The 249,985-nt window shown below is 41.1% G+C and overlaps 1 protein-coding gene and 1 pseudogene across 3 annotated transcripts; both read left to right on the forward strand.

Moving 5' to 3' along the window:
* Positions 1 to 49,360: 49,360 nt before the first annotated feature.
* MICAL2 (microtubule associated monooxygenase, calponin and LIM domain containing 2) lies at positions 49,361 to 233,605 on the forward strand. Of its 3 annotated transcripts, XM_074955066.1 has the most exons (36): positions 49,361 to 49,465; positions 79,956 to 80,316; positions 114,116 to 114,323; positions 116,948 to 117,064; positions 118,995 to 119,096; positions 121,215 to 121,370; positions 122,466 to 122,566; positions 125,895 to 126,152; positions 127,884 to 127,999; positions 129,207 to 129,333; positions 129,545 to 129,635; positions 129,729 to 129,876; positions 132,574 to 132,773; positions 133,335 to 133,447; positions 139,976 to 140,041; positions 140,722 to 140,868; positions 141,691 to 141,795; positions 143,561 to 143,770; positions 143,994 to 144,095; positions 146,009 to 146,140; positions 152,738 to 152,845; positions 153,289 to 153,372; positions 154,836 to 155,022; positions 156,762 to 156,850; positions 158,066 to 158,165; positions 182,465 to 182,657; positions 187,873 to 188,045; positions 192,592 to 192,666; positions 200,083 to 200,177; positions 202,032 to 203,400; positions 212,427 to 212,521; positions 218,416 to 218,508; positions 220,941 to 221,034; positions 229,320 to 229,419; positions 232,175 to 232,248; positions 232,343 to 233,605. In XM_074955066.1, exons 2-36 carry the CDS (start codon positions 80,053 to 80,055, stop codon positions 232,525 to 232,527), a joined length of 5,877 nt encoding a protein of 1,958 aa, XP_074811167.1. In that variant the 5' UTR covers positions 49,361 to 49,465; positions 79,956 to 80,052; the 3' UTR covers positions 232,528 to 233,605. The 3 variants fall into 3 exon arrangements, with proteins under 3 accessions (XP_074811167.1, XP_074811166.1, XP_074811165.1); XM_074955065.1 differs by lacking the exons at positions 153,289 to 153,372; positions 182,465 to 182,657; positions 187,873 to 188,045; ... (7 more) ...; positions 232,175 to 232,248; positions 232,343 to 233,605 and adding exons at positions 143,128 to 143,160; positions 160,957 to 161,014; positions 162,419 to 162,567 and having other exon boundaries at positions 154,833 to 155,022; XM_074955064.1 differs by lacking the exons at positions 153,289 to 153,372; positions 182,465 to 182,657; positions 187,873 to 188,045; ... (7 more) ...; positions 232,175 to 232,248; positions 232,343 to 233,605 and adding exons at positions 143,128 to 143,160; positions 160,957 to 162,567 and having other exon boundaries at positions 154,833 to 155,022.
* On the forward strand, positions 57,911 to 58,009 carry LOC141990279 (U6atac minor spliceosomal RNA; annotated as a pseudogene).
* Positions 233,606 to 249,985: the final 16,380 nt, after the last annotated feature.

Consider the following 249,985-nt stretch of genomic DNA (forward strand, 5'->3'; position numbering starts at 1 on the left):
TGAATGGCATTAAAACCAGACTCTGCTTGAGTGTGGCTAAAAACATGCCCAATCATGAATGATGCCGAGGCGCAAGTAAAGATGTATTGATGTGATAAGTTATAGTTGTTGTTGAACTAGATCTGTTAACAGTTTTAAACAGATACAAATAACCCATGTCTGCCAAATACAAACGCCAAAGTTGTTAGAGAAAAATACTTTCCATCAGTAATATTATATTGTAAATGTCAGGGCGAGTTTAAAGATTCAGTAAAGGTTTATTTTACTTGATATTGTTCTTTTACACTGTAGTAATGAAGTAGTTTTGTTTAGATCCTCAGTTGCAAGGAGCAGCTCTCACTCAATGCAGGTGTATAGGGAATGAGAGACACACCTGGGGATAGCTTTTGCACACCTGGGGATAGCTGGAGTTTGTAACTGTCTGGCCAGTATAATACATACCTTATTATGCCATGTCTGGGAGTTCTGCCAGCTCTATGCCCTTTGGGATTTATTGTATGACAGCGGTTCTCAATATAAGTGCTGTAAATAGGTGTCAGGGGATCCCAATCATCCTACTTTTCCTATATTGCTAAACAAGAGTCGGCTTCTGGCAGGATCCCAGCTAGATGGGACTTGCTTTTCATGTTAAGTTTGAAAGTATACAGTACACAGTGTAGTTTATATCTAATATTCTTTACTTTGCAGCTAGGAAAACATTTTCTACTGACTGTTCTTATTTTGGAGGGTTTTTTTTATCCTACACATTAAAAAAAAATTAAAATCTTGCAAAAGTCCCCACAATATGAAGTGCATCTACACATTCTTTAAAGGACATATATCACCATACAAATACCAAGGGCAACATTTAAACAAAAAAAAAAAAAGCCTCTAATTTTTGCTTTCCTCAAATTTTGGATGATCAACTTTGACACACAAGATGTTTCCCAAAATCAGAGCACACTTTTGAAAATATTAGCCATAGCGACCACTCATGCTCCTAGTGAAGTCAATGGAAGTGTTGTAATTGATTTATTGGATTAAATGGGAGCTAGATTGACACCGAAAGCATCCGTTTCTACTAAAGATCTACTAAAGAGCTGTACTGAAGTTTTATTTATAAATATGTTTTTATAAGAAACACCTTTCCTGTCTAGCAATTAAAATTTGCTGTATTTAGTAAAATGACTTAACCAGGATAACTTGTTTTTGGTAGTTCTGTTGGGCTGTGTTCCTGGCACCAGAATGTTGCCTAGGAATGAATTAAACATACTGCACTATTTAGGAATAGTTTGTTGAAGGAAAACTGCAAATCGGGAACAAATTGAAAATCCTCACTCAAGTAGTGCTTATTCATGTATAGGATAGGAATAAGGCCCTAAGTTTTTCTCTTCTGTACATTATATATTATACCCTAATACATAGTTTTGATTTGCCATTTTAAGTACTTCAGCATCAACAAATGCTGTTTTAGATAATTTAAAATATTAGCAATTAAAACTTAAAGAAAATCTACCTTCACTAACCATCAGATGGGTTGTTTCTCAAAAGCCAGCCAAGAATTACATGTAGCTGGCTAAAATCCACTCTGATCAGTGCAGTGGAAAATAGGTAAGACAAATGAAAGAACAGACTAGCAATATTGATGATAAAGTATGTTCTCCAGCTCATATGGATCTGGAATCTCAGGTGAAAGTAGAAATGGTTAGAAAGGATAACAGTTACATAGTGAATTAGTTCTTTGGTACATGTGATGACTTGATGGCTTGTTCATAAATCTGCTATGCACTATGTAGTTTCGGTGTGATCCAGGTTTCTACAGAACCCATGTTTTTTCTGTGGCTCACTGAAATGCCATTTCACTGCCATTTGCTCCACTAAACCCTGAACAACTTTCTCTCCAGCCATGTTGGATATGATATACAGGAGATACAGGGTGGCTGAGAGGTTGCAAGAAAGCTGAAAGGCTGAGAGAAGAACAAAGTGATCTTTCAAACCCATCTTATTTGCTCAGGCTTTACACGGGGTCATATGTGCTTAAAGTCTAACAAAGCCACAAGATTCTTATAACCTGTGCTACGCAGTATTTGGATGGAAATAAAAATCCATCTGTTTTGGAGTTAAAAGCCAAAGATAAAATAGAACCTCTTCAAGTATAATATTTCTATAAATCCCTTGCAGCTGTGGGCCTTGTTATATATTAGAAATAAACCAGGGTTTTAGAAGGAAAAAGCATCAGATTCCAGCAAAAGGTAGAAAAATTAGCCTGATGTACACATGTACCATTTGTGAGCATGGCGTGGGGAAACTTGGATGCAGAGCGTTTTGCTGAGAGGAGACTGTGTTTTTGAAAGAACCAAGAGTATTGAATATAAACAGCCTTCTTGAAGCTGTTTATGTCATTATAGTTAAGTATTGATTGTTTGTGTTGGCACCTACATTAGGGACTGCTTGGCTGGCTTATTTATTGGGCAAGGATGCTGTTGTGGTCGGTCAGGGCTGTCTTCATATTTTCTCTGAAGACACTCACAGTGAAATGGAGGCAAACAAGATTTGAAAAGTTGGACACCGTTTCTAGGAGCTAATCAAATGTGCATGATTGTGATGGGGTTCTTAAAAACTACTAAAATGTCAATAACAAGCACTTGCATGGCATCTTTCATGCACTGATTCTCTCACCACCTCTGTGAGGGAGATAAATATTATTCTCTCCATTTTACTAATGGTGAAACTGTGGCACAGAAAGGTGGAATGACTTGCCCAGGCTTACACAACAAATTAGGGGCAATGCCAGGAACAGAAATCTTGTCACTGAGTCGTTTGCCCTCCTTAAATGATGACTTTGCCTCTTGAGAAGCATCTAACAAGAGGGTGACAATAGAAATCTATGGGCTTGGCTACACTTGCGAGTTAGAGCACAGTAAAGCAGCCCTGGGCGCCCTAACTCACAACACGTCCACAGTGGCAAGGCACGTAGAGCACCTGGACTCTGCAACTGGTGCGCTCCTGGTAATCCACCTCCACGAGAAGCATAAAACTTGCTGCACCCCGGCTGGAGCGCTGCGGTGCCAGTGTGGACAACCTGGTCTGTTAATGTGCTCTGATCCACCTCCAGAAGTGTCCCACAATGCCTGTTCTAAGCACTGTGGTCATCACTTTGAACTCTACTGCCCTGCCCTCAGATGACCAACCGTCTGACCGGCCCTTTACATTCTCTGGGAATTTTGAAAATCCCCTTACTGTTTGCTCAGCCAGGCGTGGAGTGCTCTCAGTGCATCTTTCCAGGTGACCACGCCTCCACGCGCCAGGCGATCCCCAATATGGAGCAATGGTGGGGTGCTGGACCTCCTCAGTGTTTGGGGGGAGGAAGCTGTCCAGGCCCATCTGCACTCCAGCCGTAGGAATTACGATACCTTTGGGCAGATATCAAGGGACATGATGGAAAGGGGCCATGACTGGTATGCACTGCAGTGCAGGGTTAAAGTAAAGGAGCTGCGGAATGTGTACCGCAAAGCGCGGGAGGCAAACCGCTGCTCCGATGCTGCCCCTGTGACCTGCCGTTTCTACAAAGAGCTGGACGCGATACTTGGGGGCAACCCCACCTCCACTCCGAGGACCATCATGAACACCTCACAGGCCAGTTCAACAAGACAGGAGGAGGAGGAAAGCGGGAGCGAGGGTGCTGAGGAGGAGGGGGACAGTCCGGCATTCATAGATGCGTGCAGCCAGGAACAGTTTTCAAGCCAGGAGGAAGGTAGCCAGTCACAGCGGATGGTGCTTGGGGAAGAACAAACACCAGAGGAGGTGCCCGGTAAGTGGCTTTTATTTTGGGAAGGAAGTTGTTCGGTGCCGGCTCTTGGGGCAAGGAGGGTTAGGGCTGCATGCATGCCTACATGCGGAATAGGGCGTTGATGTGCTCTCTCACATCACGGTAATCGGCCTCTTCAAAGATCTCTTCAAAGGTCTCATGCAGAAGCTGGGCAATCTGCTTGTGCAGGTTCCTTGGCAGAGCTACTGTGCTCCTTGTCCCAGTCAGGCTAACATGTCTGCACCACTGTGCTGTGACGTGCGGGGGGACCACTGCTCCACACAGGCAAGCTGCATATGGGCCAGGGCGGAAGCTGCACTGTAGTAGAAGACCCTCCCTTACTTCCCAGGTCACCCTCAGCAGCGAGATATCTTCCAGGATGAACTCATCCTGTGGAAAATGTAAGGACAGTGTTCAGTATAGGGACCCCCTGCAGCTGTTGGCTCTTCCCAAGGCACAGAACCGCAGAGGACAATACAGCCATGAAACAATCAGTCCCGCTTGCCCCTGTGCTTACTCACCATTTTGGGGCTCCTGTGAGTTATGTGTGCTCGCTTTGGGACAGGCAATTTCTGCTATTGTGTACACTGTGCTTGTCTTTAAGCACGGCCGAATCATTGCTCTGTCTGGTTTGAACAATGCTGCCTCTCTTAAGTGTTGCATTTTGGCTTTACAGATGCAACCTTGAGATCCCAGCCATCCTTGTTATTAATGGCCGAAAGACTGCAAAGAATCAGGAAGCGTCCGCGAAGAACCAAAGAAGACATGCTGCATGAAGTCATAATGAGAATCTAAAAGTGCAGGAGTGGCGGGAAAGTGAAAGGAGGGTCCGCCAGCAGAATGCGGATCGCCGGCACCAAAGCATGGAGCGGCTGCTAAGCATCATGGAGCGCCAAGCGGACTCGATACAGGCTCTCATAGCAATGCAGGCGGAGCACTTCTGTGCCCGCACCCTCCCTGCAGCCCTTGTCCCAAAACTCTTTCCCATGTGCCTCCATGTCACCGCCAACCCACTTTCCCCAACATCCGGATTCTTACCGTCACCAGCTGCCTCCAACACCTGTAGCTTCACCACCCAGCCCTGCAAACTACGACCCTTACCCTGTGCACTCAACCTCCATCACCATGCATTTTAGCCAGCCTGAAATGCAGCACTCATTGCACGGCATTCCAGACAGGAAGGCTGAGTATGATAACAGGACATACACAAATCTGTGATTGACCCATTCCCCACCCCACCCCTTCCTTCATCCCACACAGCACAGATGTGTCATGCCCTTTCTGTTTCCCAAGCAGCTGTGTTTCTTTTTAATAAATGAATTTTTTGGCTTTGAAAACATTCTTTATTATTGCATTAAGTAAAAGATACCGTAGCCCAGGGGAGCAACAGGCACTGCAAGTCAGTGCATCATACGTAGCAAACACAGATTCCTCCTAGCATTGGAACCACTGCACTTCACTCTCATCATTACTGATGGCTTTCAGCCTCAAATTACTTCCTCAAGGCATCCCTAATCCTCACAGCCCCACGCTGGGCCCCCCAATAGCCCTGCTCTCTGGCTGTTCAAATTCAGCTTCTAGGTGTTGAACCTCCGAGGTCCATGCCTGTGTGAATCTTTTTCACCCTTCCCTTCACAGATGTCACAGCACGCGGATAACCGTGGGGATGTTGTCATCGGCCAGGTCCAGCTTCCCATACAGACAGCACCAGTGGCCCTTTAAACGGCCAAAAGCACACTCCACAGTCATTCTGCACCGACTCAGCCTGTTGTTGAACCGCTCCTTGCTGCTGTCAAGGCTCCCTGTGTAGGGTTTCATGAGCCACAGCATTAAAGGGTAAGTGGGGTCTCCAAGGATCACAGTGGGCATTTCAACTTCCCCTACGGTGATCTTCTGGTCTGGGAAGAAAGTCCCAGCTTGCAGCTTCCTGAACAGGCCTGTGTTCCAAAAAATGTGTGCATCGTGCACCTTTCCGGACCAGCCTGTGTTAATGTCTATGAAATGCCCATGGTGATCCACAAATGCCTGGAGAACCATTGAGAAATACCCCTTCCGATTTATGTACTCGGAGGCTAAGTGGTCTGGTGCCAGTATTGGAATATGCGTCCCATCTATCGCCCCTCCGCAGTTAGGGAAACCCATTTGTGCAAAGCCAGCCACAATGTCACGCACGTTGCCCAGAGTCATGATTCTTCTGAGCAGGATGCGATTCATGGCCCTGCAGAGTTGCATCAACACGATTCCAATGGTCGACTTTCCCACTCCAAACTGGTTAGCGACCGATCGGCAGCTGTGAGGAGTTGCCAGCTTCCAGATTGCAATAGCCACCCGCTTCTCCACTGTCAGGGCAGCTCTCAATCTCGTGTCCTTGCGCTGCAGGGTGCAGGCGAGCTCCTCACACAGTCCCATGAAAGTGGCTTTTCTCATCCGAAAGTTCTGCAGGCACTGCTCATCATCCCAGACTTGCATGACGATGAGATCCCACCACTCAGTGCTTGTTTCCTGAGCCCAAAAGCAGCGTTCCACTGTGGTGAGCATGTCCGTGAATGCCACAAGCCATCTCGTGTCGTAAGCATTATGCAAGTTGACATCCTCATCGGACTCCTCGCTGTCAGTATGTAGCTTAAGGAGTAACTCGACTGCCATTCGTGACGTGCTGGCGAGACCCATCAGCATATTTCTCAGCACTTCAGGATCCATTCCCGCAGACCAAAAGGGAAGACAGAGCGTGCAGTACAAAAAAAGTTGAAATATGGCGCCAAATGTGGACAGAAGCACAGGAATTGCTGGGATGCGAAGCGATGCATCACGGGGCATTGGGACAGGAACCAGAATGCCCCGCACGTCCCCGCCCCCTTCCCATAAGCCACAGTGCCAGAATGGGAAGAGGTGCTCTGTGGGATAGCTACCCATAATGCACTGCTCCCAATGCCACTGCAAGTGCCACAAATGTGGCCACGCCAGTGCGCTTGCAGCTGACTGTGAACACACGGCAGCGCTTTCCCTGCTGTGGTCTCCGAGGGCTGGTTTAACTCACAGTGCTCTACATCTGCAAGTGTAGCCATGCCCTATATGTTGCTCAGGCCTGATCCACTTTCTCCTTTATCAGTGTAATAGACTGAGTGAGTCTGTATCTATATATACTGTTGGTCCTTATGTATGAGCTCTGGGTCAGTGCACCCACACTTTCTGACACAAAGTTAAAATGTTGCATGAGTTTTTCAGCCACCAATAAAGATTTTCTTTTCCTGCTTTTGGAGGATATTTCAATATATTATTTTACTGGTGTCTATAAAAGTGTTCCTATTACAAGCTGGCAGATGTTTTGAGGAGCATTTACATGCTGTAAAATATGCACACTTATGTTATATAAATAACAACAACTGGATCTGGATAGAATCATTGGAGATGTGCTCACCCACTCAACAAACTGAAAGGAGAAAATGTGGCATATGGAACTGGCAGGAGGAATTACACAGTGTCATCTATTGCTGCAATACTCCTGAGAACTCATTTTGTGCTAAATTGCAGGAGGGAGATAGTAGGCCACTAGTAATGTATTCTGTTGTCTTCTCCACTATGGTTGACACCCTTTCATGCATCTCATCTTCCTGACTTGTCTTTATGCTCATACTTTTAGAGAGAGAGACTTGCAATAGCTGATTTTCAGACAAACTTGGCAGTTTTAAGTTTTCCTTTATAAATCCCAAATGAGCTTAATCGATATCAAAGACTATGCAACTTTAAACATTTCATTTTTAAATAAAGTCTTGTATTGCTAAGAATTCAAAATTGCCCAACTGTTGTATAGGATGGGATTTTCAGAAACTCCTAGGGGATTGAATAGCATAAGTCCCACTGAGAGTTAATGGCATTTATACACCACTTAGGCTCTTGAAAATCCCATTCCTGTGTGTATGCATTTACCTCCCCTGGCTCATATATTGATCAAATCAATTCAAATGTCAAAAAACAAAAATTTCTCTGGACTGAGACAAATACTGTGTCAATGCTCTGAATGAATGTTCATAACAAGCTAGCTCCCCAATCCTTTCTCAAAAACTGGGGTTTAAAATTGAAACACTAATAAGCCTTCCCCGTAGCAGCTGTGTTAGTCTGTATTCGCAAAAAGAAAAGGAGTACTTGTGGCACCTTAGAGACTAACCAATTTATTTGAGCATAAGCTTTCATAAGCTGTAGCTCACTTCAAAGCTTATGCTCAAATAAATTTGTTAGTGTCTAAGGTGCCACAAGTCCTCCTTTTCTTTTTAATAAGTCTTCAGTAGAGTTGTGCTCTCAGTCATTGCTATAATTGATAGAACAAAGCAGGCCATTCCCAGTTTAGGAATGTATAGTGATAATAGCACCATCTAGTGGGCACTGGGACCTACTGAATCTGATATCATTTGAACTTTATCACTCACTTCCTGTTTACCAGAGTACAACCTGATGTTCTTGTTTTCAGTTGAAGAGGTTGTATGCCTGAAAGTTTATCTGGAGGGAAATAATGTAAGTAGGAAGCTCCAGGCAGTTGTGGGATTAACTCAGATTCTACATTAATAGGCACTATAGAAATACCTAAAATAGATTTATTTAATATAGGGATTTCTCCTTCTAGTGTTGCACTGTGTTCCCTTCCAGACTTCAGAGCATTGTGGACACCATCACCCAACAGTAAGCTCCTTTGTTTTTGAGGCGAACCCTCTCTCGTGGCCTGGTCTTGGATTTACTGCACTAATCTTGAAAGTGAAATGAAAAGTACTGAAAAGGCTTCAGAGTTGACCTACCTTTCCAATTATCAGTATTCAAAGTTCTTCCTACTTATCCCATGTCTCTGCATTGAGTGAAAAGAGTAACTTTATTCAGGATGAGATTAAAATCTATGCATTTTATAAAATATTCATTTTCCTCTATTAGGCAGTAGATATAAAGCACAATGTGAAAACACAATAATAGCCTTGCTTGAGGCAAACACACATCACATATCCATCAGCTATCCTAACTTTTGGAAACAAATAGTCTAATTAGTTGACAGAGTTGGGGAATAAAATCCTGATTCCATTGAAGTCAATAGGAGTTTTGCCATTGACTTAAATGGAGCCGGCATTTCATCCAGGATATTTACAGAAGGAACACAGCATGACTAAATACCACAGTATTTCCAGCCATGGGAAAAGTCCAGTCATCTTGAAATATTCATCTAATTCAAGCCATTTTTATCACTCCTCTCTCTCAGAAAAGGCTTTGTGACTAAAATAGTTTACTGGTTATTTAAGGGTGGTAGAATAACATGATGACATCTATGATTTTCTCAGCTGCCTATAGCTGATATCTCAGTTTGACTTATTACACTAGTCTACAGATTCTTGTGCATTTCATCAAGTCAAAGATCTCTTTATTAAATATTTTTAGATTTAAATCATGTCGGGTGGTGAGTACTGCCCATGAGGTGCTAGACACCCCCAGCTCCCAATGAATGAAATGGGAATTGAACTCAGTGGGATTTGAAGATGTCCAGTACCTCACAGGAGCTGTTGGGTACCTCACAGATTCTTAAACTGTCCCTTTTTTATCATTTATAAAACAAGTGCTCATTGTTACTCAGATGACGGAATATATTGGGTGACTTGTTTTTTGTTTTGCTGTCTTCCTCTTCAGATGACCTAAATCTCTCGTATTATGGGTGTGTCTTTCTCACTGAAGCTTCCTTCAAAATATTTTGCAATGCATTTACAAGATGCTGTTTTCAAAATGTGTGTGAATGTCGTGGCTATGAAAGTGAGAGATTAATGTCACTAGCTAGAGACAGGCATAGCAGGGACAGGTGCTGTGCATATATATATACGTAGCGCTGCCAATACGTCTCAGTCTTGATCAGCAACATTCGTACTATTCTAATCCTTGTTCCCTCTTGTGCCAAATGTTGTGGTGCTTTTTTGATATGTATAAATGTTCCTATTTTAGCAGAAGTCACCGGGACTGCTTTTCGCTTACTTTTCAGCCTGTGCTTTTCTTGTGCTTGCCTGACCTGCGCCGTCGCTGCTGTAAAGTGCAGTGCCCAGCTTTGGGGACTGTTATTGTGCAGTGAAGTAATTCCGCTTGTCACGGGTTCTACATGATCTGAATTTCAAAAGCAAAGGAAATTGGAGTTAATAGTGCAGCCTCTTTCTAACTCTTTTCCCATCTTCAGTATTAATTACAGGCACTCTGTTCCATTTGACCTGCTTCATCATAGCTGAACTATACACTGTGCGTTATTCATTGTGTAGTAATCTTACTATGAGAAATTTGAATGGTCCTTTGTATTATAAATCTTTAGAGCCAGATCCTGCACCAAAACTTGGTGGGGGATGGAATTATGTCGTGACCTCAAGGGCAGAGAGCGTCTTACCCCAAACAATTTATGCACCTGTGCTTGCCGGAGAAATACTTCACTCTTTCAAGTATAGAAGAAAATCTAGTTTTAGGCAAAATGACTGCAAATGTTGCCTCCAGGATCAGGAGTAAACAGAACTACTCACAGCCACAATTACTCCTAGACTGTGCCAGGTCCTCTTTAATCTCCGATATGTCATGTATGAACCCTGGAAGAGAGGAAGAAAGATGGAAAGACTCTGTCAAGCACTGGATATACTGTTCCTATTCTGCCCCAATAAACAGTACTTCTGCGTCATTTCAGACACGTCATTCCAGTACACTCTCCGTTACACAGAACTTAATCCTTTGCAGGATTTGGCTGCTAGGACGTAAAATGTGATTTGGGGTTATATTCGTAGTACACATACTGTGCTATAAATAGTATGGAACATAGGCCAAATCTATATCCCATTGAACTATGTGCACCTTCTGCCCCTGACGTCAGCTGGACCAGACTGGCTAACTAAAAATCATTGTAAGTAACAGTTTGACACCTGAACTTTTTTCAGATAATTTCATTTAACATTCTGCACTCGCCCAGATGGCACCATCTTAGAAAACATCTGGTCCCATCACTTCACTGCGCTAGCAAACATAGTGTCTGTGTTTCAATGGTGAAAGTGCTAGTAGTGTAGATCATGCTCAGGACTTTCTGGCTCACCAGAGCAGAATTTCAGGACATGGCAGTGGAAAGGCCTGGGTTCTTTCTACACTAGGACTTGGAGCTTTGCTAGCCAAAAAAAAAAAAAAGGAGCGCTACATTTGCGAGTACAGACAAGGTTGTAGAGTCACATTCTGTACAGTCCTTAAGCTTTATGTGTCCCTTATTCTTTCAACTTGTGGTTGATAAATTGAGGAAACACTGTATCTATTGAAAAGGAGGACTTGTGGCACCTTAGAGCCTAACCAATTTATTTGAGCATAAGCTTTCGTGAGCTACAGCTCACTTCATCGGATGCATTCAGTGGAAAATACAGTGGGGAGATTTATATACATAGAGAACATGAAACAATGGGTGTTACCATACACACTGTAATGAGAGTGATTACTTAAGGTGAGCTATTACCAACAGGAGAGTGGGGGGGGGGAAACCTTTTGTAGTGATAACCAAGGTGGGCCATTTCCAGCAGTTGACAAGAACGTGTGAGGAACAGTAGGGGGGCGGGGGAGAGAGGGGGGAATAAACATGGGGAAATAGTTTTACTTCGAGTGTGCCCAACAGGATCTCAAGTTTCATTCTAACTCAGAGCCAGAAGAGTACCCAGAAGTCACCTACTACAGGACAGGCCCAACAAAATAAATAACAGAACACCACTAGTCATCACCTTCAGCCCCCAACTAAAACCTCTCCAACGCATCATCAAGGATCTACAACCTATTCTGAAGGACGACCCATCACTCTCACAGATTTTAGGAGACAGGCCAGTCCTTGCTTACAGACAGCCCCCAACCTGAAGCAAATACTCACCAGCAAACACACACCACACAACAGAACCACTAACCCAGGAACCTATCCTTGTAACAAATCCTGTTGCCAACTGTGTCCACATATCTATTCAGGGGACACCATCATAGGGCCTAATCACATCAGCCACACTATCAGAGGCTCATTCGCCTGCACATCTACCAATGTGATATATGCCATCATGTGCCAGCAATGCCCCTCTGCCATGTACATTGGTCAAACTGGACAGTCTCTCTGTAAAAGAATAAATGGACACAAATCAGACGTCAAGAATTATAACATTCAAAAACCAGTCGGAGAACACTTCAATCTCTTTGGTCACTCGATTACAGACCTAAAAGTTGCAATTCTTCAACAAAAAGCTTCAAAAACAGACTCCAACGAGAGACTGCTGAATTGGAATTAATTTGCAAACTGGATACAATTAAATTAGGCTTGAATAAAGACTGGGAGTGGATGGGTCATTACACAAAGTAAAACTATTTCCCCATGTTTATTCTCCCCTCAACCTCCCACTGTTCCTCAGACGTTCTTGTCAACTGCTGGAAATGGCCCACCTTGATTATCACTACAAAAGGTTCCCCCCCAGCCCCCTTCTGCTGGTAATAGCTCACCTTAAGTGATCACTCTCGTTACAGTGTGTCTGGTAACACCCATTGTTTCATGTTCTCTGTGTATATAAATCTCCCCACTGTATTTTCCACTGAATGCATCCAGTGAAGTGAGCTGTAGTTCACAAAAGCTTATGCTCAAATAAATTTGTTAGTCTCTAAGGTGCCACAAGTACCCCTTTTCTTTTTGTGGATACAGACTAACACGGCTGCTACTCTGAAACCTGTATCTATTGAGTTAGAATGAAACATGAGATCCTGTTGGGCACACACAAAGTAAAACTATTTCCCCATGTTTATTTCCCCCCCCCCCCCCCCCGTTCCTCACACATTCTTGTCAACTGCTGGAAATGGCCTACCTTGATTATCACTACAAAAGGTTTTTTTTCTCTCCTGTTGGTAATAGCTCACCTTACCTGATCATTCTCATTTCAGTAAAAAGAAAAGGAGTACTTGTGGCACCTTAGAGACTAACCAATTTATTTGAGCATGAGCTTTCGTGAGCTACAGCTCACTTCATCGGATGCATACTGTGGAAACTGCAGAAGACATTATATACACAGAGACCATGAAACAATACCTCCTCCCACCCCACTCTCCTGCTGGTAATAGCTTATCTAAAGTGATCATCAAGATCACTGTAGCTCACGAAAGCTTATGCTCAAATAAATTTGTTAGTCTCTAAGGTGCCACAAGTACCCCTTTTCTTTTTGCGGATACAGACTAACACGGCTGCTACTCTGAAACCTGTCAAGGTACAGATGTGGATTTCCAAGATTTCACTTGACTACAGTGTTCAGCACAATGAATGATATGTGGCAGTGTAATCTTACATTTTGCAGGGCTGCCTGGTGTTTACAGCTGACATGTCAATGCTACCACTGTAGGATACCAACAGACAGCACTGTAAAACATGAAAGGACAACTTTGCTCACATTTCCAGTTTTAAGTAGTTAAATTCTAGATATTTAATTCTTCAAAGTGTCCAGCTGGTGGTGCCAAATAGTAACTGTAAAGGTACATTTTTGTATCTTAAATCTTAACTACAAATATTGTAGGAACTGTTCTGTTTTGTGACACTTTTTCCTGTGATTTCTCAACCACACTTCTTCTAGCAATTATCCCAGTCATGCTTCAATTAACGCAATGGGCCTGATACTCCACTGTCTCACACCTTGTATAATTATGTACACCTTGTGGAAACAGTTGTAGACCACTATCATTCTGATTTGATATCATTTAACACCCATTTTGCACAAGGTGTAAATGGCTACACAAAGATCAAGCAGTGCAGCATCAAGCCCAATATATTTTCCATAAAATAAATGTTTGTTACTTCATAAATCATCAAGGAAATGTGAAAACACACTCACCTGCCCTTTTAGGTCATGGCTGTATCTGTACCTGGCATTCATGTCATTTATTTATCCCATCTGATGTGCTGCGTGGGGTCTTAAACACATTTATTATGGCTGCCAAGGTGTCAGCTTGTGACATTGGTTTCTGCAAAGTTCAGTTGTCAAAACTATTTACTTTGGGAAATATCTCTGTTTTAACATTTTTTTTTTTAAAAAAAAGAAGGGCAGGGATCCAGTGTTATGTTTTATTGGCTTAGCAGTGACCTAGAAAATGTGCTGGCGAGAACAGAAAATTTAATGCACCAGTGAGTGCTTACAGCCACAATTTATTTTAATTCTTTTTAATATTTGATTGTAAAGGTTAAAGCAGGAATGAGAATGCAAAATTAAAGTGCTTACTTTCCTATGGCTCTCTGCCAGTAAAGTCAGTGCTGACATAGAGGGGCTAAATTTTCTGCTGGTGACGGGGTCAGATCAGTCTGGCTGTTTACATGAATGCTGCCTCTTTGACTTTCACATTGCGCTGGGTCACAGGTATGGTCATTTTATAAAGATCCTTTGGTCCCTATCCTGGTGATTGCCCTTGGCTCCCACTGACTTCACATTTCCCACAATAAGATTACAACATAATGCATGTTACACAATACAGTGCTCCTGCTGTGACAATGCAGGTCAGATGGAATAGTGTGATTACCTGGGAATGGGAATGGGGAAAGTGTCAGACAGAAGGTAGAGCCAGGGGTGGGAGTGGCACTATTAACTCTGATTTCCATTGTTTTCTGGAATTCAGATCATGCGGAATGATGACCAATGGAGTCACTTCAATGCACAGTGACAGACATTTTCCAGAGCTGGACTCAGCACTTTGTAGGCAACAACACTGACCCTTCAGGTCAAACAAGTAAATATAAAGTATATCATGAACAGTAAACAGGAGCCAGTCACAGGGACGCCTGCTTCATCAGAAAAACATTTTGTGCTTACCAAAATAACACCTGACTTTGGTTTTGATGATGAGGGCACTCAACACCTTCTGGGATCAGACCCTTAATATGCACATTGATTTTTTATAATGCAGAGCATTGGCACTTGGTTGTTACAAGTAGTACTCCTTATTCAGCCCTGCAGGTAAAGAGATTACTAAAATACAGCCTTTACCAAGGCAAAATCATTACTGTAGGCGTGTGGCATTTTAAGAATGTGTATCATGCAGTGTCTTAACATGTTAGGAAGATATAGGCCACATCTGCTCAGACTTTGTGCACAGTAAATATGTTTTTGTTGATAAGAGTTTTACTCTGCTGAGATATGTATCATGATACAGCCTGAAGTTTCCTTTGAGGATGATGAAGACTAATGATTACCAGAAGCTCTTCAGGAAAATTAAATCCTTTACAAGGTATTAGGTCTAATCATTTTGTAAGCATTTAAAAACACAATGACCACATTTTTCCCTCAGTTACTCATGTGCAACTACAGTGCCATTAATGGAAGTTTTGCATATGCATGCAGAACTGACAGTACTCCAATTGCACTGTGTAACCAGTTACTGATCACTGTTGCATCATTTCTTGGGAGAAATGCATAGGCTATTTAAAATCTGCACTAAGGAATTTTAAGCATTGTAATTCTAGAAACAACATAGCAAGTCTTTCTTGCAGGAGTGGTATAGGCAGCAGTAGTGGAAGATATATGGGGCCAAATTCTGCTCTTATGTATATGCAATTCATTTTTTTGAACTTCAGGAAAATGTAAAGAATGCCTATGCTAGGCTCTAAGAGCAGAATTTGGCTAATGATCTTTACTTTCATGAACAATAGTTGACCATTGGTTAACTTGTAATCTTTGTATCTTAAATCTTAACTACAAATATTGTAGGAACTGCAGTGTATCAGCCACTCATCACAGGTGGAATGGGTTTTGACCTGCTGCCTCTGCCTACCCAGGGGCTGCCCCCTGCAACTCAGTACCTATTTAGCCTTACTCTAGGCCTGCAGGGTTTCCAGGCCAGAGCTCCCCAGGCCCTCTGGCCTTCCCCTAGCCCTGCTCCACCTCAGGTACTCTCAAGTTCCCCAGCAGCCAGGCCCTTCTTATTCTAAGGCAGAGAGAAAGTGTACACCTGGCTGCCTTGGCCTTCTTATACAGGCCAGCTGGGCCCTGATTGGGGTGTGGCTCAGCTGCGGCTACTTCCCCAATCAGCCCAGCTTCTGGTCCACAGCCCCAGCCCTCTCAGGGTCGGAGCGGGTGACCACCCCACTACAATATGTGTATGCCTAATTATTCACCCTATCTGCAGTTTAGCTGTTATTATTAAATGTATTTTTATGGACTGCCCTGACAATCTCCAGATTGCAAGTTTTTGTGTATTATGGGTGTATAATTATGGGTTCTGAGCTTTGATCTTTGGGAATGTGGTATGTTGAGTGGTATATTGTAAGGAATAATAAGGAAAAAACTAGTATATGTTGAAGATTTGTAAATTGGTTTTAATGTGAAATTGCATATTACTATTAAAATTTATATTCACTTTGCTTTGTTTTCCTTTAGCACAGACTATTGTATGCCTTGGAAGGAGGGCACTATCATGATACTATTTTGTCCTTATTTGAAGCTGGTAAATTACACTGGACACATATTTCATGTAATAAGCCAACTAATTCTGTATTTACAAAGCAAATTACCTTAGCATCTCCCTTTGGTTCCTCAATAGTGAAATGTGGAAGGACATTTGAAGTGTTGAAGCCTTGATTTTATGCTTCAATTAAGTTTTAGGGACTTACTTAAAATAGTTGGAAGGGAATATTTTAGGTCCTGATCCCACAAAGATGTAAGCACATGTGTAACTTTATGCATATGAGTAGCCACATGGAATTCATTAAAAGAAAAGGAATACTTGTGGCACCTTAGAGACTAACCAATGTATTTGAGCATAAGCTTTCGTGAGCTACAGCTCACTTCATCAGATGCATCCGATGAGCTGTAGCTCACGAAAGCTTATGCTCAAATACATTGGTTAGTCTCTAAGGTGCCACAAGTACTCCTTTTCTTTTTGCGAATACAGACTAACACGGCTGCTACTCTGAAACATGGAATTCATTGGGACTGCTCAGCTACTTTGTAGCCCATGAAAGTTTATGCTCAAATAAATTTGTTCGTCTCTAAGGTGCCACAAGTACTCCTGTTCTTTTTTACAAGTGCTTAAGGACTTTGCTGAATTGGGGCCAGAGTTCCTAAATGCACCCTGTAGAGAAGAATTTAGAAATGTGATGGGAATTATATTGTTTGTTACAGTTAACCACTTGTTCTGTATTTCTGAAGAATGCAGTTTCTCAAGCCTAGATTGTTAATAATATTAAGGTTGTATTTTCACAGAGCATGACTTAAGGTCAAATTTAGTTCAAAACCTAGCATTTAAAAACAGATACTTCCTAGTGATAGGGGAACTTTTGCTCTTTAGTAGCACTGAAATCAATATAAAAGTTCTGAAGACATTTTTAGATGTGAATTTGCTGCTGGAGCCACTTTCTAATAGCAGGCACATGCTGCTGTGAAATAGTTTGCATTTCATAACCCAAGATTTACGGGCTCCATGTCATTGCAGCCTATAAAAAGGGGTTGAGTTGTTATGCAATGGTTAAGAGCTGACTATGGAAGGTAATAGAATACGATGACTTTTTGGAATAAACTACAGAAACTATTGAAATAAACATCCCTGTACTTTCTATTGAATGTATTCATTGTGTATGACTTATAATATAAGTGAATGCTAGCATAATCTAGGGTGCTTATAATGTATTTCCAGGATTTTTGTTATATACTATAGTGTTTGTGCTGTTTGATATATGGATACTGGTTATCAATAACTCAAAGTTATGGGGTTTTAAAATATGTCATTCACACTTTGTGTTTTTATGGTACCTAGCACAATGGGGCCTTGCACTTGGTTAATCCCTAAACACTATCATAATTTGATTATTAATAATAATTATTCACAGCCATTTTCATTGTTCTTTTTCTAAGATACAACCACCTTCCCCACAATAAAAACATTAAAAATAAAAGTAATAATAATCATTCACTCAGCATACATAGACTTTGAAGGACAAATGAGTGACCCAGGTCCCAAGCAGTTATTCCCTTGCTGTTACTCCTTTAAAAATCAATTTCCACTTTACCTAAAGGAAAAATTGTAAAATATTAACTATTATCTCAGTAAAAGGAGCTAAGCTGCAATAAAGAAAGCAGAGGCTTTATAATTATGCAACCCTGACACAACACAGGGCTATAGCAGATCCAGAGTTGCAACATCCCAACTGCAAATTAGAACTTGGAATGTCAGTTTTTTAAATTTAAAATCCAACTTGGTAGTGGCCACAGAGTATTTATAACAAGCATGATATTTCTGTTTCATAATATATTTTGCTTGTCCATCTCTTTGTCCTTTTGTGTTAAAGAAATAGAACTTAATTTTTAACTGAGCTGAGCTGACTGCTGGCAGGCTGCAAAGGCCAAACCCATAGCCACATTTTATGACAAAATAACTCACCCGAGAGCTATAAACACTCACAATTTAACTTTTAGAATAAATGGTAGGTTTTAAGAAAAAAATTCCCAAAATTGCTATAATAGGTCAACGCCATAAAAATATGCAGCCAGGAGTAGCCAGTTTCGATTTGCAGAGCAAAAATGAGTAGTTCTGAGTGGGTAAGGGCCGGAAGAAAGGAGGCCTAGAAATAGGTGAGAAAAAGCAATGGGGCGCAACATTGGGCAAGAGATCAGAGGAGAACATTTGCCTCAGAAATAGGAAAACTCTGACCAATGCCATGAGCTTGCAAATACCCTGCATATGCTTAACATTACACACTGTGAAAAAGAACCCTTTGACGTCAGTGGGACAACATGCAGTGCGTAATGTTGAGCATGTGTGTAAGTCTTTGCAAATTCATGGAGGGAGCTTGGTGATATCACAATTCACATGAGCTCTGCTCTTGTTTATGGTACACCTTTGATAGATGTAATGGAAGTTGGAATCTTCTGACTGTGGCCCTGGTCCTGTGAAGACCCATTGAACTACTCACATGAATAAAGTGACTTACAAATGTAAATCTTTGCAGGATCAAAGTTTAAATGGTTATTAGGGTCTGATCCACCACCTGTTGAAATCGGTGGACAGTCTCCCATAGGCTTGAATGGCCCATTGTATCAAACCTCCCACTGCATAAACTGAGCTGCTGCCAGTACTTAGAAAAGATGTAAGAAAAATACTTCACAAAAGCATGATTCAATATTCCCAACACAACCAAAGCACAATAATTGTGCACCTTTTGTGTTATTACTCACTGTACTTACACTAGCCTAATAGTGTAGCTAATACACTAGCCTCTGATAGTTTACAATGGCTGCAGTAGCCTTCATTTTACATGTGTATTCACAATCCAGATGCCCAGCAATATAAATATTATATTATACATAGACACATATTTACTTACACAATGTGGGCTGGTAAGGTGTGGTGCATTGTAAAGTTTTTATTGGCATCTGTCTGAGATGACTGTATTACAAGAGGCAGAGGCACAAATGAGTCAGGCAGGTCATCACAAACAAGTGCCAGTAAAAACTTCAAGGCACACCACTGCATTCCATAACTGTACAGAGCTCACTGCAGCATCAGGCCCTTCATGACCAACCTGATTCTACAAATGGAGACACTGGAGAAGTAGGACTAATACAATTTAAAACTCTCTAGAAGTTTTTTATACATTAGGTTATATATTAAAAACAAGGGGAGACAAGTGCTGGGAAGTTCTTTTCCCAACCAACACTCTCTCTTGGTTGATGCCTTGCTCTTCATGTGCATCCTTTTGCTTTGCTTCTCTCTCTTCCCCCACCAAGAAATACTAACTCCACCCATGCCACAGGTGGCAAACAGGACTGGAGTGAGGAAGCAGGGAGTGACTTGGTGCTCATTCATTGGCTAGGTGGCAGGATTTAATGACCTGTGTGGGGCTTCTTTCCCAACTATGAAACACTCCTAAAGCTGTATCCATGTTATCTTAGACAAGGAAAATAATTTATTTTTGTGGTGGATCCCCTTGCCTTTTGCTGTGTGAAATGTGCTAACTGGACAGGAATATTAGAAGCAGGTCTGTTGGAGTTATAGTGGACAAGTGGAGGTTAGAAGCCCCCAAGTGCAGAATAAGCTGAATTTTTGTCTGTGATTTGCAGTTTTATTCCATGGGTGCAGAAATATACTGTTGCCTTTTATGTGATGGTAATCATGTGACATGCATTGTATAGCACCTTCCATCCAAGGATCTCAGCACACTTCACAAACTTTGATTAATTTTGCCTCACAATCCAGTGTCATAGAGGTAAGTATTATTATCCCCGTTTTACAAATGAAGTAACTGAGAGACAGTGATGTTGAGTGACTTGCCCATGTCACACAGCAAATCTGTTGCAGTCAGAATACAGCCTAGGTTTTCTTGATTTAGTCTTGTGCTTACCACAAGACTATCTTTCCTTCCGGGTTATGTGGTATAACCATGCTATTGAAATGTACAAACCAGTATTTACTTTTGTTGTTTATAATAATCACTGTTACATAGCGTCTTTCATCTGAGGATTTCAACATGCTTAACAAACATTAATTAAGCTTCCCAACCCAGTCTCACCCAGGTAAACCTCTCCCTATAAAGGTAAAATATTTCTAAACAGAATTGGTCAAAATGAGACCCAGAAGGGCGGGAAGCTGTTTGCCCAAATATACATAGTGAGTCAGTCAATGACAGAGCCCAGGCTAGAACCCAGGAATCCTGCTCTCGCCTAAGGCACCTTTCTGTCCTTCTAAAGGAAGCTGTAGCACATGTGGGGCAAAAAAATTTTTAAAAGTATAATAAAATATTGAGATATAGGCATTTTTAATGTATATGAAACCTAATGCCTCTTAGATTAAAGATTTGACCTCGGGTGGATCAGTTGGTTTGCGTCTTTGGGGTTTTTTTAATGAATGATTTCCATCAGACTAGAGGCCCAATTATAGTTGTGAAAACGCCTTGCTCAGAGTACCCAGTGCCATGTTGGAATCAGGTCTGGCAGACTGATACTGATGAATTTGTCTGCCGTGTTTGAGGCGGTCAATGAGAAAATTCTGCCATCTCTGCGTAAGTGCTCCCTAACTTGATCCTCTTAACCCTTACTTGAACGGGGTAGGCTTGTTTCATGTGAGTAGTTCTAATGACTTTTAATCCATCGAGGCAAATCTGTTTGCACAAGTAAAGGTTCAGAACCGGAATCCATCAAAGAGCACAAGGCCACTGCACACTCTGAAAGCTGATTGTCATAACTGGCACTGGGAGTGTAACTGAAATTATTCAGAAGGGTGCAGTCAGAGATTGTGTGCAGTCAGAGATTGGAGACCTGGGATTTGCCAACCCATGGCCACCTCCACCCAACAAGTGGCATCACAAACAAGATTTGGGGAGTTTCAGCAGGGACCTCTGAGACCAAGTCACTGAAGGAGCGGACAACCTCCCTTTCTCCTCAGGCACTTCCCCCCAAGACTATATCAGGGCAGAGGAAAGCAGCTATCCTTTCCCCATAGGCGGCTGCTCCCACTCCAATGAGTATGCCTTGTCACATGGGAGCTCTCTGGCCGCCTTAGGTCACTGGGAAGAAGCCCTTGCTCCAAGTGGAATTTTCAGCTGGAGAAGCAGGAGCAGCACCAGCACTAAGGCTGGAGATGGGGAGAGAGTCCAGCTGAGGATAGAGAGGATAGCCATGCAGGTGGGAAGTGGGAAGGTGGAAGCTGGACTGCTGGGAGTTGATTCAGACTAGAGAGCTTTGATTTGTCTAACTAGGCATGCAGTACTTGGTGCATCGGATTACTGGGGTCTGAGACTGAGTTGGGTTTGCTGTAACTCACATGAGGGTCTGCCCCTGGGATTTTACCTGGTAGTGACTGGGGCTTGCTCCCTTCAGATAAAAGTATTGTCCTATTGCTAAATGTGGTGTTTGTCCTGGGGGTTAACTCTGGCCTTCCCAAAAGGGGGGTTGTTGTGCAATCAGAGGTTTTGGGATACCCCTCACCATCCCCTGAAGGATGCCCTCCTGACAATTGCAATGACTTTCTCAGTGACAATAGGGTCTTCATGGCAGTTCATTTTCTGGTTGTAATTGTGTTATCTCCCGTTGGATCCATGGACTTGAATCACCTCTCACGTCACTGTAAATCAGGAGTAGCCATGCTGAAGTCAATGGAGTGATAACAGTGTAACTGAGAAGAGAATCTGTTCCATATGCGTGATTTACGTTTCTCTGCTGGTGTTCCACAAGACCAGTTTTGACTTCCCCCTTGCTGTCTGAGATATCATTCAAAATCATATGCAGCTTTTCATTTTCTACTGCAGATGGTACACAACTGTATTTGTGTTGGTTTCTCATGAGCTAGAAGCAGCCTGTTCAATCCTATTTGCCTGAAGGAGGCTTGGCTAGCATTCCTTATGGGGAAAAAAGAACCAGAAGTAAAGGTTTCTAAATATACCCTTGCTAAATGTACTGATTTTATTCTTTCTTTATGTGGAATTATTTACAGCTACTGTATCCTGTCTGGTTTAGAATGCTTCTTGTCATCTGTCATTTGAGAACCATATTTCAAATGTTTCAACATTTTCTTTTTACCATTTGTGGAATAGCATTGGACCTTGCCCCAGATCTTTTGACACTTGCCAACACTTATATTGACAGTAGGCTGGATTACTGCAATTCCTTCACAACTGGTCATCCAGACACATCTATTAAAAGATTTAATTAGATACAAAATACTACCCTAGAGCTTTATCACCTTTCTAAATATTCTAGTTGCATTACTCTATTATTGAAATATTTGTTATTGTCTGCTTGTTTATGCCCCTCTTGATTTTAAGTTATTTCTTTTTAGTTTGTTACAATATATATATCCTTGCTTGTTCCCTATCAGTGAAAAATATATGGCTAGTAGGGTTAAGGACAATAAGAGGAAATTCTTTAACAATATTGGGAATGAATGAAATCCTAGCAATGGTAGAGATCACTAGACAAGGATAGTAAAATTATCAATCACGGTGCAGGAAAGGCTGGAGTATTCAATGAAAATTTCTGTTCTGTTTTGGGGAAAGAAGCAGAATGATTTATTCCTATTTCATATTTCATAATGAAATACCTTCTATTTCATCCATATTCAGGAAGGACGTTAAAGAGCAAATAACTCTGAGGACAGCTTGCACTCAAGACTATTAAAAGAACTGGCTGAGGAGTTCTCTGAACTACTAATATTGATTTTTAACAAATCTTGGAACACTTGGGAAAAAGGCAAATGTGCCAATATTTAAAAAGGGTAAATGGGATGACCCAGGCAACTTTAGGTCAGTTAGCCTGACATTGATTCCAAATCATAGAAAGGCTGATATGGGATCCAGTCAATAAAGAATTAACAGATGGTTGCATAACTTATGGCAATCAACATGGTTTTATGGAAAATAGGTCTTGTCAAACAAAGTTTTGTTTTTCGATCATATCACAAATCTGGTTGATAAAGGTACTTGTGTTGACATAATATACAATTAGATTTCTGTAAGGCATTTGATTTAATCTCACATGACATTTTGATTAAAAAAAAAAACAACCCTAGCACTATAAAAAGTCAGTACAATCCACATTAAGTGAATTAAAAACTGGTTAAGTGATAGATAGCAGAAAGTAATTGTAAATGGGGGAATTGTCAGTGGAGATATTTTAATGGGGTACAGGTTGGGCCAATGCTATTCAATATCTTTATTAGTGATCTGAAAGAAAATATAAATCATTGCTGGTCAAATTTGCAGATGATGCAAAAATTGGTGTAGTGCTAAAACAGGTCAGTGATGCAGGCTGACCTGAATCACTTGGTAAGGTAGGCTCATTTGAACAATGTGCTTTTCAACATAGCCAAATGTAAGATCATATATATAGGAACAAAGTATATTGGTCATGCATAAAATGGGGCAATGTACTCTGGAAAGCAATGACTCTGAAAAGGATAAAGGCATCACGGTAGATAGCTACACCATAGCACTGGGAGTTCATTTTCAACTAGTTCAGAGGGTGAGTATGATCCCTGGATGCATAATCAAGTCGGGGTAAGAAAGTGTTATAACCTCTGTATATGGCATTAGTGAGATAATTACTGCAATATTGTGTCCAGTTCTGAGGGACACACATCTAAAAAGATGTTGAAAACTTGGAAGGGATTCAGAAAAGAGCTACAAGAATAACTCAAAGTTTGGAAAACCTGCCTTGCAGCCTTACAGTGAGAGACCAAAGAAGCTCAATCTATTTACTTTATCCAGTGGAAAGTTATGAGGTGACTTGATCATTGACTACAAGTACCTGCACGGGGAAGAGATTTCTGATAGCTGACGGCTCTTTAATCTAGCAGAAAAATGCAGAATGAGATCCAACGATTGGAAACCAAAGGAAGGCAAATTCAGTGGGAGTGAGGCACCTAAATACCTCTGAGGATCTGGGCGTAAGTTCATGTACATGAGCAAAGTAATTAAAGTGAAAAAATATAGAAAAATGTATTTTTTTCATTATTTTTTTTCCAGTTAGGTTTTTTTTGTAGCTACAGCAAGTAAAAACTGTTGATACTGAAGTGTGATGTTTAAACTGATGGTGTTCCTTTAAGTCTTTGGATTAAAACTGAAGACATCACCTTTCTTTTCTGGTTTGCTGGGAAGTCTATTATTATACACGGCAAAGTTAATTTCATACTGCTTCCAGTATTCAGTTGTCCCATTAAATGTATCATCCTGTAGCCATTTCCTTTTCTCTCTCACAAAGAAAACATCATGAATGGGCCTCAGGGAACTGGTCCCATATTTCTGGGCTCTCCCACAGTAGGTTTGCTTTCTTATAGGAATCACATCATGCCAGCATTCTGTTCTTTCAGCATTCTTTCCAGGCTTCTTCCTTATGCAGGTCTTTTTTTTTTATTTTAAACATGCTGGCTAGTAGTAACTTTAAGTGACATGGAATGGAAGCTTAAGCTAGTACATTTTTTAAATTACAGATAGTGAGCCAAATTCTGCTCCTGCTTGCAGAATGGGGCCCAGCCACTAGAGTTTTCTTACCTAGCAGTAATGCTCAATACCACAAATCCTTATGGTAGTTTTTCTCCCAGAAGGGCAAGAGTTTTCTATTGAAAGTATATTTTGAATAGAAATTCTCTATCATTTATATATCAGTGAATTGGCGCATATTCAAAACTGAGACATTATCATTCAAAAGGGAATTTAGTGAGCAAAGTCAGTACTTTGTATTAATTTCCTATTTCTTTATGCTCTGTATATTGTGACGGGACAAGGCCAGATGGCTATAGAAAAGTAGTGGGAGATCGATATATTCACTCCAGGCTAAACAAATCCCTGGTACCAGGATAAGTGAAATGGCAGCTGCTCCAGGTCAATTAAGACACCTGGGGCCAATTAAGAACTTTCCAGAAGGCAGGAAGAATGCTAGGTTGATTGGGACACCTGAAGCCAGTCAGGGGCTGGCTGAAACTAGTTAAAAGCCTCCCAGTCAGTCAGGTGGGTGTGCATGTCAGGAGCTGTGGGAGGAAGTTGTGCTGTTGGAGAGACTGAGTAGTACACACCATATCAGGCACAAGGAAGGAGGCCCTGAGGTAAGCGTGAAGTGGAGCTTGAGGAAGTGAGGGCTGCTGTGGGGGAAGTAGCCCAGGGAATTGTACATGTCATGTTTCTAAAAGATCAGCTACTATAGCTGATACTATTAGAGTCCCTGGGCTGGAGCCCGCAGTAGAGGGTGGGCCTGGGCTCCCGCCCTCCCTCCCCCTTTACCCCCGATTAATCACTGAGACTGGGAGACAACAGAAACTGTGCAAGGAAGGATAACTTCTCCTCACCTCCTTCGCTGGCTTATCATGAAAATGGCTCAGTAGACTGTGACCTCTAGAGAGAGAAGGGTTACGTGGAGGGTCACAGTGAGCCTCTGAGGCTAGCGAAATCCGCCAGGAAACATGGGACCCATGGAGGCAAGGACAGAGCTTAGTCACAATATGCCTGAATTCAGTCCATGCAATCTGAAAATGGTATTTGTCATCAGAAACATAATGCCTTTTATGTTGAATAAAAAGTTGTATAATTAAAGTGTTTAATTATAACCTGGTTGAATCGCTTACCTTTCGAAATCCTTATTTCCTAACAATTTTACAATAAGCTAATGATTGCCAATTTTTGTTTTAGTATTTCCCCTTGTGTTTATCATTCAGGTTTGCTTTTTAACCCTCTTTCTTTCTTTCTCTGTTGTTTTCTAGAGCAAAGCCCCAGGCATTCAAACTTGTCTATTTTAAAATAGCATTTTTAGGCATGTCCAAGTCTATTTTAAAATAGCATTTTTGATCAAAACTTCTTTCAACTGTTGGACTGTGGTCATAACTACTAACCCTGGGTCAGCAAGAGAACTTGTGTTGATAATGGAAACCCCATCTCATCCTTCCTCTCCCCCAGAACACAGACACAAACAGCCATAGAGATTCTGATTTTCCCAGAGAGATCTAGATTACAGTGTCACATATAAGCTCAAGTGGAAGAAATTTTTACCGGGTTTTTCAATAACAAGATAAAAAGGGGCCAATCCTCGGCTTTGGGTTTATGACAATACTAAGGATCTGCCCCAAAGTCTTTAGGGTTTCACCTCAGTTCATAGAAAAGACATAAACAGAAGCGCATCTACTCTTTGCTACACCAATAAGCAGATGCATTATTAACATGATGGAAGTACAAGCTGTTCAACACCAGAGGCAAAGAAATGCAGAAACTGAAGCAGCACAACAGACAGTTGCTGTTAAAAATTAAAAGGCCTGGAATCGATGATTATTGCCTTTCTGTACGAGACAAACAAGATGAGAAAAAGTAAATTTGTACCTAGCTCAGGCCTTCCACCTTTATTGCCTTATGAAACTGTTTATTTTCAGGAAATGCATGAATGCATCCGATGAAATGAGCTGTAGCTCACGAAAGCTTATGCTCAAATAAATTTGTTAGTCTCTAAGGTGCCACAAGTCCTCCTTTTCTTTTTGCGAATACAGACTAGCACGGCTGCTACTCTGAAACCTGTTTATTTTGAGTACACCTGAAGGAGGCTCTGAACTGATGACATATCTGTTCTCAAGCGAATTGGAGAGTAGAAGTCTCAGGGTTCGTATTGCTTCTAGACTCACTTAGGTTATGTGTTCCCTCTGGACCTCAGAGGGCTGTATTTTCTAGAGAGTCTCCATGTGACTGGATGGGCAACTGTGTGTGTGTGTCCTGGCCTGCCCCGTCTCCTCTCCTTCACACAAAGATCGGTCCCTAGGTGTGTGATATCAGTAGAGTGCTGCGCTGTCATCTTGAAGACTCTGCTTCAGAAATGGTTTGATCTCTTTTCTTGGTGGAGGTTAGTGTGCATTGTTGGGGGGACTGCAATGTTGGAAGGAAATATCCTGCTGGAAACAAAAATTGCTAAATAAAGCTCCTTCCCAGACAGAGAAGAAATTATGGCGTCATGTGGATATCCACATAAGGCTTTCACAACAGGTTGTGCAGCGTTCAGGTTCTAGTCAAGACTGGGAAAAATACTTCAGTGGTTATTTCATCTTCGTCCACTCTCCATATGGAACCCACAGCTGACAGACAGAAGGATAAATTACAAAACTGAATATAAGGAAATTGTAAAATGTGTATTTTACACATTTATGTCCAATAATATTTCATTGTTTTGTTTTTCCTAAAGGTTCTTTGCTGTTTTTCCTCCCCGTGTCTTTCAGCTGCTTTCAAGGCACTCTACAGTACTGCTGGCTGAGAAAGCAGGATAATAACTTCTCTCAGTGAAAGGCCAACAATGATTGTACTGGAATGTGACCACCAGGGTAGGCATTTATCTCTTTGATATTGTCTGTCAGACAATGAGGCATTCTTATTATTCCAACAACCTGTGGCATGGAATCAGGTCACTTCAGGAAAGTTAGGATCTGTTGCCTTACAGTGTATCTCTAAGATAGGATAGAAATATATCTTTCTTAAATATAATTTCACATAGTTTTCTTCATTCCATCATTTTTTTACCTGGAGTTTATGCAGATAAGTGGTTTGGTGGATAGAATAAAATGTTAAAATTGGAAATGGGTGTAAGAAAGCATGAGTCATACTCCTAGCTTGGCCACTGGCTCACTGTATGACCTTGGGCACGTTACTTAGCCTCTTTGTGCCTCAACTCCCCAGTCTGTAAAATAGGGATAATGTATTGGTAAAGCACTGAGAGACCTCACAATGAAAAATCACTATGTAAACTCTAACTATTATTATTTTTAGTTAAATATTGCTATAAAATTTGAGATTTTTTTTTTATTTAAGGTATCTCCCAAGTGGTCCCAATCTGACAGGAACATCTTTGCTATTGTAATGGTCTGCGCAGATAATGCAAGATAAATACAAGGCTAATTGCCATGAATACAGATAGGGCAGAGTCTTCATGCTGAACAGTCAGTCTGACAGCAGTGTGTTCCTTCTGCTGCTGGAGTGAAAGGAAATATTTCAGCTTCTCTTCTTTTACTGTGGGATGTAAGGAAATTCTGTGGTTATGTTTCTGTGATGAATCATGCAGATGGTAGCTAATACACAGAATTTTTAGACTATAGATCCATCCTTAACTATAGGTCTATGCTCCTGCTTTTTTCAGGGGAACGAGGTTTGCTGACATTCTGTATATCATTCCACTTTTAAATCCTCCTTGCCAAATAATATACTGGGTAACATCTGTGTATTTAAACAGCTTCTACTGAGTTCTATATGCACAGAAAACATACAGGAGATCTCTGAGATCTATATGAGAGATGACAGATTTGCAGGGGCTAAGTGTAAGTATTTGTTTGTGGTGAAATATAATATCCTTACATGGCGTTGAAATAAATGAAAAGCAATTAAATGACTGAGTGGGTAAAAATAATAGTACAACTACTTTAAATTGGTTTCCAGATTTCTAAAGTCAAACATGCTCTTCTTGTTGAACTAGTGCCCCAGTACATCTAATGACTAAATTGTCCAGCTTCTCATATATTTCTGGTGTGTAAAGAACCAATTTGTACATGCAAGCCTCAAGATCTTTGCAGTATGCTCATAATTTTTATATGAGTTTGGAATCCTTTGTGAAGAGTTCAGGAAGTGAATAAATTGCCTGAGATACTTTCTGGTGACTGAGTGGTGTGTCTGAACAGGAAACATATTGCAAAAAGTTTAAAGAGGGTTATAAATAGAACATGTTCTGAGAAAAAAAACAGTATCAAAAAAGCAAATTCTGTTGATCTTGTCAAGACCAACAGTGTACATGGACAGGATTTATTACATGAGGCCAGAATTTTCTGTGAAAAATTGGCTTTTGATTTTAAAAACGGAAAAATATATTAGTTTAAGAAATCTTAATAATGCTCATATTTTTGAGCTTTTAGCATATTAATCTAATGTCCAGGGACAGCATAATGATTGTTAAGCTTTAAAATAACCTGCCTTGGCAGCTAACCTTTTCAGGCTTACTTTAAGGAGTTCAGAAATATATTTTTGAAATATATCTGCTAAATTACAAAATATTAAAAGCCTGACTTACTGTGTATTCCACTGCAAACAAACTGGGTCATATGTGCTTTCTCATAGTATGTAGTACAGCATGGAAGATGGGAGTGGAAGCTAGGAAATCCTGAATTTTAATATAGGCTCTGTCATTAAACTGACAATTCATGTTACCTTGACCTCAGTTTCCCTAGTACAGTCATTTGTTTTTAGTTTGGCTCGTCAGCAAAGGTATTTTAACAAACTGAGGCCCAATTCAGCAAGGTACTTAAGCATGTTACTTGCCTGAAGTTCATGAGTAGTTCCTTGGCCCTGTCTACAGTCTGAATCCAATTGATTTTTTTAAAAATGGAGTTAGTTTAACCCAATTGAAAATCCTCCTTAGCACCCACATGGACCCTATTCAACAGTTTATCAATCATCTTATCTGGTTGTGTTGGAGCATAGGCTACTGCCACACTGGTGATTTGACTGAAAAGAATAAATGTATTGTTTTGGGGTGAAGTTATTTTGTTAACACAGAAAAAAGTGTGGTGGCCTAGTGGAAATATATTTTACTACAACATGAGTGATTAGTGTTTGAGATGAAGCTCAGAACTTTGTTGCTCTGGAGCTTGATCCAGAGCTCATCAATGTCAATGGAATCTTTCCATTGACTTCAGTGGGCTTTGGATCAGGCTCATGGTTACTAAGAGATAGGGGAGCTGCAGGTGTAACATATTCAGCCTCTGTAAGTCAATCTACTTGCTTTGTTCTCAACTGACCTCCCTCTGGCCATCACTTAGGCCTTGTCTGCACTACGAAATTAGGTCGATTTTATAGAAGTCGATTTTTAGAAACCGATTTTATACAGTTGATTGTGTATGTCCACACTAAGCGCATTAAGTCGGCGGAGTGCATCCTCACTACCATGGCTAGTATCGACTTACAGAAAGGTGCACTGTGGGTAGCTATCCCGCAGTCTCCGCTGCCCATTGGAATTCTGGGTTAAGCTCCCAATCCCTGATGGGGCAAAAACATTGTTGTGGGTGGTTTTGGGTACATGCCGTCAGGCCCCCCTCCCTCCATCCGTGAAAGCAACGGCAGACAATCATTTTGCGCCTTTTTTCCTGGGTTACCCATGCAGATGCCATACCATGTCAAGCATGGAGCCCGCTCAGCTCACCGTCACCGTACATCTCCTGGGTGCTGCTGGCAGATGCAGTACTGCATTGCTACACAGCAGCAGCTCCTTGCCTTCGCGGCAGACGGCAGTAGGACTGATAGCCGTTGTACATCTCCTGGGTGCTCCTGGAAGACCTCGGTGAGGTCGATCAGGGGCGCCTGGACAGACATGGCTATCCTCCTCTTACAGCACCGAATGGGAGCCAGAGACTCCAGGTCATTCTCTTCTTTAAGTTTCATCTCATGGAGATTCAGTCCTGCCTGGAATATCATGTGAGCTGGAGGCTTCTGCCTCAAGCTGCTCTCCCAGCTGGCAGCACCGCGCGGTTGCACCTACCCCAGCTTACCCCTTGCTCCCATGGCTCATGAAGCATGGACAGTAGTGAGGAGCAGTTCAACTATAGGCTGAACAAGTGCAGAATGGTGGTAGAATGTGTCTTTGGATATTTAAAAGCTCGCTGGTGCTGTTTGCTGACTAGGTCAGACCTCAGCACAACCAACATTCCCATTGTTATTGCTGCTTGATGTGTGCGCCATAATATCTGTGAGAGTAAGGGGGAGACATTTATAGTGGGGTGGGAGGTTGAGGCAAATCGCCTGGCATCCAATTTTGAGCAGCCAGACACCAGGGCGATTAGAAGAGCACAGCAAGGCGCACTGCACATCAGAGAGGCTTTGAAAACCAGTTTCATGACTGGCCAGGCTTTGGTGTGACAGTTGTGTGTGTTTCCTTGATGCAAACCTGCCCCCTTTGTTGATTTTAATTCCCTTTAAGCCAGCCACTCTCCCCCCTTCAAAATAAAGTAACTATTGTTTTGAAACCATACATTCTTTCTTTATTAATTTAAAAAAAAATGAGACAATGGACAAGGTAGCCCGGGTGCGGCTGGGGAGGAGGGAAGGACAAGACCACACTGCTTATTGTAGCCACACTAAAAATCAAACTGTTTGACAGCCTTCTGTGCTTGGGCCATCCTCTGGAGTGGAGTGGCTGTGTGCCCAGAGCCTCCCTCCCTGCATTCTTGGGCATCTGGGTTAGGAGGCTATGGAACATGGGGAGGAGGGTAGGCGGTTATACAGTGGATGCAGCAGGGGTCTGTGCCCTTGTTGGCTTTCCTGCAGCTCCAACAGATGCTTCATCATGGCCGTTTGCTCCCGCGTTAGCCTCAGCATTGCGTCCTGCTTCCACTCTTTGCGCTTACTTAATTCTTTCCCTGCCTCTGCCACTGAATGCCTCCATGCATTAAGCTGTGCCCTATCAGTGAGGGAGGACTGCATGAGCTCGGAAAACATGTCATCGCGAGTGCGTTTTTTTTTTTCGCCTTCTAATCTGCGATAATCTCAGGGACGGAGATAATAGGGGAAGCATAGAAACATTCTACGTGCTACGATTCTGGGGGGACTGCATGGTCACCTGTGCTGCTGAGTTCGCCACGCTGACCAAACAGGAAATGAAATTCAAAAGTTCCCGGGGCTTTTCCTGTGTACCTGGCTAGTGCATCGGAGTTCAAAGTGCTGTCCAGAGCGGTCACAATGGAGCACTCTGGGACAGCTCCTGGAGGCCAATACTATTGATTTGCATCCTCACTACCCCAAATTCAACCCAGCAAGGTCAATTTTAGTGCTACTCCGTCATTGGGGAGGAGTACAGAAGTCGATTTTAAGAGCCCTTTAGGTCGACGGAACGGGGTTGGTTGTGTGGATGCAGTCATTTTTAAATGGATCTAACGTGGCTAAATTCGACCTAACCCCATAGTGTAGACCACCTTAGAACACCTTGAGTAAGAGTTGTTATGCAGAATGCTCCAGGTGGTGGCAATCCTAGTGAAATAAAGTGTAAGGGAAAGAGAAGTGCTCTGGGAAAACTCCTCCGAAAAAAGAAACCCAGTAAAATCCCTGAATATTAAGTGTAAGCAGAGTCAGGATGAGCTCTACCCTGATATCTGGTGGCGAGTTGTGGTGGTTTGTGGAAAAGAACTTCAGGGGCTGATCTCATTTGCATAGGTACACCCACCCCGCCTAGATAGTCACTTTGGCTGCTGTAGGAGCCCGTTTCTCTGTTTTTGGGGCAGGAAGAATAAACTGTTATTATCCTGATTATGTGAATCAAGGATAGTGGAACTGTACTTGGCCTTTTGTTATGATGGAGGGACTCGCCATCAACTAAGCAGGACTCGCTAGGCAAGGGTCATGAGTTCCAAAACCCATTGAATTGTGTTGAGAGGTTGGGGGATAGGTTTAATATCTGGTGGTATGGGCCGCTGGTCAGGGCCCTAAATGGTAATTGCATCCTCTCCTCTCCCCACTGTAGAATATCAGAGCTAGTTTTGATTCCATTAGGAATCTAGTTACAGGCTGCTGAACTGAATTCATTTTGCGTCAATAGTGCACTAGCACTGAGGCTCCCCTACTAAAAGCTGAAATTACTGAGTGCTGTATTAAGTGGGGGGGCTGAAGATATATTGCAGAGCGGCTCACAGGACGGCTGGCGGAGCGGAGCAGTTTGCGGGACAGCTGGTGGAGCGGAGTGGTTTGCGGGACAGCTGGAGTGGCTCACGGGGCCGGCTGGTGGAGTGGAGCGGCTGGCAGAGCAGAGCGATTTGTGGGACGGCTGGTGGAGCAGAGCGAAGTGGAGCCCCACAGAGAGGCGCGGCAGTCAGCTTTGGACCATGTAAGGTGCCCCGTCAGTCCCCCCACCCCCATTTCCCCCCAGGCGGGGAGGTAAAACTCTGCAGATAAACTTTCAAAGTCTGGGGCTGCACTGGGACAGAGACTTTTGGGTTGTTGGACTTTGGGGACTTTGGGTGACTTTTGGGTTGCTGGACTCAAGAACCAAAGGGAAAGGACACGGCCCAATTTGCTTGGGGTGGGTTTTTGCTCATGGGTTGTGTTATGAATCCTGTTGGTGGTGTTTCACCAACATAATGCCACATTGTTTCTCTCTGTTATTAAAAGGCTTTTGCTACACTCAGCCTCTGTGCTTACGAGGGGGGAAGTATTGCCTCTTAGAGGCGCCTAGGGGTGGTGGTATATATTTGTCCCAGGTCACTGGGTGGGGGCTCGAGTCGGTTTTGCATTGTGTTATTGGAATGGAACCCCTAGATACTGAACCTGGCCCTTGTTGCTGGCAATTCTGATGGGCAGAAGGGTTACATAAGGATTCTGTTGGTTCTAGGCAAAATCTACATATTTAAAAGTAATGAACCATAAACATTTATTTGGTTTAAAGCTATTAACTGATGTTTCCTAGCATCAAGTTTAAGTAAAGCAGAAGGCAAGACTGGGCAGGTTTCCAAAAACTGGGCTTATTGTGCAAAAATAAAATAAAATAGAATACAGTCCACATAAACATTCTCTCCATGAGCGTAAAATGAAATGTACACATTGGCTTGAAGTACTTACTATTATACATTTAAGAAATTCCAACTCTATCAGTGTCCAGTGTAAATGATAAGAGTGGCAATAGGGATCATGAAGGAAAACACTTCCTTAATTCAATTAATTAAATGAGAAAGTTTATCTGAAATCTGATTTTTTTTAAAAATCCAGGAAGTTTTGTTTGAAAAGTTTCAGACAATAAATAGTTCTCCTACACACCTGACTGAGGGAGTAAGTGTGATTTGCAGTTTATCAGGATTTAATTTAAATTACCCATAATTAAAAAGTTATGTTAAGGGGCATGACAAATGTTTGGCTATCAATGGTGAAAGTAAAGGGCTTGATACTGCTCTCTGTAACACCACCAAAAATTCAGAGTATCTATTTGAAGCCAGTGAAGTTACTCCAAATTGACCCTCTTTTACAGAAAGCAGGATCTGGCTTACAGTCTTTGGCTTCTAGGATTTGTTAAACAGTGGTGCTCAATGGGCCATGGCCAAATGCAAACCCCAGTGAGCCGTATAGTTAATACAAATCAGAGCTACTGAATAGCTACAGGAAAATACCACACATGTAGAAAAAATATTTCATTTTAAAAAGGTTAAGCTCCAAATGAAGAGAAGAATAAGTTCAGGTCCTTAAATGTGTTAAGTTTTACAGTATTGTTGGTCCTAGGATATTAGAAAGGCAAAGTGGGTGAGGTAATATCTTTTATTGGGCCAACTTCTGTTGGTGAGAGAGACAAGCTCTGTGTAAGCTTGAAAGCCTGTCTCACTCTCACCAACAGAAGTTGGTCCAATAAAAGATACTATCCCACAAACCTTGTCTCTTCTTACATTTAACAGATCAGTCTTACAGCTGAATTTGAAATAACCCCAGAAGGGCATTTTAAACAAAGTAATATGGAGTGATAATGCAACAAGCTAATGTCCTAAGTTCTGGCTCAACAAGATTTCCTCTAGGAATGTAGCAATGTGGCAGTTGTTAGATGGCTTTATTTCAGCTGTTATGAAAATGAAGTTGTGCCCATTCTTTGTTTCTCCATAGATCACTGTTATTACCATCCCAGGGACTTCAAAGTGGTTTTGCCGCCCCTGTGCTGGGGACTATAGTTTGCAATAAAATTGTCCTTGTAGAAATCTGAGATTTCAGCTTCTGAGCATGAAAAGGCAAGAATGAAAGAGGAATGCCAACTACTCTGTTGACAAATTTACAGATGTAGGGTTCTTGTTTGTTTTTAATTAAGAGAGGCCACTTTTTTTAATGCTGGCACTGAGTCTGGAATACTCTCACAGACTGTGAGACTGACGAGCTCATTGTTGAGCTACATTCCTTTGCTTAAACTACTTAAATGACACGTTTAAATAATAAATTATAGAATCTATAGAAATATTCTACCAATATTCGGGAACCAAATTTCTTGTACTATGATCCTGTCAGCTCATATAAACTAAGAAGAGCCAAACTGTGAACTAAAGACCTCCTAAGAAACCTTGGCGTTGCAGTCAGAGGTGATGGTAATTCCGTCAAAGGTGCTAGTTCCTCTGAGTTCTAAATTAATGCCCCAGGACAGTTTTGTGGAGCCCTGTGCTGCTGGATGTGCCATCTTTAGACAGGTCCTGAACCACTTACAGTCTTTAAACTTACCAAAGTTGTCTTCATAAGAAGAGGAGTATCAACCTTGATGTGTTTTGCCCAAATTCCAAGTCTGGTCATCGCATTATGCCTACTTACTTGTATAACTTATCTTGATGTTTCAGGTGAATATAGCATTGTTCTTCACATTCGGTTCTAAATTATTGTGCGCGTCTGCTATGCAGTATTAAATCTTTGCTGTGTTTCAGTTTAGAAGTAGCTTCATTTTAGTGGTGGTGATCTCTGTGTATCGTTTATATATCAATTTAAGTTTGTAAAGCACTGTGATTTAGTCCATTTAGGAAATGAGGCATAATATAACTCAAGATCTCATTCATATGTTTATGGAAAACTGACCATCTTGGAATGGAGCCAGTTTTAATTGGGAAAAACTGAAGCTGACTAAGCTTGAACAACCTAATTATAGCCAGAGTAAATGCCTTAGGGCCCCATTTTAAGAAACTAGGGATGAAGTGGTGAAAATAAGAGTAAGCTACTTTGGTCTGTGATCAGATAGAAAAGCAGAATCTTTAAAGCTGTTGTGGCTGGATGCAGAATAGAAGAACTCAATTGCAATGAATGCTTTAAAGAAAACAATTATACTTTTTAAAAACTTTCAAGGTTATGTATTTTAGCCACAGTCAGAGTAAAAAACAGAACACTCCAATACATCATTACACTTGCTATCTACGAGCAGAAGAAGTCCAATTTTTCTTTAAAGGTAGATCTCCTAAGGTTCAGGCGGTCACTCACACACAGGTATAGTTAGGAACACTATAAATTTAGGACAAAATTCCTTTTTCATATATGTAGTGTGGCTGTCTTATCACACCATGAACATCTATTACAGGAGTCATTCTGCTATGCTGCCATTGGCCACCAGTGCAGTCTGCAGGATCCCTCCATATGAGAGAGGTCCTGATCAATCTTTTTTTCTTCCTTCCACCATACAATGCAGCACTCTTCACTGTCGCCCAGATCTTGCCCCATTAAAGTCAGTGGGAGCTTTGCCATTGACTTCAATGCCCTGTGGAGAAGGACAACTGATGTGGTTTATTGCAATGGAGAAATGTATATTTCATCGCAACATAGACTATTTAACTCTGCTTTCCCCTAAAATAGTGTTATTTATTAAAAATCTCAAATAATAATTTGATGTTTTCTACTTTTCAAATATATTTATTTCAATTTCAACACAGAACACAAAGTATACAGTGCTCACTTTATATTTATTTTTTATTACAAGTACTTGCACTGTAAAAAAACAAAAGAAATAGTATTTTTCAATTCATCTAATACAAGTACTATAGTGCAATCTCTTTATCATGGAAATGCAACTTACAAATGTAGAATCATGCACACAAAAAACCCCTGCGTTCAAATATAAAACAATGTAAAATTTTAGAGCCTGCAAGTCCACTCAGTCCTATTTCTTGTTCAGAGAATTGCTCAGACAAACAAGTTTATTTACATTTGCAGGAGATAATGCTGCCCGCTTCTTGTTTACAATGTCACCTGAAAGTGAGAACAGGCATTCTCATGGCGCTCTTGTAGCCATTGTCACAGTATATTTATTTGCCAGATGTGCTAAAATTCATATGTCCCTTCATGCTTCAACCACCATTCCAGTGGACGTGCATCCATGCTGATGACAGGTTCTGCTCGATAACCATCCAAAGCAGTGCGGACTGATGCATGTTCATTTTCATTATCTGAGATAGATGCCACCAGCAGAAGGTTGATTTTCTTTCTTGATGGTTCGGGTTCTGTAGTTTCCGCATTGGAGTGTTGCTCTTTTAAGACTTCTGAAAGCAGGCTCCACACCTCATGCCTCTCAGATTTTGGAAGGTACTTCAGATTCTTAAACCTTGGGTTGAGTGCGGTAGCTATCTCTAGAAATCTCACATTGGTACCTTCTTTGCGTTTTGTGAAATCTACAGTGAAAGTGTTCTTAAAAGGAACAACATGTGCTGGGTCATCATCTGAGACTGCTATAACATGAAATATATGGCAGAATGTGGATAAAACAGAGCAGAGGACATACAATTCTCCCCCAAGGAGTTCAGTCACAAATTTAATTAACACATTTTTTTTAACGAGCGTCATCAGCATGGAAGCATGTTTTCTGGAATGGTGTCCAAAGCATGGAAGGGGCATACAAATGTTTAGCATATATGGCACATAAATATCTTGCAATGCTGGCTACAAAAGTACCATGCAAATGCCTGTTCTCGCTTTCTGGTGACACTGTAAATAGGAAGAGGGCAGCATTAGCTCCTGTAAATGTGAACAAACTTGTTTGTCTTAGGCAGTGGTGGGCAACCTGCAGCCCGCATGCCACACATGGTCCATCAGGGTAATCCGCTGGTGGGCCACAAGACCATTTATTTATATTTGCATAGCTGCCCACAGTTCCCAGTGTCTGCGGTTCACCGTTCCCAGCCAATGGGAGCTGTGGGAAGCGAGGGCCAAGCCCGTGCCATGTCCCACGCTCCCATTGGCCAGGAAAGGCGAACCGCGGCCACTGGGAGCTGTGGAGGGCTGCGCACATGTAAATAAACGGTCTGGCAGCCCACGGGCTGCAGGTTGCCCACCACTGGTCTTAGGGATTGGCTGAACAAGTAGTAGGACTGAATGGCCATGTTTAAGAAGGATGAATTCAAACAGGAACAGGTACAGAGAAGGGCTACTAGGATGATCCAAGGAATGGAAAACTTGTCTTATGAAAGGAGACTCAAGGAGCTTGGCTTGTTCAGCCTAACTAAAAGAAGGTTGAGGGGAGATATGATTGCTCTCTATAAATATATCAGAGGGATAAATACCAGAGAGGGAGAGGACCAATGTGGACACAAGAACAAATGGTTATAAACTGGCCACCAGGAAATTTAGACTAGAAATTAGACGAAGGTTTCTAACCATCAGAGGAGTGAAGTTTTGGAATAGCCTTCCAAGGGAAGCAGTGGGGGCAAAAGACCTATCTTTAAGCTTTAAGCTTAGATTCGATAAGTTTATGGAGGAGATGGTATGATGGGATAACATGATTTTGGTAATTAAATATTCATGGTAAATAGGCCCAATGGCCTGTGATGGGATATTAGATAGGGTGGGAGCTCACGAAGCTTATGCTCAAATAAATTGGTTAGTCTCTAAGGTGCCACAAGTACGCCTGTTCTTTCTGTGAATACAGACTAACACGGCTGCTACTCTGAAACCAGTGGGATCTGAGTTACCCAGGAAAGAATTTTCCGTAGTATCTGGCTAATGAATCTTGCCCATATGCTCAGGGTTTAGCTGATCGCCATATTTGGGGTCAGGAAGGAATTTTCCTCCAGGGCAGATTGGAAGAGGCCCTGGAGGTTTTTCGCCTTCCTCTGTAGCATGGGGCACGGGTCACTTGCTGGAGGATTCTCTGCTCCTTGAAGTCTTTAAACCAATATTTGAGGGCTTCAATAGCACAGACATAGGTGAGAGGTTTTTTTGCAGGAGTGGTGGGTGAAATTCTGTGGCCTGCGCTGTGCAGGAGGTCAGACTAGATGATCATAATGGTCCCTTCTGACCTTAATATCTATGAATCTATGACTTGTAGGCTCTGAAGTTTTACATTGTTTTGTTTTTGAGTGCAGATACGTAACAAAAAAGAATCTACATCTGTAAATTGCATTTTTATGACAGAGATTGCACTACAGAACTTGTATGAAGTGAATTGAAAAATACTATATCTTTATCATTTTTACAGTGCAAATATTTGTAATAAAAATATACACCTTGATTTCAATTACAACACAGAAATATATATATGAAAATGTAGAAAAACATTAAAAATATTTAATAAATTTCAATTTTGTATTCTATTTAACAGTGCGGTTAAACCTGTGATTAATCGTGATTAATTTTTTTAATTGCAATTAATTTTTTTGAGTTAATCGCGTGGGTTAACTGATTAATTGACAGCCCTAAAAAAAATATTTAAAAAACTCACAACAATCCATTGGTCAGAATTAGAATTGTTGTGTTGCAATTACATATGCATGTTCTTTATACTTAATAAGAATAATTGTTTATTATGATTACAATGTAATATTTGTGAAGCACTTATGCATTTCCTTGTTTTCAAGTGCCTGGGTTTTGTAAATGATATGAAAGGTGAGTACATTGTTGTTGCTTGGCTACCTTAAATGATTTTTGAAACAACGTGTGTATTACTGAAAGTGTGTATTTATTTATTTAGTGTTGTCAAGGTAGACAGTGCTGTATAATAGGCGACATTATTACTAATACCCGAGTATTTTGCTGAATGTTTTTATATTATCTTCCTAGAGATAGATTAGCAACATTTGTGTTTAATGCAACTCTTAATAAATGGCCTGAAGATGCTTACTGGCCATTTCTGAGCATGAGAAGCAAGGCCATCCCTTCCCTTGTACAGTAAAGTTCAGTTTGTACAATACTTTCTATTATTCTTTCGTAACATTTAGAATTACTTATATGCAGACTGTGAACTAGAAAAAAGAGATTTACCATTAACTTGTAACATTGACATGTTTATACATTCAATCTCTCATTAACACAGAAATATATTACAAGGAACACAGGATATTTAAAAGTGTTTTAAATTTAAAGATTCAGCATAGGGCAGGAGGGAGGATAAAGAGAGAATTTGTGTATGAAGTTAGAACTACTGAAATAAGAATTTTTGAGGTTTCATCTTAGAACTAGGCAACCATGTCTGAGAACTGGAAACTCAGTTGTGTAGCGAGAAATAGATAGGAACTTTCCTAGAGTGTCACTGGAAATTCTCTCTAAACTCAGCAGACTTATCACAATATTCTCCAGCTATCTGGAATTGTGTTATCCTGTCTGGTAACACCAATAACTATAAAGAGACTCCACAGAGACGTTCTTCAACATAAGACATAAATAATTCATAGCTAAATAAAGGTTCAGCTCAGATTTGATACACTAACATCAAAGCTACTGTAAACTGATACTTGTCTTTGACAGCAGGTTTCAAACAAAGTTACGTTATCTAATAACAATACAAAGAGAATACTTAATGTAAATTAAATGAAGATTCCATATATTTACAGTTTACAATCATATTCTCGTAACTACATTCAAAAGTGTGTATATGCTGCATACATAAGATTTTTCATACTCAATTTTTATTTTTCTAAACACCTTTGAACTACTGTTTTATTTCTTGTGTTGACATAATGTGAAATGTGGTTGGTTATTTTATAATGCAATATAATTGAACTGGTTCATATTTACTGAGTTGTACAGTTGACTTTGTCTAGGATTACTGACTAAAGTGCAATCTGATTTACCAGCTGTACTGATTCTGGATTCCTCTGATTTGAAAAATTATGAGTGGAATTGGGCTTAAGTTTCTTTACCAGTTTATTTAACTGGAGTTTTCTTTTTGCCGTGCAAAGTCTTATTCTGAAGTTAACTAAGATTGTATTAACAGTTGTGGGAAACCCAGGACAAAAAAGGGGAGGGGGCTAGTAATCAGTCCCAGAAGGCTAAAAGGCCCCTCCCTATCCACTGAGGAGAGGTAACCACAGGTTAATAAGGTTCAGCTGAAAAGGGGGTTGCTAGAGAACCAATTAGGTTCAGCTGACTCCAACTGCTTGAGACCTTTTTAAACCCTCCCCTGTTGGGGGGTGAGAGAAGCAGGGAAACTGTCAGTAGGCTGGGTGCAGCAAGACACTGAACCTTTTAAGGAAGGAAGGCTGGCTGGCTGCATTCCCTCCCCAGAAGGGAAAGGAAAACAGGCACAAGGGACTGACTGAAGAAAGGTATATCCTGACTGTGTGCCACCTAGAAGGACTTTCTTGCCCAAACCTGTGTCTCCAAGGTTAAAAAGGACTGAGCCTGCTGAGGCAAACAAGGTACTTTGCCACACAGTATTCATTGTGACTAGTACAAACAGAACTTTTTTTTTCTCATTAACATCCAGGGTTTGACTATCAGTAGAAAGTAATATTGCTTTTGTTTCATATTTTTAAGACTGTAGTTTTTAGAGGAGTAAGAACATCAATACAGGAATTAAACCTACCAGCACAGCAGAGATTGTTTGTTTGGTTTACAGTAAGTCATTTGTTGGTGGATATTAATGTAACACTGCTGCAAGGAGTGGACCAAAAGCCCATTGAAGTAAATGCAAAGACACTAAGCAGTAAATTCAGAAGCCAGTGGGACTATACCACTTACTTAATAGGGACCTGGGCCTTGATATTATCCCTACGTATTTACTTCTTAATGTGGAGGTTGCTGCAAATTACAGCAGAACAAAAAGGTTCACAAATCTAAATGACAGAAATGGAAAATAAAATCTCAGTGGAAGAAAATCCCAAAGGCACTGATGCTTCATCGGTAATAAACAGTGGTAAACTAGAGGATCTTAATGTATTAATTACCATCTCGCTAAGGAAAACATGTAGCTACAAACAGTTGGAAGGCTAAAACTTTGAACAACAGCATGAAAAGATGTAAACTAAGAATAGTAGATTTAACGGAGGAAGAATTACAGCTGTTTACTTAAATTCTTTAATCTGAACGTATAGTAGCATCTCACTGACAAGATGTCAAATACCCTTTTATTTTCAAATGTTCAGAGGTCAGTACCTGTGAAATACACAGCAATTGTGACTCTCAAGGAAGAGGATCCTAGCTATTGCTTTCCAGAACCAAACACTTTTGCTTGACTAAAAACAAGAGAATTGCTCTTGTCCCAACTATTGCTGATGGTGCCTAGATGCAGGTGAAATATCACTCTAAAATCAAGTTTAAAAAAAATTTTTTTTTAGAATAAATGCAGACGTGATAAGTGTATACACTACTAAAATGAGAGTCCTCTCCAAGGCTGTTAAATATATTTCCCATGACTTTGAGAGAAATTTTTGGATTCACAAACTGCAGACTTTGAGGAGGCCATACTGGATGGATAGTCGCTAGATGACATTGAAAGGAACTCTAGTTTACAGAAATAGCATAGGGACTTAGGGAATTAGTCAGTTAAATCAATACTGAATGATATAACTAGGAATCGTTGTGGGCCCAAAATTGGCATATCTTTGTAACAGAAATATCATTATAATCCTTTCAAAACAAACAAACAAAAAACCACATATCAGGAAGTCTTAACCAACTAATGGATATGATCCAAATAGTAAAATGTCCTAGATTTTTATATGTGGCATCGCTTCTCCCAGTCAAACTCCCTGATACATTTTTCCAAATGTTGAAAAATATTAATATGCTTCAAGGAAAAAACAACTCTGGTTAGACTGGGATCCAGTGATTGGAACTGAAGAAAGTTGGAAACTGGCATTCCAGACCAGGAGATATGCCACTAGGCATGTGCACTGAACTATGTAGCATAGACTATTGGGATAGCTTAGCTGAGGGTGCCCTTTTGAAAAGGATGGAAGCAGCATTCTGGCAAATGGGACAACAGAGGATAGTGGCAAACACTAATCACTACTATTTGCAGCAGAAGCGATAAACATATGGGAAAAAGTGAAAGAAAGCCAGTATAGCAAAGGGCAAAAAACTTGACAATGGTTAGGTTGCTAATGTGCAGAGACCACTGCCAACCATGCTGACCAATATTGTTTCACTGTTTACTTGTGCTCCTCTGTCTGTGTATATGTGTCTGTTGTCTCTTGTTTTATACCAGGGGTAGACAACCTATGGCACGTGTGCCAAAGGCGGCACGTGATCTGATTTTCAGAGGCACTCACACTGCCCGGGTCCTGGCCACCAGTCCAGGGGGCTCTGCATTTTAATTTAATTTTTTAAATGAAGCTTCTCAAACCTTATTTACTTTACATACAACAATAGTTTAGTTATATATTATGGACTTATAGAAAGAGACCTTCTAAAAATGTTAAAATGTATTACTGGCAAGTGAAACCTTAAATTAGAGTGAATAAATGAAGACTCGGCACACCACTTCTGAAAGGTTGCCGACCCCTGTTTTATACTTAGATTGTAAGCTGCGTGAGGCAGGGACCTTCTTTTTGTTCTTTGTTTGTATAGTACCTAGCACAGTGGGATCCTGGCCTGTAACAAGTGTCCCTTGGCAGTGCAGTAATACACATTACTACTACTACTACTAATAAATAATAAAGGACATTTCCTCAAATTTCTGCAATGAATGAACAAGAAAACCTCTAGGGGCAAAGGTGTGCTAGAGAGTTAGTTTAAAAATAAAATAAAGGACGAGAATATTTGCTATTTACCAAGGACCCACAAGCGTACTATGCTCTTCTTTGACATACATGCACGAATGTGTCAGTGCATTTAGAGAGTCAAATAAAAATATTGCTTAGAATGTGTCTCACCAATATACTGAGTAGATTAGCTGACACATTCTGTGCAGTGTGTTTTGGGAAAGACTCCTTCCTGCATGTGTGATGGGAATATCCAGATATTCTAGGCTTCTGAAAATGGTATATTCCCACATCCAGAAATTAACTCCCTACCAGAGATATTTTTATTATACTGGATCTAAACTGCAAAATTCCTTTAGATAAACCACTCCAGTGATTTAAGAGTCTGTGTGATCTTAGCAAGTATAGCTATATGGCTGAAAAAGAAAACTGTCTTTTGGAGACAAAGTGGATAAAAAGGACATGGCAAATTATGCAATTGACAAATTATTTGTTTATACTGCAACATGGCAACCACACATTACTTCAGCAACAGACTAGAACCTAACATTGGGCAAATACCTATGGTACTTAATACATGGCCACCATTAGTATAATATAGAGCACCCCATAGTCTTGAATGTATTTAGCCTCACAACACCTCTGAGTAGAAAGTGCTACTATCCTCATTTTACTAATGAGGACACGGGGTAAGTGACTTACCCAAAGTGGTGAAGCAGGAAATTGAATGCTGTTTTCCAAGTCCCAGGCTCGTGCTCTTGCCACTGGACCATACTTCCTCTCTATATAAAAGTTTTGCTAACAAGAATACTAAGGCCAAGCATGGAGGTAATATTACATTTATATGAATTTTAAAGATCTGTTTACATAAGTTAGGAGAAGAAGGCACATATTGTATGATCCCATGAGAGGATGAGCATCCTGCAGCAATGAGTTAGTGTGTCTTTACTAGATGATGAGGCTGCAATATTTTTCATTCTGTAGTTCTATTCTTATGTTTTGTGGTGTGCCTCTTCTCCTTCAAGAGGAGAGAAACAGGGTGGGGTGGGATGAGAAGAATCTACAAAGCAGCTGCACTGTTGAAAATAATGGCAGAAATCCTGGTTCCTGTGCCAATCCCAGGTAGCATGTTCTTGGTGGAAGGGGGTTCCACCACAGTCAGGAGGAATAATCTTTGCCCTCTCTGGCTGCTGCATCTCCAACCCCTTACATAAGGACATGGTGGGGTGGCTAGTAGATCTGTATATAATGCTGAATTCTGCTTTAGTTTTTGTTCAGTCTTCATCAAGATGAATTCACCTTCTTGACCCATAGTAATTAGTATTACTGTATGTCTTTGGAGAGACATAGATTGGCCTTTGAACTGTGTGTCTCTTGATTCTGGCTAAAAAAGTGCATAATATACAAATTAAAAAACAGTTCAGGTTGCTAAGTGAGAATGGTGTAGTCACTTTTCAAGCTACTTACAAAACCCAAGTGTTTTAACCACAAGGAAACGAATAGTTAAGTGCATCACAAATATTACACTACAGTCATAATAAGCAATTATTCTTATCACACATAAAGTATATTTCTTTGCAACGCAAACCTAACTCTGACCAATCGATTTGTTGTGAGTTTGTTAAATATATATATTTTTATTACCTGGATTCTGTAAATAATGGTGTTTTAGGAGGAAGCAGAGTTAAAGTGGCTGTGTAGCACTGAAATATGCATTTCTCCAGAGTAGTATACCTCTCACAGGGCTTCAGCCTATGCTTATTGAGGTCAATGGCACTGACTTAAATGGTGCAGGGTAAAGGTGACCCTGATGAGTGCATAGTACAGTGAAAGAAAGAAAAAAGACTGTTTAGGATAACTGTCAAGTGGAAGGATTTTGCAGTCTGCATTGGAGCCCACTGGTAGCCTTCCCCACAATGCTGCTGAAGAAGGAAGATCCAGTCACTAGTGGTCTTCCCCAGTTAGGCATTTGTTTCAACACAGCCTTGTAGCACATACCAGTGCACAAATATCTTGTTTTCTATCTATCTTGAGGTTTTATATTGCCGCCCATCACCATGGTATTTGGCGCCTTCCATCTAAATTAAGTAGCAGTAGCAAAGTCCCCAGTGAATTTCACGGACTCTCTAGCACGTGTGCTTTTTCAGGGTCAACACTCTATTTTGGGTAGGATTTCTGAATTTTATTATTATTTTCAAAGATTTTTTTAAATTTCCTCTTAGTTTAGGGGGTTGGCAAGACTTTAGGGATAAAAGGGGGCATTAGTGTTGAGTGTCACTAGTGGAAAGCCTTTTTCAAAGAGGTAGGTTTTGTGTGTTTCCTGAATTGTCATACTCTTTCTAATTACTTTAATAACATTAAAGTTGTCTTTGAAGCAGCTTTGCTTTCATCTCTCTCTCAAACACTGGACTGGTCTGCCGTGCTAGGTAGACTATGCTCCAAATCATGCTGAGGCCAGCCCCTTTTCCTCCATTTACTGGTATTCCAGAAATGTTTTTCTTTTTGTTCTTCCTTCATGATAATATAAAAGCATCTTCTATTTCACTCCTTAAACCTGCTGATGCAGACACACTTTTCAGGTAAAAACAACATGCACTGTTACAGCTTTGTGTTATAGTATTTATAACTTTCAAAAGTAAGTAGGTTTCATCTTCAAAAGCTAAATACAGGAAAGCATCATAGCTCAAAAGTGTGAATAAATTGAACTGTCTTGTCAAGCTTGAACGAAATAAAAAAATTGCAAATGTTAGGCCTCAAACTTCCATATACTTCAAAATGTAAGCCTTGCAAAAATAAAGCTTAACCTTGTGGCTTGTGGTCAGGCCACGCTGATACCAGATAGCAATATCTGCTGACTCCTGTGTACTTATCAACCCCAAATTACCCACAATCAAGATCTAATTGGCTTCAGAAAATACATAGGCCTCAATTATACGAACAACTAACAATTGGACATAAAAATTAAATACGCATCGATTATACAATTAGGGTAACCACATAAACAATGTGGCCCACCCTGATTGGTTGGTCTGTTCTAAAACACGGCCGTCAGACCAGATAAAAAGGACGAAGGCACAGGACTGTGTGTGTGTGTGTTTTCGGTCATACCTGACCCACAACCCCTGAACCAAAGGGACGTGCACTTCTCGACTGTCTGTACCTGGCCAGTGCGGAAAGCGGCCAACTGAAGGGTAACGTATTTTTCGGACGAATGCAGGGTAAGTAAGTCTGGTCGCTCGAGCCGAATTGATCATAGTCGTATCAATACTGTAGTACAAAGTCGATAGTAGATAGCTGATGCATAATAGCTTTGCATGTATTTGTGCTTGTCTTTTAAGTAGTCCAAGCGGATGCATGTGGTGCTGTCGTTCATCAGCTTTATGTTGCGTTTGAAATAGTTTGTCACCAGGAATATAAAGCTGGTGAATAAGAGCCTTACTTATGCTGGTCCTGGCAAGTCATAATAAAAGCCCCAAAGACAAGCATATGTAGAGTAATTCTTATTCAGTGCTGGTCTTTGGTTTTCCTTTTTCTGTTTTGTTTATGCTGTTCAAAAATCATTAAAAGCCTTTCTTGAGGAATAATTAGTAGTTCTTACTTATCTTACACCACTTAACCTCTTTACATCTGTGTTGGGAAGTAGTGAACACCCCGGGGTGAATTAGGGCCCCGAGGTGTGCCTCCTTCTTCCTTCATCTCCGCAAAAAGTTAATAGAATGAAATGCTCAGATTCAGCAGATTGCTCTAGTAAAACAATGCAAGGAACAAGCAACAGTAAGATTTTGAAACCAAACAGGAGGTATACTCCATGAGGCACGTTCACCTTGAAGTTTACTTCTTGCCTCAGACAACTGTTTAAGCATTTAGCTCATTGTATATTATATTACTTAGCTGTGCACATTCATAGTCACAAATTAGGCCCCGTCTACATTAGTTAACTCATGTTATACAGACTGGTTTTAAATTTGGTTCAGAGTAGGCCAGTATGGGGTCAAATAACCTTGAACTTGAGAAACTGGAGTTCCATTCCTAACCTCTACCACAGATTTCTTGTGTGACTCTGGATAAGTCACTTAGGCACAGGTCCTCAAAATTACTTACTGATTACCTATTGACACCTATTGATTTCAATGCGAGTTAAGGGCCTAAATATCTTTAAGGACCTGGGCCTTAGTACTTCAGCTCCCTGTCTGTAAAATCAGAATAACAGTACTTTCCTACCCGAGAGGGGTGTTGTGAGGATAAAAAATTAAAGATTGTGAGGCACACAGATACTACAATCACAGGGGTCATACAGGCACTATAGGTAGATTAGAAAGCATCAGAGCATGCACGTGCTCCAATTCTGGCTTCCTATTCCAGGCCCTTCACACTGCTCTCCTTGCACAAAGGGGGTCAGAAACCAGCTGGATCTTGGTGTAAAGGTGACTCTTGGGGGCTGCAGTGCCATTTCTGTGTACAGATATGACACAGGATAGGCACATTCAAGGGACAAAATGCATCCTGTGTGAAGTATAAGTCTTAAGCCAGACCCCTTCCAATGCCCTTTCAGGCTTCACCAGCAGCAGTCTTTAGCAGGTGGGTAATGAACACCCAAAGCTCCCATTCACTTCAAATGAAGCTGCTTAGCACCTCTGAAAAGAACAAGGCCCAAGTCTCTTTCCTCCCTGTTTCTGTCTCCATTCTTTACCCTTTTTGCTGCCTAGGGCCAAAACCCTATTTATAATGCTGCCCTCCTTCCCCTCACAATCTCTTCACTTCCTGTCCTCCCTTTCCAAAGCCGCCGCCTCTTTCCCCCCACTCTCTCCTCATTCCTCACTCCTCCCTCCGCTCTCCAATCTGGCCAAACTTCCAAAGTCTCTCTTCTCTATCCCCAAATCCCCCACATCCTATTGACCTTCCTCCTCCTCTTGCACCCATTCCTCTCCCAAGTTTCCAGACTCTCTCCTCCTCAAGTAGCTCATTCCTCCCCAAGCCTCTTCTCCTCGCATTGCAAATGCCCACTTTCTCCTCTGTCTTCCCTAGTCTCTCTAGCTTCTTCCCACAACTCTCCTCATCCCGTCCTTCTCCCGAACATCCCTTCACCCCCTCTCCTCTCTATTCCCCCTGGCTGCCCTCCCTGAACACTCCTCTCCCAGACTCTTCTCCTCAAATGCCCGTTTTCCAAATCCCCCCTTTAAAATCCTTTCGACCTTGCATCTGCCCAAAGACTCTGCCCTCAGTGGCTGCATCCTCCCAACTCCGCCCTCGGCCTCTACGCCCCTCGTCATACTCCATCTACCCCCAACCACCTTCTCGCGTCCTTCCCTGAGTCTGATTCCTCTTCACCCCACGGCTCGGCCTCCCTCCAGCCCCAGCACCCCCCCCTCGTTCCCCGCCCTCAGCCTGCCCCACAACCCCAACCCCTCGGCCTAGCCCCTCCCAGGCCCCCTCAGCGCCGTGCCAGGGGGACCTGACCAGCCCTCGTCCCCCGAGGAGAGGCCGGCCCGCTCCGCACACCCTACCCTACGCTACCGCTACCCGCGCGTCCCCCTCCCCCCGGCGGCTTCCTGCCCCAGGGCTCCGGGGCAGACGCGCTGCCTAGGCCGGGCTTCCCACGTGCAAGGCGCGCTGACAGCGGGCCGGGCTGGGGCGGGAGCCTTCTGCCCCCTGCCGCCCGCTGATTGGCCCGGGGCTCGGCCGGGGCCACGCCCAGCTCTACTGCTCTCCGCCCGGGCCGGCGGCCGGGGCAGAGTCGCTGGGCTGCGCCCCAGCTGGTGCCCGCGTCCCACCTTCCTGCCCCGCGGTGAGCCCGGCTGGTCCCCCCCCCGCCCAACATGCTGAGCCGGGTGCCCGGTAAGTCGCGGCTGGGGCGGCCGCTGGCCCCCGCTCCCCGCCGGGCGAGCGGCTCCGGGGCGGGAGGACAGGGACGGTTTGGGGTTTGTGTAATAGGATTGTGTCCAACGTGCCTCCGTGCCTGTGTTGCGGCTTCCCGGACTCCTGGCTGCCCGGCTGGGGTTGCGCAGGTGCTGTCAGCTGAGAGGCGGGAGCGCTGGTGAATAATTCACCTGGCCGCGGCTGTCCCGCAGCCCGGGTCCTCCCCGACCCCTGTTCAGCTCGGCCTCCCTTACCCGCCCTTTGGGCCGTTTCCCCGCTCCTCGCCGGGGCTGTAGTGCTACCGCTTCATGGGCTGGGATGGCTTTGAAAAGAAACAGGACGTGATATAACCACAAGTGAGATGCCAGCGCGTGAAAAGAGACTGTGTGTGTGTGTGTGTGTCTGTGTCTGTGCGCGCGCGGGGTGCTCAGCTGCCCTGGGTCTAACTTAACTGTTGTACCAAACGGGCTCGCGTCAGGAATTCAGACGCTTTTGAAACTAGCGATTTCAGGTGTCTCTGGCACAGGTGGATTGATAGGGACTTTCACTGCCCACCCATGACTAGCAGCCGCTTCAAACCTGACGTTTTAAGTAGGAAGAGGAGTCTGACAGGTTGTGCCAGTTTTTCATTTGGCTCGGCTTGACATTGCACCAGCCTTTGATTTGGTCAATGGCAGCCGAGGAAACAGGCAAGCCAGCTGTTTTGGCTTTTTGAGGAGGTGGGACTTTTTTGTTTTGTTTTGGCGGTGGGGAGAGGGTCTAGTTCTCTTTTTATAAGTACCATCCCTGTTCCCTCTAACAGAAACCATTTCCTGAAGCTGAAAGTAGCACATGTTAACTCAGGGGTGGGCAAACTTTTTGTCCCGAGGGCCACATTGGGGTTGCAAAACGGTATGGAGGGCCGGGTAGGGAAGGCTGTGCCTCCCCAAACAGCCTGCCCCCCCCGACGGCCTCCCGCAGAACCCTTGACCTATCCAAACCCCCCCCCCCCCGCTCCTTGTCCCCTGACCACCCCCTTCCCCAAACCACCCCCCAGGACTCCCACACCTATCTAACCCTCCGGTCCCCTGACTGCCCCCAGGACCCCTGTCCCTGACTGCCCCCCAGGACCCCATCCTCTATCCAATCCCCCTGCTCCCTTACCCCCCATCCAACCCCCCACCCCGTGTCCTGACTGCCAGGACCTCCTGCCCCTTATCCAACTGCCCCCGCCCCCTTACCATGCTGCTCAGAGTGGCAGGACAGGCTTATTTGAAAGCCTGGGAGGTGAGTGGGCGCAAGCTGCGCTCCCTGTGCAGCGGCGTGGCTGTGGGGGGAACAGCCGGGGAGGGGCCGGGGGCGAGCCTCCCGGTCCGGAGCTCAGGGGCCGGGCAGGATGGTCCAATAGTTTGCCCACCCCTGTGTTAACTGCTCACACTTCCTCCCTGAAGTGAGACAGCTAATTGTAAAGAGAGATTACTAATAGAACCGGGGCAGAAGTGAGGTGCACCATATGTGCAATAGATAAGAGCTGGATGAGGTGGGAAGGGGAAGTCTGAGGTTGTTTACAGACAGACATGAACATGTTCTTCCTGGTAATGGGTGAAGGTGAACTGTCTGAATACTTTTTGGCTACAGAGATGAAAAAACTCTACTGAGGCCAGACTGGGGAAGACTGGGCGTAAGCCTTGCTATGGCCTTAGAATGATGATAGTGAGTGTGTGATATGAAGAAAAGGAGTACTTGTGGCACCTTAGAGACTAACCAATTTATTTGAGCATAAGCTTTTGTCTATACCATAATATGTAATTAGTGCTTAGCATTCACATAGCACTTGAGAAGTCCTCTACAAACATTAACTAATCGATCCTCACACTACCCCTGTGAACAGCATTTCTTATCATACTAACTGTTGTGATTTGCTCATCATAAAACTTTTTTAACAACACACACATCTCTCCAGTTTCATCTGCATTTGGATGTAATACTATATGGAATGGCATAGCTATTGAGAGAGATTATGGATATGCTGCAATGGTCAATAGATCAGCCAATAAGTGTGTATAGACTCAAAATTGCTAACTACTCACTGCCTGGGGTCTGACTTCATCCACACTGTCCATACAGGATTACAATTGTTACATCTGCTAAGAATGTAAGCCTCTCTTGGAGTAGGATGTGTATTGAATGGGTGAATGTTTTATCAACTTGTATTTTTTAATTATATTATCTCACTGAATGCTAATATTGCTTTCCTGTTTGAATTTTGCAGACTAAAGAGTGTATAATTATTGGAAAAGGTTTTAATGCACACAAACACATATGGTATGTGTTGTCCCCCTGATGTACATCTGTCACTTAAATAGGATCTGCTGACTGGCTTTTTGCTACTGAAGAAGGTTAACTGCAGTTGCTTGGCTAGATTATTTTTATAATCAAATCTGCCACCTTGATTGGTCTTGGATATAGTGACATTTAATCCTAGTCTGATCTAAAGATAGATCTTTTATTGACAAGCTTAGAGCTTTTGAGCCCTGAAATAACTTTTTTATTTATATTTCCTTTTGGACACTCTCTCTTCCTAACTAGTTTTTGGGTAGAAGAATGTATGGAAATAAGCACAAATATTTGACAGCATACTAACTTTCAGCTAGCATCTCTCTGTAAACTTCCTGAAATAATATGAGAAACGCTTTCTGTGTATTCTAGCTACAACACTCCTCTGTGGTGTTAAGTGACTGGCTCTCGGTGCGCATTAACCAGCACAACATCCTTTTCTGCTCACAGATTGGGCCTAATTGGATGTGACAACTATTTTTATTCAGGGCTTTGAAGTGTGGCTTAATCTACAGTAGTAATTGTTTTATTAAACCATTACACTTTAGGTATGGGTTGAAAATCTGAGTTTAAACAAAATGCTGGCAGCGTGAGCGACTGGAGGGGCTCAGAAGACTGATGATGAGATATAGATTCTCTTGCCTGAAAGTCTCTGGACTGAATCTGCCAATGGTTGATAAGTGAAAGCTAGTGACTTTCTGATATCTGTTCGGTGGCCAGTGCGAAAAGATCGGATGCCTCAGTCAATTTTAAAATTCCGTTCACAACTGGCATCCTTGCTGTAATCTCAGCCAAGAAGGAATTCGAGCAAAGAAATGGAATTACATTCTTGCATATAGAGATGGTCCCTGCAGGTCAGAGTTGAAATATGTTGGCAGGGCTAGGAAATTTTATATAAGAGCCTCTGTTTTGTTTCAAGTTGACTTTTTTGTTAGGCATGTATTGCAAACTTTTTTTCATCAGAGAAACAATATTGGCTAGAACATAGTGCAGAGGGATGGGTATTGGGACACCTGGGTTTTAATCCTACCACCTCCACAATCTTGCAATGGACCTTGGGCAAGATTCTTAACCTCACTGTGACTCCGTTTCCTCATCTGTAAAATGGGGGTAGTGAGACTTGCAACATTTATCTCCCAGGGATGTTAACAATTAATGTCTGTAAAATACCTTGATCTTGGATAAAAGAGGCTATATAAGTATATTTCAGCCTAAATAATTTTTAAAGGGATATCACTTTATATGCTAGATACACTTTCTTCTTCCTGCATGACAATTCACTGTATTCTAGAAATAAAGGGCATTGTAGAGTGGACACTTCAACTAGTTTTTGATGTTAACTTTAAAAATATTATAAGACTTCTCTCATGCAAAATGGAATTAGTGATCATGTTTATGAACTAAAACAAAGATGCCCAGAATTACTGACCACTTCACTCCTGGCCTAATCTTACTTGAGAAAATCCAGGCCAAATACTTATGTTTTCTCTGTACTGTACATATACTAATAATTTAAAAGCCTTTGCTTTGACATTTGGGGATTTCTTTTATAGAACAATTGCTTCCTTGATCCTGTAATTGTTTTTTCCATTGGAGTAAAGCCCCAAATCATATTTATGCTTTTGACCTTGATTCCACTCCCTATTTCCCCCAGTCCTCTTCTTTCATATCTCTTGATCCCCCTCTTTGGATAGCAGAGTGGTGGTGGTTTCAGGCAGGCATAATGGAGTGACAAACAGCTTCTTCCAAAAGTACACTGGCTGTCGTATGGAGTTATTGTTCACTATAAGTGGATACACTTTATTATAAAAAGAAAAGGAGGACTTGTGGCACCTTAGAGACTAACAAATTTATTTGAGCATAAGCTTTCGTGAGCATCCGATGAAGTGAGCTGTAGCTCACGAAAGCTTATGCTCAAATAAATTTGTTAGTCTCTAAGGTGCCACAAGTTCTCCTTTTCTTTTTGCAAATACAGACTAACACGGCTGCTACTCTGGAACACTTTATTATGACACATGCATGACACCTTTTTATTTTCATACTTGAGACTGAAAAGCCTCAATCCTTTTTCTTAGGCTTTATAATGTACACACAGCCTATGATGGCATAGCCCTATACGGTAGCCGCAGCCTAAGCCAACTGCGATCTTTGTCGGTATAGGAACACCATCTCTCTGAAGGATGTTAGCTACATTGACAGAAGCACTCTTCCATCATCAAAGCTGCGTCTACATTGTTTTTGGCATAGCTATGTTGGTCAGGGGTGTGGCTGTTTTCACACTTCTGACCAAGGTAGCTATGCCAATACAACTTTTAAGTGTAGATTAAGAGCTCGTCTACACTACAGAGTTAGGTCAGTTTAAATATGTCGCTCAGAGTTGTGAAAAATTTCATGCCCTGTGCAGTGGAATTAAGCCAGTCTAAGCCCTGGCGTAGATACTGCTAGGTTGATAGAAAATTTTTTCCATTGATCTAGCTACTGGCTCTTGAGAGGTGGATTTACTACAGCAATGGAAGAACCCATTCCATCACTGTAGTAACTGTTTACGCTACAGCAGCACAGCTGCAACTGTGCTGCCCTAGCGTTTCTAAGTCTGAGCCTTGGCTTTCTCTGTATTATGTGGTTATGTGTTGGCATATCAATCTTAAAACATTTTATGACTAACCTGATTAATTTAACTGTTACTACATCCCTTATATATGTTTCTGACACTTTATTCAGATGGACCTTCCAAGTTCATTGCTGCAAAACATATTTGCTATCCCTTCTGGCTCAGTAATCCACCTTTCCCCAGGTTAACTGACACCTCAAGTTTTGACACCTGAAGGACATGACGATGCCCTTCCTGCAAAGTTGAAAAAATTGTAAAGCAACAAAGTTTATGGCATGGGCTAGAGAAATGAGAACCAAATTGGAAAATCCTAAATTCTAATCTAATTTCTGCTAGAGTCTCGCTGTGTGACAAAGTAACTTCACCTTTGTCTCCCATCTATAAAATGGGGTAATACTTAACACTTACCTACTTACAGGTTTGTTGAGGGTTCATTAACATTTATATAGTGCTTTGAAAATGTAAAGCTCTGTATGTGCTAAGTATTCTAATTCTTACTGTGGCCCTAAGATGTGCAGCAATAGGACATGTTCTTGGGTACCTGACTGACTTTGCGTTAAAGTAATTAGAACTCCAGATTTGCAGGGGACTGTCCTAGAATCATGAACCATCTTGAGTAAAACATGCTGTACTGTCTTCTGTTGTTTTTGTTTGTTCTCTTAAAAAGTTCTGCTGCAGAATATTTCTTTTTTGTGCCTGGTCTCATGACCGGGGATGTGAGCAAGCTAATTGTTGGGTGGTGGTGGTCTGTGTATGCAGGACAACAGGGTCACTTCTGTGATTCTTTATGGTGAGTAAACTTGAAATATTTCAGACTTGTGGCATAAATCTTGGATCTACCCCACATGTATTACGGTGCTGTTACTTCAAAAAGAGTAACTTGAAACAAAATGTTAGGGGAAACTCTCAGATACTGTGAGTTTTCAATTGTAAATTATTGTGAAATACCACACAGCTTCAGAATTTTTTGTGAGCTGCTGGTAATCTATACACCTCACTTTTTGGCTTTTGTGCTCATATCTTGAACTGACTGAAGTCAGTGACAAAACTCTGGTTGATTTCAGTGGAAGCAGGACTTGGTCCTAAGAGGCACTGTATGGTGTGGCACCTTAGAAATTAACAAGTTGCAAAACAGATTGTCAGGTCACTTTAAATAGAAGCCTATGTTATTGGAAGACTTTTTTTTTTTAAGTTAGCAACATGTGTGCCTAATTTAAATTTAAGAAGTTGTAGAACGCAAAACCAACGAGTCACATTTTTAGAAGCAATGCAAAAAATAATACATATTTTGTTGTGTGTGGAACACAGTGTTTCTTCAGACCCAGTTATCCTTTCATCATCTGTTCTCTGTAGATCCCTGGTTTTCTTACTACTTAGTTTGAAAAATATTGTCACTGCTCCTGGTCCGAACATTTTGACTACAGTTGAGCTCCACCTTTAAATGTATGGTCTGCAGCTCTTTAAGACTGGCTATGGAGGTGTTTACACTAGACTGACTCTTTCACCAGCAGTGTTAGTAATTCTTAGTATTTTAGTGTATTACATTGCTTCCAGAGAACACATGTTCATTTCTAAACTAAGGATGCTAGCTGAGCTGTCAACTGATTCAAAGACTTGAGATAGGTCTATTACTTTTCAGATTAATTGTGCATTTGCACAGTTAATGCTGCATAGTGACAAATTCCAGAGTTGGAGTTTGCTCACTTTATTTTTGACATGGAGGAGCTGAGTAATACTATAACTCTTTTGTCTCCAGACCATTACATTTAGCCTTGCAAGTAAATAGAATTTTACTCTGCTTCCCTCAAAACTGGAGTTTAGTCACATTGGGGCCTGTCTTTTTCTTACTTCCATAAAAGGAAGGAGACTCTATTTAAGGCAACACATGGAGATTCTTACAGCATATTTATCTTTTTACCTAGTAGTACCTATGCTCTTTGAGGCTGGGCACCATTTTGTTTTGTGCTGTTATGTTGTGTACCATGCCTAACACAGGGGTGGGGGAGGGAACTAAATGAGAGAGCTATGTGCTAACACAATACAAATTACTAATAATCAGTAGTAGTAGTAGTAGTAGTAGTGGTCTCTGCTGTATACAAGTCCATTTCTTTGCTCTGTTACACTGATACAGAGAGTAGAATTTCCTTTTCTTGCCCCTCTGTAGCCAGTGCTCAAATTATGGGGAAAAAAGTATGGGAGTTGAGCATGTCAAGTGGCTTGCTTTAATTTAAACAGTAGTAAGAAGTCAGGGTTCCGTACGACAGGTAGACCCTAAAAGTAGTAAGGGGGCTTGGTCCTCCCCAGATCCCCCTGTAATTCGAGTGCTGTCTATGCCCCCTTTCCCTTTCCTCTTGTATGTTGCAAGATTGAGACTATGAAGGGGAAATAATCTTATTAAAATTGACATAGGCCAGCCAGCATCATTCAGTCACTGTACAGAATCTTTGAATTTTTGTGAATCTGACTCCAAATGCTCTATGTATACAGCAAAAGTCCCATGGGCTTTAGTGTCATGAATACAGGATCAGGCTCATGTTTTATCTTCTTTCTTTCCCCGCTGCCTCCCACATCCTATTTTCACCCACATATATTAGAAAATACACCAGTAATTTTCTTATTGGCTGCATGCTATCAAGTTAATATTAAACTGAAATTTTGAAATGACTGGTCTGGCATTGCAAATATGTGATTATGGAGTTTATTAGTGTTTTAAAAAGCAAGTTCTTTGGATCTTAGTCCGCGATAAACCCTTCTCAGACTTTTTAAGCTTGCAGATTATTGACTGGATGTGCTGTTGCAACACCCAAAGAGCTGTTCCAGTTTACTCCTTTGTGTACGAGTGCCATAAATGAGCAGTAAATTAGAATGTATAAAAATTATGTAAATTTTTCAGTGGGGTTTATGCAGTGGTGTTTTAGCTGTGTGGATTCCAGGATATTAGAGAGAGAAGGTGGGTGAGATAATCTTTTATTGGACTAGCTTCTGTTTTTGAGAGAAACAAGCTTTTGAGCTTGTGCAGAACTGTTCTTCATGTTTTCAGTAACCCATTTAAAAATGTTTTATTGTGGTTGTTCCAAACATTTCTTCTTAAAATATTAAGCCACATAATGTGCAATAATTGGTCCCCAAAGTGCTGTCTTTTAAAGGCTGAATGCACCTTCAATTACTCTACCGTACAGAATATATTGTATATATTTTGTAGTTTTCACACCCTGAGTGGTCACTTGAAACGTTTTTTAAACAAATCTCTGTGTAAAGATTCAGAGCATGGTTTCTAATATAAACCTTTGAAATAGGTGTTGGGATGTGGGGGGAAGAAGATTGTTAATGCAGAGACTGAGGAAGACTGTTTCTCTTTGGGGAGACCTGTGTTTGGCAGGTAATGGCATTTTCGTTTTTATACAATTGGCTGGGAACATATCACAATAACTATCGTGATTACTGGCTGAGGTGAGTCCATCTGTTAGTGTTGTTAGAGGTAATGTGCCTCCCTAACAAAGGTTAGCACTCCCCTTGATAAGGATGGAAGAGGTCCCAGTGGCCTTTACAACACGTAGATGGTTAAGGCATTGCCACTTACTTCGTGGCATCTAACCCCCCACACAAATGGAGCAGCACAGTAGACTAGGGAGGGGTAAATGGAAGACTGTGGAAGCACAGAGATATTAAAAAGCAGAGAAGAAACTGCAATATGCAAAACAATAATTCTTACGGACCACAGATAATCAAATTCTGGTACAGGGGATGCTGCTATATTATGTCCATGTGAAATGCAGCCTCAGCATTAAAAACGGGACATTTTGTCCCCATTTTACCAAGTCTAGCTTTCTAATTTTTGCATATTCCAATAACTTTGCTATATTTTTTCCAACTGAACAAATCTTTTCAGTTATTGTAGAATCAAACTCATTACGAGAGAGGCTCAAAGCCTGAGGAAGTTGCAAGGTTAGGACTATAACAGGGTTTAAAAGAGAACTGGATAAATTCATGGAGGTTAAGTCCATTGATGGCTATTAGCCAGGATGGGTAAGGAATGGTGTCCCTAGCCTCTGTTTGTCAGAGGGTGGAGATGGATGGCAGGAGAGAGATCACTTGATCATTACCTGTTAGGTTCACTCCCTCTGGGGCACTTGGCATTGGCCACTGTTGGCAGACAGGATACTGGGCTGGATGGACCTTTGGTGTGACCCAGTATGGTTCTTATGTTCTGAGTGTCCTTTGGCTTCACTGGGAGCTGAGGGTATCAGCCCCCTTGTGTGGACTTGTGTGTCCCATTTGGCTACTGTCCAGCTGTTTCTTGTGTATTTTCTGCATGTGGTGCCATTCTGAAGAGAACAGGGTAAGATTCAGGGTCTGGCAATGGGAAGTACAAAGATTTGGCCCAATGGCATGACAGAGCAGAGGTTCTCAAACTGTGGTCTGTGAGCTCCATTCAGGTGGTCCGCAGATAGTTCCCGCTAAGGTGCGCGCAGGCGTGGCTCCACTAATTAGGTGCCTGGACCCGGGAGAAGACGCACATGTAAGATGAAGTGGTGGCCTAGGGGGGTAGGTGGGAGGGGTCAGAAGGCGGGTGGGGGGAATTTGGGACATGGAGGCCTGCGGTGGCCAGAGAAAGAAGGCCCTCCTTCCCCAGCTCAAGGGCTGCGGCTGCCAGGGAGAGACGGCCCTCCTTCCCAGCCCCAGCTTGGGGGCTGCCGCAACAGGGGAGAGAGGGCACATTAGAAAGGTATTAAAATATTAGTTATTAAAATATGAGTTATGTGCTTTTATTTGTAGAACAAAAAAGTTAATTACTATTAAGTTTTTTTTTTTAACGTAGCGCTTTTATCCAAAGCATTTTACAATAGTTAACTAACGGTACAAACAACATTTGGAAAGATCATTAAATGGTCCACTGAGACTCTCAGCAATTTGGTTTGCGTTTCTATATACACAATTTTATAAATAACCAGCTGTCACTTCTACATACAGTATTTGTGTTTAGAACATTAGTGTGGTTGAATAGGTATCAGAAATGTACACATGTTTAAGGACTGGAAACAAGTTCCACAGATATGAACTATTGGTGCATGCATTCAAAATTTAGTGGAACTCACCTAGCTGAATACCTGTTGGTATAATTAGTCTTTGAGATATTGTCTTTGTGCCAGACCCAGTGAAGGAGTACAGTGGAGTCTTAAGTGATTGTTTTTCAGTTTAATTGCATTAATAAATAATGTCTCGAGGTGTACCAACTAAAACATTAGAAGAGCACAAGTTCTGTGTGCTGAACTAAAGCATGTTGTGTTTAATAGTAAACCTGCTGAAGTGAATACTTAAACATCCAGTGCATTGTTTCAACGGATTTTTCATATGGAAAATGACTACACACCGGGTTGGACAGTTTGTGACATACTTTCTATTAAAAGTGCTCTGAAAGTGGGGGTTGTTTTAAATTTCTTGTCAGCATTCTTGGCATGCTGTATTATGTGATGCTCCCTTGCCACATGGGCTCACGATGTGCTATGACATATAACCACATACCAATGGTAACTTGATGCAACATGCCAAATATTTAATAAGACACTGTGTTGTGGCTTTGGTACCTGGTATAAATTTGGGAGCAGGTATTTGAGCTGAAATTTTAAGCAGAGACATGTTATAATGGCTAGGTAACTTAATACTCTCTTTACTTAGTTGAACCGTGGGCTGCTGTGTGTGGTGTGAATGACAACCAAGGTTGCAGGTCAGGCCTATCTAGTTTTGTATTTTGAACCTTTGAGCCTTAGATATTTGGACAGGAAAATAGGTTAATGCGCAACAGGCTTACCCATGTTATGCATGTTAATAATATTGCCTTCATTATATGCTCTGTGCATTAATTTTAACTGTAAGTTAGTTAGATAAATATGAAATAGCTGTGATACAGAGGACCAGCTAGAACAAGTTAAGCAATTGGTGCTTTGGAAGCAGCTGACAATTCCTCTCCTGCCCCAAGAGATGGGCTAAGGGGATATAGACCTGGGGTGGGACAGTATACATAGCCTGGGCCACCCTTCAAAACTTGTGGAGGAGCTGGGGCTGTCATGACTATTCTGCAGCCCTTGCTGTATTGGGGAAAACCATTCCTTGTGTTGGGAACTGTCATGGGGATTGGGGAATATGCAGGATCGGGGCAAAACAAGTACTGGCTGTTCCCTGGGAGAGCAAACTTCCCTTTGTGGTCATCCCCATGTCCTGGTAGAATGATGGGGAGAGAAACACAAGAATGGGGATCCTGCATGTATTTCCATGGGAGGGGATGATCCCCAAAAAGCTTGATCTACACTTGCTCGGGCTAAAGTTGTACCACTAAGATCCGTGAGAGGAGTTTTTACTACTTTTGACTGAAAGAGGTACAAGTTTTGTAGGTGAAAAGATGTGTTTATATCTCAAATATATGAAATGCCTTTTTTCTAAAAATCCAGCAGTCAGTAATTTCTGAAGGCTTCCATTCACTTTGAATTTAAACACATGGCACTATGCATTCATGTAGCTAGCCCGTGTTTGATTTAATTAATGCATTGATTTCCACCACCACCCATCTTATTTGTTTTTAATTTGAGTAGCAAATGATTAATGTATATACTTAAAGGAACAACTTCAGATGGGGTAGTGGGAGAGAATTTACATCTCCCATTTAGAGAGCGCTCATCATGCATTAATACTGGACAAAAAGAACGACAGATCTGTTTTAGATAAGTGGAGACTCTCTTTTTGTGTGTGTTACAGCACACTTTCATAAAGCTGGGTTCAGGGTGCAACTTGATATTAACTAAAATATGTGACCAAAGCCATGTGTTTAACAGAATATTTCTTGAGTCAGCTTTTTCCAATGGAATATTGTTTTAATGTACAAATGGACGAAACAGGTAATTCCAGAATGCAATGTCAACATGAAACACATTTCCATTTTCAATTTTCTTTCATCCATTCAAGCACAGTTCTGTTTTGTGACATACTAGGTAAACTTCTCAAAGAAGCCTAACTCAAAGAGACTTCCAGTGGGATATAGGCTCCTAAATCACTTTGGAGCTTTTGACGTTTTTAATCTATATATGCCTGACTGTTACGCAACTATACAAGCATTTTTAAGAATCTTCTTGCTTAGTTCATGAAACACTATTGACTCCTAAGGTAAACAAAGGCACATAATAGCAGGCAGTGTATTTGAAGCTGGCATCTAAGATTTCATTCAGATGCACATACTAGTATAGTTACTAAAACTACTCTGATGAAGAGGCCACAAGCTTTTTTTGTTTTTGTTTTAGTGTAGTATACAAACAATGCTAAAACTTAAAGTCTGACTGATCAGCTGCACTGCATCCAGTGCATTAGCCTCCTACCCTTGAACTTTATTACGCACGTGTGTAAGAGAGAAAAATATTGCTGCTCTTGGAGAAAATAAAAACTTTCTGGATAAGTTTTTTTACCTTCACTGTTTCATTTATCTGGTCTGTCTACCAGCTGTCAACTGATGTGTCAGTTTTGACCAGTACTTTAGACTAGACCTGTGGCATACAATATGTAGCTGACCCTTTTTTCAAATTGTCTTTTTGAGATGACAACACAGGATAGTTCACGAAAGCCTTCATTACAATTTAGTTTTTAATTACACTGTTTCTGTAATGAGCAAATTATACCTCTTGTCACATGCTAAGACACATCCCATGCTTTGAATCCAACCTTCCTCCTTCCCACATGGGCTTGGCCTGTTGTCTGATATTTTGTTGTGAAACTGTCAGCTTAGGGCCTGCAATAATATAATCCATTCTGGATTTCAATGGAGGGGAAGGAAAGCTGTGTGTTTTTTCCTTCTGATGATTCCATCAGGATTCTAAGAAGGAGCATTTTTGAAACTCTCCATAAGGGGGAGCTTCCCTGTCTTCTACCTAATCCAAGGAGTTTACTGATGTTTTTAATGACTGGAGCTGAAACAATGAATTTTCAATAGAAACTAACATTGACAACGTAAACATATTTTTCTCTACTGGATTTGATTAAGCAAGTAAAGGCAAAGTTTTTAAAAAGTGACAGTCCCTTCACAGAACAGCATTCAGATAAAGACCAATTGACAAAGGAAGCGGAGCTACATTCACCTTTCCTTTTGGAGATCTAAATTTTTCATGAGAAATATCAGAAGCCAGGAATCTATATTGAATAAAATCTACACAAATCTTTTTTTTTTCTTGTGCAAACCGTTCATAGGCTATACGGCCAAAAGGGACCATTATGATGATCTAGTCTGACCTCTTCTATATCACAGTCCATAGAACTTTTCCAAAATAATTCCTAGTGCATACCTTTTAGGAAAATCATCCAATCTTGATTTTAAAAATTGTCAGTGATGGAGAATCCACCATAACCCTTGGTAAACCTTGTTCCAATGGTTAATTATGCTCACTGTTAAAAATTACACCTTATTTCCAATCTGAATTTGTCTAACTTCAACTTCCAGACATTGGATTGTATTCTACTTTTCTCTGCTAGATTGAAGAACCCATGTAGTACTTACAGACTAATCAAGTCACTCCTTAACTTTCTCTTTAAGTTAAATAGACTCAAAGAGATCAATCGTTTTAAGGCATGTTTTCTAATCTTTTAGTCATTTTTGTGGGTGGTTCTCTGAACCTCTACAATTTATCAATAATCTTCTTCAATTGTGGGCACCGGAACTGGACACAGTGTTCCAGGAGCGGTTGGACCAATGCCAATACAGAGGTAAAATAACCTCTTTACTCCTAGTTGAGATTCTCCTTTTGATGCATTCCAGGATCACATTAGCTCTTTTGGACACAGCGTTGCACTGGGAGCCCATCGTAGTCTGATTATCTACCATGACCCCCAAATCTTTTTCTGAATCACTGCTTCACAGGATAGAGTCCCCCATCCTGTAAGATTGGCCTACATTCTTTGTTCCAATACGTATGCATTTGCATTTAGCCATATTAAAATGCATATTGTTTGCTCACGCTCAGTTCACCAAGCAATTCAGACTTGTCCTTTTCATTATTTGCCACTCTCCCAATTTTTGTGTCCTCTGACCTGTTCAAAGTAGCACACTAATTCTACAGGGCAACACTAGAAGAGATTGTAGTGGCAACTTGTGACTAAAGCTTAGAATATGATTTCTTCCCCCACTCTCCCCACTTTTTTAGACTTGGCATCTTCCGTTTGTTACAAATTGAAAACAACAAACTCATTATCTGTATGTTATGCCATTATGTTAATCTTAGAAAAGTAGAAATAAATCCCTTTCCATGATGTGGTTATTAACTGCTACTGTGTCTAGTCGCCTTAATCCAATATAACACTTTCATTGTTGAACCAGTTTGTTTTTTCAGGTTTCAGAGTAGCAGCCATGTTCGTCTGTATTCGCAAAAAGAAAAGGAGTACTTGTGTCACCTTAGAGACTAACAAATTTATTTGAGCATAAGCTTTTTTTTTTTTTGTGAGCTACAGCTCACTTCATCAGATGCATTCAGTTTTTTCAGTGTACTTTAAAGGGCACTTATCACAAGGCATCTTACTACAAAATAAAAACTAGCAAATACTAAAGATATCAAATTATGATGTCCTAGTCTGATAATAAATTCTAGGTGCTGGGGAAGAGCCAAGATCTCTCTGACAAGCTACCTCATCTACAAAAGGGATCATATCCCAACTAATACATATGGTTGGAGAGGGGGAAATGGAAGATGTATAAGATGCAGAAATGAGTGGGGGAGCAAAATATGATTCCCAATTAGTTTAAAAGGAAAAAAATGGGACTTGTGGCATATCCTAAAGGCAGCCAGCAAGGGCTCTGATGAGCCTTCTTTAGAAGAGTTTTTTGTCATTGAATATCCTCAACTAAAATATATATATATATTCAGCTCAGTCCTGATCTGAACCTTGGGCCCAAAATCAAACCCACCCTGGTCAGCCATGACAATTAATCAGGATCATTGATAGAGAAACTGTTGCTCAAGTAATTGAGAAGCTATTTTATCAAGGGTTTGGTATACCAGTACAAAGGCCTGGAACTGTATCCTTTTTCATATCAGCTAGTGTAGGTCACTGAGGGCAGGTTTACATACTCCCTCTATTATACCCCCTGGAGCAAATAAACATCTGAATTCTGCAAGCATCAGAACTTCTGGCTCCATTTCCAGGGTACCCAATTGAGGAGTGCACTACAGAAATTTTGCCACTTACTCGCACTTTCTCTGTGTTAGTACACTATTTTATTTATTTATTCTTGCTTTGCTTATTGTCCTGAGCGCTCAGTAATACTACATAGAATTTTGATGCTCTAAGAATGGTTTGATCAGTAGTTTGATGCTACATGCAAAAGAGACAATTATTTTGAATGCTTTCAAAGCTTGTGAAGTTTCCCATTCAACTTGTTCTGTATTCCTTCTCAGATCATTATTACATTCACATGTTTGAATATTGACCGCTAGTGTTCAATTATCAGGCTGAGTAAACACTGAGGAAAAATATTTCTGGTTCCTTGAAGTTAGTTTGTCCACATGCAGGTGAACAGGCACTCGTGAGTGTGTGTGTGTGTGGGGGGGGGGGTGAAACAATGAGGTGAGCACTGAAACAAACAGCTTTTAACTGCAGTTAAAAAGTTGGAGACCAATCTTGTAATTTCATTCATCTCATGATGCAACTTCTGTGCTGGAAGGCAACACTGCTTTCCTATTGCACTGTGCTGCCCATCAATTGTGATTTCTCTTCAGTAAAGCTAGCAACAGTGCCGGTAGCAATGGCATTATACTGTTGGAATTGAAATATTTCACATATTTAAAACAAAAATCCCATTTGGAAAGATCAATTCAGTAATATCCTGTCATGTCTGAAGTCTGGCTTCCATAATATTGAAAAAGTGGAGAAATTAATAACCAGTCATCTTTAAACACTTCCAGGTAGTCTTATTGCCATTCTGGGTTGTTTTTGTGACAGAGTAATGCAAGCATCTTTAAGCAGTGTGTACTATTCTTCCCTGAGGATGTGATGAAGGAATCTGGGCTACTTTGAATGTGGCTTCTAATGTTTTCACAGGCTTATCCCAAGAGGCCTCTTTTTTTTTTTTTTTTTTTTTCCCCCCCTCCCCCTTCCCCTCTCAGCCCATCTCTGTTTTCCACCGCACCCCCACCTAGGTGAGGTGAAACTTGGGAGTACACAAGACAAATCAGACTTCTTAAAGGGTTACAGTAGTCTGGAAAGGTTGAGAATCATTGGGCTAGAGCCAGGTATGTGTGGCCTGTACAAGTCTGAGGCGCACTTTAAAATTGTGGGATGTGTATATGGAAGAAGTAGAGATCTACAATATAAAGTAGAGGCTTAGTGACAGTGTGGCTTTGGTGAGACAGTGAGGGCTTGTCTACATTACCCGCTGGATCAACGGGCAGCGATCGATCCAGCGGGGGTCGATTTATCGCGTCAGTTATTCACATAGCTGAAGTTGCGTAACTTAAAGCGATTTCCTGCCCCCTCCCCAGTGTAGGCCAGGCCTGAGAGAGAACGTCCCCTATTCAAGGATAAAGAAGGTATATTCTGCTGCAATGCATAATCGACAAATGTTTGCCAAACAGCAGAAGTGCAGATTGCCAAGACAATTGATTATTTGCTTATTTGTGCTGGCATGCCTTGGGGTCCTGGTCCATGACTGGGGCTCCTTTGTGCTAGGTGCTGTACAAACACTGAACAAAAGATGGTCCCTGCCCCAAAGAGCTTCATGTATTTTCAAAAGAAATTGAAACATGGTAAGGTATGGAAATCCAATTAAGGCATCCAAACAAGCTTAACTCTGCCCACAGTGACCCATGAGGGGAAAAAACAAGAACAAATTGTATGGATTTTAAAAATAAGCAAACACTATTGTGCAATAATTATAATTACATCATTATTGCATGGCATCACTAGTAGGCAGAGTTAAGGCCCCCAAACTACTTTAACTGAGTGTTTCTATACATTTCTTTTAAGTGGTATCCTTAGCTCCAAAATTCCTGGGTTTTTAATGCTTGTTTTGATTTTTTGCCCTGAATTACTGATATTTACTGAGCCTTAATGCTAGTTTAACGTAGGCTTTTCTGGGAATTTATGTATATTTTGACATTGGCAGCCTACAAATCAGGTTTTCTCAGCCAGATATTTCGTTTTAAATCAAATCTACTCTGCACTAAAGCGAATGTTATGTATAAAAGACAGTGGAAAAAGTAGCATCTCCTTTAAAAGTTGTTTACATACCACCTTGTTATATGTATACTTCAGGAATGCAGGCAGAGCTAGTGTGGGTGTACCTTCATAAATTCAGGGAAATAAAAGCTAAAGTTGTTCAGAAATCAGTGGAAAAAGAATTTGCTAACAAACAGACCCATGGTTTATTTTCTATTAAGATCTGAAGATAACATCTTGTGAGTTTCCTTCAGACATTTTGTTAGGTCTGTTGGATAATTGGAAACAAGTGCCTGTGATCTTTTGCAAAAGAGCACTTAAGACAGTTGTTGAAAAATCTTGAAAACTACTTTTCTTGTTGACTTTAATATTTTTAGCACAGCAAATTTAACCGATCTTAACAAACTCGTACAATCGGGGTTTAGAATGTGTGATGATAAACAGTTATGAGCAAGATTCAGTAATAGTTCTGTCTGCATTTTGGAATGTTTTTCTTATACGATCTTCCATGTTGTAGAAGATGCATGGGGACTTGATTAAATCTGACTGTCAACCTGCCCCATGAAAGCGATAATGTCAGTAGACTAGCATTTTGTTATAGTTTAGTTCTTTTACTTCCAGAGAAATGTTGTCATATTTCATCATAACTTTTTTTTTGGAGACTTTTTGTTTTGTGCCTCAGCTTCCCGTCGATTGGTGGGGAGGGGACATGGGCTCCATCAAGGTCACCCACCTGCATCAACCAGTGGGGGAAATTTCTCTCCTCCCAGCTTACAAAAGAGGCCCTCATCAAAAATTGTGGTGCAGTTCACCACCTGAAAACTCCCTAGCAGTCTTCTGACTGGCCCCGCTTCTGTGCCCCCCGTGGCATTTTCTGGCTAGGAGTCAGTGGTGGGTTGACATGAAATGGGACCTGGATGCAACTGAACCAAAGACACACTCCCTCCAAAAAAGAAGAAGAAGGAAAAAAAAAGAACAACAACTCAGAGCCTCCCCCTTTCCTGTATGCTTGAGACTCCCGTGCATTTCTCTGATTCAGATAAACTTTCAAGTCTGACTGACTGTAGGGAAATGAATTGATTAGTGAATATATAAACACTAAAACAATGTTCATTTTAAAGTTTTATTTTCAAAAATTCTGGACAAATTTCCCGGTATATTGCACACAGCCACCATGGGGCACAACATACAAAGTCTGAGAAGTGAAGTTCAGAGCCATGAAAGAGTTCTCTTCAGATTTATCCTATTCCAGTTTCCTTTCCCTGGAAAGGCCATTATAAACTCTGTTTCTGTTGGAGCATCTCCCTTTGGGGGAGGAGGGCTTAACAGTAATTGTCGTAACGTAAGATAGTAACCAAAAGTTCACATGTTAATTTAAATCTAAAAAGTTAATCAAAGGGGAAAATATATTTTAAGATACTGTGATACCAAAGTTATCAGTCGAATTATTGAAATCTGTCTAGTGAATTGGGACACTTGAATTAGATAATCCAGAAATGTTTTAAAAACCAAATACATGATCTGGTTATCTCTTAAATCTTCATTTAGGTACTCTGGACAGTTCAGTGAAAATCTTGGAAATTCAAGACCCCAGTTCTGTCCTCAGTAACTTCATTTTTGCATAGTTGAGAAAGAGGGTGGAATTTCAGTCCCAAGTGTCATGTTTGATTTTTCTTTCTCTCTGATGTAAGTTCTTTTTATACTGATAACTAACTTCTATAAAGTTTGAATAGGTTAAACCGAGGCCAAAGTTTTCAAACCTTGATGTTGAAATGTAAGCAATTAATCCATGTATGTGTGTCTAACTAAAAATGGTCTGACTTCCAGAGGTGCTGAGCAACCACTGCTCTTGTCATACATATGTTATGTGGGGAAAAGAATCGACCCCCGCCCCCCCCCCCCAAAAAAACCAAAAAACCAAAAAACACACCCATGTAGGGAGACGTTTCACAGACTTCAGTGGAGCCAGGATTTCACTCCATATGCTTTTTAAAAAATCCAGTAGTGACTTCTTCTTCAAACCCCCCACAGGAAACAAATGAGAAACTTGTCAATGTTTCGCTTCTTGTCCTGAACCTTACTCATTCAGGCACTGAAGGCTCTTCCTCATTTGGTCACCACAACCGACTCTTGGGTCGCTTACCTCTAACACTCACTGCCGCATTTTAGATCCTCTCTTTCCAGCTTATGGCTCCCCTTAGTCTACACTGGTGGTAGCCAGATGGCTGGCAGCTGCTCCTCCATGGCTGTAGGGAGCAACAGGCACAGAGAACAGCAGTGCTACTGGCCTAATCCTCCCCAATGCTCTTCTTTGCTCCCCAGTTGCCAAGGGTAACTTACTCTGGTCATGGGGGACCCTTGTTAGATCTTTGGATCGAATCTTCATGGGTTCATTGGATCCTAAATCTACCCCCGGGGTTGAAAGACCAGCATTTGCTGTATCTTATGTACCTTTGTTCCCCCAAATCCCCTGCTGCCCTGTCTCTTGATGCCAAAGTGAGAGTGGATATTAAGCTTCTGGTTTGGATGAGTCTTCTCTTCCCCAGCAGGTCAGATGTTCACTGTGCTCACAACTTATCTCCCTCCCCTCGGCCTTATTTTTATGCCCTTAGACCAGTGGTTCTCAAACTTTTGTACTGGTGACCCCTTTTACATAATAAGCCTCTGAGTGTGACCCCCCCACTTATAAATTAAAAACACTTTTTAATATATTTAACACAATTATAAATGCTGGAGGCAAAGCGGGGTTTGGGGTGGAGGCTGACAGTCTGTGACCCCCCCCCATATAATAACCTCGTGACCGAGTGGTCCTGACCCCCAGTTTGAGAACCTTAGACATAGAAAGGGAGTGGTAGAAGCATGGAATCCATTGAGCAGCTAGCTGCTTGTGGGTGGGGTCAGACTTGAGTGACAGCCACCTGGCAGTGCAAGCTACCTCCCACTTTCTGAACTCCAGCTCTCCCTTTGCTCCTCTGGGTGCACTCTAGTATGGTGTGAGATTGATAGTGTTAGGAGCTGGCAGCTGCTGTTTAATGATGGTAGGTGTCCAGTTGCTTTAGTGATGGGTGTGAGAAATTCTGAGTGATCTCTACAGTTGTCTGAATCCTTTCTGAGACACATCACCCCGCAACAGAGCAGCAAGGAAACTGCAAAAGCCATGTTCTGTAAAAACAGCCCATTCTGGTGGTTTGTACGTTTGAGTTTGAATCTTTAAAACCGATTACATACTTTATGGGGGGAAAACAAGCCAGGATTCTCACTAGATTTTAAGTTTGTCCCATTTAATTGTTTTCAGTGACAATATATTTATAATATAATGTACATTGAATAACAGGAATATTGTGCTAGAAGATGTATATTTGCTTGTTGGACACTTTTTTATTAAATTGCTTCCTGTGTCTTTAATATAGGTCCCTAATATATTTTTTGCAATTTCCCTCCTCCCATTTGTTTTTAACCTAGAAAAACAGCAACATAAACTTTAGTGTTTATATCTCATTTTTGTGCTACTACAGCAGAGCTAAAACATGTTAACTTTCATTCTTTTATAAGAAGTCTAAACAACATTCAAGTTTTATTGATTTTTAAAATGTATATACAAAAATATATTACTCTTGGAATTATCATGGTTTGATAATGCTTTTGTATTCAGGCTTTCAAAATTGTACAGATTCTTATTTCATTTACTGAATCTTTTTAATAAGACTTTTTTTTATTTATTTTATATATATATAAAAATCTTGGAAAATTAACTTTAAAATGTGTACACACATATTAGAAACATAAAGGGAATGTTTTTAATATTGTGAAGTTATTAATTGTGAAAACCAAATCTTAAGATTTTAATTGCATTTCACTGGGTTACCAGAAAACTTATATAGAGTAGGCCATGATATACATTAGTGTTATTACTCAATTACATTAGTAGTAGACAAAGTTAGTCTGGTATACATGGTTACACAGGCTTGTATGTGCTTGTGCTGTTTCTGGAGCTCCCTGGAGAGAAGCTGACATTTATATGTATATATTTTAATTGTTACTAATTGCTTCTAATCAAGGCTGCTTGATTGTACAAGTGTGTGTGTACTTTACATGTATGTGAGGTTTTTTGAATAGTGTTAGTTCTCTTCAGTTCAAGAGCTCTTTCACTGGTGAGTTCTTTGTGGTGCTTACATGAGAGAGATGCCTGAAAATCTCTAATATAGGATATCCACCTGTGCTAAGTTTCTCTTTTCTAGAAAATAGTTCCAGACTTCCCTGAATGTACCCAACTTGTTGTGCAGCTGACATATGGATTTCTCCATCGTAGCAACTCCTATAATCTATTTCTGCTATTCTGCCAAGTTGGGCCCAGTCCCCTCCTTCCCCTGGGTACCTGCCTTTAAAAAGGGGAAGAAAGAGGACGGAGGGAATTACAGGCCAGTCGGCCTAATTTCAAAACTTGAAAAGATACTGGAACAAATTATTAAGCAATCAAATTTTAAGCACCTGGAGGATAATAGGGTTATAAGGAATTGGTTCTGCATGATTTGTTCTTGACAAATCCATGCTGCCTATCTCATTTGCTTCTTTAGGGTTACTGGCCTAGTGGATGAGGGAGGGGAGAAGCAGTAGATGTAATATATCTTTATTTTAGTAAGGCATTTGATATAGTCCCACATGACATTCTCGTTAACGAACTAGAGAAATGTGATCTAGATGAAATTATTGTAAAGTGGGTGCACATCTGGTTGCAAGACCTTACTCATAGTGTAGTTATGGTTCACTGTCAGTGGGAGGGTGTATCTAATGGGGTTCCCCAGGGTCAGTCCTGGGTGTGATATTTGTTCAATAGTTTGTTTAATGACTTGGATAATGGAATGGAGAATTGTTTACAAAATGTCCAGATGACACGAAGCTGGGAAGGGGGTGCAAGCATTTTGGAGGACAGGATTAGAATTCAAAACAACCTTGACAAATTGGATAATTGGTCTAAATTCGACAAGATTAAATTCAATAAAGACAAATACTCCATGTAGAAAGGAAAAATCAAATGCATAACTACAAAAGGGGAATTAGTGGCTGGGTGATAGTACTGCTGAAAAGGATCTGGGGATTATAGTAGATCACAAATTTCACATGAATCAACAGTGTGAGGCAGTTGTGGAAAAAAGCAAATATTCTTCAGTGTATTAATAGGAGTGTTGTATGTAAGACACAGGAGGTAATTGTCCCACTCTACTCGTCACTGGGGAGGCCTCAGCAGGAGTAGTGTCCAATTCTGGGTGCCACGTTTTAGAAAAGATGTGGACAAATTGGAGAGTCCAGAGGAGAGCAACAGAAAATGATGAAAGGTTTAGAAAATCTGACCTATGAGGAAGGTGGTTTTTTTTTTGTTTTTTTTTAAACTGGGCATGTTTAATCTTAAGAAAAGACGTCTGAGGGGGAACCTGATAAGTCTTCAAATATGTTAACGGCTGCTATAAAGAGACTGGTGCTCATTTGTTCTGCATGTCCTCTCAAGGTAGGACAAGAAGTAATGGGCTTAATCTGCAGCAAGGGGGACTGAGGTTAGGTATTAGGATTAATTTTTAAACTATAAGCATAGTTTAAGATCTGGAATAGGCTTCCAAGGAGGTTGTGGAATCTCCAGTCATTGGAGGCTTTTAAAAAAAGGGTTGGACAGACACCTGCCAGGGATGGTCTAGTTTTACTGGGTCCTGCCAGAGAGCAGGGGCTAGGGCTTGATGACTTCTCCAGGTCCCTTCCAGCATTATGTTTCTATGACTCTGTCTGAGGATTACACTTGGGAACAATTTTAATTTAGGGCGAATTTGAAAGAATGACTATAGAGTGACTATTCATCTTGAAAGTGCTCACCATATGACTTCATAATACTAGACAAATAAAATTGGGCAAAATTTCACTAAGGGTGGTGGTTAGCTTTATTTTAACATGCAGGCTATTTTTAATCTTTTTTATTAGTTTTACTGCTACAGTAACCATTAACTTCAGTTGTCTTTGCTGAGTGTCTTGGATAAAGCATAAAACAAAGCTTGGCTTCCAACATAAAAAGGACTAGACCAGATCTGCATCAGAGGCAACTATTTCTGTAGTGCTGACATCACAAAACTGAAGAACTTAGTTGTACAAATGTTTGAACTTAAAGCTAACAGAGCTTAAACTTTCCAGAAATACAATAGGATCAATGAAGTGTCACATTCGCTTGCTCTGAAATATACAGCAACTTGAATACTTGTTAAGTTTTACTTTTGTGTAGGAGGTATGGGAAAATTGTACTTTGTCATTTGGATTCACTTGCAATATTTGGGTCTACATCTGCAAATCCTTATTCATGCAATATTTGGGCCTGCATCAGAGGATGATAGGATTTCTTGTGCAGATCAGCACTACTTGCATGAATGATGGTTTGCAAGTTCAGGTTCTTTTTGGTGGTTGTTCAGATTTCAAGAATGTATTCATGTATAATCATGCTAATGCTATGTGGCTTTGTCTCCCTCAGGTGGCTAAACCATGTATAGAGGTTTCTGAGTTCGCTTCTGCCTCTGAGCTTATAGCCCTAGTCCTTTTTATGCTCAAGCCATAAAGTACCTGGCTTTTACTGAGCTAAATGGGCAGGATCCAATATTTTGGATGCAACAGCAGACTTCAACATCCTTATGTGACCTAGCCACTAGAGGGGACAAAGAGCCACGTTGTGGTGGCATGGGTTACATGTATGGTTCCATATTTCCATAATAAAACTGGAAGCACTGGTTTGATAGTGTGAAGAAATAAATTGGTGTGCACTAAGTGTAAGCTGGATATCAAATATGTGAAATGTGCCTAGGTTTGTAGATAAAAATAAATGAAAATGCTACTTCTAATAAATCTGCAGAATTTTAGTAGACTGAAGAGGTCTTTCCCATGAAGGTATGCAAGTGTACACTGAAAAGCATTGATGGGTGCGTAGACACTCATGCACATGCTTCTAGCTATATTTTATTATTGTTGATTCCAGATGGAGCAGGTTAACTGGGCAGAGCAGCACTTGTTGGAAGGTCTGTGTTTAAAATTCTCACATAACTCCAACAAAGCAAGCTGATGGCATGTTCGGTAACCTTGTAAGTTCATAAGCACAGAGTGTCCTGGTAGGAATTGTTTTGAATTCCATACTCGACCACAAAAATTATTTTGCAGGAGTTTTGTGTAAGTCAGCTTTTTGTAAAAATGAAAAAACAAAACAAACAAAAATCCAAACCTAACCAACCAAAAAAAGAAATGAACCAACCGATTCAATTGTTAATAAAGGAAGAAAACTTTGAGGCTTTGTTCAGAAACTTCTTTAGTTATTGTTGAATTTTAGGCTTGTGCACAGATTCAGAGCCGTGAGTAAACAATATTTCAAGCAGTTTGGATTATGTATTTTAATTAGCTTTCTAAGTGAAGTGAAGAAAGATTTTGCTTTGTTATTGCCAGAATAACTCTTTTAAAAAAAACCACCTTTCTATTATGACAGTTCGTGGGCAGGGGGAGCCCCCCCGCGGTGGAATCATTGTTTTCCTCTAAATATAAATATTTCTATTTAAAACAGTGGCTATAAAAACAAAATGTCTCATAAGTAGAAACTAATGTGGAAAGCCTAGAAAGCCCTCTAGTGCTGCCAGTTTCACTTGCAAATCTAATTGTAATGGTTCTAAGCTTTCAGACTTTCATGAGCCAGGCAAGAGAAATTGCTTTTCAGAACAGTTGCTGATTGTCCCTGGTCCTGTGCTTATCACAGTATATAGGCCCAGTTAGAGCAGAAATGAAGTGGCTCGTCCTGTAAAAAAGTAGAAGTGGAGAAAGGCCAAAGTAAATGCTTACTACAAATGTTGCAGAATCTATTCCTTTGCTTCTGATAATGTTTGCTTAAGGTTAAAAACAATAAGTTCATTGTATTCTGTCTGCCTAACTAAAGTCTCAGTATAGAACTTTACTCTCAGTAAGCATGGAAGAATTAGGGCTTTATTGAAACTGGAATCAGGATTAATGGTATTGAAATACTTGGAATTTAATCTTTTTACAATCCACTCAAGAAGTATGTTCTCAAATATTAAAAAGAGAGCAACATAATGTGTCTGACTAAGAAATAATTTTTCATGTTAAACAGACAGCTTTTGAATTATTTTTATTCCCCCCCAATGAAAAATTAAGTAGCAAGATAAGTTTTAAACTCTGAACGCACTATCTTTATAAAACTAAAGTACTATTTAATTTTTACAGAGCAATATAAAAGTAGTTCTGGTGTGGATTTCTCCTATATTTTTATGCAGTTCAGTGGAGGTTCTGACCTTCAAACAGCAGACAAAACCCCAAACCTTCATTCCCAAATATTACCGTGCCCCCAAATTTATCTTTTGGGGGCATGATATTTAGGTAAGCCTTTAAATTCGCTTACATTATTCTAGGTAAAGACACAATTATCTGCTTTAATGTTTCCAGAATCACTTGGGTAATATAGTCTAAGATTTCAGCAACATGTGCCTTTGAGGCTTTCAACTCTGTTTCATCTCCAGAATGATTTGCATTTTAAAAACATAAATTTATAAGTGGTGATACATCCAAGCACAAGGAAAGTCTGAAATCAAATATTTCCCTATACGCTGGTGGAGTTTGTATTTATTTCCTCTTAAATCCATTAAAAGCATTTTAGATGGTACTGAATCAGATGCATTTATCTGTGGTTAGGAATTATTCCATTCAGCCCCAGTGGACAGACTTCATTGAAAGAAGAAAAGGAGTACTTGTGGCACCTTTGAGACTAACCAATTTATTTGAGCATAAGCTTTCATGAGCTACAGCACGAAAGCTTATGCTCAAATAAATTGGTTAGTCTCAAAGGTGCCACAAGTACTCCTTTTCTTTTTGCGAACACAGACTAACACTGCTGTTACTCTGAAGACTTCATTGAATCATTTCTGGTGAGCTCGACATTTGCAGTGTCCCAGTGAAATAGCAGTGAATGTTCAGAACAATCTGTCTGGAGAGCATCAGCATTTCCTCTTCTGTGTACTCTCCATCATTGTCATTGGTCAACATAATGCTCATGCCAAAAATAGAGCCATGGTGTTTTCAGTAGCAATCTGGAATTCACAGTAACCAGAGTCTCCTGCGCCTCATGTCTATCAAACCACAAATTGTGGCTTTTGTGAAGAACTTGACCTCTGACACAATTAAAAAAATTCAGCCAGTGAGCAAATGTCTCTGCTGAGATTTCACTTTGTCCATATTAAGTAGTTCTAGGATTATTTTGGGAACTGACTGACTGGCCTAAAGGCTCTCCTTCTGTGAAACCGCCCCACAGAAAGGGGGTGGAGGGAGTTAGTCGGGAAAATGGGCAAGCCTCACCTTACGGAGTTCCATATTTCCACTCAAGGCTATGTGAAGGAACAGGAGTCCTTCTGTCTGCATAAAGAGGCTGCCTATTTGTACTGCTTCTGATATCCTATCTCTCTCCTCAACAGCATGGTTTCTTTTTGAGTCACGTTGCCACTGGCTCCCACTACCCTGCCAATGCCTTACACTCCTCCTCTTCCCCTTTCCTTTGCAAAGTGAGGGTAGAAAGCACAGAGGGTACGTAAATGTTGTTAGCTTATCTGATGGCATTTTTAGAGGGGAGTTTTCCAAGTGGTTATGAAGAAGGAGGCATGCTGCATAGAATGACTAGTCCCATCTGCCAGAGTTCCTTCCCCTCTTTCTCCTCCTGAAGATCCCTAGCCATGCTGTAGTCACATGGTGTTTGGATGAAGGATGCTTAAATACCACTCAAGACTGGCAACAAACCTCCCCCCCCCCCCCACCGCTGCCACTGCTGCCTTCCCCTCCTCCACGTTAAAATCCTCTGACATTCCAACTCAGCCAGTGTGTGCAATACCATGGATTGGCGCTTGAAGACTAGACTAGAATCCTGCCCCTTTCAGCTGGAGTGAGTGTTACTGTGACACAGAGCCCATGAGTGCATAAAAGGTGGAGGAACTAGGAAGATCCTCCTCACCCCTAAAAAAGTCAGATGGAATCAAAACTTGGTTGGGACTCTCTTGGCTATAAGAGGCTCCCCCAATTCAAGGAAGCTCTCTAGATGGGCCTCGCACCAAACTTTTATTTTCTTTTATTGTATATCTCTTAGAGGCTGATGTCTTCTGCTTGCTAGGAGCCAAGAGTCAGTGGAAGGCAGGAAAGTGCCTCTTTCCTTTTGATTAATTGGAGCCCTCTAGAAAATCAAAAAGCACTAATGGCTTAGGTGCTCTGAAGTGCTGTATGAAAGTGTTGGTGGGTGGTGTGATATATTGACTTGTGGAAGGGCTTCTTCCAGATATCCTGGCTCGGACAAGGAGTTATTGGTGGTTATGCTGGCACATTGACCGTTCCCCAGTGACAGACTTTTTCCTGAACTTATCAAGTTTTTGCTGCAGGAAACTGTAACTCTGGCAGAGGCCAGCAAATTTAAAGTTGCCTTTGAATGAAACTAAGGCTATGTCTACACTTGCAGAATTTTTGCGCTGTCAACGGTGATAGTGAACTGGTGAAAGAAAAGCACTGGTTTGTGTACTCACTTACTTCCACAGGCGTCAGAGAGTGTTTACATTTGCAGCACGTCTAGCCTCGATGAGAGCAGTGCACTGAGGGCAGCTATCCCACAGTGCAGCTTTCTCCATTTTGATGATAGGCCTTGTGGGAAGGGAGGCCGGGGTGATCGCAGGGCATCCTAGGACCCTGCACAGCCGCCTTCTCCCCAAACATTGATCAGCTCCAAGCATTGCTCGAAGCAGGGGATCGTTTTCTCTATAGAGCAGTCATTGTCACCTTGCCAGATAAATGAGCACTTGCCAAGAAAACAGGAAGCGGAGTTTCAAAGTTTCCGGGGCCTTATGGGGGGTGGATGTCTGTTTACCTGATGTCAGAGCAGCAGAGCTACTGGCCAGAGTGGTCACCTAGGCACTGTGGGATATCCTGCAGAGACTAAAAGCTCTGTAAACAGGAAGAATGTGTCTTCACTTGCACGTCACTGCAAAAGCATCACCGGTAAGAGCTGTACGCCTCTCGTGGAGGTGACTTTCTTTTTTGCAGTGAAACTTCTGAGTTTCACCACAAAAAGTCATTGGCGAGTGTAGACGCTCCCATGGTTTTTGTGCAAAAAGGGGACTTTTTCCACTTTAAATGGCAAGTATAGACATGCCCTAAGTGGGTGGCTATAGCTATATCACTCCTCCTTTACTTTTCATTCATTTCCTTATGCTGACTTTCATATATCGAGAATGTATTTTGAGAAGTTAACAATTAATCACCCTGGGCTTGAACCTTCAAAGGTGCTGAATGGGAATGGAAGCACTCAATCCGGGCAAGATTAGAGCCTCTGAGAGATGGATCAAGGGAAAGGTTGTTTTTTTGCTTCATGAAGCCCTTCACAAACGAACAGGGAACATACCACAAATGAGGAACTCAGACTGGAAAACAAAATTGCCTAACGTATTCTTGGCAATAAGTATTTAATCATGGCACTAGGTCCAAGAAAAGGTACAAACTCTCAACACTGGAAATTTATTATACCCTAAAATGGCAACAGAATGATGTAAAAGTAAAGGTTATTTATTTTAAGCATGGCCACAAAATGTAAGCATTCCAAATGCTTCTCTGTTTCTTCCCACAGGAGGCTTTTATAGGTTGCCTATATTCATTCATGTTGAAAGAATGCAAGATTTATGTGATGGGTCTCCTCTTAATTTAAATACATTGATTATTTTGGCTTCCCTTTCCGTTTGAAGCAAACGTGGGTAGAGAATGAATGGTTTGTGAACAATGTTAAATTAAAAGTGTATCTGGAAAGGCCCTTCTAACAATTTATTTTAAAGCTAAAAGCCAACTGATGGGGGTCCAAGTAAAATAACTAATTATGTGGGAGATTAAACAAGCCTCAGTTTGGTATTGTGTTTGGAATGGTAGGTAATTCCTTAATAGCAGGAAAAACGGAATATGACTGGCCCCACTTAACTCTGGATTTGAGTCCAGGTAAGCTCTCGCCAATTGTAAGCAGCTAAATAATCCACTTTAATTCTCTTGGGGAAAAATAAGAACTTGGGAACCTAAATCTTTTGACCTGGGATGACTTTAGTGGGGAGTGTCTGAAATTCGGAATGAGGGGTTAAAGTAGGCTCTGGGAGTGGCCCTACAAAGTTATTTTAGTACTTTAAAATATACACTAATTAGAGTAGCTTTCTCTTCTCACAGCTCAATAGTAGTTGTCCTAAATACTGCATGTGGTTTGACCATGAGGAACACTAATTACTCATTACATGAATGTAATCATTTTAAATAACAATGTGCAAAGAATGCAGGATTACCTTCCCTTATACTGGAGAGTACTAGATTCTTTTTCATTTGGGCTTGGTTCATACGGGGGTTGGAAGAGTGGAGTAGGTCCCTTTTTCCTGGAATTTCAGTTTTGGAGTAACAAGACGTGATGCTCCAGTCATCCTAAATGTTTTCTGCATGCAACTGATGACAAGATGAACAGGCTCCTCATGCTGAATCTAGGTTGTTTTGGGTTAGTTGTATACTAATGCCCTAGCTGTAATTGGACATCTTTCTTTAAAATAATGTAGTGTTGACTTATGGCCAATTCCCAGAGATACAAGGCTCTGACTACAGTTATGGTTGAGGGATGCTTCTGAGGAATTACTGTGTGTGAAGCCTTCAGAAAGGTATCAATTGCTAGCTAGTAGAGTAAGGCCAAAAATGATTGTCATTAGACAAATGTGATAGCGTTTTAGGGAGAATGAGTTGTCCTTGAAACCAGTGCATTAGAGTGTTTAAGGATGTTTGTAAGGGTCATTATGAAATAAACTGATGCCTAGCATTAAGAACATAAGAATGGCCCTAATGGATCAGACCAATGGTCCTTCTCGCTCAGTATCCTGTCTTCTGACAGCGGCCAATGCCAGGTGTTTCAGAGGGAATGACAGAACAGGTAATAATCAAGTGATCCGTTCCCAGCTTCTGGCAAACGGAGGTTAGGGACACTTCAGAGCATGGTTTTGCATTCTTGCCTATCCTGGCAAGTAGCCATCGAAGGACCTCTCCTCCATGAATTTATCTAGTTCTTATTTTGAACCCTGTTGTAGTCTTGGCCTTCACAACATCCTCATTGCAGAGGTGGCATAATTTTATTTATAATTTCTGCAGTTGGTATATTTGATGCCATTACTAACTTTATCTTGCACTTTGGCTCATTTAGAGAGCCTTTCACTTCTGCATGCTTGTATCTAGCTGATTTTAAATATGATTTGTAGGTTTTTGATCTTCATTATGCTGAAAATATGTTAATTTTACTTTCTTTTCTAGGTATAATATTCTTGGAAGTACTTGATGATAATATCTGTCACCTGTATCAGAGCACCACAATTCAAGTTTAGTTCTTTCTACACACACTGCTCAGAACATGGGGGAAAACGATGATGAAAAGCACAGCCAAGGTGGCCAGATATTTGAAAATTTTGTACAAGCATCAACATGCAAAGGTACCATTCAGGCCTTTAATATCCTCACCCGTCAACTTGAACTAGATCCATTGGACTACAGAAATTTCTATACTAAATTGAAGTCAAAGGTAACCAGCTGGAAGGCCAAAGCTTTGTGGAACAAGCTTGATAAAAGAGTAAGTCATAAAGAATATAAGCGAGGAAGATCTTGTATGAACACTAAGGTAAGCTGAGAACTTCAATTTCTAATTTATAGTTTAGAACAATTTTTAGTTGCCAAATTTTGTCACTAAAGATAAACAGTTCTGCATAGTATAAACTATTTTCTTACATAGCAAAGGAGTGGTGGTTATCTGCAGAGCACTTACTGGAACCTGGAGATCTGGCTTGTCATGTGGCAGTGACTCTCCTTGTTTCTAGCTATTAAACGATAGTAAACATCAATATTTAAATACCTTCTTATTGTTGCTTTTGCATACAAACAATTCTTGTCGTTTTCCCACTGATGTTACGTGATTGCGAGTAGGGATGTAAATATCATTTTAAAAAGTACCCATTTAAACTATTAAAATGATATCGGTTAACCATTTTACATCCCTAGTTGGTACCCTGTCACCACCCCTTCCTGCGCACTGTCCTGGTGATGGAAGGTGGGGGTGGGAAAAGGGAGAGACCATTCCATGATCCAGGAGTGTTATGGTGGCAGGGAGAACCTGTCATGTGACCAGGAGGTGTCATGGTGACATCAGTCTCCACCGTCACATGACCCGGTCTCCCTCAGTGTGTCGTGGGACTTTGGATAGTTCTGGTCACGTGCCCCTTGCTGCCCCGCTCCCTGGCCGTACCATGGGCCAGGAGGTGGGGAGTGCCCAGCGCCGCCCACCCCCTCAGCCAGTCACATCCAGTGGAAGCAGCCAGCGGAGGCCTGGGTTCTGAGCGGCTGCCCACATGGCAGGAGTCTGGATGGTGTCCGGGGCTCAGCAGAGTCTCATGGGGGGGGGGGGGCCGGGGCAGCGGGGGGGGGCAGTGGCTGCTCCCCAGGCAGGGGGCCCATGCTTGTGGGGGAGGGTATGTGCCCGGCTGGGGTCCCTGTACTGGCTCCTGGTGGGGAGCAAGGCACCCAGCCCTGGTAGCCGGTATTGATGGCCTGAGAGCACAACGTGTTCTGATTGCCCCGGGCTCCCGAACCATCACCATGCAAGGGCAGTTTGGCTTGTTCTGCCCTGGGTGCTGCTGGGGAGTGGGATGCAGATAGGGAAGAGGCGGATTTGTTAATGCACACAGTGTGCTCAGACGTGGGGGCAGGGAGTGCAACCAACTTGAGGGAATGACAGCACAAGTAGGGATGTGAAATGTCATGAAATTATTTTACCCATCTGTTTTAAAGATTAACTGCAATATATTAACAGTAAGACTAATACTTATTGGTTAACGGTTGCATATTTTACATTCCTAATTGTGAGTAGAAGAGGAGGCAGTCTGTGTGATTGTGAACAGCATGTTGATGTTCTGTTTCTAGTAAGATATAGTGCAGACCTGATGGAAACCATTGGATTCCAGTGAGTATAAATGCTGGTATAAAAGTTTTTTATATTAAAGATTTATTTTTAACCAGTTTATGCCACTGGGTCTATCTGGCGATTATATTTCATTTTAGAGTAGCTCACTTGTGACTGTATAAATATGGCTCCCAGTTTTATTGCTGAGTTACAGCTATAAATTATACGAAATCCAGATTGGTCATCTATTGAGAATTCTCAGCCCTCAGATGGACAAATCTAGGGGTTATTGACACTTGTGTAAGTAGAATACAGGGGAGAAACAGGGTATAAAATATACACAGGACTCCAAACCATGAAGGGTTTCATAAATTGAAATCATCATGAATTTCATAGTTGTAATCTCTGCAAAGGGGCAGTGTGGCTTTTTTTTACCCACTTCACTCTCCTTAAAGAAGAGGGGCTTTTCAAAAGCATCTGGGAGAAAGGGCTCTGAAATCACTTGGAATGCATGTAAGGGCTCCTGTTTTTGTTTGTAAAACTTATCTTTTGGATAAGCTCTTTAAAAAAAAAAAAAAAAAAAGTTTTGAAATCTCTGCCGCAGGCCTCTCTGGGAAATGAAGAACCAAGAGATTTTGGACCACTAAAGCTTCCTCATCACTTTCCTATCTGCCTCCCACTTCTTCCTCTGTTTGCTTTTTTCCTTCCCTTCCTCCCCTGTCACTTCCATTTTCTCCTATCCTTCCTCTCTTTGTTCTTTTGAAAGAGTTCTTGAATATATGTCAGTGAGCAACTTCATGGTGAATGTATAGTCAGGAAAGGGAAGGAGTGGGGGGCGGGGGGCTGTGTGGGGGGAAAAGCATCTGGCAGTTAATAATTGTCCCGTACTATACTCTATTATTCTCCCTCCCTGCCCTTCCCCATTCCCTCACCCCCAGTTTCTGATGTCAGCCTGAGGAGATAATAGCAGCAGAAAATAGGTAGTGTTGACGGCATGTGTAAAGTGTAGGGAGAGCATGGCTCCGGTTTCTGAAGTGTGCCCATACATACAGTGCAAGGCCCTGGTCCTGCAAAGCCTTAAGCATTTGCTTAATGGCACACACTGTGTGAAGTCACACTGAAGTCAATGGCACTCTCAATTTGTAACAATTAAGCACCTGTGTAAAACTTTGCAGGATTGTGACTGAAGAGTCTAATCTGCCTCCTGTGGTATTAGTTCTGTGCTTTGGAATAAGGATTTATTTGTACTTATGGGGCATAAATATTTGTATAAACTAATGGACTTGTGTGTATTAATGTTATGGATAAATGTAGGATAACTCATCATAGACAAAAGGGTGCGTTTAGGAGGAAGATATATCTGCATTTGTTTTATATTATCTACCATAACAAGACCTATAATTCACTCTCATCAAAGTGAGCTGACTGCATGTGAGAAGAATGAATCTGGAGGTTGCAGCAAATGAAAATGTTAACTGTGGTCTTCAGGCTTAGTGTGGATATCTAGCAAACATTCCTTACATATGAATCATAGTCCCTTGTGAAAGCATATCTGTGCCACATGAATGGTAGGAAACACATTCAGACAAGAGGGCAGACTCTCTGATCATTTCCTTGATGCAATCTGACAGTCCTATTTACAGATCATGATAAAGTATAGATAAGTCATTTTCAGAAATACTAATATCCAATAAAAATACTATTGCACAATAGAGAAGGTTAATGGTTAAATATACCGACTCATTACTAGTATGTTTCAGAGTAACAGCCGTGTTAGTCTGTATTTGCAAAAAGAAAAGGAGTACTTGTGGCACCTTAGAGACTAACCAATTTATTTGAGCATAAGCTTTCGTGAGCTACAGCTCACTTCATCAGTTGCATCCGATGAAGTGAGCTGTAGCTCACGAAAGCTTATGCTCAAATAAATTGGTTAGTCTCTAAGGTGCCACAAGTACTCCTTTTCTTTTTACTGGTACGTTGTTAGCTTTGTTGATGCTACCAACAAATTGCCATCTTCAAACACCTGTGACTTTCACCTATGCTCTGAATTTGTAGTTGAATAATGGCTCTGGAGTTTTTTGTACATTTTAAGCTTGGTGGTCCAAATTCACCCTCCTCTTCTTGCATCTCATGCAACACTGTAAGCTTCTGTGTATTGCACAGCGTAGAATGTGGCCCAAACTTTCCACTTACAGTTATATATGGAAAAGTGTTGGTTGCAATGGATCAGTTGGAATGAAAATCTTAATGGTTTCATATTTCATTAGACCCCAAAAGTTAGACAAGTGGCTGTTTGCAAATACAATTTTGTTTGAGAGCTCAAGGTCTTTATGGCGAGGCTTGGGACATCCTGTTGTTCTTTTCCCTCTGATAGCTCCCCGTATAGCATATCCTTGGGTATGCGTCCGTCTTTTAACCTACTCAGATGGCCCAGCCAGTGCAGTCGTACGTGCTTGAGCAGGGCTGTCACACTTGGTAAATTTGCCCATTTGAAGAATGTAAAGAGCCTGCAGGAAGCAAGCAGTTCCCAACCGAGACACCTACGTTTGCAATAACTGCCAAAGATCATGCAAATCTTGGTCTGGACTATTCAGTCACATGGGACATTGCAAACCATCTACACCATAGGCTGCAATTCCCACCATCTCTTGCAGACAAAAGGATGCCAACATTAAGTTAGGTGTAAGAACTAATATTTGACTGAAAGGAAATTTAGAATTTAAGGAATGCTATTTAATTTGTAGTAGGTTTTTTAAAGATGGGGGGGGGGGGGAAGCTTCTACTTAAATTTACCTTAGAGGTTTTTTGTGTGGGTTTGGGAACATCCTTAAGGTATTTTTTTAAGTAGAGGCCCCGAGCAGCTTTGCTGGTTATGTTAACTGAACTTGTAACCTTGGTGAGCACAATGACCAATATCATAGTTTGAGATTCCTTTTACATTTTGCTTTATAACCTATCCAACTACCCAAAATCTTCTGCAGTCCTTGGTGGCTGAGATAAAACCAGGGTCTAAACTACCTTTGATCCTTGTTTTACAAAATCAAAATTGGCCACTTTACCTGATGTCTTGTCATCGCTTTCACAGTGCTTACAACGTCCATTTGCTGCACAAACCTTTTCGACACACTTAAGTGACTTGTAATTTCCTCTATATTGTGTAGTGTACTAATATACATGGAAACATATAAAAAATATGAGCTCTTATTTCCTAAAGAATGTTCCACTCCAATTAAGTAGTAATAATCCTGTGCATTAGTTGTCATTTAAGAATCATGTCAAATTCTATTTTGAAGTTTTTACAGTAAAAGGAAGGACTTCAAAAGTTGGGAGGACTTGAAAACTCTTCACACTTTAAAAACCACTTTTTCAGTCACCTATCTCAAAAACGACATAGTCATTTAACCTTAAACTTTGCAAAAGAAATCAAAATAAAAAAACTCTACTCTAAGGAAACACCACACACAACATTTCAGGCATAAAGGAACCTTTTTCAGATGCTAGAAATACTGTATGTTTATTTAATAAAATAAAAAACTGCTTCTCTCTCTCCTTCCCAGATGTGTAATGTTATAATGAGTGCATTAACTATGGAGTTACTACCCTGACTCTCCTGTCCTACATAATCCACCTGGATTACAAAAATACAAATTTGTTTTCAGCATCGAAAATATAGGACAATATAGGAAAGCATAGTCACACACACACACACACACACACTTTCTCCCCCCCCCCCCCCCCAACAAACTCACTCCTGATACCACGTCCTTTCAGGTTTCAGAGTGGTAGCCATGTTAGTCTGTATCAGCAAAAAAATCTAAGGAGTACTTGTGGCACCTTAGAGTCTAACAAATTTATTTGGGCATAAGCTTTTGTGGGCTAAAACCCACTTCTTATGCCCAAATAAATTTGTTAGCCTCTAAGGTGCTACAAGTACTCCTCCTTTTTTTATTTTTTCCCACTGCCTTTTAGTGTCTTCTCTCCCCCTAGTTTCAGAGTAGCAGCCATGTTAGTCTGTATCCACCAAAAGAAAAGGAGTACTTGTGGCACCTTAGAGACTAACATTTATTTGAGCATAAGCTTTCGTGAGCTACAGTTCACTTCATCGGAGTGAATCCATAGGCCAGGCAACACTTGCAGTGTTCTCTTGCTTAGAGCTTGTTCCTCTTTTTTTAAAATAGCCTCTGCTACCTTTTCTGTTCCCCCACCCCCACCCTCACCCCCCACCCACTCTTTCACTGGGAAATTTCCACACTCCAAAGTTAGCTCCCTCAGCTTCTGGGCAGAGAGTAGTTCAGTCAATGGCTCTGCTAATAGCAAGCCTATTGTTTCACTAGAGTGGAACTATTCAGTGATGAGGGCCCTTGATCCAGTCAGAGCTTCCCAGAATCCGGGTGTGTCTACGCTGTCCCACAGTTAGGACAATAGGGGTCTGAACAATTTTGAGCACCAAGGTGCTAATCTGTAACTCCCCTAGGTGGATACTGCAAGCATGAACTAAAAGGCTCCAAATTCCCATTAACATAGTCCTCCATATGAGGTAGGAACCTTTTAGTTTGCACACCCACATGGGAGAGTTCCAGCTCAGCACTCCATTCGCACTGATATTCACATCCCCGAACAGCAGTGTAGACATGCCCATAGTCTCTGTACTAGGTGCCAAGTTCCTGCTACCAAATAAATGCTCAAAGCCTCACTTAAGTGTTCATTAAAAATGAAGGTTGACATACAACATGGTGTTCAGAAAGCCAGAATGGAACTCATAAACTGACACAGACATATCCTCCCAGTCAGTCATATAAGCATGATCTGACTGCTTAAAAGATAAGGGATACTTAAAAAAACAAACTATTACTACTAAAAATTTCCTTCGAGAGAACAGTGCTGTCTACATATCAGTACTAGGTACTCGCCAGAGCTTATTTCACATCTTCTCATTAACTATTTACACTAGAAAATTAAACTGTTTTGAACCTTTTCCTTGTGTTAATGACTACTTTTTCCTAGGTTTGCATATTCTTTTTGTATAGAAACCGTGTAATTTAATATGCTATCACTATGTGGAAGTTGCTGCTGCTGGTGGTGTAAAAAATATAGAAACAAGTGAATTCTCACACTTGTCAGTTCTTTTGGTTAAGTAGGTACAGTAAACACTCAGCTTATTATTACAGTGCTTGACTTCAGATTTGATATATGCAGAACATTGTGCGTGTATGCAGGATTATTAATAGGACCAGGATATGAATAAGTTGAGAGGGTCTGATCTCAGAAATCGTAAGTAAAGTTGGAGTGGCTTGTGATTTAACCAGAATACCAACATCTAGCTGTGTCTTCATAATATAGCCACTTTCATTCATTAATTATAAAACAGGGCAATTTTATCTGCCAGGCCCTTGTTTCTTCCTTTCCACAGTGTATGCCATTGAATAACTCTTTTCCCTCATGTACATGAGTGGATTTTTTTCATCTCTAAAAAAATCTACTGAATGCACCGTAGATTAAGCAAATCTGTTTTTAACAAAGAGTTGAGGATGGCAGATTTATTGCCAACCCATGCTGTGTGCTACCATGTAGTATGGTCCAAAGACGCTAAACTGGGCAGATAACTCATATTGGCACTCTTGCATCTTAGCCATGTACAAAATATCTGCCATTCTCATTGGTCTTTAGTTTGGACAAAAACTTGTGACTTGCAAGCAGAAAGTTGGAGCATTGTAAGTACACAGTGGACAATATATTTGTTTTCTGGAGGTCCTGTTTTCTTGAAGGTGCTGAACAAAAGCTTCTCATAATTAAACTAATCCTCCAGTATGTTTTAACTGAAACACTGGCAGATTTATCTTCCCCCTGCCCCCTCCCGCCCTCAGTGCTGTCACTTGTGATCCACCTAATGCTTTTTCCAGAGACGCCTCACTCTGCATTCTATTTACTTTAAAATATTTCAGAATGTTCACTACAGATGGAAGATTTAAAATCTCCTAATTTTGCTCTTAATTAGAACCCAAGTGACTGAGTCACTTTAACCAAAATAGAGGTTAACCTCTTGAAAACCAGGTTTGAAATGGCTGAGATTTTAAAGTTTTTAATAATCGAGCTTTATAATGAAAACCCCATCTATTTTATCTAAAATAGCACTGATAACTCTACTTGGATAACAGAGCAAAATGACACAGCTGACCATTGTATTTTTTTTATATTTGATGACCAAAATGGCATTCATATGTTCAGTAACATTAAATTAATGGATCATTATCTAATCCATTGGGTATTTTTTTTTTTAATTTTTGTGATTTTTTTTTTTAAATCACCATTAATTCTTTTGGGTTTATTGTACAGCAGATGTAACATGGAATCACACAATCTGTCCATGATGATGTTGGATTAAACTCCATGTAATGTGAAGTGTTACCATAAGTTCTAAAACCTGTTTTGCAACACTGGAAGCCACAGTTAGGAAATTGCACTAATCATTGTCCTTTATGCCTCTGAAGATATAGATAATATAAAAGATGTGCAAAACTGCATCTAATTACTGTTTTACTAAAGACAATCTCTGTGGAATATTGTAGCAAGCAGGTTGGTCTCTGTATATTCATCAACAGGTCATTAAATATCATAATAGAAATTAAGTACCATAATTATAGTAAGTTCTGATGAGCAAACTGTGCACAAAAATACATTTTGATATCAACTTCTTTATTTAAACAAAAGCGGGCAAAAAACACTTCTCTTCAGCCCTTCAATTTAGGCTGAACTACTGGTCCTGAAGTTGTGAAGCTGCTGGTGGTACTGCCAACATATTCCACTGACTTAAATGGCAGCTGTGAGTGTTTAGCGCACTTAAAAATCACGTCACTTATTTAAGTGGCCAGGTTACTTTATTTTTGTAATTTATGGCTTGGGTGCCTAGAGCCTTGGAGAGGGTCCTCTTTTAATTCTTTTATAAATCTATATAAATAAAATGTATAGAGTGCTTTGAGTTCAGGGAAGGCTGTGGGATTATCTATGAAATTGTAGATTTCTACTGGGGGAAAGGAGAAAATGCGTGGATGGGGACAACATGTTACAGCAGATTCCTTTAATTGTTGATGATGGGTTCAGACTATTTTTACTGTTTCTTCAAGAAATATTTTTTTGTCTCTGAAAAGAGTCAGGGTGGTGAAAGGATGTGGTTTGTTTTTGAGAGAATATCTGCTAAGTATCTGACTCTCTGAATCACTCTGTTTTCAAAGCAGGCCAAATTACATCACCAAAGGCAAAGTTTCGGTATTTGATTCGATAATGAAATCACTTTATTTTTATTAGAACTTGTATACATTATACTACACATTGTTTTGTCAGGCACCAACTTTCCATTTTTTATCATTCATGAGAAACGGTAATCTACAGCGAGGAGAACCTAATCAGAATGCCTGACGAAAAGTTTACAAAAATGTTAAAGATGTTTGGAAGTCTTAAGGTATCTATGGAAAGGAACTTCTCCTATTTCGCAAAAAGAAAAGGAGGACTTGTGGCACCTTAGAGACTAACAAATTTATTTGAGCATAAGCTTTTGTGATCTACAGCTCGCTTCATCGGAATGCATCCGATGAAATGAGCTGTAGCTCACGAAAGCTTATGCTCAAATAAATTTGTTAGTCTCTAAGGTGCCACAAGTCCTCCTTTTCTTTTTGCGGATACAGACTAACACGGCTGCTACTCTGAAACCTCTCCTATTTCACTGATTTCCAAGATACTCCTTTTTTGTAGAGATTTCCACTAACCTAGATGTCTACACTCAAGCTTGCTTTTACACAAATCACTGATATTGTTGCTGTCACATGGTTTAATTAAATTTGACTCACTTGAGATTATCAAGAGATTACAGTGAGATACCTTACTTTATTATGACATTTTGGTGGATTGGATTTATGACTATGTGAAAACAGTAAGGACACATATCCATCCAAATTACAGGGTGGTGATCCTAATGTGTGCCAGACCAAAGGAAACACAGTTCTCCAATGCAGCCTCAGGAGTACAGGCCTGCCAGACAGTTGCTTTCTTTTGTTGATGGTTTGGGGTCAGATCTTTGTTTCTGTCTAGGGAACAGAGAGTCAAACTGAGCTCTGATACAGCTTTATTGTTAGTTACATTACAAGCTTCTATTTTTTTAATTTTTGTACAGATAAGTGAGGAAATACATAATTTTGGTACCAAGAAAGGATTATGCATTTGGCTGAGAACAGAATAGGTTCCAGATGTAAGGCTGTTTCTTGTAGAACAGGTGCCTCTCTTATTTAAGTTCCCATGCCTATTTTGAGAACCAGCTAGTTTTTTTCTGTTGACATAACATAAGGCATGTTACTTTGCTGTTTTGAGAAGCATGCATTTTATCAAGAAAAAGCATGATGTGTGTTTGTGTCAAAGTTTATTAAGACACACATTCTGTAGTTTTTCTGTATGTACAAGAGGCACTGTAGCACATAGATACATTTTGTCACCTTTTTTTGGAATACACAAAACTCTGATTTCTCTCCCCCCCACCCCCCAACAGTTTTAATAGCTGTAGATAGTTGTGGCATAGACAAAGATAACTCACTGGAGAGTGTGTGTGTGTTTAATATATATCAGTCTCCCACTCTAGAGCCAAGTCTTCTATTACTCTCTGCATCTGAAGTGTATAGAAGAAAGGCTTTAAAGTATTGTGGGAGAGGGAGACAAGTATCATTTCTCCCAACTTTCAGACTATTCACTACATTAATGTGTTTGCATATGCCCAAAACACCAAAATACATAGTGCACATAAGTATCCAGGTTCTTGGCCAAACTAGCAAATTAACCTGGTTTTGACATGTCCTTAGCTACTATATAAATCGAAAGGCTCACAAGATGGTGGGAATATATGAGAAGAGTTATAGTGGTTCAGGATTCCTTATGATAACCACATATTACTGTGCTTTCCCATTTCTGGGCTATTTAAAGTGTAATCTTAACTCCCTGGCATTCAGATGTGTTATGCAGGTTTTTATGTTCTTAATCTGTAGTGTAAAATGTTGTTGTTTTTTGTGGTAGAAGAAAAACCTTAACAGAGAAAATTAAACTGGATTATTATTCACTGTTTCTATTTAACTAAGTCTTTTGGTAACTTTCTCTCAATAAAATATTGATGAGGATGACATTTTAAACATATTTAGGTTTAACAGCTGTAAACAAATTGGATATGGGTTTGTATAACTGAGTCCATTTCAAAATGGAGAGACTGTTTAAAAGCAAACCATCAAAATCAACTGGCCAAACATCTTTTTTTGACACAAAAGTAAATAAGGAAGAATAATTATTAGAGCTGAGCTCCCCAGAAGGATTGACCCTTCCAGATGTTTTTGCAATGTCATTCTCCACGTGTGGGTTTATTTTGATTAAATGGCTTTCTGCTTTGTGGTTCCCCTTGGTCTGGCTGAACAAGCAGTAGGAGGATGCAGTCACCACACGGTGAAGCACTGGAATAAACAGCCTCAGGTCTCTTGTAATTAGCAGTGGGCTTTTAGTGTTAAAAAACCTAACAAACCCACAGTATGCACCCGATGAAGTGAGCTGTAGCTCACGAAAGCTTATGCTCAAATAAATTGGTTAGTCTCTAAGGTGCCACAAGTACTCCTTTTCTTTTTGCGAACACAGACTAACACAGCTGTTACTCTGGAACCTAACAAACCCTCTTCATCAGAGGTCAATACATTTGATGATTATTTTCTTTTGATTTTGTGACCAAAGTAACAGCTCCCATAGATAACTGTGTTCTAAACTATTTGTGTTAAAAGGTAAGACATTGTTTCCTTGGTGTTGCAGGAGGCTCGTGCACCTCCGCTTCTGACACATAATGGTCTACACGCCTGTGAACTCACAATACTTTGGTCTCATTTCAGTTTATTGGGTTTAGCGTGTGGGTGCTGATTGTATTTGTGGCCTGTGATATACAAGAGGTCAGACTAGACGATCTGGTGGTTCCTTCTGCCCTTGGAGAGACAGTTTATGTAAAAAGGTTTCCTGTCATTTTTTCCTGGACCTCCCTTTATTATCTCTGGGATGTTACAGTTGGTGCAAGCTGTATTTCTGAACAGATCTTCAAAACGAGAAGTGCTGTAGACAGGAAACCATAACCTAAGGCCTATGTTTCTGATGGCTCGCAACACTGCAGTTTCGGCTTGCAATGCTGCAGTTTCAGCTCTCTGTCTCTGAACTGGCAAGTAGTCTATTGGCACCAGAATATGTCTGTGCTGGCAGGACTTCTGATGAGGTTTTTTTTAATGTTCTGAGATATGGCAAATGGCAGGGCAAACTTTGCATCACCTTCTGCTATCTGAAGAGGAATGCCTTACTCTCCTTTTTCACAGATAGACTGTAAAATCACCTCAGTTAATGGCAATTACATCTGGAAATCAATAAGTGCTCTGGACCTCTAATTTTCACCACTGATGAACCAGTTAGGAGTCGGGGGCAGATGGGAGAGGAGGAGGATGCAGCCTTTTACTGAGTAAAAGATCTGTACTGTAGGAACTTACTGTCTCTTCTACTTACTGCTTATGAGTAATTAAGAATTGGGAAACATTTTGTTTGCAAAAAAAATCATTTGCAGTAGTAGGTTTTTTCTGCTTATAAGGGGGTGTGTGTGTGCGTGCGTGTGCGTAAAAGATATCATGAACACCAGCACTGCCACCTAAGAGTTTTCCTTATAAGCTAATTGTATCCAGAATTTGTAATTCTGCTTTGAAAATGGCTGATGATCCCCAGCTAGTTTTTAATCCAACTTTTAGATGTCTCCTTTCTACAGAAGAAAGTACTGCAGCAGTGCCACCTCCCCCAGCTACTCTACCAGTGTCCTTACATTGCAAGCTGGGGGGACACACTCTAGGAATGAAAGATTAATTCAGTCAATCTCCATTGTCTATTCTGTCCTTGAACACACTCTGAGACAGCCAACAAGGGTGCTCATTATTGTCAGTAGTAGTGATGATGATGGACACTTGAATAATGAAAGTTGAAACAAGGCTACCAAATGCCTTTCAGGTGATACGGACTTTCAATCTGGACTGTATTCACATGGCCCCTTAGGGTATGTCTACACTGCAATTAAACACTCACAGCTTGGGCTACAGGGCTGTAAGCCTGTTGTGTGGATGAGGGGTCGGTAACCTTTGGCACGTGGCCCGTCAGGTAATCCGAAGGCGGGCCACAAGACATTTTGTTTACATTGACCATTCGCAGGCACGGCCCCGCAGCTCCCAGTGGCCATGGTTCGCCACTCCTGGCCAATGGGAGCTGCGGGAAGTGGTGGGCCGCCGCAAACTGCAGCCACTGGGGGGTTGCGGGGGGGCCTTGCCTGCAGACGGTCAATGTAAACAAAATGTCTTGCGGTGCACCTTCAAATTTCCCTGATGGGCCTCGTGCCACAGTTTGCTGACCCCCTGGTGTAGATGCTTCTGCTGGAGCCTGAACTTTGGGACACTATGTGGTGGGGAGGATCCCAGAGCCTGGGCTCTGCCTGAGCCCAAATGTTTACACTGCAACTTTCCAGCCTCACAGCCTGAGCCCTGAGAGCCCGAGTCCTGGCTGACCTGTGTCAGATAAGTGTTTAACTGCAGTATAGACATACTGTTAGAGGTAAGAGCTTCTGACTCCATTCCATTGAGCTGTCATGTCCCTTATAACTATCTTCTCCTATCAGATGATGGACTTCTTTACATACAGGAAAATTTCTCTTTTAGTGGATATTGCTTGTAGTGATTGTTTAGGTGCATGAACCAAAGATGCTAATTATTGGATGGTGGCTTTGCCTACACTTCCATCACTAATTTGCACTACCACATTTAAATAAATAATAAGAGGGATTAAAAAGAGCTTGTTACAATAAATGCTTCTCTTAATCTTTCACTGGTGTAATCATTGGCTCTCTGTCGCTTGCTGCTTCCTCCCAACCTTTTACTCTTTGACATCCCTAACAAACTGTACAGTTTAGATGAGAGACAATCCCTGGGGCAATTTACAATCCAGATGAAAGAAATGTTGCAAGGGATGTCAGATCAATGTCCTGGAAAGCACTGTCTGCTTCCAAATAATTTAATAATAATTTATGCCCATCAATAAGTCTTCAGTTGTAAGAAGAAAACTAGAAGTAATTTCTGATTTAAGGTGTGGAATTTGCCTGCACGTAAAGAATGGCACAACTTGTAGGAGTGCCAGTCTTACCCAATTATAACCTGACTGACCTGCCTTGGCGCATGTCTCGTAGAACTTGCTCTGTCCTCACAACGCCCACAGTTTGCTTCTGTGAATTTATCTAGTTTAGGAAGTTACTTGTTTGTCAGTCTGGATCTAGAGTTCACGGTGACAGAACAGTCACAAGCATTGATCCTTGTATCAGAATTGCATGTATTTGGAATGTGAAAACAGTTGTAATTACAAAGCCACATACATATAAACTTATATATAGAAATGCCATGTTTCCTTTCTATTGTCTTGTACATTGACATAAATTGGCGCTTCATATAGCTTGTGTTCTTCTGTCCACTGCTGAATGCTACTTCCTCCGAATTCTCCCTGCCTTGTACATGCACACTTAATTTTTTCTTTCCTTTTCCAAAGGCCTTCCTTCTGGCAACAAAGGCTCTAGCTGCCTCTTGACCCCACAGCCTGTTAATATTTCTGCAACCCTTTTTTGTCCAGGACAACGGAGGTCCCTGAACTCAGATTCCCTACAGTGTCTTAGGCTATCACCAGACTAGTATGCTCGCTTTGTGAGGGAGTGTTATGTTAACACACTGTACTATTGGAAACATTCCCAATAATTGTTAGAGTAAAGGTACACGCTCTAATTCTGCTTAGAATTTATAACTGTTCTGGGTTTCTCTGCCTGTTGACACTAGAAAACGATGGCACGTACAATGCTGAATGGCCAGTCTGTACATTGTATCTAGAATCGCAAAATTCAGGAAATAAGTTTTTATTTAGAGATCGATGATGTTGAATGTACAAGTGTGATTGCCTTGGAGAACCTCAACTTCCCACTCTAGGGAGTGACCTTCAACATTGCTAGTTAAGATGGGAGTTGATGATGGTACTGAAGAGCAAAATGCATCCTTGATCAGAGGCAGGTTTTTTTTTTTCTTTTGAAATATGGGAGGGATGGACTGGAAGGGAAATGACCTCAGGAACCTAGAGTTATTACTTATGAAGTATTGCATCCCACACTTAACTAATAACTGCCACTTGTTATACAGTCACAATGCTTATGATGATTAGACTTGATGAGAGTAAATTGTCGGCTCCTTTACAAACCTGGATTCCACTTCAAATGTGATTGTTTGTTACTACGTAAGCTCAGTCGTCATAGGTTAGCTTCTAAAGAATCAAATCTCTTGGAATTTTGCTGCCATAGAATAACCAATATTTAATTAAAACTGCAAATTAAACTATTCTGTGAAATATCCTGAGACAGTAACTTGACTTAAAAACATACCATGTGATTTTTTTTAAAATCCTGTAAACTTCTTGTTCTAAACATATATTTTTACCTGCTAATACTGAGTGGATTTGCTGCATCTGCTGTGCTTTCTGTAAAGGGAAAAGGAGTACTTGTGGCACCGTAGACTAGCAAATTTATTTGAGCATAAGCTTTCGTGAGCTACAGCTCACTTCATCGGATGCATGCAGTGGATATTTTCCACTAAGGTGCCACAAGTACTCCTTTTCTTTTTTCTCTGTAAAGTGTTAGCCCAGGGAGCTTCATTTTAACCTTGTCTTCACATGCATGAGCAGTATATAGTTACTGGATTTATTTTAAATATCTAAAACAAGAATACTGTTTCTCTGCTTGGAAATGTTGATTGTACAGTATGTTCCTAGCTATACTGTGTGACAAAGTTCCTCCTCTACCTTGGTGGGTCTTGTGCTTATTGGCAGATTTGCTCGCCTCAGAGATTCACAGCAGCCCTCAGTTTGGCCGTTTTCGTGAACCTACAGTCCAAGTCAACTCCTCCTGTGTCTGACCAGGAGTTGGAAGGTTTGGGGGGAACCCGGGCCTGCCCTCTACTCCGGGTTCCAGCCCAGGGCCCTGTGGAATGCAGCTGTCTAGAGTGCCTCCTGGAACAGCTGTGTGACAGCTACAACTCTCTGGGCTACTTCCCCATTGCCTGCTCCCAACATCTTCTTTATCTTTATCATAGGATCTTCCTCCTGGTGTCTGATAATGCTTGTACTCCTCAGTTTTCCAGCAGGTACACGTTCTCACTCTCAGCTCCTAGTGCCTCTTGCTCCCAGCTCCTCACACACATGCCACAAACTGAATTGAGGTCCTTTTTAAACTCAGGTGCCCTGATTAGCCAGCCTTAATTGGCTGCAGGTGTTCTAATCAGCCCGTCTGTCTTAATTGTTTCCAGAAAGTTCCTGATTGTTCTGGAACCTTCCCTGTTGCCTTACCCAGGGAAAAGGGACCTGTTCAACCTGGGGCTAATATATCTGCAGTCTATCACTCTCCTGTAGCCATCTGGCCCGACCCTGTCACAACTGATACAATGAAAAGACCTATGGCATGATTTTTATTACAAGACTCTAAGGACACCTGGATAAGCAAGCATTGTTACAGTGTAATATGCTGTCTCTGCAAACAGATATGGCTGTGTACAATAGTAATATTCTTACTGTATATTACCAATTCCTCCTCCCCTCCTCGAAAAAGACTGTGGCTGTTGACCAGCTTGCCAGAGCTGCCCTGTAATCCCATATTTCCCACACACACACACACACACACTTTCATTTAAGGAGGCACATAGTGTGACTTCCATTCCTCAAGCCAGAACAGACTCCCTTCAGAATCTATTAGCCTTGCTTGTTACGGCCCTGATCCTGTAATCACACAGTAACCTTTCTCATGTAACTAGTCCCATTGACTTTAATGAGGTTACTTTTCCAAGAGTAAAGTTACTCACATAACCCACATTTGGGGCTTCAGTCTGGATCTGAAGTGTGGTTAGGGCACCAGCATTAGGACTTAGGAGACTTGGGTTCAAGTCCATACTCTGCCATGTAATTCCTCTGTGATCTTGGGTAAGTATTTTAGCTTCTCTGTGCTCAGTTCCGCATCTCTGTGCGTAGGTACTTGGGCAGGCTGGGGTCAGGGAGAGACTACAGCACTTGTATCTCCCAGGGATGTTGGGAGGATCAGTACTCAAAAATTGTGAGATGCTCTGTTACTATGCTGAGGGGGGCATATAAGTACCATAGATAAATACAGACAAGCAGGTAACACTTGAAATGGGTGAGGATCTCTCTCCTCCCTAGGGGTTTAGCTTTCTACCTTTTCAGCCATTTTTGGCTCACAAGTGTGACAATGAAGAATTCAAAGTTTCTAGAGACACTTGTGTAGATTCTGTGTGATGTCTACCAATTTACAATTATTTTTTTAAAAGCTATAAACTCTTAAAGCTCTTTGGAAGCTGAGAAACTTAAATATGACAAAAAGCTAATGAGAGAGCTGTATTGTACTAAAAGACGCTAAAATCCAAAGTAAATGATATAGCTTGGCATGGTTCAGTTCTCCAGTTTTAAAAATGAAGGTACCAGTGTATCTCAAAATCCCTATAAATTTACTGTTTCAATGTGTAAGTGGAAACACACGTTTGTTGGATAATGGAGCATAAATTCTGGATTTCTTGCATATGACATGTTCTTTTTTTAATTTTGAATTGTATGACAAACCGTTGTATGTGAACCTAATGCTAATATGTAAATCCGAGAGACCTAAATATATGGATATTTGGAATTCATATTTTTTTTAAATATGAAAAGTATCTGCATTTTTCCAACAAGAAGGGACAATGTCCTGATTTAGAATATCTGCCCACTCACTTAAAAAATCTTGATAAAGAAGGGCCAACTGATTCAATGCATTAATGCACATGTTTCACCTCTGACCATATGTGCCAAAAAAAAAAAAGAGACAATAAAGATAAGTACTCTTTGTTAAGAAATTATTTTCACATAAGCACTCTATAGATTCCTGGATGGATTCCACTGGCAAGTAGCTGGAGAGTTCAGCTGTGGATACAACAGCTGAAGGATTTGCAAATTTGTTGGAATACAACAGCTGAAGGAATGCCAAATTTGGAATTAGGCCAAATTTGTAAACTTTAAATCCTTGGTACATGCCTTTTTAAAAGCCAGTATGAGAGTTTCTGTGTCTTTGTCACCTATCTCCAGGAGCTTTGAAATCAGAAACTAGCAAAGTTGGCTGGTTCATTAGCCTTTTATCCTTGGAGACCTATAGTCAAATGATGCTCAGGTCGTAAGCAAAAGTCAGTTTTGGTGACAACACGCTACTCTCCTGTGGTCAGTTGCCCACGTGACAATACAGCACACAGCTTCACGTAATTGAAAGTCTGTGAAAAATTTATTCAAAGCTCAGTGTCTTTTGCCACATATAGTGATTAAAGATACATAAGCTTACATATTTACCTCTTCTGTTGTTTAAACTTCACCAACATCTTATTTCTGTACTCATTGATCTTAAAAATGCACATCCAACAAGCTGTAAGTAAGTTTACAAACATTTGAGACAATATGAAGTGGAGTAATGTATGGAATGACTTTCAATGTGTAAAGTTAAGCACACACAAGTCTTTGTAAGATTGGATCATGTCTCATTAAAGAGACACAGTTAACTGAAAATTCACATGGCATAGCTAGGGAAGAACGCTTTCTCGTGCAGACAGTTACTATCGGTCAGTGCCGGGCATGAGGAACCGGTCGAAACCGGTCCTCAACCGGCCTTGACTGCCTCATGTGGCCTCTTGCCAGTAAAGGAGCACAACCCCTTAGTAAATATACATGAGCTGTTACTGTGAAGTGTTTATTAATGCCTGCTATCCGCCCCTTTGTTGGACTCCATCCCAGGCATTGCTCCGGTGCGCTGGGCTCTGAGCCTCCATGACAGCAACGCTTGGAGTCCCCGTTGCGGGTGTGTCACTTACCTTCAATAAAGCCAATAATTCACCGCTTTGCCGCATTCGAGCCTCGCTTTTTCAGAGCATCCCTGCCAGGCCTCCCAGGCCTAGAACAGAACACCCACAAAAATTGTCAGGGGCATTTGCAGGCAGATCTAGTATCTGAAACATCTTTTTAACTTGGTTTCAGGTTGGCAGTGATTCTTTTTAATATTGACCTTCCACAATACCTCCCATCATACCCTTCCTAAACTTTCTGCCACCTCCATCAAGCAAAAGCCTAAAGGCTTGTCTACACTTGCAGCGCTGCAGCCACTGTAGTGCTTAGTGAAGACACTGCCTACTCCAACGGGAGAGCTTCTCCCATCGGTGTAGGTACTCTACCTCCCTGAGAGGCAGTAGCTATGTTGACGGGAGAAGACCTCCCATCGACATAGTGCTGTCTACACTGGGAGTTCAGTTGGTATAACTGCTTTGCTCAGATGTGTGGATTTTCCACACCTCTGAGTAACATAGTTATACTGACAAGTTTGTAGGTAGACTGGGGCTTGGTGTCTTATTTTGTCACCTTTTAATTGGGCTCCTTGTGTAGTAAGGTACTCTTTCACATAAGGGTGGGTGTAAGGCCATGCCTAGGGAGTACACCATGCTCCATGAGAGAGTGAATTACAGTGTCAAGGGCTGTCCCTAAGGATGCTCTGCCTTCCATTTCTCTGGTGTGTAGCCCTAGGGACTCGTGATGACATCTCCTCGACTGACATGGTGGTTCCCAGGGAGCCAAGTCTTTCTCATATGTAGGCCCTGATCTAGCAGAGCGCTTAAATCCAATGGGACTATGCATGTTAGACTGGGGCCATAGGCTAGCCAGGGCTTGAATCATAATATTATATATTTGCTAGTTTTTTGTCACACTTATTAGCTTGTTTTTTTAAAGGAAAGTTTTGAGTGTGCATATCTTATTTTGACAGAATCCTACATGCAGGATTCTGTCTTTTTAAAAATTGGATATTACCATTTTCTGTCACATTATACTATTTAATCTATATTGGTTATTCTGGTCTGTTGATTCAGGGACACATTTCTCATCTGACTGCACTTTTACATCCTATGACTGACAACGAGCTTATGTGCTAAAATTGAAACTGGCAAATAAAGCAGCCAGAAATTGTCATGAATCTCCTACAGAGCACCCATGCACCTGCCAGAAATGCTTCAATTTTTACTTTTAGAGATAAAATAAGGAGAACAGTGCCGGGGAGATCTTTCCATCGACGCTTCTGTTAGCTGTGTGCTTTAGATGCTCATGCAGCTGTTTTTCCTTGAAACTGTTCCAGGGAAATAGTCATTACTGATCCAGAAAATTTATTATATGTTATGGTTATTGTTCATGGCCTCGTGTTTAGTTATATTGCAAGTAAACATTGGCCCAGTTTCATGCCGGGTATGATTCTATTGCAGACAGTGGAGTTACACCAAGGATTAATCTGGCCCACTGTGTAGTCTTTAATAGTGTCCTTAACTTAAAGAAGAGAGTCAGCTGGGGGAGGAGAGGGGGGGAGTGGTGAAGGCAAAGCAGTAGGGACTCCGTTATTTCCTGCATGCCATGAAGGAATACACCAGGTATCCACTTCTCACCTTGGTGAAGTTGGAAGGGCATCATTATGGGCCAAGAGCAGTGCCAATGGATCCATCTGCTAAGATAAATGACCCTTGGGGAGAAGGGTGCAATGGCATGCATATGCGATAGTCCTCCTATGAGACAGACATGACTTTTAGCTGGCGTGGGGTGCATGAGGCTAATGTTCCACCTCCTTAATGCCACAGTCATTCCTGTAGGCAAAGCTTTGTTTTCAGAATCAGGGTTTGATGAAGAAGATTTATTTCATTTCTGAAGACCACCTTATCTGGAGTCCTTTTAAACACATATGTGTTTGGAAATATTGTTCTTTGTGGCTGGGTTTAGGGTTGTATCTTTCAGGCAGGAGTCCCTCCTCTGGGCTGAGTTCCTCTCATTTAACTGTCACAAATGGGTGATGCACTAATGTTCTCTCAGCTCTTACTCCTCTTCAAGTATAAATGGAAATGTCCTGACCCACATATTGGATCCATGGGTGGATTCTTGTTCCTGGGTGGAGCACCCCCACACAAGCCAGGCTTGGCCATGATTGGTCTGATTGCTGGATCAGTGCCTGAAACCTACCACTGCCAAAAAGTCTATGTATCTTTCATTTCCGTTGTTGTTTTTCTCAGTGTTGGAACCTTTTTAATTTTCAGTTTTAATGTTGCGGAACAGTATTTTTTGTTGTATTTTTAAAATATTTTTATATTTTCCAGTATTCTTTTGTATAATGCCTGGATCTCTTAGGTAAGAGAATGGCATTGCACTTAATAAGAAAATTATTATTATTATATTTTAACATGCTGAGTTGTAGGCTTTGTGTTTATTTTTAATTACAGAAAGAGAGTTTGTTTTGTTTTTTTACCCTATTTTCAAGGAGTAGATTTCTTGAGTTCCGGAGTGTAAAGGGTGGATGTTTTGTATTTGCAAGGTAAATGAGTAGATTGTTATTCCTGTAAGTAAAGTGAGCAAACAGGATTTTTGTCACCAGATCAGATAGTTTTCTCCTTTTAACTTGCTGATAATTATATAGTCCTCTTTGTGTTTGATCTCTCAAATACTTTAAACCCTAACTCCAGCACCCCCCAAACTGATGGAATTAGTCATCTGCAGATCTACAGCACATTAAGCCACATTAGGCTTTTCCAGGGTAGGGTACAAGTGTTGTGGGTTCCTGGTGTGCCTGCTCCACAGCAGTTACTTGAGCCCAGGCCTGTTGCCATCTGTCCTCTCCACAATTTCTGCCTCCCAGCAGGAGGAATCTGCTCAGGGACTGTTGAAAATCCATGTCCAGAAAGGAGAGGCACAAAATAATTCTGGCTTTGCAGAGTTAACTTGTGCTCTTATTTGGCTCAGTAAACTGATGCCAGTTATATCCTACCAATGATATAGAAACATGCAAAGGGGTTTATCTAGGTGCTACATTTCTCAAATGCATGGTTGGCGAGAATTCAGTAGTTTGACTATCTTTGAGTGGGGCCCATTTTGAAGGTAACAAATTTAATAATTTTATGAAGATGATGTTGAAGTAAAAAGAAAACGGTACAGAGTTTAAGCATAGAAGTTTCTGGTTATCAGGGAATAAGGTACAGATTATCAAGGGGTGTGAAATTCGGTTTGGGAGCAGGTGGCGTAAGGAATACATAATCTGCAATCTCCCCGATTGGGGGTAAAAGTTTAACCGGTCAAAGTACAGACATTAAGATATGGGGGTATGTTGTTCATATAATGGCTATGTTCAGGTGTGGAGTATGATGAGTGGATACGATGATGAGGATGGATTTACCCTCATTTGGTGGGATTTAATGTTCATTGAGTTTATGGTTCCAGTTCATATGGTCCAATGGAAAAAGTCTGTCAGTCCCTTTCCCATAGTTGATGCACGATGTCGTACCGGCTCACGCTTCCTGGTACTGTTGGTGGCCGGTGATGTGTTCGATGTAGATGTCCCTGGACCATCGGATGGTGTCTGAGACCATGAGGCGACTCATGAGCCGTGCGTAGCGTTGACCGATCCCACAGGTCCGCAGCACGCGCTTGTTGCAGGGGTCCCAAGTGCCCAGGGCTCCGACGATCAGGGCATCCATCTGCACCTCATAGCCCTTCACTCTCAGGGTGTCGGCCGGGGGGGTGTATTTTTCCAGCTTATGAGCTCGGGCTTCGCGGAAGGCTGGGGTCCTGTTCTCAAAGGAGACCGTGAGGTTGATGAGGATGATCTTTTTCTGGGCCTCGTTGGTGACAACCACGTCAGGTCGCAACTGGCTGTCAGTACCGGGGATGGTGCAGTTCACGGAGACCTCCCCCAGGCGCGGTGCGATGGCTTTCACCAGGCGGTTCTGGATGGCGTTGTGGCGCAGCTGCCAGGCTCTGGAGCGGGGCTTGCAGCTGCACAGGACATGGGGCAGGGTCTCGTTGGAGTAGCCGCTCTTCCTGCAACACTTGTCTCGGTTCCCGTGGCGGACGGCTCCGTTGAGCGGGACGCAGTTGAGCCGGGCACGGTGGATGAACCGCCAGTCGGCGAAACGGGTGAAGCCGCCCCCGGCGAGGAAGTGGTTGCTGGCGTTCCACTTGCTGGTCAGTTCGAAGGCTTTTCCCTGGTCCGGTTTACGCTTCAGGGTGTACTATATCTTCACTAAACTACAGAGACACAGAGTATTTTGGGGAAACAAAGCTTTCGTATATATATTAATTTTAGTTCAAAACCATTAAAGTGACGCCAGTGCCCACTGCTTTCTCCAACTTCAAACGGAAATGGAGCTTGGCATGTTACTGTCTGCGGTAAGGTTTTAATGGAAACAGATTTATACTTCAGAAACAATGTGGTACTCTCTACAGGTACCATAAAAACACCGTATTTGCTAAATTAATATCTGAAGTACCTAAGATTGATAAGATATGCATGATTTTATTAATATTGTTTAAAATGTAAAATAACTATTACATAGGATAGTTACATTTTATGAGAAGAAAAAAATGACCTGATGACAAATTTAAGACCATACTGCAGTTTAATGTGACCTGTATAGGAAAGAATGCTTCAGCAAGATGTATATAACTAGGAATGTTAAAATTACTTTAAAAAGTAAATCAATTGAGTAAATCCACTTCTTATTGATGATTTTGTGTCATGAGTATGAGATCTCACAATGAAAGGCCTGCTTTACTAATAACCAGAATGGTGTCATTCATGTTCAGGACAAGAATGGCAAGACAAGTAATTGAAAGTAATCTGAATTAAATTATTATGAAAAGTAATGGTACCTTGATGATTACTTTAGTAAATCTGGTTACAAATCTGTTTATGGTAAATCAATTACTTTAGCAACCCTGACTGTACAACTGGCAAACAAATATGTGATTTGATCCCTGTAATTCCCATTATAGACAAGGTGATCAATCCTCTTTGCATGAAGATGAATTCGCCTTTGGAATTTTAAAATTTGTGTGTGTTTAATCAGTATTTACAGTCTTCATGAGAATCTTGTAATTTCAACCTGTCACTTTTTTCCTATGGTGTGGTGTGGGGAGCAGTGTAACCTAATGGTTAAAGCTGACAAATGGGAATCAGGAGCTCAGAATTCTATTCATGGCAAGGCCACAGGCACTTTGGCTCTGATCAAGTCATTAAGCCTCACAGTACTTCAGTTTCTCCATCTGTACAATACTTATATAGTACTTAAAGTGCATTTAGATCTGTTGATGAAAGGTTCGTCATATAAAGTATTACTTATTTTAAGAAAGGACAAAGTCCTAATTGTAAGCAGGTCTTAATTAAAGCAGGTATTAATTATAGCTTCTTATACCTATAAAATACACTTTTAAAATAGTGTAATTGTAATAAATTAATCTTTTTTGTCATTTTCAAAACCTGTACATTGGCTTGCAAAGTGAGAGATAACCATATTATTCTCTTCCTTGTTCACTTTTCCTCCCTGTATTCTTGTCTTCTATTCTGTTCTCATTTTAGAGACTACTCACGTGTGTAAGTGTTTGCAGGATCAGACCTCTAGACTGTAAATTCCTTAGAGAAGATCTGTTTTTATCTGAGTTATGAAACACCATACACCATATAAGGCCCTATGTAAGTAGGGTAATAAAAAAGTGCATCACCTTAGCTAGAGGAGAATAAGGCTGCAGTGTTCATTCTTTATTGTGGACTTCACAGAAATGTAGCCATTATCTTACTGCTACTCTTTAGTCCTCTATGTAGCCCCTTGCTTTCCTAACCAAATACAGTCACTTCCTTCACTTGCAAGAGAAATATGGACAATATGGGGGTCATAGTAGATTACAAGCTAAATAGGAGTCCATAGTATAAGACTGTTGCAAAGAAAGCACACACCATTCTCGGATGTATTAGCAGGAATGTTGTAAGCAAGACACGAGAAATATTCTTTTGCTCTACTCCACACTGATTTAAGCCTCAACCTGAGTACTGTGTCCAGTTTCAGGTGCCACATTTCAGGGAGGATGTGGACAAATTGGAGAAAGTCCAGAGAAGAACAACAAAAATGATGAAAGGTCTAGACAACATGACCTATCAGGGAAGCTTGAAAAAATTGGGCTTGTTTAGTCTGGAGAAGAGAAGACTGAGAAGGGACATAGCAGTTTTCAAGTACATAAAAGCTTGTTACAAGGAGGAGGGAGAAAAATGATTGTTCTTAACCTCTGAGGATAGGACAAGAAGCGATGGGCTTAAATTGCAGCAAGGGCGGTTTTGGTTGGATATTAGGAAAAACTTTCTAACCGTCAGGGTTGTTAAGCACTAGAATAAATTGCCTTGGGAGGTTGTGGGATCTGCATCATTGGAGATTTTTAAGAGCAGGTTAGACAAACACCTGTCAGGTATGGTCTAGACCAGTGGTTCCCAAACTTGTTCCGTCGCTTGTGCAGGGAAAGCCCCTGGCGGGCTGGGCCGGTTTGTTTACCTGCCGCGTCCGCGGGGTTCGGCCGATCGCGGCTCCCAGTGGCCGCGGTTCGCTGCTCCAGGCCAATGGGAGCTGCTGGAAGCGGCAGCCAGTATGTCCCTCTGGGTATGTCTACACTACGGAATAAGGTCGAATTTATAGAAGTCGGTTTTTTAGAAATCGGTTTTATATATTCGAGTGTGTGTGTCCCCACAGAAGTGCATTAAGTGCATTAACTCGGCGGAGTGCTTCCACAGTACCGAGGCTAGAGTCGACTTCTGAAGCGTTGCACTGTGGGTAGCTATCCCACAGTTCCCGCAGTCTCCGCTGCCCATTGGAATTCTGGGTTGAGATCCCAATGCCTGATGGGGCTGAAACATTGTCGCGGGTGGTTCTGGGTACATATCGTCAGTCCCCCCCTTCCCTCCCTCCCTCCGTGAAAGCAAGGGCAGACAATTGTTTCGCGCCTTTTTTCCTGAGTTACCTGTGCGGACGCCATACCACCGCAAGCATGGAGCCCGCTCAGGTAACCGTCACCGTATGTCTCCTGGGTGCTGGCAGACGCGGCACGGCATTGCTACACAGTAGCAGCAACCCATTGCCTTGTGGCAGCAGACGGTACAATACGACTGGTAGCCGTCCTCGTCATGTCCGAGGTACTCCTGGTCGCCTGTGTGAGGTCGATCAGGAGCGCCTGGGCAGACATGGGCGCAGGGACTAAATTTTTAGTGACTTGACCAGGTCACTTTTTTTAGTCCGGCAGTCAGTCCTATTGAACTGTCTTATGGTGAGCAGGCAGGCAATATGTCTTTCTGCACCGTCTGCTGCCAGCCAAAGATGTAAAAGATAGATGGAGTGGATCAAAACAAGAAATAGACCAGATTTGTTTGTACTCATTTGCCTCCTCCCCTGTCTAGGGGAATCATTCCTCTAGGTCACACTGCAGTCACTCACAGAGAAGGTGCAGCGAGGTAGATCTAGCCATGTATCAATCAGAGGCCAGGCTAACCTCCTTGTTCCAATAAGAACAATAACTTAGGTGCACCATTTCTTATTGGAACCCTCCGTGAAGTCAACCCTGTAAGCCGTGTCCTCAGTCGCCCCTCCCTGCGTCAGAGCAACGGCAAACAATCATGCATCTGAGTTGAGAGTGCTGTCCAGAGCAGTCACAATGGAGCACTCTGATTGGGCTAAAACATTGTCGCGGGTGGTTCTGGGTACATATTGTCCGGCCCCCGTTCCCTCCCTCCCTCCGTGAAGGCAAGGGCAGACAATCGTTTCGCGCCTTTTTTCCTGAGTTACCTGTGCGGACGCCATACCACCGCAAGCATGGAGCCCGCTCAGGTAACCGTCACCGTATGTCTCCTGGGTGCTGGCAGACGCGGTACGGCATTGCTACACAGTAGCAGCAACCCATTGCCTTCTGGCAGCAGACGGTGCAGTATGACTGGTACCCGTCCTCGTCATGTCCGAGGTGCTCCTGGCCACGTCGGCTGGGAGCGCCTGGGCAGACATGGGCGCAGGGACTAAATTTTTGGTGACTTGACCAGGTCATTCTCTTTAGTCCTGCAGTCAGTCGTATTGAACCGTCTAATGGTGAGCAGGCAGGCAGTACGGATTGCTAGCAGTCGTATTGTACCATCTTCTGCCGGGCAGGCAAGAGATGACGATGGCTAGCAATCGTACTGTGCCATCTTCTGCCAGGCAGGCAAGAGATGAGGATGGCTAGCAGTCGTACTGTGCCATCTTCTGCCGAGCAGCCATGAGATGTGGATGGCTTGCAGTCCTTCTGCACCGTCTGCTGCCAGCCAAAGATGTAAAAGATAGATGGAGTGGATCAAAACAAGAAATAGACCAGATTTGTTTTGTACTCATTTGCCTCCTGCCCTGTCTAGCGGACTCATTCCTCTAGGTCACACTGCAGTCACTCACAGAGAAGGTGCAGCGAGGTAGATCTAGCCATGTATCAATCAGAGGCCAGGCTAACCTCCTTGTTCCAATAAGAACAATAACTTAGGTGCACCATTTCTTATTGGAACCCTCCGTGAAGTCCTGCCTGAACTACTCCTTGATGTAAAGCCACCCCCTTTGTGGATTTTAGCCTCCTGAAGCCAACCCTGTAAGCCGTGTTGTCAGTCGCCCCTCCCTCCGTCAGAGCAACGGCAGACAATCATTCCACGCCTTTTTTCTGTGCGGACGCCATACCAAGGCAAGCATGGAGTCCGCTCAGCTCACTTTGGCAATTAGGAGCACATTAAACACCACACGCATTATCCAGCAGTATATGCAGCACCAGAACCTGGCAAAGCGCTACCGGGCGAGGAGGCGACGTCAGCGCGGTCACGTGAGTGATCAGGATATGGACACAGATTTCTCTGAAAGCATGGGCCCTGCCAATGCATGCATAATGGTGCTAATGGGGCAGGTTCATGCTGTGGAACGCCGATTCTGGGCTCGGGAAACAAGCACAGACTGGTGGGACCGCAGAGTGTTGCAGGTCTGGGACGATTCCCAGTGGCTGCGAAACTTTCGCATGCGTAAGGGCACTTTCATGGAACTTTGTGACTTGCTTTCCCCTGCCCTGAAGCGCATGAATACCAAGATGAGAGCAGCCCTCACAGTTGAGAAACGAGTGGCGATAGCCCTGTGGAAGCTTGCAACGCCAGACAGCTACCGGTCAGTTGGGAATCAATTTGGAGTGGGCAAATCTACTGTGGGGGCTGCTGTGATGCAAGTAGCCCACGCAATCAAAGATCTGCTGATATCAAGGGTAGTGACCTTGGGAAATGTGCAGGTCATAGTGGATGGCTTTGCTGCAATGGGATTCCCTAACTGTGGTGGGGCCATAGACGGAACCCATATCCCTATCTTGGCACCGGAGCACCAAGCCGGTGAGTACATAAACCTCAAGGGGTACTTTTCAATAGTGCTGCAAGCTCTGGTGGATCACAAGGGACGTTTCACCAACATCAACGTGGGATGGCCGGGAAAGGTACATGACGCTCGCATCTTCAGGAACTCTGGTCTGTTTCAAAAGCTTCAAGAAGGGACTTTATTCCCAGACCAGAAAATAACTGTTGGTGATGTTGAAATGCCTATATGTATCCTTGGGGACCCAGCCTACCCCTTAATGCCATGGCTCATGAAGCCGTACACAGGCAGCCTGGACAGCAGTCAGGAGCTGTTCAACTACAGGCTGAGCAAGTGCAGAATGGTGGTAGAATGTGCATTTGGACGTTTAAAGGCGCGCTGGCGCAGTTTACTGACTCGGTTAGACCTCAGCGAAACCAATATTCCCACTGTTATTACTGCTTGCTGTATGCTCCACAATATCTGTGAGAGTAAGGGGGAGACGTTTATGGCGGGGTGGGAGGTTGAGGCAAATCGCCTGGCTGCTGGTTATGCGCAGCCAGACACCAGGGCGGTTAGAAGAGCACAGGAGGGTGCCGTACGCATCAGAGAGGCTTTGAAAACCAGTTTCATGACTGGCCAGGCTACGGTGTGAAAGTTCTGTTTGTTTCTCCTTGATGAAACCCCCCGCCCCTTGGTTCACTCTACTTCCCTGTAAGCTAACCACCCTCCCCTCCTCCCTTTGATCACCGCTTGCAGAGGCAATAAAGTCATTGTTGCTTCACATTCATGCATTCTTTATTCATTCATCACACAAATAGGGGGATGACTACCAAGGTAGCCCAGGAGGGGTGGTGGAGGAGGGAAGGAAAATGCCACACAGCACTTTAAAAGTTTACAACTTTAAAATTTATTGAATGACAGCCTTCTTTTTTTGGGGCAATCCTCTGTGGTGGAGTGGCTGGTTGGCCGGTGGCCACCCCACCGCGTTCTTGGGCGTCTGGGTGTGGAGGCTATGGAACTTGGGGAGGAGGGCGGTTGGTTACACAGGGGCTGTAGTGGCAGTCTGTGCTCCAGCTGCCTTTGCTGCAGCTCAACCATACACTGGAGCATACTGATTTGATCCTCCAGCAGCCTCAGCATTGAATCCTGCCTCCTCTCATCATGCTGTCGCCACATTCGAGCTTCAGCCCTCTCTTCAGCCCGCCACTTACTCTCTTCAGCCCGCCACCTCTCCTCCTGGTCATTTTGTGCTTTCCTGCAGTCTGACATTATTTGCCTCCACGCATTCGTCTGTGCTCTGTCAGTGTGGGAGGACAGCATGAGCTCGGAGAACATTTCATCTCGAGTGCGTTTTTTTTTTCTTTCTAATTTTCACTAGCCTCTGGGAAGGAGAAGATCCTGTGATCATTGAAACACATGCAGCTGGTGGAGAAAAGAAAAGGGACAGCGGTATTTAAAAAGACACATTTTATAAAACACTGGCTACACTCTTTCAGGGTAAACCTTGCTGTTAACATTACATACATAGCACATGTGCTTTCGTTACAAGGTCGCATTTTGCCTCCCCCCACCGTGTGGCTACCCCCTCAACCCTCCCCCCTCCCTGTGGCTAACAGCGGGGAACATTTCTGTTCAGCCGCAGGCAAACAGCCCAGCAGGAATGGGCTCCTCTGAGTGTCCCCTGAAGAAAAGCACCCTATTTCAACCAGGTGACCATGAATGATATCTCACTCTCCTGAGGATAACACATGAACGGATGTTGCTTGAACGCCAGCAAACATACACTGCAATGCTTTGTTGTACAATGATTCCCAAGTACGTGTTACTGGCCTGGAGTGGTATAGTGTCCTACCATGAAGGACGCAATAAGTCTGCCCTCCCCAGAAACCTTTTGCAAAGGCTTTGGGAGTATATCCAGGAGAGCCGCGAATGCCAGGGCAGAGTAATCCTTTCACATGCTTGCTTTTAAACCATGTATAGTATTTTAAAAGGTACACTCACTGGAGGTCCCTTCTCCGCCTGCTGGGTCCAGGAGGCAGCCTTGGGTGGGTTCAGGGGGTACTGGCTCCAGGTCCAGGGTGAGAAACAGTTCCTGGCTGTCGGGAAAACCGGTTTCTCCGCTTGCTTGCTGTGAGCTATCTACAACCTCCTCCTCATCATCTTCTTCTTCGTCCCCAAAACCTGCTTCCGTATTGCCTCCATCTCCATTGAAGGAGTCAAACAACACGGCTGGGGTAGTGGTGGCTGAACCCCCTAAAATGGCATGCAGCTCATCATAGAAGCGGCATGTTTGGGGCTCTGACCCGGAGCGGCCGTTCGCCTCTCTGGTTTTCTGGTAGGCTTGCCTCAGCTCCTTCAGTTTCACGCGGCACTGCTTCGGGTCCCTGTTATGGCCTCTGTCCTTCATGCCCTGGGAGATCTTGACAAAGGTTTTGGCATTTCGAAAACTGGAACGGAGTTCTGATAGCACGGATTCCTCTCCCCATACAGCGATCAGATCCCGTACCTCCCGTTCGGTCCATGCTGGAGCTCTTTTGCGATTCTGAGACTCCATCATGGTCACCTCTGCTGATGAGCTCTGCATGGTCACCTGCAGCTTGCCACGCTGGCCAAACAGGAAATGAGATTCAAAAGTTCGCGGTTCTTTTCCTGTCTACCTGGCCAGTGCATCTGAGTTGAGAGTGCTGTCCAGAGCAGTCAAAATGGAGCACTCTGGGATAGCTCCCGGAGGCCAATACCGTCAAATTGTGTCCACAGTACCCCAAATTCGACCCGGCAAGGCCGATTTAAGCGCTAATCCGCTTGTCAGGGGTGGAGTAAGGAAATCGATTTTAAGAGCCCTTTAAGTCGAAATAAAGGGCTTCATCGTGTGGACGGGTGCAGGTTTACATCGATTTAATGCTGCTAAATTCGACCTAAAGTCCTAGTGTAGACCAGGGCTTAGTCCGCACTGCTTCCAGCAGCTCCCATTGGCCTGGAGCAGCGAACCACGGCCACTGGGAGCCGCGATCGGCCGAACCCCGCGGACGCAGCAGGTAAACAAACCGGCCCGGCCCGCCAGGGGCTTTCCCTGCACAAGCGACGGAACAAGTTTGGGAACCACTGGTCTAGATAATACTATTGCTATGTCTACACTGGCAATTGAAAGATATAACTTTAGTCTTTTAGAAGAGTTAACCCCTCCACCCCTGAAAGACGCAAGCTTTGCTGTGACAAGTGCCAGTGTGAACAGCGTGTTGTCGGCAGGAGAATCGCTCATTGGGGGTGGAAGTTTTTTGTCGGCAGGAGATCTGAAAGACAGTGGCTACACTGCACGACTTTTAGTGGCACAGCTGTAGCCATACAGCCGTGTCGCTAAAAGCTGTGTAATGTAAACATAGCCTTAGTCCTGCCATGAGCACAGGTGACTGGACTAGATGCTTCTAGAGGTCCCTTCCAGTTCTACGATGCTATAATTCTTCTCCAAAGTTATCTTTAATTACTGTGGTTTCCCTCACCTGATAGAGGGCTTTTGAAGAGCAAAGTGATCCTGGATCATAAAAGTAAAGGGAGTTTTTTCCTTTGGCTTGAATGGGAGCAGAACAAAGGCTTTCAGCCATGAGTAGCTTTGTGCCAAGACTCCCCTGATTTCCACAATGCTAGTTGCTACAGCTCAAAGGTCAGTTTCACCAGACTTGTTTGTATGTCAGTAGTCACTCACCATGGACGAAATGGCTTCACCTAACTGTGTGAAAGCAGTGATAAGTTCATTACCTTCTCAATATGGCCAATAATGAGCCAAAAGACTGGTTTATTAGCAGAAAAAATATAGAGTGAAGGGTTTCATGGGTTTTGCTAGAATGTTTGCAGTACTGTTTCTGTTTTTGCATATAAACAGAGAGCTTGTTTTTTTCCATGTGTTGTTTCTTTCACTAGTTAATAAAGGTAGAAGCTTCAAAACTGCAAAAAATAATCTTTGCAATAGATTCTTGCTGTTCTTGGCTCCAAAAGTTTCCAAAATGGATGATAAAATGTCAGGAGGAGTGAGCTATAATCACTGGAAAAGCTCTCCTGATAAATCAAAGAACAAATGACTCTAAGACATGCAGACAAATATGTTTATAGATGATAACCATAGATGGTGGCAAAAATACAATTACTTTTCACAGTGCCCCCAAGCAAGTTGGAAGATACCTTGTTAATGGTGGGGGGTGGGGAAATTCTCATTCTCTCTCTCTCTCTCTCTCTCTCTCTCTCTCTCAAATTTGAATACATTCTATCCTACAGCATCATGAGGAAATGTCAGTGTGGGGGGTTTTATCAGTTGGCAAGAGCCACTATGAATAAATCTCAAAAGACTACTTTTAAAAAAAATTGCATGTATTTATATATAGTATTTCTTGTCCGCCAGAAAAATTCTGATCAATCCATGTATGGTCTGTATTTGCAAAGTGCTGCTAGCTGCTTGCTCAACTTTACTGGAAAACTGCGTAGCTGTAAATGCATTCACTTACTTGTCAGAACTCAGAGTTCCCATGTTAATCATAACAAGTTTGTGCAGAGAGGAACTGACCAAGCCTCTGCCAATAATCCCACTCTCTGATCCTGCCTGGTAACATCTGCGCTGGATTTTCTTCCTTTACATAATTAGATCCATTGATGTTTTCTTAGTGTTTAGCATACAGTGTGCTATGTTACTCTGAAAGTACATAAAGCTAAAAATGTATTTTAGGAGTAAGCAAGCCTGGGAAATGGCTGATGGAACTGATTAGCTTTAATTAATGATACTTTAATACCTGTAGCATTTTTTTTTTAAATCTACAGTACCTGTTCATTCTGTGAAAATTCCACTATTACTGAATTTTTAGAATATTTTACTTTAAAAAAAGATAATTATAGCTCTTCTCATCATTGGTTTCATTAAAGCCTGTGCCAAATAACTTTTATCTGAGATGTAATACTTTAAAACAAATGGACAGACCAAAATAAATAAATAAACCCTACTGTTATGAAAAAGAAATGTAATTAGAACCAGACTTACATTCAACTAGGCTTAGTTTACAGTAAGTTCTTGCTTTTGAAACTGTAATCACTGTCTGGCTATGTGTGAGAGAACCAAAGGAGCATGTTTTGATTGTGAGATAATGCACTTGTACTTATAGCATAGGACAATATCTACCTCATAGCCAGAACTTTCTGAATTAGGTCATGCACACCTCAGTGGTTAGCAGGCTTAATTTGTTACCTGAACTGATTTGCTTTAATAATTTGAGGTGATTTTTTTTTAATCAAGAGGTGCTGTTTCTAATCAAATAATTTCTGGTAACCAAGTCAGAAAATGTAAACATCTGATGCACATGCAATTTTCCAGAAATCACAGCTTTCTGGCTTGTAGAAACTTAAAGCTGCAGGCCAAAATTGAAATCCATATATAGGTGAGATTTGTGCTTAGGCACTTTGAAAATCCCACCCTAAGGTGCCTAAATGTGGACATAAGAGCCTAATTTTAAGATCCTATTTTGAATATGTTGGTCAGTGTTAAAACAAAGTAGAATAGGCCCAATTCACAAGTACTGTAAATCAGGGTAGGTCTAATGATTTCACTGGAGCTATGTTGATTTAGGCTAGCTGACGATCTCATCCATTGTATTCAGAATACTGGCTAGGCTACAGGAAAATATAACTAAGTAACATGCATTGTGGAGATAGTTTTATGCTAAACTAGTGTAGGAATATTTGGGGATTACTTTTAATCAATGGACTCTGGTCTAATCTGAAGATTGCAATAGCAATTGCCTCTGAACAAAACAAAACAAAATCTGCTTTGAGACCATTTATTCTTCATTTCCAAGTCTCTCCTGTTGTCTGTTGCAAGTAATTTTGAAATAACTGTTATATCCTTCAAATTTATTTGTCTACTTAGAGCTGGATGAAAGCATTATTTGAATAATTTTTACCATATTTTTCAATGGGTACTTACTTTGATGTCTGTGTATGAGAGACACTCCATAAAGTAAAATATTTGAGTATTTTACTGCTTCATTTTGTCAACAGTGTACTTGAATATTTCTGGAGTTATATGATCAGCTCTTGATACGGTAGCATTACTTCAGTTGACAGTTTACACCCTTGAGGTGACTTGGCAATTTTATATTGACTTCCATTTGCATTAACAAACTTCTTCTTTCCTCCCTCAGTGTTTGATTATTGGAGGTGGTCCATGTGGTTTGCGGACTGCCATAGAACTTGCCTTTCTGGGAGCCAAGGTTGTGGTTGTGGAGAAGCGGGACACTTTTTCAAGAAACAATGTGCTGCATCTCTGGCCTTTTACAATTCATGACCTCCGGGGTTTGGGAGCGAAAAAGTTTTATGGAAAATTCTGCGGAGGATCTATTGACCATATCAGTAAGTACCAGTGACTACATGGAAATGTACAGTTTTGTTGAATGCTTGTTATGCAGAAAACTTGCTTCAGAAATATTAATAGAGATCTTTTCTGGACTTGCTGGGTAGTGTTTCTTTACCAAGATAGTAATGACACGTTCTGAATACACACACAGAGAAAAATCCCCAAAGTCAAGCACTTCTGATTTGCCAAAATTGCATAATCTTATTTGAACAATAACCTATGCTCCTCATCAAAGCTTTAAGAGAAACCTTGTGTGGACGTTTTTTTAATTGCTGTCCACAATCAGTTTAACAGACTTCATTGTAGGGCGTCTTTAAAAGTGTACTCTAAAAATAAAAGGTTTTACAGTTGTATGAATGATACTGCTGCTTTATAGGTAGTGCCTTAATTGTACTACGTGCCTTACAAAATATCGAAAAAGGGATGGTGCCTACCCAACAGGGATTTTAACCGAACTTGGACGAAAACAAACCTCCTGGACAGCATCTTGAGTGTTGGATTGTTTGCAGATATTATTGAGGAGGAGAACTTCTAGAGAAAATGGTACCAAAAATAGTAAACCAAATGTCTTTTTAAAAAACATGGAAATGAGTTTTGATCACCTTAGGGGGGCTATCTGCTTTTTCTTATAAAGAAATTGGGATGGAGGAGAATGGCATCTGACTGTGTGGCTATCTGTTTTAATTTGAATGTGTATTCATCACGGTATGACTAGATGCAATTTAGATGTATGTTTGATGTCTGATCTGAGTTAGATAGTGGGTTGGTAAACAAGTGTCCTTGTATATGAAGGTTGAAAGCCTGGCCCCACAGAAGTCAATGGGAATTTTGTCACTTGACACGTCCCATTTTAAGGCCCTGTTTTCAGTTGCTTATAACTTTACGAAATTTTAGCTCTTTGGGCTGAAATTTTCCATGTCAAGTGTCTGTGTCCAGATGAATTTTATTTGGAAAATTTCAGACAAATGCTTCAGCTGTTTCCTAGAATGAGGCTAGGGATAAAGATTCTGGTGACGTTTTCTTTGAGAAGCTCTCTAGCATCTCCGTAGTTTAGAGCAGAGACTTGAAATTTTGGCAGGGGAGTGGCTATTGTGTCAGGGATGTTGGCTTTCCCCATGAAAATCTGCCCAAATTTGGCTAAAGTATAAGCCTTTTAAAAATTGCAGTAGGGCATCCTCTGTAGGTATTTACTAGATCTGAGAGAGTCTGTGCTCTCAGTGCTCCCCTTGCTGGCATTCAAGCAGTGTGGAGGAGAAAGCGGTCTGAATCAACTGCAGCGGGGACAAGAGCCAAACTTGGGGCAGCAGGGGGAGCAAAAAATGGGAAAAGGAGTCTTTGGTGTGTCGGAATGGCTGGACTAAGAGACTGGGATCAGAATCCTGAGGAATGGGGTCTGGGATTGGCTAGGTGAGAAGAATGGGACTGGTATGAGGAGCCAGAGGTTGGGAAGAGATGGGACTAGAGTCGGGCAAAGTTGGGGGAAGGGGCAAAAGGGTCGAACTTGGGGAGTGGGCAGAAAAATCTGTGCCCACTAGAGCTTGGAATAGAGCACTGTCCCCTCCAGAGCTTGAAGTGGAACTGAAAATTCCTCTGCTTTCCGCAAATACCTGTGAAATCCTGTGTCTGTGTCTCATCCCCTCTACTGCTAGTCCCCACAGAGGATAACAACTTACTACTGCTGTCATTTACTCCATTAGCTCACATGGCAGAGGACTGTGTGGTGGATCAAAACTGTGTTAAAAGAACATGATCAAGGTTGTAGAATCAAGGACTCAGTAAAGTTAGGAAATATTAAGGTATTAAGGTTGCCTATGCAATCTTAATTGAGCTGCCTTGGGCATATGCGTTATGGTACAGTCTTTAACTGCGTAACATTCTAGTTTTTCCACAGGACTCTTTCCTAGTTCAGTGTACAGGCTGGACCTGTTGTGTAGTAAAGGAGAGTAGAACTGCTACTTCAGTTGCACAAGTTGGAAGGCGTGTAGTGAATGAGGCAGGGGATTGCAGGAAGACAAAGGATTATCTTGTGGTTCAGACAGTGGAATGCTGCCCTGGGAAGTAAATTCTGTCCCTGCCCTGCCACAGAGTGATGCTTGGCAAGTCACTTAAACTAAACTTTTCACAGGGGGTCATAAATTGTGTATGTGCCTCATTTTCTGGGTGCCTGTCTTGAGACCCTGGGCCCCATTTTACAAATGGGGAACTGAGACAAAGAAAGACTAAGGTCAAAAGTATCCACTAATTTTGGATACCCAATTTGACATGCCAAGGACTTGATTTTTCAGAGTGCTTAACATTATTTTAATACTCGATAGCTTCAAAACACAGTTCCCACTGTCTTCAGTTGTGAGCACTCAACACTTCTGCAAATCAGGTCTCAGGGTCTCAAGTGAGGCACCCAGAAAATGAGGAACACACAGTTAATGATCACCTGTGAAAAGTTAGGCTCAAGTGACTTGCCTAATCTCTACGGACTCCGGCAGAGAAACTGAAAAGATGTTGTGCTAGGCACTGTACAGATACATAATATGAGGGCCCCAGGTGCTACCACAATATTAATTTAATAAAGGAAATGCTATTACATAGTTTAAAATGACAAATGTGTTATCACTGTTCATAGGTATTCGACAGCTTCAGCTTATCCTCTTCAAAGTTGCACTTATGCTGGGAATTGAAATCCACGTGAACGTAGAGTTTGTGAAAGTTCTGGAACCTCCTGAAGATCAGGAAAACCAAAGTATGACTGACTTGTGACTTCAAATAACAAAATTAAGAAGCCAGTAACTTTGTCCTATTGAATTACTCTCATTGTATGAAATAACTGTATTATCATTTGTGAATTAATTTCTAATCAAGCCAAGGTAGCACACTTCCTCTTAAAGAAACTTGTGTCTTTCTTACGAAATGGTGTATGGAATCGCAAGCATGATAACTGTCATGGTGTCAATACACTGATCCATTTAAAAATATGCCCTGGCCAGAGAAGTAGAGGTTTCTCACTATGCCTGCTGGCATGTGCTTGAGTTTTTGTAGGGAGGCTAGTATGGCCTTCTGCTGTCTTCTTGGCATGAGAATTTTAGATTGATAAATATGAATTCTGAGGATGTCTTTAAGCCCCATGAGCCAAATGTTGCTCTTTCTTCCATCCTGTGTGACTCCCATTGACAGTTAGTACCCTATCAGAAGTTAGCCATTCTCATTTAATGGTATTTATCAGTATATATAAATAAGGCTGCGAGTCTGTCACAGATGTCATGGATTCCATGACTTTCCGGGACTTCTGCAGCATTTGGTGTGAGTGGCCAGGGGCCACCTGACCAGTTCAGCCAGCCCCTGGGCCAGCCGCACTAGCCGCTGCTGGAGCAGTCTCAGGCCACCGTCTTCCCCACAGCAGCAGCAGGAGGAGTTTGGGTGTGGGAAGGGGCTCAGGACTGGGGGTTGGAGTGTGGGAGGGAGTGAGGGGGCTCTGGGCGACACTTTTCTTGGGGAGCTCCCTGGAAAAGGGGAGACATGACCCACCCTCCCTCAGCTCCTAGCTCTGTGCACTGCCTTGCCTGCAGACATCGCCTGCAGGCACTGCCTCCGCAGCTCCCCCCAAGCCAATGGGAGCTTCAGAGCCAGCTCTTGGGGTGGGGGGAGCGAGTAGTGCGTGGAGCTAGGAGCTGAGGGAGGGACATGTCCTCACTTCCAGAGAGCTGCAAGAAGCCAGGTAGGGAGCCTGCCAGCCCTGCCAACTCCTCCCCACTAGCACCAGCGGGGGTCCTGGCCCGTGCACTGCCACCCTCCTCACCCAGCACCAGCAGGGGTCCTGGGCTGCTACTCCCCCCCTCCCCAAGATTTAATCAGGGGTGTATATAGTACAAGTCATAGACAGGTCACGGGCCATGAATTTTTGTTTACTGCCCATGACCTGTCCATGACTTTTACTAAAAATACCTGTGACTAAAACATAGCCTTAGTTTATAAGATGTGGTGCAAAATTTAATATAGACTGAACAAGTTTTCCATTTTATATCTTGGTTGCTAGTACTACTTCTGTGCTGTTTTTAATTGACTGTGGGTAGATGAAATGAGATAAAGGGATACTAGTTATGATTGTGAGTATTTGTATTTAGAATATTTGTCATTAATATAAGTACAGGTAATTCAAACATTTTCAGATTCTGTTTTAGGTTAATGAAAGTGATGCATCTTTCTTTAAAAGGTTTAAAAGCATTTTGGCTAGATTTTATTTTTCCCCTCTCTTTGTGTTAGACTAATTGGAATCTGCTTAACAGTTTTTAAAATAAAACTATTAGGGTCTAATTCTGCAAACACTTTTGAGTGAGTTGTCGCATTGAGTTCAAGCTGGGACTACCCACGTGAGTAAAATCACTTGTGTATGTATTCACAAGATTGGGCCCATAGTCAACATAATGTTTTATATGATCCAAATGAAGGCGTTCCTTTCTGCCATCAGCTTGCCACTTAATCCTCATTATCGTTAGTGGGAGTTCCACTGACGTCAAAGCTGTGTGTAAGTTGTATGCAGATGTCTGAGAGCAGAATTTGGTTCAGTTTGATTGGAAAATAGATTCTTTTATCCTAATTGCTTTCCTTCACATTCTAACAATGGTTCTTCTGTAACAATGCAATATTTGAATAAGTTTTATTACTTGTTTCTTTAGAGATAGGTTGGCGGGCTGAATTTCTCCCAATGGATCACCCTCTGTCAGAGTTTGAATTTGATGTTGTTATTGGTGCAGATGGTCGCAGGAACACGTTAGAAGGTAGGTAAAAAGATATTCTTAAGATCAATAACGGTCTTAAAGTACAGTGGAAAGGCTAAAAAGAACAGAAGGGAATGGGTTATCTCTCCCTCCCTCCATAAGTGTTTGCGTATATGACAGTGGAAATTCCTTTATGGCGTGTCTCCTGCCTTTATTATAGTGTGTTCAGCTGTACCCCAACAAGTGAGACATTTACTTCATTACTGATTCTTAGGGCCATCTCTGCCAGTTTGTAGGGATCATATTGTGGTGGTTAGTACCATAAGTACCATAACCTACTGCAAGGTTAACAAATAACATGCTGGTTTAATTTTATGGTGATTTGACAAAAATGTGTTGAACTGCACATTCTTCATGTCATTGTGTCATAAGTCAGCTGAATATACTTGAAATAATGATCATATGGTGACTGCCAGGTATTTTAATGAACACATCAGAGGAGTTGTTCTTGGATGGTTGTGATTTATATCAGAAGCAGTCATTTCAGTAACACATGTAAGAGATAATAACTGGCAGGAAAGGAAGGTCCTGTTGTTACATCTCTTACAGTCATCAAACAGAATTCCAACCGCCTGAGTTACCTTTGTGAGTGAGACATTAGCTAAGCAGCTCTGGCATCACATGAACAAACCTGTTACTTAATTACATATTGTTCTGATAGCTTTAATTATACTCATATTAGTTTCAACTCATCAAGCTCCTGATTTCCCTTTTTATTTGTCTTAGTTTGCTCCAAATGTCAGCTTTTTCTCCCATCTGCCAAACACAATACAGTGCTTATAGATTTTTTTTTTTTTTTTTTTTTTCCCCTCTGTAACTTTTTAAAGTTGGAAAATTTCAGACATGCTTCCTTAGGTGTCTTTGCAGAAAGTCTGTTGCAGGATTCACACATCAGCAAAACAAAATTACCGCCAGTGTTATGTTTTGGGGGTTGCAGATACTAGCAAAAATCTTGGCGGCCCCTTTAAAGAAATCATTGGGCCAAGAGAGAGTATTTGATGCCCACTATAGTTTATCAGACTAAAGACATTCATAAAATAGTGATAATTTGCACATGATACCTATCCCAAGCAAAGGGTGAGGTCGAAACTAGAACAGAAACACACACCTACAGACAAATCACTATATACTGTGAATTTCTTTATTTTCCCTGATACTGACTATGAAATACACTAGCTGAAAGTCATAATTTTCACAGTTGGTTTAAACTACTCCATACGATCCTGATCCTGCAAATACGCGGCTGCTTAAGTTTACACATGCAAGGTATCAATGGACTGCTCAAATGCATAAACATAAGCAGATGCATATTTGCTAGATCATGACCTACTATCTCACTCTCACACACTTTTTCTATCTTTCTCATAGTTGTAGGAGCCAAATATTTTTCAGATTTTCTGTGTTCCTCCTCTTAATTGTTGACCCCCCAAAAAAATGCAAGTTAAGACTAACCATATAGTAAGTGCTACCAAAACTCTGGCTCTTTCCTAAGTAGCTTTTACAAATATTCTCCCTCATTATTTTGATTCACATTGTTTTAAAATTTTCAAGTAATGAATACATGGGTTTGTTTTTGCTGCATGCCTCCCGCTTCCTCCCTCCCACCCAGCCCAGAATAAAAAATAAACAACCAACAAAAATCCAACCTTCAACTTAATGTTGTATATCTTTATTACAGTACCACATGTGTATCTGCAGGTCTTTTGGGGATGGGGATATGCAGACACTTGAAATGAAATGTGTGGGATTTTGGAAAAAAGAAGGAATCCACTGGCCATAAGCTGGGGGCTGGATTGGTATTCGTTTGCGAAAGAGAGAGCTGCCTTGAAGGTTCCCCCATCCCAGAGTATGGTTGTAAAAACTTTGGCTGGTTTTACACACCACCCAGGGTTACAAGAACTTCTCTCTGGATTGCCTGTCTTAATTGTCACTGAAGGGCACTAAAATGTTGGAGGGATGTAACCCAACTTTGTTTAATAAGGCTGCAAAAGCTGATAAGTAATACAGTATTTCAGAGAGTTTGAAATTGGCAGCTTAAACTTTTCAAGATATGTGGGCCAGCCTCAACAAATGAACCTTAGTGTCGCTGTAGTGTTAATTCTTTTCCTTGTTCTCCAGGTTTTAGAAGGAAGGAATTTCGTGGAAAGCTGGCTATAGCTATCACAGCCAACTTTATCAACAGAAACACAACTGCAGAAGCCAAGGTGGAAGAAATTAGTGGTGTCGCTTTCATCTTCAATCAAAAATTCTTCCAGGACCTTAAAGAGGAAACGGGTAGGTCCTTATTCTCTTCTTCTTTTTTGGGAGGGGGGCCGGGGGGGGTGACCAAACAAAATATATGGTAGGGCAACTCGATATATTCAGGGCCACCCACCTACCACCGCTTCAAAAATAGTTTATAATGTATTAAATAACAAAGCAATAAAATTCTGCTGATTTTAAAGCCTTAGGGAAGGAGGTGTTCCTACAATGGAATTTTTTTTATCATGGGTGTTACCACAACCTGGATCATTTGGCATTTTCATTTTTCTCAACTTTAAAAAATATTTTTGATACAAACTATAACTTTTTGTGAGAGAACATTCTCAATACCTAGAGATTTCCCTTAAAGAGAGCATGCTTTGATTTCTTTGTATTAGTTCACATATTGTATGTTTTAAGCACCTCATAAAATAGGCTCGCTTGCTTTCTTGGAAGTGTCATTGTCTATTTGTTAAGAGAGTACTTTTTGAAGTACATGTTGGTTTGCTGTCAATAGGCTTTTATATCACTTTAAAATAAAATATAAATAGTTTGTATAACTTACAGTGAATGGCTTTAAATCAATTGTATCTTGGGTTAAACCTTCATCCTTGGGTGTGTGAAAAAGGAGCCCAGAATAGGGCAACATCCACTAGAAGTATAGTACGGGTATATACTTCCATTCCCTGGTTTCAGGGGGATTCCCACATTGCAGCCTGTATTTTAAATTAACATTTTGGGCACCATGCGCTTGATCCTACTCCAATTTAAATCAGTGAGCATTTTATTGGAGCCGTAGCTAGGCGTATGGCAACCTACATATTTTGTGTCAAATATGGATCACATTTTCCCTTTTTTAGAAGATTATTTAGAATGCTAGTAATAGCAAAAAATATTTTACAGCTGGTCAAGGACTTTCTTGTATTCTGTATTTGGGGCCCCTTTGTTCTATGCACTCTGCAATCTCAGTTGGGGACTCCAAGTATTTATATTCAGGAGGTGCCTGAATTAAACTTAAATGAAAGATTCTTGTGGGGACTATATCCATTATTGATGGCAAATGGCTAAACTAATGAAAAAATTCATTTAAGTTAGGTTTTCTTCACAAATGTCTTGTTGTCTTTTCAGGAATTGACCTGGAGAATATTGTTTACTACAAAGATAGCACTCACTATTTTGTAATGACAGCAAAAAAGCAGAGTCTTCTGGACAAAGGAGTGATTATCAATGTACGTATAGATGCAGGGCAAAGCCCTCTATTTTATTTGACTGAGACTACATGAGGGTGGCTGAACAGAAGGTTTTAACTGACTCATTTGATCATTTTATGATTAGAGTCTGAATTACTTAGATGGTGGTTTACCTGTGTTTGGTTAATTTTTACAGTGAGAACACAAAACTCAGAGAGAACTGAAAATGGTACGGCTTAAATGTGTCAGTTCAGAAACTGGTTGTAACATGATCTTGAGTCACCCTGGAAGAGTCATTGGCTACACAGGCATTGATATCACTGTAGACAATAAACCTCAGTGACTCAAAAATCAAATTAGGGGAAACTGTGTATGTTCAGGCAGCAAACTGAGAGAGCCTCGGATAGAGTCCAACACTGAAATGTTAAATTGTCCCAAATGGATGAAAGGCAACAGGAAGGTCACTTTTAAACAAGTTGGCCTTTATAAACAAGTTTCAAAGTACCTAGTAATTCTTGGGTGTCCAAACTGAGATGGTTAAAGGGCCTTAATTTTCAGAAACTGAGTGCTCAGCACTTTCGGAAAATCAGGCCCCTTCAAGATGTCTCCTGTTAGGCACCAAAAAATCACTTGTCATTTTGTAACCTTGCCAGAATAGTCATAACAGACTAGAATCTTCCTAGGAGGAAAGGAAGTACCTATATGTGGGCTATCAGAATCTTGTTTGGCTTGTGGGTACTATTGATGAGACAAAGTCGTCACCCTTTTTGGAAACTGCTTCTCTGATGAGTCCTTGGTAACTCTTTTCAGCTTAGAGTGTAGAATAGTGTTCAGCGAGGCAGGGAGATTGGAGTATTCTCACCGTTGTCACCACAGTCCCACTTTGAGTAGCCTCCCCTTCGTGACTTGCTACAGGTTGGGACTCTGGGACTTACCATCACACCAGTGGACCTCCCCATCCCCCCAATCCTGAAAGATGTTCAGAACGGACCAGTTGATGGAACAAAATGACATCGCTGTCTCCAGGATAGTGATCCAGATGACTCCTGTGTTGTGAATCTAAGACTCCTCTTTCCTGGTTTTCATTTTGTCTGAAAGAGTCCATCTTAGTCACCAGGACAAATCTAACTTTGCAATGCTTTGCCATGACCACTTTTGAACTAAAAAGCAATGTTGTGCAGCCTGACTTCAGGTTTGGGCTGGTTAGTTTTTGTTTAAATGCCTTTCATGGACTGGCTAGAGGACAACAGAGCAATCTAGCCAAACCCCTTTTCCCTACCTAGAAGGGTAAAGCTGTGATACTGGAATGGATAACTGGATTGTTTGTCATGTGCTGTGACTGTGGCTTTCCAGCAGTTATACTGCAACCAAGAGACAGAAGCTGCATTTCCCAAACTTTAGCTAATCTTTTTTCTATTCCCTATAGATGGGATCAGACTTCAACAATAAAACCTGATAGTTACTAATCTCCCCAACAAGAACATTTAGTGCTGTTTTAGAGACTGACAAGCAGATTGTTCTCCATTGGAAATAATGCCTGAAATTGTCTTGGATTTCAAGACACTTTTTTTTTTTTTAATTTTGTGGGTGATGGTTGATGTACAACAAGCAAAACCAAATTCCTGTCAACAGAGCCACAGATATAAGTTTCTGTTCCTTTTATATTGCCAAAAAACTAACACAGTATCTTTAAAGGAATTCTATTCTAAAAGCACTGTCCCATTGTCTGGCCCTGCAGGAAGGAAAACAGGAGGCAATGGATGTGGTTTGAGCAGGCTACAACTTGATTCACTTAAAATATCTGGGAGTACCTGGCAATAAATTGTGCAGTGCAGGATATCATTAAATTTCACCTCCGTGGGAGAGGTACTGTCAGCCCTCCCTCTTCCCATCCTGGTCCAAGCCAGCCCATTGCTGGGACCTTGCTTCCCTCCCATCATATAAGAGTTAAGGGGCCTGAAAAGGGAAGAGCCAGACACTACAAGCCCTGAACCCTCTACTTAGCTTTCTTAAGCGCGGCTTTCCTCTAAATCCCCTTCCAATCCATTTTATCCAATAACTGTATCCCTTCCATACCAAGTATCTGCACTGGACATCTGCCACAAAGAGACACTAGGTTGGCTGCCTCACTGCTTTCCTAGCTGGGTTCCCAGATATTTGCTGATACTTTTATCTAACATTAGGAAAACACTATTTGCTTCCCATTCAGATGGGTGTACCCCATTCTCCCTGAAGTTGGGCACCCAATAAAATATGTCCAGATGAAGCGTGTTTCTCTGGAACATCCCCTTCTCTGGTCACCTGGAAGGGCAATCGCCCTTACTCCCCACCTGATCCAGCCATTTCCTGTTAAAACTGCTCCATCCAGGTAAATTTTCCCCTTCCTCCCCCTCTGCCATCAGTTGCAGAGGGATCCCCTTACAGGGGCAACACTGCATGCAGCTGTGGTGAGGACATTTGCAGAGCATTCACAATTGCTTTTCTCAACTTAATCCTATTTTCAGGACTCTCTCACAATATGTACACATTCAAAAAAATCCTGTTGTGGAGCTGGAGCCACTTAACCAAGGTCACAGGCAATTGGCACATCCACACCATTTCTTTGATCCATTTGTGTCTCGTGCTAAACACAACCTGTCTAGAGATAACTGGGCTAATATCGGTTCTGCAGCATCATCCATCTAGGATGTGCCAGGTCAGGGGTCTCATTCATGATTAAGCTGGAAATAGAAATCGCCTTATCAGTCACTGATGGTAAGCAGCATGACCCATAAAGAAAGGGTCCCTGCGAAGTTGAGCAGTTTGCCTCTAACAAATTCTTTCCTTGCCCAATTTGTAGATAGTCTATTATGTCTTACCCAGTGTCCATGTATATACAGTTCTAAACCATAGGCTCATCAGTATCCGGTCATATATGCCAGATCACTTGTCACTCAATAAGGTGACCCTAAGTCCTAAAGTGCAATATTCTCAGTAGTGATGGGACATGAAAGACAGAATGCATTGCATATTGGTAAGTAGTGGTGATGATACCTTCTCAATAGGAGGGTAGTAAATTTACCAAAATAACGTGTAGCTAAAGGGAGGAGGGTGAGGAAAACACTATTTTCCATTGCAAGTAATAATGCTTATTTGGCTTGCTGCATAGAGTTACTATTTCTAGATTGGGCTCAGTATATAGTTTAAAATATTAAGCTGTGTGTTTACATATTAACAAGTTTTCTAAATATTTAAGTAGCAGTCAAATTTCTCTCAGTACTTTGCCACAAGATGCGATGTTGCCATCTGCTGTGTGCTATTCTATTTTCTGTCCCTGCATTAGAATATTTTAAAATCTCTCATACTGCATGTGTTTTTGTCTCTTCAGGACTATATTGATACCGAGATGCTTCTCTGTGGGGAAAATGTAAACCAGGACAATCTGCTGTCGTATGCAAGGGAAGCTGCAGACTTTGCAACCAATTACCAGCTGCCTTCCTTGGATTTTGCGATTAATCACTATGGGCAGCCAGACGTGGCTATGTTTGATTTTACTTCCATGTATGCCTCTGAAAATGCTGCACTAATAAGAGAAAGGAACAGACATCAGCTCTTAGTTGCCCTTGTTGGAGATAGTTTACTTGAGGTATACCTAGCAGCAACAACAAAAAGCATTTTTAATTCCTTAAAGTAAAAATATGTTTTTATGCTGTAAGAGGAGTTTGGTTTGGTTTTGTTAAACCGCAGGTTCAAGTACTTTGGTAAATGCATTCAGGTTGCTTATTTTGACAGTATAATAACCAGGAGGTGGCAATGTGAATTTTATCTGGTAGCTGGCATAAGCATAAATCTTTCCTGAAAAGAATAAAATTAAGAAGATTCAGAAACCAGCTGAGCTGGCCACATATTTAATAATATCTAGTAACAGACAGCTTTTTTACTTAATTTTTCAGCTTGTTCATAATTTCTATTTGTTTAAAGGGAAACTGACAAGTTTTGAACTTTTTAAATGACTCATTTTTTAAAAGCTGCAATTTCTCACAGAATACCATTAAATAGAATGGCTGGATTTAATTTTTTTTCTTCCATCCTTATAAGGTTCTTTAAGGAGAAACAGGAAATAAGGGGGAAACAGTGAGACTGCTTCTAAATAAAACACTGGCAAATGCATAAAGTATAAAGAAACAAAAAATCCACAGAAATATTTTGTTACATGCGGACTTCTTCAATTATAATAACCTTTAGGTGCCACTTTAAACTACAGTGTTATTAGGTCCAACACTTTGACAGACAACTTAGCTTTTAAAAAAAAAAAAAAACCCTCTAAAGTTGGAGGGGAAGTGACTCCTTATTGGTCATGTCAGCTGTACTAACTGTGGGCCCGATACTGCAGACACTTGCTCATATGTGTAAGTTTACCTACATGAGTAATTCCAGGGAAATCTTCAAAGGAGTTGCTTGTGTGTGTAAATGTTTAAGTTACTCATTATTATTCATGCTTGTACATGTCTGTATCAGAGTGGTGTGGCATTATGGGCTTTCTTCAGGATGTCTCGCACAAAATGGAGTACATGTTGATTACTTGGCTGACGTATACACTCGCATTGCCATTAGAGATGGTCTAAAAATATCCGTGGACTCTTTACTTTGTCTTACAATAAATGTTGTGAAACGTTGGTACTTTTTTTCTTTACACTGGAATTTTCTCTCATTTTCATACTATAACTTGTCAGTAACAAATGCCTGGCTAATGATCTCTGATGCGGATTCCACTTGTATGTAACACAAGTTGTGTTTCACAGCTGAAAACAGGGAGCCAGGTCCTCTGCTGGTGTAAATGGCATAGCTCCCTTGACTGCAGTCCCAGTCAGTCAGACTGTCCTGCTTTGTACTTTTGATGCTAGAAGTATACGTTAGAGTGAACAAGCAGTGTACTCAGTATCGCCAACCGCCGATGTTCAGAAATCATCTGTCAGATCCCCAAAACATCGTGAGATTGGCTTAAAAATCAGGAGTGTGTTTTTTTTTAAATAAGAAATGTTGGATCTTTCTACTTCCCTTCTGGTTTTTGAATGTTTTAGGGTTCACGTTTTCCAGCTGTTCTCTGCATAAGAGCTTGAAATTTTCTTTGAACAATGAATATACAAATAAAAAATGAAAGCTGAGATTCTCATGACTACAGGAGCTGAGGCTTTGAGAAAAAACACCAAATATCCTGAGAGCTGGCAATACTGTATACTAGAACTTTCTCTGGCCTAGTGTCTCAGAATGTGTGAAAACCTAGCCTGCAAGCCCACCTGGCAACTGCTTTAGTGATAAGTCATCTTTTAAGAAAGATGAGGGATTAATAGGGCTAAACTGTAAATACTCTTTACAGCCCTTCTGGCCGATGGGTACTGGCTGTGCAAGAGGCTTCCTAGCTGCTTTTGATACAGCATGGATGGTGAAGAGCTGGGATCAAGGAAAACCCCCACTAGAGATCCTTGCTGAACGGTAAACTCTTCCTTCCTTCCCCTCATTTAAGCAAATTTTAAGGGAATACGGTGGTGGCAGAAGATGTTCAAGGAACAGTGCAAGTAACATAAGTATTCTGCTTACTTGCAGTGGCAGTCAGTTCATTTAGGCTACTGAACAGTTTTTTCAGATGGCAGTGACTTCTAGGCCTCGTCCTGCAAGTTACGCTCTGCAGGTGCAAGGGTCCGCTGATATGGAGTAATCTGAATGATTAGGGCCTAAATGACTATTGACCTGAGCCAGGCTGAAACTTTGAGGAAGAGGTGTAAGGCTTGGTATCAAATGACCAGCCCCACAAATCTTCTGGTCCCCAAGCACTTGTTGTGAAATAATCTACTTTTAGTCAAAGAACACACAATGTTTTAACAGCAGTAGTTTTCAGAATTGCCACTTCCGTTTTTTTAGCTGAGCCTTTTAGTTCATGCTGGGACTGTGATGTGACTTCTATTGACTCTGCTAAATGTGCAGCAAGCAAGAATCTGCATAGGTTTTAATCATAAGTTCTTTTCTATAATCTATTATTCACTCTCTTAAAACCTGTTATTAAAGGCACCAACAAAAAGATTTTTGCATGATGATGGCCTGAATTTGCTGACCTTGTTTAGTGGTTCCATTGGCAAAGATTTGATACTGTTACAGCTCGTCAGGATGTTTTAGAAACTGATGCATGGTAGCTGTTTGGGAGCAGTATTGTTTGTGGTAATTATGGGATCAGGACTATAAGTGCAGTGCTGTCTGAGGAATGAGAAGTTTGTGGATGACTCAGAAACACAGAGCAATCCCAAATGGAAAATTGAATGGAGTAACAAAAGAAGGGCCTAGTGGTTGGGTGAATTGCAGGATGACTAGATCCAATGCTGTTTTGTGGTAAAAGGAGAAGTTACCCCTTGGGTGGAGATTAAAGCAAAACCAGATGGCTTTGCATGACACAATCTTACTACTTTCTTGCTCTCTTCCTGCCTCAGGAAGATACAAGCATCACGTAAGTGTCTGTCTGTCTCAGGTTTGAGATGGAAAATTTCTCATGCTGAGACATTACTGGCAGTTGGTGCAGATTCAGGTTTAGTGCAGGGTACTAATCATTGACAGATTCTAACTAAAGATGAGGGCAATTACAAAAGCAATGTAGAAAAAATGGTTGTACGCTGTCTTCAGCTGACACTTCTTTATTATTATTGTCTGTCAGAGAGAGCATTTATCGACTATTGCCCCAGACTACACCCGAAAATATCAACAAGAACTTTGACCAGTATACCATTGACCCAGGAACACGCTATCCAAACTTGAACTCCAGCTGTGTTCGACCTCATCAGGTCAGTTCTTTAAAGGCTCACTTTACAAGATCACAATTCATTTTTGTCCCAGGAGTCATATGGCTGCAGTGGAAATGCTGCATAAACAAAACTTTCATGAGATTCTCTGGATGAGGTCAAGTTACCTGATAAAGTTCACGTGAAAAGAAAATAGTATATTAAAATCATTTGCAGTGGTCATGTACTTACGTTCAAATTGTTTTTGCTTTAGGTTAGACATTTGTATGTTACAAATGAGCTACAACAATGCCCTCTTGAAAGGGTCAGCTCTATTAGAAGATCAGTGAATGTCTCAAGGCATGGTATGTGAAATTTTCTGCCTGGTATGATTCTTTTACATTTCATGTTCAGAGTATGTAAGTGACTGAAATGTTCTCCCTATATTACACCTGCAGAATCCGATATTCGACCTAATAAGCTTTTAACCTGGTGTCAGAAACAGACAGAAGGCTACAGGAACATTAATGTCACTGATCTCACTACTTCTTGGAGGAGTGGCCTTGCGCTGTGTGCAATTATGCACCGCTTCAGACCTGACCTCATGTAAGTTATGTGGGTAGAGTTTGCTAATTGTAGGATATGCTAAGTTGTTTATAAAAGTATAAACTAGTGTAAGGCCAACCAAAACAATGCTGGTGGTTTAGAGTCCCCTTTTAACATTTGTTTTTGCAACCGGGTGCATGCCATTGCTGAGTTTGTTTTTTTCGCAGATGTCCTTGGTCCAGCATTTAAAACTGAAGGTATACATTTTCAAAGAGCTGCGTGGCTTTTAGCTGTGTGATTCTTGTTGACTTTAGCGGAAATCACATGCCTTTTTTTAATGTGAGGGTTTATGGTCATGTGTTCCTGGGGGCACATTCTTAGAAAGGAGAGGCAAGTTCAAGGGAATTTTGTAGCTTTAGACTGTTTCTGTATGTGCTCTGTATTGTTCTGGACAACACCCTTTCATATTAGCTGCATCATGAACACCAAACATCGAGGAACAGATGCCCGAGGTAGTCCTTGCAAATTAACTCCCTCTTCTGCCATAACCCCTCTTTTTCTGACTGTAATACTGGGATCCCTTAACCACACCATATCCCACTGGACCTAATTAATTACACAGAAACTTCTAGGGTATGTCTACACTGCAACTAGACACCGGCGGGTGGCCCGTACCAGCTGACTCAGGTTTGCGGGGCTCAGGCTGCAGGGCTGTTCAATTGCAGCATAAACTTCCAGGCTCCAGGACTCTGCAAGGTGGCAGGGCCCCAGAGCTCAGGCTGCAACCCAAGTTTGGAAGTCTCCACTGCAGTTAAACAGCCCCTTAGTCCGAGTCCTGTGAGCCTGAGTCAGCTGGCATGAGCCAGCCGTGGGTGTCTAGTTGCAGTGTAGACATACCCTTAGTGTGTGTCCTCTGCCCCAGCTACTTATTGAGACCTGTGATCTTCCTACATCCAGAGAAGCTGTAATCAATCTTTAATGGTCATCTCTGATGAAATCTGTGGTAGGAATGAATCATGTATCCTCTCAGACTCTCTGGCACTGGAGAGTGCGCACAGGCATGCTGGGCTACCCAATCCCCACAGACTTGAAATCCACAATGATACTGTGTGAGAAATTTGAAAAGAAGACCTGACTGGAAACTCCAGAATGGGGGCGGGGAATGGCACGTGCACCAAAACAAGAACTCGTGTAAATGGAAGAGTGAATGGTTTCCGATATGGTAAAAGCTGATGGGTGTGCTAAATGCTAATTATTCAGCTAAATGGAAGGGGCAGTTGGGCCCCTTTTACCTTGTGAAACTGGAAACTGTAGAAGCCACCATGCAAGGTGCGCCACATGGCAAGGCGTAACTCGGGAGAATAAGAGGAGTTTCCCTGGGACTGACTGAAAACGCAGCAGCCAAGGGATGGTTTGACAAGTTGTGTGGACATGCCCTGCCACCAACACCAGCTGAGAGCTGCACCAGGGCTGAAGCAGAAAATGTCACAGAGGTCTCAGAAAGTCAAGGATTCCGTAACGTAATCTTAGCCTTAGGCATGAGACAGGCAGAACGCAAGAGAATCTGTCATGAATATAGAATGAAAAGGAGTATGGAGACCTTCTTTTGGGCACAGTACTTGCTGGAAAGGCAAATTCGAATTCCTGAGCAAGAAAACTCCCTGCTGTTTTGTTTCTACTATGTTTAGGGAAACAGGACTTTGCGTGCATTCTTTGGTGGAATCCTCTTTAGTTACAAAGAAATACCTGACTCCAGCATCAATTTCTCCTTCTAAAGGAAACAACCTGGCAAGGCCCCAAATACTGCCAGTCTTGTTGGCTGGAGGGCATGAAGCTGAAGCACTAAACACAGTAATGAGAACCAGAGCACTATACAGACTTCTACCATCAGATTTTAAAATTGATGCTTTTGGATCCATAAAAGCAGTGCTGGCCCATGACTGAATTTCAGCCATCCTGGACATCAGGAGGGGATCACTCTTTTGGGGCATAGATTTTCACATTTGCCGTGAGGTGGAGGAAACTTCTTTGCTAGCAGCTTTATTATTTTTTTTTAATGTCTGTTTGAAACTACTTGGGATTGCAATTTTAATGAGTCCCAGAGAAAATGGATTGGGGGTAGGTACTGCGGTCAAAAGTGTATGATACACTTATCACGACTGTCCAATTTATCACAATGACGACAATTGCAGTGTGTGTGTGAGAGAGAGACTGAGAGAGAGATTCTCTTTTTTTATAAGAGAATGTGGTGCTAGTCTGAGCTCACAATTCACTAGTCTGTGGTCATGAATTTGATGACTTTCATTCTCAATGAATTGGGATTATTCCAGTGTTTAAAGGCAAAGTGCATCACTTGCAGCAGTTGCAACATGTAGCACTGCATCTGTATTCTGGAAGGGTTTTTTGCACTGTTTGTGGTATGGTTACATTTTTCACATGGTAGATCAGGAAATTCTTTCTCTAAGACCAGCTCAAATAATAGTTTTGAAAAATTAAGTTCAGTGACATTTTTAAAATTTAATTTGAAAAGTGAACCTCAAATATTGTAGGGAAGTGCTTTTGGTCATAGTCCTTTTCTGTAAATTTGGATACAGTTCATAAAGGCAAGTCTGTGAAACATGCAGGCAGTCTTGAATCATGACTTCAGTCATGACATTCCCAAATGAGGCAAACGAGTGCTTTTATTGTTTTGTTTGTGAAAGTGGCAGAAGGCAGCTCTCCCCCAAACCCACCCGTTATTAATGCTTTGTTCCTCAGTGACTTTGACTCTTTGAATGAAGAAAATGTTGTTGAAAACAACCAGCTGGTGTTTGACATTGCTGAACGAGAGTTTGGAATTCCTCCAGTCACCACTGGGAAAGAGATGGCGTCTGCTGGAGAGCCTGATAAACTTAGCTTGGTCATGTACCTCTCAAAATTCTATGAGCTATTTAGAGGAACCCCTCTGAGAGCAGTTGGTAAGCAAACCATTGTTCTTCATTTTTACAGAAATTGGAACGATCATTTCACCCAAGCTGCCTAATTATCCCTGATGTTGGGCCAAAGTCCGTTTCTCACAGCTACAGTACAATCACTCTGGAATGTTTGACTCTTTTTGCTGTCTGCAGTAGTTATCTCATGCTTAAAACGGAAAGGGAAAAAATATTTGATTTGGATCAAGGCTTTCAATTCCTTAGTGGTTTCAGAAAGCAGGAGAGCGCTGAGTAACTGCCACTATCATTAAGATAATACTGTCAAACATTATAGTAACTTGCTAAGGATGTTGTCCTCACCATATTTCTTCATATGGGATTCTATTCCAATTTTTAAAAAACATATTTTTTATTTATTTCTTTTTTTAATTTATTTATTTTATTTATTTCTTCATTTGTTCTGCAGGGAGAGTGGGCTCCAACACACTCATGTAGAAATGCTACTACTAGTAGATTGCAAAAATATAGTTTCTACAGAGAAAATGCTTTGAAAAGTGACTTTTATGTGAATACAATATCTTGAGTACAATATCTTCATTTTAACAGATGCTGTGGATAAGCAAAATGGAGAAAATAATGACCTTTGCTCAGCAAAATCATCAAACTTCATCTTTAATAACTACATCAATTTAACGTTCCCAAGGAAGCGAGTACCAAAAGTAAGGTTCTTTGCCCTCTACTACTTCACCTGATATTAGCAGGCTAAAGATATACTATCAGGCCCAAATTTAGGTTTTGTAATATCATACTTCTACATAATGTAAACCAGTAGAATATATTCATGATTATATGAAAATAATTCCAATGCAGACAGGGATGTGTTGTCTTAAACAAAAATATTTGTTATGATGTTTGTAACTCTAACATTGCAGCATTATGCTAGTCATCAATGAAATTATCTAGAAACTAACTACTGTAGTTCTTATAATGCAGTCCTTGCAAATCCAAAACTCCTGTTAATGTTCAAAGGGAGTTTTGAATGTGCAAGCAATGAAAGAGTAGACAATCTAAGCAAAAAGTATCTAACTAGTTTATTTTAACTGTCCAGACTATTGTGGTTTTATTTGACATAGGTAAATAAATAAACTTTTTTTAAAAAAGATAAGATTTTTCAACTTGCCAGTGTCCTTTCTTAAAACATTTCCTACTTTAGATTTATTCAATTCCAGATTGTTCATTTGTGAGCAACATAAAAAGATAACCATTTGCAAATCATTTAAAAAACTTTTTGATTTTCTGGCCAGTTTTTCCACTGTTAACATATAATGAAAAATATTTTATAAAGTTTTATAGACTTGCAAAAAGACTGGAGAAAATCTTGTATTTTCCCCTGCATCTGTTAACCATGCCTCTTATCAAAGTTGTACTGAGGTCTTACAGTACTTCATATAAAAGAGTGAAATCTGTATTGCCCTACTCCATGTGCACTCAAATAATAGTTGTGATTCTGGGAGTATTTTTCATGTATTAAATATCTTTTATTTATAGCAATGAAATTAATGACCTGGAAAAGCCATAGTTGAGGATACTACTACTGATACCACATTTTCATGTTCCATTCTCCAAAACGTTTTTGAGGCCAATCCTCCAAACTTACAAAAGTATAATGCCTACGACCTTGAAATCAATGGGAAAGCTCACTACCAAGAGTAACGTTTACTGTTGTAAGTGTTTGGAGGATCTGGCCCCTAGGCAATAATCCATTCACGTGTCCCCTTATTTTTTCTCTCTCCTACTTTATCATAAATTCCGCTGAGTAATGGAGAATTGCTAGTAAGTACACAATTCCCTGTGCTTCATAAAGCACCCTGTGCCTGTCGAAGTCGTTGAAATCGTGCAGGGTACAGGGATCTGTGCAAGCAGAGCCTGATGCAGGATTGGGTTTGGTGAGAGTGTTTTTATTTTTCCTTAAGTGAATAGAAGCTCTTCCAAGACAATGACTTTGAAGATACATTCAGTTGCACATTTTCTTGTTAAATAACTTTGATATCCTACATGTTTATCCTTCTCCCCATCCCAGATGCAATCCTATCACTAAATGAAAAGTTGACAGGAACTTGGAGAGGGTGTTTGTCTTTCACCCCCAATCCCACCCCCATCTTCCCTTTTTAAAACTGAGCCTGCACAGTCTGGCTCAAAGTCAACAATGTCCCTCTATGATTGTTCAGATCTAATTGCTATAAAGTGCTAACTAACCCACACCAGAATGTGACTGCTGCTCTGTAAAGCTGTGATAACAGCATAGTTCGTTAACCTCCATGGGTGTTTCCTGAAAATACAATCCAATGCAAACTTGTGTGAGGTTTTGTTTCCTGCACCATTCTGTAACCTTTTTTTCTTCAATAATTCCAACTGTTGCAAAGAAGCCATGTTTGTAACAGACCTAATTTGCTATTCTATTGTAACTTTAATCTGTTGCATAGTAAAAGAAAAAGTATATGCCAATGCAAGCACTTCAGATTTTTTTTACTTTTTCATTGCCTCACATGTTAACTTGCAAACGTAACAGAAGGCAGCTCTCTCACTCCTTCCTTCCTAGTCCAAAGAGCTTAACAGGACTGCCACCCCCCCACCCCGTGTGTGTGTGTGTGTATAAAATGTTCATAGTTTTCCTTATTGGTTATAAATCTGCTTCCACCTTGTCTTTTCAATTCTGGTGTAAACCAGCTACCTAGAACAAGATTTTTTTTCTACCCCAGAAAGTGCTTCAGAGCCTACAGATATTTCCTAGGTTTACTTGTTTTACATGTTGCTAATTCCATAAACACATTTTTAAAGCATGTGACCAGTGAGCCACTTCACCAGTTATCTCATATATCCTTATTAGGTAACAATTTTTACCCACCAAACACCCACAAACAAAACCACAGTGACACAGTTACCAACCAGCCAAACTAGAGGCAAGCCAAATAGGCAAAAATAAACATTGTGCTCTCTTAAAACAGATGGTTTCCTTTGGAGAGGAGCTGCTCTTATTGCCATGTTGTTTTTCCTTAGTTACCCACAAAAGTAAACAGACTTTCAGTAGTGGAAATCTTTCCCCACTACTAAGGTGTTTAGTCCTTTCTAATTAGCTGGTAGACAAAAGGGATACTTCTTGACCTCTGCAAGCAGCAGAGGTAGGAATTAATTCCATAGTTCAGCTCTTTGCATTGTCCAGTGAGAGCAGCAGCTTTTGGGAGTTCTTTACATTAAATCTTGGAGTACAGCTGCACATGTACACAGCATTTGATAAAACAATAACTGTTTCCCTTCCCCCCACAAGTTTACAGATGAGATAAACAATGAGAGGGAATTTGCTTTGTGGCCTCCTGTTGGCACAATGCTCCGTGGAAAGGAGAAATAATGCTTTCCCTTCAGACACCTTTCATCTCCACCCCCAGATCCAATGTAGTCTGTTTGCAATGTTGTCCATCTAGAAATGACTCAGGATGCAAGAATGTTGAGGTCACTTCTTTTGCAGGAAGCTCCATAGACCTTCACAGCCTCCTCTGAGATGTGTAGCTTCCGTGTTCTAAAAATGTTACCTTGTAGTGTGCATTTACACAGCAGCTGGAAGGTGAATCTTCAGCTGGGGTAGACCTACATGTTGTCCTCAAGAGCACCTAAAAAGCAGCATCTTGGGCTAGCCACCTGAGTGTGTACCAGGGTAGCTGCAGCTATGCTGCTAATTTTAGCACACTAGCTCCAGGAGAGCTAGCATGTTTACATCTACCAGAGCTGGGAATTACACCTCCCAGCTGCTGCGTGGGCATATTCTCAGTTTGGGACAGGAAGTTACGCAAACTATAGCTATCTGAAGAGGCAGTGGAAATGTAGCAAGGCAGAAAGTAGCTTCCCAAGTTAGAATTTGGCCATAAACTTAGCTTTAAATCTGTTCTCCTGCAAAAATTGATATAGGGCCCATTAACAAGTACAAATAGTCAGGTGTTTAGTGTTGTCTTGTCAGAGAGATGACACTTCAGATATGATGGTGTGCCCTTACCATATTATTTGGCATTGATTCAGCACTGACCGCACGGGGAGAATGCCACCTACTGAATTGTCAGCACTGCTTCCTGCACTGTCTGGCTTTTGCTTAGAGCTGATCATTAGTTGGGTGAGAGACCTCTAACCCTGCCTAGTGTGAGAGAGATTAGGAAATTGCAGGCTGAGGTTAATGTGGCTGCAGTTTGTTTGCCAATATGTGCTGGGTTGGATAATGTTTTTCATTTTCCTATTAAAGTGTCTGCAGTGCTCCAGAGGAACTGAGGTTTCCTTCGCTTCTCCAGACTATAGAATGAGTTTTAGGTGTTTACATGATGATGAGCACAGTCTGCAGGCATGGAGTCGCTGCTCAATTAATTGCTTTGTAGTCTAAGTCTTTAAAAAATGTAATCGCACCCCATTGTATAAAATTTTGAAAGTTAATGTGATATTGTGCCCTTCATTGTCTTGTGTGATCTCTGCTTTTATGTACAAACTACTCTGCAGAACACATAGTGCGATTGCGCTGGGCAGACTGATGCTTACATAGGAAGGGAAACTAGATTACTGAGTTAATGTAGTTTTATGCTTGAAAGACACAGTATTCAAAATACCATCGTCTATTTCTTTTGGTATTTTCCCAGAAGTTAAGGTTGAGATAACTTCAATTCACTCTAAAATGATTTATGTTAAGCTGTGGAAAATATTAAAAGGAAGTTTGTATTCACTGATTTCCCCCCCCCCCCGTTCACCCTTTCTTTTTATTACAGATATGGAAGGTTATTCATTTGCATCTCATACAAATGACTGAACTGTGTTTTTTATTGACTGTTACACAGAAACAACATAGGCTGACATAACAAACAGGAGTACTTGTGGCACCTTAGAGACTAACAAATGTATTTGAGCATAAGCTTTCGTGGGCTAAAACCCACTTCATTGGATGCATGCAGTGGAAAATACAGTAGGAAGATAGATAGATACAAACACACACACACGAAACAATGGGTGTTATCATACACACTATAACAAGAGTGATCAGTTAAGGTGAGCTATTACCAGAAGGGGAGGAAAAAAAACAAAAACATTTTGTAGTGATGATTACGATGGGCCATTTCCAGCACTTGACAAGAACGTGTGAGGAACAATAGGGGGGAAAAATAAACATGGGGAAATAGTTTTACTTTGTGTAATGACACATCCACTCCCAGTCTTTATTCAAGCCTAATTTAATGGTGTCCAGTTTTGCAAATTAATTCCAATTCAGCATTCTCTTGCTGGAGTCTGTTTTTGAAGTTTCTTTGTTGTAATATTGCAACTTTTAGGTCTGTAATCGAGTGACCAAAGAGATTGAAGTGTTCTCTGACTGGTTTTTGAATGTTATAATTCTTGACGTCTGATTTGTGTCCATTTATTCTTTTATGTAGAAACTGTCTAGTTTGGTCAATGTACATGGCAGAGGGGCATTGCTGGCACATGATGGCATATATCACATTGGTAGATGTGCAGGTGAACGAGCCTCTGATAGTGTGGCTGATGTGATTAGTCCCTGTGATGGTGTCCCCTGAATAGATATGTGGGCACAGTTGGCAATCGGCTTTGTTGCAAGGATAGGTTCCTGGGTTAGTGGTTTTGTTGTGTGGCGTATGGTTGCTGGTGAGTATTTGCTTCAGGTTGGGGGGCTGACTGTAAGCAAGGACTGGCCTGTCTCCCAAGATCTGAGAGGGTGATGGGTCGTCCTTCAGGATAGGTTGTAGATCCTTGATGATGCTCTGGAGAGGTTTTAGTTGGGGGCTGAAGGTGACGGCACATGGCGTTCTGTTACTTTCTTTGTTGGAAATTTGCTGGAAATGGCCCATTGTGATTATCACTACAAAAGGTTATTTATTTATATTTATGTTTATATATATATATTTTCCCCCTCTCCTGCTGGTTATAGCTCACCTTAACTGATCACTCTTGTTCTAGTATGTATGATAACACCCATTGTTTCATGTTCTCTGTGTGTGTGTGTGTGTGTGTGTGTGTATGTATGTATGTATGTATGTATATATATAATATATATAATCTTCCTACTGTATTTTGCACTGCATGCATCCAATGAAGTGGGTTTTAGCCCATGAAAGTTTATGCTCAAATACATTTGTTAGTCTCTAAGGTGCCACAAGTACTCCTGTTCTTTTTGCAGATACAGACTAACACGGCTGCTACTCTGATAGGCTGGCATGTTTACCAGGCAGAAAGATTGTCGATGTTATAATTGCCTTTTCCTACAATTTACCTGTTTGTGTAAGTTGAACCAGAGTTCCAGGACTGAATTTTACTGAGAGCCGATGTTAATTTTAAATCACTAAGTCATTTGACAGGGTAATATCACTTGTCTGTCTATTCAAGTAGGCTCTGATTCAGTAAATTTCTTAAACACATGCATAACTTTAAGCATGAGAGTAGCCCAGTTTAAGAATGTGAGAAGTCCCAATTGATTTCAAGTTATGGATGTGCTTAAATACCTTACTGAATCAAGACCACAATTAGTTTGATAGAACTTGTGAATAAAGCAGACTGTTTCTCTGAGGGGGAGGAAAGCTGTTTGCTCTTGAGAATCTACCTGATAGGGTGGGTGGTCAGAGGGGGGAGGGGAGAGGAGGGGATGTGCGTGTGTGTATTTGTTTTTTAACTTTACCTGAAATCCATTACAGTTTAATTATAATATAATTTTGTATTTAATACCTTTCATCCAAGGATGTCAAAGTGCTTTATGAGCGCTAAATACCTTTAAAAATCATCCCCTAAATCCTTAATTCCTGAAGCACTTCTTTGAGATTTCATACAGGGAAACTGAGACCAGGAGGTTAAGGCCCCAAGAATTTAATCGTATCCATTAGTCCCACTGAAATCCAGTAATAAATCTCAGTTCAGCAAGGTACTTACGCACATACCTCGCTTTAAGCATGTCAGTATTCCCACTGAAGTCAATGAGACTATTTGTGTGCTTAGTTAGGCATGTGCTTAACTCCTTTGCTGAGTCAGGGCTGTAATCAGTGGTAGAGGTGGGATAAGTATCCAAAAGTCCTGAAACTCCTGAGCCCAGTCCCACTCTGCAAACTACCCCTGGGCCCCACTTCCCTGTTGCTAAGTTTAATATTTTTAACATACTGATTGATAAATTCTGCGTAAATATAGTTGTGGTCAACATACCTTGTTTGGCTTTATTGTTGCAGGTTGAAAGGAGAGAAGAAAATGATATGAACAAAAGGCGTCGAAAGGGCCTTGGTGGCTTTGAAGAGGTGGATGTTAAGTCTTGTTGCTATGTTAACCCCATCTTCTTCATGAAGAGAGTTAATGAAGTAGCAGGAAGCAGATTTAACAGGGGCCCAAAATCTGAACTTTCGTGCTCTGTGCTGGTTAAGACATACCCTCCTCTTCCCCCAGCCCCGAGGAGCTTACAGTCTTTTATCTTGTACACAGTAATGAAGCTAAATTATTTTTTTCAAGTTATTTATAAAGGAAAAGTGAGAGACCTTCATTTTTTAAATTCCTGTTCTGGTTTAGGAAATATAGCTACTTTTCTTGTCCTAGCTCAGTTATTTAACTTTCGTTTTATAACTTCCTAACAGCATTTCCTTCTGGCAAGATTCCCGTTCCCTTCCTGATTGTTTGTTTTTTTTATGGCTTTTTGCTCTATGATCAGCAGTGTCAGTTCAGTCTCTGTAAATCCTGTTCTCTTTTTCTCACTTGAGGGATGGGTCACCAAAGAGAACAATCTATTTGTTTATAGAAGTGATTGATTTTTTTTTTTTTTTTTACTGTCCTGTAAAACTGAGTTACTTTTTGAAATAAGCAGATGTATCACAAAATGACCTCATTCTTCTCAGGCTGAGTGTGTCTGGTGTAATATCACTGTGTAAGTCTCAATTTCAGACTTGAAGAAAAATTCTCCTTTTTTTTTTTTTTTTTTTTTTTCCAGGCTTCAAGTTTTTCTAGTCGGGCGACAATTTCTGGGAAAGATCAGGGCGACAGAGAAGGAATGAATCAAAATAAAGTCAAGTCAATGGCAACGCAGCTGTTGGCAAAGTTTGAAGAAAATGCCCCAAACACATCTCTCCGGAGACAGGTGAGTGACAAATGTAAAATTCACCTCTGAAATTCAAGTAATCTCTCCTCATGAACAAAACGGTAGTTCTCAGATAAAAATTGCATCTGTAGTGAGTTTGAAGAAGCTTTTTTTTTAGGGTTTGTCTTCTAAAATTTGTATAGAAAATATCTTTTTCATTGCATTTAGGGAGAAACTAATTGGCTATGTAGGTGTCCATTGCACAGTAATACATAGTGTAACTGTGTTGGTTTGAAAGATACTGTAAACGTGTCTCTGAAGTTACGGCTTTATAGTGGAGCTTTGTAACAATAAGTTGTCATAAGTCTGCTGGCTAAGGTTTTGTAAAAGCTCTTCAGTTTTCATGTTTTGTGGATATTAGTAAAGGATAGAGTACTTTGAAGACAAAAAGATCCAGTGGAATATTTTCTTTTTACTGTAATTCTTGTCTAGGAAAGAATACATAGAAAATACAAGACAGTGGGTCTAATCTTTTGATGCATGCATTGTCATTAAATGAACAGAATATACTGTGCATGTTTTGCAGTTTATCACGAGTGGCTTCAGCAGGACTGCTCATGTTTAAAGTTAACCATAGTCTCTGTTTAAAATATTTAGTATTCCACATGCGCACTTCCAAGTAAAGCTGTAGTGGGAGAGCAGACCATTAATTTGGGTAGACTCCAAAAGGGCTGTGTAGAACATCTGGATAAAGTCCTTTTAGGGATCCCTTTAAGCAGTTTTTTCTTCTTTTTCTGTCTGTCTCGAAATATCTTGTTCTATTTACCTTTTCCTAAGATTTTCCACTCTTATGTTTTGTTTTGACTCAAAATGTTATACAAGGAGCTAGTAGATAAACCAGCCCTGCTATCTTCCTCTGATCTTCCTGCTAATCCTCGCTTTACTAAGCCTAAGGAACCAAGTCCTTCACCTCCACCAAAGAGTCAGGTAGGAATTCATAAGGAGACAGTTCTATAAATAATTAACATACTGTTTTCACTTAGTGTTTCGCAGCATTCAATGTCTTCAAATGACTCCAGAACACTCAAAATTAATGTCTGAATTTGAGCACATAAGTGTCAGGTGTGTTTAGCTGTTGCATGCCAGGACATCTTAAAGCAGGGTTCTTGAATTTAGTGCGCAAATACCCAAAATAATACAGAAAAAATAGGTGACTGATAAGAGGCACCCCCATAATGTTAAAGTTACTTTACACTCTTCAGACAAGATCAGAAAGCTGATTGAAGAATGAGCGTTTGCATGCAAAGCACCGTAAATGTGTATGGGTCAAGTTCTGTGTGTTAAATCTAGCAAACTCCCATTGACATCAGTGGAGAAGTTGTGTATATCTGTTGTAGTATATATAAATTTTGTATGCTAGAAAAATACTGCAATATATTCAATGTGTTGATATATGCATGTACAATAATCTGTGTAGTTTGATAGAATGCTAAGGCAAAGGGAGTTTTGCTCCGTTTGACCCTATGAAACAAGTCCGTATGAGCCATGACTCGGTGCTCAACAAAGGGATGGGATTCAGTTTAGATAACTGTTTAGCTCTTGGATGCTTATCCAACTTTCCAATCCTTTTGGGTGGAGCCCCAGATATTTTGTGGTAAACATCTATGCTAGGAACCTCATTATAGCACAGAATGAAACACTGAATAAATTAGGCTTCTTTAAAAATAAATAAATAAATAAATAAAAATCTCATATCAAACTGTGCTGATACTTAATTTTCAAAAGCCTGAATATTTTCTTATGCAGTTCAGGTTGCTGCCTTGTTTCCATTTTGCAGAAGACCATTCTTGGCATGCCAGAAAAATCAGAGTGGCCTGCTGTAGAATGTGAGCTTCTTGTTCCATACTCCTTCCCTCTATAATGGGTGCAAGGGTAGATCAGCCAATAATTCAGACAATGAAAGTGAATTGGTTTGCATGAATGGGTTGAGAATCATTGTTTAAAGAAAGAGATCCTTGTATATAGTGTACCATTATTAACAATTTGCAGGCTGACAGGTGTTTGTGTTTTTGTGAAATATGGTTTTTTTTGTTTGTTTTTTTGGTTTGGTTTGGTTTTTTTGCTAATTTCGTGTAATTGGTCAACCATTATAAAATAGAAGGCCTGATTTCATGAAAATACCTATGGAAGGATCATTTTTAATTACAATATGAAACCATAGTTATGGTTCAAAGATCATTTCTATTTGTAGTCTGATTTTTGGAGCTACCTCTTCATCAAAACCCCCAAACCTTTGGACCTGAAATTTATTATTCTTAGGCTCAGAATAGAGTAGATCTCGAATTATGTGAAGTAAGTTGTATTCCTCAGAGATATTTTTACACTTCAGTAGTTCAGTTTCATGCATGTTTTCTGTGGTAATAATGCACAACACGGCAGGACATCACAGGAGAATGTGTTGAATTCCCCCTCTAGTCGCACTATTTAGAGTTACACATGGAGACTGAGTGATAGCCAGACTACAGGATGTGAAGACCTGCATGTGTTGTATGGTCCAAATATACTCCAGTGCATGGAAATATGCATGAGTTTTATAGTAGTGCAGTGTTTTAAAACATGGAAGAATACTGCATTATATGAAATGCTTACATACGAGCATGGCTATGATACACTGTTGTGTATGCTATCTTAGAACATGCGTGAGTTGCATGTTAGTCTGAGAACAACTTTTTTAATTTGAAGTGTTTCCCAGTTTCAGGCAGTAGCTAGAACTGAACATGTGGTCAGAGAGCCAAAGCAATCTTTGCATAGTTCTGATCGTGTGGCCAGGGGATCGAGAATTATAGAAAAAACAGACATGCAGTCCAGGCTTTCAGAAACTCTTGCATCTACCTGTCCTGCTGCATTTGTGATTTCTGGAGTGCTTAAACGCCTTCAGCATGTGGAGGAAAAAATTAATCAGGTGACAAGCTATTTCATTTTTAACTTCTGTCTCTCTTAACTGTATTTATTCTGGTTAATTCTTCTATGCACACTGTATATGCTCTACTTTACATACTTCTGTTACGTAGTTAAGACATAAATTGCCTTTTCCCTGTACATATTGAACTTCTGCCTTTTCTTGTATGACTGCTAACTAAAATCTGTCTCTCTGTTCTGTTTCCCTTCCTTGGCTTTTACTACAGAAGAAAGCTCAGTCCGTAGCCAATAGGGAATTTCATAAAAAGAACATTAAAGAGAAAGCAGCTCATCTTGCCTCAATGTTTGGATACATGGACTTACCAAAGGTGAATATTTTAGGTTTTGCAGATGCAAAAACAATAGTCTAGAAGAGACCAGATGTAAGTTAGACATTCGCAGCAACTTTGTATTTTCACTTCTTTTCATCTTGGGTGAAGCTAAAACAGTCAGGAGTTCAGATTCCAGTACATTATGCAGAATGTCTTGTGTTATTAATATACATAACATAATTACCTTCTTTTTAGTGAAAACATGGAATAACCAGATATTTAAAGTGTGAGAATATTTAAGCATGCCTGGAACGTACTAGAAAACAGCTCATTATAAAAGTGGCTTGAGAATTCAAATGCTGGTAGCTTTAGAAATACAAATGACTTGACAAGTTGAATATTGAATCAGCTGATCAGTGTGTTCACTGTATAGGTTTGTTTTATCTTAAAAACTATTCCACTTCTTCTGTTGCTACTCATGGGTATGGTTTCTGATTGAATGGCCAGGTGCAGTCAGGATATTGGTTGAAGTGGAGGTTTTGCAGTGACGATTTCTGTGACTCCTCACTGTCAGATGCACAGATAGGCCTGGGGTATATATCCTGTTGCAGACCAGTATCCCAGATTCTACTGAATCTCTCTTACCCTCTCTCTGAACCACTGCAGTGAATGAATTTTATTTGGAAACTACTAATGACCCTTCACTGCGCTGAACAGAAAAGGAGCTGACTTAGTGGCCTAATAGAGTACTAGGGAATTGGGAGAGGGAGAAATTCTTGTTAGGCTTTTGTTGACTGATATGAAACAGGCAATATTTTCTCTTGAGGAGCAATATAGATATTCTCCAAAATAAGAAGTCAGTATATGTGTAATTCCATAAATCTCTATCGGAAATATTGGAAACTTCCTCCAATATGTTCATGAATTTCAAAGGAAAAAGTGTTACATTGGAATTCATGAACATATTGGAGAAAGTTTCCAATATTTCTGATATAGATACATGGAATTAAGTGGTACAGAGGAGATGGAAGTTAGTGATTCAGAAAAAATTGACTGCACCTCTAATCCACCAAGAAGCAGAGAGATGCTATCTAATTGGCTCAGCAGATTTCACTTAACTGTAGCAAGTTGGAATACACTTATTTGAGGATATAGTCTGTTTGGCTAATGTTGTTCCAAACTTTTGCATTTACCTCTGAGGTCAAATTTACTACCTCCTCTTGTGACTTTTCAGCCAATTGTGACCCGATAGAAAAGTAATTTCTATTTATTCAATAGTTGTTGAATTACTTTCAAATTGTAACCAATCACTTGTACTCACTTCAATTGTTCAGCACTTATAGATGTTATTAAATGTTAAATTCATACGGTGAAAATTAATAATTATCTCGTTATCCCATCCATTCATATTGCCCACTTAAATGTATTTTCCATGTGGTACACACCAAATTATGAGTGCATATTCCATTAATCATAATAAGCCTTATTGCTTATGTGTTAAGTGAAAGTGTGCACTACAAAGTTTTGTACATGCATAAGATCATACATCTATTTTCTGAAATGACACTATTTCCTAATATATTAAAATAGTGGACTGAATTCTGTAAAACACTCCATAGTAATGAGAAACCTAAGTAATTGCAAAACACACCGTCTGAAGAGGTTAATCTACTAGACTGCTGCATTCCCTTGTAAGAGTTGCAGCAGATACTGTTCTCTGGAGGCTGCGTATTGTTGTGTTCTGTCACTCTTCACTGCACTCTTTTTTTTTTTTTTAATAATGTGTATCTTAACAAAGAGCCAAGTCATGTTTATTTGACCAGAGTAGCATAGTTTCAGTTTTGAAGTAACTGTACCCTTACTACCTTCCTAACCTTTTCTTGTGCATGGTTGTGCAATTCCATCATCTTAACATTTGTTAATGTGACTATCCTCTCTGATGATGTTTCCTCTATTTCTGCTCTATACAGAATAAACTACCTATTAAAGGCCTATCCTATTATCAGCCCCCAACTCCCTCTTGCCTTCCAGCTCATGATTCGGCTGCTACTTCATCTTCATCATCTATTCACTCAGCTTCCCCTGCTGTTCAGTCTAGCAAGGTATTCAATTAACAGATTTTCATGTAAAATCCATTCTTGCTCTAAAAACTGCAGAAGAATTGGCTCAGATTGAAGGTCTTGGCTTTGCATGGAGAATCTGTGCATACTATGTTTCACATTGGACTCAGAGGTTTAAACCGCTCACTTTTTTTTGTTTACTTCTGCATGTTTATAAAAGTAAAATATCATAACAAAAAGTAATTCAGATTAAAAGCTAAGAAGTAGACCATACATTTTTGAGAATTTTAAGCTTAGCAGTAGCTAATTTTAAATATTTTTTTTCCTTTTAATACCACAAACTCTCTTTTGAGAGTTAAGTGCTTGAGCACGCATTTCCTCCATAAAAGCAACAAATGTAGAGTTCCCATTAATGATGAAGCAACAAAAGCTTTGATTTGGATAAGCTTAAAAAGGTTCAGCTTCCTTCTCCCTACATGTAGAAATGATTTTAATTGGGGTATTTTCAGCCATCTCCTTTGTAGGCCAGATCTTTGGGAAGGACCGACGTGTCCTTTCTTTCCTCCAGTGGTTATGGCAACAGCAGCACAGGTTGTCTTTCAAGCCTTGGAACAAGTAAGCATATTGAACAGGTTTGGAGTAAGAATAAGTGGGGAAACCATAAAGTTAGAGCAGTTGTGGGAACAAACACTGAGGTGTCTGGAACCGGTAGGTTCTGCCACCACGTTTAAGAAGCGGGAGTTGGGGAAGGATTGTTTATCAAATCCTAAAATGGTTTGCCATGTGTTTTGGAGGATAAGAGATCGTCTGCTCAAACCTTTCAACCCATCCTTCCTCAACTTAAGTCTCTGCTCACTATGAAAACAATCATTCTTTTAAAAAAAAGCACCCATGTCATAAATTACACATAAGCATGGTCAAAATCCAGCCCAGATAATTAATAGCTGAATGTAAAGATATTCAGGAGTATAAATTAGTTGTTTCAGTCAAATTCCTGGTGGATTTGTACCCATCTTACAATGGACACTGGTTAGAACTTTGGCTTGCAGCCTCAGCAGAATGGGCAATGACTAAAAGGTCTGACCTGTGCTTGCAATCCTAGAAGGTGGTACTTCAGATCAGAGGCCAGGTGCTTAAACTTTCATGAGCAATAATTTTACTGGTTGGTTGGGTTTTTGGGTTTTGTTTTGTTTTTTTTTTGGTTCTCTATTAAACACCTCCCAATAAGCAGTTGTTTTAATTAAAGGTGCTGTAACTGCTATTTTAATGTTAAAATAAGTATTTTGGTGAATTTAGCATTGTATTGAAAGACAGGGGCTATAGCTTAAAGGAAAGGAGACAAAGGAACTCGAACAAAGAGGGATAAAGACTGTATGCTCTTTGGGGCAGTTTTCGTGTTTTCCTTTGTATTTTAAAACTACTAGCACATCTGATTTCTGATGACTGTGGCAATATAAATAATATTATTCAAAATTATGGAACCCAGGCTTCTCCCCAAAACTCCTTAGCTTATGAATTAATATTGAAGCAGTTAACCAATCAGATAAACCTGCTGTAGCGCTTTGGCAATGTACCATTAACAAGCACTTGTTTATTCTTTAAATTTTTTTTGACTGACTGCCCTGGCATAAACAATATCTAAGTAGTAAATTTATCTGAGTAGGAAACACCCAACCCTTATTTTCAGCTGGTAATTCCAATCATATGATTCAACATAATTGTTCTTCTGAATTTTTATTCGCTTTTTTAGATATTTGCTTAGTGCCACCTTGCATGTGCCCTGTGAACAACATAAGGGACCCTTTTTAGGAAGCCTAGGTACCCACCACCACTACTGTAGACGCAGGGCTGGATTTAGGGCAGGTGACCTGAGGTGCTGGGTTCAAGGTGCTGTTTTTGTTGTAAGCAACAAAAGGGAAAATAGAATGTTTGACAGGGATAAATCATGCATTCAAATTGTGAAGCAAAGTCATGAAATGGGCTATAAATGCAATACAAGATAAGGTATTCAAAAGTTTAACAAATGGATGGGGGGGCACCATTTGATGTAGGGCCAGCCCTGTGTAGACATATTTAAATCATGTGCAGCAGTATGTCATGTAGAGCAATAACTATGGCCAGGATTATTCAACGATTTAAGCATGTTTGGGACTTTATCAGTAGTCACAAGGGGATTACGTGCATGAGCCAAGTTATGCTTAAATGTTTGTAGGTTCAGAGTAAATGATCAGTAGCAGGCAAGCAAGGTGCAGCATAGCAGTGTAACTAATTTAAGCTGTGTGAAAGCTGGCAGATCATCTTTCTGGTATACAGATGTGGGGCCAGATTCGCTCCTGTAGCTGAGATCTGCTCAGCAAAGGAAAGTGGAGGGGGGACATTGTGGAACTGATTGCAGCTCCCTATTTCTGAGGGGCTGCCTGTGCTGACTTCAAACCCAATGAGGTTTAAAGCAGCAAAGGAGCTGCTCTAAGTTATGACACTGGCCTATAGCCCTAAATGAACACTACATCAGGGAAGATAGGTATAACGCAGCATAACTCTGCCCGGCAGCTCCTCTCTCCCCAAACACCTATGCTCCCTCAGTTGACACACACACTGTATTGGATGGGGAGGGGGACAGACAGCTGGCACAGTAGCTTGCTGTGGCATCTTTTTACACCAAGAGGGAGTTTTCCTACACCAGGGGAATTTACTGCTGACCAGTTGAAGCCAGAATCTGGCCCTTTTGTGTCACTTGAGGGGCCAGACTTTATTTGATAGTCTAAACTGTGCTGTTCAGCTAACCTACTTGGAGACTGAATCTGTTTGTGCTGCCTTGCTATCTGTACATAACCAATCCCATTTTGTATTGTATCATGACTACAAACTCAAAATACATTTAAACTTGATTACCATCATCACCGAATCTGCTCAGAGTTGGAAAATTGCTAAGAACTATTGATGTCAGATTTGGAAGAAAAAAGAGACAAAGGATGGGATGGCCTAATAACTGCTTTTTAAAAACCTGTTATCAATGCAGTAGCTCTGGAGGAAGAGTTCAGTTGGTTCCCCTTAAATGTAGTTACAAAACTGTTGGCTACATAATTTCTTCTGTATTCATTTAACTAGGTCTGCGATCAACAATTTGAGAGTAATGTTTTCTCCTATTTTGCTATTTTTAAAGAAAATTGTCTGAAGTCATTGTTTATGGAGGGTGCAATATTGAAGTATTTGCAGACTGACCTTTTTTTATTCATCTGCAGTAGATGTACAGCATGGATAGTACCAGTACACTGGAGGGACTATCTTTCTGGAATAAGATTTAGTTCAGTCTTCAAGCCCATTCAGTTCTTACCCTACCTGCTGAGTCTTCTGACAAGATTACTGTTTAGTGTCTTTTGTATTTGTGGTTTCTGTGTTGTGGGCATGTGTTCATGGGATATTAGACAATCAAGTTAATTTTATATAGACCCACTGAACAGCCATCAGATGGAAATGTTACCCTGTGATTTGAGGATGGGAATGCTTATGGAAAGGGTCATTTGGTCACTACCAACCTGGATTGAAGTCACTTTTTGTTTTACACTGAATTTGCATTTGTTTTCATAATGAATACATTTGCTTTTAAAAAAGGAGTACTTGTGGCACCTTAGAGACGAGCAAATTTATTTGAGCATAAAAAGCTTATGCTCAAATAAATTTGTTCGTCTCTAAGGTGCCACAAGTACTCCTTTTCTTTTTGTGGATACAGACTAAGACTGCTGCTACTCTGAAACCTGTCATTTGCTTTTAATATGCATTTAATAATAGGTGTAGGTATGCAATTTTGGTAGCTCTTGTTTTGGTTGTTTTAATATCAGCACTGATTGTTTTAATGGGTGGAGAAGAGAAACCAAACAAGGAATGTAGGTTAGCTTCAATAGTATTTTGCCCCTCCTTCAAATAGTCACCTAGTTATGTGTAGCTTTGTTGTTTGTTTAAATTATTACATGACTATTTAAAAAGATGAAGCTGAAACTTCCTGCTTCAGCTGATGTCTCAATGAGCTCTTTACCTCTTTATTCAGGAAGCCATAGTGCAATAAGTAAATTGCTGCTTAAAATTTGCACAAATGTAGAGTTTTGGGGGGAAAGTTGTGTTTGTAACAATTGTCATGGATTCCATGGATGATGATGATCACCTTTTTTGGTTTCTTTTAAATATCGTTTTGGGGCTTTCCCATTTGAGAGCGTGGATGTGATGGGAACAACTGATTACTTTTCACCAAGAACCTTGGGAGCTGTTTTGTTGAAACCTGAGCTGCATGGGGGATTAACAGGGAGCAGAAATGCTCGTTCCTGAGGCTAGTAGTTTTAGGTTGTGGAATGGATTCTATGCCTTCTCTAATTAGGGTGGAAAAAGTCCTAGCTTCAGTAGCAGGTTAAGAGACTCGCTGCTCCCATCCTGCTACTGCAGCCTTGTAGAAGCTTAGGTTATGTCTACACTACAGCTTATATCTGCATAACTTATGTCACTCAGGGGTGAATAAACCACCCCCTTGTGCAATATAATTTATGCTGACATAAGAAATCATGAGCTTCTGCCGCTGACGTGGCTTCTGCCGTTCACGGAGGTAATTTTATTATGCCCATGGGAGAGCTGACGTACTGTATGAGTAGACATGCCCTGAGACTAGAAAGCAGTAGTAATTCTCTTCCTCCCACCCTTCTATCTTACTGCTGCAGAGAGGCTGGACCATCAGTCAGTGGGATAAATGCTTATGGGTCGATATTTAAAAGCATTTGAGTATTTAAATAGCTTTCACTGCGAAATACTAGCTATTTCGGTTTAAGATAATGCAATACATGACTTTCAGTGTTTTAAATTATCAGTTTGTGACCACAGCCTTTTTTTCACAACCAGACTGATTTTACATACCCTTTATTGTGACGATTCATTAGCCCTAGTCACTAAGTTTAAACACGCGAGTAGTTGCATCAAAGTCAATGCTCACATGGTTTGAGTTAGCACATTTTATTGCTGTCTGGAACAGATCCAGAGTGCTCTGTACTTTGCAGGGTCAAGCACTTTCTGAATCAAATGTCATGCTCTTAGTTGTATGTCTTCCTCATGATATGTTTTCCTCATACTTAATTTCTTCAGTTCCTTTGTCCTCCTGTGAAGTACTGAATTTTTCCATAAGCGCTCCACTGTAAATTGTGCATTCATGGAGACTCAGTCTAAATTAAAAAATAAATAAATATGAGAGCACAGAAAAATACATATAGGCTGATCCCTGGGGAATTGTAATTCACTAGGCAAAAAGTTTTCAGGGTAAGGAACCAAGAGGAAATAAAGCTCAAGCAGCTGATACATTATTACCAGAACAGAGTAGCTTCTTCCTTAAGCCATAGCTGCTTCTGTGATTCTCTCTCAATATCTGCCCCAGCTCAGGCTGAAGTGAATGTTGTTGGTTTAAGCAGAGACTGGAAATTCTATAATAATAATGAGTTTAAGGCAGATGCTATGCATTTTTTTTTTTTGCCTTGAGAATATTGTTCTGAAGAACTACAGAGTGGCAAACAAAGGCTGTCTGATGTAAGCGTGGGACTGGATGATTCTTGCAGTCCTGCTCATTTTACAAATGTAATTAGGAATAACCTAACCACCATGGTGCAAATGGTAGAATTAAGCAGATTGATGCCAGCCTGTTTCCTTTCTAATCATTATTTAATGTATCCTCATAAAATACCAATAGATGCAAGTTCTTTGCGATGTTGTTGTAGCCATGTGGGTCCCAGGATATATGAGAGAGAAGGTAGGTGAGGTAATATCTTTTATTGGACCAACTTCTGTAGCTGGTCCAACAAGAGATGTTACCTGACCTGCCTTTGTCTCTAATATATGGGAGTGTTAGTTCTGTGCATTTTATTTTAATTAAATAGGCCATTCATAACTGATGCAATATGCTTAGAAATATTTTGTCATAACTAAAAACTGTTAGGAGCAGACGAAGGTATAATCTGCCATTACTAGTTTTTCTAACCTACATTTCCTCACTTAGTTTTTGTTATCTCATGTTAATCCATAAATTCATATTGTTCATATGATTTTATGCTTTTACTGCAGTGGTCTGTTTTGGTATCACCTTCAGGGTGGTGGGTTTTTTTTGGGGGGGGGGGGGCTGTTAAATTTATATTAAGCAGTTGGTTCCAAGCCTCTCAAATTGTTTCTAATATCAAAATCATAAGATAAGAGTGGTTAGGTAGGAAAATAATGAATAGTTTGTCAATTTTAACTGAACGTTTTCTTTCAAAGCTTCCTTTGAACTTTTGTGGAATGTTTTATGAGGCTCTGAGATTGGTGAATCTTCACTGTGAAATTGTAGTTTCCATTCCTCTCATCCTCTTTGGAATATTTAAATTTTAGAAAATGAGCATCATATTAAGGAGAAAAATATTTTACTTAAAATATAGCACATTCCTTTTGTTTGTAGATAATGCATGGCAATACCCACACTGTGCTAGACTTTCTTCTTTCTCATTTCTAGCCTGTTTTTATCACTGCTTGCATTTGTGTGTGTGTTTTCAAATAAGTTGTGTCCTTTTCTCATACAATCCTTTTCTCAGAAATAATGAAAGTTCTTTCTTCTGTTCTTCATCTTCTCCCTTTGCTGGTTAGACGACTGTAGGGAAGGTGTCGCGTGGAATAGGTGTTGTGGCTGAAGTCCTTGTCAATCTCTATGTGAATGATCACAGGCCCAAGCCACAGTTTTCCTCCCCAGAACTGGTAAGGCTAAACCCACAAAGAATCAAATAACTTCATTTTAAGAGTAAAATTTCCAGGATTATTGTCCCAATTTAAGATTCTAGAATTGGGACAATTCTGGTCCTTAAGCATTCTGGAATTTCTTTTCTGTCTTTTGTCTTTTAACTCTTCTCCAAGAACTAGGTGCTTATTAGCAAAAGATATGCATGCATGGGTATATTCTGTAAATGTCAGAAACCAGGGCTTCGATTATGTTTTATTACTTGCCTCTGTATCTTAAAATCTTGGGAGCTTCTACTAAATATAACTGCTAGTGCAACCAGTAAGTAAAGACACTTGTTAATCAGAGGTGGTTTCTGAAGAAAGTTTATTAAAGTGCATGTTTGTACAGTTACACTCCACATATGTATGTTTCCTTTTGAAGAAAGCAGTTCTAAACTATGATAATATTGTGTTGAATTCAGAACCAGTCATTGGACACAGCTACATCTTTCCCCACTTCCTATTCTACATCTCCAGCTTGCGCTTCTACTGTTCAGAGTTGTCAGGTATTGAAAGGCAAAGTGAGGTGGTAGTGTGGTGGTGCTCAGTTATTAGCAAGCACTAATATGCAGTTGTTTCAGCTTAGCGATAGTTCATCACTGTCAATACTCCATTAACATAGTATTTGCGACTTGCTTTTTCACTTATATACTTGTATATTTTGGAAATGTTGTGTTAAGAAATCTATTTTGGCAAGTGGGATGGAGGGAGCAAATGTTGACTGGCACTTCCACTTATTAGCACACACACAATGCACAGCTGGAGGGGAAGCATAAGATAGAAGTGTATTGTGCCCTGATTGTGGCTAACACCAAAAAGTGGGGTACCACAAAACAATGGTCTCTATGGGGATCTGGAGGTTAGGTGGTATAGTCTGCATGTTGCCCATATGTATCTTGTCAAAGCCCCAACTACCTCCTCTCCATGCAGATTATTACTTCTCGTGTAATACATTGGGGACAGTTCTGCATGGGCCCATAGCTAGGTAGAATAAAGGTACACAATAGAGGTTGGTTTTGCAGCCTTGTCATATGTGGGAAAACTGAAGCATAACCAAATTTGGTCTGTTTGGTTCCTGATGAGCCTTGCAGATACCAGGATCCATCAGTAATAAACCTTGTGGAAATAAAGAATGTCATTGAAATATTTTTTTTAAATGTTAGTAGTTAATACCATATTTTAAAACCACAATTAACATATTCTAAATATACCTTGAGAAGAAGCAATGTAAAAACCTGTACAGGCAATCTAAGGACAAAAAAAACCAACCTCAAAACAATTAGGTATAAATAAATATATTTTCAAATACTAGCAGAGCATTTCATACTCTGGCATTTATAACCGTGGCAGTTTTCTTCAGTGAGACTTACAGCATGAGGCTAGATCTGCCTCAGAAGAGTGTCTCTTGGGTTGAGTTGATTTTTACTTTTAGCATGTACACTTTCAGCATCTAAGCCCCCAGTACATATGTCTGTGCTTTGCAGGTGCAAACATCTGCCTAATTTCTAATGCTTATTTGCTCATGCAAATGTTAGCATTTGAACCAGCAAGCTGTAGTTTAACAAATGGGTGTCGGGGGGTGAATATTACCTTGTACCTGTGCAAGTACAAAAGTGTGTGTGTGTGTGTGTGTGTGTGTGCGCGCGCGCGCACATGCGAATGTGCACATACAATCTTGTGTGAAGGCTGGGTGCAGGGCCAGCTGAAACTTTGTCCCTTAAAAGTCTTAGTAAAGTGAGAATTTTTGAGTGTTGTATAAACATAAAGTATCCTATTAAATGAGTACAAAGAAGGAAACCGCAGAAAAGTTGACAGCAGCTGCTCATCTTAAGTACGTGTGTAAAAACTGCAAATGTGATGGGATATTTAATAAAGCATCAATGTACTAGATGAAGTATATGCATGTACTGTAGTTGATTGGCAACACAATACTTTACCTGTGTTTTAATCTTTTACTTATCTTTAGCAGGGATCTCTGCGAAAAGAATTTCCTCAGACTATAGGTGGCAGTGACATCTGTTACTTCTGCAAGAAACGGGTATATGTCATGGAGCGGCTGAGTGCAGAGGGCCACTTCTTTCATAGGGAATGCTTTAAGTGTGATGTATGTTCTACAACGCTCCGCCTAGCAATCTACACTTTTGATGTAGAACAAGGTAATATAGTAACTACTTATTTAAGAATTTCTAAAAAATATATGCATATTTAAGCTTGTACAGAGCAGAAAAATGTAGAGGCCAGGTAGTTCAGTTAGAAGATGTGCATCATCCATTGACGAGTTCTGCCTGTGCTGATCTTTCACAATCTGCAGTCCCACTGCAATTGCAGTCCCAGCCCTTTCAGTGAAGCCTAATTATGACTGACCTCATAGTAGTTCTGTTTAAATGAAGAAAAGTTTGCTGGAAACTTGGTTGAGAGATCAAACACATGTCACTTCTCTCATTGTGGGTTGAAGTAAAGACAAAAAGTGGTGGTTTCTTGCATTGACCTTCACTTGCCAAAGTAACACTCCAGCCTCCTGATCATCCCAGTTTATAAAAACGTTTCTCTTATTCAACATACACTGTGAGAATGAGGTCGAATTAATGGCAGACTTGAAACAGATAGAAAAAGTCTGGACCCCCCCCACCCCAAAAAAAAAAAAAAAAAGGCTGGAGGTCGGAAGTTGGAAGCAGCGACTTTAGCAAACTGCTGGTACAATGTATTCTAGTACTCTCCAAACTTTAAGGATGTTGGGATCCCCTGTGGCTGACCCCTGTTTCTAGAAGGGATATGTTAAAGTACGAGACTGTCCCCTTTTCTTCCCAAAATGCACACAATAGGGTCTGATCTTTGGTGGCTGTACCAGTGCATCACAGTATACAAAGAGACTTAGACTAGAGCCACAAAAGGACTTAGGCACCTGAAGTGGCAGTTAGGCACCTAAGTCCAACAATAATGCACCACTGAGCCTCAAAACCCCTACTCAGCTGCTGCCTTAACGCTGTAGGCACCTAAAGTTCCTGAGCACCTAAATTTCTATCGTTAAAGTCCCCATGGTATCTGAGTTCCTGCTGCTTTGGTGTGTGGACTCAGCCAACTCAGTCTATGTGCCTATCTCACACCTAAACCCCAAGGGGATACTGACATTAGGCATTACCCTGCCTATCTCACTTGCAGGGCCTGATCCAGTGGGCATTCTCAGAAGCTGCTTACTGGATTGAGCCCCACACAAGCCAACACCTGAAGGGCAGATAGTAATGTCCCACTTTCAAGTCTGCTGTAGGGAACTCACCCAGGATGTGAGAGACCCAGGTTCGATACCTCTCTGCCTGATATGGAGAAGGGATTTGAACTTGGGTCTCTCATCTCTCAGGAAAGTGAGAGTAACTACCGGCCTTTGAAAGAGCCAGGCCCCAAAATACCCCAATCTCTCCTGTTAAAGCTGCTCCACTCTAAATATTCACCGGGCCAGAGTCAGAGTGAGATGACTCTATAGCCCAGGGGCTAGGGCACTCAGTAGGGAAGAGGGTAGACCTAGGTTCCAGTTCTCTGTTCAATGACTGTTTCTTTATACACAGTGGAACAGGTTCAGTAGGTTAACTGGTTAGCATCTGAAATTGCGTTGTACTTCTAGGATCCCAAAGCATTTTGCTGATGTTAATTAAACCTTAAAGCTCTGTGTGATAGATATGTGACATGGGGTAATGCCACCTGTGTGAACCAGTACACAGGAAGTGACTTGTTCAGCGTCATTCAGTGTGTCAGTGGCAAAGCTGGGAATAGAACAGAAGCCCAATTCCTCTTGCTGTCCTCTAACCACTAGACTTGTTGCTTCCATCATCTTACAGATATGTTGGCTTGTTTTCAGTCCTTGGACCTACAGGCTAAATATAATGTCATTTCTTTATTCCAGGTAAATTTTACTGCAAATCTCATTTTACACACTGTAAAACAAGCAATAAGCACAGGAAAAGACGATCTACATTAAAGACGCAAGAGAAAGTACGTATCGGTTATACTTCTAATGCAGTAAATGTTGAGGCAGTTTTGTGGTGTTTGGTTGCTTCCCCCCTCCCCCCCCCCCCCGGAAAATGGGGGAAAGTATCCTGAAGTAATGCTAACCTTTTATTCTTTTGCATTTGTCATATTTATGGTTTGAGAATCAATAGCTATAAGCTAACATTGTGAAAGTGAGCTCTGACTCGATAAGGTAAGGCTGTAGTTGACATCAATCGGAAGTGGAACTTTAATTAATGATTCTCTCAGTGTTAACAGAAACTTAGTCACCCTTACAAATACTTGTCTGTGCTACCATCCAATGCTTTGTGTGTCATTGTCTTAGCCTAAAGCAAACTGCAGAACAAATTATATTCTACGAATAAGATAATACAAATAAAAACAAAAGTTGTATGGAGGAGCCACTTTAAAAATTATGAAGATAAAATATTTCAGTCTTGGACTGCATGTTTGTGTATTTAGATAGAGACAGTGGGAATTTGTGGCGCTACATTACATAATTCACCTGTAGGTGTCAGACCCAAGAATATACAGTATTGTGCCAACAGTGAGAGTAAATAGCCACTGGAACAATTTACCATTACTGGTGATTGTTAGATCAAGATTGGATGCATTTTCTAAAAGATATGTTCTAGCAATTATTTGCAGAAAGTTCTATGGCCTGTGTTATACAGGAGGTCAGACTAGATGATCATAGACTAGATCAGTGGCTCTCAACCTTTCCAGATTACTGTACCCCTTTCAGGAGTCTGATTTGTTTTGCGTACTCCCCCCTTACCCCTCACTTAAAAACGACTTGCTTACAAAATCGGACATAAAAATTCAAAAGTGTCACAACACACTAGTACTGCAACATTGCTTACTTTCTCATTTACCCTATAATTCTAAAATAAATCAATTGGAATATAAATATACACTTCTGTGTATAGTATATAGAGCAGTATAAACAAGTCATTGTATGAAATTTTAGTTTGTACTGACTTTACTAGTGCTTTTTATGTAATCTGTTGTAAAAACTAGGCAAATATCTTAACAAGTTGATAACCCCCTGGAAGACCTCTGCATACCCCCGGGTACGTGTACCCCTGCTTGAGAACCACTGGACTAGATGGTCCTTTCTGGCCATGGAATCTATTAATCCTTGTAAAGACATTTATATTTCAGCCCCTGTGCACTTATTTTTAATTTTCCTTTTTTAAGCTCGAAACAGAAATGTGGATGCAAGAGGAACCCAAGCACCCAGAAACCACCACAGAAAGTACTTCTTCTACTGTTAGCGGTCCAGAAGACAGGCCCCCAGGTATCATGACTTCCTTCTTTAGGAAAACTCTAAGCTGGCCCCTTAGGGTGACGAGGGATCTGCTTGACATTCCAAGACGCCTTTCTAACTGGATGCATGGTTTTCTGCACGCTATCAATCTTCATTTGAGGGACAATGCATACAACTATACCTATTTGTATGAACTCTTGAGCCTTGGTGTGCCATTCCTGTGTGCGCTGCTAGAGGTACTTACTCATATGTACCGGGAAGCGGAGCTATCACTTGAAAACATGCTTGAATGGGTGAAAAAGTTCTTTAGAGTTTAAATTCTTAAGTGTCTTGCTAATTTGTGCCTTTCAGATTTCCAAAATTAACAGCCTTGCAATATGTTTATATACATTTCAATTTAATATGTGCTTTAAGTGAACAAAGAGCTTACTTTGATAGACTAAGTGCAATCAAAACACACTATGAATTTAAAACATGTACTGTACAAGAAAGGTATCATGAAGTTCAGTGTCCAGATGCATTTCCAGAACATGGGGACTAAATGAAGGATATTTTATAAACATTTGCGCAGGGGTGGGTTCCTGGCTGTGAACAACCATGTTTCTGGGTTTACATTTTATAATTCTTGCTTTAAAGACCAAGAAAGAACATGTTCTTTCAGGCATTTCAGGATAATAGTGACAAGTGACTGGGTTTTGAAACCTGAATATGGCACATCCCTTTTCTCTTGCTTTCATCTTTTGCTCTGGGTACAAGGTTTACTACTTGCATGGAGATGTTTTGAAGGAAAAAAAAAAAAAAGCTTTTTACTGTACTTAAGGCACCTACTTCTAGCCATGCCTTTTTAAATTTATTACTCGTGGTATCCTTTGTTAATACTAGGTATTTTCTGTAATACTAGTTTATTTAAACCTGAAATAAATTTGAAGTGCAAATCTTAGATGAGTGGACGATTAATTGAAATGGTCAGATCTAAGAAACATAGTGTAGATAGCTGCTATTTATTCCCAAAATTAAGAGGTTTTTCTCACTTGGGGGCTGATCCAAAGGGGAGTTGAATACCCACAGATCTAGCTGAAGTCAGCTGGAGTTGTAGGTGCTGAAAATGACTTTGGATTGAGCCCTTAGTTTGCAATATATTGCACTCAGATATCTAAAAAGCCATATTTGAGTAAAATAGAAGTACTTAGAAATAATGTGGTTTTTTTAAACTGATGATTTTCAGTTAGATGTTTTATTATTTCAGTGTAAGATGCTAATGAGAGAAAAATCAAAATAGTTATAAAGTTGCATCATCTCTGAAGAAAAAAGTTTTTTGTGGTGGATCTCAGTATGAGGTACCTTACCCCAAAAGCTTCTCTAGAATGTATAGTGCTACCTGATGACAATTAGTCTTTAAAAATTCCCCAAACTCTAACTATTGTCTAGACTCCTTTAGCTAATTATACATACATTCCCTATCTCAGTGCTTAAAGCTGTATTTGATGGAGAAACATGGACAGATCTCCAAAAAATTAAAAGCATCTGTAGCATTTTTTTCTGGTAAAAAGGTATTAATTTAAGCCACAGAAAACATGTTGCCAGCAGTTGGTAGAAAACAAACAGGGGTGGTCACCTGCCAATGACCTTATATGGGTTGATTTGAATATATATATTGCAAAAGACCAAATGGAAGCTTCCATGTTTGTTTGGCAGTAAAAAGAATGTATGTTGTCAAAAACAAAACTAGCTTGGTGTTTTAATAGAAACAGATTTTTCTCTAGATAATTTTCTTTATTTTAAAAAATACAGAAAATGAAACCATGTACAGTTTTCAATGAGAAGGCATTTCGGGATTTTTTCAGGGGGATGAGGAGGATATTTGCAAAGGCTTTTACAAAGAACTTGTATGGTTTTCAAGTACAGCATGTCATTTGAAGCAACTTGCCACTAATGCTCAAACATACTCCAGTGAAAATTTGCTAGACTTTTGACAGGAGACAGTGACCATAACAGTAATATGGTAAGCAGGTATAGAGATGTAGAGAAATGTTTTTGTGCTACTTGAGTATTTTGAATACTGGACTCCTCTTTAGTAAAAATTTAATTTAAAAATAAAGAAGCCTATAATGTTGTTTACTATGTTACTCCAGCAATCCTAAAGAATGTTAAGAAATGCATTTTCTGATTTTTTTTTTAACATGAGTTTTGATTCAGAGTGTTGGACTGTCAGACACTAAAACAGTCCAACAGAATACTTCTCCCCTAAGATTTCTCCACTAATGTTTGTCACTTGTTCTGAATTTTAGCAGCCTTAGCATAATGGTAGTCTAAGTGAATAACTGTGTAGTAAGAAGCTTGAAAACCTATGATGTACCATGAATTTTAAGAAAATGAACCTTATTAGTAGAAAGTGAGACAAAGAAGTTAAGCGTAGGTTGTATATAGATTAATTAAAAAAACACAACAAATTTCAGGGCATATTCATGATTATAAAGTTTATAATATTCATAAAAGAACATGAAATTATATATTTGCTGGCATTTCAAAATCGTTAGTATTGCTGAAAATGTCACACTGGTATCTATATAATTAATCCATTTATGTTTTATCCTTAGCCTTAAAATTCTACCAGTAAGGTTCATAACTATTCCTATTTATAAATTAATGAAGAAAGCCATCACTCATAAATTAATAAGGCAGTTTAATTTTGGTTGATTTTTCTACTTTTTTGGCCTAGTAATCTATGAATAACACCTATAGCCAAACTAAGGTTCCTCTCTTTTCTTTTCTTTCTTTTTTTTCTTTCTTTCTTTTTTCCGATATCCTGTGTTGCTTTTAGTTCATTTCAACATTCCAGTTCTACATCCTCTCATTGGCTGAAACATTTCTGTTGTAAGGTGATTGTTCTGCTTGCCAGGTTCAGAATATTGTAACTAACCCCTAATATCGTTTGACAACATTACGTAGTTTTTGTTTAAAACCATTTTGGAGCAAACTGTGTGTGTCTGGTATATTAATGGATGAAAGCTTTGGCATAATATTTTTTTTTAACCAATTGCACAGCGCACAATACAAGAAAAGATCATTTCTTATTTTTCTGTAAAGGACATTTCTTTTTTTCCTCCCCTGCATGTACATCTCTTCTCATTTTTTAAATGTTAAGCAACTCCATTGTTTCTCAAACACTAATTAAATAAAACCCTACTTCCTTCCAAGTATTATATCTGCACTAATTCAGAACTAGAGCATGAAGAATCTTACAGATGGTCTTCTGTGTCTTGTTTAAGTGGAGATAGTAATGCTTACCAGTTTCATAAAGCACTTTTGAGCTATCTGGATGAAGCCGTGCTGTATAAATGTGAACCATTTTTCCTCAAAATTTAGGGAGGAAAAAAGTTGAAGTTTCTGATAAAAACAAAAATCCACATTCAGAGCAATAAAAATTCCTATGCAAGAGGGAAAAAAAAACCCAGAGATCCATTAACAATAATGGATCTTTTATTTTTAAGGCAATTCGGTTTCTAATATTAAACTATCAGGGTTGTGTAATTAGAATGTTTGTTTGTTTGATTCCAATTGTTTTAACTAATTTTTAACTATGCCCTATTAGCAACTTTGGAGTTTGTTTTATTAACTGATAATAGATTTGTCTTGGTGCATGAGAAGTTACTTTTATTTCCTATGAAGGGCTTGTGGGATTTTTTTAAAATGTCAAGCATATTTGAATAAAATAATCTAAAAAGAGAGAGTGCTACAAATGAGAACCTATGTACCAATCCTGCAAATGGATCCATTAGCATGGAACCCTGCACTCTTGCATATTCTAATTGAAATCACTGGGACAATGGTCCATGTTGTGAATGCAATTGCACATGCAGGATCTTAGTGAATTAATCTGAAACTCTCTGAACAAAACGTTATGGAGTTTGTAAACATCCCCTGGTGAAGGATTCATCCTGCATGCCATACTGTAGAATGAGGAAGGACTATAGGATCAGGTTATCTTGCTGACCTGTGTACATAGTGCTAAAATAATTGAGCATGCTGGTATCATTAAACTCTTTACAAGAATTATAAATCCCTTTTTAAAACTAAAAACAAAAAACCCCAGCTCGCTGCATGGCATTAACCCATCATTTCCTGCACCACAAGGCTAGGACACAAAAATGGATTTTTATAATTTCAGTGGTTTGGTTTTTTTACTTAAACGCTGCATGCTTCATTAAGATAAGGTTTATGAAGGAATGGTCTCTCATTTCAAATCACTTGCTATTGCTATGTTTCTTTACCTTCTGTTGCAGAGTCTTCATTTCTTTAAAGAATGCCATCAAGGATTCTGTCCCTCTCCTCCTAAATCTTTTGCTTTCTTTTTGCTTCATGATCTTAACTGAGCAAATTTTTTATTAAATTCTGTATTTAAATTGTCACATGGAAATTCTGTATTTTGCACACTGTGAGAGTTGTTTAGCTTTATTTATGGCATTTGCTGTAAACAAAAATAAACGTAGTTCTTTTTAAAGCTCACTGTTTCCTCTCTTCCTTTTAAAAAAATTCTTTTCTAAAGATACTATCTTAGGAGTCTGGTGATCAAATTCCCACTAGAAATTGGCACCTGTTGTGTATCTCGCTGTATAGCCGCATAACTGCCAGCAGTAGAAATTAAAATGTGTTTGGATTAAAATCCATAAAGTAATTTGCTTGTGACGCTTATGTAAAAAGTACTGTTGCGTTGTAATGTGCTTTATTGAACAGTTGTCCAAATCTAGAATTTGGGGAAACATGGAATTAATTATGCTGATTGAGCATATTTTACCAGTACATTTATATGCAGACTTTACTCCATACCTGGAATTTCTTAATACAAGGCATAATTTATATTTGGGGCATGCATGTTAGTTTATTCCCAGAGATCAGCTAAAATAGGTTATAGTCAGCCTTTTACTGAGGAACCTTTTACATATAGAAAAGGAAAGCACAATATATTTCGCTATAATCTTATTCGGATTATCTACCGATCAGCTTTTGCAAACTGAATAGCAGATACCCAAATTGATTCTACATGTTCTGCTTCTGCTGGATGCTGTAATATTATAGCTCTTCTGTGGTCTGATCCGTAGCCCACTGAATTTAATAGGAGCCTTTCCACTGATTTCATAAGACTTTGACTCAGGCCCATAACCATTAATGTTGCACAACAAGTTGTCACATCTACTTAAGATGAATAGGAGTTTGGTGATGGGATTTACTCTCCGTGGGAACAAGAGCTCTGAGCTCAGGGATTGACAGAACTGCACACACAGATGAAAATATAGCTTCTTTCCTTTAACTTCACCTGCCTCTCCCATGGTTTTTTTTTCCAAATATTTATAGCATTACGAAGGTCACGCTGTAGTACATGCTATGTGTTCTTTTCAAGGACTATATTGCATTCTAGGGAACCCAGGTAATGTTTGTTGATAAGCTTTATCCTTCTGTTATCTTCAGCTCTTTACAGAAGGATGTTGCTACTCCAGTTTGTAAGCTCCAGAAATCTATTGGACTCTTGGCTGCGGTTCACAATAACTTGTTGTATGGTAACATTGTGATGATTCTCTCCCCCCACCACTGCCCAGTTAATCGTGTTTGGTTATCTTTTTGGTTATCCTATTTTCTCCTTCTCCTCCTCCTCCTCCCTCTGCAGTTCTTTCACCTCTTTCCTTGCTTCTCTCAGCAAAAAATATGGCTGGTAAAATAATGGAGAAATTGGCTTGCAAATAATTATTTTATTACAGAATGTGTTAGCAATTAGTATTACTGAACCTGTATGAGCTACTTGAATAGTGGAAATAAAAAACATTCTCAAAGAATTGTTAGATGAAGAACTGCCAAAAGGAACAACAGATGTTGTTTTCAATGAATTATTCAACCAGCTCTGATTTAAAAAAGGCAAGACACACAATCCCCAAGGCCCAAATCCTATCAGGAATGGAAAGTTTGCCTGGCTAAGAGATGTACAAATCAAAATAGGGACCAGTGACTTTTATGTAAAAGAATGAATGTTGGGCAGTATTTTAATAAGAATGGTCAAAGCACCTCCAATAAGAATTAAATTGACCCTTCAGGCAAACTGATCTTGCTCGGGGGCTGTAAGTTTTGCCTGTCTTCGTGCTTTCTGGTTTTGGATAGAAGCAATGGAATTGAAATACTCTGAGAGATCATTGTGCTGTTTCCACCCTGGCCCCATTGTAGGATCCATTTGACAAGACACATTCATTGTTGACTCCCTGCGTTATAATGTATCAATAGTCTAAATCCCCTTTGGATTAGGAGTAATGAAGTTCCTAAGTACTGTTTTGCAATTGGCGCGTGTGTGCTTTAGTGTGAAGAAATGAACCAGTCAATGAGAATTGATTCTTATTAATCATGTTTATCCTGTACCCAGGGACCAACCAACATTGGGGCCCCAGGTGCTGAATAAATATAGCATAGTACACAGTCCCTACCTCAAATAGCATGCAATCTAAATTGACCATACAGACGTGGGAAAGGGATGTAACATATAAGCAGAATGATCAATGTGAATGTCATGTTAGTTCCATGCTTCAGTCAAAATTGTTGTTAAATAAAGCTTTTATAAGATTAAATGCCCTCTGTTTATTCCTTTATAGTACTGCTAGAAGAAGAAGATAGTACATAAACTCATACAGATGTTAAACAGCTGTAATTCAGGACTCCGATCCCTCATGAGTTCTCTGTGCTCTGACTATGTGAACAGGCCACACTGTAGATGAGAAGACTGTGAATGCCTTTTTTCTTGCCTACAGTTGAGCCATTTCCAAAAGCCCCCTGCTCTATAAATCTCCACCTGTAGCACATGCCATTTAAAACACATACCCACAACAATGATGCCTTTTTCTTTTCTATGCTTTGTATTAACAATGGCATTTGTTTGCTTAAGAAGAAGGGCAGGGGGAAGCAAATCTACTGCCACTCTAGTCTTGAAGCACTTGCTTAACAGAGCCCTTCCAACAAACATGGGTTTGGAGCTGATGCTGGTAATGCCTCTCTAAATCATTTCATTCTTTGTGTTCTTCTATTTTTTTTTTTTTTTTTTTTTTAAGGAACGCAAGCTACATCTATGCTGCAGACCTCATTAGTGTTCAGTAGTTACAGAGATATAAAGCATCTCAGCCATGTCAACTCATGGTTTTTTTTTTGTTTTGTTTTTTTAATTTGGTTCAAACTGTTTCAAATATAATTACTGTACAGGTATTAGAATCACATTGGTCTGCACTTTTGAAAAGTCAAGCTGATTATGCTTGGGTCACATAGTTATTAATTCAATACAGGATTACTTGCCTAAGAATCTGTTAAAGAAACCATAATTTTTAATGTTGTTCTAAAAGGTAGACTTCCTTTACTTTCATGCTATACTTTAGGATCCAAAGAAGACCTGAAATTTTTTTAAGCATCTGAGAAGTAAATTTGATTTTTCAAACAAACAAAAACAGCTTGAAATTGCCAGTCACCGGGTTAGTAATTCCTGTATAAATTCAGATGTTTTTGATTCATAAAAGCCACTGTGAAACAGCTTTTCCTCTTCCTTCTGAATTTTGGAGTACACAACAGCAATAAAAATATGAGCAAGATAATACTTTATGAGCTCCTACCTCAAGTATTAGGTCACAGGTCTGCATTGTCCCCACAATGTGCAGTACAGATAAGGTTATCTTAGTTGACTTTCCTCCACTTGCTATCCATACATTCCTCACATTCCAGTTAAAGTGATGAATTTAGAAATATATTGAATTTAATCCTTAATTTTTATTAATATTTTGAAAGCATGACATGTTTATGAAGCACTTGATTGGGTATGGAAGATAAAGTTGTAGAAGCTCAAAAGACATAATGCATTCATGCTTGGTCCAAATATACAAATTAGCAATGTAAATATTTCTCTCTGCCACTTTCCTTTTCTTCATGAACTGCAAACATAAGAATAAGGACAAAGGCTTTGATCTCATCTCCTCAGGTGGTGGTCTCCGAACTCATTTCAAATGGCTGGAATTTCTCATGTATTCTTTTGAAATGTGAAATTATAAAGGAATTTGCATGTTACTATGGTGAAGTACCCTTGAACTTGCTGATTTGACATTTCTCTGCACATATTGGTTCATGTTTTCGTTTTATTATTTTACTGCTTTTAGCATATTGTAAAAATCACTGTTTGACTGGCATTAAACTAATGTTTATTAGTCTAATGGCTTAAAATATTGCTGCTCCATGCTGAATCTGTTGTGATTACACGCATTAATATACCAGACTAACACAAATTGCTCCAATGTTTTATGTAACGGTTGTTCTAAAATGAAAGCTGTAGTGTGCTAATGACTCCTATGCAAGAAACCTTTTGCCATCTTCTTCACCTCCTGCCTTTGTTTCTAATACCTTTTCAGTCAATCGCTTTTACTTTAGCAGGTTGCTAAGTTTTGCTTATTTTGTTGTAGCGTGTTAATGTTGTCCTGAGACGCATTCCGAAATTGCCTGCTTTAAATCCTGTGTTGCTTTCCTAGTCAGAATTGTCTGGTTATGTTATAAGGCTGAATTTCGAAGTGTTTGTGCACCGAGTAGGTAAGGGATTTTTAAAATGTTTTTGTTAAAGTAACTTGCTAGAGAAGAACTTGTATATGTGTGTGCGCATGCCCGCTAGAGCTGGACAAAAGATCCTTTTGACACTAGGTTAGCTCGTCAGCTTACAACTGGGGAGCTTTAGGTGAGGCATAAAGGGCTAGATTGTCACAGCCTTTAGTCCCTCTTTTGCGCCTGCTAAACTGAGTAATGTCCCAGAATTTACTCTTCTGTGTGGCCCTGTTTAGATTGCCACTCTAGCCCTAGAGTATGAGCTGCCAAACCCCACTGCAAGTTAATGGGCGGGGGGGCGAGGGGTGTGGGAAGAGCGCTGGCTGGTTCCACCCCTCCTACTTGCCAGTCAGAGAGCTAATCAGGGTCATAGGTAAGAGTGAGCTGCTCCACAAAAAGGGTGAAGTAATTTACTTTCCTCTTCAGAGCAAGGTCTGTTCCGGTGGTGGTATGAGCCATCCCTTACTCAAGGCAGATCGTAAGATTACAGACTTTCAAAGGGAAAATTCCTTGCCAAACATTGTTTCAGATGGTCTGAAACGTCCTTGTTGCGGGAGGATGGAGAAGGAACAGAGACAGTAGTCGGCTAATTTTAGTGTCAGGTATCAGGGCAGCCGTGTTCGTCTGTATCCACAAAAACAACAAGGAGTCCAGTGGCACCTTTAAAGACTAACAGATTTATGTGGGCATACGCTTTCGTGGGTAAAAAACCACTGCATCTGAAGAACCACTGCATCTGAAGAAAGTGGATTTTTACCCACGGAAGCTTATGCCCAAATAAATCTGTTAGTCTTTAAGGTGCCACAGGACTCCTTGTAGCTAATTTTAGGTGTCTTCTCAAACTTTGTTAAAGTTCAGACCTAAAACAAGACCAGACAAGCACCCACAAAGAGATGAAGAAAAAGAATAGTGAAAATACAGCTTCTGTCTGATGCTTGCCGTTCAGTTGCTGGAAGACCACCAATACAGACCAGAGCGTGAGGCTCAGTTAGCCACTCAGGGCTTCTTTGGCTTGTGAAAATGTTTGGCTAGTATACTTTTATCTTCCTGGGGCCAGTCTGTGGAAAGCAAATCTTTTTTGCCTAGGTTGGGCTGTTCAGCACCATTTGTGGCTTGCCAGGTTGATTAAGAGGTGTCACACGACCAAGATCTTCTGTTGGTATCACAAGCTTTTATACAGTCTTCAACCTGCTCTCTTACTCAGAGTAGTTATCAAGCTGGTAGCTGCTGGCCAACACCAGCATCACCTGAATTTTTGATCCTTGGCATGTAGCCTGGAGTCTTTGGTAGCTGATCTCCTGATGATGATGGGGAATTAAGACGAGATGTCTATGCTGCTCTTGTTAGAACTTTCACCAGTCTCTGACAGCAGAGCACACTAGGTGATGTTGCTTTGCTTGCAAGTCCTGGTGGGAGTGAACAGGAGTATGCAAAGGTGAGTACATTTGTTCATTTCGAAGATTATCATGGGGATAGTTGTGAATAATTTCTTCTCTTTTCTGATGGGGCACCGGGGTGTCCTTCTTGTCAGCCCTCTAGTTTAACATCTATGTGAGGAGCACAGGGCTTGTCGTACTGCATCGATTAGTGGTCCATCTAGTCCAGGATCCTGTGTCTGACAATGGCCAGCAACCAGCTACTTTCAGAGGAAGGTTCAAGAAATCCTGCAGCAGGGAGTGATGGAATAACCTGTCCCCATGGAAAGTTTCTTCCTAACCCCAGTCATGTTGGCTTATTCCCTGAGGAATGAGGGTTTCCACAACTCTTTTTTGTTCGGGTTTTGTTTTTGTTTTTTGTTTTTTTATTCTTGCTGTTGCAATTCTGGATAGTTTACTTTTTGTCCATATAAACGTCCAGTCTTTCTTTGAATCCGGCTTGGTCTCCATGTGCTTGTGGCAATGAGTTAAACAGGCTCATTGTGCATGGCACACTCAGTCTTTAATTTTCTCCTGAAGTGACGGGAGTGATTGTTAGCCATTCTCGCCAATGTAGGATCATGAATGAAGGCTGTCATAAGTGTCTGAAGATCAAGCCTGATAAAACAGAGCTAATGTTGGTAAGTAAGGGGGGAAGTATGTGGAAGAGCTGACAGTTGTTACAACTGCTCCCTTTATCAATGGAAAAAGACTCTCCTGGTCTGGATGGTGCACAGTGTTTAATAGTTTAGTGGACCCACTGCTATCACTCTGAGAGTAGCATGAAACACCTTTTGTCATCTTCAACTGACCTAGAGGCTGGGGTTCTTGTTATTTGATATAAAGTTAGCCAGTCCCTGAGCATTTGTCACCTTCATGCCAGATTACAGTAATGTGCTTTGCTTGAAGCTAGCTTGGCAGACGACTCAGAAGCATCTGTTAGTGCAGAGAACTGCAGCCCCCTGGTTAAATAGGGCTCTTTCTTTGGGCTCTTCATTGGCTCCCTGTGTGCTTCCAGGTGCACCCAGATGCTGTGGTGATGAGCATCTTAGTTATTACTATTACAAGATTTTAGAAAAAGTTGATAATTGTCTGTAAAGCCCTAGATGGGCTAAGACTCAGATGTTTTGGAGACTGCTTCTCCCCTATGCCCAGGCGAGTCGACTGGAATGCTCTTACTGTCCTTCCCTGTAATTTAACTTGGGGAGAGGCAGAGCATTGTCCCAGAGGGCATTGGAATAGTGCTTGGAACTCATGCCTACTCTCAGCTCACCACAACTCTAATGTGGAGACCTTTAGGATGAATTGAAACAAGCATCCGTTTAAAATAAATTCCCTACTCAAACATGGAAAGTTATGAATTGAGAAGCAAGGTAGGGAATGGGCTGGCAGGGGTGGTCCATGTTTACTACCTATTTGTACAGTGTATTGTGTCTTCATGCCTACCTTCCGTTTGGTAGATACCTTATAAATGTGGCATTAGCCTGGCATAAAACCAAGCAATATCAGAATTCCTATTTTATCGTGTCCAGTATTTCAACACCTTACCACTTAGTGTCAGATATGCACCATATCCATGTGTCACCATTATGTAACTCAGCATTTTTACCTTACTAACTAAATACAAATAAAAGAGATGTCTGAAAAAATTTCCTGGAAAAGGAAGAGGAGGCTGGAGTTGGCTGTTCTCAATGTAATAGGCCAAGGTTTAGTAACAATTAGTAGAAAGACATGCCATGTATTAAATTTTATTGAGCCTTTTATCTCCCATGTTCAATCAGATAAGTTGCTCTTTGACCTTTGATTTGTTTTTATTAGTCATGAAGGATTAGTAAACAGCTCACAAATGAAGCTGACCTTGTGAAATCTGAGCTTGATCTCTCTTATTGACCTGATTCAGAATTCCAAAGCCTGTAAGCTCCCTTCTGCTCCTTCACTGTGCAGGAGGGTGCTGCCTAAGTAATGTGCTGTCTTGAGGATGCAAATCAAGAGGACAGATATGGAGTCATGACTACACCCTTTTCATGTATACAACCCCCAGAAGCTGTGGAGTTCATAACTAAAGAAAACAAGTATCTGGACCGGCCATTGTCTGAAGACAAGACACTGGGCTAGATAAACCATTGGTCTGACTCAGTATGGCCATTCTAATATTCTTAACAATTGCAAGCAGTTGCTGCTTTAAGCACTTGTGCATAGTACTGCCACATCAAGTTTCTCGTATATGGACATGTTCAGGTGGCTCCTGAACATGGCTGTCACCATTGTCTTAATGCACCGCATGTGTAGACGGCCAATGAGAGCATCTGCAAATATATTTGGTCTCAGGTTCTCTATTCCAACGCTACACCCTCATTTCTCAGCTTCAGCCTGTGTATCCAGAACACACTCAACACTGTAGGGATAGTCATCTGCTTCCAATGGTCCCTTTAGTCAGCCTTCTTCAGGGGTTGCACCCAAAATAGATGGGGGAGGCGTGTGCATGGATGTTTCATTGTGTTCCACTGCCCTGCCTCTTTCCATAGTTCTGTCCTGTCTCCGCAAGGACTTCTGCCAGAGGGGATAGTGCTTGCTCTATAAACATTCCGCATGTGGTGTTGCCAAAATAAAAAGTCATTTGAGGTCATGGCTCCAGACTTGCTGGGTAGGGGAATCTTTTGTATGCTTCTTGACTCTTAAACTTGTCATCCACAGAAGCATAATTACTGACATAATTTCAAAGAGCAGAAAAACAAATTAATTTGTGTGGGCTTTTTTGTTAATATAAGCTACTTTTAGTCTGTATACTTTCTGGGGGGCTTAAAAGGGATCAAGCCAAAAACAAGGCCTCCAGAGAAAGGAGAGGAAAACTATGTAATAACTTCTACTACATTGGAGTCACCGAAGTGGCATGAACTGGGATCTTAAGGCTTGTCTACATTGCAAAATTAGGTTGACTTAATTTAGGTCCACCTAGGCCACTTCAGTAATTCAATCGGCTGTTGGTGCCAATGGAGCATGTATTCACCAGGAGCGCTTGCACTGACTGAAGTGGGGCAAGGTGAGGTGACAGCCCCTTCTGTGAGCCCCGCGCTGGCTCAATTTCACAACAGAGCCTACCAGCAGTGAAGTTGACACTGAGAAAATTGAAATTGAGCGGGGAGCCCGGCCAGCACCCCAGCAGGAAGCTGGAAGCCAGGGGGAGCAGGGAGCCCAGGCAGCAGCCTACCTGGGAGCCGGAACCTGCGGGGCAGCGGGGCTCCCAGTGGCGAGAGGGGAGCCCAAGCAGCAGCCTGCTGGGAGTGTGTAGCCAGAAGTCTGGGGGGTTGGGGGGGAGGGCAGCTGGGCTTTAGCTAGAGCTCCCACACCCACCCACCCACCCTTGGGTGATGGCCTGAACTGTGAGCCAGGCACAGGATTCACAGCAGGGAACTTACCAGCCTTTCTTGTCAATTTCACAGCTCTGGCAGGCAGCCCTGAAATAGACAAGAATTTTAGCCAACAGCTGATGTAAGTAAGGCAGTATCTACAGGGACACTGCCTTTACCTAAGTACCCTGACATAAGCCTCTTGTGGAGGCAGAGTTATTATATCCATGTAGTAGGGCACTTATATCAACAGGAACAAGGCTGTAGCATAGACACTGACATAGGTCGACATAAGCTGCGTTTCGTCAACCAAACTCTGCAGTGTACATCAAGCCTTAGAGACAAATGACTGAACTTAAATTGTTGTTTGTATCCATGTTGGTCCCAGGATATTAGAGACGCAAGGTGGGTGAGGTAATATCTTTTACTGAGTTGCTCTTCTGTCAGGTAGTATACTAACTACAGTTCATCCACGCACGTAAATAAGAATTAGAAATGCAGCAAAACTAAAATGCCTGACTGCCTAATTGTCTAAGGGTAGGACCAAAATATCAAAGGATGATCTATAAGTGAGCCCCACCTCATTCTTCTTGTACATTAGAGAGGTATATTAAGTCCATCTCCTGAAAATGCAGGGTTTAGTCTCAAACGTTGGGGTTACGTGATAATTATCTGACTGTAAGTCAGTTAAATGTATCTATTTTTGAAAGCACATGAATGTACTCTGTAGCTATGAAAGGATCCCTCCTTGTAATAATTTCTAACAGTGAAATGCACTGTCTTGCCATGTCCTCTTGTGTTCACCTGTATTGGTTACAAACCAATAGCTTTCTTGAGTAGGAGCTGCTGGGTGCTTTTGGTCACTAGGCCACTGAGTACAGACTTGGGAACTTCAGGCTCCCAGGTCTGAACACTTTGGTCATAGTCATATATGGATTCTGCTATTCATTTCTTTCCCCCTCTTTGGTTCTTCTCCCAAAGGAAAATCTTGTTGAAACATCATTGCTCATTTTCAAATGTCGGTTTTGAGTTTGGTGCTCAGAAAATTGATTCTGTTGGGGTTTTCTGTTCCCCAGTCATAACGCAACAATTCAGTGACCAAACAGATGAGTGCTTATTACTGTGCTAGCACTGCAGAGCCAATGTAACTTCTGAAGAGCACGGTGTGCTCTCTCCACTTCACTCATCATTGGCCACACTGTCAATTCATTCTAGAATCTGTGGCTGGTGGGGATAGTGCAAGGTTATCCCAGACTGCTTTTCAGATACAAAGATGAATTAGCACGGCCAATTGTGAGAAAAATAATGAACCAAGCAAATTTAACATCGTAGTTGTTAAGAATAAATGTGAAACATAAAGGTGCTGTTTCTATTAGAGATGGACCTGAATGAAAATCTAGACTTGGGGATAAGCAAGGATCCATTGCTGGACTTTTGTAGCTCAGCACTTTATGGGTTAATTTAAACTTTGAGTGAGTTCTGATATAGATGTGAGCTTCACAAGTCAGGCCATTCTTTAATTTTTAAGGTCGCTTTTCCACACATCTCTGCACATTTAGCTAAATACTTTGATTCCAAGGAAAACAGTTGCTCTCCCAGTGTGTCTATCTGGAATTAGTTAGCTAAAAGTATAGACAAAAGAATTGTTTACCCAAGGTTTCATCTGTGTTTGCGTGGCGGGTGGGATGAAGACAGAATGGCCTCATTTAGATCATTGAAGATGGTGCCAATTTTAAATTTAATTGAAAACAGATTATCTGTCACCTACTAAAGGAGAGAGGAAAAAATTTCATATGTACTCTTCCTGTAAAAAGATGAATATTTTCAATCTGGCACTGCAGTAGGAAATGCTAGAGTAATGAAGACACTTACACTGAAGAAACTAATCTGAAAATTTAGGTTGAATAACAAATAGAATCAATTCCAGTAAATGAAACCTTTGGAACCAGCTTGGCAATTTGTATGATCAGAAGCTTGTCAGTGGCATTTGAAAGATGAACATTTCAAATTTCTAAAATATTGCACTAATGCATTTAATATATCCTTAATTTGGGGAAACCTGAAATGTAGGGTGTTTCACAATGTTGGATAAAATACATCATCTTTATTTCTGTGCAGGCTCTTTTAGGCACTCCTCACACCATCGTATTTGGGTGCTTTGCCAATAAATTCGTCCTCCGTACCCCTGCAAGGTGAGGGAAATACCAGCTTCATTTTGTAGATGGGAAAATAAGACAGAGTGGTTAAAATTAGGATTTTCCTTAACTTAGTGGGAATTGGTGCCCAAATTTCTTAGGTTGCTTAGAAAAATCCCACCTGAAGTGACTCGCTCAAGATCATACAGGAAGTCTGTAACAGAGGAAATTGAACCAGATCATCCGAGTTAATAGAAAGTCCATCCTTCGTCCCTTTTGTCCTGTAGAACTCTGTACTCAGGTTCTTTAGTGGGTGTTCCCAGTGGCTTCAGCATGGGCTGTGGGCGCATGCCTTCAAAGACAGTCGTCGTCATAAACTCAATAGTAAAAGTGCCAACTTGTAGTATTCGCCGTACTTTCTTTTAGTTGCACAATAATAACAATCACATATGTTCCAAGTACTACATCTCAGAAGCGTAGTGATGTGTTACGTCATTTCTTCATTCATGACCGCCAGTATCGCCACATTGTTTACCAGAAAAAAGATGAGCTAGGAAAAATTTCATAGTGTTGTGCTTCAGTGTAATAAGACAGACCCTGAGCATCTACATTGTGGATTAAAGACAATGAGGCAAACACTGATTTGTAGTAAGGCTATAGTCTTTATAGGTCTCTTAGACTTATCAATTTCCAATAACAGCATATTATCTTTATGTAAGTGTAGCCCATGTACAGTAGACAAAGTAAGCACTCATTATTGATGTTATAGAGGGACTTTTACCAGGGTCTCTGCTGGCCATTAATAGGTACAGCCAACAATATCATATTTGCTCACTAACTTATTCTTTTTCCTGGTTCTGTATACAGTAAAGCATCAGAAGACTAGAAAGGTTTTGACCTAACATATTAGCTCCTTGAATCTTTCGTACTGTATTGTAATGACGCTGACTGATTTAGAATTTTCTGAAGCAATAGATGCTGTTGTACATTTAGCATACACTGACAAAAGTAGTCGATTGTCATTAGGACATTTCCATTTTAATTGGCTCAGAGTCTGTCAGTAGATACTTGGAGCGTGCTATCGACCCACTGGCTGCGATTTAACTTCAGCTTTGGCTGAGTGAGTGCTACCATTAGGATTAACACCTTGCAGCTGCACAGCATGTCTATACCCTCAAGGATAAACTTATTTAAACATTTTGGCAAGAGATTAATATGAACGGCAGTCCAAACTAGCCCCAGAGAATGTATGCTTACAGCTAGAGCTCATTAGCATGCTCAAACAGAAGACGCAAGGAAAATTCAGTAATAGCCTGTAGCGGAAAAGAAGAAAATTCTGACATGCATGCAATAGGTTATTTCAAGTGGCTATTTCCTATGGGCTGTGTCCTCTGTCGGTATAATCTGGTGCTGCTTGATCGAGTTCCATGGAGAGACATCAGCTGACAGCAGCAGAAAATGTGGTTTTGTGTATCTGTCCATTCCAGAGAGTGGACATTACAGTGACTTTTTTATGTCATTGCATATGTTGATCATTTAAGGTTCAAACAGTCATATTCAGCCTGTGAGTTTATAGTAGGAAAACCTTACAAAAGGAGGACCCAGTCCTAGAGAGGAAGGATGAGCCTGTGGTTACAGGTCTAGCCTGCCTGCCTGCCTCAGTTCCACCTCTGTAAAATGGGAATAATGGTTCTTCCCTACCTCAAAGGGGCGTTGTGAGGATAAAAGGATTAAAGATTGTGAGGCTTTCAGATACTATGGTAACGGAGCCATAGAAGTACTGTAAACATAGATAGAAAACTGAGGTGCAGAGCGCCCTCAATTCCTCAAACAGGAGGATGACTCCACACATGGGCACAGATCAAGCATGACACTTAACGTGCTTTAAAATTATACACAGGCTTCAGTGCTTTGCTGGATCAGGGAATTTACTTCACGCATCCCTTTTTTATTTTCTTTTGCAGAAGGTGGTCTCATCACGTCTAGTTTTATTTACAATTCTTTCTTTAAATCAGAGCATGTAAACCCTGTCTTTTTTCTTTTCAATATTTGTCTCCTCTTCCACAGGGCTTCTAAGGAGAACTCAGCCATTGTCCAGTTGACAGCTGATTTGATTTGTTTTCATTCCTATGAAAGCGTAGGTAATAAATAACAAAAGGATTGCAAATCTGTATAGTATCCAGTCTTTTGTTTGAACTGGCGAAGCTCTTCATCTGTGGTGTTTACATGAGCCTACCAACAGCTTGGCACTGCTTTTTGTACTAGGTTCATACCATTTCTTTTTCAGAGGGATTGAAACATTCCTTGGGTAAATGCATAACGGGCCTGATTCCACCACCTTTAATCCCAGTGAGCAGTACCTTACTCTGTAAAATGTCACTGAAATCAAGGCGCTGTTATGTAATCTCAGCGTGACTGAGAACCAGGTTTAAGCAGAGAACATTCAAATTACTCAATATATCTAGGCCCTCATCCTGCAAAACCTTACGTGTGTTTTAACTTCCTGTATTGTGGGAGAAATGCTGGTCCCACTGAATTTAATGGCAGTTTTGCCAGTTTTGTCTTTGGAAAACTCACACTCAGGGTAGTCCCCTTGACTTCATTGGGAGTGTTCACAGTTCAGACAGTTCAACAGGTGTGAAAGTCGTTGCATGGTTGAGGGCATTAGAGAAATTCCTAACCTTTCTTTATGAGAAACAGCAGTAATTACAAATTAATATTTTAAAATGTCTTGTAACATTTGTAACCAAATATTTGGTTACAGTATGCACCTAAATGTAGCACAGATACCTAGACTAATTTCTTTCTACTTTGGGATGAGGTGGGAATATGATGGAATTGTTACATAGAAACTTTAAAAGATTGCTGTTCAAAGAAGGTTGTGACTGATTGTGACAGAGAGATGTCTTGTTAGTAATGGGCTTTCCCCAGATCCTGTTGGGGAATGATTCTGTTCTTTGAAGTGTGAGGAAAATGAAGTACTAATCTCAAGCCTGATCTGTAAAATTAGTAGTGGTAATTTACCCATTACAAAGTTGGGCCAACTACATAAAAGAATAGGAATTGAAATCAATTTTCACATGATTGTTTAGAAGAGAGAGCCAGCCCTAAATGGACTTAAAAAGCACAGTTGTCTATAAAGCAATACCTCCAGGTACTTAAATTGTATGTGTTAGGGCTATTTTAAAGGAACTCCAACTTGAAATCAAGTCAGTTTCAAAAAAGGAGTTAGTAAGAGTTTCACATACTGCATCTGTCCCTAAATATCCATGTCCATTTTTGTAATTTAACGTTCACATTTTCCATTTTCTCTTCCTTGTTGCTATGTAGAAAAAACACACAAACTTGGGAGGAACTGTCTGTGTACAGAAGAAACAGAAAATCTGAGTGTACACAAAGTGCAGTCAAATGCCAAACTAAACACACCACAATAACAGAGAAAAATTGCTTCTCTCTTATCTCTCAGTTGTAGTAATTTCAGGTGGTAGTCATTACAATAGTAGGAACACAGTTTTCAGGCAGAATGTGGTGTGTATTTTTTAATGAAGTGTCGCTTTAAAGGTTTGTTTATGTTATGCTAAACAAAGCACGTTTCAGCAAAATAGGCTTTCACACTTGATTTTTCATTTGGATCGGACTAATGGAATGCCAGGCTCTGATATAACTCTAAGCTGTGTGTGCAGGGGAAGAGAGGTTCATTCCCATGCAGATACAATTTGTCCAATCTCTCCTGTCCAAGTTCTGCTTTTCCCATTAAACAGGAACTTCTGTTGTGAGTCACCATGGATGGACCTATGTTGGGTTCCATTCAGCTTGTAAACTAAGAAGACAAGGGTTGTACTAGCAACCTGAATGCAGGGGGACTTGTTACCTGGATGGATGAGCAACTTTGAAAAAGATGAGCTGGCTCCCAACACAGAAGAGAGGCACAAAAATTGAGAGGGGTGAATTTCCTTACAAATTAAATGAAATCTCTGCAGTCATGGGGCGCATGACTATATATGGATGTTAGCAACCACATAAACATCAGGAGCTAGATTCACCCAAGTTCCACCGACTGAGGATGTGGCCAAAGGTTTTTTTAACCCATTTAAAAAAAAAAAAAAGGCCAGCATGCAGAAAGCTTTAGTATCAGGACTGAGGGTTTTAAAAACATTCTCTTACTCTTCTCTCTTTCTCAAATTGAAACAGACCAGTGTGAGTATATAGTTGTTAACTTGATAACTGGCCAGTGTTTACTCAAAGTGGACTTTTAATGTTGCATTCAACATCTGGGTGAAGACAGTGGGCTAGATCCTGGTCTTTGTTCCACCTGCTGTGGGCCACTCAAGCAATATAAGAGGCAGAAAGCCATCTTAAACTTTATTCCTCTGCCATACGAGAACCATAGATGGTGTAGAGCCAGCATACTGTTGAACTTTTGACTAGGAAAAGGGGGTGTTTGGGAGAATTGTAGCAGCTCTGTCCCCCCCAGCTCTTAGGACAGCCTCTTGGGGGCCATTACAGCCAGGAATAAGTTGGAGCAGACTAGTGGCTGCTCTAATTTGCACTGGGGGCCAAACTAGTCCCTCTGGCTGGCCCCAAGATTGGTAAGGTGCAGACGTAGCATAAAACCTCCTGTGAAAGCCCTTGGGCCCTGTGCAAAGCACAGCTGAGCTAGGCACCCCTGTATTCACAGCTTACACACTACTGCAATAATATTTGTACAAAACAGGTCTTGTGAGGTTCCATATGAAATCTAACACACGCTGGTTATTAATATCATTGTAAAATGCATGTGTTAACCTTATATGTGAAGTTATGGATTCCCTATATGGGATGTTGAAGAACATGTTGAAGACAAGACAGTCTAGCCTAGGTACAGGTGATAAACAGGTCTGTCCTAGACAGAGGAATGTGGGTTTACCTCAATTTACATATTAGCAGTAAACAAAGCCATCAAGCTAACCCAGCATGGGTTATCCTGAACTTGAGAGAGAGAGAGAATTAACATGGCTTCCGCATCCCAGAGAGAGACATGAGATTTAATCCCCAAAGCAGCCTTCTTGACTTCTAAGACAAAGATATGCCTTAGGGATATAAAGAACAGAGCGCGACTCCATCTTCATCCTTCACCTTAGGAGACAAAGAAATCAAGTGATTTGATCCCTATGATGGATCCTGGGCAGGAAAAGGCTGGAAAGGAGACTGTGGGTGAGAGAACGGAGACTGTATTTCTGGATTAAGTTTTAGACTTTTAGATGCATGCTTTCTCTTCTATGTGCTTGTAACCATCTCTACCTTTAGCTCTTTTACTTGGTATCACTCAATCCCTGCTCTTTTGTTAATAAACTTGTTTTACTTTCATCATAAATCTTCAGTGCTGTGTAAGTTCAGTAAAGTCTGTGCTTCTAGAATGCCAGCAGGTTGGAGTGTTGTACTCTAAAGGCCGTGAACCAAACACTTCCTCTCACTGGACCCTCACAGAGAGACTGATCCCTGAAGTAGGACGCATTGGGGGCAAATTCGGAGCTGGAAGGGTACTAACGTCAGCTTCGGAGGAGTAACCAGGTTGGGCAAAGCCAGGGTGAGGCTTGTGGGCTGCAGGCAGGCTGCTGAGGTCAGAGCTCTGGATCAAAGATGCACAGCCATTAAGTCCCTCTTAGTTTGAGTTCTTTGCCTCTCAGGTACTTGGGGTTGCTTTTTTAGTCTCTTAACTAAGCACAATAGATCATGTTGGGAAGTCCACAGTAGGCTGATAAGACAGATGTAACCAAAATCTGTTCTGTTTTTCTCCCTTTCCCCCCCCATATTATCCTTTCCTACCTCTACCCTTTCCATTGTCTTTTAAGCATGTGGGCATTTCTCACCGTGACTACAGTATAGTCCAAGGAAGGACCCTACAAAGATAATACCCTTCCCAGGAACAGGTCATGTGATTAGTTATTGGCAATCACATCACGCTTCAGATTTTTTTTAGATGAGTCATAGCTTGTGTTGCTGGGGTGTGCCAGATGTTTGTCTGTCACTACTCATTGTCTGAAGATCGATGGCGTCTTCGATTTTTTTTGTTTGTTTACCATGGTTTTATAAGTTGGAGGCAATGGAGGTCTAAATTTAGCTCTTGGTACTAGTCACTGCTATTAAGTTATGCAGAGCCCTCAATGTTCTGTGTTCTGGCCCTGGGCCACATACCTTGGATTAGTTTCAAATGATCCCCCTCTGGCTGTGATGGAGGCTGATGTATTGAAGAACTCGGAAGACGGCCACTTCCATCTTCATGGGAAGAGCCAAAGAGAAGATCTTATTCTATGAATAGAGGCTGTATTTAGTGATATTTTTCCCCCTTTCATTTATTGTAAAAAATGGAAGCAGCAGGACTACAGTAACGAAAGCTGCAGAGCCCTCTGTGAAAGTATATTTATTTTAAGGTATGTGCAAAATTAGATTTAAAGAGCTTGACTATTTCCTTTTTAAGATTAGATGCTGTGCTCCTAGATTCTTCGGAGCCCAGGGAGTCCATAAAACGACTACAAAATCACGTATCCTATTGCTCAGAGTCTGTGATAGACCGAGTAATGACCCTTAATCAGACTGGAACAAAAGGGTACAACTGTACTGCCATCGCTCCTGCCATTGGGGACTGGATTTTATTATTATTTCTTTCAGAGTTCAGCTGGATTTAGCTAAAGGGGCAAAATACAAATGTTCAAGCCACAAGAATCAGTTTTGATTTTCAGTGAGCTACTGAAAGGTTCTGTAACTATAACAAGGAAGCTGCTTGAGGTCATGGAAAATAAGGATATGGAAGTTGTACCACAGCCTCTTTGTGATTGTACCCTGTGCTTCAGTATAATGGATGGGGGAGGGGAGGGGAGAAGGATGGAAGGAAAAACAATATTCAGATTGCCAGGCTAGACCTCAATCCTGGTTAGAATATGCATATACGATACTGCAATATACGTTCCCAGCCACAGTGGGAGAGCTTTTCTGAGAGTGCCTTTTGTGTACAGTCTAGAAGATGTGTAAGATTGCAGTTTGAGAATGCAAGGGGAAAGCTATGGTAATTATAGGCATGGAACAGCTGCTCAAAACTGTCCTACAGGCCAACACTTGAGCTGCATTATAATATTTCTGTGGCAGCCTTTTGGTTGTAACACTTATGCCCTCAGCTGGTTGTTTTCCATGTTTAAACTGGACAAGTACTTAGTGTTTGAGTTATAACTATTAGTTATAATAGGCAGCAGTGATGAATGAACTCATGTCAGGTATCGAAAAGCTGTGCTGATGCAACTTGAGATGGATTTATTTCATACATGAGAGAACAGTCGATCTAGACATTTGGTCCGATTCACCTTTCATTTAAACTGGAGTAAACCAGGAGTAAGTTGGAGTAAAGCTAGTATAAGTGAGAGGAGAATCAGACTAGTGTATGAGTCAGTCTCTTGCAAAGTGGGCAAGTAGAATGTTGCAAGGGAGAGCCCTGGGGCTTTAGCAGGCAAGCAAAAAATTTAGTTGTTTGTTTTTGGTTTTTTTTGTTATCTCCAGTCCTTGTGGTAATAGGTGGGTAACTAGATGTTGCTGGTAAATTTTCATTGCACTATTGCAAGGTGTGTTATAGCTGTATGATGCATCTCCTAAGGGAGTTGGGAGTTTCAGAGGGTGATGGGCACCTATCTCCTTTAGGCACTTCTGAAAAATCTCACCTGTAAAGAGCACTAATTTTGAGTCTTCATTCCTTCTGCATGCATTGGAAACCTATGGATCATGTCAGCTGATTGACAGTAGAAGTTTATCTTCCCCAGACTCAGTGTTCATACTTAGCTCTACAAGAAAAAAATCATGTTCTGAAAAGACCGGACCCATTTTTCTCTGCCCAGCAGTCCTGGTTCACCAAAAACTATGCAAAATACTTGCACATAAAGGGCTTGGGTTCCCCTAGATACTTCTTCACATTTAATTACTCAGATGCGTAGTTTGTGTGGGGGGGGGCCTTCAAACCATATAGGAAATGCGTCTAGCAGGCAAAAAGGAGGTCTTGGCCTGATCCATCCTTTTTCTTCAAGCTACTCTAAAGAGACCACACAAGTTGTGGGAAGAGAGAACATAAATTCTTCCAGGCTACAGGCAAAGGGAGTAATGCTGCTTCCTGCTTGCCCCCACCACCACCTGGCTCCCTTCCCAATGTTTGACCCTTTTCCTGCTTCTTTCATACACACCTCTCCAACCATCAGCAGCAGCCATTATGCTCCTCCACATTTCCACACTCCAGCTCTGGCACCACTGATTCCCAAGCCCACTACTAGATGCCACTCACGCCCACTTGTCTGTCCCCTCCCAACCCAACTCCCGGTTTGGGGAGTGATTTATGAGCCACTGGATGGCCCAGGGAACTGGTAAGAGGCCATGGAGCCTTTTATCGCTACTGATTGAAAATGACTGCGTGTGGCCCATGTGAAATGAGTTTGGAGTGGCAATTGGCATTAACCAGCCAACTTGTTGGCAAAGACAGCAAGGATCAAAGATGAACTACCCCTCATCTTTAGACTTGCTCCCTTCAGGTCTGGGTTGGTGAAGACTGGTGAGGCTATATGGGAAAGCTTGTGCTGCTGCTGTTCGTGCTGTTACATACGTGTTGTGTGGTTAAATGGAGAACGTCATTCTATGGCTGGCTGAATCTATGGTACCTGAATAGAGTGTTACCGTGTCTTAAGCAATGTAATAATTATTTTCGGAAGCCAATGACTAAATGACCACAAGTATTTTGGATCTGAATCTCCTCCACTGAATCCATCGCTTTTCATTGCCTATGATATCATGAAGTATGTTTTCGTGTCCTTTGCTTTTTTTAGACTACTACCTCAATATAGCAGATGAACCTACCTCTCCTAAGAAGCCTAAGAATGCCCCTGAGCACTATGATTTAGAGAGCAGGTGTTCGGCCTTTTCCTCTGATTGGACTTCTGTGAGAATCATCCCAGAGGAAGAAATGACAGAGCACAACCTTCTGGCCATTCGAGTCATGGTAACCAGTGATGGGAGCAGGTATATAACCTATAACAAAAAAGCCACCACAAAGCTGGGTCTGTGTCTCCCAGGAACAAGTTAACCACAAAATACAGTGTCTGGGTTTTCATCAGACTGTGCTCATAAAACAATTGAAAATGGCACAAAAGAAACCCAACAGAGAAATCAGTGTAGTCCTTCCTGCGGCTGTTAACCTCCCCTAGACATATGACTCACTTAGCAGGGAATTTTCAGATGTTCACATCCCACCTAAGGGCTTGAGTCACATATCCCTGATCTAACCAACTTCAGCTATTCATTTTCCAGAAGTGACAGTATATCAGTTAGAACAGTGGGAGTACAATCATGGCAAAAGTGTCACATGACATGCCTCCTGCCTCATTTCTTCTTCTAGTCATATGATGGAACTTTCCATCCTTATAGAATTAGAAATCTGATCATCCTTTGAGACTTTTGTAAGGAAGCCCAAGTCTTATATAAAAATGGAGAGAACATCTTAGACTTCTGTGCTCAACTCTTGACAGAGTCGTGTAGGAGTCAACTTAACCTCTACAATAAAGGCTAGATCTGTATTTTTCAGTGAGAGCAATTCTGCCAACCTAAAATAAAAAATCTGTTGCAAATGCAAAAATCTTTGGTTAATAAGGAGCTTTATTAAAATTATAGAAATCCTTTAAAATAGCCATTAACAATCTTTTAGTGTTTGCTGAAACTGGATAATGTGGTCTCAGAAAATAACTTATCTCCTACGAATGTCTTGCATAACTCTGCACTGTGTCACATGTCTGGCTATATCAGTTAACATGCATTTCAGACAGGGAGGAAAAAATCCATTCCCGAATTCATCTGTTACAGCCACAAGGGTAAACATAGCTCAGGGGAGGAAGAGATTCAGAGTTTCCTACTTGCCTGATAAAACACTTTTTAGTATGGAGGCTTACAGTGCATTATATGTTTGGAACCAACAATAATACAGTGTGAGGGACAAGGTGGGTGAGGTAATTTTTTTTTTTATTGGACTGACTGCTGTTGGTGAGAGAGACAAGTTCTTCTACAGCTGTGTAAGCTCTAATAGTCTAGGACTGACATGGTTACAGCAACACTGCATACAATAATACAGAGTGGCTGTTCTGTCCTCTCTGGTGGCTGGACCACATACAGATGTTTGAATCTGCTACAGCCACTGACCTAATGTATCCGGTCCTTTTGCTCAGGCAACAGACTTATGCTTTCAGATCCAGAAGTCTTTGGTTTAGTCCCAGCAGGAAACCCAGCCTAGGATGCTGTTACATCTGTCATCAAAATGGCTTGCGCCAGCTCTGCTGATATCGCTTTCCTGGTATTACACTAAAGCTGTAATCATTTGCCTGACATGCTAGAGAGGGTACTTCAGTCAGTAGGTACTTCACTTGCCTAAAAAGGGAGGCAAAATGAAATGGCAAGTGACAAATGACATTCCATGATTTAATGGTGCATTCTGCCCGTGGGATTCTCAGGGGGAAGGTGCAAATGAAAAGCTAGATAAAATATTACTTGCATCACAAAGGCTGCTGCTTCTTAGTACTAGCTTGAGACACTTATGAATGATGGCCACCTAATGAGTGCAGATCAGAGGACAAATCTCATGCTGTGGTATTTATAGTTTTGCCAGCCAAGGAAAATAAATACTTCAGAGAGGGAGACTGTCCTTTTAAACAAAAATATATCTATCAAAACTAGTGGCATTTCCATTTTCTTTTCTTATGGCACAGGTCCCAATCACAGTGGTATATCAGTCTCCATTAATTATCTTGACCATCAAAGACTTAAACAGGGTTTAAATAAAAATAGTTTTCAGGCTTTGTTCATTTACTAGAAATCAAATCTGATGCTGTAAGAGGAATCCGTCAGCTATTGGTCTTCACTGTTTCAATACTAGAGTTAAGTAAGCATCATTGCCTGTGTGTGTGTGTGTGTGTGTGTGGCGGGGGTGGGGCAAAATTCAGAAGCTGCAATATTCAAACTACATAGCCCTAGAAAGCACAAGTTGGTGGCAAGGGACAAGGAGGCTCTGTGTTTGAATCTCAGTGGTGAATTCCAAATGATTGATTTAAAGGTACCTGCACTCACTGCCTCTTGGGTGTAATGGGCTGTGTCCAAAGGCCAGTATAATAACACAGTTAACGCTTTTCAAAACTCTGTACCAACATTATCAGGTGAGGTAGGTCCCCATACTAAAGACTTAAGTATGTGGCTTCAGTAGGACTACAGTAGGAGCTCCTGGAGATAAAGCTACCGCCCCTCATTTGGGGTGGGTTTGTTTTATCGCCAGGAGAGCTGTAAGGTGCACTGTGTAGTCATAGCCTAAGAGGGCTGAGGGCTCATAGCCTAGCTCATAGCCTGAGGGCTAGTCTACACTGGCAACATTAAAGCGCTGCTGCGGGAGCACTTTAATGTGCCTTGAGTGGCCCCAGCGCTGAGGCACTGTTTACACTGGTGCTTTACGGCACTGCAACTTGCTGCACTCGGGGGTGTTTTTTCACCCACCTGAGACAGAAAGTTGCAGCTCTGTTAATTGCCAGTGTAGACAAGCCCCACCCTTCCTCAAGGGGGCCGGGGGAGCAGTTACTCACAGTCCTGCTGAAGTGTCTAGGGCTAATAGTATGAGTGCTCATGGCCATGCAAGACTAAGTGAATTTTTTGAGCTGACTGAAAAATTGGCAATGTCGTTTGTTTGCAGTGTTCTTTAAAATTAAATTAAAATAAAAATGGTTCCTTTATTTCCTCCGTTGAAAAGCTTTGACTTTCAACCACCTATAGTGAAAGTATTAATTTCAGATCTTCTGAGCCTGTTCCTGGATCAGAATGGGTGGATCACCCACTTTAGCTCCACACCCCCAAAACACATTTCCTCTGTAAACTATTTGCAAGAAGACTTCCAGGTGGCTGGAGGCTCGTATCTGCGTTTCAGGGATTTTTAGGTTTATTTTTACATTAGCGTCTTATGGCCAGATTCCAATGCCCTTACTCTGTTGCCTAGTATTTTACATCACCAGCAAAGTCAGCTGGGCTACATGTGGAGTACTGGCGAGCAAGAAATGTAGTCTTACCCTTAATTATTAGGGCCTCACTCCTGATCATTTTCAGGCTGTTCTTGAAGAGCCGCTTTACCAGACCAAAGGGGCAAAAATAAACAAACTTTGTGCCTTCTGCCCCATTCCGTACGTTGGATTACAATGTGGCCTTGATACATCAAAAGACTTTGCCACAATGTTATATAGACACATACAAGCCTGGAAAACCCCACTGTCCGCATGGCATAAGTACACAGAAATGTAATAGTGGGCGAACCCCAAAGGGCCTGATTGGGATCCCATTCAAACCAACATCCTTATGAAGACTTGTTGTCTTGCAGATGGGATGGAAGCCTAGTAGCCTCCATCTGCTGCTCCTATCCACCTCTCTTCCCCGTGCAGTGCCTTGCCATGTATGGAGCTTTCTCTTTATCGGCTTTCCCCCTTAGAAGCAGCTGCTGCCTTATCTGGCTCTAGACTGCATGTGGGAAAAGCAAGATATGCAGCAGGGGAGGAGGAAAAAAGAGGCTCAGCAGCCACAAGGCAACCATAAAAGCGGCCCCCTTTGGGATGTAAGGAGGACAGGCAGTAAATACATTCCTCTGTCCTAGCTGCCTGAACACCTGAGGCAACAGTTAGGTCGAGCTACCTAAGACAGAGAAGAATCAGGATTGTCCCAGCCTAAACCAGATGATTGGCAAGTATGCAGTTCTTGGGGAGGGGAGTCCCCCCAAAACCTTCCAGTCCCAGGAGAAGCTGGAATAGATTTTAGATTTTAAGGGTAGTGAGGTGGGATTGTATCCTTCTGCGCCTTCAAATTTTCTCTACCTCACCTTCCCCCTTCTGATCTTCTTCCCATAGTATCTGTGCTACAACCATGAACCATCCACTCCTCAGGACAAGGGCTCACTGAGCACCCTGTCTACTAACAAATAACAATCCACCAGGCTTATGTCAGCCCAGGGCTGTTAGCTGCACGAATAGGATGTTAATGCCAGTTACCAAGTGGTCATGAGACAGACTTCAACAACCACCAACTTCATTCATATCTAAAGCCTGCCCTGGGGCTGCCTGGGGAATTGGAATAAACTCCCTGGGAGGGCCTAACTCTGGCTGGATTTGCCAGGGTTCTGTGCGGCAGTGGTTCTTGTCATAAAAGGCGGGGGGGTTCCCTGGCACAGCCCCAGTGAACTCTAAGGAGGAGTTTGGGTGGCAGTGGCCCATAGGTTAGCCCCACTTGGGAAAGCTTTTTAGTGACATTACTCTGCCTTCGTTCATCTGTTTGGACAAGCAGACGTGGTGAAAACCTGCCTTTCTACCCAACTTCATCTTCATGTTTATGCTAAACCACTTTTTCTGAACCAAATACAAAAATTGAACCAGCTATTAGTATCCTGAAAATGTCAGGTTAAACCCCCAGTTCTGGGTGTATTCATGCTCAACCCAAATGTGAAACACTGGCCTAATGTCTAATTGCATTTATCATTGTGCTGTATTGAGCATGTACCCTTAAAATATTAATTATTTTTACTTTGTAATTTTATTTTACTTACAAATTTTAAATAGAGGAAAAAGCCAGAAATGTATATTCATGTTAGCATTGGTTTCAGAGTAACAGCCGTGTTAGTCTGTATTCGCAAAAAGAAAAGGAGTACTTGTGGCACCTTAGAGACTAACCAATTTATTTGAGCATAAGCTTTCCTGAGCTACAGCTCAAATAAATTGGTTAGTCTCTAAGGTGCCACATGTTAGCATTGTATCTTATCGCTAGCGTGATGGGCATTAGACATTCAGGTATTTCCTCCTCTTCGTTTAACAGCAGACTTGTAGGAAGACATACTTAACTTGTTCAGGTCAAAGGAGACTCACCATAATTCAGAAGGAGACTCTGACTCTCAGCAGCAGATTTCAGGCTTTGAATATAATTGTCCATGGCTATCATGGTCTTATCAGAGTTATAAAACAATTAGGACTATTGCAGTTTTCGGCACATAGTATTGTCAGCAAATTACATTCCAGGAGCAAAAAATAAATGTGAGGCTGGAGGCCAGCTGTCAAGTCATATTATATCACACACTTTGCTGTCAGGATTTATTGCATTAAAGGTGATACTTATAATTAAATCCATAGCATGTGTTTTTTCTAAAATGTTTGACTCTTGTTTTATTTTATATTTTTAGTTCAGAGCTGGAATCTGATTTTTATGGTGACTCATCGAATTCTGAAATTAGTGAAGGACAGATCTCATTGCCTGAGCCTGTGTCCTATACAAACCCCATAAGAGAGCATGCATTGCTGACCACAAGTTCTGTGAAGGAAGAGGAGTGCCGTGAAAAGTCCAAAGCTGCTGATGGCAAGTGAATCCACTGTAAATAAACTAACCCAAGCCAGTCATGCTCCAGCTACTCAGCCTGTTTGCTGTTTCTGAGGGTGTTGTCAAAGCAGATAGGATCTTGTTGGTATAATCAGTGATGCAGTAAGTTTATAACCTACAAATACTATCTTAATTCTTTGGAAGACTTCTTGTGATGGTTCACTGCCTCTAGATACTGTAACAGGATCCAACAAAATCCTGTCTTCCCTCTTTACATATTGTTTAAATCAAATAACTAAACTCCTATGAACCAACAGTGTGAATGTAGGCTCATATAATGAAGGAACTGTTCAGTCCAGGGCACTGCAGAATTCTTAATTCTGCTCTTAATTCTGAATAGTATCGTGAGAGTTTGCACAACAATTAGGGTTGCCAGTTTTGGTTGGACGTATTCCTAGAGGTTTCATCACATATCATCTTTAATTAAAGATTTATCTTTAATACCTGGAGACTCCAGAACAATCCTGGACGTTTGGCAACATTAACAATAGGAGTGATATTATCTACCCTAGAGGACTCTACGGAAACAGACAACAAAGCCTTGGTATCAGGGTACCTAGAGCAGTTCTGTCCCCATGCTTAACTCATACTGATGAGATGAATCCTTTCCTTGTGACACAATGTTGGGACACTCCACTAGAGGCCCATACAATACATGCTGTGTTGCCTAGGCATAGCAGGGCTGAGTCAGAGTCCTCACGGGAAGCACTGAGCGTGCTCAATTTAATTTATTTCTAGATCTGTGACTGATTTAGGAGTTTTTCTCCATTGAAAATATAATGAGGGAAAGGTTGTAACCAGAGTGAAGGTGATTAGACACTCAGGAGCTGTGTAGATTGGCAATTCTATCTGGAGCCAGAGTTCAAAGGAGAAATTCAGAACTGGAACTTGTTTAATAATTAAAAAAACACAACTGTCTCTGAAAAGCTATTGCCAACTAGTAGAGGTTATATCATGTTGTGTGGTTGAATCATAACAACCTGAGGCCTTGAAGAATCCTCTGTGGGTCATGGCAGAAGGGGCTTCGCCAGGGTTTTGATCTGTGTTTGCAATCTGGAAGGGTTAACACTAGAATCTGCAGGGCTCTTTTCAAGAACTTGTGGCATAACAAGAACAGAGGTAGATTAAATCTCCATTGCTGAGCCATTTCCACCTACCGGAAATAGTAAAAGAACCGGAGCAGCCTCCAGCAAGTCTTGGAAGAGAAATATTGTCCTGCTTTTAAAGGGAAGTTGAAGCCCCATCCCCCTACTCTTAACACAAAGAGGTCAAGTGCAGCCAGTCTGAAATGTGTAACCCCCCCCAACTTCTCCAAGCTCATTATCAGAAGCAAGCTCCCCACAGACCAGGACCCACCAACTCAAAGCGGCACCAGGCCCTGCCAGAACAACAGATACAAAACCTACAGACATATCTCCACTGTTACGATGATCAACACCCTCCACCACACACCTTTCAAGATCCATGGATCCTACACGTGCCTATCACAACATGTGGCGTACTTCCTCCAGTGCACTAAATGCCACAACAGGTGAAATCAGTCAATTGCTACATTGTGGAATGAACTCTCACAAGAAAATAAGAGAAAAACACCTGTGGGTGAACTCTTTTCCTAGGTCAGATACAGAGCGATCGCTCTATCAGGTCTCATCCTCCAAGGAAACCTGCACAAATTTCCAAAAGATGAGCTTGGGAGCTTAAATTCATTACTCTGCTAGACACTAAAATCATGGACTGAAACAGACACTGTATTTATGGCTTATTACAACTATCTCTAATCCACTAACCCCCTCTTTTTTGTCCTATGACTTCAGAGGGGTTAACGGGTTAACCTAACCTGGAATGATCCCTTACAATATGTGCTAAACAATCTGTTCCACCTTGCATTTTGCGGTGTTGCTCGGAGTCCCTTTGCCAGACTTCAGGAACAGGCTCTGTGTAGCTTGATAGCTTGTCTCTCTCTCTCACCAGCAGAAGTCCAATAAAAGATATTACCTCACCCACCTTGTCTCAGCCTGAAATATCTGCAGTTAATGACATAGAATCTTTGACTGCAGTGTAAGTATGGGATCCAGAGGAGACGGAGCAAGAAACGGATCCAGAGGAGACGGAGCAAGAAACTGATCCAGCAGGTGTTTTCAATTGCCGATTAGACGATGCAGGCAGCAACCAATAACTTGTTTAGTTGCAGTGGCTGGATAGTAATCAGGATGGATTTGGGATATGAGAAACTTTTCTGCTGGGCTTAGCAAAAAAAAAAAAAAAAAAAGTTGTCAGAAGATGTTGAATAGGTAGATAAATTGTTAGAGGGAATAAGAAAAGAAAGCCATCGTTAAGATTAAAGGAGGTAGGAAAGAAGGATGGTATTAAACGAACCAGAGCACAAAACAGGAATGAAAGAGTGAGTGCCAAAATGTCAGGAAGTTTTTGCTGTTTCCCCCTGAGCTCTAACCTCCTAGCCTGTCTCTCCCCCGAGAACACCTTTCTACCAAAGGTCCCAGGCATAACCCCAGACACTGCTGAACTAGCCCCATTAATGTGTGGACTAGATATTTACTATTGCAAAGGTCTAGTTTTGTTTTGTTTTTGCTATTTTGACCAGATTTAACACTGTCCGGCCTCTGTGCAGACTATTGTAACCAGATTTATGAAGCTGCTTTTACTTTAGGCCTAGTCTGTGCTTTAATGTGTGTTCAGTTTTTAAAGTTAGAAGAGGATAAAATCTGCTAATGCTCCTGGATGTCATAATGTTGTTTCAACTTAATTTGTATATTTAAAATATGTGGATACGTTAAACAAAACAGTATTCATGGAATTCTTAACAGATTTTACTTTTAAATAAGAACACTGTACAGTATTGGCTGGGTTCTTTAATTTGCCTTCCCCTGCCCCACCTTCACTGTGTTCCAAGCTTCTGCTGCCTTTAATGGGAGGTTGCTGAGAGGAATACAATGTAGCATTAATTCCTCCCACTATTCCTTCTTGTGAAAGGGACTCTGCCAGCATGTGACATCGTGGCAGTGAACTCTCAGGGAAGTAATTTGATGGGATTTTTTTTGTTTGTTTTTTATTAAAAACATGCTTAATACAAAAGGCAAAGGATCTTGCATATCTAACTAGCTGTTTTAATAAAGAGTCCTTGTTTAATGCAACAATGAATCACAATGCATGCTACCAGAACATGTCCACATGTAATATAATGAGGGCAGTCCTCTCTCCCACTCCATTCTGTCCAAACTACTGCTTCTAAAGTCATCTTCCTCTGTCGTCCCTCTCTAGTCTATGTCTGACCCATCAGTCTTCATGTTCAGAGGAAACCTGCACAACACTTTCAAAAGACGAGCCTGGGAGCTTAAACTCATAACTCTGCTTGACACTAAGAATCAGGGACTGAATAGAGACACTGGATTTATGACTTATTAGAACAACCTGTAACCCACAAACCCCCTCTTTTTGTCATATGACTGCAGAGGGATTAACAGGCCACTCTACCATGAATGGTCCTCAAATACAAGGTACTACATACTGTCATCCCCCACCTGCATCTTTGCCCTCTGTCACCCCAATTTTCTCTTTCCCTTTGTCCCCTTCTTCCCCAGTATGCATGAGGTTATGTTCCTGACCTCTCTTTCTCTGTGTAGCTATGAGGTGGAGCCAACATTCTTTCTGGGATAAGCCGTCCGAAATTAAGTTTACTGCATTTTGTGTAACCCTATGCAAAGGTTAAATACTTTTTAAAAAATAAGCCACTGTTTGGACTCTGGGTTTTTTTTCTTTGGTGGTGAATATACCAGCAAATGAGTAAGAGAAACAGTGACCACACTAGACATGAACTGTGCAATACAAATGGGCTTCTGTGATGTAAACAATTTGGTAAAAGTTAACTAACGTGTGAAGGAGAATGCAAATAAAATAGTTTTAAGGATTGGCTTTGTGGTTAGCACTTGTTGGTGAGTGTTGCCCTCTATTGGCAAAAGTCTGTAGTTTTTTAAAGGAGCTGCTTGCACACCAGCTGCTCGGAGCAACTGGTTAAAAATCCGTTCTAATGATTTTACAGGACAAAAAATGCGCTGTAGCCAGTCCCATTACCTTACAATAGTGAGAATTATTTTCTCAGTGGTTCAGCATTAGGACACTCTGATGTAGGCACATCTGACACAGTACATGAGCCAGTAGGAATAAATCAGTCCCCATGGGAGGGAAGAAGAAAGGGCTGAGACAGTAACTGCCTCTCAGTTTAATTTGCACCAAGGTCTGTGCCTGGGGTAGGATTTTACTTCACCAAAAACATCAGCAAGAGGCAGATGCAGATGACTTGGAGGGCAGAAGCAGCAGGGCTCCAGAGAAGAGGGAATATGCACTGTGCACTCTGTCTGCTTCTTTCAGAATAAAATAATTACAATGTTCTGTACTGGTATTATGACTTTTACCATGTTTAAACTAGTTTTATACAAAGTCTAGTTTTGTAATAACTCTTTATATTTGCTTAGTTTGTTAACAATGTCTCTTTCCTATTTCTCTGAAGCACTACAAAGAGCCAATAGTTTCCACTCCTCTACGCTGAATAAATACCAGAATTGGAGAAGAAAAATTCAGTTTAGTAAGTACAGCCTTAGAATCAATTGAATTTTCTATTTGTACAGTGGCCTTTGGTTGTATTCCTCTTACTGAGAGGCTTGGTTAATTACCTTTTATGGTAGGAACTGGGTTAAAGTTGTATGTATTTGAGTCTTTCCTAATAATAAAAGAGGAAATGGAGATTTTAAAACCCCCAAAAATATAAAACAGACTCCCATCTTGTGTGATTGTTTCCTACATAGTGGATTATTCTACTGAACCATGTACTGTTATATCATCTAGTATGTATTATGACTCATTCTTTTGCAATTCCGGTACTCAAAGGATCAGTCATTAAACTTATATGGTGCTGGACTCTGGGCAGCCTTTAGCTGTATATATAGTCTAAATCGGGGGCGGGCAAACTTTTTGGCCTGAGGGCCACGTCGGGTTTCCGAAATTGTATGGAGGGCTGGTTAGGAAAGGCTGTGCCTCCCCAAACAGCCAGGCGTGGTCCAGCCCCCGCCCTCTATCCAACACCCCCCCCCCTGCTTCTCGCCCCCTGACAGCCTCCCCAGGACTCTTGCCCCATTCACCCCTCCCTGTCCCCGACCGTCCCCCATCCAACTCCCCTCATTCCTGACTGCTCTCCTCTCCCCCCCCCCAGCACTCCTGCCCCATCTAACCACCTCTTCTCCCTGCCCGCCCCCGGAACCCCTGCCCCTGACTGCCCCCCGCTGCCCTATCCAACCCCCCCCCTTCCTGACTGCCCCCCCACGACCCCTGCTTCCATTCAACCCCCCTATTCCCTGTCCTCTGACCGCCCCGACCCCTATCCACACCCCTGCTCCGACCACCACCCCAAACTCACCTGCCCTCTATCCAACTCCCCCCCCGCTCCCGTCCCCTTACTGCACTGCCTGGAGAACCGGTGGCTGGTGGTGCTGCAGCTGCGCCGCCCAGAGCACCAGGACAGGCAGCCGTGCCTCCCGGCCGGAGCCAGCCATGCCACCGCACGGCACAGAGCACCGGGTCAGGCAGCAGCTCTGCAGCTGCGTTGCTGGCAAGAGCTTGCAGCCCCGCCACCCAGAGCATTGTGCTGGTGGCACAGTGAGGCTGCGGGGAGGGGGAACAGCAGGGGAGGGGCCATGGGCTAGCCTCCCGGGTCAGGAGCTCAGGGGCCAGGCAGGAGGCTCCCGTGGGCTGGATGTGGCCTGCGGGCTGTAGTTTGCCCACCTCTGGTCTAAATGCTTGATGAGGAAAGCTCAGTGATCATTGTACAATCCCCTTTGAAGTTACATAGTTATGATTTAAGGCTGTGTTTTGTGTGTGTTGGTCTCCTTTGTCCACAGCCTCTCATGATTTACACTGATGAAATAGAAAAAGAAGGTTTTAAGGTAAGAGGTTTTAAGGCTTCTGGCTCAGAAGCAGTTTGGTGAGACATGGCTGAAGACCATCATCTCAAACTAGGGAAGGCTGTGATGAGTTGACATACATACAGCTGAGATTTGGAAGTGTGGCGTGAGCAGAGCATTGGAAATGGATAGGAAACCCCTGGAGGTGATGGAGGGCGGTGGTGATATGTTCCTATGGCGTGGCTGCAGCACTCTGATCAGAGGATTAGGAAAACCATGGAAGAGGGGTTTGAAGAAGGATTTCAGCATAGACAGGGTGAAGGTCGATGAGAGTAAGTTCTAACTATAACCCAGAGATAGCCATAAGGCAGACATACAGAAGAAAGAGATGATGAGGCAGGATGATTATATTTGGGATCAGGAGTATGCACAAGTGTAAATGTATTTGCTCTTGTCACATTGTTTTATGGCAAGTGAATCAGTAACACATGGAGTGAAATGAAACAAATGTTAGAGCCCAATCCTGCCAGGAGCTGAGCATCTCCTGGAAGAGCTGAGAGCCTTTAGCTCCCAATTAAACTCACCCCTGTGCAGAGTGCCAGCACAAGGTCTGTGCAATACTTGAGTCTCACATGAGTACGATTTTGAGTGAGTAAGTGGTACATATGCCCATTGTGCTGACCCTTTGCACAGGAGAGAATTTCACTCAAACTGGAAGGTATTTAGTGAGTGAAACAGGGACAAGGGGTTCTGTTAAACCAATTTTAAGGGATAAGAACAGCCATACTGGATCACACCAAAGGTCCATCTAGTTCAGTATCTTGTCTTCTGACAGTGGCCAATGCCAGGTGCTTCAGAGGGAATGCACGGAACAGGTAATCATCCAGTGATGGTTTACGTTGTTCTGTATTATTCTGTGCTCCATCATTCTGATGATTTCATCCCTTGCTTTTGTTTCTTTGTTATAAGTATTTTATGGCAGTTAGTTGTGGGGTTTTGTGGTTTGACTTATTAACTCTCTGTAATACAAAGGAAATTATAAAAAGTATTAGTGCAAACATGTTGCAGATACGTTCTCAGTTATATCACCGAGTACAGTGACTTGTTGGAAAGCAGTACAAGACAACTATTTACAATAACTTGTAATTCTCCAAACAAGAAGATCCCTCCCCCTACACTTTTTAGGGGTGCAAATTTGCTCGATGCTTCAAATACAATGGTGCACTCAACTAGATGGCAGTGGCTCCATGGCTACCTAATGATTTCTGTGCTCTTGTTTAGACTCCCAGTAGGTTCTATGCTTTTGAGCACCACCTGGTGAAAATATCCCCATGCACACAGGTGGAGCATTCCCAGTTAGATGGGAAGCTTTGCATATTTTACAGAATATCCTTTTGATAGCTAGTTAATGTAACCAAAGGAAGGAATACTGCACCAGCAGAGGAGCAAGGGAGAAGGGTACTACCTGGTCTTCCCCCAAAATAATTTCATTTCAGGAAGTCTGATCCAGCTCTATTCATGTCAATGGGAGTCTTTCCACTGACTTCAATGGAGGTTGGCTCAGGCCTGGGTTAGTTCCCAAGCGGCACTGGTGGCAAGAGGATTAATAGTAGAGTAACTCTTCCACGATCCAGTTCTGAACAAATGATTCTTCATACCCTATCCGTTAGTTAGCTTCCCCTTTTCTGCAACTAGTCTGCAGTGTGTGAGGCGTCTTCAGTTACCTCCCTAGATCAATAATTTTGGCACTGGAGTTTTGGTCTATTTATGAGAGGCATCATGTCTGAGCTTTAGCAATAATGGTAAATCAGCTTGAGTCCACCTACCTTCCCAAACTACTAAAGGATACATTCATGCCACAGGCAGGAAATCAGTTAGACCTGGATTTTAGAGAGACAAGGTGGGTGCGGTAATGTGTTTTATTGGACTGACTTCTGTTGGTGAGACCAACTTCTGCTTAAGTTTCAAAGCTTTATCCAGCCGTCAGAAAGGGCCTAGCTTCAGTGTGTAATGATGGTAGCACTTTGTCTGCTTTTAGCTGAGCTCCTTCCTAGATGTGGAGGTAGGTGCTGCCCCTCCCATTAGTACTCAAATGCTTGTTGCCTTCAGAGAATTCATAAAAACTAGTTATAAAACAAGTACAATCCCTGTTTCCCCGTAGAAGTCAGTATCCAGGTAGCCTCACACCTCACTGGCAAACCAGAATACTTGGCTTGGGGTCAGAAATATGCTTTTGAAAATTAGTAAAAAGCTTTCCTAGAAATAATCTTATGATTCTTACTTCACACATCTACCGGCCGGACTGCATGTCCTCTCCCATGTACCCCAGCCTCAGAGTATAGTTCCAGTTAGAAAGCTCCAGATATGTAAATATGGGAGTGTTGAAAAAACCTGAATAAAAAATAGTAATTAACCTGGTAGTCACTGGAAAGTGAACAAGTGGGAACAGCTGACCCTCATTCATAACCTGCCAGATGTAGAGGAATCTGGTTCTCAACCCATGGAATAGCTTGCATATCCCAGGAGAATAAACTGTCAAGATATTTCATGGTTCTGATAAGATAATTCCACCAAACAGGGGAGGTTAACAAATTGAAACATATTCCAGTCCTCCAAAGAAAGATTCATGACAAATGAATCACCAGCCCCTCCTGGGGGAAATTCAACAAGGCAACAATCAAATCTTGAATAGACCTTTCAGTTCACATCCTAGCCCAGCCTTCCATCTGGACAGATACCTTAGCTACCTGCACTAACTAGAAATACTAAGTCCTGTTATTGTGAGGGATTCACAAGCTTGTGACAGCTGCTGAGAAGTGACAGAGGTAGCTGAGGCAGGAAAAATATTCCTTGTCCCATGTTGACAAGAAAGTTGGGTCCAACTTACGGGTAGTGTGGACTGGGGCAGGAGGAACTCTGGCAACATCAGAGCGAGGGCTGCCATAATTTAAATTTAGATATATAAAGCCATGGTTATAAACTGCTGGAGGCTATCAGAGATCTACTCCCTTTCTAATACTTTCCACATAAGTCCTGGCTACCTTAAGACTTGGGACTGGCTTTGAAAGCATCCACAAAGAACTTTTTGGATTTATTCATGTTCTGCATCCATAGTTGACAAAAAAAAAGACTTAAAACAAAAACTGGCCTCAGTTGATCTTTGGTTTAAAAATCACAAAAGAAAAATGCTTAATCTAGGGTTTAAAAAAAAAAAAAAGAGAAAGAAAGAAAGAAAAGGGAAAAAAGCCAAGGGGCATTTCTTAATTCCAGCTCATTTTCAGCTTGTTCTCAATAAGCGCATTACCTGCTTAATTAAATTTTTGCCTATTAATTTTGCTTTTGCTTTATTAAACCCTCCTGTGTTCCTCTGGAAGGAGTCTCTAGAGGGAGCTAAAAGTCTTTTGAAAGGAAGCAGTGTAATTTATGAATTTGTCAAAACCTGAAGTATGCTGCTCCAATGAGTAGCAACATATTGTCAGCATACCCTGAGCACAAAATAAAGGCATTTGTCTGTCTCTAGGAACAGTGTGTGACTTCATTTCCTTTTATAATTTCCTACCTGGTTACAAGAATGTCACTCATCTCATAAAAATATCAGTCTCCTTTTCAGACTTGTTCCCTAACCATACATTGCTCATAAATTACTTAAAATATATGCAAAAAGAAAAGGAGTACTTGTGGCACCTTAGAGACTAACAAAATAAATTGGTTAGTCTCTAAGGTGCCACAAGTACTCCTTTTCTTTTTGCGAATACAGACTAACACGGCTGCTACTCTGAAACTTTAAAATATATGGTCTAAAAAGCCTATTTCAGATGGCTTCAAAGATCCAATGCAGGGAATTGCTCTTCTAAATCTTAAGACTTCTGTCTTTCAGCAGTGTGGATTTCCACACTTTTAACGTGTGATGTCTAAAACAGATTTCATTTTTACCACCTGAAGAATCTGGCTATATCCTAAGGGCTAAAGGGTCCTAGTCTGAAGGCTACTTGAACATAGTTATAGTCACACCGAATCCACTGAATTCTGGGGGAGTCCAGCTGGGAGTAACTTTACAGTGGGGTGTAGCTGTGTAGGATCCAGGGCCTTAGGGTCTAAGCCTATGACCTGTACTCCGCATTACAGTAGACCCTCGTGAAGGAACTGGATTTCCTCCAGTGCACTGAGCTGTAATACTTACATATGTTAATAAATGCCCCCATGTACTCTAAGCTGTACAGACATGAATGTTCTTCATTCACAAGTCTGTTGACAAACCTAATTTCATATTCTGCTGTTCGACTTCTGTGATCTGATGATGCCTATTTCAATAAACAACATATCTTGGGTTGCAGAGAACAAAAACATTTCCCCTCATTACACACTAAATAAAAGGCCCTCTGACAGCTGCTGCCTCTGTCCCCTGCTGTGATTAATTGGCACCTCCAGGAGCAACGCTCATCCTCTGTCAAGGAGGAGAAGAGCTGCTCCTGGATTCGACTGAGCAGAACCAGAGGCTCAGTGAGAAATAGTAGCAGGACTTGTTTAAGTGCCCCGTTGAGTCTTGGAGGGAAAATGAGCATTCTAAGTCTCCTCTTCTACCCAACAAAATATTCTCCCCAGTCATCTACTGTCCTGTAATTGTGTTCCTTGCTGTTGGCAGGTATGAGTTTATGTAGCTGTACCAAAGGAACCTGACACCACCAGAAGGGTACTTTCAAAGTATCAGAATCATGACAGTCATTTTCTAAAGGATAAACAAGAGCAACAGCATTGGATATAAGTGTTTCAGAAACTTTATCAGCAACATCAGATACAGGATCAATATGTATGCAGCTGTGATGAACTAAAACAAAAGAGGAAATAGGAATTATTTGTATTAAAGTAATGCCTAGAGGCCACAATTAGATCAAAGGCTCATGTGTATGAACAGTAAAAGGAAGCCCATGCCCCAGGGAGATTATTATCATCATTTATTATTTGTTCTGATGGAAGATAATGCATTTTGGAGAGGATTACAGGGAGTATGTTGTGAGGGGAACACTGGAAGAAAGAACAAAAGTGCTAGTTTGAACATTTCAAAAGTGAGCAACAGAGGCTAGCATTATGGGCTGATTGGAGGCGAGAGTGGAGTCTCGATAGTCAATGAGAGAGAATACATAGGGTGGGGATAGGTTGGAAAGGGCCTTGAAAGTAAAGACAAGTAGCTTATGTTTGATGTGATGACCTTAATGGAAAACTGATGGATTATCCTGACCCACATTATACATCCCTTATTTGGAAGCTTTGCCCTTATACAGTGTTCTAGCAGCTCCTAGTAGTGCCACTATGTTTAAGACGGCATCAGCATTTGCATTATACTTTTATTTTATCCAGCTATAAAATACTTTCCAAAACTTGGCATGTCATTTGTTGGGGGCGGGGGACGCGCACGCATGCACATAATATATTCTTTTTTGCCAAAAATAGGTTTATTAGGCTGCATTTTGTACACTTGTAAATATTAAAGTGCACAGTGAGATGGCTATCCTGCAATTGATTGCATGCAGGCACAAATGACTTTCACCATGTCTAATTTGCCCATGCTTGCTGATTCAGGGTCTTAAACAATCGACGTCTATGGCTCCAGAGTAGCCCTTCAGTGTGTAGTACTATTGACTGGCTGATAATAGGGACTGGGATTGTTTTTAGCCTTACCTTCCAACCATACTTCTCAATTCTTCCTTGTTACAATGGACGTGCCTCGTTTAAGGCATGCATTTTCCTCCACCTCAGAGAGCTCTTGTCCTGAGTGTTCAAAAGTGATTAGTGATTGTTATACCTCAATTTTTAGGGAGCTTCAAGATGTCAAAAAAGTGCTGATTTTTTTCAGAAATGCTGAGCCTTTAAGATGTTTTAAGTTGAGCAATGAAGAACTGAGGGCCATTTTTTGAAAATTTTGATAGAGTGTATATGCACCTCTGCTCCTACATGCATGTGCACACAGCGTGGGTATATAAACGTTGCCATTTAGATGAAATCTTTGGAGAATCTTGGACTTCATCTTACTGCACTTCTTTAATTGCAAGTTTTATTTAGGTCAAAGTAGTTTGAGTAAAATGTACAATCTTGTTTTCCTTTGACAGATTTCCCTCTACTGTACAGCAAGAAAGCTGGGCTTCATTCACAGGAGAGCTCTGCCAGATCTCAGAGTGCTCTTGAAGATGTATCCCAATCACAGGTATGAAGGAAAACTCTTGTTAGTAAAACAGAGGCAACAAAACAGTTATGTCTGTCTCTCTCTCTCTAAGATACTTCTATGGCTCCCATTACTGTGCTATCTGAGCTATCTTTTAAACACTCTTTTTCTCTGAGCATCCCTGCGAGGTAGGGAAGTACTGTTACCCCCATTTTACAGATGGTAAACTGAGGCACAGAGGCTAAGGGTAAATTTTTTTTCAAAAGCACCTGAGAGGATGTCTACACAGCATTTTGGATTGAGCCTCCCAGCCTGGGTCGATAGACTCGGTCTAGCAGGGCTTGAGCGAATGCTCCAAAAACAGCTGTGTAGAAAGTGATTTGAAGTAGTAGCTTGAGCTGGAGCTTGGGGTCCATGTCTGAGTCTATTGATCTCGGCTGGGAGGCTCACTCCAAAATGCTGTGTAGATGAAACCTACGTGACTTGGGCACTTAAGTCCTATTGTCTTTCAGTGGGTCTCGGGCACCTAGATTACTTAGTGACTTATGAAAAATTTACCATATGCAACTTGCCCAAGGTCATACAGGTAGTCTGTAGTACAGTAGCGACTTGAACTCATGTCTCCCAAGTCCTAGGTTAGTGTCCTAACCACTGGACTATTAGTTAAGCGTGACTTAGAACAATAGTTTACCTCAAGGTTTTGTCATAAGATTTAGAGCCTTCCATATCTATGGTACTAGTTCAAACGCAATCCGGGACAGGGACTGAGCATTGCCTGGGGGCTGATCAGTAAAATGCTCTTGGTGATCTTATTTCAGATAACAGCAGAAATGTCTCCACATTATAAACCTCTACTGCCATAACCAGTACTAACGGTCATTCCTGTTAAAAGTCTGAGCAGAGTGGATTGAATGGGCATATTTATTTATTGGCATTTCTATGGCAGTCATCACTGTAATATCTGAGGTCCTCACAGATGTTAATTTAGCCTTCAAAACACTACTGTGAGTCGGTAATAATAATTATTGCTCCCATTTTACAGATGGGAAAATGAGGCACAGGAAAGGTTAATGACTTGCCCAAACTCACATGGGACTGAGGTGGGAATAGAAACCCAGATCTCCTGACTATCCAGTCCTGTGCCTTAACCACAAGGAACATCTTTCATCCTCAAAGCATGGAGAATGACATTCTTCACTTCTAAAAGAAAACCTCCAGGTTAGGGTTTGGGCACATTGGCTGGACAATGTAGAAATCTTGCAATGGTACCGTCTGAATTGCAGGTACACTGAAGGTTTCAGTATCCAGAACTGTAACTCTGACACAATTTATACGTCCATTTAATAGTGTGTCAATCTATCATCTTGCATTTCCCATTTGTTGCTGGATTGCTTCAGTCATTCCTGGCTGCACTACACAAAAAACAGTGCAATATTTCTGAATTAGCTAGATAAGCTGCGTCACCGTGTTCTGTGTTTGCTTTAAACTGTGCAGCTGAAATATACAGAAGAGGAGGGTAGGTCATCTTTTGTTTATAGTCCTGTAGTCTGGAGAGATTCTTTCCAAGAAAAATACTGAAGGAAGGACTACTTGAGAGTAAAGATAGCATCCACTCTCAGTATAGGTTAACTTTAGGCCAATTTAGAGTACCAATTTACAATGCTGTTCTCAATCCTAGATTACAAAAATGTAGCACTTGGGAAAGGGAAAATAGAAGACAGGTATTTCTTCTTACGGGATGTTTTTGTGTGTGTGCGCATGCACATGTACCTGTACATATTCAGCTTTATTTGGGACAGTATATTTTGGCATGATTTATTTTAAAATTCTGCATAAATAAAAATGATTAGCTATATTTTCTACCACTTAAATAACCATTTCAAACACTCCATACAGTTGACATCTCTTAGCAAACCACCAGAAATTGCAAGAGGACTTTTCAAACACTACATCCCAGTGTTTCAAAGAAAGCCAAAAGCCAAAGAGACACCTGAAGAAATCCGTCTATATGTGCCCCATCACCCACTTCAGAACAGTACTACTGGATCTCCATTGATGCATTCTGGAAATGTTACTTCAGTTGCTAATGTATATAAGCATAAAGATGAAAATGATAACAATGAGGAATATAATGTAAATAACTTGCATGAGAGTGAAGAATGTACCACCAGAACAGGGGCCTTCAACAGAAAAATTATAGATTTGTCCTATCTAGACACAGAAAAAAAAGATGAAAGAAATCCAAGACAGCTGAAAGAACAGCCTGACCTAGAAATAAATGAAATAAAAAAACGAATAAGGAACAAATTAATGCTTGGTACAGAGCAGCAATCCAAATTACTTGATTTGAAGAAGGCAGATCTAGGTGGAACAAAACCAGAACATCAAAGCCAAGGAATGCTGGAAATTTCAGAATGGAAGGATGTTGATGGTAATAGGAGAAAAAACATATTCAACCAATCCAGTCTTTCTGTGCCTCTTCCACTTGCAAATGATGCTTTGCCAACTTCGTCAGACACAAAAGATATTCCAAAGAGTCCAGACAGTTTTGTAGAAGAACATCTGTCTAGCCGACCGAAATCACCATTGAAACTAATTGCCAGTGCAATAAAGAGATCCATTCTAGAACCTCTTGTCTCTCATCCAGAAAGCATAAAAAAGAGCCCAGACAGTAAAGCCAACCCTACTTCAGAACACACCTTTTTCAGTCCCCTTAATACTTTTGGCCACTCTGTATGTTTAAGGAACAATAACGGTAATAGAGAACATGACCGACAACCACAAGAATCTAATGTACTGGAAACTAGAAGCTCAGTCATAAACCCACCTAGTCTTTCCTGCAGTCTTGAAGAGAAATCTTCATGTGATTCCACAGAGGTCGTATTTCCGGTTTCCAGTTTGCACACAGGTCCTTCCAAAGCTGCTGTTAAGCCTGAACATTCATCTGGTGCGAAGATGGAGGATGTACCCAGACTCCTAGAAAAGTTTACTCTTAAAGAGACTTCACTGAGGTCTTCCACTGATGACTTATGTATTTGTAACCAGAAGAACCTTCTTTTTTCATCTCTAAGGCTCAAGAACAAAACTTCTGAGGACATCCTTGGAGATCCTGAACAAATGAATGATATCTGCTCGCTCTTTAGTAACTTGAGGAATAAAGTCAATGAAAGGGAAAAGAACGATTCCTTAAAGTCATCTATGACCTTCATTAACAACTTTTCCCCAGAAAAAGTGCTAAATAATACTTCCACTGATGAGGACTCAGGTAAATAGGATTATTCACTTTAAATAATACAATTTAAGTTTAATATATATATGCATTAATTGTAAACAATTTCTTTGCCTTTTATTTTGTGTGTGTTTATTTTGAAGTTATGCTACTTAAGTAAAATTTAAGTAACTTTAATTTTAATTAAGAATATTGATTAAAACTTGGAAGATGATTGAAGCATTTAACAGGAGAAAAACGTACTGCTAAGCAGGGATCAGAGGTCCAGGCTGAAGTCTGGTTCTCTTTGGGTTCAGACATGACTGTGATAAGCGCAGTTGTAAATACTGAGATAGAAAGACAAATGGGATGGAAAATTCTGTAGAGCCTACCTGAGGAGTAATGGTTGTCATGATGTTAAATGTTCTGATGGAGGACGGATAAAGTAGGCAAAGTTAAAAGCCTAGGAGAGGAGAGCAGAAGATTCCACTGTGGTAAAGGGGGAAAATACCCCAGTTATTTATGTGAACCCATGGCCTGACTGTTACTGGTATTGAATGATATCAACCTAGTTAAGAACATAGGGATTTCCATACTGGAACAGACTTAGGGTCTGTTTAGTCCAGTATCCTGTCTATGACAGTGGCTGGCACCAGACACTTCAGGAAAAGATGTAAGAAATCCACAGTGGGTAATTATGAAGTTATCTGCCTATAGGGGAAGCTTTTTTCTAATCCTCAACCTCATTTGAATGTTGTCTTTTTCCCTGAAGAATGAAAGCTTGAGTTCCATGAGTATATTATATGTTGTGTAAAAAGCACTGGCTCTTATTAGTGTTAAAGTTTTTGCTTTTCAATGTTGTTAAATGTCCCTCTGCTCTTGTGGTATGAGAGACGGTAAACATTAGCACCTGATTCACAGTCTTTACACCATTCATTATTTTGCTACTCTAGTCACTGATTATGAATAAGGCTATGGTTTTGGGAGGTCATGGAATGCATGACTTCCAAAGACCTCCATGACTTCAGCCCTGGCGACTGGGAGCTGCAGGGTCCCACTGCCTCCTGCAGTGGCAGGGTGGTGTGAGGTACCCATCTCGCCCGGCTTGAGGCAGCAGGCCCCCAAGCTCTCAGCCGCCATGGGCAGTGGGGGTACCCTGCAGCTCCTGGCCTGACAGACAGGTGAATACTGGCCACTCCCTGCCATGGGGCAAGGGAACCCTGGAGCTCTGAGCCCCCACCAGTGGTGGAGGCCCCAGAGCCCCCAGCTCCACAACTGCGCAGTCCCTTCCCATTTTATCATGGATATATTTAAAGTAAAAGTCAGGGACAGGTCACGGGCTTCCGTGAATTTTTCTTTATTGCTTTATTTATTCTTTATTATTCTTTATTGTGATTTAAACATATCCAGTGTGAGAAATGACTCTGAACTTACATGCGTGGATCAGAGGAACTGGTGCAAAAAATGGAAGTACAGTTAAACAAATCAATGTTTTATTTAAAAATTAATTGTGCTTGCAATAACGGCCTCATTAGGATCCAGAAACTTGATGGTACCATTGCATTTCACTGCTGTTCAAAGAGACAAAAGTTCAGCTGTAGGTTTGAATCTGTTGTCACTAAGGAAAGTTGAGCAGGTTGGGAACTTGATGATGATGATAGTATTTTGGAAGCTGGGTTAGCTGCATTGCTCTCAGGCTACTGGAGCACATTCACTTACGTTGTTAGTTTTGGTTAAGCTTCCACCCTTTTCCCGCTGTGCTTATTTAGAAGCAAAATGACTGAGCAGACACCATTTCAACTGGGAGAAATAATAGCATGAGGGAAGGATATGGCAAAGTTCTGACATTATTGCACCAAGACCATGATCTTGAGTGCCTGTTTAAGGGGCACTTGCAATATAAACAACCCCAACTTTTCTCAGTTCTTTTATTATGGTTCTTGTCCACATGTTATCCCCTGCCTTAACGCACTGAGTCTAAAATAAAAATTTTACAAGACGACTGAGTTTTCCAAAATGTACAAGACTACAGCAATGTAAACATTCCAGTTATGGCCTCAGAAGTGATATGAGGTTTCTTTAAAACTAGGACGAGAGAGAGAGAGACTATAGCTACAGTACTATGTATTGATTAGATGTGGTCTCAACATAGCAATAAATATTGGGAGTTGACCCTTCTTGAAAGACAGCTTTGCTTTTAGCACATTAAAATTCTCTTTGCATTTCATGTGTTCTCCTTGGAAGTACATCATGATTTAACTAAGTTTGAAATGTAAACCAACTGAATCCATAAAATTCATTTTGATCCGAACCTGCTTTATTTTGTTAAAACTGATCCAATGTTTAAATAGTTTCAGCAAAGGGCTAAATTCTGACAGGTCTTGAATCACATTGAAGTCAGGATTTGGTCTTAGATCATCTCCTACTCATGGAAAGTAAGAACCAAGGCTAGAAGTAAGGAAAAACCCTCCCAAATATTCCCCTTTTAAAATACAAGAAGAAAACAACTTTATGATTGGGGTGGCTCCTCTGTGCAGAATCAGTTTCACCCTAAGCCCGGTGACCACTGAAGATCCCTTTAATTTCTAAAATAAAGCTTAAGAGAGAGTCAGGTGGTTCAGAGGCTTTGTACTTGCCCTCTGCTTAGCAGTGAATTTCACCCTTAGTGGGCTCTCAAGCACTGAAATCTTTCAGTGTGTTCTCAGTGCTCCAGCACTACTGTGGAACTATTCTGACATAGTGATGGAGTTGAAAGAGCAGTCTGGGTCCTTGCATACAAATGAATATACTAAGTATCCCAGTATTCTTTGGAAATCTTATCTCCAGTGCTACACCAGTTAATCACTTTTGAACTTCATAGCTTTTACACATCAGGTAACCAGTATGGGAATTGTTTGTCTGCCCCTCTCACAATCAAGTCCTTAGTGTAAACACTTAGGATTCTTTCTATTCATACTAGCCATTGGGATGACTATTGGAACATTCCATGCAGCAGGGACAGTCCTTATTGTAAGCAGATCTACTTAATAGACCCCTGATGCAAGAAAGCTTTTTGTCAGATTCTGTCCTACTCACTGCAACTGTTACACTGAAACAAGACATGTTTACCACACACAGGCCTCATTTGTAAGTCCCTAAGATAGCAAAGGGTATTCATGGGTTAACGGAGTGCACTCACCTCTTGTGAGCGCCCCTACGGCTGAGTGCATATGTCTGCACACATACACACTCTCTGATTGTCCTTCCTCTGGGATAAAGCAGTGCCCCAGGACTCCCTCCCTGGAGACAATGTCTTCACCCTCTTGGGGCTGCCTGGCTACAGCTCTGTAGTTCAGTTCCCCCTTTGGGGTGCCTCACTGTCCAGGCCACATCTTCCCAGTGGCTAATGGGAGGTGGGGAGGGGACCTGGGCCTGCCCACTACTTCGGGTCCCAGCCCAGGGACCCTGTAGATCACAGCCATCTGCTGTATCCTTTTAACTAATTCCCTAGGCCACTTCCCCATGGCCCCGCGCCATCTTCAACCTTACCTCCGGGCCTTGCCCTAATGGAGTCCCAGCAACCAGACTAGGGCTCCTTCTCGCTCTCCCAAGCGTCTGGCACCACTTTCCTGTCCAGAGTTCTGTAGTTCTGTCAGCTAGCCACACCATCCACATTTCTACAGCTCCAGCAGGGAGCTGAACTCCCTCTGGCCCAGCAGCTCTTCATATACTTGGCTGCTGGGCCCTGATTGGCTGTGTCCCCCCACAGCCACTCTAGGCAGCTTGGAGGACCCTCTCCACTGCCCATTTTTGGGGGTGGGGTGTGGTAGGGCCACAAGGATTCCAGCAGGGGGCCTCAGAGGATCTGGTATACCCCGTCACAGTGGGATTCAAGAGAATCAAGTGCAAACATTATTTTTCAACAAGTTGAGGTGTCACAGACCGCTCCACCTGGATGTGACAGACATTCCAGCTTTATGAAGAAATCACAGTATTAAAATACAAGCAGGTCTTGAGTTTTATTGGGAAGCACCCGTTTATATTTAGAATGAGGAGCTGAGAAAGCCTTGGTGGTGGGAACGAACCATGGTCAGTCCAAAGTTGCTCTTTTTGCTATAGTGTGTGTGTGTGATATTTTGACTGTGAGATATGTACCAAAGCAGTGTCAAGAATTAAAAGGTCTACTTTCAATTAAAAGGTGCATTCTTGAGACTCAGTGTTCACTTCTTGGTAGCCATGAAGAACTGGGGAATACTTCAGCGTGGGATAAGTGAGAGGAATTACTTAGTCTAAGTGACTGCTGACTGTTCTATCAGAGAATTGTTATTACAATATAGGGCTGAAACTTTTGGCACTCTAACAACAGTAGCAGAAAAATCTATAATGAGATGTACTGTGAATAATGGTTCTCAAGTAACTAATTGACAGACAATAAGTTTAGGACTTTAGAAGGGAGAAGGTCTCTCAGGACTTGATTTATACGGCTTGTCACTAAACAGGATGTAACAATTCACTTGACAAGCAATCAGGGTGTGTTACTTACTGATTTGTGTGTTAAATTACCAGGATTTTATCCCTTTCTGTTTGAGATACTTACATGGCCCCAGTCAGTGTGTCACATCTGAGCACGTGTTAATATATTTATCCTCACAACACTCGTGTCGGGTAGGACAATGCTATTATCCCCATTTTCTACAGATGGGGAACTAAGGCTCAGAGACCAAATGACTTGCCCAAGATCACACAGGAAGCCTTTGGCAGAGCAGGAATTTGGATCTGAATAGCAAAGTCCCACGTTAGCACAGTAACCACTGGACCATCCTTCCTCTCTGTCGTCCTTCTTTTCCATCACCTACTGCTCAGTTCCAATCCCTGATTGGTTTTGTTGATTTGGCGCCCTGTGACTTGTATGTTAGGTGATGGATTACGTAGGTTTTCTCTGAAAAAAAGTGGTACTGATTAGCTGCAGCAACCTTCTAAAATATGCAGTGGCAGACACTCCTTCAGAAAGCTAATGTATTGATATGGCACTCTTTTCTGTAAGATATTTAGTCCCTGCGCTCTCTGTCTATACTGCTGTCATTACAGTGATAACTGCACATCCTTAGGAGAGGCTGAGATGATTAGCCACATGCCGGGTAATCTGCTTTTAGTGTTCCCCTCCCAAACTTCCCATCCAACCCCATCCCACCACATTTTGAAGTTGAGCATATGCCAACTTTCCTTATTTGCACGGAAGATTTCTGATTTCCTGAGGGGAATCACTTCCCTATACCTAAATATTATGGGTGAGATTTTCAAAGGCACTCTGCTTTGACCCAGCTGCTCCCATTGACTTCAGTGGAAACAGAGTTGGTCAATGCTGAGTGCTATTGAAAAATCTTACCTATAGGATTACCAGTGTGTGGGGAACTGGCCAGTGAAGAAGAAATCATCTCTGTGTAGTTTATCTTGTACATGATGATATCGCACAAGTGGCTGCATTGGGATATTGAGTCTTCAGCATTAAAAACGGATGTTTTCTCACAATAATCATATCATAAAGCATCTTTTGTGATAGTGTCAAATTCACACAACACAAACGGCTACTGAACCTCTTGGATTTGTCCGTTGTAAATCAGGTATGCTGGCAAGTTCTCCCCAGTCAAGCTGGTCTCTCACCTAAGTGAAGACTCCTGGTGTCGTAACATCCTCTTGGAGTGGGTAGGGGAGAGTGATCCCGGCGTCTCCATCAGAGTCTGTTCTAGGGCCCAATGGTGGGCAGCTACACCAAACACCATGGGGTGCTAAGCTGCTGCCCCCAATATCCTAGACCACTTTTTACTACAGTCTCCTTCTGCTTCCCAGAGTAAATCATTTCAATCAAGGTTCTGACCCACACACTCAGTCACGTACCTCTATTTGGTAGGTTTGCATAGATCTGTGTTGTCAGGTCTTAGCCAATGAGCTCCTGGGCAGTACTTTCCCCTCAGAGCAGCCACCTGCTCCCTTCTGCTGCCTGCCTCTGAACTGTTCTGCTCCCCTTTTGTGCTTCCAGTTTGTGCAGGCTATGCAGGTGTGGCTGGGCAGGGCCACCTGGGCCCAGAGCTGTTCCTTAACCCCTTGCTCCCCAATGTGGGCTTCACATACCCCATCACACCTGGGCAAGTCATTCTACATGCCTCCATTTCTCCATCTGTAAAATGGGGATATTCATAAATACCATAAAGTGCATTAAGATCTATGGGGGAAAAAACTATAGAAATGCTCAATATTTTTCATTGTGCACAGGATGACATATTAAACACATTATCACCACTAATTGTGGCTGAGTATTTTTATTTGACCTAAATACCTTTCTGCCTTCAGAAGCCCTGATCAAGCACTTTTCCATGAAGGGCATTGCTAGTTATTAATTAGTTGCCTGGTGTCTCCTAACAATGCTTATACAATGTCCCTCGAAAGACTGGACTTTTTACAGACCATTAAATTGGTTTCTGAAGCAGAATAAGAGACAGATGCCTGACATTCCAGAATATATAAGGTGACAGGCACTGTTGGGACTATACTATTAATCCATTTTATGTGAGGACACTGACTTCTTCACCCTCTTGTGATGGCCCTTGTCCTAAACCCTTAGGGAAGTGAATGACTCTGCCTCTGTTCCAAAAAGGCAAACAACTCCCCAGTCAGAGTCCCTTGAGAAGGAGACAGGTGCTCTTGTATCAGAGAAGGCTGTTTATCCTCTACACCTGGTAACACTTTTTAATTATTGATGTAACTCAGAGGGGGACAGAGCAAGGCAATAATTTATTCCCACTGAAGAAAGACAAAAGGGAACATGTAGTTGATTGTGTTACCAACCCCACCAGAAAATTCTGTAAAGCTTAAAAATTTGCATTTTATGGAATTTTATTTCAATGACAATGTGATCAGAAGACAGGTACTGGAGGTATTTGGTGAAAAACAAAATCAAGAGAGATGATATTTGAATGAGTTAAACCAAAAGAAACATGACTGCGAGCCAGAACCCAGCCCCTAATTAATTTCTTTTTACCCATTCTGACAGCGTAAAGGCTGTCTTAAAGAATTTCCCTGTATAACAGAAAGCTGGCATAACTGGCTGTACATCATCCGCTGCTGGCCCTACAGTGTTGCAGACATGCTGAGGTAGTGGTGACCTTTCTGTACACCGACAATTGTGATCAGCTGATCAGCCCCCAAAAGGGCTATTCCAGCAGGTGCAAGTTAGAGCCACTCTGACTTGCACCCTGTCCTCTGCTCTAAAGACGGGGTCGGGAGTGGAAAGCTCCACATTGTTCCCATATGTATAGGTCAGGCACACTTGGGGATCTGGCCCTGTGTCTTTCAGAACGCTGACTGAAGTGGCTTCTTGAGTCTAGACAGCTCCTCTTTTTATGAGTAACTGTTTTTCTTGAGTGTGTAGCTCCTAGAAATCTTATGAGAACCAATTCTGCTCTCAATTAGACCCTTCTAAGCCTGCAACTTCATGAAGGTCAGTGGTTTGGTGTGAAGTCAACAGAGTTATTCCATGATTAAGTTGATGTAATTGAGGCTATGTCTACACTAGAGAGCTTACAGCAGTATGACTGTACCGATGTAGCTGCACCCCTGTAAGATCTCTTGTGTAGCTGCTCTATGCTGACAAGAGAGAGCTCTCCCATCAATATAATTAAACCACCCCCAATGAGCTGTGGGAGAAGCTCTTCCAATGACATAGCATTTTGCACACTGCCACTTATGCCAGGGTAATTTAAGTTGCTGGGGGGTGGTGTGTTTTTTCCACACCCTGAGAGACATAAGTTTTGCCGACCTAAGTAGTAGTGTACACATGGCCTTACTGAGAGCAGAATTTGGCCCTCTGTTGTTGTGCTTGCTACCATTTAGTTACTTTTCTGGAATGAACATGTTTCAGTGACTCCAATTTTTAAAGTCTTTTTTGAGACTAAATTAATTCTGCTTTTGCAGGGTTTGGATTCACAGTGAAACAAATGAGAAAAGGAAGGAAACTTACAGTGAGGGGAATGGGAAGTGATCATATTCCAAATAAAACTTGCATCCATATACTGGATTATAGCAAATCAACAGTTACCTGGCAAACGCTAAGCAAGAAGTCATTGATCACTTTACATTGTGTGTACTCCCAAGATGCAGTCCATCCAGATGTTAATCATTAACCCTGCAGCAGGTTGAAGTGTGGAGACAGATGTTCCTGGAGCAGTTTTATTTTCTTAAACAAAGAGAATAAAGATATGAATTAGACAAATAAATTGAGAAGAACAAAACAGCCAGCTAGAACAAGACTCTGGTGAAATGGGTATAATAAAATTGTTGTAGTTAAATATACATTAATTTGTATTCCTGAATGTATGTTTTTCCCAATGATATCATTTGAATTTCCCTCATAGAGTATATTGTTGTGATGTATGGATTTTCCTGACTTATTATGGCATTTTAATCAACAGTTCAATGATGTGATAATATTCTTAAGAAAGAAAAATACAAGTGACATTTGTTTAGACATAATTAATGAAATATTTATATTGCATGAGACTATGTGATAAAGCCTTGTTCTCTTAGTCCATTTGCTTCTGATTACATTTGTGATTTTTTTATATGACCAGACATTCTGACGCCAGCCATTTTACACTGAGCAGATGTCATGTAGTAAAAATGGGTGCCAGATGCTAGAAGCCACAAGGGTAATTTGTTTAAGAGCTGGCTCAGACTTTTTGCATTCAATTACACCGCATGGTGAGCCTTACACAATCATTTAAGTAATATGGCTAACTTCAGATATGCCTTTTAATAACAAATTTCATTTCTGAATGCATTTTGAGCATCATGCTACATAGATGGTGTTTAAGGAATTAATTGATTGATACATAATACTGCTATGTTTAAAAAAGAATTCCAAATAACAAGCAGCAAAGGCCTTGGACACTGGCCAAAAATTTAATTAACACGATCAGCCAAATTTCCAAATTGCCTTTAGGTGCAACCTAATAAAGCTCAGGGCAGGTGCACTATGCAAGTGGCTAGGGTGAATGTCCATATGTCTCAGGGGAGAATACTTCCTGCTTCACTTTGTTCCTGCATTTTAGGCTCTGAACACCTATCTGTCAAAAAACAAGTGACTGCATCTTATTCTTCTTCCTCTGATGGTGAATTTGAACACAAGCCTTCAATAGCACTCAAGGTAACCTTTACTTAGAAACAAAAAGAAACTTTCACTGTTGAATTATACTTAAGATTTGTGTGATTTTGATTTTAAAATGGAACAGTTGGGGCGGGGGGGGGAGGTTGACATGCAAACCTAGCATTGTAATATATAACGGATTGAACCACATCAGGTCTCTTTCCAAAAAACAGGTACCAGAATTTCTTTACCTGTCAGAACCGTCCCCCCACCCCCCACAGGTTATAAGAACTTTGACAGAGATGGATTTAATTTGAATAACAGACGTGCTTAACATAAACCACTTTGAAGCTGCATTTCTTAAGTGGTTTTAATACGTAGCCCAACAAACAAACCATTGAAAAAATTAAAACGAACAGATGCAGATTTCTCTTGGGGAAACACCACTTCATTTAAAAAGAACTACAGGCAGATTGCATGGAAAATGTTATATTTATTCTAATCAGAAATATTAAATGAGCCATGCAGACCCATCATGAAATTATACCCCCGAAATGCTTCCTGTATACTGGGCTCAGCTAGGTCTAGCTGTGTTTCGGTATCTAGTAGGAAATAAGAGAGCTAAAATACCAATGAGATTTTGATCTTCAACTCTTACTTGAAGAGAGAGAGATTCTGTAGGCTGAATGGCTCATCAGAGACTTGTTTACCCTTTCTCTGAAAGTGGAGGGGCATCAGTAAGTAGCATCAGTAGATGGCCTAACCAGAAAGGTTGCTTGGATTAGGAGGTGGCATTGTGAGTTGTTGGTTTGTTTTTTTAATTAGACAAGTTAATGTTTGTAGTGCAACCCACATACCTTCTGGGTGTGGTGTTCTGTCCCATCTAGTGGCACCGAGACCACTTAAAGAGAGTTAAATGAGTCTGCTCTACAGCCTGAGCTAATAACCAGTTGGCTTTTAGCTCATGCTGTAGAGGCTCATATACTAAGCTCCAGAGGTCCCTAGTTCGATCCCGCCCGCCAACAAGCGGGGTCTGTCGGTGTTACAAGTGGGGGTTCGTCTGGCATTTCAGCTGGGAAGTCTTTGAAGCTCGGGACACACTTCCTCAGCTAGGGGAAGTATGTAACCCACACACCTTCTGGGTGTGTGTTCTGTGCCATCTAGCGGCACTGAGACCACAGACAGAGAGAGAGAGAGATGAAATTAGTCTGCTCTATAGCCTTAGCTAATAGCCAGCTGGCTTTTAGCTTATGCTGTGGAGGCTCATGTACTAAGCTTCAGAGGTCATAGAATCATAGAATATCAGGGTTGGAAGAGACTTCAGGAGGTCATCTAGTCCAACCCCCTGCTCAAAGCAGAACCAATCCCCAACTAAATCATCCCAGCCAGGGCTTTGTCAAGCCTGACCTTAAAAACCTCTAAGGAAGGAGATTCGACCACCTCCCTAGGTAACCGATTCCAGCGCTTCAGTGAAAAAGTTTTCCCTAATATCCAACCTAAACCTCCCCCACTGCACCTTGAGACCATTACTCCTTGTTCTGTCATCTGCCATCACTGAGAATAGTCTAGATCCATCCTCTTTGGAACCCCCTTCCAGGTAGTTGAAAGCAGCTATCAAATCCCCCCTCATTCTTCTCTTCTGCAGACTAAATAATCCAAGTTCCCTCAACCTCTCCTCATAAGTCATGTGTTCCAGCCCCCTAATCATTTTTGTTGCCCTCTGCTGGACCCTTTCCAATTTTTCGACATCCTTCTTGTAATGTGGGGCCCAAAACTGGACACAGTACTCCAGATGAGGCCTCACCAATGCCGAATAGCAGGGAATGATCACGTCCCTCGATCTGCTGGCAATGCTCCTACTTATACAGCCCAAAATGCCGTTAGCCTTCTTGGCAACAAGGGCACGCTGTTGACTCATATCCAGCTTCTCGTCCACTGTAACCCCTGGGTTCTTTTCTGCAGAACTGCTGCCTAGCCACTTGGTCCCTAGTCTGTAGCAGTGCATGGGATTCTTCTGTCCTAAGTGCAGGACTCTGCACTTGTCCTTGTTGAACCTTGTTTGATCCTGCCCGTCGACGACTGGGGTCTGTCTGCATTATAGTAGCACAACCCAGAAGGATGAACTGAGGTTAAATCAGGCTTGGAATGACCAAAACCTGAAGGGCCCAAAATCCAATAACCTATTTCCACAGGAATCACATTTTGAAATGCAAGGGTATGATGCTTTTCAGGCTTACCTGAGGTGTCTAGGGTGTATCCCAACCACTAGCCCACAGCAGAACGGAGCCCTTTCTCTGCCAACCAGGGGAACACTCCCCAACAACTAGCTGCTGACAACATTGGCACCCTGCTCCAGGCTCCACAAGACCTGCATTTTCTTTCTGCAGGCTAGCAGTTTACACACCTCACTTTGTTACACTGGAGTGCCCAGTCCCCTACCTTCTGGACACCCACAATGTACTCCTATATCTGCTGCCTCTGTGGAAGCAGTGTAGCCCAATTCACTGGTTTCACCTCAGTCTGACACTCTCCTTAGCACAAGGCACTTAGACTTGTCTATAGTGAAATCAAATTGAAGTTTATTTAGCAGAGCATGAGATACGAATTCAAAAACCAGCAAGTATAACAGTTTGGAGAGAGAAGGTTACATAGAAAAGAAAATCCTAAATAGCCTGTACAGTACTTATTAAAACATTACTTTCCTATCTAATAAGGTATTTCTCACCCAATGGTTAGTCCTTGCAGCACTTGCCAAGTTCAGAAAACTGGGATCCTTTCATGAAAGCCACCAACAGGCAGAGTTTCTCCTCTGTAATGGATAACAACTTGTTGCCATTTCTTCTGCTGTTATGCAGTTACAGGCTATTGTCTCTTAGCCCAGGGGGCCCTCTCTTCAGACAGCTCTCCTAGGGTTCCTTCGGCTCAAGTCTTCACCTGATCCAGGCAGTAGACCAAGTGTTGTCTCCATGGATGCCCATTGTTTTCAGTATTGATTGAGTTAGCAATGAGACCCTGCCTCACCTCAGGTGACAAGTTTCACTTCAACAGTTTTGCAACTTAATATGCTACATTTTGCATATCGCTTAAACCATTTCCCATGCAAACATCTCACAGTAACCATGACAATCAACTAATTCTTAGCTTTTGGCAGAAACCATCCATGACCCCCTTCAGTGAAATATTGAGAAGGTGGTCAGAGAGGTAATATACCTGCCCGTGTGTGTCTGTGTCTAAAAGGGCAAAGCGAAAAGAAAAGGAGTACTTGTGGCACCTTAGAGACTAACCAATTTATTTGAGCATGAGCTTTCGTGAGCTACAGCTCACTTCATCGGATGCAACATCACGAAAGCTCATGCTCAAATAAATTGGTTAGTCTCTAAGGTGCCACAAGTACTCCTTTTCTTTTTGCGAATACAGACTAACACGGCTGTTACTCTGAAACCTAAAAGGGCAAAGGTGCATTGAGGAAGCAAGGCAGCAAACCCACTAGTGTATTTTTCAAAGGCGCAGATTAATATTTTGAAGGACTCTCCAAACCAGTGCAACGAAGGGTAAGCTGATCTGTTCCATTTGACCCCAAGCTTCCCCTCCCAAACTCATCAAAAGATGTGCAGGAAATATCAATTTAATCTTTGCAAAAACTTGGCTTAGAGGGAAGGGCTGGAGAAGTAGAAAGGGTGGCCCCTTTTTTTCAGTTCTCAAGCTACATTTGTCTTTTAACTGCTGCTCCTCCCACTGCTCTTACCTACAATTCACCAACAAACATGTCTCAGAGAGTTTAGGAGACGTTTCCAGGGAGGCAGAGGCTCTCCCATATGTCCATCCACATGCACTGGCTCACCTATGTGCAATGGAGATGCAGCAAATGCTTCCCCCTCACTTTGATGTTTGAGGCTACCAGCAATATTATGCAAAAAGAAAAGGAATACTTGTGGCACCTTAGAGACTAACCAATTTATTTGAGCATGAGCTTTCGTGAGCTACAGCTCACTTCATCGGATGCATACTGTGGAAATTGCAGAAGACATTATTATATACACAGACACCATAATAATAATAGCTTATTACCAGCAGGAGAGTGGGGTGGGAGGAGGTATTGGTTCATGGTGTCTGTGTATATAATAATGTCTTCTGCAATTTCCACAGTATGCATCCGATGAAGTGAGCTGTAGCTCACGAAAGCTCATGCTCAAATAAATTGGTTAGTCTCTAAGGTGCCACAAGTACTCCTTTTCTTTTTGCGAATACAGACTAACACGGCTGTTACTCTGAAACCAACAATATTATGTAATTCTTTTTATTTTTTTAATCTTTTATTTTTTTACCAATTATTAGCTATCGCAGTGTTTCAAAGTTTTCCTGGATATTCTGTGCTGAAGACATCAGTTGTTTGTAAAAGAAAAATGAGTAAGTGTTAGTTGAGACACAGATCTTGTTAAACTCAAACACTAGAAGCTTCAAAGAATAAAGCTCTTTAAAAAAAAAAACAAAAGCAAAAAACACAGTGTGAAGAGAGAGAACCAGAAAAAGAAACTGAAATAGAAAAAAATAATAATGGTGGATTAAATGAAATACAGAAAACATATAGGTGAAAAAGAACAAAGAAAACAAATACAGGCATGAACTGAACAGGGATGAGTTTCATGAATTCAAACAGCTGGAAGGCACAAATGGACATATGGTAATGAGCAAAAACTAGCACTAACAAAATGTCAGGTGGAATATGATGTAAATGACAAACTATAACACAAACCAGTGGCAGTGACTCAGGCCTGGCTTTGCTTGCCCTATTTTGAGTCACATCCACTATTATATGTATCGATTCATCTCAGTTGGCTCCCAGTGTAAGTTTACATACCAGTTTTGCCTGGTATCCTACAGATATCTTACATTGTGCATTGGCAAAACTGAAGAGAAACTGAAATGTAGCATTCTGAGAGAACTGGCTTCTAGACTTCTATTTTCTTGTTTATTATTCTCTTATTTCCTGTCTTTCTTTTTCCTTGAGTGGGAAATCATGACTAGTCTTGAAACATTTTCAGATAGTATAAGTGAGGAACAAGATTAAACAGTGCATGCCACTCCCTATATGAACGCTTTAACAATTGCTTTGTTGTACTTCTTGGAGGGCATTGCAGTGGTCAGTGATTTGTGCCCATAAAAATGTTCCCATTGCAACATACCTTGTAACTTGAAAAATGAAGGGTGTTGGTTATCACCAGGAAGAGAGGGGACAAAGAAGAAAAGAAAAGGATGTTCTTTAATGGCAATAATAAAGCTGTTTTTGGAGAAGACAAACATTATCTGGTTTCAGATGCTAACGTGATTGTTACACTGCTTCAGACTACATCAATCTTATTACATTATAAGCTGCCCAAATTGAACTGCTGTTGTAGAATATGACTGACTTCAGAATTGCATCAGAGTTGATTAATAAACAGAGGGCCAGATCCTCTTCTGGTGTAAATTGGCATAGCTTCATGGACTTCATGGAGCCACATCAGCTAGGGATCAAGTCCAGTCACTTTTGGAAGGCATATTTTTACATATAATATAAAATTTTAACAAACAAAGAAGTGATTATTTACACAAAGAAACTGAGTATTTAGTGACTGTCGGATACAGTAAAAAATAGGTCATGTTTTTCATAGGAAGCTGGTACTTTCTGTTCTCTGGTAACCATGATGTTCACAGAAGCTATTGTGAGATGTGTGGTCAGAGGTGTGTAGTTGTGTAGCTCTATGGATTCAATTTTCCCTTCATTGACAGAAATAGCGAATGCTTAGCTAGGGATGCAGTGAGGGTCTTACTGATAATGTCTTAATGGCTGAGAATAAACCTAGCTGAGTGAATCAAAAACTACTTAACATTTGCAGCAGGCAAAAGTCTATGAAAATCTAAGATGACTAAGTACAGGGTATTGATTACCTTCTTTTCTCCCCTTACTCTTATAGGCAAAAAGGACCTTTAGAAGAAGGAGAAAACTAGAAAAGGAAACAAAGCAACTGGTTAAACAAGAGGAGCTGAAAAGACTCCATAAAGCCCAGGTGACAAAATAAAACTGAGGTCGTGTCACACTTAAGGGTATTTTGTGGGTGGGGGAGAAAAGAGGGTGATGGGGGTGTAGTGTGTGGATATTTGTCCCTTTAAATAATTTGCAAACCCTCTAGTGATGCTTACTGTGTTTTATGTTGCAGAAGTGCTCGGAAAGCAGTCAGAGCAGCAGGATGTATGCAGCTAGCTTTGCATGTTTATCTATAGTTAGTAAAGATGATTTATTTGGAACCCAACTGGGCCCATGTAACTTCTTCATACTATTTTTATTGTCATATAAAAAGCAAAAGATGGAACAACTGGTGACGGGGATGAGCACCTAACTCAGGAATACAGTGGAATAGAAAGTGATTGCAAAGACCAGTGAAATTTAAACAAATAGGGCCTGCAAGTGAACTGCTAATTTAGAAAGGATAAAAAGGGATACTACCCTATTACTACACACCAGAGAGGATTAGGAAAAACAAATGATTTTTTCCCCGTGCCTCAGTTCCCCCACCTGTACAATGGGAATAATAGTTATTCCTTTGTTAATTGTGCAATAAGATAAGATGGCCCTTTTTAAAGGCTCTTTTCTCCAGACAAAGCAGAAGGAACTCTAGATTCTGCCCATGGTGACTCATACAGTTGTGCACTTGAACCCTCCTATTGCAAGTATCTGTCATGCAATGTTTTGTGAGCACACTTCTCAATGAGCTGATCTCAAATGGTGTCTGATTCTAATGTGCCAAAATCACAGGTCATAGTTAACTCCCTTCACACCTATACACATGAGTTGCATTCTCTGTCTGAATTTGCATTGTTCAGGTAGTACAGGCTAGATTTTCAAAAGTGCTCAGCTCCCATTTTGGCTCCTAAATGAAGTTCTCAATGGGATCTGCTGGGTGCTGAATTCTCTTTGCAAAATCTGGTCTTACAAATTTATGTGGAGCACTTAAAGGCCACTTTTGCCTGTTCAGACATACCTTTCTTTGAGGCAGGGACCGTCTCTCACTATGTGTTCGTACAGCCCCGGTTTCAATTGGGGCTCTAGGTGTTACTGTCATACAAAGAGTAAACATGTATATATAATTAGTGTGTGTGTATATATATATATATATATATATAAAATTAATGTAAACATATATACACTATATAATGAGAAGTGAAATTGAAATCTCTGGAATTTTTAAATGGGTCTCCTCTGCTGATTTATTGTACTTTAAATGAATAGATATTTTACGCTTGAACCTATTGCATTTTTCTCTACATTTTCTTGATATTTTAGAAAATATTTGACTAATCATTACTGAGAAATCAATGACAAAATAGAAGCAACTACAAAAGAAAAAAATCGACATGTGCTTAGTGTATTTTTTTGTAAAACTGAAATAGCAAAAATGAAACAAGTAAACAAAATTCCTGGTGGGGGGGAACACATTTGTAAGCGTCTTCCCTTATTTTATGGCGATATGGTAATAAACATTTTCAGAAAGTGCCCAGTGATTTTGGGCACCCAGCTTTGGACACCTTCACAGGGCCTGAATTTAAGGAAATACTAGGCACCTACCCTTTCAAAAATGTGGCCCTTTAAAGGTGTCACAGATCGGGCACCCAAAATCAATGGATGCTTTTGAAAATACTTGGCCTACAACATAGACATAGAGAGTATGGTCAGCTCAGTTCATCTCAGGGTTACCTGTTCAGTGCCAATTAATCAGAATTATGGAGCTATATACCCTTTTCTTTTCCATATCAGAAGGTTATATGAGAAGAAAAAATAGTTGAACTATCCCACTCAATTCAGAATAGTAGACAAAACCTTGAAGCTATTTTAGGTACCAATATGGCTCCCATTACCATAGTGTCTGAGTGCCTCATAATCTTTAATATATTTACCTTCACAGCAGCCCTGGGAAGTAGGGAGCTGCTGTTATCCCCATTTTACAGATGGGGAACTGAGGCACAGCAAGACAAAGGGGCAGATTTTTAAAGGTATTTAAGCACTTAAAAAGAAAAGGAGTACTTGTGGCACCTTAGAGACTAACCAATTTATTTGAGCATCCGATGAAGTGAGCTGTAGCTCACGAAAGCTTATGCTCAAATAAATTGGTTAGTCTCTAAGATGCCACAAGTACTCCTTTCCTTTTTGCGAATACAGACTAACACGGCTGTTACTCTGAAACCTAAGCACTTAAAGACGCAGATAGACGCCTAGCGGGATTTTTCAAAAGTGCTTTCAAAAAATCCCACGAGGCGCCTAAATATTGATGGCAAATAGGGCCCTCAGTGACTTACCCAAGATGACACTGGAAAACTTTAACAGTAAAGGGACCTGAACGTGGGTTTCCCAAGTCCCAGGCTAGTGCCCAAACCACTGGACCATCCTTCCTCTCTGTATTTTAAAGCTGTATTTTTATCTTTTGTAATCGTTATTACTCTGCAGGCTATACAGCGCCAACTGGAAGAAGTGGAGGAAAGACAGAGGGCCCTCGAGATAAATGGTGTTAAACTGGAGAGGGAACTGCGAGGAGAATCAGGTAAATGGGGCAAGAAATTTGTGATTATTTGGTGCCTCTTTAAAAGCAGAGCAAGTTTTACAACTGTTTTAAAAGTATAGGTGGTTGGAAAATTTTCCCTGAAACAATAAATCAGAAAAAAATCACCTATTTTTTTTTCCATTTGCCAAGCAGCTTTAGATGTTATCAGTTATGAATTTGTAGCTATTGGAACTTGAAGCTGAATCTACTTCCCTCACCTTGTTTAAAATCCTGAGCCTGATTTCATCTACACTACAGAATCAGTGATGTTTCTAGGTGCAGTAACTCAGTTACCAAGCCAGTAGCCTATGCTTAGTAACAAGGTCCTTAACAGCTTCTCTCTGAGTATCAATAATATGATAGCAGTCAGTGACTGAACCATGGAAAGAACTCAAACAAGCTATGTAAAAGGGCAATGCACAGTGTGACAGACCTGAACTATGAAATGCTGTTTTCTTATGGACAGGAGATAATAGGGATTTTTCCCTGCTCCAGTGAAAGGTTAAGTTTTAGTTAGTCCTGCCCCAGCAGTGGAGGGGAGTTAGAGGATATAAGGTCTCCCCTACATGTCTACATAAGGACTATTCACATTACAGTTCATGCACAGAAGGGTGAGGCGCAGATTCATAGATTTTTAAGACCAGAGGGAACATTAGATCATTTAGTTTGATTTCCCTGACCATGCCTAACGTGATGTCTTTCCCTTCTGCCACATGAACTATTGGACAGGGAGGAGGAGGGGAAAGTGGACAGTGTAAGGGAGGAGTGGAGAGTTAGTAGAGCCATAATGCTGCCCTCCCCAGCGTGACAGCCTGCAGAACTGGCCAGATGCAAGGGAGGAAGCAAGCTACACCTCAGAAAAGGGTGACACGACTTCCCCACAGAGCAAGGAGAACAAGAGGGACTGTGCCTCTCTGAGACACTCCTCCTGTGGTCAACACAGTTTGACGCCACCCTTTTCTAAGGGATGAAATTTCAAGACCCAATTTTACCTTAAGGGTTTTTTTTTCTTGTTAAATAAAATATGAACGTAAACGGCTGTCCAATGCAATCTACCTTCTGAGGAGGTTTGAAAGCTATTTTAGATTTAAAAGACTGTCTGAAAGCTGGCAGTCATATTGCAAATCTGCTTTTTATATTCTTCCTGGTTACAAGCCAACTCTCCTAAATCACTAGTGTGATTTTGTGCCAAGGAGTTAGATGTTTTTTGATGCAACATCCAACACTTGGAAAATGTTGTTTTTATGCTTAGCTGCATAGTATGGTAAAGTCTCCATGTACTTTTTTTAGTACTGTTTATAGCATCCATCACTGTAGTACACACACACTGAAGTAAAGAATTGGCTCCAGTAGATGTTTGCCCAAGTAAAAGGTGTAAGTTCTTCAGTGTTTACCCCACTGGTTTATAAAACAAATACCATATAACTGAGCGAACTAATCTATTTCAAATGTTTTTAAAAAGCTAACATCAATTATCTGTTAAATTAAAAAATAAAGATTTCTAAGATGGCACCCATCTTACTGCCTTTTTGAAAGGAGAATCCACAAAGGGTTGTTAGTGTTAGGCCTGGTCTAGACTTAAAAAGTAGATCATCTTAGCCATGTCATGCAGGGTTGTGAAAATTTTTGCCCCCGTGCGGCCTAGTTGGACAGACCTACCCCTCCCCTCCACTCCCGTGTAGATGTGGCTAAGTTGATGAAAGAATTCTTCCGTCAACTTTGCTACCTCCTCTCGGAGAGGTGGATTAGCTACATCAACGGGGAAAAAACCCTCCTGCCAATGTATGACGTGTCTACGCTATGGCGCTAGAGAGGCACTGCTACAGTGCCGTCGCTGTGCCACTGTAACGGCTGTAGTGTAGACATACCCTTAGTTATAGAACAAAAAAAGTTGTGCTCTTCTCTAGGTCTCTGAAAATATGGAAGATCAAAACCCTTCTAACTATTGGGAAATAAGGATATATGCAGAATACCAGAATGGATGGCCCAGAGCCACCCCTTGTTCCCATTATTTTGACAATCACATTTTCTAAAGAAAGCTCATCTGCTAAGAGATTGATGCTCCTCATTCCCTTTTCATCCTTAGTAATTTAATTCCTTTCATTAAGATTAGAGTGCTATTTTTTTCTCCCTGTTGATTGTTTTCATGTGGGTGGCCAGCTATAGATGCAGGCAGATAGGAAAAGGGGTGAGGACTATTCTGTTTGAATACCTCATATTGTGTAAAATTTCAAGCAGAAATTCTCCAAACTAGACATCAAAATGTTAATGCTTTGTTGCTTGTAATAACGTTTATGTAATAGTGCAGGATTTAGTCAGATAATATTCCATTCATCCTTTTAAAAATGTGCATTATTGTTTAATGAATGACCAGTGCTTATTAGGTTAAGTTGTATTTAAGTAGGCCTGTGCTTATGTAGCTCAAGTGATTTAATAGGTATTATTAAGGTAATTAGAAAATGATCACAGTTAAGCAATAATATTGAGCTGCAAAGGTTGTGAATAACCGAATTTAGAGACAGGCCTGCAAACACTAGTCTTCAGTGACATTTATGCAACTCTCCTCTAATAATTATGTGAGCATGGAATGAAAGGCTCTTTTGTTAGTGGGAGTTATTCATTAGCTACTGAACTGAATTAGAAGAGAACATGCGTGGGTGTGAAACAAACTGCCATGAAGACTGATGAACAAAATGAGGCTTTGATGATCTCGTAATTGTAGTGACAACAATTCATGCATTTAAAGAAAAATTAGAAATAATCAATCCTATGAATAATTTTTTGTGGTTTTCCCCCTTCATTTACTTTATTCTGTGCTAAATACCAAATAATAAATCATTAATGTACTGCTGCTTTGTTTTCTAGTGACATTTGTGTGGGTTTATAGGGATCTTTTGCCTACATCAAAATGCAGTAATATAGGTTTTGAACCACATTTTCAATTGAAATTTGTATAACTCAAAAGTTAATTAAACAAGTTGTGAAGGTTACTAGTAAAGAAAAAAAATCCGTGCTGAGGAAGCACGATTAGTCTCCCCATATTTCAGTACATCAGTGAATAGCTTTCTGTAGGCTTATGCTTTTATAGATAGTGTACTCAGGGTTTGTTTGCACTGCCTTTTGGAAAAGGGAAGTATTTAAAACTGTAAACAGAGTCAGAAATATTAGACCCTTTGAAAGTGTGTGTGGACAGGAATGTGAGTTTTATACCTTTTTCCAAAAAAAACAAGTGGAAGAAGTTGAAGGAAGAGCCTGCTTATTCTCCAACCTTTTATCTGCAGAAAGATGCTAAGGTGGCAGGAAATTGAAAGTTTCAGAGCCATGTTTAGTAAATGCTGTTTTTAAATAGGCCATCTTAAAGTTGTTACTGTAATAAAAAGAAAAGGACATCTTAATTTCTAATGGAGCCTCAAATGAAAGGGATTTGGATAAATAAAAAGCCACCTTTTTGCAAAAACATGTCTCAATAAACAAACACAGGAACTGGCATCCAGTTGACCCGAACAACTTCCCTATCTCATTTGGGTGTTGTGGAGATTGCTTAGTTTGTTGTATTGTACTTGGAAGATATAAATCATGTAAGTTAAGTAACTATTGGGGTTATTAATGATACATCAATAGAGAAGTTCAGTGAATAAATGCAATGCAGCCTTCAGGATACTAGAGGGCACTCTGTAGGACAGAGAAAGAAAAAACAAAAAGCTACTGTTGTTACAGCTCCAGTAGGTGTTTTTGTTAGAATAAGAGGCATTTTGGCAAACCACATTGCTGTTTGCTTACTTCAGTTGAAATACAACTCAAATCTTTTATTAGAGGGAGAAACTGATATTTTATTCTATAAGCATGGAAATATTTAAAAAGCAATATTTTTCCAAAATAAGAATATAGCAAAAATTGGGAAGGAGATGGAGGAAGGACAGAGTGTTTGCACAAGTTCAGAAAATATGCACATCCATGAAAATAGATTCTCTTGTTAGCAATAAAATAAATGCTCTATTAAAATTTCATTTATAAGAACTGTATGGGGGTAAGTGTGTTGTCTGGTTTAAATTCTGGCTGCCTTTCTGCTTTTAGTGTGTGTGTGTACCACACACACAAATCCTGCTACATACAGGCATTTAAACTAGACATGTCCCCATTAGAGCTGGTTGGAAAAATTCTAACAAAATGTTTTTTGTCTGAATGTACTGATTCATCAAAATCTATTGACTTTGACAAAGTTCTGATGGAACCCAGGAATGGCTGAACTGGAATTCTGCCTCGTTTTGTGCCAGCTCACCTGCTCAGCATCTCTGTATCCTGCCTGTCAGACTGTCTCAGAGTCGGGAACCCGAAGGGCTGTCAGAGTCCATGACACCAGGGCAGGCCACCAGGCAGACTGCCCCAGAACCAGAATTACCTTTCTCCACACAGCCCTAGACCTCATATACCTGTACCTTGCTATTCCAGTTAGACAGCTTTGGCTTTTGGGAATGATAATGCCGAACCAAGATGACAAATTTCTATAAGTACACAAATTTAGCTTCATCATATTTTCAAATTGAAAAAGCAGGAGATAATGCCATTATCTCTTGTGCTGCTGCTCCTGACCCATTAGGTGTGCTACCTCTTTCTCCTTCTAAATTGTCTATACTTATTCCTTTTCTCAGGTTGTTCTCTACTTCTTGCCTCAATTTCTAACCCAGTGTAATGACACCCCTCGACAGGTCGCCTGTGTGAGGTCTGACCCAGGGACCTCTAAAAACATGTATCCCTAATTGCTTGAACTAAAGGCCCAAGTTCATTAGTTAGGGGCAGTAGCAGTCCAGTTACTAGAAGGGGACGAAATGTTAGCATGTGTTTATATTAGCAAACAAAGAGGTAGTGGCCTAACCTAAAAGATTTTTTGGAAGTCATAGCTGCATTCCTTTACGGCTGACTCTCTCTCTCTCTCTCTCTTTCTGACCCAGCCCCCAGCCACACACACTTTTTTTGTCCCATACTCCTTTCCAGTTCTATTCTTTTCACACTGCCCTCCCAGGGAAGCAGCAGATTGAAGAGCCAACTACCATTCTCTGGGCTGGGAGCTGCTGAACTTGTGGACAGCTCATGTCTTTGCGCCTCTGAGCAGTTCAGCATGATGTGGTTACATCTTGCTCCCGGGTGAAGAGCTGAGAGAGCGAGCTGAAATGCATAGTGTACTGCAGGAGAGGAGGAGTTGCTGCCTCATGACTGATGAAGGCACTGCTCTGGAGGATTTCAACACCATGATACCACTGTGTTGACAGTAGCCAGAGTGATCAGATGTCCTGGGAGTCTATTGAAATGCTGACAGAATCCTGACATTGGTGGAACTGGCTGGACATTGGAATTGTCCCTCAAAGTTGGGACAATCCTGAAGTAAATTAAGACATCTATATCCTACCTATTATTATTATTTATTATTATTATTATGTTTCACTGTACAAGCTGAGAGGGAAGTGCACTGCAGTATGGACGTGACTGACGTCATGGAGACACATTTCCAGCTTCCTCGGTACTACTGTAGTTAGTAACAGAGGGAGCCATATTACAGAGTATTTAACTGTCCCTAAATATTTAAAATCTAAAAGCAGCTTCCTCCCCCCCTCCCCCCAAAAGTCTTCTTGGGATGGATAACTCTTTATGGGGTTCTTTTGTTTAGCAAAGAAGAAACTGGAAAATTGGGCTGAAGAGCAAGCTAGAAAGGGGAAAAGAGATATGTATAGATTAAGGGGGCTCAGATCTTTTGAAAGCCTCTTGGGCCTAGAGTATTTTTGGCAGGTCTTGCTGGGAAATTGTTGGTAAAATACCAAAGAATCAGGTTAAGGGATGAGTTTGTTAACTTTGTAGCCAGATTTTCAAGGGTACAAACAACCTGCACCAAGGGGTAGCTGGGTAGGGTACACAAGCATCCATTTTAGATTCATACATGTAGGGGGCTTCCTCAGTGCAGTGCATCCTCTTTTTTGAAAAGTTAGCCATATGTATTAATGACCTGTGGGATCCTACTGATGTGAGGAGTACCTACTTCTAACAGAACATTGAAAGGCTAGATGATTATGAGTAGAGTAGTTATCAGTGGTTCGGTGTCAAACTGGCAGGACGTATCTAGTTGGCTCCTACAAGGGTCTGTCCTTAGGCCAGTACTGTTCATTATTTTCATTAATTACTTGGATAATGGAGTGGAAAGGGTGCTTGAAAAATTTGCAGATGACACCAAGTTGGGAGGGGTTGCAAACACTTTGGAGGACAGGATTAGAATTCAAAATTATCTTGATAAAATGGAGAATTTGTCTGAAATCAACCAGATTCAATTTAATAAGGACAAGTGCAAACTACTACACTTAGGAAGAAAATATCGTATGCACAACTACAAAATGGAAAATAACTGTCCAGGCAGTCGTACTGCTGAAGAAGATCCAGGGGTTGTAGTGGATCACAAATTGAATACAAGTCACCAGTATGATGCAGTGGAGAAAAAAGCTAATATCATTCTGGAGTATGTTAACAAGTGTGTTCGATGGAAAACATAGGAGGTAATTGTCCCACTCTACTCAGGACTGGTGAGGCTTCCGCTGAGGTACTGTGTCCAGTTCTGGGCGCCACACTTTAAGAAAGATATGGACAAATTGGAGTCCAGAGATGAGCAACAGAAATGATATACAATTTAAAAAATCTGACCTATGAGGAAAGGTTAAAAAAGCTGGGCATGTTGAATCTTGAGAAAAGACAACTGGGGTTGTGGGACAGGGATCTGAAAACAGGCTTCAACTGTATTTAAGGCTGCAATAAAGAGGACCATGATCAATTGTTCTCCAAATCCACTGAAGGTAGGACAAGGAGTAATTAGTTTAATCTGCAGCAAGGGAGATGTAGATTAGATATTAGGAAAAACTTTTTTAACTATAAGGATAGTTAAGCACTGGAATAGGTGTCCAAAGGGGTTGTGGAATCCCTGCCATTGGAGGTTTTTAAGAACAGGTTAGACAAACACCTGTCAGGAATGGTCTCAATATACTTGGTCCTAACTCAGCACTGGGGGCTGGACTAGATGACCTCTCAAGTCCCTTTCAGCCCTATGTTTCTATGATGATGGGCTATTTCAGGTCTTAAAACAAAGGTCCACCAATATACTCTGAACGACAGCTTGAAAAGGCCAGTTTTCCATTGCCATCTCTTCTTGTGGGGCAATATTGGCACTCAGTGAAGGAATGTTTTCATTTTTGGGAATCTATTCTTTATAGAATAGTTGTATCCACTAGTTGTTTATAGTCTTACACCCAGATTGTGAGTTCTTTGGGGACAGGGGCCATCTCTTTGTTATATGACTATACAGCACCGAGCACAATGGCATCCTGGACTGGAGACACTACTACAGTACAAATAATATTAACAATAATAATGGACTGTCTATAGTGCAGCTTTTCTAATCAGTCAAAACATTTATTTCACAGATGCAGATTTAAAGACAAAGGTCAGATGGGAAATGAGCTGGGGGCCCTTTTAGTAGGGACTTTGATTAAGAGTGAGGGGCCCACCAGGAGGAGGGACCAGTTGACATATGCCAGCCTTGCCCACCCTTAAGTTTCTGATGGAGGTATCCACCTAAAATAGATAAATCAGGTAAATAGGTAAATAAATAAATAAATAGGTAATCAGGTAAATCAGGTAAATCAGGTAATCAGGTAAATCAGGTAAATCAGCCTTGCCCACCCTTAAGTTTCTGATGGAGGTATCCACCTAAAATAGATAAATCAGGTAAATAGGTAAATAAATAAATAAATAGGTAATCAGGTAAATCAGGTAATCAGGTAAATCAGGTAAATCAGGTAAATAGGTAAATAAATAAAATCAGGTAAATAAATAGATAAATCAGGTGCTGGAACTTGTGTTAACTAGTGTTAACATTAAAAAAATTAATTATTTATGCCAGAATAAGGAGCAACTAATACCGACCATTTCAAAAAGGAGTAGACAAATATTTGAAAGAAACAAAACAAAACACCTGCTAATTTTCAAGATGGAAACGGGATTCTTTTCTTGTATTTATTCCAGCCTAAAATTCAGTATATCTTTAACTATAGTAAACTATTCACCAAAATATAAACAGGTGTGTTATATATCTGGTACCCTGGAGAACTACTGACATAAATATCACATCACAAAGGTTCTATATAGTACACATCTAGCCTTACAAACAAGGATCATTTAAAGTGGCTTCAAAGCAGTTTGACCATGGCGAGGGAAATCCAATATAACACATTTATTTTTTATATCTCAATCAGATTCAGGCACACAGGATGAAACTCAGCTGTTACATGAATGGTTTGAGCTGGTCCTGGAGAAGAATAAATTAGTGTGTTATGAGTCTGAGCTCTTGACCATGTAAGTAAGAACACACAGTTTGCCATCAGTAGTAAAGATGTGGGGGATGGGGAAGTGGACTCATTTTAGGTCCCAGGCACAGGATTTTCCTCTTGATACATGTTGCTCTCATTATTGAGCTAAATTGCCACTTTGTGTCTTGCATAGCATATCGCCATTAGCACACAGAGAGAGTCCACGCTTCTCCTGCTTACTCTACTGTTTCCTGGAGTTGGAAGTGTGTTAGAATAAATACACCCAAAGCTACATTCTATTCCAAACTCAGATATGCACTTGAACTCCCCAGTGGTACAGTGGTTTTGATCCTATAGGTCTATTACATAGCACTATTATTTGTGGATGCTCTGTTCTCATGTAATGAGGGCCTAATGACCTCCCAGGCATTTAATCCACTGGAAAACAAATTGGTCAAGGAACCAAATGGGTGGGGAGTGGAGAGAGATTTCTAACCTACAGTATATCAGCTTTTCCTGGGCAACACGAGGAAATGAGAGGAAAGATTAAACTCATTTGGGAAAGATTTAGGAGTAGAGCTGGGCGAAATGTTTTGGATGAAGAGTTTACTCATCAAAAAACACATTTTCAGGTCAAACAAAACTACTTCTGAATTTTGGCAAAATCGGGGAAAAAAAATTCTGAAAAAGCTGAACCATTTCTATTTTGGGTTGACCTGAAATTAATTTTTTTTCCAGATATTTTGGTTTGGCCACCAAACTAAAAATTCAGTTATTTATTCTGCTCTATTTAGGAGTCAAATACAGAGGCAAAGTGAGTGGTGTCAAAATCTGGGGTGGGTTAAAACTGAGTATGAATCCATCAATACTTTGGTCATTGTCCTAAAAATGTGCACCTTTGCTCACACAAATGTTTGTACCATATATGCCTGTCAAGTCAGAGTCAAGTGACTCCCAGCTGCTTCCTACCCCTACTGCTTGGGTTAGGTGGGTGGTACACTGTAGGTCTAGATGGCATCTCTTAATCCCTGGGTTCTGCTCTGGGAGCAGGCCAATGGTTGGCATTTATCAGTTGCATATTGTGCAGCTGGTCACAAACGCCAGGCCTGGTTCAATGAGAACAACGAAGACATTTCCAAACTCCTAAGTGATCAGCAGAAAGCATTTGTTTGAATGGCAGAATGATCTCACTTCCATCTCAAAGAAAGATAGATTTAAGTACTTACAGAGCAAGGCCCAGTTTGAAGTGAGGAGAATGGAGGATGAATGGTGGGAGAGGAAACCTGAATAAGTTCAGCATTACACAGATACAAACAATATAAAGATGTTCTTTGACTCTCTCAAAGCAGTCTATGGACCATCTAAATCTGGCACAGCTCTCTTGAAGTCGGCAGGTGGCACAACCCTCATCGAAGACAAGGAGGGAATCATGCAGAGATGGGCTGAACACTTCAATAGTCTACTCAATAGACCATCCGTATTGATCAGCGTGTCCTTGACCAATTACCCAAGAAATCCATCAGATGATCTCGACTTCCCTCCAACAGTTGAAGAGATCATGAATGCCATCAAACAATTGAACTCTGGCAAGGCTCTGGAAAGGATGGTATTCCAAAGTGTAGAAAGCAGCAGGTCCAAAGGCTCTCGATGTTTCACGATACCTTGAGTAGCATTTGGGAGGAAGATGAAATGCCACAAGACTTGAAAGATATTATTGTATCCCTGTTCAAAATCAAAGGCAGCAAATCTGACTGAAAACTACAGAAGCATTTCCTTCCTTTGAACAGCAAGGAAAATACTAGCTCACATCCTTCTGAACAGACTCATTGCAAACATATCTGAGGAGAATCTGCCAGAAGCCGTAATGTGGTTTCAGACCACGTCGTAGTACTATGGACATGATTTTTGTCATAAGGCAGGTCCAGGAAAAATGTTTCAAGCAGAACATGGACCTGTATGCAGTCTTCATTGACTTGACCGAAGCTTTTGATACAGTCAGCAGAGTGGGACTACTGGCTATTCTACATAAACAGGTCTGCCCAAGAAGGTTCATACAAATCATCTGTCTATTCCATGATCACATGACAGTGCAGGTGCTCTTCAATGGTGACTCTTCCAACGTATTTGAAATCTCGAATGGAGCGAAGAAAAGCTGCATATTTGTCCCAGTGCTGTTCAGCTTGTTCTTTGTTTGTGTCTCCAGCCATGCCACAAAGGACAGAAGAAAGAAGTATAAGCACTTCACAGATAACCTGAAGAGCAGTCTCCAAAGAACTTGATCAAATGGCTCAGAACAGGACTCATTGGCGGTCTCTGACAAGATCAGGATGTAACAGGTTTGAGCAGGATTGACGCAATCATCTCCAATCCTCAGTGAAAGGTGCTATGTAGTGGCATCATTCAACATGATAGATACAGTCTTCCCATGCTCAGTGCAGCTGACTCTGTGCATCAGGGTTTGGACTTCAGGGTATGGGTAGCCATAGATGAGGATTGCAACAATATCGTCATCAGTGATGGACTGCCAACATTGTTTAGCTGGCCACATACTACTGTGTTGGAGAAACCTCCAACCACTAGACCCTGATCTAAGAAGCAGAAACATAATAAAAGGATAGCAGTATTGACAATGAAATGAGCATAAAATAATTATAATCTTATTAAAAAGGCCAGATACATGGGAGCCAGTATATCAATCTTTTTAACAGGTCTGCTGAAGGTTGATTGTTACTTTCTGAATTCTAAAATCCTTAGGAAATCTATGTCAGCTGATTCTTTGCCATTCTTATTTTTGTATCTAGAGCTCAGGAACTAGAACTGGAGGATCACCAAAGAAGATTGGAGCAGAAACTGAGAGAGAAAATGGCCATTGATGGTAAATAAGCTGGGAAGTTAATTATATGTTTTGGTCTGCAGTAATAGTCCCAATTTACAATAGTGTTTTAACTGCTTGTTTTGCAATCTCCTAGATAGCCTAAAAAACGAACAAGAACTGAACGAGGAGCATGAAATTTTTACTGAGATGATGAAAGTGATTGAAGAAAGGGACAAACTTGTGTCTTCCATAGAAGAGCAGAGAGTGAAGGAAGAGGCAGAAGATCAGCACTTTGAAAGCTTTATATTATCTAAGGGTTATCAACTCAGCAGCACTTAGCCACATGAAAATGTATGGAACTTCAACTATATTAACCAACATGGAGACAGTCCTTTGGCTGAAACTGAAGGAATCATATCATTTTAGCATCAAACACTTTTAAACAGGCTTTTTGCTTGCACAGCAGTGTCTCTTAGTTCCACACAGATAATTACAGGAAGAAACATTGCAATCTCATTGTCAACAAAAAGGGCTAGTCATCTTGTGAGATGGAAGAGAACTGAATTCACCTGTGTGATGGACAGTGTGTGAAAATTACACTGGAGCTGTCCATTGTTTTCCTTTTCTCTGTAATTTTATTTTAATTCTGAGAACAGAGTTCCTAGAGACATAACTACATGATCTGGTACTTTTGAAACAGCAACCTTTTCCATTCACTTGTCTGAATCTGTGTGTATTTTTGTTTCTGTTTTGGCATGGTTGAGCCACAATGAACTGTATTCAAGTGTCAAATAAGCATTAGGTTAGTGTTTAAAATGTATTTCTAAAGGAGAAGGGGAAGAGTCTTTAGAATACTGAGTACACACATTGTAAATAACAAGTGTAAATGCAAGGTCAGGCAAATTTAATTATCAGGTGTATTTGCAAGCTTGAGTGCACTGTATGTATTGAATGAGGACTTAATACCATATTAAAACCTTACATTATGTAAAACTGTAACTTAATACCAAAGGGATTACTAGTCTTAACAAAATGTTGTAGAGTCAGAAGACCTTTTGTCTGTAGCTGACCAAAGTAATCACTGAAATATGCTTGAAGAGCATTTTAAAAAATTGATTAAGAGGTACATGGTAGGTTTTGCAAGATGCATTCTTCACAAAAGCATGTACTGTATCTCAAAGTTATCACTCGTTAGAGACTTGGCACAGAATAACAAAAACTGTGGCAAAATTATTTTCTGCATTTTTATGCTGAGAGTTGATAGAAAATCTCTGCTTGCATATCAACCACATTTAAACTGCTGCTAAGATGAATGCATAAATAAGACTGTCAGAGCTATATCTGTTGAACGCATTTTTTACTTTAAAAAAACATAGAAAAGTGCCTTCTAGTTTTTCTCACGCGCACACACACGCACAGACTCAGCAGTTGTGCAAAAGATTTTCCAAGGCTATGTTTTCAATTTACTGTGAGCAGGCTTCTAAATCTGAGATGATTTTGTAATTTACAATTGATTGTTTCTCCCAGTTGTATGTAGGATAGTCTGAAAAGTCAGTATGAAAGACGTGGAGAAACTGGAGGACTGTTTTTGAATATTGTTTTACCTCATGTTCTGACTGGAAGGGTTTACTTTTCTCATTACTAAATGAAAGGTGCTTAAATGCTGTTTCTGCCTACAGTTCAGCAGAGGCAAAGGAAACACTTCTAAATGTAAGTGTAAAAGCTTTAGGCTAATAAAACCCCACTTCACACTGGATTTTGTTAAAAATAATTTATAATCTACCTTAGTTCTTCTGTTACACTGAAATTTCGTATAATACATCTTTTTAAAGATAAAATCCAGATTTTATCATCATCCATGGATTATCAATATACCTCTGTAGGGGTGAGATAAGAATACTATTGTTCTACAGTATTTATCTATTTATATTTATTTGTATATGTATCTGTTTACAGGAAGTACCAATATCTAATAATAATTTACATAGTCTGGTGAATTCTGTCTCTGCTTTGGATGGCAGCTATGAGATCTACAATAACACCACACTGGTAAAGCCATGCATAGTAGAACAGAGGATTATATCATTAAGGTATACAATAGGAACAAAATATAAAGTAAGACATAAACAATATCTGAAGATATTACACATAGGGATACATTTCTAACATGCTGCACAGGAATTTAGTTACATTACTTCCATTAGTCAGTGGGAGAGGAATAGCAGAATCCCTGCATACGTTCAGAATCTATCCTCTAGCATCTTTTTATCTGTTATATGCTTGTAACCCTGATCTTTGTGAGTCATCTTCTTAAATTGTCTCTCTTGTTTAAGATGGATTCATGGTATTTACTATTGAAGATGAACCACATATATAGCGAAGACCAAAATTAAATAAATCCCAGTTTTCAGTGCAGACTTATCTGTGTTTTGAATGCTGGGGGCGGCGGGGAATTAAGCACAGAAATAAACATTTTTAAAGTTAATTTTTCTCCTTTGAAATCCACTGGCACTTCCTGCTTTGCCAAGGATTTCCTAGATTTTTTTTTTCCTTCTGGCATTACTGATACCAGAAGTTTTATGCAACCCAGTGAAGTCACAGAATGATGCATTCTGGGAAATCTGTAGCATACCAGGAGGTGCCCATAACTTCACAGGAATTTTAAAAAGTTATAGCATATTACTTAGCTCAGTGCCTTGCATAGACAAGGAATTCACCCCCAAAGTCCAGAATTACATCAATCTTCGGTTTTGTTTTGCAGTTCACCTTTTACAATTAAAAGAGACCATTCATTTTAATTTGTGTTACTGCCACAGCAAAAAGGAGTGTGTAGAAAAGGGATGAGTGTAGAAATATATATATGTCTTGTTGTGATGAGGACGTTGCAATCCTCCTTTCACAAAGCATAACTTCCTCATCCAAAGTAGGATGCCTGAATTACAAGTAATCAGGTCAGTGCTAATTTATACACTGATCCTGGAACTTCAGTTTACAGCAGATGCCTGTTGTGCTGTTGGAAAGTACAACACACAGGTCTAGAAATGTACTAGGTGCTACACTTTCCTTTTAGCTCTGAACAACTAGGGTTTGAGGGTATTTGACACAACAGGACTTGAGGGCACTTGGCACCTTACAGGGTAAGGCCATAAAAGGGATAGTCAGCATTTTTCTGTATGCTGACTTAGTTGTAATATGCATGGTGCACAAAATAGCTGGTCTCCTGTGATTAATTGTAATCCCTCAAATGTCAGAGGGAATGCTCCTGCCTGGTGCTATTCCCCCACTGAACCTGAGTACCTCACAAGATCAGCTCTAACATATTCCCTGGAGATGTTTTAGAAAAGAGTAACGAGTGAAGCGTATAAACAGTCTTCACAGAAGTGTAGGGGTTGGGAGGAAAGAGAATCCACATACACTGATCATAGGCCAACATGATATGTTTAGCTCGAACTCCAGAAATACATTTAAACACAAAGGTTCATGTTTAATTATGAATGTTCTTTGCCATCACTCTGCCTTTCCTGTAAATTGGCTTACTAGCTTATAAGGGATTTGTTGACTTCAAATCTTTGGCACTCTTATTGCTGAGTAAAATGTGATGTGGTGGACCATATGTCTATGTCTAAATTTACTACATGTGAGGAGGTTTGTATTTGAAAAATTAAAATGGTTTCACTCTTTAACGCCCCTGTGTCATTTCTGTAATAATCTCTCACCCTCCCCATGTTCTGGGTGAAATAAGTGTTTCGAAAAATCTTTCATGAGGAGAGGAAAGTATATCAGTATCTCACTCCATATACTGGTAATCACAGGTACATTTAAAAAAAAAAACCACTGCAATTTAAATTCCCCGTAGCTTGCATTACATGTTTTATTGTTAAAAAAGCACACCTGAGTTATATGGTGTTAAATTTTCCATCCTAGTGCATGCCCCAAATTCTGTGAACGTGAGACACAAACTATAACAACTCCCTTCAAGCTTGATAGAAAAGGATTCTCTCTCTTGATAAGGAATATGGGATGTCTGTGCTTTCTTTAAAAGTGTAGTGACCCAAATCTGTAGTTACTAATGATCTAACTCTGCCACCTGTTCATTTGATTGTATCTTCTTCTGCAAGTAGTTGTACTGACCGCAGTGGTACTAACGCATGGAATCTGAACCCTGAATGTAAGCAAGGTGGGGAGAGCTGGCTTAGGCAGCACCTCGTCTTCTCTCCGCTCCACCTTCGCTTCTTCAGTTCTGAACTGATGGATGGTCCCATCTCCTCAGATGACAGATGGACAGAAGCTGCCTCTAAAAGGTCAGGAGAGTTTTTGGCAGGTTTGAGCTCTCACTTTCCTTCTGCTGTGGTGCCATTTTCATTCTCTCTGATCATGCCTCAGAGACAGACACTCAGAGCCGTGGTGTTCCTGATATTGTGACTCCTAAATTCTCAGGTTTCCATAGAATTTATCCACCCTCTAGCTTTACTGGAAATTGTGGGTCAAATTCTGTCCTCATTTAGGCCCAGGCAATTGACTAACTTCAGTAAATGGCTGCCAAGCAAACTGAAGTCAGTGGGGTTGCATTGGTGTAAATGAAGGCAGGATTTGGCTCCACGTGGCTAAATGTTGCTCAGCTAATTGAACCTTTAGAGGCGGTTATCTTCTCCCACCCCCTCACCTCCAAACACCTTGTGCTTCTCCAGCTTGGAAGCAAAGAGGAAGCTTGAAAATATGGCAGCCATTCAAGCTTGCTGCAATGTGTGTGGGAGGAGGGAGGGGATGTATTCGGGCTTACTATGTATTTTTGTGATGGGGGATATTGAGACCTGCAGCATTGCTTGCTGTTAAATGAATAAACTCTAATTTTCTCCTGTTTTCTCTTGTCTAGGTTGGCATATCTAGCGATACTGCAGAGCTTGAAATGATATATATTGTTACAATATACAGTCTGAATAACTCTTTGGGTTTGCACTTCTTTTTTTATGAAACACAGGGCATATCATTGTGATTGCTTTGATGTAGCTGGCTGGGTGTGTCTGAGCAAAAGTGACAACAGTAGTTTATCACATTGCATAATGAGGCATCAGAATTTTTGTTCACTTATATCCAAAGTAGACTGCAAATGCATCCTATGCTGGACCCCAAACTGATGATGGGAGGCAGGCTTTGGCAAAAGGCACTTCCAAAAAGCTGGATTAAGCTGCTTGTTCTATTAAAAACGGGCACCATTTTATACCTTAGTGAGCCTTCCCACTATTAAAAAGCTCTAGAACTGTGACCATTGCATTTTAGACTATGCCTGGAACTTGTTTGTATGGTAGTATATTTACACTGTTATAGAGTGACTACTATCCCTATCGCTTTCATGACAACCAAATCTCATATGGCTAGAATTTAGCAAATAACTTGTAATGACTAAATTATTCAGTGGAATTCACCACAACTTTACTTTGCATATTGTGCATGAACAGATTATGTGGTCTCCTCAAATGTATTAGCTATTCACAATTATTCACCCAATAATTCTTGCAAATAATTGTAAGTCCATAGCTGGTTGGGAGCAGTTGGTGGCAGGTATTCAATATTTGAAGGTCAGACATTTTTGATTGGAGACACAGATCACGTGCTATGTTTCCATCCACTGACAGGATGAGGGTGCCTCTTACAGTCAGGTTTCTAGTGTGAATATCTCAACTACAAATTAGGACCTCACGTTGCACAAATATGCATTTAAAATATTGCCCTTTGGAACCCCAATCTGAAGTCCCCTGTGAGGAGTCCGTCCATGGATTTCAATGAGCTTTGCAGCAGACACTTGGTGGCTATTCTTGCCCGGAATATTCACTTGCTGGAATATTCATAGAAATGTGGCATAGGAGGCTTGGCACACAGATGCTGCATATGGATTTGTAAATACAGAAGACTATATTAAATAAATACCACTGAAAGATTTTTGTGAAGTGAGGCTGTCCCAGTGAGTTCAGATTTAAATAAATATGGTATGGGCCTGATTCTAGACTTGTGTAACTCTGGCCTATTGTTTATAGTAGACTGTAAAGTGATATATATATATCACTAAAAGCCGCGTGAGCTTATTTATGATGGTGCTTTCTCTGTATTAAAACTTGCCAATTAGGTCATTTTTTTCATTGTATACAGTAGGTCTCCTTTTTCACCTACAGTTTTTATTTATTAAGTGTTGGGCTAGTTCTTAGAGGTCCTAACATATAAGATGAGCACACAACATATTTATGAATGAGCTACTTGGAGATCAACTGTTTGCTTGAAATTTATATTATAATGGTTGTTTTTATTTCTATAGTGCCCACACTGCTGGGCATGTTAGAAAGGTATAAAGACAAGATCCTTGTCCCAAAGGGCTTACAAGCTAACCAGAAAATGTACAAACAAATGAATGCGGATGTGATTCAATGGTGAAGCTAAGCATGAATCTTGTTAGTTCTGTGGTTTTTTGTTGAGGTGTAGGGGGCTCCTTAGAGGAATGGGGGAAAAGAAGAGAGGGTTGCCAAAAACTTTTATTTAATGGTGTCAAGTTATTTTATGGATATTTGGTCTCCATTTGTTTGATTAGTTGAGAGAGAGAAACAAGTAAAACTTAGGTGGATATGAAGTATCAGAGGGGTAGCCATGTTAGTCTGTATCCACAGAAACAATGAGGAGTCCGGTGGCACCTTAAAGACACAGATTTATTTGGGCATAAGATTTCGTGGGTAAAAACTCACTTCTTCAGGTGCATGGAGTTAAAATTACAGATGCAGGCATAAATATATATATATTGGCACATGAAGAGAAGGGAGTTACCTTACAAGTGGAGAAGCAATGTTGAAGGCCAGTTCAGTCGGGGTGGATGTTTTCCACTCCAAACAATTGATGCGGAGGTGTCAATACCAAAAGAGGGGAAAATTGCTTTTGTAGTGAGCCAGCCACTCCAGTCCCTGTTCAAGCCCAAATAGATGGTGTTGAGTTTGCAAATGAATTGTAGCTCTGCAGTTTCTCTTTGAAGTCTGTTTTTGAAGGTTTTTTTTGTTGAAGGATGGCTACTTTTAAATCTGTTATTGAATGTCCAGGGAGATTGAAGGGTTCTCCTACTGGCTTTTGCATGTTACCATTCCTGATGTCTGATGTGTGTCCATTTATCCTTTTGCGTAGAGACTGCCCAGTTTGGCCAATGTACATGGCAGGGGGGCATTGCTGGTACATGATGGCATATATAACATTAATAGATGTGCAAGTGAATGAGCCCCTGATGGCGTGGTTGGGTCCTATGATGGTGTTGCTAGAGTAGATATGGGGACAGAGATGGCAATGGGGTTTGTTACAGGGATTGATTCCTGGGTTAGTGTTTCTGTGGTGCGGTGTGTAGTTGCTGGTATTTGCTTCAGGTTGGGGGGTTGTCTGTAAGCGAGGATTGGCCTGCCTCCCCAAGACCTGTGAGAGTGGAGGATCGTCCTTCAGGATAGGTTGTAGATAGGACAGATCTACAACCTACTATCTCAGGGACTCTTTCTGCCCCAGCACCCCCACACACATGATACAGTTCTGTGGTGATCTGGAAGGCTACTTTCGCCATCTCTGACTCAAGGAATATTTTCAACACACCACTGAACAGATCACTGACCCACAGGAAACCTCCTACCAACACTACAAGAAGAAGAATTCTGCGTAGACTCCTTCTGATGGTCGAAATGACAGACTGGTCTTCTACATAGAGTGCTTCTGCAGACGTGCACAGGCTGAAATTGTAAACAAACAGCATCACTTGCCCCTATAACCTCAGCTGTATAGAACGCAATGCCACCCACAGTCTCAGAAACAACTCTGACATTATAATCAAAGGGGCTGACAAAGGAGTCCTGTAGTCATCATGAACAGGTCAGATTATGAACAGGAGGCTGCCAAGCAACTCTCCAACTACACCATCTGCTCAAGAAACTCCCTGCTACAGCATGAGAACAAATCTACACAGACATACCCCTAGAGCCCCGACCAGGGGTATTCTATCTGCTACCCAAGATCCATAAACCTGGAAATCCTGGATGCCCCATCATCTCAGACGTTGGCACTCTTACAGCAGGATTATTTGGGTATTTGGACTCTCTCCTCAGACCCTAGGCTACCAGCACTCCTAGCTATTTTCGAGACATCACCGACTTTCTGAGGAAACTACAATGCATTGGTGATCTTCCTGAAAACACCATCCTGGCCACCATGGATGAAGCTCTTTACACCAATATTCCATACGAGGATGGACTACAAGCTGCCAGGAACAGTATCCCTGAGGAGGCCATGGGACACCTGGTGGCTGAGCTTTGTGACTTTGTCCTCACCCACATCCATTTCAGATTTGGGGACAGCAACAGCACTGCTGGCTGACTTAGAACAACGCTTCCTCAGCTCTCATGCCCTAGTGCCCCTCCTCTACTTACGCTACATTAATGACATCTTCATCATATGGACCCACGGGAAGTAGGCCCTTGAAGAATTCCACCTGGATTTCAACAATTTCCATCCCACCATCAACCTCAGCCTGGTCCAGTCCACACAAGAGATCCACTTCCTGGACACTACAGTGCAAATAAGCGATGGTCACATAAATACCACCCTATACTGGAAACCTACTGACCGCTATACTTACCTACATGCCTCCAGCTTCCATCCAGGACACATCACACGATCCATTGTCTACAGCCAAGCCCTGAGATACAACCACATTTGCTCTAATCCTTCAGACAGAGACAAACACCTACAAGATCTCTATCAAGCATTCTTAAAACTACAATACCCACCTGGAAACAGATTGACAGTGCAAGATGGGTACCCAGAAGTTACCTACTACAGGACAGGCCCAACAAGGAAAATAACAGAGCACCACTGGCCATCTTGTACAACCCCCAGCTAAAACCTCTCCAGCGCATCATCAATGATCTACAACCTACCCTGAAGGACGATACCCCACTATCACGGGCCTTGGGAGGCAGACCAATCCTCGCTTGTAGACAGCCCCCCCTCCCCCCCACCTGAAGCAAATACTCACCAGCAACTACAGAAAAGACCACAGAAACACTACACACCACAGAAACACTAACCCAGGAACCAATCCCTGTAACAAACCCCGTTGCCTTCTCTGCCCCCATATCTACTCTAGCGACACCACCATAGGACCCAACCATACCATCAGGGGCTCATTCACCGGCACATCTACCAATGTGATATATGCCATCATGTGCCAGCAATGCCCCTTAGAATCATAGAATATCAGGGTTGGAAGGGACCTCGGGAGGTCATCTAGTCCAACCCCCTGCTCAAAGCAGGACCAATCCCCAATCAAATCATCCCAGCCAAGGCTTTGTCAAGCCTGACCTTAAAAACTTCCAAGGAAGGAGATTCTACCACCTCCCTAGGCAACGCATTCCAGTGTTTCACCACCCTCCTAGTGAAAAAGTTTTTCCTAATATCCAACCTAAACCTCCCCCACTGCAACTTGAGACCATTACTCTTTGTCCTGTCCTCTTCTACCACTGAGAACAGTCTAGAACCATCCTCTCTGGAACCACCTCTCAGGTAGTTGAAAGCAGCTATCAAATCCCCCCTCATTCTTCTCTTCTGCAGACTAAAGAATCCCAGTTCCCTCAGCCTCTCCTCATAAGTCATGTGTTCCAGACCCCTAATCATTTTTGTTGCCCTTCGCTGGACTCTCTCCAATTTATCCACATCCTTCTTGTAGTGTGAGGCCCAAAACTGGACACAGTACTCCAGATGAGGCCTCACCAATGTCGAATAGAGGGGAACGATCACGTCCCTCTATCTGCTCGCTATGCCCCTACTTATACATCCCAAAATGCCATTGGCCTTCTTGGCAACAAGGGCACACTGCTGACTCATATCCAGCTTCTCGTCCACTGTAACCCCTAGGTCCTTTTCCGCAGAACTGCTGCCTAGCCATTCGGTCCCTAGTCTGTAGCTGTGCATTGGGTTCTTCCGTCCTAAGTGCAGGACCCTGCACTTATCCTTATTGAACTGCATCAGGTTTCTTTTGGCCCAATCCTCCAATTTGTCTAGGTCCCTCTGTATCCTATCCCTGCCCTCCAACGTATCTACCACTCCTCCCAGTTTAGTATCATCCGCAAATTTGCTGAGAGTGCAATCCACACCATCCTCCAGATCATTTATGAAGATATTGAACAAAACCGGCCCCAGGACCGACCCCTGGGGCACTCCACTTGACACTCGCTGCCAACTAGACATGGAGCCATTGATCACTACCCGTTGAGCCAGACAATCTAGCCAACTTTCTACCCACCTTATAGTGCATTCATCCAGCCCATACTTCTTTAACTTGCTGACAAGAATACTGTGGGAGACCGTGTCAAAAGCTTTGCTAAAGTCAAGAAACAATACATCCACTGCTTTCCCTTCATCCACAGAATCAGTAATCTCATCATAGAAGGCTATTAGATTAGTCAGGCATGACCTACCCTTGGTGAATCCATGCTGACTGTTCCTGATCACTTTCCTCTCGTGTAAGTGCTTCAGGATTGATTCCTTGAGGACCTGCTCCATGATTTTTCCGGGGACTGAGGTGAGGCTGACTGGCCTGTAGTTCCCAGGATCCTCCTTCTTCCCTTTTTTAAAGATTGGCACTACATTAGCCTTTTTCCAGTCATCTGGGACTTCCCCCGTTCGCCACGAGTTTTCAAAGATAATGGCCAATGGCTCTGCAATCACATCCGCCAATTCCTTTAGCACTCTCGGATGCAACTCGTCCGGCCCCATGGACTTGTGCACGTCCAGCTTTTCTAAATAGTCCCTAACCACCTCTTTCTCCACAGAGGGCTGGCCATCTACTCCCCATGTTGCGATGCCCAGCGCAGCAGTCTGGGAGCTGTCCTTGTTAGTGAAGACAGAGGCAAAAAAAGCATTGAGCACATTAGCTTTTTCCACATCCTCTGTCACTAGGTTGCCTCCCTCATTCAGTAAGGGGCCCACACTTTCCTTGGCTTTCTTCTTGTTGCCAACATACCTGAAGAAACCCTTCTTGTTACTCTTGACATCTCTTGCTAGCTGCAGTTCCAGGTGCGATTTGGCCCTCCTGATTTCATTCCTACATGCCCGAGCAATATTTTTATACTCTTCCCTGGTTATATGTCCAACCTTCCACTTCTTGTAAGCTTCTTTTTTATGTTTAAGATCCGCTAGGATTTCACCGTTAAGCCAAGCTGGTCGCCTGCCATATTTACTATTCTTTCGACTCATCGGGATAGTTTGTCCCTGTAACCTCAACAGGGATTCCTTGAAATACAGCCAGCTCTCCTGGACTCCTTTCCCCTTCATGTTAGTCCCCCAGGGGATCCTACCCATCCACTCCCTGAGGGAGTCGAAGTCTGCTTTCCTGAAGTCCAGGGTCCATATCCTGCTGCTTACCTTTCTTCCCTGCGTCAGGATCCTGAACTCAACCAACTCATGGTCACTGCCTCCCAGATTCCCGTCCACTTTTGCTTCCCCCACTAATTCTTCCCTGTTTGTGAGCAGCAGGTCAAGAAAAGCTCCCCCCCAGTTGGCTCGTCTAGCACTTGCACCAGGAAATTGTCCCCTACGCTTTCCAAAAACTTCCTGGATTGTCTATGCACCGCTGTATTGCTCTCCCAGCAAATATCAGGAAAATTAAAGTCACCCATGAGAACCAGGGCGTGCGATCTAGTAGCTTCTGCAAGTTGCCGGAAGAAAGCCTCATCCCCCTGGTCCGGTGGTCTATAGCAGACTCCCACCACTACATCACTCTTGTGATGAAGAAGAAGAAGGGGGGATGTCCGGGTTTCAGCAACGCAGACACAGGTAACTAACCGCTTTCATGTTCTCTCCACAGGTACTAATGCGGAGAGTGGACCAGATGATACGTCTGACGGAAGGGAGCAGAAGGAGACTCCACTGGTTGGAAGGCATGAGATGCATTGTCCTGAGATGGGGGGTTCCACGACCACCACTCCCAAGAGAAGGAGGCGGGTGGTGGTGGTCGGGGACTCTCTCCTCCAGGGGACTGAGTCATCTATCTGCCGCCCTGACCGGGAAAACCGAGCAGTTTGCTGCTTGCCAGGGGCTAAGATTCGTGATGTGACGGAGAGACTGCCGAGACTCATCAAGCCCTCGGATCGCTACCCCTTCCTGCTTCTCCACGTGGGCACCAATGATACTGCCAAGAATGACCTCGAGCGGATCACTGCGGACTACGTGGCTCTGGGAAGAAGGATAAAGGAGTTTGAGGCGCAAGTGGTGTTCTCGTCCATCCTCCCCGTGGAAGGAAAAGGACGGGGCAGGGACCGTCGGATCGTGGAAGTCAACGAATGGCTACGCAGGTGGTGTCGGAGAGAAGGCTTTGGATTCTTTGACCATGGGATCGTGTTCCATGAAGGAGGAGTGCTGGGCAGAGACGGGCTCCATCTTACGAAGAGAGGGAAGAGCATCTTTGCGAGCAGGCTGGCTAACCTAGTGAGGAGGGCTTTAAACTAGGTTCACCGGGGGAAGGAGACCAAAGCCCTGAGGTAAGTGGGAAAGCGGGATACCGGGAGGAAACACAGGCAGGAACGTCTGTGAGGGGCGGGCTCCTGCCTCATACTGAGAAGGAGGGGCGATCAGCAGGTTATCTCAAGTGCTTATATACAAATGCACAAAGCCTTGGAAACAAGCAGGGAGAACTGGAGGTCCTGGTGATGTCAAGGAATTATGACGTGATTGGAATAACAGAGACTTGGTGGGATAACTCACATGACTGGAGTACTGTCATGGATGGTTATAAACTGTTCAGGAAGGACAGGCAGGGCAGAAAAGGTGGTGGAGTAGCACTGTATGTAAGGGAGCAGTATGACTGCTCAGAGCTCCGGTACGAAACTGCAGAAAAACCTGAGTGTACATTGCCATGTACATTGGCCAAACCGGACAGTCTCTAAGCAAAAGGATAAATGGACACACATCAGACATCAGGAATGGTAACATGCAAAAGCCAGTAGGAGAACCCTTCAATCTCCCTGGACATTCAATAACAGATTTAAAAGTAGCCATTCTTCAACAAAAAACCTTCAAAAACAGACTTCAAAGAGAAACTGCAGAGCTACAATTCATTTGCAAACTTAACACCATCAATTTGGGCTTGAATAGGGACTGGAGAGGTTGGCTCACTACAAAAGCAATTTTCCCCTCTCTTGGTATTGACACCTCCGCATCAATTGTTGGGAGTGGACAACATTCATCCTGACCGAATTGGCCTTCAACATTGCTTCTCCACTTGTAAGGTAACTCCCTTCTCTTCATGTGCCAATATATATATTTATGCCAGTATCTGTAATTTTCACACTATGCATCTGAAGAAATGGGTTTTTCACCTATAAAAGCTTATGCCCAAATAAATCTGTGTCTTTAAGGTGCCACCGGACTCCTCATTGTTTAGGTGGATATGCACTGTCACCTTAGTATCCTCTCTTAATTTGCTGTTAGATATTAACAAGCTTACAGAAATAATTAATGAGATGAATGCTTAGCAATTAGCTGCATAGAGTTGGCAGGTCAAGGCTTTAGCAGATGGTTGATTGCAAACATTCAGAAAAATATTTAGGGTGGGATTTTCAAAAGCATTCAGAACTGGCCTAATTCTGCTCTCACTAAAGCCAATTGGAATGTCACAACTGACTACAATGAGAGCATCAGTATGCCAGCACTGAGTGATCTTGAAATTCCACTCATTGTCTGAGGATCATGTGGTCTAAAGGTTAGAGAAAAAGTGTAGTTAGAAGAAACATGTTGAGCTACAATCCAATCTAATTTACTGTGTGACTTTGTCTTAGTCAGCCCAGCTTGAACCGTGTGTTAAATAGCAGAAATATAGTGAAAACCAGATATGACATCAAAGCTGAGCTTTCTCCTGTGAATCAGTTATCTGAGGCCACACACATAAATCTAAACTGTGGTATTCTTTCCGCTAATCAAGCTCTCCTTCCTATTTGCCTAACCCAGTGGTTCTCAAACTTTTTTTTTCATGGACCAGTGAAAATTGCTGAGGGTCTTGGCGGACCACTTAGTTAGCTAACTATTGTAAAGTGCTTTGGATAAAACCCCTAAATTAAAAAAAAACTTAATTATTAACATTTTTTCTTCTACAAATAAAAGCACACAACTCATATTTTAATATCAGTAGTCTTACCTTTCTAATGTGATGGATGTGCCCTCTCCCCTGCCGCGGAAGCCCCCGAGCTGGGGCTGGGAAGGAGGGCCGTCTCTCCCCGGTAGCCACAGCCCTGGAGCTGGGGAAAGTCACCTCGTTCTCTGGCTGCTGCAGCCCTGCACGTCCCAAATTCCTCCCACCCCCTCTTCTCAACCCACTGCCCACTCACCTGCCCTATTCCCCCCAAGGCCACCACCTCACCTTACATGTGCATCTTCTCCAGGGTCCAGGCACCTAATTAGTGGAGTGGCACTTCATTCTCTTGTGTGCGGCCGCCCAGGCATGCACGGTGACGGGTTTGGTCATAGAGACCCCCTTGGGACTGTCACTTGATGTGCTGGAATTACCTTTGAGCCCGTTTTCCCTGCCGGCTTGGGACTCCAGAACTTTGCCTTGTTGAGCCAGACACGCTAGCCTGCTGCAACACAGACCGAGGTCTGGTCCATGCCCACAAAGCTGCAGACTTTAACCAAAAACTGCTCAGCAGGTCACCTGCCTCCAGCACCCGTACACCGAGCTCCCAATGGGATCCAAACCCCAAATAAATCCATTTTACTCTGTATAAAGCTTATACAGGGTAAACTCATAAATTGTCTGCCCTCTATAACACTGATAGAGAGATAAGCACAGGTGTTTGCTCCCCCAGATATTAATCACTTACTTTGGGTTAATTAATAAACCAAAGTGATTTTATTAAGTATTAAAAGTAGGATTTAATTGGTTTCAAGTAATAACAGATAGAACTAAGTAAGTTACCAAGCAAAATAAAACACACACAAGTCTAACCCAAATACATTAAGAAACTGAATACAGGTAAATCTCACCCTCGGAGATGTTTCAATAAGCTTCTTTCACAGACTAGACTCCTTCCTAGTTTGGGCCCAATCCTTTCCCCCTTGTTAATTCCAGCAGGCATCTTAGGTGAAAAGCTGGGGCTTTCTCATGACTGGGACATGTTCTGTTCCACCTCCTTTTATAGCTTTAGCACAAGGTGGGAATTTTTTGTCTCTCTGGGTCCCCACTCCTCCTCCTAAATGGCAAAGCACCAGGTTTAAGATGGATTCCAGTTCAGGTGACAAGATCACAAGCTTTGTAATGATACTGTACAAGAGACCTTTTGCATGAAGCATATTCCAGTTATATCATATTTACACTCATAAGCATATTTCCACAAAACATTATGGAGTGCAATGTCACACGCACCTTAGAGGGAATTATTTGCGGACCACCTGAATGGAGCTCACAGACCACTGGTGGTTCATGGACCACAGTTTGAGAACTTCTGGCCTAGACCATAATGAGTATATTAATATGGTCTATCCCTCTCAGCTTATTGAGAAAATTAGTTTGGATAAAATCCTTCCTTCACTGCAGTTGTATGTCACTCTGAGTGATATGACCCTGTGGTAAACTAAAAAAAACAACAGGTATGAAGGGCTGTACAAGAAGAAGGAGCATATGGCTGTGTAGTTATGTTTTTTGGTGTGTGAACCCTTGGGATATTGAATTTTATAAAACCAAAACAACCTTTCCCCCCACAAACCCAGTAGACCTATATTACTGCAACTTTATATAAGGTTGAGAGTTTACACAAATAAAAACTGAGAAATTTAAGGTTGTTTTCTACATCAACCATAATTTCCCCCTTATGCATATGTATGTAATCTTTGTATTACTGTATGTAGTTTTAATTCAATGTTCTATATATGTTCCCAGACAGAAACACTAAGTTAAGATGGAGGGTATGTAGCATGTAAATTAAGGGTAAAGAACATTACAGTGATGTTGTAGTTATTCCAGTACTAAGAATTTCAAACCAGGAAATTCAGAGTTAAAGTTATACTTAAAAGAATTCCAAATATGTTAAGGTAAATACACAGTTAAGGCACCCCAACAACCATAACTCTGCCACTATAGTGTCCCCAGGAAATAACAATTGTTGTTAAGGCAATTTAATATTTGTGGTCTCAAATTAGATTAAACTGATTTTAAAGGCACATTCTTTTTTTTTTTTTTTTTTTCATTTTTTCCCACCTCCTGGCAGCAAAATCTCTCCCATAAAAGATGTTGCATAATATATTTTTCTGAATTGAATGTCCATATTTTGAAAATAAAGAGGAAGACCAGTTAGGGACAAAAAAAGGTACTGGGGTTTTTTAGTCGAACAAGTAATGTGGCAATTGAACATTCAGTTCAGATTTTGCACGCTATAAGGCTACGTGCCCCAGTGTGCATTGTAGCCTGCAAAATATCTGATTTGTCCTTTCTGTCTTTAAGATGGAATCTGGTGGCACAAAGGCAGCCAGACCTTCACTTGAAAAAAAATCTTTTTAATCTCCTGTGCCCATAAGATTTACATCCATAAGCATGTATTTACATGAATAAATTAGGTATAAATGGGGATCTAGCTGTGTAATTATGTGTAAATATGTAGGCCTCCGTGTGCTCATATGAAGGTCTTGAGGCTATATTTATTTCTCTCTCCTCTTTTAGAAAAGTCTCTAACTACATCCTTAAAAAAAAAAAATTTAAAGCACCTGCTGACCTGATCCACAGTGTCTGAGTAAACAAAACTTCTGAAAAATAGAGTTGATTTTAGTAGCATGTGAAACACTGTAGAATATGCAGATAACTGTTCAAAAATACAATAAATGTTATGAGTCAGAGAGAGCAAACAGAAGGAAATGTGATATCCTACCAACCCTCAAGCCAATGCCACTTTTAGAAGAATGGCACTGTATGGCTGTAGAATGTTGTTCTCTAGGGCATGTGCAAACAGTATACAGTATGTCTGTATTTATTTATGTCTGTCATTTATGTCTGCCTCTCATCAGACACTCACCATTACTGACTTGTAAACACAACAATTATTAACTGATTTAGAAATATCCTCATGGTAATTTCATTTCACTTATTATGCCTAATGGATAGCCAGATATTTGCATGAAGTGTGTGTGGCTTTTTGCCTAAATTGTTAATCAAGTGATTAAGTGGTAAGTGAAAGTAGCACATCCAGATGACACTAATGCTGTCCCACTCCTGGGCCTCTCCTGAACAGACTGCCAATCATGGTAAACTCTGTGGTTTTTATTATACTTTTCTTCCAGGCTACTTGTTTACAAATCAATTAAGAAAACAGGGACACAATACTTCTCCTTAATGGGAAATATTCTAGAAAACGGTATTTCTTTTTCATATACATATATTTGTCATAGTACTGACTGTTCTTTCTTTTGTTTTTTCTTACTGTATATGTAATATATGTTGCAGTTTTATGTTTCTTTCTTATCAGTGCATTATATTATACCCACATACTATGATGATGGATGCAACAGAGGGGAGTGGGGGGAGAAATATAGTGTGAGATTAAAGCCCAGTTTGAAAATTGAGTATTAACTTGCAGAAAGCTTGCTAGTGTTTTCTTATTAGCTTGTTGTCTTTCCTAGTGAGAATTGGTCAGACAACATGGAAACATTCACCTTAACCTGTACTCCTTTCCACCCACTTCCAGAATTTAGGAATCCTGGTAGCAGCATTTAAGTAATTTGGGCCATGGCCCTGCAAACACTTCAAGCTGAGTAG

Source organism: Natator depressus, chromosome 6 (assembly GCF_965152275.1).
Source record: "Natator depressus isolate rNatDep1 chromosome 6, rNatDep2.hap1, whole genome shotgun sequence".
Lineage (NCBI taxonomy): Eukaryota > Metazoa > Chordata > Testudines > Cheloniidae > Natator > Natator depressus.

What these genes read in the sequence shown, in the direction of transcription:
- MICAL2 (XM_074955066.1), top strand. Translation starts at nt 80,053, where the DNA reads ATGGGGGAAAACGATGATGAAAAGCACAGCCAAGGTGGCCAGATATTT. An exon ending in TGGAGGAAAAAATTAATCAG is followed by an intron (nt 143,771 to 143,993) that starts GTGACAAGCTAT and finishes CTTTTACTACAG; the next exon opens with AAGAAAGCTCAGTCCGTAGC. An exon ending in AGTTTTCCTCCCCAGAACTG is followed by an intron (nt 152,846 to 153,288) that starts GTAAGGCTAAAC and finishes TGTTGAATTCAG; the next exon opens with AACCAGTCATTGGACACAGC.